General features: G+C 38.1%; 12 protein-coding genes and 1 long non-coding RNA gene across 21 annotated transcripts in view; 9 read left to right on the forward strand and 4 right to left on the reverse strand.

Annotated features, from left to right (window-relative positions):
• LOC117291392 (lipase member I-like) overlaps positions 1-2,469 on the forward strand; it is a 3,719-nt gene extending 1,250 nt beyond the window's left edge. The window contains exons 3-5 of the mRNA XM_033773082.1: positions 455-582; positions 1,469-1,544; positions 2,225-2,469. Of these exons, the coding sequence (XP_033628973.1) occupies positions 455-582; positions 1,469-1,544; positions 2,225-2,469 (449 nt within the window). The remainder of the gene's footprint in view (positions 1-454; positions 583-1,468; positions 1,545-2,224) is intronic.
• Positions 2,470-9,582: 7,113 nt separating this feature from the next.
• On the forward strand, positions 9,583-10,957 carry LOC117291604 (dynein light chain 2, cytoplasmic-like). Its single transcript, XM_033773424.1, has 2 exons — positions 9,583-10,089; positions 10,185-10,957. Exon 2 carries the CDS (start codon positions 10,204-10,206, stop codon positions 10,480-10,482), a length of 279 nt encoding a protein of 92 aa, XP_033629315.1. The 5' UTR covers positions 9,583-10,089; positions 10,185-10,203; the 3' UTR covers positions 10,483-10,957.
• A 9,726-nt stretch (positions 10,958-20,683) lies between these two features.
• LOC117290335 (dynein light chain 2, cytoplasmic-like) lies at positions 20,684-22,135 on the forward strand. The gene has a single exon (XM_033771675.1). It carries the CDS (start codon positions 20,689-20,691, stop codon positions 20,956-20,958), a length of 270 nt encoding a protein of 89 aa, XP_033627566.1. The 5' UTR covers positions 20,684-20,688; the 3' UTR covers positions 20,959-22,135.
• A 6,073-nt stretch (positions 22,136-28,208) lies between these two features.
• LOC117291985 (N-alpha-acetyltransferase 40-like) lies at positions 28,209-41,925 on the forward strand. The gene is made up of 8 exons (XM_033773991.1): positions 28,209-28,326; positions 29,687-29,731; positions 30,410-30,513; positions 34,971-35,066; positions 35,622-35,780; positions 36,493-36,576; positions 37,985-38,062; positions 39,012-41,925. The coding sequence occupies exons 1-8, from the start codon at positions 28,321-28,323 to the stop codon at positions 39,169-39,171; spliced, it is 732 nt and encodes a 243-aa protein (XP_033629882.1). The 5' UTR covers positions 28,209-28,320; the 3' UTR covers positions 39,172-41,925.
• A 2,390-nt stretch (positions 41,926-44,315) lies between these two features.
• On the reverse strand, positions 44,316-72,931 carry LOC117293512 (adenylosuccinate synthetase isozyme 1-like). The gene is made up of 12 exons (XM_033775864.1): positions 72,730-72,931; positions 65,407-65,509; positions 60,393-60,506; positions 59,292-59,349; positions 57,621-57,728; positions 57,115-57,196; positions 56,048-56,174; positions 55,218-55,372; positions 54,307-54,431; positions 53,185-53,282; positions 46,854-47,003; positions 44,316-45,385 (listed from the first exon to the last, which is right to left on the reverse strand). Exons 1-12 carry the CDS (start codon positions 72,847-72,849, stop codon positions 45,333-45,335), a joined length of 1,293 nt encoding a protein of 430 aa, XP_033631755.1. The 5' UTR covers positions 72,850-72,931; the 3' UTR covers positions 44,316-45,332.
• Positions 72,932-78,506: 5,575 nt separating this feature from the next.
• LOC117290318 (EF-hand calcium-binding domain-containing protein 11-like) lies at positions 78,507-119,828 on the reverse strand. 3 transcript variants are annotated; one of them, XR_004519038.1, is made up of 8 exons: positions 119,644-119,828; positions 112,103-112,198; positions 110,387-110,429; positions 108,838-108,939; positions 107,436-107,526; positions 102,169-102,277; positions 98,499-98,623; positions 78,507-78,729 (listed from the first exon to the last, which is right to left on the reverse strand). XR_004519038.1 is itself a non-coding variant. In XM_033771643.1 (7 exons), the coding sequence occupies exons 1-6, from the start codon at positions 119,728-119,730 to the stop codon at positions 102,193-102,195; spliced, it is 504 nt and encodes a 167-aa protein (XP_033627534.1). In that variant the 5' UTR covers positions 119,731-119,828; the 3' UTR covers positions 97,842-98,623; positions 102,169-102,192. The 3 variants fall into 3 exon arrangements, 1 of the variants encoding a protein (XP_033627534.1); XR_004519039.1 differs by lacking the exon at positions 78,507-78,729 and adding an exon at positions 97,842-98,404; XM_033771643.1 differs by lacking the exon at positions 78,507-78,729 and having other exon boundaries at positions 97,842-98,623.
• LOC117290329 lies at positions 80,937-96,548 on the forward strand. 2 transcript variants are annotated; one of them, XR_004519041.1, is made up of 3 exons: positions 80,937-81,021; positions 94,001-94,146; positions 95,581-96,548. It is a non-coding gene; the product is annotated as an uncharacterized LOC117290329 (long non-coding RNA). The 2 variants fall into 2 exon arrangements; XR_004519040.1 differs by lacking the exon at positions 80,937-81,021 and adding an exon at positions 86,017-86,363.
• Positions 119,829-119,979: 151 nt separating the features above from the next.
• LOC117290298 (F-box only protein 11-like) lies at positions 119,980-162,286 on the forward strand. 3 transcript variants are annotated; one of them, XM_033771615.1, is made up of 19 exons: positions 119,980-120,174; positions 127,757-127,875; positions 140,239-140,380; positions 141,154-141,301; positions 143,012-143,141; positions 143,630-143,840; positions 144,974-145,080; positions 147,096-147,219; positions 148,447-148,553; positions 148,994-149,131; positions 150,158-150,375; positions 151,700-151,880; positions 152,279-152,401; positions 152,912-153,074; positions 154,408-154,551; positions 156,109-156,327; positions 156,524-156,632; positions 157,545-157,643; positions 158,791-162,286. In XM_033771615.1, the coding sequence occupies exons 1-19, from the start codon at positions 120,075-120,077 to the stop codon at positions 158,918-158,920; spliced, it is 2,712 nt and encodes a 903-aa protein (XP_033627506.1). In that variant the 5' UTR covers positions 119,980-120,074; the 3' UTR covers positions 158,921-162,286. The 3 variants fall into 3 exon arrangements, with proteins under 3 accessions (XP_033627506.1, XP_033627514.1, XP_033627522.1); XM_033771623.1 differs by having other exon boundaries at positions 147,096-147,207; XM_033771631.1 differs by having other exon boundaries at positions 119,980-120,132.
• A 4,334-nt stretch (positions 162,287-166,620) lies between these two features.
• LOC117296072 (secreted protein CSS1-like) lies at positions 166,621-168,545 on the forward strand. The gene is made up of 2 exons (XM_033779284.1): positions 166,621-167,781; positions 167,816-168,545. The coding sequence occupies exons 1-2, from the start codon at positions 166,916-166,918 to the stop codon at positions 167,835-167,837; spliced, it is 888 nt and encodes a 295-aa protein (XP_033635175.1). The 5' UTR covers positions 166,621-166,915; the 3' UTR covers positions 167,838-168,545.
• A 1,423-nt stretch (positions 168,546-169,968) lies between these two features.
• LOC117300800 (intraflagellar transport protein 43 homolog) lies at positions 169,969-182,676 on the reverse strand. Of its 4 annotated transcripts, XM_033784624.1 has the most exons (9): positions 182,530-182,676; positions 178,817-178,991; positions 177,742-177,846; positions 176,605-176,733; positions 176,122-176,198; positions 175,276-175,311; positions 173,096-173,145; positions 172,115-172,263; positions 169,969-170,589 (listed from the first exon to the last, which is right to left on the reverse strand). In XM_033784624.1, exons 3-9 carry the CDS (start codon positions 177,778-177,780, stop codon positions 170,419-170,421), a joined length of 651 nt encoding a protein of 216 aa, XP_033640515.1. In that variant the 5' UTR covers positions 177,781-177,846; positions 178,817-178,991; positions 182,530-182,676; the 3' UTR covers positions 169,969-170,418. The 4 variants fall into 4 exon arrangements, with proteins under 4 accessions (XP_033640515.1, XP_033640506.1, XP_033640525.1 ...); XM_033784615.1 differs by lacking the exon at positions 178,817-178,991; XM_033784634.1 differs by lacking the exon at positions 178,817-178,991 and having other exon boundaries at positions 182,526-182,676.
• A 152-nt stretch (positions 182,677-182,828) lies between these two features.
• LOC117287540 (arylsulfatase A-like) lies at positions 182,829-187,550 on the forward strand. Its single transcript, XM_033768475.1, has 4 exons — positions 182,829-183,072; positions 184,198-184,821; positions 185,340-185,595; positions 186,459-187,550. Exons 1-4 carry the CDS (start codon positions 182,852-182,854, stop codon positions 186,876-186,878), a joined length of 1,521 nt encoding a protein of 506 aa, XP_033624366.1. The 5' UTR covers positions 182,829-182,851; the 3' UTR covers positions 186,879-187,550.
• Positions 187,551-189,542: 1,992 nt separating this feature from the next.
• Positions 189,543-197,512, reverse strand: LOC117301397 (spermatogenesis-associated protein 17-like). The gene is made up of 8 exons (XM_033785360.1): positions 197,434-197,512; positions 195,932-196,154; positions 195,356-195,459; positions 194,783-194,906; positions 193,838-194,023; positions 193,092-193,246; positions 191,621-191,750; positions 189,543-191,161 (listed from the first exon to the last, which is right to left on the reverse strand). Exons 1-8 carry the CDS (start codon positions 197,499-197,501, stop codon positions 191,078-191,080), a joined length of 1,074 nt encoding a protein of 357 aa, XP_033641251.1. The 5' UTR covers positions 197,502-197,512; the 3' UTR covers positions 189,543-191,077.
• Positions 197,513-203,205: 5,693 nt separating this feature from the next.
• Positions 203,206-204,713, forward strand: LOC117291461. The gene is made up of 3 exons (XM_033773215.1): positions 203,206-203,527; positions 203,646-204,025; positions 204,579-204,713. Exons 1-3 carry the CDS (start codon positions 203,206-203,208, stop codon positions 204,711-204,713), a joined length of 837 nt encoding a protein of 278 aa, XP_033629106.1.
• Positions 204,714-209,380: the final 4,667 nt, after the last annotated feature.

Here is a 209,380-nt window from a genome sequence, read left to right on the forward strand (position 1 = left end):
GGGTTTTATAATCACTGCTCACAACAAATTGTTGTAGTGCACGAACGGCTCTTTAAAGAGTAAGGATAATTTGAAACGGCAAAATGCTGAGAGATTTGAAGGCATTGGGCCCTAAGAACTTTCACATGACACATTGAGAATACTTCTCGGATGTCTTACAAGTCAGCGCGTGTTTCCGTGTTGTTGCTAAATTTAAAACAATGATAGCAAACCAAATAACATTTTCACAGAAATGTCCTCTTGACTATCACAATGTACGCTTACCTTATATCCCCCCCCCACACACACACACAACCTTACCCCTTTCCATCACATCATCTCATGTCAACCGAAGTTAATAATTACACAAATAATCTGTCGCCATAAAATATCTTCTTAAATTCTAGATAATTATATCAGTGATTACAGTTATCCTGCCGAGTATGCTTATATAATATTACTTTGTTGACCTCAGGACTTGACCCGGCTGGACCCAACTTTAATCTGAATGATCCTGCCTGCCGTCTCGATCCAACAGACGCCCTCTTTGTTGACGTCATCCACTCTGATGCAGAACTTCTTGGTCTCGGTATTGAAGAAGCAGTAAGTTCCCACTTATGTTTCCTAAAGTCTGGGCAAACTCACACATTTCGAGAATACACAATTTCAACCTGGCAAGTTTGCTGCCACCTAGTGTTTGATAATCTCCATTGTTTGGCTTTGTGGTTCTTGTGTGACGTCTGGGGTGAGTTTTGACGGTCGTAAACCATATACTGTCTCGGTCACTAGCCAGTGGTTAACTGATGGCAAATTCAATCGAAACAGGAATTGGGTTTTGACGGTCGTAAACCATAAACTGTCTCGGTCACTGGCCAGTGGTTAACCAATGGCAAGTTCAACCGAAACAGGAATTGGTTACAACCAAACGCACCCCAGGTCTTCTTCTTTCGGTTTAACGTTATTTCATAGAAGAGTCGAAAAGATCATAGTCACTCACATCCTGGGTAAAGAACAACCTTTCAAGTAAACTATTTCCAAACAGTAAATGGTCCATTAACCCCAGCTCGGTCTCTTTGGCAACGCACCGTATCTATCCTCCCTAATACATATCCAGGAGAAAAGCCGCACTGAGAACGTTTACTCATGGGCATGAGGTTGTTGCTGTAACCCCTATTGTGAAAAAGAGGACCACTTTCTTGCACAGAAAGATTCAATTATCGAAGCATTAAAACAAAAACTGGTCGTTTGAAAATACTTTAAGAAGCCGTAAACAAATGGTTAAAATATGAATACTGTAAACAACCAGGGCGCCACCAACGATCTGAATAACTTTTAAAATGTACTGTTGATATTTTTTACAAGACTTCCAAAGGGAAAGACAAATTTGTTAAATTTAAATGAAATAATTTGCCAGACCACGACATTGAAGACCTCCTTGAAACTTCTAGGGTATTAATATTTGGATCTTGATCACGTGGTTTATTTTTAGGTTGGTGATGTAGACTTCTATGTAAATGGCGGGAAGGAGCAGCCAGGTTGTCCCGTTACAATTCGTGACATATTTGGTACGTACACAACTATAGTTATACATTTAGGACAAAGATATTTCACCATTCCAATCCACGTCCACGTGAAACAGCTGGCTATTGTCTTATTGTCAAAATTGGGAAAACACAAAGAAGTTCCTTACTTGGGTTCACGTTTCGTTTAAACTAAGATAAAAGATCGTGTCATGAGTCCACAAACTGCTCTGCTGAAAATTGTGACTGTGTAGTACCGGGTGGCGTAGTGCATTAAGCACTTGCCTCTCACCAGTGTGTCCCTTGGTTCGATACATGGCTACGGTCATTTGAGTACAGAGAGGTGTATGCCACGAGGGTTGTTAATACTATTATTCTAATCGACTGCTTTGAATTACTATCTTTTGTGCTGTTTTCGGTTGCCGCCGTGTGGCAGGAGATTCTGTCAACATGTTGTGATAGCGCCCTCTTTTGAATACCAACCTCCTTCGTCCCACGTTTATTATTTCCGATTATTATTTGAACAATATCTGAGTGACATTTGTTCCATGACACCGCAATCAAAACAAAGCAAAGTTTGACGAGCACAAAACCCTCCCTAACAAAACATAACGCCGTTTTTCTTTATATCACTCAGACACTTTTAATAAATATTTTAATTTGTGAAAAACAAAACGGCGATTGTCATAAAAAATTCCCATACATCTTTATAATATTGGTTTCAGATGACATATCCGAGTTGAGCTGTAATCATTCCAGGGCATGTGAACTCTACATCGACAGTGTTGATGAAACGCAGTGCGCCATCACCGGGTTCCCTTGTAACAGTTGGGAAGATTTCCTAGCCGGGAAATGTAACGATTGTGGTGCTCAAGATTGCCCCAAATTGGGTTACTCGGCCAATTCGTCATCACTAAAGGGCAATATCTACCTACAAACTGGATCGCGGTCGCCTTTTTGTAAATTCTAATATTTTTGTATACGATTAATTAGTTAATTCCTCAGAGGTTTCTAAGCTGCTGATAAAAATAGGCTAATTCATACAACATAATAGTCAATTTGGCGATTCGTTAAGCTCTATACCCACTACAGCAATTGTATTTCACGTTGAGATCCACCTTCTGCTATGGAGTTCTAACATTGACTGCAACATTCCAGAAACTTGGTGTAATTCAGAAACTCTGCTGATCAGAAACATCAGGGTTTGAATTCGGTGCTCTGCCACTTAAATAGAGTAATAGGGATTTTGGTAGTTGCAGCTTTGTCAAATGATGCTACACTTATTATTATCTTCTTTCAACATTAATAGAGACTTTAATATTTGGGAGAAAACATAGAAATGATGCATGATCATAAACATTCAGTTGCTCAGCATGGTCTCACGTCATGAAACCATTATTTATTTTCACCTGTTGTTATTATGCATGTTCATTCTAAGCAATCATAATCAATAGGAATCCAATTAATCTTTGAAGACTTGTTTCCTCAACCTTTTCGGACCCTCTGCCTTCCCTTTAGTCATATTTCCAGGAACAAATTAGAAAAAAACATCTGCGAACACCAACAAGCAATCACGCAATATTATTTCATTTCAGTTTGCTGATTTTTTTTTCCCCCACCCTTGCTCTGTGTTTTCTCCATCCTGAAATGAGAGTCGATATTTCCAGGGTCAGCAGGCTGCCGTAAATGCTTCTCGGCAGATCTGTGACTGTTTCTCACCACAGTGTACACGGCCATGAAAAGGTCAAGCTCATTTGAATATTCATCGTTTGACTTGCATAATCATAGCATGACAATATCGGATCACAATATTTTATGACGCACAATTGACAGCAGGCGTTCTTTTGTTAGAATTGCCTATTTTATTAATGTATACATTAATAGCTCATCAATCAACCAATCTGCAAAATTTGACATTACCCAAAATAAATTTCAACATTTTGAATCGTCATTCATCAATGTTTTGGTATAGAACTATTGCAAAGTTATAATGCCTTTTGCTTCTTCTGGTTACCTGTTAAAATAAAATATATTTATACACATTTAAAGTATTTGATTTAAAATAATACAGAAGGAAGATTTGAGTTCATCCATGTCTTCGTTTGAGTTCTCATTTACGATACTGGCAAGACTTGCCCAGTCCATATTGCCAAGCAATGTATAGTTTGTTTTTTTGTACACTCAAAACGTATTGTAATCGGAATTGTTGAATAGAAGCAAGCTACCGGGAACAAGCTGCCAATCAGGTTGCACCGCGACAGCTGAACCAGCCAATGGGTGCATAATCAAATTATTAATCGTGAGTGATTTTTAATGAACTATATTTATATATACTCCCACGTATAAAATGCATTGTTTGAATGTACACAAAGTGCCACCATTCGCACATGTTGTTGAACACCGTGCTGAAACGACAGATATAGACTGCCATTTGAAAAGTAAGTGCTTCTTTTATATATACTTTGAGCTGAGGAATATTAAATTTGTTACTTATTTAGTTTTGAGGTAAAAAGCATTAATTAACCTATATAGGTTCATCGGTTGGTTTTGTTGCACATTTAATTGTCATAACAAGTTCAGGATATTTGCATAGTGGCTTATTAGGGGTTTCTTCTATAACTTTCACCTATTATTATGTGGACCTTGGTTCAAATCCTCCATGAGCCTAAATAAGGATTGGGGTCACAAAAACCGAGCTTTATACAACATTTCCTCTTTGCTTATCCTCAGGCCCACAGGTTACAATGCAATGCACCTTGGGTTAAATGTTTTCATTAATTTATACCATAAGTATACCAGCACATTATGTGGTTGTCACTTTACAACATATAGACGGGAATGAATGGGTTTAAAAGGCGGCTTCTTTGTAGCCGAAAGCTTAAAGGCACTGGACACTATTGGTAATTACTCAAAATAGCTGTTGACAGCTGTTGACAGTAATAACATAATGAGAAACGGCTCCCTCTGAAGTAAAGTCGAGAAAGAAGTAATTTTCCATTCAAATATTTGAATTTGACTTCGATACCTCAGAATTAGATTTCGAGGTTCCAAAATTTAGCATCTGAAAGCACACAACTTCGTGTGACCAGGGTGTTTTTTCTTTCATTATTATCTCGTAATTGAGCTCAAATTTTCACAGGTTTGTTATTTTATGCATATGTTGAGATTCCCCCATGTGAGAAGACTGAGGTGTAGTAATGTCCATTGTCTAAAAGGAAACTAGAAAACGTGATCTTCAAATTAATGGCAATCAAAACTTACTTTGTCAGAAGTACAACACCTCTCCATACTGTAAAGCATTTCAAGTGTCTTTTCACTTTGAAGGTGTGGATGTGGAATTTATTTATGTTTCAATCCCCCCCCCCCACCAATCTGAATCTAAGAAGCGGTCGGCCATTATGGAGTCAAAATTTGGACTCCACAAAATGGCCGACGGTGTTTCTTCGCAACGTAAAATGAAAACCGTAAAATTTCGAGGCATGTTTGTGTGGATCATTAAATTCTACTTTTAAAATAAAATTATTTATCAAACCATATGCATTTCATAACAAATGGTTTAAAACGCTTTTCAAAGACTTGACCGATCCAAGGCACAGTGTTCCTTTAATAAGCACACAATGTCATGTCTATATACAGACTGCATGTTTAAGCGCTGACGTGGATACCATTGTGAAGTGACTCGATCCGTTGGCATTAGATGGCATTAGCTCTCATAACATTTTTATTCAGTGGGTCATTATATAAGCCTATTGGATAGTGAAACCGATCTTTAGTTTCCGAAGATAATTCATGGCGACATTGAAGGGCAGAACGCTTGGTGTAGCCTCTGCAGGCCAACGTTCTTCAAATTTCAAGTATATTAATAAATCTGTCGTACACTTTGCTGCTGTTTCCATCATTTCCAAAGTGAATGAAAACATCGAGAGACGATGAGAGCGCCAATTGTTTAAATGTAGAACGTTTTCTAAAACATTTAAGTTTGTTGTACCACGGAATTTGAGTTTTGTTTGATGTGGGCCCACTGTGAACAAAAAGCTTTAATCTCGTTAAAAAACAAGGGTACACGAGTTTACAATATTTTATGACGCTTGGTTACTTTAAATGAAAAAAGCAGTTTTACATTTGAAAAATCACTTGTAAAATTAATACGAATATAAAATTCTCCAGATAAATAATTTGTTTTAATGTTCATCTGACAGACGGGAAATATTCCTTTAAGGACCCCACAAATCACCGTTACTTATTACTTACAGCCGCGTTTGAAATGAGTGCGAACAGGAACGTGCGATAAAATACATGCCATGCGTACAACATTTCTATAGTTGTTTTAAACTAGACAATGGGAATGAATTCATTCTTCGTAAAAACCAATGATGTGTTATTCTCATAGGTGATTGTTTTCTTTGTTTTCAATCAAACTACAGGCGCTCATTTGTACCGACAAGATGGCACAGGATTCCCGGCTAAAGGCTGTAATCAAGAACGCAGACATGGTGGAAGACGAGCAACAAGACGCGATTGAATGCGCACAAAAGGCCATGGAGAAATTCAATATCGAGAAAGACATTGCTGCACACATCAAGAAGGAATTCGACAGCAAGTACAACCCAACATGGCACTGCATTGTGGGTAGAAACTTTGGCAGCTACGTCACGCACGAGACTAAACATTTCATCTATTTCTATTTGGGTCAGGTCGCCATCTTGCTTTTCAAATCTGGTTAAAGCATCAACAATGCTGGCTTATTTTGAAAATATCATCGAGAACAAAGGACACTTATGGACCGCTTTGGTTAGGCTAATATTTCAGTATGAATGTCATTGATATTTCTAAGGGTCTTTGTAGATTTTCTTTGCTAGTGATGGTCATTTGGTTATATACAGCAAGTGCAGACACCTCAGTGAATATTGAATGTTACCCACTATGGAGACACTATGCCTTACCCCATGGATCATCGAATGTTGTCCCACAATGTATCTTCTCCGATTGGGCCTTCACAATGGGTGCGGAGGCCTACTATGCATGGAGGTGTCACTTATTCAATCTGCTTCTTGTCCTATCTTTTCAACAACATTAAGGGGTAGGTGTTTTAATAACGAAGATTAAAGGCAAAGTTTATCAGACTTTGGTTTTTGGAACCGTTCCATTGTTGTAATCCGTAGATGTATAGAATCAAATAAACCTTTGAATTGTTAGCGTTTTTAGTTATTTCATCGAAAATCTGGAGCGAATAAATGTCAACGCAGGAAGAATAATCCCTAATTTAAAGGAATACATAATCTGGGAAGCTTTACCGCGGTAACACTTTTTACATTCAATTTTGCGTGATAAAAAGTGTCAATTTTTGTTCCTTAACCGCAGTACTTAAAAGTGATTGTTCTGAGGGGCATTATCAAAGCTGTTTTACATACCACGTAAGTTTTTATTATACATTGATGTCACAGTGGGGCTTAGTGGGTGTTGGACTGATGTTTTCCCAATTTTTATATTTCGTAAAGCTTTTTAAAATTGTGTCACAAGGGGTTCCTCGGGGAGTGGGGATGTAGTCTTTCAACCGATTAAGTTTGTTTAAAATGCGATTAGCTCAATGTATACCAAACCAAAAACATATATGTTGTTTACAAGTTGTGTTCGAATGAATCATCTCGTTTGAATAAAATAATATCTTCATCGAAATGAGAGAATGTTCTTCGTGTTTGAAGTCTAACTTGATACCTATTATATAATATATATAAGGAACATCATTTTTGGGATGTGATGATATCAAAAGTACCCTCTAAAACTCCCAGTCAGGATTGACTCTGATTCCGAGTCCCGTTGGGCCTGACCCGAAAGTGGTTACTTCACAGTCGATGTAACCAATTTGAGGGTATATTTTAGACATATTCTTTGTCATTGTTTTCCGGAAATGTGTCATGCCCAATGGGACCCAAATTGGGGTTTTAAATCAGGGGTTCCTATCACATAAACTTTGTCATACATTAAATGGACACGTTGCTTTGGGTCGGTCGGTCGTTTGTTATGAAACATAGTTGTTTTGAAAGTACATGTAGAATGTAATGATCCACACAAATATTCCTCAAAATTTCACAGTTTGGCCATTTTGTGGAGTCAAGTTTATAACTCTTTAAAATGGCCAACCTTGTTAGTTTGCAAAGTAAAAGGAAAACCAAGCAATTTCGAGGCATTTTTTTGTGTGGACTATTACATTTTACTTTTAAAACATATTTCTAACAATAATTATGCAGCTCATAACAAACAGTTTCGAACGCTTTTCCTAGACCAACACGCCCGATCCAAGGCAACGTGTCCCGTTCATCTTCCGACTGGTCGGTATTAGTGCTTGCTATGTGAGCCATCAGAAACGCCATTATTAATAACCCCCTGTCTCTTCCATAATTAGTGTTTAGAGTTCTTTTACGTGCACTACCAATCCTATAGACCTTTATCACGGTCTGGCCATCTTTATCTCACTCCATTCCAACTCATTGTAAACCAAACTGAGGCTGGACGAAATAATTGTCTGGTGCCATGTTTGCGCAATGAATGTTAGCATCCATTACTGTTATGGAAACGGGGAACATGACCAATTATAACAGCGTGAAAAAGGTCTACATAGTAAGGTCTATAGGTCTATATTTTTTCCCGGTTGAATTCGAACCCACATTCTCACTGATCAGAAACATCAGACGGTGTTCATTTTAACCGCTCGTTCACGACACTCCACGAATAGTTATTTGGTGCACAGCCACAAACCAAAACTGCTTACACCCCATTCTTGTGAACCTCAGCTGGTACAAAGTAGGCCTATACGTGGATTGGTAACTAAATAAACGAATGTTGATCATTTTCAAACTGAAAACTCACTGCTTATAAAGTTAATACCAATATCAGTTGGCTTTGTCTAAATCATTTTCGACGGCTTCAGCTCCTCTAATTTTGTTGGTGCTTGGCCGAGTTTTATGACAATAGTCTGGTCAATCTAAGCAAAACAAAATGTTTGACATCTCCTGACGATGACTAGAGCTAGACAAAATTGCAACAGAAACGAAGTATAGAAAAAGTAGAACAAAGGAAGCACGATAAATGCATAATTTGCATACATGAAAAAATTACTTTATATGGGCGTATGCATACGAACATTGGAAATCGAGGCGAAAGTGGCAATTTTTAATTTATGAAAATCATGAATATTTCCCCTGTTTACTTTTTTCCAACTTTTTTTGATACGTTGTCTTGGAGGATGTAAAAAGACTTTTGCAAAAAACCATAGATTGACAAGACTACAAAAAGTACAACTGAAGCCTGAATCTATGATTTCGAAAAGGCCTCCAGTAAAACGCACATCGGCTTTGTCGTCGTCATGCCAACAATAAAGTCAAAATAGGAAAGACGGTCTTGTTTCAATTCGCTACTGTTCACTGAACCGTTGCTTCAATTTGAATCCTTGGGTTCACCAAACAACGTACAAACAATCTCTGGACATAATCTTTCTCAAAGAGTGTAGAAATTATCTTTTTCCACACTGAGTTGGTCTATGAAGGGCGTTTGAATACCGTTTGGTATAAAATGCATGTTGGTAAGAAGATTTTTAAGTAGAATACATCCACAAAATGCTTCGAAATTACGTGGTTTTCCTTTTATTTTGAGAACCATGATGTTTGGCCTTTCTGTGGAGTCAACAAAACGGCGTGCCGTGTTAGTATAAGGAGAACTGTGCAATTTCGAGGTATAATTGTTGCGTGGATCATTATATTCTACTTTAAAACATCTTTCCAACCATAACCATGCATTTTATTACAAATGGTTTTCAAACGCCTTTCAAACACCAACTCTCCCGATCCAAGGCAATGTGTCCCTTTAATGCATGTATGTGTTGGTATGTAAGTTGGGTTCTTATTGTTATGGAAGCTTGGTATGAAATAAGTAAGTAAACTAGAGTACAAACAAAACTGTGTCTGCGTCGCCGAAAAAAGGGCTTAGTTTCGACATCGTCATTGATAGATTGTGCTTTCATTGGATTTAACATGATGGCTGCAACGTGACGATCTGCTGCGGCTGTTCAACCTTCGCTAATACTTCATTGAATTCAAGCTTTAACCTTGGCCATCACCAAGGCTGGTGCAAATAACACGTACGCTGGTAGTGGAACCTTCTTTCCAAAGCTGACCTTCAAAATATAACGGATGGACAATAATATTTTGTTGGTGTTTCCACCCAAACTGGGCTGAATGGTGTTATTTAACACATGACTCGGCCTTTATTGCCAGCCGTAAGAATAATGATTGAATGCTATTGTGCCACAGCATTCGACAAAAGATGAATAGATACAAGCTACCGTAGCTGGATGTTCCCATCTGCCCAATCAGGCTACAGGTTGATGATTCGGCAACCAATCAAACAGTTTTTTTGCTTGGTGTCTGTCATCCGTCTTTTCCAAGGCTAGTTTTACCCGTACGCAACATTAACGTGGAGTATCAAACGTTATATAAATAAACTTAAAGCCCAGATATGTTCTGATAAGCCGTTAAGTGGAATAGAAACCAATCCAGGAACAGAAGTCAGGCTGCATCGGTGATCTCTTCATCAGGTAAAAACAACCCTGTCCAAGCTTTTTCTCGCAATATTTGGATAACGATTAATTGGTACTTCTAAGCATTTGTTTGTTTGTCTTTATTTCTATAGCAACGGCATCTCCATAACCATGGCAACACAATCGGAAAAGAAAGCCGTCATCAAGAATGCGGATATGTCGGAGGATATGCAGGAAGACGTGGTGCAGTTCGCTGCTCAAGCCATGGAGAAGTACACCGTAGAGAAGGACATAGCAGCACTCATCAAGAAAGAGTTCGATCGGAAGTACAACCCTACGTGGCACTGTATTGTGGGTAGAAACTTTGGAAGTTACGTCACTCATGAAACTAAGCATTTTATCTACTTCTACTACGGCCAAGTCGCTGTATTGCTGTTCAAATCGGGATGACTGGTGAATATTTCTAGCGGCTTTTGTTTTCTCCTGTGTAGAAAATAGTGGATAATCCGCCATGTTATAATGTGGGACTTCGCTATGCATTTACAAGTGGAGCAACAATTACTGCCGCTTGGGCGAACCATAACATTGAAACTTGAAGTTGCAACTTGAACGTGAAGTTTGAGGCCATGCCACTAAACATAAGGGCAATGTTTTCAGACAACTTGGAGTCCCTTGCAATGCATATACTTCTGCAGGACAAAGCCTTAATCTTCTATGCTGTAAGATGTATACCATTCACAAGAAAATGATAAGAAAACTGATCTGTGATGGGTACTTCTTGTTGGAAATTGCCTGGAGCTGGTTGCCTCAATTGGCTTTTGTGACATGGCCTGACAGTCGATCAACACAGATCATTAAATAATGAGTATTTTTCTGTCTGATAGTAGTTATACCATACAAACATTATTTACGTATTATTAACGAATACGCTACCAGCAACCCCGTTGCCTCCCCCCCCCCCCCGCCTCCGGGCCCCATTCAATGTTGGCTTAATTGCGTGTTCCTATCATCACTGAGTGGGGAGCCGGGTAACGGGGCGGGATGTAAACGAGTGTCACATGACCCAAGCATTCTGGCTGAGATTTCTTAATGATAATTTAGTATCAAAGACAGCCTAAGATGAAAATTTGATGCTACAAAGCTTCTTGGGGTATGGTATGAAAATGTGCTTCTTTATCACAATAGTATTATTATAATATTATCTTTAATATTAGCTTATGTGTTGATGAAAACCGTTGCTGTAGACTCGGGGTTCTTGCCTCATGGCACTGCATGTGGCAACATTAGTAGAAGGATGCGTCTGATGGGGACACACAAAGGAAAACAATATTGGAAAACGGATTAAAATTTTGGGGACACACAAAGGAAAGGGATTAAAATTTTGGGGACACACAAAGGAAAGGGATTAAAATTTTGGGGACACACAAAGGAAGACGGAAGGAGAAGGGATTAACATTTTGAGGACACACAAAGGAAGACGGAAGGGATGACCTAAATATAAAAGGAGGACACACAATGGGAAGATGGAGTTTCATCATACCTAAATTAAACGTAAACAGAACTATAGTATACAGGATTAAAATGATCCCCCATCATAGGTAACTAACAGCTTAGTCAACTATAGTGACCTAATATTTTCTACCCTCACCTGAAAAGGGAATACTCCATCAGTTGTTAATGTTTTATTTATTTTTTCAGCAGGACTTCTATGTGTCTTAAAACATTAATGCAGTTAAAGTAATCTTAGTAAATTCACCAAGTTCAACTGAAGTTATAAAATATAATAATATTTGATTTTATGTTATGTTACTTACACTTTTAGTGTTTAAAACCATTATGCAATTACACGTCGAATATAAAGCGAGCTTATTTTTGTATTTAGTTTTTATAAAACAAATTATCATTGGAATAAAAAAACGAACCCCATAATTTGAGATTACCTATACATGTAACGCGTACAGTAAATTCGATTCTTTATAATCAAATATTCGGATGTTACTTGAAAAGATAAAAATATTCCATCAGTTATTAAGTATTTTTTTTTACTCAGTAGGACTCCTACGTGTCTTAAAACATTCATACAGTTATATAATATTGAGTGATATGGTAGACATCAAATAAGACAGTTTGGTTATTTCTCTTTTTGGAAGATGTTTGGGGGCTCTGAAAAGAACCGGTTGGTTTTGACGCGTACACATTCAACGTCTATTTGAAGGTGATGAACATTGTGATAGCCTTGATTCGTGATGCACTTGCTTTATCACTTTGTAGATGTAGGTCCTTTATATTTCTACGTCTTTCTTGTTGCCATCTGGTGGTGCTCCCTTAGCCTTACCGGCCTTCTTCCGTCCCTCTCCACTTGGCTTTTTGAATTTTCCGTGGGCGATATGATATTTAAACAGAGTATGAAAGATTAAATTAATCCCCGTTATAGTAAAAAGAATACATGTCATTTTTAGTATATGGAGAGACTATTGTAAACATTCATATACTCTTTTTTCTTTCCATTTTTAGTTAAAAGCGTTACGTTCAATATAGAATTGAATCTTAAGAGTGTCAAACGTCTTGAGCCATTTTACAAACAAACATATATTTTTGTAATACTACGAGAAAAATTGTGCGCTACCATGGCTAACGGAAGTTGTTATCGTTCAGTGTTACCTCCTATGACTAAATCAATACATGTGTTGCGTTGCATGAGTCAGCAAAACCAGGAAAGTTTACCTGCCGCGATTAATACATTTATCTTCCCCAGTAACGGATCATCAATTGAACAAAGAGTAACTTTTAGTGTTTAAAACCACCATGCAATTGCAAGTAGAATATTAAGTGAGCTTATAGTTTCGTATTATTTTAGTGTTGATAAAACAAGATTTGAGTTTAGTTTTCGTTTTCCCATTAGTTTTTATGTAGTTTGCAGTTTTTGGTAATATTTTGTTTTTCTGGAATAGTTTTTTTTTTTGGGGGGGGGGTTTATAGTTTGCAGCTTGTGGACTGCAGTTTCAAGTTTTTAGTTTTTTAAGATTTCAAGTGTTTAGGTTTTAAAATTTTGAATTTAGTTTTACTTCTTCTTTTAGTTTTTATTTATTAATCTTTGTAGTTTGCAGTTTTCAGTACGTAATTTTGTTGTTTGTAGTTTGTTTTTACAGCTTTAAGTGGTTTTATTAGTTTTTAAGATTTAAGTGTTTTTTCCCGTGTTTTTTCTTTAGTTTTTTTCCTCTGTAGTTTGCAGCTTTGCGGTTTTTTATGTTAGTTTATTGTGGATAGTGTACAGTTTGTAGTTTGTAGTTAGTTTTTAGTAGTTTAGTTTTATAGTTTTTAAGTTTTGAGTTCAGTTTTTTTCCAGGTTTGTTTGCATCAATTTGTATTTGTAGCTTCAATTTCTTTTTTAGTTTGATAGTTTTTAAGCTTTGAGTTCAGTATTTTTGCTTTAGCTTTTACTTTGAGGTTTACATTTTGATAGTCTTTTTCGTTTTCAGTTTTCGGCTTTTAGCTTTTAGTATTTAGTTGTGAGAGGTTTGCAAGTGTCTGCGCTTTGAACCAACTGTTTTTGGACTGCATCGATGTTTTTTATACTGAACCTACACGTTGTACCATAATAATGGGATGTTTAGTTGAATATTCCTCATCATGTCGTTGACTATAGTATAGTGTTTCGTTGTATTACTGATTTTGTTTCATTTTTCTTTTTTAGTTTCTCGATAGACCTATACTTTAATATTTTTGTCTGTAAAATTGTGTATATGCCTTTTGAAAATTCTTAATTTTAAATCACATTTTTGTTTATTGATTTGTTTTATGTTGCAGTCTTTGTACATGTTCGTTTTTGTTATACTTACGTTTCGTTTAATGTGTAGCGTTTGTTTATGTGTCCACATTGTTCCTTAAATGAATTCCTAAACGTCAGAAGCACGTCAAGCTAACTACTGATATAAATTTAAACAAAGTGATAAAACAATCACATACAAAAAACCGCTGAAACCAAACTTTTTTTTTTACAATAATTAATAACCATTCATGTGAATGATGATGATTAAGTTTCAACTGAGTTAAATCGGACACAAGTTAGTGATGTATCTGGTGTTAGCAAAAAACAACAAACAGTGTCTTTCATTCGTAATGAAGACGAAGTCATTAATTTTTTACCACAGAAAATAACTGTATGTAATAAAAAGGTTGTCTTCTTATAATATCGACAAGCATTCAACAGTCGGTTCCATTCAACATTGGAAGCTACGGTCTTGTTGTGCACAGCATAGACTCTTTTCGTTTAAGGGCCTGGACAAATTTAATCCTTTAGCAAATAGTGGGGGAACACTAATCGATTCGTCAACAATAGGGGTACATGACCCAGCGGGCAAAATTTGTTGTAGATCCAATGTTGCAGGTATAGACATGTGGCAACTCTACCGATTGTGTACGTGTATAAATCATGGAATAATGTCCGGATGCGGTTTTTCGGTCGAAAAGAAGCATACATTTTTCTTATATCAGTTTGTGTAAGAAGTATTGGGAGAAACAATGACATAATATTATTAGAGATCGAAGAACCTATTTCAATGCCGTCGTTATAAACATGGAGCTACGGTATCGTGTTGGTTTTTCATGCGCACCATCTGAATTTGTTGAGTTTATTTTATATGCTACTCGTAATGATGTGTAACTAAACAGTCTTGAGATGGACTGTGTAGACAGTTAAGCTCGTTTAATAACTTTAAAAGAAACGTTCGTGTTTAGTATCGTATACCGAATTTTTGTCTCAATAAGTTGAGAACTGAAATTTGTTTTCCTCACTTGCTAAAAGTAACATCCAAATATTTGACTGTACGCGTTACATGTAACCCCCAGTTATGAGGGTCGTTTTTATTCCAATGATAACTTGTTTTATAAACACTAAAATAATACGAAACTATAAGCTCACTTAATATTCGACTTGCAATTGCATGGTGGTTTTAAACACTAAAAGTTACTCTTTGTTCAATTGATGATCCGTTACTGGGGAAGATAAATGTATTAATCGCGGCAGGGTAAACTTTCCTAGTTTTGCTGACTCATGCAACGCAACACATGTATTGATTTAGTCATAGGAGGTAACACTGAACGATAACAACTTCCGTTAGCCATGGTAGCGCACAATTTTTCTCGTAGTATTACAAAAATATATGTTTGTTTGTAAAATGGCTCAAGACGTTTGACACTCTTAAGATTCAATTCTATATTGAACGTAACGCTTTTAACTAAAAATTTAAAGAAAAAAGAGTATAGGAATGTTTACAATAGTCTCTCCATATACTAAAAATGACATGTATTCTTTTTACTATAACGGGGATTAATTTAATCTTTCATACTCTGTTTAAATATCATATCGCCCACGGAAAATTCAAAAAGCCAAGTGGAGAGGGACGGAAGAAGGCCGGTAAGGCTAAGGGAGCACCACCAGATGGCAACAAGAAAAGACGTAGAAATATAAAGGACCTACATCTACAAAGTGATAAAGCAACTGCATCACGAATCAAGGCTATCACAATGTTCATCACCTTCAAATAGACGTTGAATGTGTACGCGTCAAAACCAACCGGTTCTTTTCAGAGCCCCCCAACATCTTCCAAAAAGAGAAATAACCAAACTGTCTTATTTGATGTCTACCTATCACTCAATAGTATATAACTGTATGAATGTTTTAAGACACGTAGGAGTCCTACTGAGTAAAAAAAAATACTTAATAACTGATGGAATATTTTTATCTTTTCAAGTAACATCCGAATATTTGATTATAAAGAATCGAATTTACTGTACGCGTTACATGTATAGGTAATCTCAAATTATGGGGTTCGTTTTTTTATTCCAATGATAATTTGTTTTATAAAAACTAAATACAAAAATAAGCTCGCTTTATATTCGACGTGTAATTGCATAATGGTTTTAAACACTAAAAGTGTAAGTAACATAACATAAAATCAAATATTATTATATTTTATAACTTCAGTTGAACTTGGTGAATTTACTAAGATTACTTTAACTGCATTAATGTTTTAAGACACATAGAAGTCCTGCTGAAAAAATAAATAAAACATTAACAACTGATGGAGTATTCCCTTTTCAGGTGAGGGTAGAAAATATTAGGTCACTATAGTTGACTAAGCTGTTAGTTACCTATGATGGGGGATCATTTTAATCCTGTATACTATAGTTCTGTTTACGTTTAATTTAGGTATGATGAAACTCCATCTTCCCATTGTGTGTCCTTCTTCTATATTTAGGTCATCCCTTCCGTCTTCCTTTGTGTGTCCTCAAAATGTTAATCCCTTCTCCTTCTGTCTTCCTTTGTGTGTCCCCAAAATTTTAATCCCTTCTCCTTCCGTCTTCCTTTGTGTGTCCCCAAAATTTTAATCCCTTTCCTTTGTGTGTCCCCAAAATTTTAATCCCTTTCCTTTGTGTGTCCCCATAATTTTAATCCGTTTTCCAATATTGTTTTCCTTTGTGTGTCCCCATCAGACGCATCCTTCTACTAACATTTCAGAACACGACCATTGTTGCATGCAATGTTGCTTTATGCCTTCATGCGTGCAATAATGGGCCTTTTCCAAGCTTAGGTTTGGGCTTCAGCACCGGCTTGGGCAAACTAAAGGACATCAAACGGAGCAAGAGCTTATAAACCGAGTTTTGGAAAATGCCCTCTTGGGCTAAGATCAGCTTTACAAATGCTTTTTTCCTCAATTACTCGTTGTCGTATTTCAGACGGGAAACAATTCTAGGGAGTTGGAACTGTTATGAAATGTATCAATCTCTGATGTTTGTTTGATCCCTCATGAGATGATGGTCTTAATAAGCCCCAAAATAATTTTCATATTACTAAACAAGATTATTAATACTCAAGTTTTACCAATAACACTTTCAAAATATTTTGTTGTCCACACAGATGGCGTTTCAAGTCATCTCAGGGCCCCATGAATTCGGTTTTCCTGATAGGCACAGCCGCAAGCTAAAAAGCATTTTAACTGCGCAATTAAGTGCCTGACCTGAATTAAAGTTACCTTAATTGCCGCACTGTAATGTTAAATGTTTCGGACAATCGGTTTTAATTGACTATAAATCAATACGTAACAGATGTTCTTTGTTAATAATAAATGCAACAAACAATACAATAACATTAATTTTTGCAATATTTCAGCCCTTGGTGTTAGCTGTCCTTTCGAAAAATAAAAACTGCGCAGAATAATGTTTGTATTTCTCCATTTTTATTTTTATAGACCGGTGGACTTCACTTTTGTGTGTTACATATAAATATTGGTTACTGCGTGTGGTATGGTCAAAACTATACAGCCTCCGAGGTGATCACCGGAGCTAGTGTTCCATTTCCCCGAGGGGGTATAGACCGTGCAAGTCTCGCGGCTGTTCGAACATTTTCCGCTGGTTCTTTTAACGCGTGAAGTGAACAAACTTGCACACTCATGTGCGAGACTTGCACTATGGTGCTTTGTTGTCTACAAGTATTTTCATTCAAAGTTGGTGGTCAACACTTCGTTACTGATTCATGCATGCATTTAAACATGTATCGTTAAAAAAATGTGGCAATTTGGGGGGGGGGTAAATCTTTTAAGGAACTTCCCCGTTTTCAAAAGAAACCAAATTGTTTGATCTGAGCGACCGTTTAAACATGACACATAAACCATGATTGTCAACCCCATATCTACCAACAAGGTACTCAAGTCGCTGAGATAATCAACTTTCAGAAATAAAAGATAGGTTTTATTAATTGTGAAATTCTGAGACCCAATTATGCATGTAGCAACTTATAAGGGTTGGGTGCTACGGCACATTCAGCAACCAAAGCCAGGAACACCGGGCCGAACCCCTTCTCTTTTCGATAAGTGCACTGGGTTCCTTTACATACGTTACACAACACATGGGACCAACGGCTTTACGTCCCATCCGAAGGATGTCTTATGAAGTGTGAGCATTGTAATGTGTACAAAGTTTGCATTTTGATGTTGTTTTATTATATTTGTAGAATTTGAATCGATTTACCACGTGAAATCAGAATGAGGGTGAAAGGTGATTAGGGACCGGACTGGACGTATCCTCGATCAATGGCACACGGGTGTAATTCATGAGCCTCAAAGTGTTACCGATGTTCATTCAGGCTAGTATCATTAAAGACAGTGGACGCTATTGGTAATTGTCGAAGACCAGTCTCCTCACTTGGTGTATCTCAACATATACATAAAATAAAAAACCTGTAGTAAAAATTTGAGCTCAATTGATCGGCGAAGTTGCGAGATATAAATAATGAAAGACAAAAACACCCTTGTCAAACGGAGTTGAGTGCTTTCAGGTGCTTGATTTCGAGACCTCAAGTTCTAAATCTGAGGTCTTGAAATCAAATTCGTGGAAAATCATTTCTTTCTCGAAAACTACTCCACTTCAGAGGGAGCCGTTTCTCACAATGTTTTATTCTATCAGCCTCTCCCCATTACTCATTACCAAGTAAGGTTTCGTGCTAATAATTATTTTGAGTAGTTACCAATAGTGTCCACTGCCTGTAACCTGAGATCGAGAATAAGAGCGAGTGATAGCCAATCTGCAGGGGAGTTTGGCGTGGCTGTACCGCGAACTCAGTATCAGGGACTCCGAACACCTCCTGATTTTGATTCAGCAACTAAATCTTTACTTTTGACAATTCTTTATGTATGATTATCGACAACACGCGCAAGTTACTTATTAAAGGCCAAACTCTGCTCAATTTGGTGTGATGCTCAACACTGTTATTGGTGGGGAAATCGCGACAAGACAACGCCAACACCAATGAAGTAACTTGACACATTAACACCGTCCATTCATCTCAATATTTCCTTCCTCCATGGTATCATAGCTATCTCCAAATCAGTGACACTGTTATAGGTGAGTTGCGTCGTCCGCTGCTCGAACATTATTTTTGCAGGTGTTATAGGCCAACAACCTGTACCCGGGATGAAATCAACCTCGCACCAAATATCAATCAACTTGTTGGTCACCTCTGATCTCATTGCCTAACATAATGCACATAAGTGTTGCGTTGGATGCGTTGGATCACGGATGAAACATTTTTTACAGGCGTAGGCCTACTTCCTAGTTCCAAGTTCCATGGGATGTTCGTGTACCCCCCCCCCCCCCTCCCCCCACGGGGATGGCAACCATCCAATCCTGCAGTTCATATCGGCCAGTAATGATGTGTGCATGCAAAGACACCACCAACATTATTGTCAACTTGTTTTTAAAACAATTTGTGTGGCGTGTCATGGCCGAACGGTACAGCGTTTCTGATCAGCAATGTGCCGCAGTTCAAGTCCAGGTTGGGGCAATTTGTCCTATGTTACTTTTTGCCTTGTTTTCAATTGGTCATGGGGGAGAAATGGCAAGCAGGCGTTTTGGATGGAAAGTCGTAACATTTTCCATATCTTGAAACGTCAATGTTTCAATATTTAGGTATTGTGTGTCCCTTCCGGGACATCATAGTTTTACAGCAGCCTGATGAAAATGAAACCTAGTGGTTTCGCCCAACACAACGAGGTTTTGACTAAATTTTATGTAGGTAAGTATCGGTGTCGTGTGAACACGAGAACGTTACTGTATAATTATTATTATCCCTCACAACCAATAATCCTTTGTGAAATTCATTTCAAAACCAACCTGGCTGAGTTGACACAAACGGCCCAGGGGTTCAGTACAGTTTTCCCAACCTATAGTGTATTTCCTTGTATCGAAATTCACGTAGGCCTAAAAGGCCCTACCTGTCTATAAAATCCATACTTTAGTAGAGAACGTGAGGTCACCATTCATGGACTTGCAGAACAAGTTACCGTAACTTGTTACTGCCTAAAAGCCATTGAAGCAGCCAATCAAATCCAATGCTACCATGACAGTCACCTGGTGCGCATGAGTGATTTTTACCCGGTAACACGAACTTGTTAGAAACTCCCGATTACTTAGCGTTAGTCGACGTTGTATGCAAGAGCCACGTACTCAACTTGCTTGAGCTAAAGTTTTGACACTATTTTCGAGGCAGAGTCCCGGTTGCAGATCAGTATTTACACCCGTGTAACTCAGTAAGTACTTCACAACAAGTCTTTAAAACTAGTTTATTGAATAAAGTAGCTCCTTATTTAATAGGGTCATCTATATTCTATAAGAGGACGATCAAATGTGAATTGAGGACCAGTCAAGTGTTTGACAAGTTGTAATATAAATGTCACGGCTCTTTGGCTAATTTGACTACTGTGTTACCACAATGACGTGCGTCTCGTACGTGCAGGGCTAATTTTATTTTTCTTCACACATTGGGAATTTAAGGTTTCCGAAATTGCAAGTTTCTGCTGCAAAGAAAACCCCTTTATATTAATACGAAGCTATCAAAACAATAATACCCTACGAGCTATATGTCATCCAATCCAGTCCCAACATCAGGGTATAAATTAAAAAATTAATAAAATGAATATGTCTGTACAATTAAATGAATAAACTATATAAATTGAAAGTAAACAAACAAAAACTCTATTTGAGCAACTGTGTTTTGATAAAACAAATCCCCTTATCACAGTTTTACGTTTATATTAATCATCATGATTTATTTATTAATTAACCGATGTATATACTATTGTTTTTACAGCAATCATCGCAATGTCTGACAGGAAGGCAGTGATTAAGAACGTGGATATGTCCGAGGATTTACAGCAAGATGTCATTGAGATCGCCACTAGTGCCATGGAGAAATTCAACGTCGAGAAAGACATCGCAGCAAACATCAAGAAGGAGTTTGACCGGAAGTATAACCCCACCTGGCACTGCATTGTGGGTAGGAACTTCGGAAGTTACGTCACACACGAGACAAAACATTTCATATATTTCTACATTGGTCAGATGGCCGTATTGCTCTTCAAATCAGGATAAAAGCTGACTTTATTGTAATCTACTGGTGTTTGGACTCCAACCCCTTCCTCAATGGAGATTGGACAGAACTGTAAATCTACTAAATCTTTAAGCGGGAAAATCTTGGACTTTTGCGTTTTAATCGTTTTTCGCTGTGATGTCGTGTGTTTTTTATTATAAGAGTTGTGCCTTTGGGCGAATTATGTTTGCCAAAATCTAAAATTCTTTTAAATCGATATTTTAGAATGATATACATTAAAAATAAAGGCCTTCTAAAAGAATATTTTTTACTAGGAGTATAATAAGAACGATTTTTTTTTAGCAAAATTACTAGATGACCTTAAACCGAGCACAAATATTTTTGTATCAGGTGAAAAGGTTTAATTCGCCTGTAACTTGATGAACCATCGCATACCTGTCTAGGATTTAAAACACGATTCAAGTAACATACATATAACTCGCATACATATAACTCATAGGTATTGAAAGCCAAAGCTTGTTCTCGACCTTGTAATGATATGACAAGAATGTATAAACCATTAATTGCAATGTTTTACTTTCTCAAGTTGATTTTACGAGAAAAAGATACTTGCCTTCTGAGTGTAACACATCGGATAACAAAATGGACAAAGCTAAGAGGAATAAAAGAATTGTTTGCGTACTTATTGATGCTTTCGACATAACCAAATCAATGATGAATACATTCTTATTCGTCAGGTTTAGCAATAGTCTGCCTTTCAATGAACTTCATAGTCAAAGAGATCCTGAGTAAACTGATGTTTCAAACATAAATACATAAATCATAAAAGTATGCAGTGCCTGCATTAGGGACTTTGGTCCATGTTTCGGAGTAAAAACCCTTATTTTGGGTCGAATGGCTTATCTTATAGGGGTTTTTCTTTAGACAAGGGTATTGTGGAAGACTTATCTTTCTTATGGCAGTTTTTAAACTTGTGTACTTCCCTAGACTACGGCTGATAAAGAGGGTTTTTATATTTGAAGTTTTAAAATAAATAGTGTGGGCAAAACGTTTAAAATATTGAATGATGTTGATTTTCACCAGGCATGTTTATACTTGGTATTGTATAGGCAAATGTTGTTGCTATACAGCTTAAGATATTTTTGATAAAGTAGATCTATGTTATTGCTGCAATAAACAGGACATATCCGTTCACAGGAACTTAACTATTAAACTACAGGTTTCTTGGTACTGTGTTGATTCATTATACGTCATCGGATATTTAAAGGCATTTTGCTAGGCTTGATTGTGTTGGGAGACATCAAGTAGAGATTCAACCAAAAAATATGATTTCCTTTTTAAAGAAAGACCTCGTAAGAGTCTCATTTGAACGGAGGAGATACCTTATCTGTAATCCCTATTGTCCTTTTTTTTTAGGCCGAGAGGGTGCACCTCACTTGAATACTGATAAAAGAGTCACCAAACCTCATAAATAAAATGTGTAAAACCAAAACCTTTGTCTGTAAGTCAATTTGAATTTCGCTGCTCTTTGGAGGATTGTTGAAAATGGTACTGTACCCCATGGGTTGTTGAATTTTAGCCTAGTTCAAAAAAATGTGTGTACACGAGCCCTCTGAAATATAGGGGCGCCATATTTTGCTGACAAATATTAAATAGGGGCCACAGAATTTGTTCATGGATGTTTCCATTTCCAACCATTTACGTACACAAAAGAGACAACATGAAAAGTTTAGTTGTAAGCAATATATTTGTGGTGCACCCTCAAACGAGCACTCCCACATAGAAGAAACCGGCAAAGGACGTTAATGGTATTGTCCCCTTGGAATACACAACGTCATTATAAATCTGTGCTACAAAAAGGGAACCAACACACTAAAGTTTCGCACATTGTTTCTGTCAACCAAACTTTGCTTTCAATCAGATCAAACCTTGATTTTGAAAATGCAAACAAAAAAATACGAAGAATTTTTCTATTTTCATGTTGGTCGGATGAAAGGATAACATAACAACTCTTGAATCGCTAATGAACTAATAAAGGTAAAACTGCTCTCTACACTTCAATTGAAAAGGCGGATTTTGTTCAATGGATGTTGAATAACTAATGGTTAATGATTAAAATGCCTTTACATAGGATGAGTTTAAAGAAAACCAATCAATGGAATGCGTTTATGTTTCATTTGAGCTTTTCTCAACGAAATTGCTAGTAGGCCTACAGATTAGGAATAAACAAGGTTAACAATTATAGATTAAACAGTTTTATGGCATTTGCCGTGAATGAATCCGTGACAGGTTACCGCAGAGAGTAACCAATGGTTGATCTAAAAATCTCTTCAACAGCCAATGACAACGTGTCATAGGTGTGAACCTCCCTTGACACCTCTTTCAGCATTTTTTATTGAAAGGAATATGGAATTCAAGTGAACGTGGGATAAGCTTTGTTGAAAGCATTCTATAGCCGGCACTCCTTCTAAACTTAAACAATGTAAAAAAGAAAAGAAAAAAAAAGAACGGGAACAGAGGATCAGCATCCAGGGTTCGGAAGAGGTTACCGCAATTCGGCTGCAACTATACCGTCCAATAATAAATGACCTTCACCTCACGCCCACCAATGGAATTAGACTTGAGTGATTGCCAGAATCGCAATACTGTAGCACTCCAGTTGCGAGTATAATCTGATTTCCTTTTGAAGCCATAGGGATAACGCACAAGACATCCTGCCGTGACACACTGTAGGCCAACTCTTCAAAGATATCGATTCAACAGGAGGTAAACAATATCAAAATATTTCTCCTTAAAAGTCGTATTTCTCGAGAGATTTCTGTGGAAAAAAACTTTGCCAATGTGAGGGTTGATATCGTTGCACCCTGAGCCCAAGCCCAGCTATGACATAGCATGCTATGTCATAGCATGCTATGACATAGCATGCTATGTCATATGAAGCTCAATTTTATAGAGCTGCTGAACTCATAGATTTGCTTAGCATGAAATTTAATTTAGGTATTTACCCATACACCAATGTGTGTTAGCACTGTATACTCAGTACTTTCCCGAGTCCTGTGAATTGCTCGGGTGGGATTCGACCCTTGCAATTCTAGAGCATGCAGTGTCTTACCAACTAGACTACCGAGATTGCCCGGTAGCTAGAGGCAGTTCGAATCCTATGTTTTGGCAGCGGGCACCGCAACAATAATAGATGTTAAATTTGCATCGGGGATAAAGAATTAATTTTGGTTTTTACCCATCTACTGAGTATACATGTCAGTGCTAACACACATCGGTGTATGGGTAAAACCCCGATGCAAAGTTATCATTTATTAGCATGAAATTGTTGCCTTGCTAAAAAAAAAAACAGGATTACCAACCAAATTTCCACGTGATTTTCAGGATAAGCAAACAACAACTAATACAGGTAACAAGCAAGATGCAACAAATGAAAATTTGGTTGGTAATCCTGTTTTTGGTTTTTTTTTTGTATCAAGGAAGAAAGTCTATAATAAGCAAATGTTTGTGCTTAGCAGCTCTTTAAAATTGGGCCCTGGTCCTAATGTTTTCCTCTTAGGATAATTGTTGTTGCTGAAGTTTATGTTCCAGGGGTTACACAGAAACCATTGCATAACACTTTACTATAACTTCTGAGAGAGTGGGTAGCTGTGATAGAAATCGGTGATGTAAATATAGTTGTCTGTCAAGTAATACACCGTAAGGGAAACTTGCTGGGTAATATTTTTTAGTAGTTTGGGCTTGAAACTAGAGCCAACCTGTTTGTTCATTTGTTGCCTGTTAATTAAGTCGTTTACTTGATTTAAATGGCGTATAATAAAGCATGTCTATTATTGTTATTTAGGGGCACTGAACAAAGTTCATTTGTTTTTGCACAATTAGACACTATGGATGACAAAAGGAAAGCAGTTGTAAAAAACGCTGACATGTCTGACGACATGCAGAAAGACGTCGTTGATTGCGCGACAATGGCCATGGAGAAATTCAACATCGAGAAGGACATTGCAGCTTACGTTAAGAAGGACATGGATAAGAAGTATAACCCCACATGGCACTGCATTGTGGGTAGGAACTTCGGAAGTTACGTCACACACGAGACGAAGCACTTCATTTATTTCTACCTGGGTCAGGTTGCTTTTCTTCTCTTCAAGTCGGGCTAGAGACACGTTGATTGGACATTGAACCTGTCATGCTGATTGGCTGATTGGACATTGAACCTGTCATGCTGATTGGCTGATTGGACATTGAACCTGCCATGCTGATTGGCTGATTGGACTTTGAACCTGTCAGGCTGATTGGCTGATTGGACATTGAACCAGTCATGCTGATTGGCTGATTGGACTTTGAACCTGCCATGCTGGTTGGCTGATTGGACATTCAACCTGTCATGCTGATTGGCTGATTGGACATTGAACCTGCCATGCTGATTGGCTGATTGGACGATTGGACATTGAACCAGTCATGCTGATTGGCTGATTGGACATTGAACCTGTCATGCTGATTGGCTAATTGGACTTTGAACCTGCCATGCTGATTGGCTGATTGGACATTGAAGAAATGTCCACATATTTACATTAAATGTACACAGTTTAAAGATACTGATAGTGGAAAGCTTCCCTTAAAATATTACTTTCTGAGGTGCTGAAGTTTTTGAAAAATGAGTAGAAACAATGTCATGAAAATACGTTTTTGATAAAATAATTTGTCTCACGTGAGACGAAAATTATTTTCGTGACTTGTTTTAATCATTATCTTCAAACTGTGCAAGTTTAATGTAAATATGTGGACATTTTGTTTTGTTACATAAAAACAGTTCCCATACACTGTAATGCATAAAGTGGTCTTGCAGTGCATGATTTTCAAGCCCCACTCCCTATTTTGATGCCCAGCTGGCCCCAAATAGTATAAAAACAACAACGAACAACAGTATTAAAATAGCAAGACTTTGAAGTCGGTGGTTTTCATTTGCCAAAGCCAACCCCCCCCCCCTAGTGCAATTTATAACCGGTAGGTTGTACACTCCACTGTATTTTTGCTCATGAATATGAGTTTTTGTTATACTGCGTAAATTTTAACGCTGTTTTATTTTTTAAGTAATGTCAAATATAGTTCGCATGAACGCAAATATGTAATTCACTCTTGTACTATTTTCATAAGTTTAATACTATAGGTACATTAATGTTGTATCAATCAAAACTGTGTTAATAATATACATATTGCTGTGTTTCTAACTTCCTTATACTCATTATAAAGCTACGTGTAAACAGAACTAACAATAAAGCAAAGTTCAGCAGATTGACAAAATGCAAATTTTGAACATTGGACGCATTAATAATACAAAACGCTAAGAAAGAAGCCCTATCGAGTGCCAAAACCATAATATGATTTTAACAACCTCGCAATGAAGTAAGTATGATTACAATACCTCTTATATTTACTTGAGTTGTCTTGGCTATTATCAGTAAAACTTGTCTTATTAGATTCAGCAAGATGGCAGCAGAGATGTTCAGTACGTGTTTGGCGATATCTCGTACTGACTCGTGGCACAAATTTAAGTCCATGTTACAAGAGGCAAATTCTGCCAACCAGTTACATGCAATCACTTCATCCACATTTTAGTTGTGCTACTGTTTTCATGGGAAATAGTTACAGAACTTGCCTCGAGTGACAAGGCCTTTATGATGCCGCGGCGACGTTGGTTAGGGTTCGCGGCATTGTACGTTGTACTGTAACAAGAATGCACGAACAAAAGGTCAACGAAATACCTTTCTTTGAAATTCAAACCAAAGGTATTTTTTCATGGATAGAGGTTCCCACAGTTCGGTCGGCGCCCCTCTGTGACAGGGGATAATACCATAGTTCAGAACCCATTTATAACCATTAACCATTATAGGCCTAGTAGTATAGTTACCGTTGCGTGTGACGATGTGACCTCTGACGTCACACGAAAACCATAACATGATTCGCGGCAGCCAACTAGAAAGAGTGTGCAATCTTACCATGACTATGCCCGGCGAAACATGACGTATACAGTGTTTTTTCAACAGAGGGCGGAAGTTGAATGTAAACATAGGTCACATCGTCTATACACACCCCTTCTCGTATAAAGCGGTTTGCTACTAGAACACTTTACGCCAAAGTCAAGGAGGAACACGTTGCCTTGGATCGGTCAAGTTGGTCTTTGAAAAGCGTTTGTAACCGTTTCTTATAAAATGGACCGGTTAGAAAGATGTTTTAAAAGTAGAATACAATGATTCACGCAAAGTTGCCTCGAAATTGCGTGGTTTTACTTCTAATTTGCGAACTAACACGGGTCGGCCATCATGGGAGTGACTCCCCACATAAAATTAATGACCGACGGTGTTAGTCGACGAATCATTATAATTCTACTTTTAAAATATCTGTCTTATCATATATATAACAAACGTTACAAACGCTTTTCAAAGCCCAACTCGACCGATCCAAGGCAGTGTTCCTACCTTACGATCACTCCCAGGAAAATCCCGTGAGTTTTTAACCCCACCGCCACTATCCCAATTTGGTAACTCCCGGGGGTACTACATGTATATCCAGATTTCACAGTCATTTCCCAGAAAACCTTCGGGACGGAACTTTTGGTCGACCTTTTCACGCTACATGAAACCTCCCGGGAAAGTTTCCCGGGAAATAACATAAAATATTCCAAGGAAATAATTCATGCTAATAATTATTTTGAGCAATAACCAATAGTGTCCATTGTTTTTAAGGGAGTATCTTGGGGTAAAACGTTTTTCCATGAGACGACCGTGCATTTATTGCTGGAAAATGGTGCTCACGGGAGTCACCAAATTGGGATGGTGAGCCGTGGCAATCCGCATTAGATTGCATTGATTGGTTTTGTTTATACCCGCTGACGCAATAGAGCTTCAATGTTCAATGCTGGCAGCGTTTCTTTAGTGATTTAAATTCGCCTTTCATTGAGTTATGCATAGCCATAGTAGGCCTAATAATGCTGCGAACATGCAACGGGTCACTTTGCTCCAGTGCAGGAGGGGAGAAATCATTCGGCCAAAAATGTCATCGATTTATGCAGAAATAGTGATGCAATGCTATTACGGTTTAATCCATTCCCATAAATCTTCCTGGAAATATTTTTTTTAATTATTCAGATAATTACAAAAACGTACTATTCATCTCCTTTTCAGAGCCTGCTGGGGACGAGACACGCCACGTCCAAAAAAATCATGTCAAAATCACACGAAAGAGGGCGCACTATAAAGCTATTGTTGAGAAGTGAAACCGCTAACAAACAAACGTTTTCGCGCGGTTTCTTGATTAGCTGAAAAGTGGTGTTCACTCGGGAACTCGACTGGTTGCTAAAACATAATTTCAAACACTTAAAGTAAAAAGCAAGCGAACACAAAATGGGAGTAAGTATGTCTATTTCTATATGCTTTTTGTAGCTAGTGTAGGTAGCTTGATAGGTCTAGATTGCGCCTAGTTTACCATGAATGATTTGGTTACCATCCATCATCCATACCAATTACCATACATGTTGATGTTTATGATGGTTTGGTTTGTGCACCACCGACGGCCAACCAGCAACCCTCAAACCAAAAGGCCAATCCACTTCGTATAATTGGCCCCGAGCTGCCCAGCGACAATGCAATCATATTTACATTATTGTTTTCATTCTCGGACATGTCGGAAGACTTCCGTATCCTGACACCACTTCTTTACATCATAAAAAAGGAATATCTTATTAATTTTAAGTGGTGGCAGGACGCAAATTGTTACACTTATTGCAAGTGTTTGGTGGGGTAGGCCTTATCAATCACATGTATGCTTAGCCCAGGTTGGACTCCAGTGGCACTGACCATGGAGGTTAATTCTACCTCCATGCACTGACTAACGTCCTACCACTGGCACATAATATAGACCTAGGGCTAGGGTAGGTCTATATTAATTATTATGTTCCGGCTAGTCACTAGTCAGCTAGTGTACATGGTGTAAAAGTTAGTAGTAGTAGGCCTAACCTAAAGTGTCCCCCCCCCCCCTCCCCCTCGCCCTTGGCCTAATTCAAATAAGTTTTTATTAGTGAGACTGAGAATGAGAGTGAAACTTTCAAATTGAAAAGATCTCTCTCAAGTTCTCAACAATCCTAGACAACTCGCTCATGATAAAGAAGTTGTGCACACGCTGTCATAAATATGTTAAAGAAATTAATGGACATCATTAATCATATTCATATAGCGAGAAACATGGACCGATCACAATGTTTGTTTTTTAAAAAAATACCAAGGTTTTATGGGGCTCCCTAAACAATTTCATAACAATGGTATGATAAATTGCTATAACCATGACAACTGGGTTGGTACCGATTTCACAGATCTTACCCGCAGCTAACACATGACATAGGATTTTGAACTGCCTCCAGCCACATGGCCGGCTCAGTGGTCTACTGTAATGGTAGGATAACTTTCCGTATGGCGCCACCACTTTTTCACTTATTTTTACAAAAGGGGATATCTCATTGAGGTAAACTAAATACTATATTATTTCATATAGAATGAAAAAGTGGTGGCGCCATACCATACGGAAACTTTTCTTAATGGTAAAACATCAGTCCACAAAGGCTTTGGGAATGAATGTGGGTTCAAATCCCACTCGAGTCATTTGCCTGTGGATTTTTTCTCACAACTCTTGAAAGTACTGATTATTCAGTGCTTTATAATATACACATCGATGCAAAACTCACATCTATTAATTTTTTTTTTTTTTTTATTGTAGAGAAAATCAGCCAAAGGAAAAGAGAAGAAAATGAGAAGGAAAGAGGTAAGAAAGACTAAGGAAATGTAGGAAATTTTTGAAAGGGTTTATAACAAATATTTATATTTCTTAAGCTAGGTAGAGTCAACAGAGAGAACACTTTCTATTGCAGAACAAAATCTGTAAAAAGAATTAGCAAATTTTCAGTTGACAATTGCACTGTTTGAGTGTTAGTTTTGTTTGTTTATTTGTCGGTTTTTTCTTTCTGGGGTTGGTTTGAACGTTCTGCATATTTTGAAAACTGGACATATCCTGACCTATATATATAACACTTTATAGGATGTCATGGCCAAGAGGTTTCGAGCATCAAATTCAAGATCTGGTGGTTAAGTCATCAGAGTGTGGATCCGATTCCTGGTCATGACACTTGTGTCCTTGAGCAAGATGCTTCTCTTCACCCATGGGGTATAAATGGGTACCTGCAAGGGTAGAGGTTGATATTGGGTTTGGAAAAGCCACTGGGGCGCCGCAGCAGCTCAGGACAGTGTACTCCCCAGGGAGCTGAGAAAGATTAAAGGGACGCTATTCGCCTTTATGACCAGGGCATTAATGTAAAGCGCATTGAGACGGTTGTTGTGAAATGCAATTTGTAATTATTAGTATTATTTTTATTATTGAGATGTGATTGTGATAGCGTTAATTATAAGTACTCATTATTATTATGTATATCTTGTTTGGTTGTAGGAGCAGGCCATTATTGCAGTATCTAAAGCTGCTGTAGATGAAGCTAATAAGCTGACTGACCCCATGGCTAATCTATTACCATTCAAGAAATACAACAGGAATGGGTGAGCTACATTGGTTTTATCTCATCATTAGCTTTTATTATACCATAACAAAATAGACAGATCCACCAACCATATTAGTCACAAATCCTCCAAAATTGGATTCAGGAAAATGACTGACTTTTTAGATTGTGGTTTGCAAACGACTTGTACCAAAATGCTCATAGCGACCAGACAGAGTTTGTATCAAAATGTCCAAAGCAGACGGAAATAGCTTGCACCGAAAAACCCATGGCGGCTGCAATAAATGGCTGCAAGATCTGACCAACCAATATTTCCAGAGATGCCAAGTAGTACGATTTTGTCGTATTTTGTACGATAAAAATAGTAAAATACGATAATACGATCACCCATGGTGAAATACGATATTTTGAAAATTAATACTAACGTTTTTTCCTCTTTTTTTGACAACCAAACTATCTGAATAAAACTTGCCTTTTCATCCACAAAATGTAAAATATTGTATTTACCGTTATTCAGGAAATAAAAACGAATTATTCAACCTTCAAATTTGAGTGCTTGTCGTTTATTTTGACTAACTGGAGGCGAAAGTCCAGCCGTGAAACTGAAACAACGAATAATACACATATGCGTCCGTGCTTCATGCTGTGTGCAGTATTTGCCAAGTAGACTTGATTCAAGTCCTGCGAGGTCACTGTCCAATGTTGGTTGGTGGATGCAGCGTTAGGCAATGGAAAAAGGGCTTTGCACAGGACTTGATTAGGACTTGAGTCAAGTCTACTTGCCAAGGGTGGTTTCCAGACACGCTGATTGCATCATTACGGTTGAGATAACATGATACCAGTTATACATTTGACTGTCGCGTACCCAGTCTTGTCACGGTTAAGTACAATGAAAAAGTGAATCGCCAGACAAAGACCATTCCCTGTGTAGTGTGTGTTTGTTACGGCGTGTCTAGCTCGATGTTTGCACGAGTGAGAGTTTAGCGTGGGCAGGATCTTAATGAGTTTTTTTTAAGAATAGGCCTATAGATTCGCAATGGCATCTTCCAAAATCAGGAAACAGTCTTTTAAGAAGGAATACTCTGTGAAGTGGCCATTTATTTTACCTTCAATTAAGGATACTTTTACGGCAAGATGCCAGATTTGCTCTTGTGACATATCCATAGCACATGGTGGAGCAACCGATATTGTCCTGCACATAAGCAGAAAGAAACACCGGGAAGCTGCCGAGGACGTCCGGTCCACCGCTAATATCACCTCAATGATGAGGCAGCGTACAGATTACTCTGTTACACGAGCAGAAACTTTGATGACCAACTTCTTCATCGAACATAACATCGCATTTGCAGCTGCGGATCATCTGACTGATCTGGTCAAAGTAATGTTTCCCGACAGTAACATTGCCTCAAAGTTTGCTTCTCGGCGCACCAAAACTTCTGCTATCGCCCGAACTCTTGGCCAAGAGGCGAAAGGTATGTTGTATTGTTTAAAAAGCTATTTAGATAACCTTAAGTTATATCTTATTTATTTATTTATTTTATTTAAATGACTGAATGTATTTAAGCTCTAAATCAAAGGAAAAAAACCTTAATGCTCAATAAATTGAGTAGGCACTTAAAACCAGTCATAAACATTTACTTAATAAAATTATTGCAGACTCATTTTTAGGAACAACTTGTTGATTTGCTGACTTATGAATTTCAGGTTTTTTGATGCTCGTTTTCTTTTTCAACAGCAAATATTGTCAAGAAGATCAGAGAAATTCCTTTCTCTATTTCTACTGATGGGAGCAGTGATAGGGGTGCCGATGAGCAGCTTTATCCAGTTATCGTTCGATATTTTGACAATGAAGTACAGCGTGTTGTTAGCGTTCTTCTAGAGATAGCAACATCTAAAGAAAGATCCACTGGCAAAAATATATTCCTCATGCTTGACAAAGTTCTCAAGGAAAATAACATCTCATGGAACAAGGTGTTGTGCTTCTCGGCAGACAACGCTGCTGTAATGACGGGTTCTATTAGTGGTACAGCTGCTTTCATCAGAAAAGCCATTCCAAATGCATACATCATGGGATGCCTCTGCCATCGGCTGCACCTAGCTGCTGAGAAAGGAGCAAAGCAGCTTACCTTTTCTCCTGAAGATCTGCTGATCCCAATATACTACTACCTTGAGAAATCGAGTAAGCGTCATAAGGAATTCAAACAGATTCAAATCATGTGCAGTGTAGAAACACACACCATTCTGAAACACATATGCACAAGGTGGTTATCAATGGAGAGGGCACTGGGCAGATTATTGGAGCAGTGGGTTCCATTGCAAGTGTACTTCAAGGGGGATGCAGAATTAGGAACAAAGAAAAGGAAAGGTAGTGAGTCATGTGGCCCTAGTCAGGCAAAGAGAGTGAAAGTGACCAAAAGCTCAGCCAAAAATCCTTCCAGAAGTCTGACCAGCAATACTACAAGCAGCTCAATTAAGAAATCCTCAACTTCAGTGACACATAGCTCAGCCAAAAATCCTTCCAGAAGTCTGACCAGCAATACTACAAGCAGCTCAATTAAGAAATCCTCAATTTCAGCGACACATAGCTCAGCCAAAACTACTTCCAGAAGTCTGACCAGCAATACTTCAAGCAGCTCAATGAAGAAATCCTCAACTTCAGTGACACATAGCTCAGCCAAAACTACTTCCAGAAGTCTGACCAGCAATACTGCAAGCAGCTCAATTAAGAAATCCTCAATTTCAGCGACACATAGCTCAGCCAAAACTACTTCCAGAAGTCTGACCAGCAATACTGCAAGCAGCTCAATTAAGAAATCCTCAATTTCAGCGACACATAGCTCAGCCAAAACTACTTCCAGAAGTCTGACCAGCAATACTTCAAGCAGCTCAATGAAGAAATCCTCAACTTCAGTGACACATAGCTCAGCCAAAACTACTTCCAGAAGTCTGACCAGCAATACTGCAAGCAGCTCAATGAAGAAATCCGCAACTTCAGCGACACATAGCTCAGCCAAAACTACTTCCAGAAGTCTGACCAGCAATACTGCAAGCAGCTCAATGAAGAAATCATCAACTTCAGCGACACATACATGTAGCTCAGCCAAAACTACTTGCAGTAATAAAAGTAATAAGGAAGCAGTGCAAACTATAAGCAAAGCTGGTGAGATATATGCCAAACTGAATAACAAGTACAAAATGTACTGCATCTTTCTCCTGAACACTATTCCGATGTTCAATAGACTTAATGTAGAATTGCAAGAGGAGGCCCCTAAAATACATCTTGTGCATGAGAAATTGCAAAACTTTCTACGAGATGTCATGGTTCGCTTTGTGAAGCCTTGTGTACTAGCAAGTGCCATTAGTCTTGAGCAATGTGAATACAAAGTTGTTGATAACCAGAAATTAGATGATGAACTAATTCTTGGACAGTCAGTGAGGGAGTTTCTGGCATCAGGACAACTTTCTTCAATAGAAGTGGCAGAATTCTTCACTTCCGTGAGAAATTATTATGTGACCGTCTGCAATTATGTGATTCAGACATTTCCCTTGAAGGATGAAGTCCTTCTTAATGCATGTGTGGCAGATCCAAGTAGGAGATTGTCCACGAAGTTTAGCTCAGTAGCCTACTTTGTGAAGAGGTTTCACTATATGGAAGACAAGATGGATGCACTGGAAGAAGAGTTTGGTCAGTTTCAGGTAGATCCACTTGAATCTCTAGTGCTAGACCAAAGAGTTGATACAGTGTGGATGGAGATATCTGGTATCAAAGACAAAACAACTGGCAAGGAGAAATACTTGTACCTCTCCAAGATCATGGTAATGATCCTGTCTCTTGCACACAGCAATGCCGAGGATGAACGTCTTTTCAGCCTTGTGAGAAAAAATGCAACAGACTTCAGACCCAACTTATCCACACAGACTCTCTCCGACTTTCTTACTCAAAAAATGTACAGCCAAGCAAAAAAAGTAGTTTGTCATAAAATGACCCTGGACGACCAACTTTTGGTAAAATGCAAGCAGGCAGCCAGAACCTACAATAGGCAATAGACAACAAACTTTTGTTGCACCAGATATGAACAATGTGATTAAAAGACTGTATAATGTAGGGCTTTTTTTTAACTTGAATGTGACCTCAATCAGATGAAAGTTTTGTGCGGGATGGATTTTTGGCGTTGATATTGGCGTAAGTCTTTTTCTTTTTTTTATGTAATTGCCGTTTTCAAAAAATACTATTTTTGTCTTGAAAATACTATTTTTTGTTCTTTGGAGTACTATTTTTTGGAGACAGAGGTTGGCATCTCTGTATTTCCCATGTTAACATGATATCTGTGTTTTCAAATAAAATTTTCGTTTTATGTTATTTTTTTTAAAAACTTATACAAGCAAAAATTGTTTTAAAAAAATCAACAATAAAATCATGTATGTTTCTGTCAAGGTTTGAAACCAATAGTTGTTGATGGTTTGATAACATTAGATCACATTTTATTCTTCCCACAGTTTGAATCTAACGATAGACTGTCGGAGAAGTACCAGTCTTACTGAAGAGTATTTGGACTGGGCCTTCAACCTCACCAAGAAAAACATGCAAACACTGTAAGTATAAAATTGACGCAGTCAAGGGCTCAATCCAGAATTTTAGTGAGTGAAGTCCCTAGAAGTCTCAAGTCAAGTCCTAGTCTCACCAAACATGGCATGTTGACAGACTACCACCAAACATGCACACAAACTCAAATGCCAGTGAAGAAGACTGCTACTGCATGTCGTGTAAGGAGCTTTGCACAATGTTTTGTCCTCCAAAGCGAACTGGTCAAGTCAAATCCAATTAGGTTATGTTTATCAAGACCCACACTTTTAAAACTAAAATCTGTTAACTGATGATGATGTCGTATGCTATTCTGATCTCATTCTGAACTCCATAAGCCAGTTTACAGCTGGGTACTTGGCCATTTGAAGGGCTTCGATGCCACCATCAAGGTGAGAGAGTGGGAAGTCAGCTATCACATGGCGCATCGTCTGGGTTTAGCCACTGTCACAAAGCAGAGATGCAAGGTAGCCCCATTTGTGTAGGCTGCTGTGGCATGGCCCTGCATCGGTACGAATTTAGTTCACCAAAAGGCTTTCTGTTAACTCAAGCCTCTTTTATTTCAGCTATGAGAATGGAAACAGTGGTTGGAAGTCATGGGAGAAGAAAGAAGAATTGACTGATGAGAGGGCATGGTACCTGATAGCTAAGGATGCTGAGGGTACATCTGTAGGCTTCGTACACTTCCGATTTGATTTGGATTTTGAAGAGGAGGTTGTTTATTGGTAAGAATATATTGTTGTTGTGAATCAATGAATCGTTGATATTATTAATACTGGTGCTAGTTGAACTAAGAACGATTTCTTGAAAAATTCCATATGAATCTTACCATTTCCTGGCAAAGCAGGAGAAGTAAATGTGTACAAAATATGAAGTTCTTATTTTTCATGAAGTTCTTGAACCCCAGAACTTCAACTGCACCTGTTTTTTTGTTTTACAAGAACCAAAATTTAATGAATAAAGGATAAAGAATTTATTTTATTTTTTTACACTTCAACTGATGTGTAGTAAGCACTGTATACTCGATACTTTTCCAAAATTCATGTGAACAAAATCCACAGGAAATTCACCCGATTGTGAGTTCAACCCACCATTGTGTTGCTAGCGGAAATGTGTACCACTAGCCCACCGAGCTAGCCTGGTGGTTAGAGGCAGTTTGAATCCTCAGTTTTAGCAGCATGTATCGGAACAATTTTATACATGTTAAAGGCACTTTGACACTTACCAAAGGTGTCCAGTGTCTTTAATGTTGCATTGCAAATAAAGATTATAATTTGTTTTTTACCATTACTCTTTACCGTTTTGAAGGGCCCAAGACCTCGGCCATGTTGGTTTGAGTCAAAACTGGACTACAATGTATCAACAAATAAATCTTTGTTTGTTATCAAAAGAGATTGTCAATGTAATCTGAGGAGGTTTGTTGTTGTTATTTTTCAGTTATGAGATTCAGCTGACTGAAGGCATAAGAAGGAAAGGTTTAGGCAAGTTCCTCATGCAGATACTCTCTCTGGTTGCTCACAAGTAAGTTCATTCTTCTTCAGTTGCATCATTGGTTTTCTATTGATAATCAGTAATAATAATAATAATCAATTTTTATACAGTACTTTTTCATAGCCTGAAGTGCGCCTCAAAGCACTTCCAACATTATTACCCCTGGTCACTGGGCCTTAAATCTTCCCTTGAACCATCTCAGCTCCCTGAGGAGTATACAGTAATCAAACTTTACAATTTATGTATAGTGAAGATATTACATTCCATATGATATCATGTTGATGATCGTATTGAAGGGTAAGACAGTAGGAGAGTTGACTGTGTCATTTAATGTCTACATGATAACATATTATTGCATGCTGGCAGAGTTTATCCATCATTCATAAATATCTCAGATAGTTTCGCTATTCCTATTGGTGGAAAGCGCGTCACGTGGGGGTGTTTAAACAAATGATAATGACCAGCTGGGGTTGTTTATAACCAGTTGTTTTCGGATACGTTTAGATGCATACTTCGCGCCAGTCTTGGTGCAAGTCGCTTCTTATTATGGGTGATGCAGGCACTTTTGGTGAGTTTGCCGTGCACGAATGCATATCCGAAAACTGTCTCAGTCATAAAAATGCAACACACGTACAGAGCTCCAGGACGTCGGAAATTTGATAAGTTTTACAGAGTTTCTTACTCTTTTACGCCTTTTAACCAAAAGGCATTAAGGAATGGGAATGAAAGAGTAGTGACTCGTTATTAAACTGCCGTTTAAAATCTTCCAGGGTCCTGGCCAGGTGAGGGCCAAGAGTCGGGCTTTTATCGCCAACCATGACCCTGCAAGGTTTTAAACGGCAGTTTAAGAACTCGTCGCTACCCTTTTATTCCCTTATTCAAAACCACAGTGTCTGATAAACAGTTTGCTGTATGTCTTTGTACTATGTAGATGCATACGTTAATTTAAAGGCCTGGACACGTTTGATAATTGTCAAAGACCAGTCTTCTCACTTGGTGTATCTCAACATATGCACAAAATAACAAGCCTGTGAAAATTTGGGCTCAATTGGTCATCGAAGTTGCGAGAAAATGATGAAAGAAAAAGTACCCTTGTTGGACGAACTTGTGTGCTTTCAGATAGGAATAAAAGACTTCTGGCTAGAAGTCTTTTAATATTTTAGTGAGAAATTACCTCTTTCTTAAAAAATACGTTACTTCAGAGAAATACGTTTCCTACAATGTTTTATACTATCAACAGCTCTCCAATGCTTGTTACCAAGTAAGTTTTTAAGTCAATATTGGTTTTCAGTAATTACCAAACGTGTACCTTCCCTTAAAGCGACAAATTTTATTTTAAGCGACTCGATCTATAAATCGACATTGCAAGCTATTATTTAAGAATAATATATGTAGTTTTGTGATTTTCAAGAATTATTTTTTATTTTCCCCCTTGCAGAACACAAATGAGGAAAGTTATGCTGACTGTATTTAAGGACAATACCTCTGCCTATGGATTCTTTAAGAATGTCCTCAAGTAAGTCTTTATTTTACATCCTCTGATATTGTTAGCTTCCAAAATTAAGATACAGAGACGCAAAAATGTAAACTCGTGTCTTCAAGTAGTGCCCCCTTCCCAGAAACCTTTATGACGGAGACAGATAATAAAAAATAGTTCTGTTTTCAAGAATGTACAAACTGCAGAGTAACAAAAGAAACCCTGACAATGCCCCTGTCTGACCAGTGGGATTAGATAGAGACCTCCTGCAGGACGGGACAGCCGAATAACGAGCGGGATTAGATCTCTTTGTACAGAACGTGCGATACCGCCACTCTGCATTGTTGCCTGCGTGCAAAGATGAATCATTGGAGACAAGAATTGCAAAAGTACACAGTTTTTGCATGCGCAGTGTGTTTCCTTTGTCTTTCATGGATGCGCACATGGTACAAACGAATGCGTTGTTTTTCCAGTTCTTTTTGGTTTTTTTACATGAAAATCGGGGTTGTAGAAGGTGAGTTGTGATCGACTTCTTCATCTTCATTTGTGGTGTTATCATGGAAATATCATACCATATTTTTACATTTTTTGCAATTTTCCGGCAGTTCAATAATTGGGTATTAGCACATGAGGGTGGATGTATTCAATTGTGTGCATCGTTTAGGTGTCCCAATGGCGTCCACAAATTTTATCGCTTCTCCAAAAAGTAGTTTTTCTTTATTATATCCATACAACATACGACGCCATAGTTGCATAAAGAACCAAGTGGGCACGCGCAAACTCACAGACGCCAGTTCGCCCATTGTTTGTATAAGGTATGTGGGTGATTACGAGGTGTTGTTAAACGACCGCTGTACCACGGGTTCGGCTTTTGAAGTCCCTTCGTGCGAGCTCCTTCTCTTCCTTCCTCCACGGTGGAACTGTGCCAGACAAATTGCAAACATTATTCACAGGATTTGCTTTATGATTTCTTGTTGATCCTTTGCAGTTTTGATGTTGACGAGACGTCACCAAGTTTATATGACCCCATGAATGAAGAGGATTACGACTATGAAATTATGAGCAAAGAAATACCACTGAAGAAGACCAACAACCCTGAGGGAGCTGTTTCAACGCAGTCAACACCCGTCGTACAAGCTACTGCATAGACCAAAACAATCTCGTACAAATCCTAGTATGAAAGACTTAGTGACAGACTTTGTAATTAAAGTGTTTCCTTCTGTCTCAACCACTAAGAGTGTTCTGATGGCAGAGTCATCAGAGTGTGGTTGACATTTGTGTCCCTTGGCAATTATTGCTTCTCATGACCATTGTGTAAATAAGTACAGAATATTGATGTAAGTGACTGGCACATCCTTTGCCATGTGGTTGTCGGTGCTGCATATTGCTGAGGAGTGGAGATAGTTTCAAGGATGATTAAGGTGTATGTTGCAGAGGGTTAGTAATAATTCGTATAATGAACATTGGTGTTGAATTGCTTAACCATTAGAAAGGCTTAATCAACAAGTTTTCCTACAGACGTTATTGTGAAACTAGACAGGAATATTCAGACCCCAGTCTGGAATGCAAGCATGTTGCCATCTTGATGTTAATAACGCACTCTATTAAGACGTTATTGTGAAACTAGACAGGAATATTCAGACCCCAGTCTGGAATGCAAGCATGTTGCCATCTTGGTGTTAGACCCCAGTCTGGAATGCAAGCATGTTGCCATCTTGGTGTTAGACCCCAGTCTGGAATGCAAGCATGTTGCCATCTTGGTGTTAATAACGCACTCTATTTACACCTTTACTTTCAGTGCATGACTAGGTATTCCAGTGCCTCTATAGACTCCAAAGATGTTAAAACACAAATATGAGTTTTGGTCCTTTGGGGTAAAAAGGAACATTTTCAAGGGCGAAGGTTCAAGGGCTACACCTACATGTATAGGCTTTACATTTTGCTGATTTTTCTAGAGGGCAAAACAAGCAGAATTCAGATTAAAGTAGGAAAAATATCATGCCTGTATATACCATAAGAGTTAAGTACGGAAACCCTTCATTTTGTCTTGGAACGTTGTTCGTGTTGGAGGAAACCCTGTCCAAATTCAACATTGACTAATATATTCAATAAAACACAAATAGTCAGGTTGCTCTAGTTTTTGTGCATTAATTTTTAGATTAAGATTATCTAAGTTCAAGTCTTATTACATTACTTGTGCTTACAGTAGACCTTATGCATCGACATTATCCAGCCACCATCTTGGAGGTTAAACGATGACATATCAATCAAAACGGAACAGGTTTGTACGCACTGCACACAGGTTTGGCCAATGAACTGCCGCTTCTTTACCTCTAAATGGAAGTGCCCTACTGAAATAACATGTGCATAAGGTCTAAACAAAAAACCTGTTGGATAGACTGCCATTGCTAAGATCATTAATGGAAACATGGCGTCAGATCACAGTGGCTAGCTGTCATGTAAGACTAATTTTGGAAACCAATTAACTTTTAGTATTAGATATATTTTATAATTACTGAATGAAATAAAGAAGTTTTTACTAAACCTTCTGTCTGTTTTTTTATTTTATTGGAAACCTTTCACATTTTTCAAATGAAAATCCACTCTGCACAGATATATATTTACTCCTCATATAATATGCTTGAATAAAAAAAAAACATGTTACACCACTACTACTAAACAAATATCCAACCTGGGCCAACAAAACGCACAAGACTGTCTTAAAAATATTCAAACATTAATGATCTCAGTACTCCCTTTCTCCCCAACTACTGACAAACATTTCATAAACAATTTTATTTGGGGTGCCATTCTCTGGTCCGAGTTAAGTACTGTATACTTGGTGCCCCCCCCCCCTCCCACATCCCACAAGTTCAGCAAAATTAACACAGAATGTGTGGGTCATGGGTTCGACTCCCACCAAGGTAGTATGCCTGTGGTGTTTGTTTTAATGCAAAACTTGGGAAAGCACAAAGTATCCAGAGCTTAACACTCGGTGGAGTATAGTACAACCCCAAAAATCTATATTCCCGATACACTTATTATGTCTATTAAAATCCCGGCATCTTTGGCACGCTAAATATTATGTGATGTTCCCCTGTAAAAGGCCAGCATATATACAGCAAGCTGTAATCCAATATAATGTATATGTCAACATGTTCAGAGCTACTGTGAACCATTTATCAGTGTGTTTGATGTCACCTAGCATGTACAATTTCCCGTTTAGAGACGCACCTTTGCCTTTTGTTGTCCTAGCTTCAACCGAGGAAAAATCCTGATACCTTAAAACCCTAACCATACTGACCAAACATACATCTTAAAATTCATAAAAATAAAACTTATGTTTTTTTTTCTTCTAAAATTCTTGTAAAGGCACTTCAGTAAATAAATTCTACTACATCTATAACACTTTAACCCATATATATGTATAACAGAAAAATCTATGAAGAATTTGGAGTTAATTTGGTGTGAAGTGTGGCTCCTTTTTCAAGCAAAGACGATAAGAATAGTTATATTCTTAACAAAGAACCATACTATTTTCATTCTACTTGTACTATTTGATTACATTTAATTGAATGGAAGAAAACCCAAAAGGCAGCATAAATATAAAGCATTGTAATTTTAATTGATCATTAGTCATTCTTGAAGAAAAACACCTACATTTTTAACACATACACATTGCCTCCTAATAAGGAGGCAATAACACTGAAAGAAGCAGCTTACCGTGGAATTATGCAGACCCATATATTAACATTGAGTAGTTTCAGTCTGAAATCTCATTGAGCAAACTAACACCACTAGGATGCGGGTAAGACAGAATCACCAATCATTCAGTGCCGCAAAAAAAGGACTGTTATGTCTGCTGCCGCCAGCATTATAAAAGTCTCCCATTGCTGTTGTTTATCATACTGCAGCATTAAAAAAACACAGTACCAGTACATGGGCTTTTTTAAGGCCCTAGAATTTTTTTTTTTCTGCCATGTATTTTATCAGTGATGAACCTTCAACTTATCACAATAAACCTTGCCATGTCTAAAAACATGACTTGTACATGTATTAATGCGATAGATTTGCATATATGGTATTTAAAACTATTGACTTCCTAGCTCTACATTGACCCCCCCCCCCCCCCATGAACATAACCGCACAGTGATTGTTCTGTTTTTCAGTCTGACATTAATTTTTATTAGGTGAATATAAGTAGCAATTTTTTTCTGATCATTAATTCACTAGAATTAAACGTGCAAGCTTTAGTTTTATTTACTTCTTAAATGTTCACTTCATTTAGTGTCCAGCACCTAGGAAAGTCATCTGTGCACTAAATCAAAACATCTTCATGATATCTTAATGGTGCATTTTGACTGCAGTAATACCAGATTGTTGAACAAGGAATCCCTTTGTGTGTACCCAGTTTAACAAATAACAACGTTGTGGGGACCTTCCATTGTGGAAAAGTCCACACAGCCTTGTGTTTGACAGTTTTGGGGTTTTTTATACACGAAGAAAACAATGATAAAGTGGTTTACATCTTTACACTTGGCCAATTCTAAATAAAGTAAAAAAAACCATGGATTTAATTAGGCAATAGTCAATTACAGTTGGGTTAGTTATTCTAACACATTTTCAGCCGATTTGGTGAAAATTGATGTAGCGTTTTAGCTGAACTGAATCTTAACAGTGAATTTCATTGAAAAGAAAATTCCAGAAAAAAAATGAAGACATTTCATCCTGTATGATTTGTTTTCATTTGTATGATATTATTATATTGAAGTATAACAAGTAAACAGAGCATTGCACACTGTGTTAATGTGGGCTATTGAATTCTTAACAGCAAATGGAACACACTCAAGATTCTAATCAATTTTACCACTCTACAAAATTCCCACACTGGAACATTCCATAAAATCTAATTAATAAAAAGTGTGTGAAACAGTTAAGGATTTGTTGTTTGTTAAACCTTTTAGAGACCGTGCTTTCTTGTTAATCACACAATATACCAAAATATTAAATTGATAAAAACATTTCTTTTTGAAATAACCATTTCAAACAGGTAAAACATGATTTGGAATAATAATATAGCGTAAAACTTGATCTCTAAAAGGTCAAACCCTAAAGAATAATGTAACTAAGGTCAAGAATAATGTTATTAGGGTGAATGTTTGTGTTAAAGACAGTGGATACTATTAGTAAATTGTCAAAGACCAGTCTTCTCACTAGGTGTATCTCAACATATGCATACAAAAACGGACCTGTGAAAATTTGAGCTTGATTGGTCGTTGGAGTTGCGAGATAACTATGAAAGAAAAAAACACCCTTGTCACACAAAGTTGTGTGCTTTCAGATGCTTGATTTCGAGACCTCAAATTCTAAACTTTGGAGGTCTCGAAATCAAATTCGTGAAAAATTACTTCTTTCTTGTAAACTACGTCACTCACTTAAGAGGGAGCCGTTTCTCAAAATGTTTTAAACTATCAACCTCTCCCCACTACTCGTTACCAAGTAAGGTTTTATGCTAATAACTATTTTGAGTAATAACCAATAGTGTCCACTGCCTTTAATGGTTGAATTTAATAACTGTTTCAAGAGGTTTTATAAACAAAAGCAAAAGGGTACATGAGGAAATGCTACCATTTCAGAGTATGTATACAAACACTATAACAGTGTTGGGTGTTAAAGCCATTGGACACTTTCGGTAAACAGTAATGTCCAAGGCCCACACTTCGTGTGTCACAACTTTTATATAAAATAAAAACCTGTGAAAATTTAGGCTCAATCGGTCAACGGAGTCGGGAGAAAATAACGGGAAAACCTACCCTTGTTTCCGCACGTTTCGCGGTGTCATGATATGTGTTTAAAATAAATCCGTGATTCTCGATATCGAGAATTGATATTGTTTAAATGTTTTCTCAAAAGTAAAGCCTTTCAAGAGAAGTCTTTCACCATTACCTTCTGTAAACTCTGTAAGTTATTTGTAAATCTGTGAACTTGTTTTCTTTTTTCTGTACCGAAAGTGTCCAATGGCTTTAATTGGAATAATTCAACATATTCGAATGGTGGCGACTTTGTTTCCATCGCATACTAAAGCAATGTACATGGGAGCCTAAGGTTTGACAAAATGTTCAAATGATGAAACTTGCACAGTTCTAGACCACATGGTTTTGGGGTCCATTTGAAAACCTCACCATTTTAAACTCAATTGGATTGCTATAATCTTAGTAAACTGATGTTGAATGATTACAATATCATTCAAATATATGACCATAAAAGTGATTAATAAATTGTTGCATTTTTGGGGGGAAAATACAGACATGTTACTCATGTCACTATCAAAAATAAAGACATAAATGCTTATAAAGAATGGATTTAGTTCCATTATGTTTAACATAATATTTTAAAGGAACAAAACAGTTTAACTTGATAAAACTACAAAAGCCTAAACAAATGGTTTCTCATGTTTGTGGAGTTTTCTTAAAGTAAGCAACACAACTGACACTGCAAACGTTGCCTGGTTTTGATATAAAGTTTCTTATCTGTATATCACAGATGTATTGGATATTCCAGTTCAGGTTTCTTTTCATTTCAAACTTCATTTTTTCTTTAAAGTGTGTTCCTCTGTCTCCACTGTACTATTTTCTTTTCAAGAATATTTGCGTTTATTTATAGCATTGTATTTTCATCCTATTTCAACAGTTGTGTTTGTCCACTAAAATGGACCATTGTCCTAAACTATCCAAGTTTATGTTGTTGAAAAGTTCAGTTAAGTGATTGTATAATGAACTTCCCGTTTCAGTTTAAACTGTCAATTTCATTGGAACTCAAAATATACTCAAAAGCATTTTAGAAGAAAAGTCCTACATGATTGTTTTCTCTTCCATTCAATTTGGATTTAAGAACCAGTTAAGTATGCATTTATGAAAATTCCCATTGAAAGTTGAAAGTTTGTCAATTTGGAAACAAAATTTGCATGTGATTCTCAGCAATTCCAATGGAAACACTAATACACATATTATTTCATGTCCGTATATAGGACAGGGGAGCTGTACAACCAGAAAATTATTGTATCTAACTATTTCAAATATTGGCCAATGCAGTCAAGTCCCAACCCCAATATCTGTATGCTAGTATATAAGTAACCAAAAACTCACCATTCAACCAAAACTACGAAAACCAGATTTGTAAACAACTTTCCCAGTAAACAGAATCATGAACACAAATATACGAGTGCCCACAAGTAGAAGTCCAGAAGGTTAAAAAGTCCCTGCAAATGCTGAGGTAAGAAAAGTCCATACAGGAAGGAAAAGGTTATCGCTCAAAACCGTTTGATGATGGATTCACGACTCTTTCCAATTCCAACCCATTTAACTGCAATCAAAAAAGATTTATGAAAAAAGTTTAGTATTCTTCTTTTTACCGGGCAAAAATTATTTTACTTTAAATTGTGTGTTTTTAAGTCGTAAGATTGGTTCACACTTTAATGCAATTTTTACGAATGAAAAAGCAATTATGTTTTCCCTGAAATACAAGGAAACCTGCTCTGCTTTTGTCTGCAGAATGAACTGAATTTAACAGTGGCTTAGAAAGAAATACAAAAAAAAAGAAAACTAGAAAGATTGGTTGCATGAATATTGCTAGAACAAAAAACAGTAAAAAGGATGGTAGAAATCTAGCAAATGAGTGGAAATTTTACAAGCAAATTTGAAAAATAAGTCAACCTTATGTCTTTATTATGGCTAACAGGGTCGGCGTAGCGGTCTATTTGGCAAGTGTTGCATAATTCAGCCTTAATCAACACTTTGACCAAAGCTCTCACAGTTGGATTTTCTTTTGAAGCCAAGAAAATATGATGCTTATTGGTTTGCTTTTAATATCAAATTTACAAAATTTTACGGCCTGCCATGATAAAAAGGTCAACTATAATCCCAAAACTGTGTTGAGGTGTGAAACAAAGGCATTATATGCTATCACACAAGCGCTAGTGGAATACGGAAATTTATATAGCGCTTCTGCGTCCCATATCGAACGAGGCCGAGCTGATTTTGGGACGCAGACGCACTATATTGTCCGTATTCAAAGAGGGCGTGTGTGATAACAAATTTGTCCGTATTCCACGAGAGCGCGAGTGATAACAAATTTTTCTTCAGCCTCATTTAAAGTCAACCTCAAAGTTCAAAATTTCAAAGTGTAATTTCGTGACGAACAGCATGCAGGCGCAAAGTTTAGAATGTAATTTTTTGCACTGGCCAAATGTGGAGCATGATACATTGACACTCACAATACCCCAAGTGCTATGTATTGACTTATCATTATTGTATATGACTTATTATCACACTCCGGTTCGAGAAACTGATTGGAGGATTAGCATGTACTGGAAGGTAATATTTTAAATAACACAAACATGTGTGCTAGCTTTCTAGCTAAACATACCAACTTCCAGAATGTGCTGACTCACCAACAGGATATTAACAAGTTACAACTCGTACTTATTTTCCTCCTGCAAAGTGTTGCTAAGATTCTCTATAATTATGTGATAACAAACATTATTTGGGCTGTGCGGCCATGAATTCTTCCAACACCACCTTTCCTTCTTTGTATTGTTAAGAATAGGGTATTGCGCGAGGTGTGCGTCATTCGCTCGTATTCTAGGAGTGCTACCTACACTGAGGGCATTAAAGCGTCATGAAGTTTCATCTGTGATGCCATGCTATTGTTATAGTGTTCCATTATATCTTGCTTGTTGTTAAAAACGTACTGCCATTTGTGGAAAATACTTGAGAGACGGAACAATAGCATGATGTCACAGGTGGAGGTTAACACTGCTGAATAAGCTTACCTGGAACACCAACTAATTCCTCCAGCTTGAGAACATATGCCTGGGCATTGGGTGGAAGATCTTCAAAGTTTCGAAGCTGTTCTGTGTTACTCTTCCAGCCTGGCATGGTGATGTATTCAACCTCTACTTCCTTCAATACATCTTGGTGAGCTACAGTCAGAGAGGTGAGTAAATGAATGGCATCAAGAATTAAGTACACAATTCAAACCATGGCACAGATGTATAAAATGTTTACCAGTCTGCAACTGTGGCCAAGACCACAATTTATTTACTGTTTCAAACAAACTACTATTGAAGGAAATGTACAGGGCAAAACTGCATTTCAAGAATTTATGACAGTTCATGTAATACAAATTTATGGGCATCAATTAAGGCACAGGTATAGTACAATATACAAAATGCTTATTTGGGTTGGTAAACAGTATTATATCAGTATGTTTCAGAACAATACTCCATTTATTTACCAACCAGTATTGGCTATTTGCAATAAAACAGGCTCCTTTACTTCTCCGAGGAGAGGTCAATTTCCCTAAAAGGGTTAACTAAAACAAAATACTAAAATCTAGGTGCATAGCCAGACGATACCTTTAAATGACTGACGTGAATGTAAAAAACATTCACCAGCTACACACAAAATACCTTCTTAAGCTGTAAACACAGGCAAATACAACGTTAACCGTGCTACTTTAGAAACCACACTGAAACATTTTAAGGGGTTGTGTGGCAGGCACTGCGGCAGGAGGACCAAACCTTGTCAAACTTTTGTTGGCCTCTAATTGGAAAACTGTAGAGAAACTCTGTTATGTAAATCACACTTTACAAAATGAGGATGGAAAAGTATGTACTCTTCCAAAACACAATCCCTTTGAAGGTAGCAAGAATGGAATGCTTGACTTCCACCAATGACGCCGTAAGAGAAGGACGCTCTCTCTCTGTGCTCCGGGCTTTTTAAAACCACCCAAGCAAGACGTGTACACCCACAAATACAAGGAAGCGATCATGCCACCCAAACAGCAGCCCAAACCGCGGGGGAGGAAAAGAACGGGACCCACGGCAGCCCATGTGAGCGTGAACCCTACCTCGTCCGGGGAAGAATCTCCCGAGCTGGATGGTCGGCACAACGGGGACGAAGACTTCGAGGCATTCGTGAGGTCTACCCTCTGTACAATCGTTGAAGGTCAGCGACAGCTCGAAGTCAAGCTAGCAGCCTCAATCCAATTCAACAGTGAAAAAATCACCGAGCTTGAGAACTCCAAAGATGCTCTACACAAATCCCTGAGCATCGTTAGTTCAGAGGTATCTTCCATGAAGAACGAACTGGCAAAGCTGCATAACGATATCAATAAGCAGGAGCGGTTCAGCCGCCGAAACAACTTCAGAGTCGTGGGGATACAGAGGTCTGCCAACGAGAACTGCGCTGCCAAAGTTGCCGATGTCCTACGTACACGTTTCGACTGGGAAACTCCGACCATCGAACGGGCTCACCGGGACGGTAAAGACTTTGATGGAAAACCGGCCCACATTCTAGTCAAACTTCTGTCATACCAAGACAAGGTCAGTGTTATGAAGAAATGCAGACAAGCTCTACAAGCTCAGTCCTACTTCATAATCGACAATCTAACTTTACAAGACTGGACAGAGAAGAAAAAATGGAAAGACCAAGTCAAGACCCTCTACCAAAATGGCACCAAGCTCCGTTTCTTCGCGGGCCGTTGGAGACACGGCAACGGTGAGGTCTTTCCCTTCAAAGACCGTTAAAGATCACTTCTGTAACAAACTTTATTTGCCTTGTTTCAGAACATTAGGGTGTGTGCATATTTTATACAATTGTTTTTGTAATGTTATTGTTGCCATTCCATTAAGACAATGGTTTGGCATGGGTGTAATCTTATAATATATCTGTTGTTTCTACCCGGGAGCATGCCGAGTGTCATTTTGCGCCTTTCTCTTATTCCACCTTTCAACTTCTAGGAGGCGTTTATTTGGTTGATTTATTGGTCTCCCCCCTCTTTTTTCCCCCCCTTTTTTTGTTTCTCAGTTGTTTGGGATTTTTCCTAGATGATGAGAGTGGGTTTCGTTTGGGGTGGGTTCTGGGCTTTTGGGTCGGGTTTGTTCACTGCAAAACCCCGGGGTAGCGTGTTTGTTTGCTCTATATTTACGGCGTTTCCTTTGCAATTACTTTGGTCTAAAAACAAAAAGTGTTTGGTTTGTACAGCGATGACATGTATCATTTTGAGTGAAATGTTACTCCCTTTTTCCCTCCATTGGTATGGTCGCGATGTCACCTAGCCATCTATCGATAGCCTCCATGAATTGCCGAGGTTTGGGCAACCAAGCAAAACGCAGAGATGTTTTTCATTTCCTTAAGTCTAAAAAATATTCTGTGTATTGTTTGCAAGATGTACATTTTGATAAGGAAATGGAAAACATTGTTAAGAATGAATGGGGTCTAGACTGTTACTTTAGTTCCTTTAAGAGTAATGCTCGAGGGGTGGCCATTTTGTTCAATAATAATTTTGAGTATAAAGTCAAGAATGTCAAGACTGATTGTAATGGTAACATGCTTGTTCTCGATTTGGAAATTGGCGAGTACAGCACGACTCTCATTAACTTGTATGGTCCCAATACAGACGACCCAAACTTCTATAGTGACATTGCAACAGTCCTGAGTGATATGGGCAATACTCATAATATTTTATGCGGTGACTGGAATTTAATTTTGAATAATTTATTGGATTGTGTCAATTACACTGGTATTAACAACCCCCTGGCAAGGAAAAGAGTTTTGGAAATGTGCAGCGATTTAGATTTGGTTGATGTGTGGCGTATCCACAACCCTCACACTCAGAGGTTTACCTGGAGGCAACATAAAACATTAAAGCAATCGAGATTAGATTTCTTTTTACTTTCCTCCGAGCTTCAATCCAAGCTGTTGAGTTGTGACATCAAACCAGGGTATAGAACTGATCACTCTATCATTGATATTACTCTCGACTTAACCAAAATAGAACGGGGTAGCGGTTATTGGAAATTTAACAACTCCCTGTTAATGGATAAAAACTACTCTGTTTTAGTGAGAAATGTTCTTTCTGATTTAGTAGACGAATATGCTGTTTCTCCCTATTTGCTCTCCAATGTTAAGAACATTCATTCTAAAGATATTCAGTTCACCATTAACGATCAGACTTTTTTTGAGATGCTCCTAATGAAAATAAGGTCTAAAACTATTTCTTACTCCACATGGAAAAAGAAAGAGTTCAACAAATTAGAGGGTTCTTTAGAAAGGGACATTGGTATTCTTTCCAATAAAGTGGCCGAAGGTGATAATGAGTCAATCGATCTCTTAAGTGCTAAACAAGCTGATCTGGTAGATGTTCGTAAAATCAAAATGGATGGTGTACTTATAAGATCTAGAACACGGTGGATGGAATGCGGAGAAAAACCATCCAAGTGTTTTCTGAATATGGAGAAACATAGTTACGTTAGTAAATCTATCAATTGTGTTGTTAATGATGCAGATTCCAGATTGACCAAATCTAAAGAAATTCTTTCAGAAGCCAGGAATTTCTACAAAAGTCTGTACTCTCATCGGAAGGTTAATAGCTTGGCTGATTTAAATTCTATTTTCGAGAAAGCCAATGCTCCCATTCTTACAGACACAATGCGGGATAATCTGGAAGGCCCTTTGTCGCATGTAGAACTTATGCAAGCTTTAAAGAATAGTAAGAATGCTAAATCCCCAGGTTCCGATGGGTTCAGTTTTGAATTTTACAAATTCTTTTCGCCTGATTTATCGTGGTTCCTCTTACGCTCACTCAACTTTGCTTATTTCTCGGGCAAGTTGTCAGTCACTCAGAAATACGGCATTATCACTTTGTTACCAAAAGGGGACAAACCCCGGCAGTTTTTAAAAAATTGGCGTACTATTTCTCTGCTAAACACATCATATAAAGTGGCGTCGGCGTGTATTGCTGAGAGACTGAAAACTTGTCTACCCATCATTATTAATGAACGTCAAAAAGGTTTTATGTCAGGTCGGTTCATTGGTGAAAATATTTGTTCGATGTATGACTTACTTGATGTCACCGATTCGAATAACATTCCTGGTCAATTAATTTCCATTGACTTTGAAAAAGCTTTCGATTCACTATCACATGAGTTTATCCTCAAAGTTCTTGATAAATTCAACTTTGGTGCATCAATAAAACAGTGGATCAACCTCTTCTATAACCAGGCCTCGTCTTCGATTCTGGTGAACGGTTTTCTTTCTGAATCATTTAATATAGAACGGGGCTGCAGGCAAGGTGACAGTCTAAGCCCCTATTTATTTATTATGTGTGTTGAAGTTCTTGCTATGATAGATAATGATGAAGATTTAAAAGGTATTCAGGTAGCCGGTAAAGAGTTTCGTTTATCCCAGTATGCCGATGACACTGTTTTATTTCTTGATGGTTCCGCTAAATCTACGCTTGCTGCATTTAATATCCTTGACGCATTTGCCAACATGTCCGGACTTAAAGTCAATGTAGACAAAACTAATGTGGTTTGGATAGGGTCAAAGAAAGGGCAAGATAGCAAGATATGCAAAGTGATCAATGCCCATTGGGTGGAACCTTTAGAAACCTTTAAAATACTTGGTATTCAGTTTTCCATAGATCTGCATTCTATGGTTCTACTCAACTACAACACGACTATTCTTTCTTTGCGTAACCTGATTTCGAGTTGGTCCAAAAGGAATCTCACGGTGCTTGGCCGAATCACTGTTGCCAAATCTTTGCTTTTGTCTAAGCTTACCTTTCTTATTTTAACCATCCCTAATCCACCTGTTAGTACTGTTAACGAACTGAACTCTATGTTATTAAAATTTATTTGGAGGGGACATGACCGGGTATGCAGAAATCAAATGGTTCAAGATTACAGCCAAGGTGGGCTCCGTATGATAGATGTTCGTGAATATATGAACGCCCTTTAAATAACTTGGCTCCGCAGACTCCTAATTTCTGACAATGGTTGTGGTTGGGTCCATTTATTCCAAAAGATTATGGGCATTTCTGGATTGTCCAGTTTTGAAGGTGGTTCCCTGAAATTACTTTATGCACATAAACAAACTTTGTACGGGAACCCTTTTTGGAGAAATGTCTTTTCATCCTGGTCAAAATTCACCATGGCACACAGCCCAGAGACCGCTGAAGAAATATTGACCAATTCTCTGTGGCACAATGACAAAATTAAGGTGGATAAAAAATGCATCTATTTCAACCATTGGTAGTCGTCAGGAGTCAATTATATTCATAACCTTGTTGATGATGCCGGGAATTTTTTGTCCTTCAATGACTTCAGAAATAAATTTCACATTAAAACTAATTTTCTGGAACATGGGGGTGTGGTCAGGGCCATTAAGTCTGCTTTTCGAAACATTCTGTCTTTTACGGAAGGTACTGTTCAACTTCCTTTTATTCCATTCAATTTCAAGACCCTTTTGAGGGACAAAAAAGGCTCCAGCAGAATCCTAAAGGTCTTGACCTCCTCCAGGAAAGTCACCTATACATTTATTTCTAAGTGGAACTTTATTTTGCAAATAGATAATAGTTTTTCTAAAATGGTCATTAATTTTCAATATTCCTTTCAACTACACAATAGACACTAGACTAAGATGGTTCCAGTATAGACTTATTCATAGAATTCTAGGTACAAACAGTTTTCTTTTCAAAATCAAAAAGCTGGACTCTAATTTATGTACTTTTTGTAATAGCCAGGAGGAGACTCTTATTCATTTGTTTTGCTCATGTGCTGCTACAATTTCTTTTTGGACAGCAGTTGCTTCATGGATTAATTACAAGACTAAGCGTAACATCATCCTTGACCATGAAACATTTTTATTTGGCAAAACAGACTTTAAGTGTAAAGCTGCTAACCTTATTTTATTAATTTGCCGTTTTCATATCTACAAAATGAAAATGTCCAAGAACAAACCATCCTTCTTAGTATTCAAAACAGAACTCAAAAATTATTACGCCATGGAAAAATTTATTTCCACCTGTAACAATAAGTTGGCCAGTTTCTATTATAAATGAGATCACTATTCTGTTCTTTTCCAAGATTAATGCTCTAAGGGTTATGTCTCTTTATATACGCTGTGTCTTGCTTTCACTAATAGTATACTGTATGTTTGTTTTGACGATCTGATGTACTTTTTGTGAAATGTTGTGAATAAACCATTATCCCCGGGATATATATATATAATAAAAAAAAAAAATAATAAAAAAAAAAAAAAAATGGAATGGAATGCTCATGTTTGAATGAGGGGGCAACACATTGTTAAAGTACTAACCTGGGAAGCACGGCAGTAATTTTCCCTGATATCGATAAGCCACTCCAATCTTAATTTCATCCAAAACATCCAAAATGTCAAGCTTCGTCATTGCAAACCTAGGTACAAGAACATCAACAAGGCATTCCTATTAATGTACATGTAACCAATAAAACAAACAATGTTTCTTAAACATAAACTTCATCTGAAATACAGTCCAAATTGAGGAAATAGAACTTGAGGACCCTGAAATCACTATTGGTTTAATATTCCGATTGCTGCTTTATCTGTAATTATTATGTGTAAGAACATGCACAACATTCCAGACAAACTACAAACAAATTTCCACAGGTTGGTTGTATGGTGTTGTTTTGAAAACTAAAATAACTCTTGAAAACAAACCAATGATGTACTAATTCCTGCCTGGGCAAATGGTACTAATTTTTGCTACAATTACTTGAATTGAATATTTTGTTTTATAACACCCCTTACAAATATTCTACCTTTTCATTGGTTTACAGCGCGTCACAAGTATGTCTTAGTTTTACTAGAAACAGCGGCCGTGTGATAGTGCATCGTTTGCCGTGTGATAGTCCCACTACTATCACTCGGCGTGCAGTAGTCTTTTTACCAACCTCGACCCCAATCAGTTGTGCACCTGTGTATCTGAAACGCGCGTACGAACGCTACGTGTACGAGGATGATAAATAGTCTGTTGGGGTGTTATAAAACAAATGTTGACTGCTTTTATTCATGCTATGGTTAAAACTCTAACTCCCTTTGTGATCCTCGGACCGTTCCATTTTCCCTCGGCGCCATTTTCCCTCGGCTGCGCCTCAGAAAATAGAACGCTCTGGGGATCACCTCGGGAGTAGTTTTAACAATAGCACTCGAAGCAGTCAATATTTTTATAAAAGTTTTTTCACAAAGCAGTTGGTGATAATTACTCTTCAAAATTTATACAAAGGAATGCCAAGTCAAATAGTACGGTCCTATAACAGCTCAATAACAGCTATAATATATTTCATACAACCAAGTGGAAAAATGAGTACAATATAAAAGTCCACTATCATTATGATTACAAATAGTGCCAATCCACTATTAGATTTCTATGATTTACAGTCACAGTAATTGTGTACTTACGCACTGAAGCCATTGATCATGTTGGTGTATCTTAGTAAGACAGCATCCAGCCAGCCACAACGCCGACGCCTCTTAGTGGTCACCCCAAACTCATGACCACGCTCTTGTAACAAATCACCAATATCCTAAAACAAAGGTTACAATTGTCGAATTAAGCATCAACAGCCTCACCAAGTCTAGTAAATGGCAACATCTACAAACAGGAGCAATTCTATCAAAGCTATTTAACAATATTTAACAGACAGTTGAAGTCAATGACTGCATGACACATACATTCACTATGAACTGCACACCTTTAGTACTTGACCACATTAAAATTCTATCGTGTAAAATTTGCGTAACATATTAGGCACAACAGCTAACAAATAACAATTCAACAGAATAGGATTTGCAGTGAAGAGATCGTATGTCATGACTGAAGTATTGCAAACATGTTAAATCTTGACTAGCTTGAAATCCGCCTTCTAGACTAGGGTTTGAACAAACAATCCATTGCATTCTAGAGCAGATATCTCAACCACTAACCAATAAGACTAGACTACTGACTAGTGAAGTGTTCTGCCTGAACCTGGGTTCAAGTACCAGACATGAGCAAGACACTTTAGCCATAAGACTTTTCTAAAAGTGCTTTGTCTTTTTTGACCTTAAGTCTGTGTCCGGTGCAATGTTTTATGATGCACATCATAGGGTTTTGTTTTTGTTTTGTAAATGGGTTCCATAATTAAACAATTTAGTAGAACTGTCATTCAATAAATACTGAGCGCTTTAAGACACCAACATGTGTAGATCAAGTGTCATTAAGAACTGTGTATTATTATTGTTACTGATATGAGATCAGACATCTGTATGTGCTTTTTTGTTTTTCTTTTTCTTAATCAGAATTAAACATATTAATGAAAAACCTTACTTACATTAGTGAGCTCCGTTGGGAATGCACCATCCCCTACTCGCGTTGTGTAAGCTTTCGTTACTCCGTAGACCTCACCTATATTTTTAGCTGGTATCCCGAGACCGGTACACACACCACCAATTGAGCAGTTGGATGACGTTACATAAGGATATGTGCCTGTGACAAAATGAATATGCATTAGATGATGTGGGCTTTACATGTATATTACAGAGCCTAGGATTTTACACTAAAGGCTTAGCTTGAATTAGGCATTTTCACAGCAATGTCTTGTGACCAGGAAATTACGTACACCTGACTCAAATACTCAGGGCTGAGTTAATGGAGTGTGCGTTAAAATTCCAGTCATGACATTAATGTCCTCGCTTAAAACGTGTTTCTACAATTACTTCCTATCACCACAAGTAAATGGGTGCCTGCAAGATAAAGATTAATGATTTGGATAATAAGTAACCTTTGAGAGTTGAGATAAACAGGGGTCTGATGAATAGGGATTACAATAGATACTTGTTAAAAACTTTTGAAAGCTATTATTATTGTAGACCTATGCATTGACGTCATCCAGGCGCCATCTTAGAGGTAAAACGATGACAAAACAATAAAAAAGCACAAATTTGTACGCGCGTGCACCAATCACCAGCCTCTGTGTGACCTCTAGTTGAGGGCGCCCCACTGATATTACATCATGTGCATGACGTCTATTATTAGCTATGTTAGCTAAATCATTTTGTAAAGCTTCCAAAAACCTGTTTAAAAAAAATAATAATAATGTCACAGGTTTATACAATAACATAAATGCAGATTTATTTCCAATTTAATTTAAAAGCAACAAACCAAAGTCAATGTCCAGCATAGTAGCATTGGCGCCTTCAACCACAATCTTTTTAGTTCTGTCTTGTAAGGCCTGGTACATGAAATAAACAGTGTCTCCAACCATCGGCCTCAACTTCTCAGCCAATCCCTGAAGGGGAGAGAGTCAACAAATACTACGTTAGATTAACCCTCATTGGATTCATCATCCTGTTCTACACAACAGTTACAGCAGGTTCATCAACCGTCATATTGAGTTGAAATGTCTCATTAGAGCGCCACCTATCGACAGGAGTAGGACAGGTATGTACAACTGTGTGGAAACAATCACACTGTCACAAGAAGAAGTGGTCTGCACAATTTTTACACTTAGTATATGATGATTATCTTTTCCGAAATTTGCGCAATTAGACGACAAATCCATACAGGTACTTATACCGGTAAAGTTCATGATCCACATTATTGGCGATCCTTACGCAATTTTAATCTGTTTGAGTGGCCAAATGATTGATTGTGGGCAACTTAAGGAATCACTTACATTCAAGTTCTTTAATCAATTCAATATTTATTAAAGTTTGCTTTTAGTACTTGTACCACTGAAGTTTGTTGTGAACTACCTTGGTCACACAGGAATCGCAGCGTGCAATCTCTATTGCGTTATTTATTGCACACGCAAATTTCTAAACGCTGGCATTATATCATTCAAAACCATATGGATGATATTATACAGTCAGACAGCAGCATGGTATTTGAATAATGAATGTTTATGAGTGCAATTTAGAATATATTCACGAGTTGAAAGATATAATGTTCCATTCAACGAGGCGAAAAGGTTAAATGGAACCTTCCATCTTTCAAAACAAAGTTGCCTCAAAACAACTTTTTTGATGGAGTACATAAACCAAGCGAGGGTAAAGATTGTTAATGTATGGTAAGCAACGTGTGCACCCATTTGGTGATGCTGCATACTTCCAAGGAGTTGGGGATGTTACAGACCCAGTCAATAGTGTTAGGTGCTTTGATACAACAGGTTTAAAAGCTGCTATTAAACACCTGTTTCATTGTAACTACTTAAAACAACTACGTTTTACCTCATATCTCTGTAATTCTTTTTCAACATCCACTTCTAGATCAGGAAACATCCGCTGGTATATACCCACAAGAGAACGGAATCTTTAGGGAGAAACGTAAAGATTGTAAAAACTCAGATATTAACTTGTAGTTTTGTTTACAGTGTGCATCAGGGCAATCTCTACGTTATGATGATTACGTCCTAATGTTTGATAACTAATGAAAAATAGTAAATGGCTGAAGCCCTAAAAATAAATGCGTTAGTCTCCACATATTAGAATACACAACCTTAAGGATCCAGGTTGTGTGGTCCTGCTAGTTGTTGTTCTGTTATTCCCTTCTTAAAAGAATTCTAAAAAGTACAAGAAATATAATTTTAAAATTAAATGCCAATGATGACAACTCTCCACACATAATATGTGTCAATTTTGTGGAAGCAAACTAATTTTTTAGAAGCAAACAAAGAAAATCTATACTTAATCGGTCAGTCTGAGAAATTGAATTTATTTTTAATGATTGAGCTTACTTTTCAGAGAAAGCACCATAATCAGCCATTAGATCACATATTCTAAGGCCAGAGCGACTTGCTTTGGAAGAGTATGTTGGACCAATACCCTTCTTTGTAGTTCCAATACTGTAGAGAGAAAAGAATGACAATAAAATCGACAATGTATGTCTAAAATACAGGTTTAGTATCTCCATAACAAGTTATGTATCCATATGTTGAATTTAATTAATGTAACTATAATACAAAACAATATTTTGTTTCAAACCTTACACCAAAAAGTGAAAAGCACTGTATATATACTCGGACCTTTCAGAGTGCTGCAGAATATTAAATCTACTTCAGTGGGCTTCAAACCCACACCCGCTGCATTCTACATTGTCTTCACCACTAGACCACTGAGCAAGCCCACAAGACAGTTTATTTATTAGAGGATCCAAACTGGCTCTCATTCGAGCGGTGATCAACGATCAATGAGTCAATGATCGATTGGTGGGGCAATGCAACAGCTGATGACCGGAAGCGTATCAGCCGAATCGTTCGCACCGCTAGTAAAATCATAGGTTGCCCACTCCCATCACTTGATGAACTGTATCTCTCTCAAGTTAAAAAAACAAGCCCTTTCTATAGAAGATGACATGTTTCACCTGGCACATGACCGTTTACAGCCCAATTCAATTAAATCTGGTTCTAATCGTACTTTACAGAGTTTTTATCCCACAGCTGTTTGTATTCTTTATGAAGGATTTTAATCAAATGTCTATTTCTGATTTAAATTCAATCATGCTGTTTTTATCTTTCCTATTCCACCTGTATATTGTAATACTCTTCATAATAGTTATATTCGATGTATTTTTGTACAACATATTTTTAGACCCGCAAAACCAAAATGCATTTCACTGTACAATTTTATTTACATGTGACAGTAAAACATTAATAATACTGATGACAACAATGACACAATTGTAGCAATATTTAGTGAGGTTCTAATAGTCTCTAACTGAATGCAACATTCAAAAAAATGCTTTCAGTTGTCATCAAATTTCTTTCAATTGGTGTCAAAAACTATCAGTTTCCATGAAATCAGACCAATAAGTGAATTAAATTAAGAACAAATTGGCCATTGTATGTTCAAATTGGCCATTGTATGTTATTTTTATTCAAATTTGGACTTGTGTTATTGAATTTAATTGAAATGGTTTATTGAAAAAAAAAATCCTCGCAGCCTAAGGCCAAATTAAGACAGTTATGAAGTGAGGATTTGAAGTAATAGGGGTACAATCCAGACAGTTTTGTGAGAATAATGCTTTGCAATTAGTGAAACTGCATTTCAATAGACCATGTTATTCATCAACAGATTACAAAAGAGCCACAGAGCCAAGACTTCTTCAAGGCACAATTTGTACACAGCTCAATGGAGGAAAACATCTGACATTTCAAGGAGATTGAGAGCAAAATCTAACCCAGCAGTGTTCAGCTGTTAATTTCTATATATTAATCAGCTGTTAATAATTGAATTTGTATTGCAAAAACGATACAAAATATATAACATCCTTCGTGTGTAGCAAATTTGCATTATCTTGCCTGCTAGGAAGGGCCCTGGAATGCACATGATCTGGTCTATACTGATTACAGAATTAAAGGATTGTCAATTTAATAAGACAAATTTGACCCGTACGTTGAGAAACAAACCTTTTTTTGCCCTTTTCTTTTTCTTGCAGACCATCTACTGACTGATGAAAATCAAAGACTGAAAGGGAAACAGAACACATCAGTTTAATATGTAGCGAGTCAATTACATATAGAGAGTGTGTTACCAATCACCATGGGGGTTTCCATTCTTGGAACTACCATCAGCAGCAGAAAATCCTCAAATCGTAATGCGTTATGCGAAGTGCACATCCCATAATAAATGTAATTGCATGCTTAAGCAATGCACATAAGTTTCACAGTGCAGTATGCAACCGATACATAAAATTGTGCGGATTAGCGTGTATTTTCAATTGCAAGCCTTGCGTACTATGCGTTACGCACACCGCATGACAAACACGTTGATTTCCAGCCTAAGGCAATGTAGGGTGAAACCCTATGTGTCTTAATGTCATCACTAGAGGGTTTTTAATTAAAGAAAACTGAAACCTTTGTGAAGAGGGAAGGTTTTCAATCAGTTATACAACTTTTTAATCTCTAATGGGTTACATATCTCTCTGAAAAATGTATCTTATCTTGGGGCTTTCCGATGTTTTATGTTTCTAGATGTTACCTTGGGGGGAGGGTTCCAAACGAGGTTACAGTATGCAAAAACTAGGACAGTTTGGATTATTAACAAGGAAATACTATTCCCTGATATGAATAGCTATTCCTATAAAGGTAGTATTATCCCCTGATTGGAATATCTTGATTCATATAAAGGTAAAATGATCCCCTGATTGGAATAGTTTTTGGTTCTTACTAGGGTAAAAATGTACCCTAATTGGGGTAGTTTGGTTCCTACATGTATCAGGTAAAGAATACCATGACTGAGATACATGTAGCGCAAATGACACACCACTGTGATTTCTACTTATATGTAACATTCATGTAACATTCATCAAAATATATCTCAATGGGAAATTGAAAAAGAAATTTGCAAAGCCACGTAAAGGTACCTTAGAGGTTTTAAATTTCTGTTCACTTTTTAGAAAGATGTTGAGCTTCTTTAAGCCCTTTAAGATGTGAAACGATTTGCAGTGTTATTTTTCATGAGGGTTGAATAACAACTCAGGGGCGTTATACACAGAGCTTTACACCAACCTAGATGGGCTCTATCGGATACAAGCAGACGACTCGTCCAATCCTTAAGGCCCTTATTGGATGCCTTTACTCCTTCCTCAAACAGCCCTGGTAAATGTACAACCAATCCATTACCTAGGAGAAGAAAAACAAACAGTTAGAAAACAAACATCCAATCTAGTCACTGTCTATAGAAATCTTCAACCCGCCTTAGCTACGTGTTCCGCAATCAAAATTGTACATATCTAAAATTATTTCAAGTGTGTGCACTCAGAAAATCAATAAACAAAATTAGGAGCAGGACGTGTTGACAAAGAAAGTAAAGGATTTTCAATAAGTTAATAATCTTGGATTATACTTCGCTACGGATTAAATCTATATCTAGACAAGACAGGATGTCAGCCAGTGTAAATGTGTGCATGCCTTTTGAAGGTTATATCATTCATTAATGTTTGCATAAGTTTACTAATTCCAGGAATTGTTGGCTTTCAGATTAAAACTAATCTTAATTATATGTTCCCTTGATAATTACAAATCTAATACATATGTACCATGGCAGAACAAAAACAATTCTTGGATCACCTTCAAAATATTTCCAATTCTCCATGGAGAAAAAAATGATATTAAATAATGCAGCCAAAAAATTGTTCATGGCTGAGATGCAAAGTTGAAACATTCTGTTTATTTTCAACTGTCTGTGTTTGCTCGTTTCATTTCTATTCATTCAAATGTTTGTGTTGCTGACGCCATTGAACATTTCCATGTGTACTTATTTGATGGTACATTTCACAATGTGAACATGGGGGTAGAAATTGCCTTCATATCTTAAAACTACATTACACACTTGTACACTTTAGCACTTTTTGTACATCTGCTGCAAGCACAACATTTTGGCTACTGCTGGCTCCAAAGCTGGTGACTTTTATGTGTAATTTTACCTCAATCCATTAATTTCAAAAGCATTTCTTTGTGACATCAACTGATCAAGACAAACTGTCGATTAATTCTATCCCAGTTGTGTTAAAATTGCTTTAAAGGGGCACTGTCCTCGTGATCATAGCACCCCTTGGCTGTACAGGGAAATATGAATTCTAAACCAGTTGCTTCAAAAGAGCGCACAATATGATAATAAAATCACAACATCCTCACAGATATACCCTTTACTAAGGAAAATCTCCTTTCCCTTAAACGAATAAAGGTTCAGGGGGCATGATCCTACATTACATGTACAGTACATTACATGTACAGTACATGTATGACCATAGCTACGTACACTTTGCCCTTCCATTCTTTAGTGACTAGCCAGTAGGGTCATTTTATTAGTAGGCCAGCTTTTTCACTTCTGTAATTCCATAGGTATAGTTTCCAACACTGAACTAGCCAACCTGACAACTTGGAGAGAATTTTGACTGGTTCCCAGACGCTGATTTCAAATCTCTTTGCAAAAACTAAATCAGATCTGGAAAACGCAACATAAATACTGTATACCCAGCTACATGTATGTTAAAAACAACTTGAACTAGACATTAGGTGTTTGTGAACAAACACAAAGCTGTTCCGTGTTCTTTTGCTTTGATTATGTGTTAACATTACCAAGGAGTCTATAACTGAAAAAAAGTTTGAAAAATACTGTACAGTGTCTTGAGTTACGGTGCCACTTCATGGGGTCACGGTAACCTAAGGCTAATCTCTAACACCCAAGGAGTCTGTAACTGAAAACAGTTAGAAAATCGGTTGTGTGTAGTTCTTGAGATATGGTGCCACTTCTGGTTGACCCGGAAGTAGAGGTCAACTTGGGGTCATGGATTTTCAAAGTTTATTTTTAATGCCTTAGGAGGATAAAACTGACCAAACAGGATTGAAAATCGGTTGTATAGTACTTGGCGTATGGTCCCACTTCCGGTTCACCCGGACGTAGAGGCCAACATGGGGTCACGAGTTTTCACAGTAAATATTAATGTCAAGGAGTCTGTAAGTGAAAACAAATTGAAAATCGGTTGAGTAGTTCTTGAGATATGGTCCCACTTCCGGTTGACCCGGAAGTAGAGGTCAAATTGAGGTCACGGTTTTTCCAAATTTTTCTCCTATCCCCTATCTTATAACTACAAACAGTCGACATTCTTAAAGAAGAATGTCGTCTTCCTGTGATAATTTATCTCGGTATGTCGACATCCTAAACGTCAGTTGTCATCTTCCTGTGATAATTTATCTCGGGAAGTCGACATGCTAAAAGAAGAATGTCGTCTTCCTGTGATAATTTATCTCGGAATGTCGATATCCCAAAAGTAAGATGTCGTCTTGCTGTGATAATTTATCTCGGGAAGTCGACATCCTAAAATTAGGATGTCGTCTTCCTGTGATAATTTATCTCGGGAAGTCGACATCCCGAAAGTAGGATTTCTTTTGTTGAAAGGATTTTACTTGTATACGTTTTGTTAACTAGTATTACATTTCTAACAATATTTCTAATATTCATGGTCATAAACTACGTTAAACTAAAATAATGGACGAAACAAAATGTCCCACGTAAAACTCCATAAGGTTTGGAACATAATGGTCCCGCAAGTTCAAATACGCGCGAGACTTGCTTAGTCTACACAGAAGGTAATAAATAATTTATTACAAGCAAATGCAATCGTACAATAATAGAAAACAAAAACTAAAAATCAATGCAAAACACATGTAGGGGATGGAGGGGCCCATAAAAAGCAAACCTTAACGAGTACGGACCCCCTCCGAAGAAAGCAATGTAAGCAATTCTATTTAGTGGGTGTTATCTTATGTAGCGGCAAAACAATTCAAAATTACAGGAAGAACAAACACAAAAACAGTTAGCGTAAAATCAAACTTAACCATATATTTAATACCCAAAATAAATACTAGAGAAATTGGGCCCCACTGGGAAAAAAACCATGTCGAAATATACCATTGTTATCCATTAGAGACGTTTTGTAGTCACCTTGGTTGGGGAGCGAGGGATCTAGCAAAAACACATGAAAATCCCATGGCTGGGACATCAGTTTATACACCAGACAAATATATTATATGGATATTCTTTTGAATATTTTATTTTGTGCATTTGGTCCGTGATTCATGGTCTGTTGAATATAGGCCTAAGTGGGCGGTTGTATCGACAACAGACTTTTATCCTTTTGATCACCATCAGCCCCATGTATAATAAACTTCAACGGCTGACGATTGCACTTTTGGTATTGTCATTGTTAAACTCCGGTTCCCTTGTGTGCTGTCTGTTACCCTCCACACATAGTTTTTCTTGTGAATAGTAGCTGTGTATGATTCATGGTTCGCTGAATAATGTGGCAATAACAAACTTTTATCATTTTGAACTGAATGCTTGATTTATTATCTAGAGGTAAATGCTTGAGGCCAGTAAGAGTATTGTGCACGTACACCATGTAGTTTTTGTTGGAAACTGTTTGCTAACAGCCATTTATGTTACCCTTTGAAATAAAATCAGAAAATTTCCAAGTTTGCTTGTTGCATAAAATTAAATTGAAGATGATGCCTGAATTGATTTTTACAATCAGAGTTGGACTCTAGACTGACGTGTTGGACTCCTTGAACACTCCAAGTGGTTCAATAGGTAGTACAATTCCAATACTTATGCTGATGTTCTCATGATGTCAGCATCAACAGGAAGTTCCAACAACTTTGTCCCCTTGTACAATTAAATATGCAAATATGGGTCACATGGTTAATTAATTACGATTTTTAATTTTTTTGGGGGTCGGTGGTTTGATGTTTGATCTAGTACAAGTTGATTTCACAGAACTCTTAACCACCAAACTCTGCGCTTATGATCACCATTTTTCGCTTACTGCGTTTTTAAACATCATCGTGTCATGCATGCACACAGGTTATGTTGGGCTAACATTTGAGAAAAAGAAAAGGCAACACTATCGATATAAAGATAAGAATCTAACTTAAATATTACAAAAAGAAATATTTTTTAGTTTTGGGGGCTAAAAAAAATATTTTTCCCGTGCGCAGATTCGAACTCGCATGTATCAGTGAAGTAAGCGCGACTGATGACCACTAGGCTATGAGGGCCAATAGAAAAATCGAGGGTTTACATGTATGTATTTCAACAGAGGGGATTATGATCCGGCGAAATAATTCTCGTGTCATGATTTTGCGAACATTGTCACTAAATATGAACTGCTAACGCCTTTAACTATTAAGTAGGGTTGAAATGTAGTATTTGATGCCTTTAGGGGTTTTTGACGATTAGGGGTTTTTGACGAGGACGTCGTCGTCGTCAAAAACCCCTATTCAACTACGCACGTTCGTCCACGAAGAAAACACCTCGGAGTCTAAATTTGACATTTTTTCACTCATTTCTCAAAAACTACAACACCACAGCAAGTAATATTTAATAACTATTAAGTAGGGTTGAAATGTAGTATTAGATTGCCTTAAGGGGGTTTTTGACGACGACGTCGATGTCGTCAAAAACCCCTATCTAATTACGCACGTTCGTTTTAACGAAAACCCATGCACAGAGTAATTGGTCCAGAACGCGGTTAGAAAAACAAGGACAAATTTAACGCACGTTCTAACGAAAATCCTAAACCTCCGTACTTTGTGCGTGTACAGAGTAATGTGTCCAGAACGCGGGTAGAAAACAAAATAGTATAGACTCCTCTCAAGAAGTCAACAACTAATTGAGGTACATACTGTGTTGTATTACCAAAGAGAATGTTTCACAATAACATGAAAGTGACTGCATCAAAATTACAAATTAAAAAATTCAAATGAAAACCACGTGGTTAATTAATGAAGAATTGTTACACTTTTTTGTTAGAGTAAAGCTTATGTTCTAAGCTTCAATTTGATATATGATTTAACTATTTTATCCTCATACTTTAGGAGTAGGGGCCTGAACAAAAACGCTGTACAAACGCTATGGGGTTTTAGGCGGAAACAAAGAATAATAATAATAAAAATAATAAAAATCTCGACGAAAACAACCCCTGTTCCGACGGTAGGTCGGAACAGCTAATAATACACTAACCTATAACTGATTTACAGTCGGGGTTGATGATGCCACTTGGCAGAAGATGGAAGTCATATTCTGTGCCGTCTACAACAACAGTATGCCCTGCATTGTTGCCTCCCTGAAAAAATATAAAAATATTGGTACGTAGGTCAACACAAAAATTGATCAGTTCCAGTCTGACATCTCACTCATTATGTAAACCTTTTTGGGGGAGAAACATATATAAACAAAATTCAACAAAATTTACATGAATATGCAGGTACACATCTGTACAATTATGTTTTACAAGTTTTATGAATTTTTCTAAACCATACGGATTAGACAGTAAATGTTTTCCGAGTCTGTATGGTTGTTTGAAACATCACCGATTATTTCATCCCTTTATGAATCCTCCAGGACGCAAAATTATAGCATTAAATGTAATTTTAAACCTGGATTATTGAGTTGTCTTGCTGTGCAAAATGTTCAGAGTTTCTCCTCCCTGTTTGAATACAGTTTTGTCCTCCAATCAATCAAACGCCTAAAGAATAACACCGAAGCATTGGGCCTGATTAAATTTCAATCTGTTGAATCAATAACTGTCTTGTTCATACAAACCCTTCTCTGCCATTATTAAGCTGTTTACTACATGTGTAAGAATTACATTTTTTTGTTTTTCCTACAGGGGAAAAGAAAAAGTCAGAATTAATTTTGCTTAGTTGGTTCTACAGTGTAAAATCAAAGGCGCGCTCCGCGAAACAGAAGATCTCGGGCATATCATTGGATAAAGTTGGTTTCTGCCTAGCAATATTTTCCATTTGGGGAATGAAAAATATTATTTAAAGCATTGAGAAATATTTCAGCCATTGTTCCTTTGAATTGCCCTTAATTCATGTCATTTGAGGAGCCACCTTATCTTCCCAAAGTTGTCTAACATAAGACCTGTACAATCAAAACACTTTCAGCAACTTGTAAATAATTCGGATGGCAAGAGACAGAACAAACATTATTTTTGTACAACACAAAACACAATGTCAACAGATTTACATTTACCTTACACAGTTTGAAGATAATGAGTAGAAAGCTTCCCTTAAAATATTACTTGCTGGGGTGCAATGAGTTTTTTAGAATTGAGTTAAAAACAATTTCACCAAGACACAAAAATTATTTTTACATTATTTTAGCATGTATAATGTATTTACGTGACTTTCCTGAGAACATTGTTTGTGATTTCCAGTGTTTTCTCGAAAACTTGACTGAAACTTAAACAAGTAGGCATAAGTTACATGAACTTATTCATCGTAAAACCTAAATAAATGAGTCAGTAAAATACTGATCATCAGCCAACCAAGGGTTTCAAATTTCTTACATCATGATGGACCCTGTGTTGTAAGTTTGTGTATACACATTTGCGCAAAGACGGGTATGTAGATGGTGCAATCGCAACAGGCGTCGTCTTCAACACCAAATTTCACTTACAAACCCTGATTTTTTGTTAACGCACTGATCCTGCCTAAAAGTATCATCTCTACCATTGCCGTCGAGCTCACTCAGTAGGAAACTTATTTGTGACTAGTCTGTTGAGAAACAAAGCACATACACAAAGGGCTGCCGGTTTAATAAGATACGCCTCCAGATAGATTGGGAACCGCTCATTAGAATTCCACTGACTCATCTCCGACTTGTCAAGTACCAGTTGCCATTATAAGGCCTTGATTATCTGTTAGTGAATTTCAAGTCAAATGGAGGCAAGCAAGGAAAGACTAAGTTGAGCGGCAGTGCTATTTAGCTTTGAAAGGCCATTTGCAAATCAATCCAATCACTAAAATGTCAAAATGTCGAGTTGTCAATTAGGGGGTAAAAACCTCAATGTAAATCTCATCTAGGAATTGCACCCTCACTACACTACTGTACACATAGGTACATATAATGACGAATTTTAAACACGAAACAAAACTGCAAGAACTCAAACTATATCGTTTAATCTTTGAGCTCGACGGGGAGAATTGTTTATATACTATATGAAACTTGCCTTAGAAATCTGATTTGAACAGATGGGTCAAACAATCATACAATAAAGTTGGTTCTTAGTAATAACTTGCATTTAAAAAATATATATATTAACCAGCACATATACAACGCTCTGATAAAGATGACCATTGCTATATTAAGTCAAGGTCAGCATTACCACCATGTCTTAAATTCCTGATCTGATCTGTTGATTACATTGGGTCTACATCTTGGTCTCTCTTTACAAGCAATCAAAGGATATCCCAACTACCATGAGTCAATTACCTCAATGCCCTTGATCTTTACTTGAATTCAACTCAGGAAAACTAAAAATGTCTTATGTATGTACCCTGGACAAATTCAACTCACATTTTGGTAAGAGGGGATGGACATGTTGTCCTAATAAAAGGAGAAGGACAAAGGCTATGGGTGTACATAACATGTATAAGACAGGCATTCCAAATCTCCACAATGCCAAGTTATGGATTCCTATTTCATCAAGGAAACACACTACACATGCACATCATGTTTAATGATAACTTTAGAAATTCTCTGCGTATGAGGTATATTTCATGCCAGTTACATGCAAGTATAAATTCTAGCTCAAATGTCTTTAAATTGTCAATTTGTAAAGGTTTGCTGTAATTTTTATCAGCGCACCATATGCTTTAATTTATACCATTATGACATTGCAAGGAGGGTCTGGTTTACTGGTTTAAAGCCCTAGCCAAAGGAGAATGGGTAGACATTGAAGACGGAGTAACAGTATACTTATAACAATACGGGGAAGAAAGAGAAGGAAATGGCCCATATCCACAAGGAGGGCTTCATCCAACACTGAAAAAACACATCCAGAGAAATACACAACGAACATCGATTTGCCAACACTTGGCATTATTGGTTTTACCCTTACACTAGTGTATGATTTAGCTCTGCATTCTCACAGCATTTAGAGCCCACACAACAAATCCACTATTCAGGAAGTTATTCCAACAACTGACATCATAAACGCTAAAATAAAGAATGCATGGGTTGTGGGTTCAAATCCGTTACCAATAAATTATACGGATTTAAATTTTTTAAAACTCTTTGAATTTGTTAATTTAGTTTTCACAGAAAATATTATTTTGGTAACAGAAAATATTAACTTGGTAACCTGCTCCATGATTTCAGTCTCAAGATCGTGCGATCCACCGCCATGTGTTGTATCTAACACACAATGTTGCGATAGAAAGATTTTTTCCAACGTCAAACGCCTCATTTCAATTCAATGCACAGCATACACTGCTGGTTGAGTGCTATCTTTGGGTTTGCACAATCTGCAGATTGCTCACAAATTTGCCCAATTGCCAGCTTGAGCTGCCATACATGTACGTTCTGTAAAGAGCACAAGCTCGAGAATGCTCACTATTTTGCCCAATCGGCAGAGATAGACCTGATAGGTTAGTACACTTCTTGATGCCTAGTTCGTTGTGCAAACGCATGAACACACAAGCATGGACACAAAGCGGAAGTCGTCTGACAACTATTTTGGTGACATTTTAGCCGCAAAGCAACACAATCAGACAATGTAACTCCATACTAGCTAGCAACATCTCATGCTAACTTTACAAGAGTTTAACATCGACATGTCTGAGGGTTGAATTGAATCACGCAAGTAGGGCATTTTACATACCTTGTCAACTTTAATAAAAAGAACAAATGTGCACCCACAAATTTCTGACAAATCAACCGGAGCACTATTAGTAAGCTTGTCTTCTTGCGAGTCTAAAAGCATTTGTCTAGTCCTCATCAAAACTTTGTCCCTCTATCATCGGCCAAATGATGAAGACAAGTTAGCACAATGGAATATTTATGAGGAACTATTGATAAAGAAACTTGGCGCCAAAGGGATTTGATGAATAAAAACAATCTTTGAAATCCTTGGTTTACAATCCTAGGATTTCAATTTGTACAGCGCTATGTCTTGTGCCTCTTTTGGAATAGTGGTACATTATAAAGCACTGTTTATTATTATTTTATTTTTGTTGTTGTCTATGGAGAACAGTTGCATTTAAAGGCAGTGGACACTATTGGTAATTACTCACAATAATTATTAGCATAAAACCTTTCTTGGTGACAAGTAATGGGGAGAGGTTGATGGTATAAAACATTGTGAGAAACAGCTCCCTCTGAAGTGCCATAGTTTTCGAGAAAGAAGTAATTTTCCAAGAATTTGATTTCGAGACCTCAGATTTAGAACTTGAGGTCTCAAAATCAACCATCTAAACGCACACAACTTAGTGTGACGAGGGTGTTTTTTTCTTTCATTGTTATCTTGCAACTTTGATGACCGATTGAGCTCAAATTTTCACATGTTTGTTATTTTATGCATTTTATACACCAACTGTGAAGGCTAGTCTTTGACAAATTACCAATAGTGTCCACTGCCTATAAAACATGTCGTGACAGAATGAGCATGCAGCAAAACAGTATTGGATCTACCGTTATTATGAAAGGAAACCTCTCACATTCACATTTCTGGGAACTGTTTTTGAAGAAGAAGTTACATGTACCACCTGTTGCAACTGTAACTGGTTGTGACTGAAGTTCTGTTATTACCGGCAATATTTCATTTTAGAGCAAAGGAAGTGTGAACACTGTCTTGTAATTCTATGTTTCAATAAAAATTAAAAAAACATGAGATCTTTCAATAAACTGCCAGTTTCAGAATCTTACTTCCTGATGCACTACAATGACTGTAAAATGGATGCATAGTGCATGCATGTAGGATCTGAAATCTCAAACACTTGGCATTTAATGACACTACTGTAATTGAATGGTGGCATTTCAATATGTCTTCTTGTCCCATTTGAAAGGAACGGAACCTTTGGAAAGCTTGTATGGATGGTGAACATGGACAAAACTATCTTAGACTTTGAGTTAAGTAAGTTGAACGCTATTGTAGTGTGAGATCTTTGTCAACTTACATGTCATGCATGTAGGTCATCTACATAATGTAGACTAAGTTGCTTATGGGGAGGCAAGGGTTTAACAGTTTAGGGTGGAGTATTGAGGTCCAAAGTGTGGATGGTGATGGTCAAATTGGACATTGCGCTAACAAAAAAATGAACGCTGGCTTTAATCAAAGACAAACATGAAGCACGTTACCGGGTCTAGCCCCCCGACTCATGTGTCAAAATCAAATCGCAATTAAAGTGCTTCCAAATGCCAGGTACTTCCATACAAGGCTGTTTGTTGATCGATACTGGACAAGAAAAAGGGTTAAGAATAGAATGCAGACCAGCCATTAACGGCAGAGATGAGCCCGCAATTTCATAATATTGTTGTGAATAGTCGTGTGTGACACAATTGGTCCTCCAATCAGGTAGTCGGATTATTTTAGTAGTCATGGCAACACGATAAACCGAGTAGCTGAAGTCACCCAGCACTAATGCACAAATAGATCAGTCACGCAGTATTTAGTTTGGACCTTTGAAAGTCATTATTACACCTACTGTCCATGATAGATTACCAAAGGATTGTCATGAATATTCATAGAAATATGAGGTTTGATCGCCATGGTCTCCACGAACAGAGCAGAGCGGACCTCATAGTTCTTGGAGTAGGTCATGAGTATCTTGGACCCTGACACAAGACCACCTCAAAAAGAGTCATTAGAGTCAGAGGTAACCACGAAGCTTGGACAGTTATTCAGAAAATGGTGGCAGGAAACGGAAATCTTTGCGTAAATGTTTAATCAGGACGTGAAAATCAAATTCTTTATGATATACTTTTTGCGGTCTTATTTTTATAGTTAAGCACCTGGGAGCATTAATTGTAAGGATGCAATGGATTTGGTCCTTTATTACTATACTATTAGTATTATTATTTAAGAGGGTGCTATACAATTTGCGGTCAAATATCCACCCGGACTACTACCTAGCCCTACTCCCTCCGCTTCTTGGCCCTATGCTCAAATCTCTTCAGGATGTGAAAACATTTTCGTATTGAAACACATACATTCATGTCAATTGTTTTTGCATTTGGTTTCAACATTGCTGCATTCTGATTTATTTGGCAGAGTTGATTAAATTTTATGAACTATTTTGCACAAAAACCACTATCGATGCCATGATGTTTGTTGATTTGCAAGCGAGTCGGGTAGTCTTTGGATCAATGCAGTATTCTTTGCTCACAGTGCCACCGCAGAGTGTAGCGATACATACAGACTAGCGAATTAAATCAGCACTAGTGATGCAAATGTCGGACACTTAGTACAGCGGACAACTCAACAGCTTCACAAGCCGTTACTGACGCGTCAGTGAGAGAACTCAACGGAGTTCCAAGAAAAGCCGACAGGTAAATGACTCTGTACGATATTGACGACACTCAGCATGCTCAGTCAGTCTGATCAAAAGTTTACTTGTCTTGCGATTGGAGACCATGCGTAGCACACAGCCATCGAGTTGTGATGACCAGTCAATTTGTCTGACCCGTTGAATTGTCAGACTGTCGAGTTGTCCGAAACTCGACAGACACCTTACTCTCATGCTCCCTCTTGATAATGCGCACCGATAAACATAATGGCACAGACGGTGTTCATCGAGCGATTGCCAGCAGAAATACACCAAAATAGGCACCCACTATGGACTATTTTAGTTAATGTGCCCAATGGGCAATGGTAAGTAACACAACTGTGGGAAAATATATCGGCATAAATAATAATTTCAACCTCCTGGAGAAGGCATCGGGCCAAGAAGCGGAGGAAGTCCAGCGTATAAGACACTATAATTGGGGCTATGGGTCTGCAGGTTGAGATAGTGGTACGGTATTGCTACAGCGTACACACAGGCTATGGCAATTGCTATAGATGCTTATGCACGCGAATTGCATGTTGGGGGCATAATTAAGATGGCTGAAGAGTGAAATTGTAAACAAAGTGTATATTCTAATTCTTGTGATATAACTCTCCAACAAATGATTGTTTGAATCAGTGAATTGCAATCAGGAAATCATATAAATCTGGCAGTATTTGTATCTAAATTTGTGTAGAGGAACTCTACAACAACTACAAATCATGTAGCCAGTTATATTTCCTGTTTTCCACAACACACACAGACTTGCAGCAGGCCCAACAAATTGTAAAGGGTTTATCCAAATCATCCACATACCATGGCCTAATGGTAGTTACAATTTTAATGACTAATGGATGATGAGTCAAAGCGAAATAGATGGAGATAGCATGAAATATTCAGAGGTCGTGACGGTCATTGGACGTATAATGGACTGGATACTCATACTGTAGTGTGTGTCGTGGAGGACCGTAATCACACGCACTAAACACATCTTCATTCAAAGTTAACTCACCCCACACCGGCAAACCACATCAGCATCTGTCGAAAGAAGATCCACCAATTTGCCCTTGCCTTCATCGCCCCATTGAGCCCCAAGAATAACAACAACTTTATTGACAGGTTCGGTACGCATTTTGTTGGATTTTGAGAAACTTTTTTCTAAGTAGTCGTAGCACCCAAAACCATTCCCAACTCAACTATCTCTCTATGTGATGATCAACAACACATTGTAATCTGGTACTATAGCGCGCGTAATACATGTGTGTAGCGCGGGGTTTCTACTCATCAAAAGCGCATGCGCAGTGTTTCATAATACTTCAAGATCCTTTTTGTTATTTTGATGATTTCATGACCTGTCATACTTATCGCCGAAAAAGGCATATTTTTAAATTATTTAATAGCTGCAGCAGCCGATGTCACATGATTCCGATACAGCCTTAAATATTGACATCAAAATAAACTTCCCTTGGACAACCGCTGTAAAATATTGACATCAATTATATTCAGTGCATGTTCAGTGCAAGTGCGAAACTGGTATTTGAGAGGCTAGGTAGAATTTATAAGGGACGCTATTAAATTTACGCCCCCCCCCCCCGGCCTGGACTTTTGCGACTTTTTTTTTGTCCAGGGTAACTGTACAAACTTTGATGTATGTTCATGTTCTTATGTATCTATGCATGGAGGTAGAAACATACACCTCCAATCCATGCTCCATCCAGTCAATTCCTTTTTAATACTGTTCTTTCTATTCTTCCTTCCGTCAAACAAAAACTGTATTGTTCGTACACTCGGGCAAGATTGCTATTTAAAAAAAATACACTGCAAAAGAGGCGTGGGAAACGGAAACTTGGCTAAGAAGGTAACCACCCCCTTCCTGGCCTTCCTGGCCATCCTGGCCACGCCCACTCATAAAAAGCGACCTCTTTTGGATGACCGATTATGTGGGCGCGACGAGTATGTTGTAGACTTGTTCCAAGTCTTCAGTCGTGGCTTTCTACATTATTCCCTGAAATAGCGCCCTCTTGAAGACTAACCTCCATAGTTGGGGCGCAAAATCGACAAGAGGGCGCCATTTCAAGCAATACAAAACCCACGACACCCGTGGAGCCGGAGCCACTCCCAATTCAAAATTCTAAAAAAAACATGGAAGTATCTCAATCAAATCTACCTCCATGATTTGATCGACAGTCTACAGATGGTAATCAGCCTTCATACCATGGACCATTAGAGGGCGGTCTTACTGCTGGTGCCAGAGCCGTCCTCTGTGGTTATAGTCCCCTTCTCCCCCAGCACCTTCTTTATATAATTAAATTTTAATTATTCAACCCAATAATTTATCATTATGAGAGAGATATAGATGTTGCCAGCTTGGCCTGGTTGGAGCTTTTGATGCCGAGTTCGGTCGGTGATGATGTGAACATCTATCTAAGAGTGCGTTTTGGCGACCCCTACCAGAAACATTGATCATCGGTTGAGCGTTTTCGCGTCTCCGGTCGGTTGAGCGCGGTGCATGTGACGATGCTGTTCAGACCAACCGGTAACAGACTTGTGCGGACTCGGTTGGGCTTTGGTTGGTTGGGGTCGCCAAAACGCACTCTCTACTTCCCCTCTGCCTAGCCTTATTACAAGGCTGTCTAGCTCAGTCCAAGCACGCGTGGTCCGCCCACAAAACGTTCACACCCACTTATGGACAAGACAGCATTGCGATCAATAATATGCTACATTTTGATGTGTGATTTATCTTGGATTCATGCTGCCCGCGTTGACGATAGCGAACAATTAAATGAGTTGGATATTCAGTTTGTTTCCTAAGAATAATGTTATCTTTGTTTGAGAAAAAAGAACTTTCTTGATGATTTAAATCTGATCTTCTGATTTTATGAGAAAATTAAATGGGGAAGGGAGGGGTGTAAGACCTCTATCATGGCGCAACCATCTTGAAGTTTGTCCATTGGTATCAATGTAACCAAACCGAGGGTGGAAGAACAAAGTAGTCTGGTTCCAATTTGCAAAATGATTGTTAGCGTTCATTATTGTTGTTTGATACCAGGAACGTGACCAAGATGGAAACAGCGTGAAAATGGTCTATTTATAGACAAGCATGCATTGTAGCCCAAGCTTGGTACATGTAAAGCGGACATCACTGAATATACAACAGTGCTTATAATATTATGCATCTTTGAAAGATTTAATTAAAATGGGTTTATACCCGCAATGGAGTAATATCATCAATCTATTGTTTGCAGTACTGGTTGCTTATTGTAGAATATTATACACATAATGAATGTTTATGAGTGCAATGGTGCGAATATGTTCATGAGTTGAAAGATGGAATGTTCTATTCAACGAGGCGGAGCCGAGTTGAATGGAACATTCCAGCTTTCAACGAATGAACATATTCGCACCATTGCACGAATGAAAAACATTCATTATTTGTTTTATATAACATCCAAGTAGAACTTTGTCATTTTGATTGAAAGAAACAACTTTCAAAACAAACAATTTCAACTGTAGAAGCCGAATGCTAGTAATTTTACTATGCCTTCTTGCAGTAACACCTGCTGCGTTACCAAAGACACGCGCACGCAGTGATGTTTTTACTCAGCTTTTTCGTTCCATCCGAAAAGTACCATTGCACGCTGGCAGCGTGCCAGCGTGCAATGGTACTTTTCGGATGGAACGAAAAAGCACGGCGAGTGACTCAGCGTGCAATGGTACTTTTATTTGCTATCACGTGACGGACAATCCTCCAATCAAATGGCAAGGATCTGCTTGGGTTTTATATAATGTGAGCTAAGAGCAGTGGCTAACAGTTTGCAGGGTAGTGGGTTTGAATGGTCCCAGTAGTATGCACCAAGTGTACAATACAACATTGTTCCTATGGGGTAATGGCTTCCAAAAGAAGCAAGGTGCACCATTTTATCCAAGAGGGAAACTTCTGGAAAGTTAAAACTGTAGTTCCTGTTACTATTGCTTAGGTTAAAATCATCGGATATCCAATCATTTTCACTCTTGGGAACATATATTTACGATACAATGTATCATCATCATAATGCCTCTCATGGGTGTAATATATCCCTAAATATTTGGTCTCGTTGTGAGAGCTAGTTGCATCAAATCGTCTACAACTAACAAGTGCAGCGCCATCTTTAAAAAACAAAACTAAGACCGATTATAGCCAGCTAATGGCAGACTTAAGATTTAAGACTGGCTATAATTATATACCGCACTATTGCAATCGGTCTATAATTAAAGACTGTCTGAGCGCGTCTCAAGTTAGCCGGCTATAGCGCATAGACCGGTTAAAGACCGCTTGGTGCAATCCGCCCCAGGAGCCGATTTTCACGAAATGCTAGGATTAATCCAAACTTAAGTTCAATTCGTCCTACGTATTTGGATACGCAACTGAACCCTTCCTAAGTCCTAAGATTAATCCTAAGTTAGGAAGAATTTGGTGAAATTGATGGCTGGAGAGATTTGCGGGTGGTAGCACCTTCTCACAGAAAATACGGAGACAAATCAAAATGAGGTCTGAACAAAGACTATTTAGGGGTGATTAGATTTGAATTTATTCGGATAAAAATATGTCAAAAATACATACACAACAACGGGAGAAAAGACAATAAAATATGATAAACCAAAATAGAACACTTATAAAATACAGCACAAAAATATCCAAGGATAACCCTAAAAGCCAAATTATCTAAGGCTTATTTCCATTGTGGTCCTTACAAAAAAAACCCAGACAAACCTAGACAAGTGCATCAGGAAAAGAAATGGAAAACAAGCAATAAAAATACAAACTAAATAAATAGTTAATTAAAGTATTAATTAAATAGTTAATGGATTAAATTCAATTAATAAAACACTATATAAAAGTGAAAACTAAAAATAATATCAACTGTTTTTCTCTAATGGTATACATCAATTAAAGAGCGATTAACACGATAGCTGTATTGCAACAAGAAGATAAGGTGTAGCATTTACCTATTTTATAACAACTCTAACAAAGTATACGCCCAATTCATTCTTGTTGAGTTAATTTTCTTATTATTGATTGAAAAGAAACAGGAGAAACATTGTTGAATTTTGTACATGGTTAGGTTTTAAGAATAAATAAACGCCATAAAAGAACAACTTCTTTATTTGGCAACTATTTTTCAATTGTTATTCCAGTAGGCTGAATTTGTTGTTTGCTGAACAAATCAAAGGGAACCTACATCAGTGTCATTGAAGAGTAAATAAACTACCATCCTTTAAGATTTCAAACATTTCACTGATGGTGTTCATTCATAAATTAGGCTTACTTTCAGAGTGGAAATTTATAAAAAGTATTTTTTTACTGTGACAGTCAAGCAAACATTGATTGGTCAAATGGCTCAAAGATTTAGTTGTGGCTGTGATTGGTCAAGAGTCCCAGGTGCATCACCAAACTTAGACTGTGATTGGTCAAATGGCTCCAAGATTTAGCTGTGGCTGTAATTGGTCAAGAGTCCCAGGTGCATCACCAAGCTTAGACTGTGATTCGTCAAATGGCTCCAAGATTTAGCTGTGGCTGTGATTGGTCAAGAGTCCCAGGTGCATCACCAAGCTTAGACTGTGATTGGTCAAATGGCTCCAAGATTTAGCTGTGGCTGTGATTGGTCAAGAATCCCAGGTGCATCACCAAGCTTAGACTGTGATTGGTCAAATGGCTCCAAGATTTAGCTGTGGCTGTGATTGGTCAAGAGTCCCAGGTGCATCACCAAGCTTAGACTGTAATTGGTCAAATGGCTCCAAGATTTAGCTGTGGCTGTGATTGGTCAAGAGTCCCAGGTGCATCACCAAGCTTAGACTGTGATTGGTCAAATGGCTCCAAGATTTAGTTGTGGCTGTGATTGGTCAAGAATCCCAGGTGCATCACCAAGCTTAGACTGTGATTGGTCAAATGGCTCCAAGATTTAGCTGTGGCTGTGATTGGTCAAGAATCCCAGGTGCATCACCAAGCTTAGACTGTGATTGGTCAAATGGCTCCAAGATTTAGCTGTGGCTGTGATTGGTCAAGAGTCCCAGGTGCATCACCAAGCTTAGACTGTGATTGGTCAAATGGCTCCAAGATTTAGCTGTGGCTGTGATTGGTCAAGAGTCCCAGGTGCATCACCAAGCTTAGACTGTGATTGGTCAAATGGCTCCAAGATTTAGCCGTGGCTGTGATTGGTCAAGAGTCCCAGGTGCATCACCAAGCTTAGACTGTGATTGGTCAAATGGCTCCAAGATTTAGCTGTGGCTGTGATTGGTCAAGAATCCCAGGTGCATCACCAAGCTTAGACAGTGATTGGCCAAATGGCTCCAAGATTTAGTTGTGGCTGTGATTGGTCAAGAGTCCCAGGTGCATCACCAAGCTTAGACTGTGATTGGTCAAATGGCTCCAAGATTTAGCTGTGGCTGTGATTGGTCAAGAGTCCCAGGTGCATCACCAAGGTTAGACTGTGATTGGTCAAATGGCTCCATTACTAAGTTGTGGCTGTGACTGCTCAAGGTGTGTAGTAGGGTTGGTCATCATGGCTTCTATTAAGAACCCACTCTCAGTATGATTGGTCAATGTGCTTGCAAATATTTCTTCAATATGCATTCATAAATACTTAAGACAGTTTATCCATTCTGATTGGTCAAAAGGGCATCGCGTGGGGGTGTTTGACGGATGTTTTAACACCAGTAAAAAGTGTTGAAACATGGGCGTGACACGCAAGCTTGAACCTGTGCTTATATGACAGTTTCTTCATTCCTATTGGTTGAGAGCAACGGCTGGAACAGTTGTGCCACATCACGCGAAACCACTAGTTGGAAACCTCGTCACCACACATTGATTCCCTTATCAAACTCCGCAGTGGATGTTGCATTAGTGTCTTTTTTACATGTGTTCCCCGCATGGTGGATAAGGATCATCAATCGTCATTCAACCTTCAATGGCAGACATAAATGTTTGGCTGAGATATTGTATTGCCTTCTCTCAACAGCTTCTCTTGGTGTTAATCTGTAGGTAACAGAGAACAAAAGTATAATATTTAACTACTACCAAATTACCATCAAATGCAACCACAACTTGATTTTTGTGAGGAGGAATATAACATTAACAGTTCACTGCTGGCAGAACCAGTGGCACAGTTATAGATTTAAGTTGATAAACAGAAAATATAATTTTAAAATTTGATTTAAACTTTATTTATTTAGAGTGAGTTTCATAGTCAAGTCTCATGTCCTTGAGGGCAAGTCTCTATGAACTCTCAAGATGGAACTTTAAGGTATCACTTTTGGTTAAGGTGAAGATCCCAATCCAATCCTTCAACCCTCCTACTGTCTGTCCTTTTAAAGGCACTTTACACGTTTGGTAATTGTCAAAGACCAGTCTTCTCACTTGGTGTATCCCATCATAAGCATAAAATAAAAAGCCTGTGAAAGTTTGGGCTCAACTGGTCATCGAAGTTGCGAGAAACTGATGAAACATTGTCACACGAAGGTGAAGTTTCAGATGCTTGATTTCGAGACTTCAAATTCTAAATAATAATAATAATAATTAAAATTTATATAGCGCCCCTTACATACAAAATGATCAGAGGCGCAGAACACTTGTTAAAAAGCACAGAGTGAAAGAAAAAGACAAAGAAAAAAGACTGAGGTCTCGAAATCAAATTCTTGAAAAATTACTTCTTTCTCGAAAAGTACTCCACTTCAGAGGGAGCCGTTTCTCATGTTTTATAAAACCAACCTCTCCCCATTACTCATTACCACGGTAAGGTTTCATGGATATAATTATATTTGAGTAATTATCAATAGTGTCCACTGCCTTTAATACCACAATACCACAAAAAAAATTACCAAGTGATAAATGCATAAATTCAATACCACTCACTGTGGTTTTCAACGATAATCGATGCGAGCCTATATTAATGTTATGTAATTGGACGGCAGTGGCTCCAAAATATATGCGCAAGACTTGCAAGGTTCCTATAATATCATGTGATGCATGCATATTACATAGTCAACCCTCCTACTGTCTGACCATTCAATATTATCCATGTGATTTTGAATGATATATAAACTATGCCATCTTGCAATATGACGTCATGTGGTGAATGCATTTATGCAATACAGTCAACCCTCCTACTGTCTGACTATTCAGTAACATCCATGGTTTTAATGATAGATACACTATGCCTGCCTGTACTTGCAGGTTTGTTAACAGCCGGTTTTCTCATTCACTGAAACACTTTGTTAAGTATTTGCTCAAATTTATTAGGCGGATGTTTTACTTTTTTAAGTGTGTATTTTTCTGCCCTTTTAATCTGTGTAATGTTGAAATAATTGTTTTCAACTGTTAATTGTTTTATTCCTATCTGCCAATGGAAGCTGAATTTCTGTATACTTATAATGTGGACAATAAAACATTCTAATTATAATTCTAATTATAATTCTGTAATAAATCGTGAACCATAGATCTACACAGGACACAGATAGTTCAGTGCACAGTTGAATGGTTTCAATTGCTCAATGGGCAACATGCCATGAAGAAATGAAGAGTTAGCTTTCAATTTAAATCAAATGTTTTTAATCAGGATGTGTTTGTTTGAGGTGTGCCTGTGTATTTATCCAAGTGACTGTCTAGAAGCCAGTGTTGCATTTCTACTAAGTTTAAAGGAACACGTTGCCTTGGATCTGACAAGTTGGTCTATAAAAAGCGTTTGAAAACGTTTGTTATGACTTTGGACTCCCATAAAAGGCCGACCGTGTTAGTTCGCAAAGTAAAACGAAAACCACGCAATTTCGAAGCAAATTTGTGTAGATCATGGTATTCTACTTTTCCAACATCTTTCTAACCATATGCATTTTATAAAAAAACAGTTACAAACGCTTTTCAAAGACCAACTCGACCGATCCAAGGCAACGTGTTCCTTTAACTAAATAATTTTTTTAAACCAAACAAACAGTGCTGGATATTCTGAATAGTCAACAATAAAATAAAAAAAACTCTTTTCAAAAGTCTTTCAAAAAGTAGTAACATTGCAGGCAATGTGTAAACATTCCCTGTAAGTGTAGGGTAAACAAACGCGAGCTGTGCGTAATTGAGATTCATGTGGACCTTTTTATTTATTTTCTCAGCAAGAGAAGTTCAGGAATAGGCCAGGCTAGCTTGGCATTTAGAAAACTTGGCAATAACCTTTGGAATCTAGAGAGAGAGAGAGAGACGAGTCCCAGGCAGTATTGATATCGTGCATTAATGCTGTGCACTAGGAGACCGAATTGAAGCTGACTGGCGCATGGGTACAAGGTGAGAAAAGTATTTGATTAATTATAGAAGGTAGACTTCCTGCTGTAGATTCCATTAGGAAATATTACTCTCATGCATTGCTAATTTGGTTGGGTTTTTTAAAACCTAAGAATCTTGATGATGAGTTGCTTTGTGTCTGAGGTGAAATAAAAATTGTCATATCAAGGGAAAGGGGTGGGGGAAGATGGAGCAACTTTTGTTTTTTATAAATTTGGAAGTAAGTTGGTTCATAATTGGTGTCGAGTAAAAGTAACAAGGGAAGTTTGATTGCATCTCCACCCATGCTGCATGACAATGATAACCCCAGTAGATGGGCCATTTACTTAATTATTAAACCATTATGCTTAAATCATCTCGCAGCTCTCTAGGTAGTGTGAAGCCACAAGAACTAGCTCTGTTTCCAGAGTTCATCTGTTAAGTCCTAAGCGAAGAGAATCAACTAAGTATCTTGCTCAAAACATTCAATCAACTTGTCATTCAATCAAACCGACATCTCCACCCTTTAATTCATCAAAATTAGTCCAATTGTAACTAGGAAATTATACTGAGAAAATAAAATTAGCTGTTGCAAACAACTTACCAACCAAAGGGACCGATGGTTTAAATGCAAAAAATAGTTAATGGCTTGAAGCTTCAACCCTAGCAGAGTCTTTCTCAAAATAATACTGACCCAACTTTGTGTCTACCTATTTTCCACATTAAAAAGTTTTGTTTGACAACAAAAAGTTGTGTTTAAAATACAATGTATGTATTTTTTTTTACCTCATTATTTTGTAATTGTCAAGATAAATTTTCATTACTTGTAGTTGTGGTTGGCTTTATTTGTAGAATGACTGTATATTTTGCTTTTGCTTCGTTCTTGGTCGAATGTTTTAGGCTGAAATGGAATTCACATTTTTAACAGAATATTGTTGTCTCAAAACAGAAACATTAAATAAAAAGCACATGAACAATAAAGCTCTTCTAATGTTCGTTTTAACATTGTTACAAGATACATGCCAGATAGTAATGAAGAAACCACACCATAAAAACAATAGAAAGGCCACCTAAAAATCAGAATCCAAATGAGTAATTAGTTATCTATAAGCAATCACTCAAGGAAAGTTGAACTGCAGAGTTGTAATATAATTAGTTGTTTTTATACATGTATATAATTATCAATAATAAATAAAGGTGTATTTTTTTTAAGAAAGTAATCACAAATTAGGAGCAAAGGTTGAAGAATTAAGTACCAATTTGAACTACAAAGATGTTCGGGAACAAATAAACTGTACACCTTGATCGCAGCCTGTAACACAATATTATAATGCAGCCGTCGATTTCACAAAACTCTTCCTAACTTAGGATTAATCTTAGGACTTCAGAACGAGTTCAGTTCCGTATCCGAAGACGTGGGACGCATTGAACCCATCCTAAAGTTAGGACGGGTTACTCGTCCTAACTCGAGATAAGACGAGTCCTAACTCTTTGTGAAATTGACGGCAGTTCTTATATAGCGCATAATACAATATATGAATCTCTTTGCACTTCTGTACTTAAAAATATGGGTTTTCAGTTTAGATTGAAATTGTTCAATATGTTGATTGTTTTTCTGAAGCAATATTCAGCTCTATAGTATAAGATTAGGTCCTGAACCTTGCAAGATGGCATTAAATGAATCCTGTCATTTGATGCACACAAGGGTCTATAGACTAATAATTTTTAGGTCAAAGATTAATAAATTTAACATTAAGTATAAATTTGAACAGGGTGAAATATAAGGAGTGTTTGTTTTCATTTTCAAACACTTTTTACAATTTATTTCCCTTGGGGTGTTACTTAGGCTGTTGCATGTGGAATGATGAGAAAAGCCCTTTTCACACGGCCAAAATGTAGCCAGGGTCCCTTGCTACAAAATTTACAAGCGTGGATTGTTTATTTGTTATCACCATGCGTGACTGATTTTGTGAGCTTTCCCACTGCAAAGTTATAAAACTAACAACCCTTGTGTGACATGAGAGTGATATGATGCATTGGTAATCCTGATCACCTTAGTTGGGCAAGATCACCCGCAATAGCATGCGCTGTATGGGCATTTTCACCTAGGACGTCGTCCATTAAACAAGGGTTCCTTTCACGTAGCAATGTTGGACAAGATTTGACAAGGGACCCTGGACACTCCAAAAATTGTTGTCCTTTCACACAAGGTGCATTTTGTAAAATCTTACAACCATGCTACAATTTAGCAAGAGACACTTGCTAAATTGCTCTTGTGTGAAAGGGGCTAAACTGTAGCGTAAACAAAGCTTGCTATCCCATAATTCCATGTTCAAAGTAAGCAAAGATTTGTTGGTTAGAAATGTTTTGGCTAATGAAACTACATGTACTTATTGAAAGAAACAGTTTCTTTGGATTCCACATTGAGGACATGTGTTGTCTCCAAATAATGTTATCTCATTTACCAGACCGTGAGCAAACAGCAATGAACTTGAAGTCAAAAAAGAACAATTATATCACAAAAACTTCAAAAGACCCATAGTAATACCTGATAACTTTACAAACTAAATATCCATTATATTGGTGCTATGTAAGGATTGGTACTATGTATTACATAGGGCCTACATGACATTTTGCTTGAAGGATATTTGAAAAATACATATAATTTTTGCCCATCGGAAAGGAATTTATCAATCCCACATATGTTATAATTTTAGGTCTAACATGCAAAAAACAAATGTCAGAATGAAGATACCAGCACATGTAACTTGCTAAGCAATATTCTGAAGTAATTAAATTTAGGTGAGAAATGTTGATGATAAACTTAAAAGGCTTCCAGCATTTCCATTCACTTTTATTATCATTTTTCTATTCATACAGCAGATTCCACTTCATAACTGAACTTGGGGATTAAATACAGATTTAGTATATATAAATTAAAATAAAAAATGATAAGTTTACCTGACTATAAAGTTCATACCAGTGAAATATTTTCAACTGAAGTAATGTCCGAGTTGAGATAATTTTCAGTTACCCCCCCCCCACCTCCATAATTACTAATTTTAATTGCTTCAATAATTTTGGTAAGATAAGATAAGATAAGATAAGAACTTTATTATCCCACACTGGGGAAATTAAAACTGGCCATGATTCATACAGTACAGACAAAAACCAACATGCGGCAAATAAATTTTCATTGGTTCTTATGATCACCAGATTTGATTGAAAAAAAAAAAAATCCCAGTTATTTACTCCTCCGTTTGAAATTAATGATTAGTAGTTTAAAATTTTACTTGCTGAGGTGCTGTAATTTTTAAGAAGTGAGTGAACAATGTCATATAAATTATGTTCCTCTCCTGTAAAATGTATTACCAGTGAGGCCTACGGTACAAATACTATCATAAGAAAACAATTAATTGTCTCACTAAGACGAAAACTATTTTTGTGACTTGTTTTATTCATTTCTCAAAAACTACAGCACCTCAGCAAGTAATATTTTCAGGGAAGCTTTCTACCATCATTATCTTCAACTCGTGTAAAGTTTATTGTAAATCTATGGACATTGTGGGTTTTTTTTTCCTACAAAGAGTACCCAAATCCTTTCAAACACGCAGACTTCACCTTTAACTAGGCATATGGCACAGAATCGTCACTGTTTTTCAATTGACTCACTATTGTGAAGTATATTTAGTTGTTATATCAATACTATTGACAGATGTCTAGACTTGAATCGACAACTGCAGTTGCCCGTTTAGCCCTTTCTCGAAATGTGTGGACATGTTCATTGTCAAGCCTGGATTTATCAATACATGGGAGGTAAGGATCAACACAATTTCCGCAAACTGCTCAGCAGCAAAAACTACCTGGGATAAGAATGAATGCCGCGGGGTATGGTATTTGGATGATAAGCTAAGCTGTAAAGCAATCAAGTTTGGCGAGAACCAGTCAGAACATCATAATATGTACATGTATATTAAATGAGACTGGTTAAATGCTTAGCTCTGAAACTTAGTGTTGCAAGCTAGTTTTATACCCAGCAGCGTATAGGCTATGTTTCTGTGGTTAGCAAATTTGTGTACTTACATATTAGCCTCATGAACTATATGGACTGTGCCTGGCTGATTTCATGAAATGGTAAGCAGACAAATAAACATTTAATAAAATTTCAGTTAGCAACATGGTTTATGATGAGCAACAGTTACCTTTCTTTTAAGATTTGGTGGCAAGATTTCAAATTGTGCATGTTATAGGAAGTAAAACTTGTTTATGACTAGACCCCTGAGTTCTCAGAACCAACAGTTCTTCCCAAAAGATTTTATTCAGTTGTTACATGCAAACCTTTCCGCAGCAAAAGAGAGTTGAATTATGAAATTGAGCTTGGATCATATACATCTTAACCTAGGAGTGTAAAACCTTAACAGACCACATCCTTTTGATTACACACAGCCCAAATACATCATCAAGGCTCAACGGGCCTAATAAGGCTCAACGGGCCTAATAAGGCTCAACGGGCCTAATAATCCTTGTATATCCTCACTGTGACAGGGCTTCACACATTTCAATGCCAACAATGAAAAACAGTTTATATTTTGTAAGGAATTTTGTGCATGTTTATAAATATGCTTATTTCAATTGTGGCAACTAAAATAATGTAGGCCTAAGCAGTGGTTATTTTAAGGGCATTCATATGCCCTTAAAACTTTTTTCTCAAATTTGATATTTTTCAAATGGAAATCTTTCGTAGAGTTTGGACTTAAGGGGGAAAACTTAAAATAATTTATACCAATCCCGTATTTTATAAGTATATTTTGCAGCAAATCTGTTTTTATGAGGTTTAGCTCCATACATTTATGATGTTTAGATTTATGGCTTGACTATCTCTACAGTCAGTTCATCAAAGTACCAGCTATTACCCTCAGAACAAGTTATGTATTCAAGGAATGTGGGTCAACTCATGTGCATCAATGCCTTAAGGGAAACCAATGAAAATAAGCCATCAGAAAACTGACACACGCCAGGCAGCACGTAACACCAACAATTTATACCTAGAATTCTCACCAACCAATCATATCTGGAAGTTTAAAAATAGATGTGAATTATTTGTTTGGGAGTGTATGTCTTGGTGGGAATGCAGAAAGATTTAGAGATTGCTTGGAGAGGAGTCATACATTGAAGACCCTTGGAAGTTATCGGATATCCTAGGAGATAGCACCAGATTTGATTGCACACTGTTCCATGAAAGAATCTGTTTGTTGATTACTATCTGTGGATTTATTGAGTGTCTGTATCGTAGCATCCATCAAAACAAGGCAGAAATCACAGTCCGATGGGATGGTAGAAGTTGAGGTTATGCCTTCTTGGAACTGGTAAGCAGAAACCTTGGTTTGAGGCATGATTGGATTGGACCAATTGTGTAACTTTAATTTCATGCTAATAGGCATCTGCAAAATGCAAAAATGTCTGAATCACATACATGTAAGGGTTTGAGAACTATCTTTTTAGACCTCAGGCCACACTGCATGGTTCTGCTTACAGGAGAACTCTACACCCAAAGTCACTGCTTACATGATCAGCTTCAAGTGTGAGCCGTGACAGCAAAGAACGCCTAACAACGTTAAAGTCCCCTGGAAGCGGTATTTTGTCAAAATAAAGCTTTTGTCACTAAAATATGTGTTTTGATGAGTGAAATATGAATAAACAATTAACTATAAGGTTTAAAAAAATTAGCTTCCATGTTATTTACAAATTTTAAAATAAGCCCGACCCGAGAGGGCGCTGCTCGTGACGTCAATCGAGGCGCGATTAATCGCATGCAGTGCCAACACAAGATAGTGACGCTTGGCGCAAGCTAAAAACATGCCCTCAAAGTTGAAACAATACCTGATTTTTTTCACGTTAGGCAAACGCTCCTTCAGGTTCATTACATCTTTCAGGTACCTTCTTCGACTACCCCACTAGCTGGAAAAATTGTTGGGATGGCGTCATGTTTTAGAAAAGAACTTTTCTCTTCATGTCAAAATGTGTAGTGTATTCCGGATTCTCAAAGCACGACGACTCGAAGTGTTTGCTGCACAGCGCTGGAAAAGACTTGCAAACTGACCCATCTTTAGTTGTTTTGCTGCATCCATGCAGCAGCAATACACCTGGTCGACATTGCAAGAAAAATGCAAGAAAAAACCTTTTTCGAAACGTACAAACTCACGAATAGGACTTGAATGTACTTGCACGTATGTGTGTTCGATGTTCGATCGAGGCAAAGTCTGCCTCGATTGACGTCACAAAAGGGGTAGGCGGAGTCGGCCCCAAACAACTTTATTTTGTTTTTTTAACATATAAATGTTAAAAACAATTACTCAAGAAATTATTTTATTGTTCAGAAACATATACTCTTATGTTTGAATTTTTTTATATATTTCTACATGTAGGTGACTTTAAACACACTCACACTCGCAAAGTTTCCTTGCTTATGCTTGAGTATGATGAATAAATTGTGTTCTTTAACATGACTATTATCTGAAGTCCACTAAACAAGGGTTTATTTGGTGGTAAATTTGTATTAGTGATTGAGGCATTGGCTGGAGTAGTGATGTAGTTTGAATGGTAACTAAAAGCATTACCAGTACAATCCCTGTCTTTACATTGAGATGGATTTTAAATTTTTTGATTTTGTATATAAACACAAATCCCAGTGTGGTGACATTAGAATAATGAGGATATTTATCAACTTCCTCACTGATAATAGTAAATTCTTTACTGCACCATATTTAATATGTACATGACGTATCTATGTTTGAATTGATATATTAAGAATAGTTTCATAGAGATTAAAGGTTGGTATGCAAAAGGTTGGTAAAAGTCTTGCAGGACAAAACTCAAAGAATGGAACTATGAGCTCAAGGCCAAATTTCACAGAGCTGCCTTAAAAAAAATATTGCTTTAACACATTTCTGCCGAGCAAAAATGAGCAGGATTCATTCACAAAAAGGTACTGCAACATTTTATTTTGGCTGGTAACCTAAATCTGGTATGCATGAATGTTTTTGTTCTCAGCTTAGGATACTTTTTGTGCTTTCGCAGCTCTATAAAATAGTGGCCCTGCCGTCGGTTTCACCAAACTCATCCTAACTTAGGATTAATCTTAGGACTTAAGACGAGTTAAGTTCCCTATCCAAAGACGTAGGACGCATTGAACCCATCCTAAGTTAGGACTGGTTACTCGTCCTAACTCGAGATAGAATTAATCCTAGCGATATGTGAAATCGGCCACTGGTCAATGGGTGAGGTCAGTGGCTGTAATTGCAGTAAGAGGTCATGGGTTTGAAATTGAGCAGATGTAAGGAATAAACCAAAACATGTATACAAACTGCAAGTTGCTGGACATTTTTGTCCAGCGGGGTGTTATTATAAGGCTGCAGGGAGCACTGGTCCAACAAATACTGTCTACATGGTCCATCAGACTCAACCTGTGAAGTCAATTAGGGCTACAAATGCCACCATATAGACCGAGAGCTTATACAACAGGATTGTGTGATGGGTTGGGGGACATAACCATAAAAGTTATTGGTGTTTGTCTGAATAAAGTACCAATTTGGAAAGGTCTTGCAGGCAGTTTTGGACTATGGGTTGGCTTACATGTTGTGTCCTGTATACCAACTCAGGTCCACTGTGAGCACTGAGTGTCAAGGCCACTGTGAGCATCACATACACAAATACAAACAAGAAGTGGGAAGCCACAAGGAGTTGACTGACTTGCAAAAAAACAAGAATTATTCAGTCAACTTATTAATAATGCAAGTATGCAGATTATCTGGACCAACCACTAGATGCAGTTAATTTGCTACTGGGTCAACTAACAAAGACTAGATGAAGTATGCTTTGTATTTGCATGTATTTGGTTGAAAAGGAGTTAAACACAAGGCTGTTTCCAAGAGTTAGTTAAGGCGCTCATTGCTTTGCCAACCCATATTTGTCTAGTGTTAGACACTGAACATTGTACATCTAAGGCGCCAGTATGCATGGACTATAAAGGCCAAGACTATCAGGCTGCTGTGTAATGTCGATTCACTTTGGTAACAGGAGATCCAGACTTGAGATATGTGCAAATATTCAATATTTAAAATGGGTAGCTGATCAAAATTTGCTTCATTCAAATATTTTTAACATTCAAGTCTTGAAAACAGACAATAATATTTTGTTCAGTGATTCACTAAATATGTAGTATTCGATTGTAGTCAATTACAATGTACCATGTGTCTTTATTGTTATTATAGCATGTCCAGCAGTCTAATGTTTTTCCAACCACATACTTTTGAAGGTTCACTACTGACACTTCAGCTTTTTTTCAATTTTCAACATCCTCCTACAAGTTTGGCAAATAAAGTTTTTAAAAACCCCAAATGAATTATTATTATTAATATTTATGGTTTATTAAAAACGTTCAATTTGGTTGCCATGGGCATATTTACATTGAATTTACAAAATTTACAGTTAAAGATGCTATGTATGTCAGATTTTTGGCTGATTTGACCCAAACGTTTTGATTTAAAATTCAATAGCTATTTTGATTGGGGTCGAGAAAGTTACAAGTTTTCATTTGAGCCATTGCTCGAAAAAAAGTCCGCCAATTGTTAGTAGCAGTGACATAAAGTGCTCAAAATTAGTTTTTGTTGGGATCCCGACAATATATCACATGACCAATTCTTTTGTGTACTATAAGAAACGTTTTAAATTTTTGTCATGGTTCCTGACCATTAAAAGTAAAAGTTAAACTTTTCTTTTCGTTAGAGTGGGTGATACTCTTTGAAATACCATTCACTCAAAAATCTATTTTTTAATGTTTGGGGCAAAAAATCTGACATAGCATCTTTAAAACATGAAAATTACAGACAGTAAACAAAAATGTGATTGACATTAAACAAAGGATTATAAAATGCACACAGGCAGTCAACTTAGTGGAGAATGAATAGAATAATATGATAATATTTTGTATAAAATATTGTTGGTTGAGTGACAGTTGACTGTGCACAAGAAATGTGGTTTAGTGTAGATTGACATTCAAGCCCTTCTGTCATTATTCGTATAATGTGCACACAGTATGTAATATCATTTATATCAGACTAGTCAATACTTTAATTGATGAATACGACCTTGGTTTTGCCTGAATAAACATTTAAATCAATGATGTCTGTAAATTCTGCTGGCACAGTATATTTGCCATGGATTCCCGCTATACGCTCATTGTCTTGAGCCCACATAGTATTGTACCCACGTCTGGAGCACAGAGCACATCCATATATGAGCTTGGATTCCATTTAGTTTATACATGGCATATCAGATTGCATTCATCTCCTAACAACTTCATGCTCTTAAAGGGTCTACTGCTGTTATAGTCAGTTTTAAAATATCATGTACAACTGTATGAGCAATCTTTGCAAATTAGACAACTAAGCGACATATGATTGACATTTTGTACAACATTTCTGAGATCTGTTCATAAAGACCGAAATAAAACCTGTAAAGAACAAGTTACATTAAGTTGGACAGTGAATTTTAAAGGATCTGCTGCGTTTTAAATTTCAGATGTTGACCTTCCAGTAATATTTTGTTGGGGATTTTTACGCATTACACGTATATTCTTGTTAAATACAATTGCAGCAACCCAAATAAACAGTGAGTTGTGGAGACTTCATTTTCTATATCTCAACCCTCACAATTATACACAAGACGCTCATCAGACACCTATTTTGCATATTGATCACATGCTTATAAAGAATCTCCATTGATTGTACACCCAGGCAGAAAAGTGTCACAAAAATTGGTTCAAGCAATATTTCTGAAATATTGGATTGATTTCAACCTGTATGAATGACTAAAATCATAAAGCATCAACTCCGCATTTGATAATCTGTGGACACAAAACTCATTTTACTAATTGGTAAATGACCAGTTTGTGATAAAGAGTCATTGACTTCAACTGTCTGTTTTAAATACATTAGACTCTGGATTGCAATACAGTTTTATGTTCATCGCCATTTTCTGTTTTTTTTTAAACAAAGCTCATTCTCATGCCTGATGCACTGATGTACTTGGACAAATGAGAAATTGCCATGGACAGCCGCACTTAAACTTTGTACATACAGTATTTTAAACATTTTAATGTTCTTTAAAAATGACATCAGCTAATCGGCTAAATAATTATTGCATGCCTGATTTGTATAGAATACAGAGGTTAATAGTGATTGCTCATTCATGGTCACCGATACTCGGCCACCTGGTCTATTTCACATGGAAATATTTCTATGGAGGATTGGTATGCAGACAAACTTAATCGTCAGATTGATCCCAGTCAATTTTGCTATATTTTATATGCAACTTAACCCCAAACAAAGCTTAAAGGCACTCTTGTTAAGGCACTACAAGAAAAGAAACAAATATTTAATATGAGCTGAAGGTAGGAATCACTTTTAAAACAGTATACAATTGTTGCACGCTGTGGTCGGGTCCGTGGTGTTTTGTCCCCTGAGGGGGAAAATGGCACCCAGGGCGAAGCCATTATTACTTCTCTTCTTGAAGTTATGTTGTCATCTTCAAACATTATTACCACAGAGTATGCATAGTTTAATAAGCAGACGAACAGTTGTTAAAATAATAAACAATTCTTCACTGTTCCCTCGAACCCACGGCTGTTTCAAACAAAGTGCTGGAAATCGACCAACACGGATCTTTGTATCACATCACATTGTTGGTTCTTGACCAATAAAACTCTACAATTTGTTACCGAGGTATAAGAATCTAGATTGTTTAATGGAGGGAACAATCCACCAGGCAAGAAAGTCCAGGCAAGGAGAGATTCAGTATGTGGATTAAAGCTGTTGGAATGACTCTTTGTTCTACATCTTAACAAAGCGAGAGTGTACGCTCAAATATCCTGACAGGAGACACCTGGGGTGCGTTCCACTCGCGCAAACGAATCGCAACTGTTCGCGCAAACGTTGTTTGTCTTTGGAATGATTGGTGCGTATTACGTGATGTCAATCTGGCAGCGCCCTGAAATGAAGATGGCGCCCACCATCATAGTTTTTTGTTTTACTTTGTTTTTGCTGTAATAGTCCTCTTTTTTACATCATTACATCAACTAAACTTTGTTATTTTAAATCTGCATTATCATCCACCGAAAATACAATATTATTATGATTATGACAAAGAAATAATACCGTATGCTTGTCCGCCATTTATAAAAACCCTTGCCAACACCTCAGAAGTATGTTCGCGTAAGATTGCAAACGTTCGCCAACGGTGGCGTGCACAACTCGTTCCACTTGAAATTTGTGGCAACTGTTGGCAATGTTTGCGCGAGTGTCACCCCAGGTCAGAGTGGCACAGTTTACATGAAAATATCTTAAGAAAAGAGAAGCTGGCTACAGACCCTCAATGGGAAAGAGGTTGTGTCGTTGATCCCAACACTTCACCAACAAGATTAACAATACGCTTCTGCACTCTATCTAATAAAGATAAGTGACAGCAGAAGCTCCCGCACAAATGTGACATTAATACTCCATTCATGCCATTAGGGGACGTATAGTTGTCTTATACAGGTGGAGAGTAGCATCAGGAGGTAAGAGCTTCTGAGCTCAATATAGACAACCAACTCGCATGGAAGCACACTTTGCAATGCCTAAGATATACATGTACCTCTCCCAACAGGCATTGGTGGAGATGTCAAGTCCAAGAAGGCAAACATTTGATATCAAAGGCAAAGTGGATGGAGCCTTGTGAATGGATGGATATGTACTACCCTCTTGATAATTACTAATCCTGTACTTTGAGTTTTAGAAACCATGTATACAAAATGTTGTTTTCTTGAGACATTGGCACCTATTAGAATAAATGAGAGTTTACCATTATAATACCCTATGAGAACTACCAGGTTGAAAAATACTTGTATGAATTATGTACCACCGATTGCAGGGTATGTAGTTTGCTTTCCATTACTTAGACTGACATTTAACGGTTTATAACAAGGAACATAAGGGAGCAATTTCATGGCTCTGCTTACTGTGGAAATCTGCGCTTACAGTCCAGTCAACGTTCTCTGCTAACCCGGTTAGCGCCGAGTTTTTAAGAATGCTTAACTTCCTAAATTCACCTAGATGTAGAGCATAGATTTATCTGCTACCATTGTCATTCCTTGGTGCCTCTGAAATATTCCAGTAGACATTAATAAATTGCCCTCACAGAGATGCCCTTTAATTAGGAACAATTAGTAATATCACATCACCAGCTGTTAACCTTTGAAAATGTAATTTGACTGTACTTTTAGTTAGTGCGGTTAATGGAAAATCACCTTGTGCCTAATATAAGGATGTTTTAATGGTTTGTAACAGGCCATTGATGCCTTGAGCATTCACAATAAGGCCAACTGCTACATGATATCTATTGTTACCATGGTTACCAATATACAAAGCCATCAGTGACCATCACATCTGTTCTTTATGATCAAATCAATTGATGTTTGCAAAGCTGCCTCGAAGATTACCTGCACCCACTCCCTTCCTTTTCAACTAGCCAGCGTGCTTAAGTGTGTTATGAAAATTAAAATGATTGAAATAACAGTTTTGTTTACACTCTTCCATAGATTTAAATTTAGTTATAAACTGACTGAGCAATCCAAACAACATAAATGGCAAGGTTGAGGTAATGTTTGTTCAGTTTTTGATAAAACATGTGAAAGCAACAATATACAACGTTGACACATAGATTTATGAAGAAAAATTGATATTGGGGCATCATCGATTTTGGTACTGGATCATAGACATATTTGGGGGTTATTCCCGTTACAATGTGCCCCAAAACAATAAAAGAATTCTAAGGGGAAAAAACAAATAAAATGTAACAATTTAAAACTAAACAAACAAATACTAATTGGTTGAAACAAAGTCAATCTCTTCCAGAAGGTATGAAGAGGTTGCTAAAAGATCATGGTCTGTTTGTTTTGTCCCCCCAGATTCTAAATGACTGAAGATTGGTAACATTATTGGATACTTTTGACTATCTAGAGCTGCATCCCCTTCATCAACCATGGCTGATTCCAGATTATCCACAAAGGTCCTGCTAGCAACTATTATTATCTTATTCACTGTAGCTGCAACGGTATGTATTGTAGTCATAAAATTCTGAAGGTTTGATTGAACCTAGGGTCAAGTACAAGTTTATTTCTCAAATCCTTGATTCTTGGATCTCCATTATCCCAGGCCTCAAAATAACCCTCAGCACCCACAGCATTAGACCAATCCATTAGGATCCGCTCACGGCGCACGTGTGAGCAAGAACACATGAGCCTCTCCAATGCCATTCTGAACAACTCTGCTTGCGCGCCAAGCATACGCGCATGCATGTCAGACCTTATTTTGTCAGACTTTTGGTTGCACAATGTGTTGTGATTAGTCAATATGCAATGGGGCTGAGCTTAATGGATCGATCTGTTGCCGTGGTGCCCTGTGCATCTACTGATGGTGCCCTTTGCAAACTGCAATACAATTTTCCAGTAACCCTTACCAGAGGGAGAAATTGTCTTGCCCCTTCAAGAGCCAAGTTCAAGGTCTGTTATCCCGATAAATCCTTTCTTACTCTAACCAAACCATAGAAATAGAACCCGGAGAACGCTGAGTGCGTCATTGTGCGTGAAATTTCGTTGTGAGATCATTTTTATGGATGCGCGTACGCCATTCTTTCTGTGTTTATGGCCCATAGAGCTACATTGACTAGAGCGCTAACACCCCGTTATACACGCACTAAAGTTTTGAAGCCGTGTGGACATAGACCAATGAAAACACGTAGAAACGGTCAATGTGCAATGCCATTTTGCCATACGTGCGTATCGCGTGGTATCAATACGCCGCGTCCACAGACGGCACAGAGAACGGCCGAGCTCAGCGTTGTTCGGGTTCTATTTCTATGAACCAAACCAACATCTATGTTAACTCAACACCCAGACTGTTGTCCTGACTCTGATTATGGTGATATGCCTAATGTCATGTAAAGCATAATCAGTTTAATAGTGCAGTCCTCAGAATCAATCCAAACATGAAGTTTGATTTTGAAGGGATTGGGACAGTAGTGTTACAAGTACTTTGCCTGGGCCCAATTTCCTAAAGCTGCCTAAGCACAAAAAGTAGCTATGTAAGCACAACAAACTTATGCTTAGCAGAATAAAGTTACCAGTCAAAATACCATTTCACATGCACCATTTGTCATGTGACTGTATCCTGCCCATTTCTGCTCAGCAGGAAAAAGTTAAGCACTATTCTCTTAAGCAGCTCTATAAAATTGGGCCCAGGTCCTTTGCTAAGCATGATAGGTGTGGCAGTGTACATGTAGTTCTCCTTCCAAAATAATTAAACAGAAAAAAGATGTTAGATTTTATTGGCTTTTGGTGACAAAGGAGTGGTAATTATCAATAAAAAAAATTGATTACTTTTTAAAATCTGAAAGTTTCCTCCAGAGAAATACTGTTTGGTGTGTACTTGTGACGTAATATTATTTCTGTTAGCCCAAAATAATGTTGACATTGAATTGACTTTTCAGGGAATGTCTAAGCTCTCAGCGATGACTATGATCATGATTGCCTCATTAGTCTTCACTACAACCATCATCGCTATGTGCTTTGATAAAGCCATCTTACACTTTGCTGAAAGGAAAGCTGCACAACAGGCTGCAAAAGAGACTAGCACATCCACTGCAACAAAGTCAGAATGAGAGGAAAATATACAAAACAATGTCATCGTCTCCACTCCTACCACTGATCTTCACTCGACCTATTCAGACTAGACTAACATGTCTGAAGATGGATACTTTTTGACTGTTTTACTGCCGGAATAAAATCCTGTAAGGACAAGGTGCAAATTGGGTTTGTAAATCACAACATAATCCTGTCATCAATGAGGTCCTATGTAAGGTCAGTAAGCAAACATTACCATTGACTGGTTCCCTGTGTGTGGGATACCCGTAAGTAGAATCACAGGCAGCAAACGTACAATAAGATACATTATCTTCCAGTACGCGCTAATCCTCCAATCAGATTCTCGAACCGGAGTGTGGTAATAAGCCATAACCTACTCCCAGTTTTTACATAGCACTCTGCGTATTGTGAGTGTCAATGTGTCCAATCCTATGTATATGGTCAGTGCATGCTGTTTGTCATGAAATAACGCTACCATCAAATCATCTATCTGGCAGCTGGGATATAAACTTTCAACTCATTTAATTCTGAAGAATGGACTTCCCTCAACAAAAATCATGAGCATTCAACACCCAGTGTTTTCTGGATAAGGGCAGTTCCATAGAAATGTAAACCTCAGTGCCAAAATTTCAAAATGGCACTAATGTGGCAAATGAGGCATCATTTTTGTAGCTAATTGTATGAATTTTATTAAAATATAATTTGTTACTGAAAATATTCAGCGGCTCAAGTTCTATTTTCGACTGAAAAAATACTTTAAAAATAGTGAAATTGGCTCAAAAATAATGTTTTGCCAAATTAATCAAATTTTTTACTGTGGTTAAATAGTGTTTGTTTTGGTTTTGCACCTGTTTGAAGTTTGCTATGGTAACAACACAATGATGGAAAAAAATTTAAAAATTTCTTTAACAATTTTATGATATTCAATATTTCAGGAAACTTACTTTTCCGATGTACGTCCGACACCAAAATAGTGAATATTTTAATCTCCCTATATCAACCGTGGGCAGAAAATTTTCAAATTTACACTACAAAGCACAATTGATGCCCTCTATCTAACCATGGAATTATTTCTTTAAAAAAATCTTCTTAATCGTACAAAATCCTGGTGTCGGACGTGCATTTTGTTCGTACGTCCGACACCTCCAAAATATTTATGTGAAAGCCTTTTTGAATGCCTTTAAAATATCATACAAAGCTATAAATTGGTACCTAGGGTAACTCTCACCCAAATCACTCAAATCTTGCCTCAAAACAAGTGTATTTCATTCCCCTTTTTTTTTACTGTCTGCTAAAAACACAATAATTTTAATCCGCAGAAAATTTTAATTTCCATTTCCAAAACCCACTGGTACTTATAATTAATATAAGAAAAGCTTGGTTTTTGCAGTATATTTGTTAAATTCAGGTACATGTGGTAACCCCCAAGCAAGGATAGAGCTCTCATTCATTTAGTAAACTGTTGACAATGCTCTAAAGTTGGTTGTTGAGAGAAAATATCAAAACATTTAACACCAAAATTCTTGGTGACCTCTGACCTTGGCAACAGTTACCCACCGAGAACTTTAAACTTTAATTTTATTTTGCCAAATGTTATTTTTGCAGACTCATATCTTTCATTGTTAGGCAACATTTTGAAACTTGGGTGTTTAGCCAGTTTTGGTATGCATAAGGATACGCATGTACATCATGTACAAGTTGCATTACACATGCACATTGTTTCTATTGATCTCAAAACGTGGTATAATTTGACAATTAAACAACTTTTTTCAACAAATAATGATTTAATCTGATATTACAACACCAAATTGGTAGATTAAATCATTATTTTATAACAAAAGTGAAAAGTTGAACTGATTGTTACCTATTTTTGAATGCAATTTCGGACAAGTACGTCCGACACTGTGAAATGTACGTTCGACACCAATATATTAAATGCCGTTCCTTAAAATTCAAATTTAAAAACCAAATGTCTTATGGTAAAGTGTAATGACAGAGGTCTGATGAATCCATAAATAAGAAAAAATTGCATTAAAGTTCAAACACATCACAGAGTTTGAACTACAAATATTGGTTTTCATAAAAAGGCGTTTCTCTGAGTACGTCCGATAAAATACATTTAGTGACTGCCTTATACCTCTATCCAGAATAAAAATTCCTTTTATTTATACCACTGTAATAATACACTCTGTTAAAGTGTCCGAAATGTACGTTCGACCCCGTGGAACTGTACATAAACCTAACTTTGGCCTCGTTTGATATGGCACGCAGAAACGCTATATTTTTCCGTTTTCCACTCGCGCTTGTGTGATTACTTATATATAGTTCTTCTCTTCTTCTTCTCATAGGCAAATGTAATTGCCCTTACAAAGAAGCGTTCAAGCCAGTCAATTTTGTTTTCATAGCTCTGTATCTTTGCTCACAAGCTCCACAGCCAAGCTTCCAGTGATTGCAAATAGTCAAATCTGATCTCTCCACTAGGTTGGTATAGAAAACACAGGTTGTTATTCTGCATTCCTTCTTGTTCCTAATGAAGTGGAATTATCCAAAATGTCATTTCTACATAAGTCCATGTGTCAGCCACAGATCTTCTTTGATCAAGACAGCACAGTCCCTTTTAAATTCATTGTGAAGACCTCCATTCACTGTAAATTGTCTTGATCATTTATTCTGCAAAAGTAAGCACAAAATGTACTTAGTAAACAGCTTTATGATAATGAAATTGACCCAGGAATTTACAGACACAAAACAAAGTTATAGTTACCTCAATACAGCGCATTTCTGCCCACGAGTCAACCGGTAGAGGTAAGCTAGTTATTGAGTGTTGCTGAAGCTACGGTCCCATTCACAGGAAGTGCTGTACCATCCCATAATCCAAGTGTATCACTACTAAATAGTGAGAAAACAAATGGGGATCAAATTTTACTTTGGGGTTACATTAAGTTCTTAATTTCTTTAGTAGACTAGTGAGAGTACACAGTACATCACTTACAGTCATAGAGTTATTTGTAAGAACTAGAGGGCACACTGGTGATGCTGCATGCACAAATGCGTCGGGACTGCAAGAAAACACGCATGCCATTTTGTAAGATGACATTGTATCGCTTTGAATATGAAGTACATATATGTTGATGCGTGTGTCTGATAAGGATACGCTATCCAATGTTTTTTTTTTTTCATTTTACAAAGATGGCCGCTTGCTGGGCTGCGTAAACTAGACCAGTAACAGTAACACCCTCTAGTTCTTAAAACTCTATGCTTACAGTATACTGAATGTCTTCCATCTTGTTACTTTAAAACCGAGTCCATCTGGGCCCAAGTTCATAGAGCTGCTAAGCACAAAAATTTGCTTAGCATGAAATGTCCACGTGATTTTCAGGATAAGCAAACAATAGCTTAATACCAGTAACCATAATCCTGTTTTTATCAAGGACGAAATTTCATGCTAAGTAAATGTTTGTGCTGAGCAGGCCCCGGTTGTGTATAGTGGAGCAACTGTGCACAAAACTATGTGTTTTATGCATTCACCACATGAAATCATGAAGCAGGCTGGAATATATGATTCCAAACCATTTGGATGATATTGAAATGGTCAGATGGTGGGAAGGTTAAGTATGTTGTACAGTGTATGCATTCAACACATGATATTAAACAGTCAATAAAGGATCATCTCAATATTTCAACTATTACCTTTTAATGGCCAAATAGACATTGTAGATACCGGTAAAAAAAAACATTTTACTCTCAAAATTTGCATTTAGTAGTAGATAACTCGAGTCAAAAATGCACCCGGCCGACCGGCTTTTTCAGCCGAGAGTCAAAGCTACTTATGAATGATAATGATTACGTAATACCCCTGTGACGTGAGCGGCGGCTAAAAATCACGACGGTCGACGGGTCAAAGACATGACAGAGGTAAACCCTAACACACACACACACACACACGTGTGCGACGATCGGGCGAGTCATCTGGAAGTGGATGATCTTGAGTCTTGGTCACATCAGCAAAAGCCAACAGGTGGTTTATTTTTGAACATTTGTTATACATGAAGAGAAATAACATCACAAAGTTGCAGTTGTTGGTTTTTCAGAATGAAAATTTAATTTCACCTTTTTCAAAAACCCCGCTGTTGAGTTTTTAGTGGGATATCATGGTGTAAAGCTGTAATATCTATATATTTGAGATCATCCTTTCTTGGCTGTTTAAGTTAACAGGCTAGCACTGGATCATATTGAATGGTCGGGCAGTAGGATAGTTAAGAGGGAAATGTTTCTTTTGTAAAGTGTACACATTTTTTTCCTCAAATGTAGATTGAAAAGAAAGGTATTTGATACCAGAAGCATCCTTGCAGATTGTCATACACGTAGCTAAATTCAAACAAGACTGCATAGTAAATAAGGCAAGCTCAACCAGCCTGTCCTTTGATCTCAGAGAGAGGGCGCTATTTGAGCTTGGAACCCAATAGGCAAAGAGTCCATAGGTGATGACTTTGAAAATCTTTCTTCTAAAGTGTTTTGTTTCAAATAAATCTTGTATGTCTGAGGATTGAGTTCTGTATCTCTGTGTGTTTGGTTGTAATCTATGTATGTATCAATAAGTAAGATTTTACAGACATTTATTTCATAAAATTCATGAGTTCAGGAAAGTATATATCTTAGCGACCTAAAACTTTGCCTTAAAGTGTTAGTAAATGCTGTTTTTTTGCTGTCTTACCTTAAAAGTTTACACAAAACCAATAGTGTGAAATATGATCTTTTACATAGTTCAACATGTCCAATCCAAATGTGTTTATCACACATTAAAGTATTAATAGTTGCAACCCATTGTCTTCATTAATGATCAAAATAAGCCACAGACCTGCCAGTGTAATTGCAAGACAACAAGAGTGAGAAATGAACACTATACCTGAGTTATATTTTATTTGGTCCATGGTTAATTTGGCTTCTTGGAGGTTGATTTGGTTTGTCGCTTTGTGAACTTTATTTAAATCTAGTTAAACAAAACAATATTGCACATTTCAAGTCTCGTTAACTGTGATATTCCAATTTGCATGTTGAAGCATCATGAACAAATTCAGTAAATTTATTTCCTTTGAACAAAATATTGCTTCGCTTAAAATTCCCAGCTGCGTAAACGGCATAAGTTACATTTAATATGGTTATAGATCAAAATGGTTAGTTCCTAATGGTATTTTATATGCCAGTGATCCTAGTGATTGTGCATATTTCTAATGAAAATTGTGTTTTTTTATAATATAAGCGTAACTATGTTTTGCACGAGAAAAGAACATATTCTAGTTTGAAAAACTGACAGTGTATTTTGTGCCACATTATAACTAACTGACTAGTCAAATTTGTACATATATAGATGTGTATTGAAAATTAAAGACCAGACCCTAGTCAAAATCGAAGTCTAAAGATGTTTGTTTATACAAGGAGAGTTGATAAATTTGGACAGACACTATTGGTAATTGTCAAAGACTAGCCTTCACTGTTGGTGTATCTCAACATATGCGTAAAATAACAAACCTGTGAAAATTTGAGCTTAATCGGTCATCGAAGTTGCGAGATAATATCGAAAGAAAAATAACCCTTGTCACACGAAGTTGTGTGCGTTTATGAAGATAGTTGACTTTGAGACCTCAAATTCTAAATCTGAGGTCTCGAAATCAAATTCGTGGATATTACTTCTTTCTCGAAAACTATGGCACTTCAGAGGGAGCTGTTTCTCACAGTGTTTTATACCATCAACAGCTCCCCGTTACTCGTCACCAAGAAAGATTTTATGCTAATAATTATTTTGAGTAATTACCAATCCACTGCCTTTAATTCAAAACTCTTGCGAAAGAATGAAAATGTATGTAATGATAACTGATTATATTTGGAACTGAGTACGCCAGCTTTTCATGTTTCTGTTTAGGACACTGAAGAAAAATGTTTTGTATGACATGTAAGAAGTGAAGTTGGAAAAAAGTTGCCTTTTTGTCGCAAACTTGGCTTTCTGGGCGATCTTAAAAAACGCTTTTTCAAAGAAAGAATTCCACCAAAAGGCCGAAGAATCTTATCCCTGGATACATGAAAGAGCTTCCTTGGGGAGAACTTTATACATGCAAGTCTTATGGTAGGTCTTCTAAGGTCTTCATCATTCATCCTTGATGAGATGCTCAGATGCCTTTCTCTTGCCTCATTTAAAATATTACAGTTAATGGCAGAATGGCTGACAAACTACCGACTAAAATAAACCCAGTAGTTTCCATCTACATCTGATTTTAAGGTTTCTACCAACACATAAAGCCTGACAAACTGTCTCTGTCAAGAAAATAGTGTTTGAAGAACTCCAAATCACCATTGCTTATTTTGATTGCCAAAACCTATCCGATTACAGCAATAAAAACGACAGCAGACATAATTTGAAGTCTCTGTATGTGACATACCTATCCCTGTCCTTGTTGAGCTGCTCAAAATCCATCTGCCAGCCTGAACTTCATCATGAATTCAAAATCTCTATAACTGACACGCCCATCTCCATCCCTATCTATCTCCCTGAAAACAAAACAAATTGACAAAATAAAACTAAAATTGTTTTTCTTTTCCAGTACAAAGAGAGAAAATAAAATGAAAAAAGAAAGGGTGGGAAGAGTGGGTGGTTTTAAAGTTAATATTAAAAGGCATGTTGTTGTTAACTTGTCAGATTCAAAAGTCTCCGCATTTCAATGCAGGTTTCCAGGGATTAAATTCATTAAAAAAAAACATTTTGATAATACAAAGCAAGCTTACTGTGTTGGAACATTTAATAGGGAAGGTAAAGAGTAGCCTGAACATCTGACGTCACACTTTGAGGCTCAAAAAATTGCAAAACCGGCGTGTAGTTTGACCTCTGACATCGGTCATTTCACATAGAGATACGCTGTCAACTTCTATTGCGGACGTGACAGCAGTGACTATTTGGGCATCTATGTCACTGCACGTTTATCAAACGATGATTGTATCCAATGGAATCACTGGATCTGACAGCGGGGACCTGTCTTTATCCTTGCGGATAAAGACAGGGACCCAGTCTAGGTGAATGGAGCCTTTATGACACTAGGTGGCAGCAGACACACAGAGTTAACTTCCTGTCTTTATGCTATCATTGGATTGAATCACTGATTTCTATCAGACTGACTGGATAGCGGTTTGCGTGTGGTTGTTGGATGCCATTTTTAAACTCGCACAATAGCACATTTTAGCATGTTTGGATGAAAATATTCAAAAGAAGTATTATGAAGTATATAATTCTGTGGACAAACAGGAAATAACATACATTGTGACTTTCAAAATGGCCACCACTTCTGTGTGACAACTTCACAGCCTTGAAAAGAGAACAAGCAAAGGCCCGTCCCATAACCTGCTACAGCCATGGTTGGCTTTGGCTGGATCACTGCATGATCATGCATACTCTCTTAATATTTATGCATGACGTCATAATTCTTACCCAAAATGAGGCCATAGGCGCACGTCCGCCACCACTTGCAGTGGCTGCGCCTATGGCCTCGTTTTAGGTTAGAATTGTGACATACATGTACTCATGCATAAATATTAAGTCTTGTTTTTATTTGACACTATGCTTTTATTGATAACAATACTTGCTTCTTATGATAGCGCACAAATCCGTCACTCAGTGAGGCTCATGGCACTCCAACAGTCAGTATTTTCCTGCTACGTGGAGCAATGTTTTTGAAGTATGAGACCTTTTTCTTTTAAAAAGCACCATGTAATGGTTTACAAGGTGCTGTGGCACAATATGCAGCCAACCAACCCAAGAACATCGTTCACATCTTCAGACCAATATTGGCAAACTATTAGATCAAGCCATGGGTACACACATGTGCATGACATCAAATCTGTGTCATAGGTTTTATTATCGAGTGTCCAATTGTTCATTATCAGCACAACAAAATATAATAACATATTAAGCATGCCATGTTGTCCAAAATCAATACTGGGTGTCCCGAAGACACCCAGACACCCAACTGGCTGAACAAACATTGCATTTCAATACCCTGGCATGCCTGGTGCAGCAGTGAATGATAAAATCATAGCCCTATATAGGTCTATAAGGAATCAAAATGACCTCTTGTATATTTAATGGACCCCCTTATTATCAAATATTCATAAATACCTCAGACAGTTTCGCTATTCCTATTGGTGGAGAGCGCGTCACGTGGGTGTGTATAAACCTTTGTTTATGACCAGTTTATGACACGCGAGTTTGCACCTGTGCTTATAAGAGAGTTTCTACATTCCTATTGGTCGAGAGCAACGGCTGAGACAGTTGTGCCACATCACGTGATATGCGCGACGCGCACAGCATTCCCTTTTAAGGAGTTGTTTACCCGAGGGCCTTGACCGGGCCTTACCATTTCATAGCTGGAGGGGTGTTGTGTTGAAAGAAATCATTGAACAATTATAATTTTTGCATTTATTTTACTTTTTGACCGTAAGTGTTGATGTTTTTTGACCGAAAAGGTATTTATGAATGGGAATCAAAGTGTGTTGAATCGGTTTTCAACTAGTGGTTTAAACCCTCCGAGGCCTGGTTCTTGATAATTTACCTTGACTTCGTCTCGGTAAAATTATCAAGAACCAGGCCTCGTTGGGATGAAACCACTAGTTGAAAACCTCTTCACCACACATTGAAGTTCCCTTAGTGACGCATGCTTAAAACCACAGTGATCCCAAATCCTCCAATATGCTATTCAGGAAGTTGCCTGAGACTTTGTAGGATATGGTACTATAGTGCCAAGCCAAACAGCAAATGTTTATATCATTAGGCCATATAGGTGTTGAGATGAGTTACCATACATTGCAGTATTTTGGAGGATGCATGAGGGTTTTTTAGCCAAAGACACAATGGGTTCAGCTTTTTAATCACCTAAAAGGTGTTCACATGAACCTGCATTTGAATCCAATGTCAATTACATTCATCAACTGCATTAAAGGCTCTCTGCAAAATGTCATTCAGTATTGTTATACCTCGGTAACAAGTTGTGAAGTTTGATTGGTCGAGAAACAACCACGTGACGTGCAACAAAAACGCATGAACCATGTCTGCACAGCGCGGCGGGTAACATGAGTTTTGTTAACCAGTGTACATTAGTTTGACCGTTTAGTAGGAAACGGCCTCGGGTTCGAGGGAACAGTGAAGAATTGTTTCTTACTTGAACAACTGTTCGTCTGCTTATTAAACTATGCATACTCGTCAGAAATTATGTTTGAAGATGACCGCAGAACTTTGAGAAGAGGAATAATAATGTGACCAAGGTATAAAAAAACAATTGTTGCACGCTGTGATTCAAGGTCCTTCGGTTTTGTACACCGGCACCCTCGGGTGAAATTGGCACCCGAGGTACAAAACGCCATGGACCCCGTCACAGTATGCAACAATTGTATAATGTTGAATATCGGTAGTTTCCTGGAGTTGCCATGGGTTTTGTACACCCTGAGTTGAGCAAGGTAACAGTTATTCATTTGGCCTTTCTGGCAGCCGGGGAACTACACTCAATACATGAGGATACAAACTGAAGTATATACTTTACTAGATTGTTCTTGTTCTATAATTTGTAACTCACTCTAGCTAAGAATGTTTGGAGACTGATGAGACTTGCATCACAAGATTCAAGACTTAGGCCGTGTCCAAAACAGCGACTTTGGATAGAGCTCTGGCTAGATCAGGGCGTCTACCAGTCTTGAAGAATAGGCAGACACGTGCGATCTAGCTGTAGCTTTAGCCGAAGCAAACTCGACCCACGTGATTTGAGACTCAGACTTGGGCTCAATCAAAGGGGATTGATTTACTCAACTACAACTGATATATTTATATAGGCCTATTTAATGTTTTTAAGAGCTTTATCCTTTACGTATACAATTTTTGTATTTTTTTATTTTTATGTGAATTGCCGAATAAATAATAATAATAATAATAATAACTCTGACTTAGCCCCACACAGTAAGAGGGAGTCCATCAGACTCAATCAAAATCAGGAACTGATTTGAGCTGATTAAGAGTTCGATCGATGACAGGGTTTGTGGGTTGTGCATCGTGCGTAAAAGAACCCAGTGCACTTATCTGAAAGAGAAGGGGTTCGCCCCGGTGTTCCTTGGTTTGATTGGCTGCATATTGCTCCACAGCATCTTGTAAACCAGTACATGGTGCTATGTAAAAGGAGTAAGTATCATAATTTAAACGTAGTACCACATACATTGCAGGAAAATACTGTATGTTGAATTGTGACCCGCTCTGTGGTAATGAGGAATATTGAGTAAAGTCATAACAGAAAATTATTGAAAATTATTGAATTGATTAAACTTGCTGTGGTCTTACCTTTTCGTCAAAAGATTAATAAAGATGCAAAAACAGACGATTTCTGAGCCATGTTTTTGTCTTAATTATAAAAAAATGTTTGGAAATAAACTCAAAAATCGCCCCTTTTCAATCCGCGATAGCACATCGCAAAAGAACACAACATCCACTCCTATGAGTCACAAAACCACAAAGACACCCATGCACTCGGCTTGCCTTTTGAGTGAAGCAAAAGTATAACAAACACGTAAGGCGACTGCATTGCTTGTTACAGGGGTTCAAGGAAACCCGTTTTCGTCACCTGACCTATTTCATTCATAAAAATTTGCGTCGCTAGATTAGTATGGCTTACCTACATACCGAGCGAGGCGTCTATTTATCTATGCAGCGAGGCCGTTATCCGACCCAGTGCTGTTGCTACGTGACGTCCAGCTAGCTTGGTTCCACTATGCGCGCACCACCGTACGGGAGCCCCAAGCATACACACATACAGGTTTTACACGGCACGCGTAGAGAGCCAAGCTACCACTCCGCCATGTTTTATCCAGTGGAATGTTTATCGAAGTTTAACAAAACAGTCTCTGATTTTCATCAATATTTCAGGTTTTTTCAAGGTTGAATTACTCCAAACCCAAATAATTCTGAATGCTAAAGGAATAATGTTTCAGTTAAACTTGGTGTTGGGTGAGAAGTATCACTAAAATCATGAGAAACATGCACAGAAAAATTGCGAATGAAATCTGTTCCCTGGTCTTGAAGCAGAGTCAATGTACGGCCGGACGCGACGAGGGTGATGTAACTGTATAGCCCCGGGGAATACGTGATGCGTTGCACCCTGCCATGACAGAACGAACTCCCATTTCAAGTTGGAAATAGCAACGCAAATCGCTCTAATATTTCAGATAAAAACTGTCAAATTCATTGTTGAAATTGTCTACACATTATAACTAAACTTATCATTGGGTTGTTTGTACATTTTTGTCCTACTGTTGGTCCAACTACGCCGGGTTTAAACATCAATTTTTTCATTTCGTAAACAAATATTATTTTAATGAGTGTGTGAGCTGTCTCGTTCTTTTACACTAATAATTCTGGCATTTATGTTTTCCAAAACGGGTCGTAAAATTAAGCGTCAAGGTCGTCGAAAATTCGACATTATTTCAGACAGGAAGGTCGTATGATCTTGATTTTTATTTCATTTAAAATGTTAAGATTTGCTTGTTTGGATTAGGATGATAAACACAAAAATAAAATTTACTCGATATTCCTCATTACGACAGAGCGGGTCACAAATGCCTTGAGCGTCACTGAGTGATGGATATGTGCTATATAAGAAGCCTGTATTACTGTTATTATTACCTGAACAGAGAATCAATCCGGTGTCTAGGGGTATGAGGGGCCACCTCATTGAATGCTTTGTATAGATCCTCTAGAGTGATGAAACCTCGACCTGTGTGAAAATGAATACAAATAAGATTAGCTGCAGGTGTGTCTGTTTCTGTCAAAAGTAAGTCTCAAATCAATTATCTCTCAGACCCATATAAGTAACACCCCCTGCATTGAGCCAGAGGCAAACTAAGGGTTTGGGTTAGTAGTGGTACAACAAATGTACCTCAACACTATCAACACAAACCCTTACTTAACCCTAAACCATGTTTTGGAGTTGGTAGTGGTAAATCTACAGAGTCAACCCTAACAACTTCATAACTGACATGTATATCTGCCAAATTATTTGTGAAGTATGCATAGGCAATAGGCGCTACACATAATACTGTCTACACTTCTACTCACCCATACAAAAAGGGAGAGAAGGTACTGGCAATAATGCCCGGTAGTATCCCTTTTCTGGTGGTTATTGTGTAATCCCAATTCCAGACCTTTGTCTTGTTGTACAAATGTGGCATTCAATAATGAACAGGCTGCCACCACTTGTTATCATTGTGTTTGGCTCAATGGTACATGTAAGTGGTCTCATCTGAGCATTCTGAGATTCCAACATACATGTACCAAGGCAGGTTATCGGCCAAGGCTTACGGCCGAGTTTCTGCAAATCACGGTGATTACCTAATATTTTCTAACAATACAACATCAAATCCAAAGTTGACTCCTTTTTAAAGTCAGGGTTCCATTGCCGCAACAGTATTACAAAAGAAAATTATTTCTCCAGGTTTAGTTACTCCAAATGTAACTAGCAAAATGGCTAATTTCAGAATGGACAGGCCATTAAGCAGAAAAATATTGCCTGAAGACACTGGACACTATTGGTAATTGTCAAAGACTAGCCTTCACAGTTCATGTATCTCAACATATGCATCAAATAACAAACCTGTGCAAATTTGAGCTCAATCGGTCGTTGAAGTTGCGAGATAATAATGAAAGAAAAAACACCCTTGGTTCACGAAGTTATGTGCTTTCAGATGCTTGATTTCAAGACCTCAAGTTCTAAATCTGAGGTCACGAAATCAAATTCGTGGAAAATTACTTCTTTCTCAACAACTACACTACTTCAGAGGGAGCTGTTTCTCACAATGTTTTTTTACTATTACTCATTACCAAGTAAGGTTTTATGCTAATAATTATATTGAGTAATTACCAATAGTGTAAGTGTCCACTGCCTTTAAAATAATTTGGTTGCTAGTAAGCATGCAGTAATTAACATGATACGAGTCATGAGCAATGTACATCATATTTTCTGATCATGTAAGCTGCTTCAATAGCCTTAGCTGAAAGCTACTTAATCCCCATAAGGCGTAAGACTTACAATGTGTGTCAAAGGTCATGAAGGTCTGCCTTATCTCCTCATCTAGGTCCTGAGCAGCCATCTTGGATTCCATTGCAGACATAAAATGATCTTGCATCACACCTGTTGAGTTTATAAAACATATCAACTTTAATCAAACAACTTCATTTCATCAGAGTTTTACTTTGTTCCACTGAGTTTGTTACTTGTCTGTGTATTATAGTATTATTATGTCTGTTTAAACCCATTCAAAGCACTCTATCCCTATTAATTTTGGGTGGCACGGTTGGCTTGTGCGTAAAGCGCTCGCCTCTCACCAAGGTGACCACGGTTCGATTCCCGGTCGGGGCCATATGTGAGTTGAGTTGTGCGTTGGTTCTCTGCTGTGCCACAAGGGTTTTCCAGACTATCCGGTTTTCCTCCCTCAGGAAAAAAATCAAACACTTTCGATCTTGGCTGTGCTCCGTGGTCATAATGGGTTGATGTGGCTGGCAGCTAAAGGCGCCCTTGCATGCCTGCTTCTCGAACACGTTGTAGCTGCGTCCTTCGCAATTCAGCTCTAGCTGCGAGTAAGGGCGATTAGCCCCCCAAATTATTTTGAATTAGTTGTCAAGCATTCCTGAAACCATCTAAACCCCTTGGGTACAGGTTCCTAATCATCCAAATCAACATTTCCATTACCCTAGTGGTTTCATGACCAGAATTAGAATCCACACTCTGACTCCACAATGGGAGACTTTCTGGGACGATAGAGGGCAGCAGACTTACCGGGTAAATCCATTGTTCTCAGAATTATGCGCATGTTCAGAACTACGTAAACAATGGAAATTTACCCGGTATGTCTGCTGCCACCTAGTGTTGGAAAGTCTCCTATTGGAACTCAAGTCTGATACTCAAGTTCAATTTGGCCGCTTTAACCACATAGTGATCATTCCTTTCTGTAAACTTATCACCATATGCCCAGAAATGGTCTCATTTTTAGCACCACCCCAACTCATTCAGAGAATATCATTACATGGTGTAACCGCAAACCTTTCTATTATGGTCTTATTGTTGTTGGGTTTTTTCCATATTTTTATTGTAAAATTTTCTGAAAAATACATTGGAGAGCGTCATTTCAGGTCATTACTTGGAGTAGGTCAGATCTTGCAGCCATTTTGGTACAAGCCGTATCCGGCCACTATGGTCTCTAATGGGTTAAAGAATCACACTTAGACTTAGACTTGTTGGTGCCTATTTCTGCCCAAGTACAATTTGTCAAAGCTTGGCATTGACTCACCATCTACAATGACTCAGATTGTACTGTGATACGCTTCAATCACTATACCTATGAAACGCATGTAAATTTTGACAGCTTTGGTTTGATTGCTATACGTATATGCCCACAGTTGAAAACATTTTGTTTTTAAATTTTAGGCTTTTTCATCTTGGTAAGTGCTGCAGGTTTTCTGAATAAAAGTCTAATGACTCAAATTCAAACGCTTTAATGGACAGCTTCAAACTAAAGAGGGCAGTGTAAAATGCTATTCTATCAATTTACATAATCCATTATTTTTAATTATCTATTTACCTTCACTGCTCGTAGAACCACTCATCATCTGGTCAACCTCATACTGAAAACAACAACATCACAAATCAAACATGATGACTGCTATTCATTGTAATGAGCTAACATAAAATCCCCCTCCACAAACAATAGTTCACATAAAAGTAGCACCTTCTAAGAGAAAAAGAGAACTAGTCCATTTTCCTGAACATTAGTCTCATTGTCTAAGGTCTTTGGCATGTGTTACACAAAACATCAGGGTTTAATGGCTACAAATCGGTTTAATGTATTGTTCTATTGGGGCTGATTTCACAACGAGCTAAGATTCAGTCTTAACCATAGAGCTACATGTATATATATTGACTAGAGCACTAACTACCCGTTAAACACGGACTAAGGTTTTGATGCCGTGTGGCCGGCGCATCCATGTTTATGTACAAACCAAAACAAAAGCTTGAAATTTTGTACGGCAAGTGCACTGCTATTTGCATGATAGTGCGTTTGTTCTTTTCTATGCGTCATCGAACCAAATTTACAGCAAATTTGAATGTACAATCTGATTTGCGTACAATCTATGAGTGTCATGTGCGTCATTGTTTCTTTAGTCAGGACGTCATTTCCTGGCATATTATGAAATGCTGGCACCTAAATTTCTTGCTGTAAAATTCGCACATGCTTACCTAAATTAATCTGGGCCCAATTTCATAAAGCTGTCTATCGACAGCCTCGCTACCATGGGCAGCGCGCCATATCGGTACCTCTCGTCACTAACCACTGGGAGGGATGTACTGGGAAACAACGCTGATTGGCTCAGAAAATTGGTTATGCATTAGATGTCACGTGCGTGCAAGATATTTGTATGTTAATGACACCCGCGTCTTTTTATGACAACCCGTTTTTTTAAAACAAAAACATTCTTCAAGACGAAAGACATGCGTGCGCGTAGAAAACATTCAATAATAAATATATGTATGCTCATTTATGGCTAATTTAATTGTGCTAGCCAAATTTAAATTGCCAATTCCAGGGTTATGATTGAGCAAGGCATGCTGGGAAAAAATAGCGCGGTGAGATCGATCACCCCTGGGAATGAGGTTGCTCTACTGGTAACCATACCAAGTTGTTGTAACACTTACTATTATACAACAGAATGTGCGTATATGCAAAAACGTATTTGATTTCTTATGGGAGGCCTTATTTTTTAGTAGCACTAACATTTTAGAAGCACTTTGAAGTTGGATAGCGTACTTAAGCTCACACGCCGAATGCAATTTGTTTCAGCCATGTGTGTTCTCCTAAAATTAAAATCATTCCGTAGTCAGGGATCACACCAAACATGCCTGCGCCCAGGGATGCTTCTAAACGCAGAGCAAGTTAGCGCTCTAGTCAATGTATACGCCTCTCTTAATATTTAAGCATGAGTTACGTCACAACGCTAACCCAAAACGAGGCTATAGGCGCAGCCACTGCAAGTGGTGGCGGACGTACGACCATAGCCTCATTTTGGGTATGAATTATGACGTCATGCATGAATATTAAGAGAGGCGTATAGCTCTGTGGTATTTACTGAGAATCAATCTTAATAGCAAAGCAAAGTGTGATGTCACAATACAACTCACTACATGACAATACTGACAACTCTGCAGTTGAATCTAAGTGCTCCCTGAATTTGGGACATTTGAAAGTATGAACATCACAAACAGCAATGTACCACCAGTGACTTTAAATACTCATATTTACCTTTGAGGGTTTGTACCCAAATAGTATTACCATGGCAACCTTGAGATCTTGTCTGCTCATATATCCTTTTTTGTCCTCATCACAATCATGAAATACCTTTTTGAAAAAAATAGACAGTCTGTTCAAAGTGTCATTTTGGTTGTAGTAATAGTAATAGAGGATACAAGAGTTCAATGATTACATAAAATGTTCTTATATTTGAAAAAAATGGAAAGATTATACAATATGGGTAATATTATCATAAAAACTGTAATTGAATAGTAACATATTTAACAAACAAAATACATCATTTTGAAGAAAATTTTCAATATGGGGTCAATCATGGCCTATGAAACAATTGAGTTTTATAGTGTTCACAAACCAAACTGAATTCATTGTTGCTCCATTCACACACACACACACACACATAGACCAAGATGAGGGCTAACCCCTTTGATTTGAGGCAGTGAGTTCACACATCAATTGTTCAATATAAGCAATTCAGTAAATCACAAACTTATATGTTGAAATCAAGGTTCAATCATATAATAGAAATTTTAGAAAGGGAGAATTATGCAACTCAACTTTTATGATTAGGGGCCTATTAATTTATTTTGTTTTTGTTTTTTTACCCATACACCGATGTGTGTTAGCACTGTATACTCAGTACTTTCCCGAGTCCTGTGAAAAAATATCACAGGCATGTTACTCGGGTGGGATTCAAACCCACGACCCTTGCAATTCTAGAGCAGTGTCTTACCAACTCGACTATTGAGATTGCCTGGTAGCTAGAGGCAGTTCAAATCCTAGTGGCAGCGGGTACTGCAATAACGATGTTAAACTTACATCGAGAATTTAAGAATAGGCCTATTAAAGCCATTGGACCCTTTCGGTAAACATTATTGTCCAAGGCCCACACTTCGTGTATCACAACTTCTATATCAAATAACAAACCTGTGAAAATTTAGGCTCAATCGGTCATCCGAGTCAGGAGAAAATAACGGGAAAACCCACCCCTGTATCCGCGCGTTTCGCCGTGTCATGACATGTGTTTAAAATAAATCTGTAATTCTCGCTAACGAGAATTGATATTGTTTTACTGTTTTCTCAAAAAGTAAAGCATTTCATGGAATAATATTTCAAGAGAAGTCTTTCACCATTACCTTCTGTAAACCCTGTAAGTTATTTGTAAATCTGTGAACTTTTTGGTTTTTTTCTGTACCGAAAGGGTCCAATGGCTTTAATTAAAGCCATTGGACCCTTTCGGTAAACAGTGTTGTCCAAGGCCCACACTTTGTGTACCACAACTTCTATATCAAATAACAAACCTGTGAAAATTTAGGCTCAATCAGTCATCGGAGTCGGGAGAAAACAAAGGAAAAACCCACCCTTGTTTCCGCGCGTGAATTTATATTGTTTTGCTGTTTTCTCAAAAAGTAAAGCATTTCATGGAATAATATTTCAAGAAAGTCTTTCACTATTGCCTTCTGTAAACCCTGTAAGTTATTTGTAAATCTGTGAATTTTTTTTTTAAGGTTTTTATTTTTTAACACAAAACAGTTTTTAAAATGGGTTTTTGAAGCTGGAATAAGTATAGTTGCGATGACATAACACTCCTCCCGTCAGCAGGAGGGTTACGTACATCACAACTAGAATAAGTAGTGTCAGAAAATTTGGGGGAGTTTGTTGCGTATTGATGGGCCAGAGTGTAAGAAGGATTGGGCTCCCCGATATACTATCATCATACAGCACTTTGTATTTATAATATTCATTTTGAATTACTGTTATTTTTGCAACATTGAATAAATGTATGACATTTCCAACGTTATCATTGAGCGTGCACAAAAATAAAATGTTTGTAAAATATTATATTTAGACTTAGAGGCCATCTGAAAGTAAATATAAATTAATACCAGGAATATATAATCATTTTTTAATCAGGTTTTAATTAAAATATAAATATTCAGTTATTACTACCCTTTTTACAACAATATATTATCAATGATTTATTAAGTGTCCATTATTATTATTATTATTATTAGCACACCTCTTGCCTGTTCTGTGTTCTGGTTGGCTGAAACACAGTCGCGTGGGATGAGCTAATATAGTCTAGTGATCGCGCGCATGTGTTTTGCAGGAACTAGTACCCGAGCGGGCACTAGTCTCTTTGAAAATAGTGCCCGGTTACAGCGCCCTCTCTTGACTTGAACCGTTAACTTTAACTACAAAACTTCCTCGGGGAAATAGTCCCTCGGGGAAATAGACGTACACTAGTTACCTCAATGCCAGTCAATATGTGTATAATATAACCATAAATATTAATATTATGGAAACACCTGACCCCCACCCCCCCCCCCCAAAAAAAACTTTTTAAAATTTTAATTACTTTTTTTAGGGGATCATTAGGGAAATTAGAGCTTTACCTTCTAATTAGGCCGATATATTATTAGTTTAATCCACGACCCTAGAGGGCGCTGTCCGTTTGTGTACCTTCTTTTGTGAATGAGATCTTGTGACCCATTGACCCGTGCGTAAACAGAACCGCGTGACGTATGCGCGGATTGATATTGGTTTTAGACAGTGTCACTCGGTTCATTCATAAAAATAACCGGGTCTAGTTTAAAGATGGCGATTGGCACTCTCGATTGATATCACGATTGACTCTACATTTCCAAGGAAAAATCTCGAAGTCTTCCATCAAAAAACCGTGAAAATTTCACAGTTTGAACATTTTACGGAGGTGAGCATAGCTACTTGCTTATTTTGTGCTGATTTATGCTGTCTTAATAGTAGTTTCATAAGGATTCAACCAATACTTCACTTTTTAAAATAAACTTTTAAGTTGTTGCGCATTCCTGCGCGAATTTGTTCAGTGTGGGCTACCCGGGGATCGGAGCGATCCGAAGGGTTGATTTTCCATGACGGGTAGGTGATTGTTAATTTAACGCACAACTCGTTGCGCTGGTTCCCGACAGCACTCACCAATGGCTTTACATACGGGGGGGGGGGGGGGGTGATGGTGGGTTACGGGTACGGCTTTGAGAATTGTGCTTAACTGGTAGCCGGTATTATTAAAAAGTAGGACTAGTTAATAGTTTTTAAAATAAAATAATAAAACAATAAAACATCGGGATGGCTTATGCTGTTTAACTAACTAATGTTTAGTTTTAAATATCGATAAATCACAACATGTACACTTAAAATGCAAGAAAATCCTCAATATAAGCGTCAAAAAGAAAAGACAACATGAGTCATGATTTAAAAAAAAAAAAAAAAAAAAAAAAAAAAAAAAAAAAATAGTTTCTGGATTAAATATTTTTACTTACAAAGTGAGACACATTGATTCAAATTTATTCAGTTTCATCTTGGTTTAACATGACCATCCTTCCTCTGTGGTTAAACTTGAAAAATGTTTGTGCGTAAAGAGCTATAAATTGTTGCAAGAATGAAGATAACAAAATTATTTAACCTGGCTTGACATCTTTTTGTAATTTTTTAAAGGCACACGTTAGTTCATAAATTTGAACACCAAAAAACTTATTTTTACAAAATAATCCTGAAATGAGAACATTTCATTTGGCCTCCTTTCTTTTTCAGACTAGTTTGGCTCCAATCTGTCTGTTTGCACCCTATATCACCCACCTCTCACACCACACCAATTGCTTTTTCTGCTTTTCTGCACAAACTACAACTGCTATTCCCCCCTCCCCCATCCTGATTCCTGACTCCTTGCTTTGCCTCAATTTTGCTAACAAATCATCTGTTACCTCATCATGTCATCTTTGGGCCCATACTCAGATTCACTGCACCTCAACTCTCAAAATTGGCTTATCACTTTCCCCACTATCAATCCGCAATCAGTCAACAACGGTTTAATTTTAGAGATCCATAGTCAACTTCAAGCTGAAGAAAACACGACCAACGCATTAAGTCAAGTAATCACATCAATGAAAGGTATCTACAACTTATCTTCATTGAATTGTAAAGACCTCAAGTGCTCATTCTCAACCTTGAAACTAAAACGGGTCAAGCTCGCAAAAAGTAAGTCCAGGCCAAGTGGGAAAATACGTCTGGAGTCATTCTTAAGAGAGGCCTACATTCCACCAGGTCTCCGTACTGAACAGGTCGAGAATGAAGAAGAAAACATCAATGTTCCACAGCTCACTGAAGAACTCGCCAGGGCAAAACAAATCATCGAGGACCAGAGCAGCATCATACGAGAAACGAAAAAGGAACTTGAAGAAAGCCGAAAACACCTGAACAGAATATATTCAATTGTTGGAAAAGTTGGAAAGGCAAAACATGTGCTACAAAAACTGAAGCGAAAGGACTATTCACTGAGATTGTGGAAAACAAAACACGCAAACTTGAAGAAATCTGTTCTGTCTGAGAAACTTCACCAAAAACTTCACCAACAGAATAAAAATGTCAAACGCCTCAAAGCTGAAAAAAGGGCCATACTCAGAAAAAAAAAAACCCACAAGAGGCAAAACAGTCATCCACAGGGGTGTGCATCGTGTCAACGTCACTTAATGGAGCTCAAAAAAGCCAATGCCGAGGTACTTTACCTTCAAAGCCAGCAGTTGGAGAGGCTTGATGATAATGATGACCTCATTCAAACAAAAGAGGGAAAGTCATATTCCACAAACATAAGGGAGGCTTCATACTACCTGCAAGATCTTGGAATGTCGGAAAGAAATACAAGCCATGCAATTAGAGCAATTGTCGGAGCAACAACCGGACGAAAGCTTGGGCCCCTCCCATCAGTCTCAACACAAAACAGATTTTCAAGTGAAATGAAAGCCCTGTCAGAGTCACAAATCAAAGAAAAATTAGCAGGACATTCCAACCTAACACTAAAGTACGATGGGACTACTAAATCGAAGGGCCACCTCACAGAGGTCGAAATCTCCTCCCCAGATGATACCTTCCTGTTGGGAGTAAGGGAGCAGATAGGTGGAAAAGCTGACGACTATGTTGAAACGATCCGTGAAGTCTGTGGGCAACAGCTCCTATCAAAAGTAAAAAACACAATGACGGACAGATGTGTCACAAATGACTCTGTAGACAGAAAACTTCAGGAGGCAATCGGGAGCCAACATTTGAATTCCTTCAGGTGCAGTATGCACCCATTGGATGCGTTTTATCATGCCTGTGAAAAAGCCATCCGCTCTGAAGAAAAAAACAAAGAAGAACAAAAAACAAATCAACAAATGCCATTCAAAAAGGGTTCAGAGAGCAACACACATGCCTTACTACGAGCAGTGGACAAACTGTTCCACGACCTGGGATGTGGATGTGGGAAGGACCTACGTGAGTTTCTTCGTTCAAAAGGCTTCAACAACACAGATGAGATTCACGATAAGACTGCAGCATACTTTCGCTTTGTTGGGAACAGATTTAACATTTATTTTATTGATGCAATGTTAGCATTCTCATATTCAAATGCAATACAGGAATTTTTTCTTAAAGTTCATCACCCTTCAAACTTCCTTCAAATTGCTGTTTCTAATGGATTCAAGGAAGGAAGCTGCAATACTCCAATGAGAGCACTTGGACTCATAGGGAAATTTGTAACTGGTCCATGGATGAGGCTGGTAGGTCAAGATTTGAACATCCTTGACATGAACAAATACTACAATGAGGCATTAACCAACATTACACGCTGGAAATGTCAGCCTAGTGAAATGATCTCCAGCAAATCTTCCATCTTTGAAGCGATCCCTCTGAAGGAAGATGAACATCTACATCAACTTCTCCAGTTCACCTCCAATGATGATGAGCGAGCTACCGAGTCTCTCCTTCAGAAACTGTTGGAGGCAATCGAGGAGGTAATCCTAAGACAACTTCATACTCAGCTACCAGGTGGTGTTTTCTGGGACCCCTCACCCCGTCTCCAAGAAGAGGCCAGGTCATCAACATCGCACAACATCTCTGGAGAACGGAAATTTGCCATGGTGGATGCACATATCCGACGAGCACCGAATGCAACCATGGGTAAAATAGAAGCCAAGACGATGTTCCGATGCAACAAAACCAGCACTTGGCTCAACACACAATCTAGAACAAAGAAGAAGAAAAACATCATTGAAGCCATTACACTTGGTAGAAAGGTTAGAGCCGCAAACCGTTCAAGAGAAATTACTAGAAGAAGACGGCTAAAAGAAAGATTGGAACTCATGCGCAAACAGCTCACAGAAAGGGAAGAGAGAATACGAGTTCGTCAAGAACACCTCATCGAAGATGTCTTAGAGTCTGGGGGTATTTGGATGACAGAGCAAGACATGGAGAATAACACTAAACATATGGGGAAGGTCAAACTTTTTGCTGCATTAAAAGCCCAAATCAATATTAGAATAAAAGTCCTCAAGTCCAAAAGCAAAAAAGTTATATTCACCAAGAGTTCAATAAATCAGCTTAAGGAATGTCTCCTTGAGGTAATCACTGACCCCATAGATGATGACAAGCAGGAGTTATACGCCATGTTGCAACGTCCTGATGACTTGGTCGGCCGAAGAGTCTCTCAGAAGTGGTCAGATGATAGTGGTGATGAAATGTGGTGGGCAGGTATTATTGTGGACAAAACAGAGGGTGAATTCCGGTTAGAGTATGAAGGTGACGACAAGCCGTACTTTATGACGCCAGAGGAGGTCTTGTCCGATATCGTGTCTGGAGAAATCAATCTTCTTTCATAACATACATGTAGTTAATGTTTACAGAACCATCAGGGAGCTTGGTAAGTATAACATGATCATGATAATGACAACACAGCCTTTTTAAACTATTCAAATAGAACTTCAGATTGTTAATATTTTGTATTGATAAATATAAATGCAAATTTTCGCGAATTTCTTTTTTTTGGGGGGGTAGCTGTCACGTTTGACCTTTGACCTTAGTTACGTGACCTTTGGACATCAAAAGGTCAAGTGTTTGAACTTATATCATTGACCTTGAGTCTGGGAAAGGTCAAGTGTTTGCTCTTATTCTTATCATGCTCATTAAAGGTTGAACTTTTCTCATTGGCTTTTAAGGTTCCAAGTTAGTGTCATTTTAACATACTCAAAATACACATGCACACATTATATAGGGAATTAATTAATACACACGGTCACACTTTTTGTCTATGGAAATATGGCACGAAAAGAGCGACCTTTGACCTGACGTAACTCGGCATCCCCTTGACCCATCCTCACAAACTTGGTGTCAAAATGAACGATTCAAAGAGACCTTTCCAACTAGACTGGTCACAGGTCAATCGCATGTAATCTAAAATTTTGTGATTTAACCTAATATTATTGGTTTTATACAAATCGCCCAGTTAGTTCACGTGTAATGGTTTGAATTAATAAAAAAAATATATAAAAAAATCCATTGTTTATCCCATGATCTTATTAAATATTATCGTAATGACTAATGACCGATTTTATTTGCAACCAATTTTGGGCGAGTTGACCTTGTCATGGTATTTTTACTGCGCAAACTGCATGTAACAATTGTTTACCACATATATTATAATATATAATATAAACAAGAAAGGTAACGTTAGTTAGGCACAAGATTACCGAAATGAATCTTCTTTTCTCCACTTCAGATGTTTCCCTAATTTTTCTTTTTGCAGATCCAGTAGAATGAGACAGTATCCAATTCATTTTACTCTCACTGCGGGTTCTACATAAATGTGTTGCTTGAATGATTACAAAATTGTGTCAGTAATCACGGAACTGAGAAATTCTGAATCTGGCGGCCATCTTAGGATGCCATTTGCGCGAGCGTACAAGTTAAATAGCGATTGGCGCACGAATCTCATTTGAAGTCCGCGTGATATTATTGCGTGGATTGATTGGTTGTTCGAAACTGGCTGCCATTTCCCCCCATCATCCCTTGCGGCTGAACTTACATCTCATCTACCGCATTGACGGAGTGCTTTTCCAATGTTTCGATAAAATTACACCGCAATTTTTCCTTGAAGGCACCCGAAATCGAAGTAAAAATCATGTCATCACCGAGCAGGAATTCCAGTGGACCTACTCTGCGAAGATCAAGACGATTGAGTAAGGGAAAAGCCAACAGTTCTTTGTCGGCGAGTGGCACAGGTCTTTGTCCTTTCTTTTCGTGTTTACACTTGATTGCATTGCGATTGCTGTATAGTGCATAGAACATGTACATGTACCGTGTTTGTCAGTACAGTAGACTAGGTCGGTAGAAGTAGAAATAGAACTGGCAAAAGGGAATTTAACATTTTGATGTGTGTGTTTAAGTTGTCTGTTAAGTAGCATACCAATACCATACAGTTGGGTAGAGGTTGGACCAAATGAACTGTGTTTGGATAAGTTAATGTGGGTCATTCAATGTCTCTGAGTCTGACTTGGTAATTTTTCTTTTTGGTATAGAAAAACACTGACTGATCACTGAGTGTTGTCCGGGTGGAATTGTGTGCAGTTACTGAGTCAGAACCCGAATTCACAATTATATTGTGAGGTCGTTTCCATTTACTAACTTTGGATGCAAAAACCATTGTTGTTGTCAACTTCATTTAGGGAAGTAAAAGTTTATAGTCTTTTTAAGACCCTTTTTTTTTTTAAATATCTGCCTGAAACCTTCTTAGTCACAGCATAGCAGTGACAGTGTATTGCTTGGTTGTATTTACTTTTATTGAGTGAGTACCGAGCAGAAAATTGCATTTTTTGATGATTTTTTTTTAAATTTCACTCAAGAAAAAGCAAATACAAGCATTATGAATTTATATTGAGTATGTGGGGAAAGGTTTGGTAGTGTAGTACAAAAGGAACTTCAGTTATTGCTGGCTAACGGGCGTAAAACTTTCACCTATCAACGCTGATTTGACAAAACGCATAGCGTTAAGGAGGCCCAAAATATTAGACCCCTGTAAGGCTCACAGCCGCAGGGGAGCCTTATAGTTTCTAGAAGTAAGTCAGGTGATTGTATTCGGGCGATCAATGCGGGTGCTGTGGGTAAGTTGGTAGTTGTGCTGTGCGTGTAACATCTTGCACCAAGACTACTGCGAGCCGAGCCCAGACAAAAACTCCACACCAGGGGACGCCAATGCGCCAAGAAGTCAGTAATAGTGCGGTTGCCACCCTGCCCCTGTGCTGAGCCTCCCGGTCGTCACGGTCATCTGTGGGCACAGTAGAATTCTTGTTCGCTAGCTGTTTAAAGTTTAATCTTAAAAGTGAAAATAAGGAAACTTGGCACTGATATTGCAATAGCCTCATCTGGACAAACTATATATTTAGTTCTGTCGATACTTGGCGGTTTTGCTCAGTGTGTCTTTACTGAGTACATAATAAGTTGCATCATCTCCAAGCCACACAAGTGGGATCCTTCTATTGGTTTTGTTTCTCTTCATAAATACCTGTACCCATTTCACAGTCTCACACAATAGTCGTTTATAACCGAGTATCAGTGGCAATATGTAATTTACATGATCATGCAATACAGTACACCATTGAGAAGAATACAAGCTTGAAATGATTTTGGATTCCACATTCATGGGTTGTGAGAAGACAGCTTTGTTGCAATATTTTTTGAAAATACAAGAATTGGCAAAAATATTTTACGCGGGTATTTATTAAATTCATGTTTAGGCTGATAGTCCAATAGAAAACGCTTGTACAAGTTTTCTTGAACTTAATGATATACCTTTCCTTTCAACTTGCTGACCCATAAGATGTACACTTTGGGTGTCCTGTCATTTCTTGGAGGGGGGGTGGGGGTGTTGGTGTGATGCATGTCAATTAATAATGGATCAGTGATCAATGTAAACAATTACAATAAACATCCACATCAAAAATATGTACAACAGTATTTTTATTTTGTATATAGTTTATAAAAAGTACTTGAGATGTTCAATTCGGTGTTTTAAAAAATTACACATTGAATTGAAGAAATGGTCACTGACAAACTTTGATAGAATTTCCCTTTGAGGAATGTTGTATTGTTTAAAGGGAAAGTACATCGTTGTACTTTGGAGAGGTTATTCATTCCATCCTCTACACAGTACATGTAGATTTTAAAGTCACACAATACAAACAACCTCTGTACATATTATGCAATTCGGCTCTCATTTTATAGCATTGAGAACAATTTTGAAACTGTTATTTTGTGCTCATCCATACCAGGCTTATTTTAATTCAGATTTGGACAGTCAAAATAAGCAAGATAATTTGTGGGCCCTTTAAATTATGTTGATATTTTTTTTGACAGTATTTCAATGTTTATATAATAACATAATATCCCCGATTGAAATTTGTAAATAACATTTTAACATATTTTTTTACTTGATGCTAGAGACAGTCCTTTTGAATTTTACCGGAGCTTTCTTTTTTTCAATTATGTTATTTATCATATGATAATCCATGTCATAAACAAAGAGTTTGTGCTGTTTGAACAAACAGTGTGCTGTTTGTTAATGAAAATAATTATACAGCCTTTGCCTAGTACAGTTGGGTAGTACTGTTGAGTACATTTCCACTAAACTTAAGCATTTAGCTCCAAGCAATGTAAATTTTCAGGTTCTACTGTCCAGTCCTTCAATCATGTATACTGCCACTGACTACTGTACATTTGATTTACATTGGTCTGAATGATACATTGGGTGGTGTCATGTACACCCACGTACGTATGTACATGCATGACATTAGTCCAATGGAGCTCTATGTACATTTTGACTTGAGCACCAACTTGCCCTGGGTTTTGAAGCCGTGTGGGCGCATGGTTGTGTACAAACTATAAAAGCTTGACATTTTTCTTTTATTGCTGTAGTACTTTTACAATGTATCTGCACATACGTAAGTGCTATCTGACACGATATCCTTTAGGTTCGTTACGTCTTTCAGGTATCTTCTTCAACTTCCCCACTAGCTGGACAAATTGTTGGGATGGCTTCATGTTTTAGAAAAGAACTTAGAAAATGTGTAGTGTATTCCGGATTCTCAAAGCACGACTGCTCGAAGTGTTTGCTGCACAGCGCTGGAAAAGACTTGCAAACTGACCCCATCTTTAGTTGTTCTGCTGCATCAAGCAGCAATACACCTGGTTGACATTGCCGGAAAAATGCAAAAAAAAAACCTTTTTCAAAACGTACAAACTCACGACTATAGGACTTGAATGTACTTGCACGTACGTGTGTTCGATCGAGGCAAAGTCTACCTCGATTAACGTCTCAAAAGGGGTTGGCGGAGTCACCTCCCACACAACTTTATTTATTTTTTTAAACATATAAATCGTTAAAAACAATTACTAACAAAAATATTTTATTGTTCAGAAACATACTCTAATGTTTGAAGAAAAAAAAATCTATTTCCAGGTGACTTAAACATGCATTGAGTTATATTGATAGGAACAATTAAGCAACCACATAAAGAAAAGATCTGTCATTTGGGGTACCTATTAAACTTCGTTGACACCACAGAATTGAAAGCTATTTTTCAGACACAAGGTCAACACGTGAATATAGTTGGTTTCTGTTCAAAATATTAGAGAGTGATTGATTTTCATGTTAAAAAACGTAAGACTGCTGGACTTTTCTAGGCATTGGTACCTCATTGATTTTTAGAGGAGTTCATAGATTTTCATCTTTTAGTTTTCAATCAACCGAACCCCCAATTGGACAGCCTTGTCATTAAGTTTTGCTGTGACGTGTGAGTGACACTAATAAAAATGTTGTTTACCCCATTTGCATACGCATCATGTTTTTATGATTGCGGAAACCAATATAGGCCATTTGTGTGGTTTCACATGCTGTTTTCTGATTGTAACAGCATTTCAGATGGGGCTATTTCCCTGAAGAATTAGTTCTATTAGTTTTATGAGATATCTGATTGCAAAAGATTTTTGGTTAGACAAAGTTTGTTTTAAAATATTTATTATCAATCCTGTATTTGAGTTTTTTGACAAACAGCTTTTCCATATATGCACTTTGTACGGGTAAAATAGGCCTAGCACTAATAACTTCACTTATGCAAAAAATACCCCTACCTTTCCCAAACCTCGGCTCAGGCCAGGCTTCGTGCACAGCATACGCAGCTCAGCCTTTATCCTGCATCAAGGAGCAGCACACAAAGCCTAAGCCGAAGTTTGAGAAAGGCCCCAGGATCTCATACAAACATTCTACCATTACCCGTCATGCAATCACCTGCAGTGGACATAACGCTCCCGTACATTAGTGAAATTTGAGACATCTGAGCTGTGCGTACTGAGCTTCTATTTTTGGCATTGGTGTCGAGTAGTACATGTATACAGAGGAACAAAACTCAACACAAAACAGTTATTGAAATACATTACGAAGACAGACTTTTAAACATGTCATAGGCGTACACTTTTTATCATAACACATCAAGGGGCCATTCAGAATAGGCGGTTTTAAAATAAAATTATGTTTGGAAAAAAAAAATACAAATCCCCCCCCCCCCCCTGAAATTATTGGTGGATGGGTCAAAATAAAAAAACTTTCAATTTCATCGGCGATATCATATAATGTCAAGTACATTTCTCAGACCCAAAGAACATTTCATGCAAGCGAGTGTTATGTGCACAGAAATCCCCTTGTTATTCTCACAGTGTCAGCATATCTGAACAATGTACGCTTTGCCTGCGTACTAAATCCCACTCAGGCACAGTAGTAGTTGCTGACCGTAACAGGGCCCCCTGGCCAAAGTAAATTGCTGGGCTTTGTTGGTGTTTACCACCCCATGTGACAGGAATGAGAAAATAACTTGGCCCCTGCCACAAAGTCAATATCTATATGGAAGATCTAAATGTACCAGCCACAGAAGACTATTGAAGAGGCATTGTGCTAGTTGGGTGTACACTGGTTCAAATTACACAAGCTGTCATGCTTTGGTATTCATTCTTGTTGAATCAAACATGTGAAATAAGTCTATGAGCAAAGACACTCCAACAAATCCTTGATCTTAGTCATTGTGAAGTGAACAAGATGTCAATGACAAGCATGTGTGCTAGTCATTCAATGGTCTGTGAAAATGTAACTGCACAGTGCTTATTTTCTACAAAGTTTAGAGTATCATTCTTTTTCCTTTTGAAAAAACATGTGTGGGCAACTTTATTACATTGTTATAATGATGAAGAAAGTAATAACATCCAGTGCATTATAAACTTTTCTTTTCTCTTGTTGAATAGCAGAGCAAAATGCTACACACTATGTTTCAATTGCTACTAAAAATATCACCATTTGCAGTGTTTACAAAATAAGTTCAGTCTAAAATTTTTGCTGCACAAAATGGTACATATGGATAAATGCAACATACAAAGCTACAGTGTACACGTATGTACCTTCGTAATACTGAGTGATGAAATCTTGAGGATCACATAAGGGTACACCACACTAAATAGGGACTGTATCATAAACCTAACCCTATCATAGTTTTAAAAACCCACAACAATGTCTTGTCAACTTGAGGTCATTGCTTTTTATGAGTTTAATTAAATGGGTCAACTATTGTGCCCTGGGGTTGATGACGTCAAACTTACACATTTGGGTATTGACCGCTTGCATGACGTTTCAAAAACGCACCTGTGCACAATGCGCATCTACCATTCAGCAGACGAGATAGGGGCATGTAAATGTGCTGCAGGCTGTGGAATGGGTCAGTACTATGTAGATTGTACGTATGTAGGCATAAAGTTGGCCTTTACAATGTAACACATGTAGTATGCAGTGGAGCTTTTCCAAAACCAAGGCTATCATAATTTAGTGCACTTATGCATTGATTCTATCTTCAAGTCCAAAATATTAAAAAAAAAAACGGGTGAAAACTTCCATTTGTTAACCAATGACATTGTTTCACTGTCAAATTGATTTTTATTTTAAATCTGTCCAAATTCTTGCATTGTACCAGATTGCACATTTCATCATAAAACCATTTAATATAAAATAGGAATGTTTTTCAACACTCCTGACTGACTAGCCAGCTGGACCACTTGCAGTCTATAATGTTGTTTCTTCCGGGGCTTTCCACTGGCATTTTGCCAGCAGACCTCTGTTATTATAAGGAAGGACCATGAAACAATCAACAAACCAACGATTTCAAAATTGGGTTAACTTTTAAACTCACCAAACATTAAGTTTGGCTGCAAGTGTCTTTTTGTAGGGTCTCGGTGAGACTTTGTGTTTTATTCCATATAAAGACAAATCTTCAAAGTTTTGCAGAGGAATCCTTGTTTGGTACAGTACATAATGTTATCAGAAATGAGTACACATTGAGAACATATTGTACAAAAAGCTGGGCCCAGTTTCATTTTGCCTACGATTAGATAGGATAAACAGTGTTAGCTGCGCTTAATGTTATCCTGTTTCATGGGTTAGCTGGGACTTTTTTCTTTACTAAGCTTTCTCAGCTGTCCTAGCTCTGTGTAGTGCAGCATTTGGGCACTAACCCTACTAATCTTATGTACATGTATGAGCAGAGAGTAGTGACAAACAAATTCTGCTGGAAGAAGAGCCCTTGATATTGAGTCCTGATTGTTCCATAGTATATTATGAAATGACAGCAATCAGCTCCTACCAGTATACCTGAAGCATAGTTTGGAGGTATTTCACATACCAAGAGAAAGTTTAAGGCCATCATGAATCCACAATATGACTGACCTCTTGATCCTAGCTTCACACCTTCTCTCCTCCCACTCCCTGTTGATAAACTACATAGCACCATGGTCTAATCAAAAAAATACTTTTAAATCTGGTAATATTTTCAGGAAACCTTGATTCAAATAAATACTTGCTACTTGTACACTTTATTGTAACTCAACTTGTTCCGATCATGCTGATTGTTGTGCATTCTTATACTTTGTATGCAATGTTATTCTGCCCTATTTTCACTGTTTGTTCAGTCAGTGTGGCCTTTGATATTTTGTTGGCAGCCTAGCACTTTTCAGTGTACATTTACCGCATGTTGATTTTTGTGTGCACCTATGCATAGTGTACACCTGGCATGATTTAGTTCTGGATGTACTGTAGATAATTGCATTAAATCCCTGTCTCTGTTTGTTGTATTTTAACTTCTTCATGCCTCTTTAAATGTGGACACAATTTGTTTATAAATAAAAAACCACCATTGAGTATTACAGTTGCCTCAAAGTCACTTCAATTTCAAGACTAAAATGATTTTACCATCCTGTGTGCAGTGTAATGAGAACTGGGAATGTTAAAAAGGTTAAATTGTCTTTTTGGCTAGTAAATAAACATCAAAAACAAACTTGAAACAAATATTTAATATCCGATTCTGTCTGTACTTGATTGTATACTCGTGCAAATAGAAACCTTTCTGGCACTTCAATGTCTATAGGAATTCCTAAGACTGTTTAACCCTTATTTACCAAAGAGTGACCTTAAACATTTTCCAGCAGTCAAAATACAGCACTTGTCTTACTGTATGAGAAATTTTTACATTTTTATTACACACGAAAAACACACAATTTTGATGACGTGTAATCTTTCTTCATGTCGAAAGTTAATCATTTTATCCTAAAATGAAGCCCACTGCCCAGGCTATGTGGCTTTGTTGTAAACATGTTGTGATATGACCTTTTGCATAGTCTATTTTTCAAGGGACACCAATAGCTCTATGTTATTCTATGTGTGTATGGTTTTAATATTTTCAAGTGATCAATATTGTACATTATTTGATGTATTTACAGCTCAACAACCAACAACATCAAGAACGAGAACGAGTGGAACACCACAGGACAGAAGTAGTCGTCCCTACAGCCTCCGCAAGAAAGCCTCTCCCATCTCCCCACCCACTGAAACTATTAGTGTAAGTGACTCTCATCCATTGCATGGACTCTAATTCATGTTGTAGCCATCTTGGTCTAGTTCCCTAGTTCGCATGTCATCATAAGGGATCAGACTTTTCTTTTTAAATAATAATGATAATAATAACCAATTCTTATGTAGGTCATTTTGCAATAACCAGCTCAATGCGCTTTACGTTAGTGCCCAAGAGTGGATTTCTCTCGAGTTAGGACGAGTTACTTGTCTTAACTTACATGTAGGACTAGCCGTATGTCTGTGTTATCTCCTAGGACAAGTGTTATCTCCCAAATTAGAACTAGTCCTTGTCCCAAGTTAGAACTAGTCCTAACTCTTTGTGCCTGGAGTCGATTTCACAAAGATTTAGGACTAGTCTTATCTTGGGTTAAGACGAGTTACTCTTCCTAACTTAGGACTAGCTATACGTTTTTGATATCTCCTAGGACTAGTCCTAAGTTAGAACTAGTCCTACTCTTTGTGAAATCGACCCCTGGAGTCGATTTCACAAAGAGTTAGGACTAGTCTTATCTTGGGTTAGGACGAGTTACTCTTCCTAACTTAGGACTAGCTATACGTTTTTGACATCTCCTAGGACTAATCCTAAGTTAGAACTAGTAGTCCTAAGTTAGGACTAGTCCTAACTCTTTGTGAAATCAACCCCAGGTCTTTTTCAGTTGTAATTGATACTTTAAGCTGAACTGACGATGCCTGATGATTGAGGTACATGATTCTTATACACATTTGCTGAGAATTACTAGCTAAAATGTCAATGATGTTTTCTGTTTATGCCAGGTTCCTTGGCCAAATAGACCTAAGTACTAAAGACGTCACAGTTTGTTTACCACTTTGCAGAAGAACGGGACACCAAATGCAGTAACCAGTGATAGCACTTCAGTAGTGCAGTAAACAAACCGTGACATCATCAGTACAGGGTCTATTGTGTTCAATGGTGAACAGAAATTGGTGTCCATATGGTTTTCCAAAGACGATATTTGATTTCCCAAGATGCAAGGCAGGCTGTCATGTGAAGCTTCTTGTAGTTTTTCTGGAAACGGGAAAAGCAAACTAACATAATCTCCTTTTGTAGGTTAGTTCCAGTGTACGTGAAAAGTGATATGAATGGGCACCATGTAATTCAATAGGTTCTATGGCAACATCAGACGACATAAACATTTCTCTCTCTCCTTCAGTGTAATACAGACCCTCAAAACATTTAGAAAATATACAAAACTGTGTAATAATATTAGTAGCTCCTGTACTCGCTCCTGACAAAGCCCCTATTTTTTCCAATAATGTCAAAAGATGTTGATTCTGGCCCAAGTCAGAGTCACTTACATCAGGCCTCGACCTCTGCAGCGGCCACCAGCGGCCATTGCCGTGATGCCCCAGCGAATTGCCGTGAAGCCCTTTTAAAAATCACGTACCTTACGGCCACTTGGCCGTCGTGCCCTTTTTCATTGATTCCATAACCTTATTTATTCGAAAATGTTATTTAATGTTAACATTGTGACCCATTTAATTTATATGGAGGTAAAATTCGGAACGTACGATCCCGCACACTAGTTTTCACAATGCTGATTCTGTGCACTAAAAAAAGTGTCGAGAACGTGGCATGGTAACCATATCAAACTTAGTTGAGCTGTTTACTACTAAAAACGAAGCACCAGACTACTCCAATGTATAAACTCGCCACAAGTCCCTACACTAAATTACGCATTTTCGCACTGATTTGTCTATCAAGATCTGTATTTGTAGAGGTGGAGGCGCGCGGCCGGGGACTGTATACAGTCTATGTTTTTCCCCTGGCTATTTCGCTGGTGTCCAAGGCTTGTACTGGATTAATGTTTGTGACCCACCACTACCTGTGATCTGCCTGCCTTGCGACTTTGTTTTTCATTGCCAAACACATGTTTGTGTACACACAACAAGCGTGGAGTTGTAAAACGTCAAAATCGGACTAAATGGAGGTAACAGCAGAGCCCTAATTTTGGAAATCATCATACTCCATCAAGTTCATTATTGATCAGCATGCCATCCCACAAAAGATGCAAAAATAAGCAGGAAGGCGAAAGGGTTGGAGTGGTGGCAGCAAAGTGCCAACTTGAGAAGCATTTTTTAATTAGGTGCGTTTGTTTACATTTTTATAGTATTTATTTAGCGCAGTCTAGCGTGGCAGGCAAAATACAACTTACAAGTTTAGCTAAATACTAGGCCAACTATTTTGTGCTAAGGGGTTCGTTTTTAGTTTTCATAATCATATTTATATAATAGAAAAAAAAGAAAAAAAAGTTCAAATCATCGGATTTAGCTGAGCCTCCGGGTTGTTGGTGGGTTTTTGGCGTGGGCTGGGTGGGGCTCGTTTGTCGCGCAGAGTTGGGGTAGTGGTGAGCCAGAGACTAATTGATCTTTTTTTCTTCAGATTGGCATGCAGGGAACTAATTTTCTTAATATTTTTTTCTGTATGATTTTTTCAACAATTCTTTGTTCTGGAGCAATGATTTGTTTTCAGATGAGCAGAAGGGAGTTTAATTAAGTCGATGAATAAGGGGAGGGGGTCAGGGGTAAAATGGGGCAAGTTAATTACTGGGGTAATCGTTTGCAATTCGAGTGCTGCAAAAAAACTGTAAATAATTCAGAAACAAATATTTTTTAACTTTTATTTAATTCCAGTTGCATAGCATGTAAACAGCGACAATGAAATAAATATGGGTTGGAAAGTTGACCACCATCTTGAAATCAGTGGAAAGTATATTAACATAATCATCAACAAATAAAGGTTTGAAAATGGCCTTGGTGCCCTTTCAGTTGGCCTTGGTGCCCCTTTCTTTTTTAGAGCTTTTGAGGCCAAGTGGCCTTGCCCCTCTGAAGCTAAAGGTTGAGGCCTGTTACATGTGACTCAAGTGACATTTGAGTCCAGCCACTTAAGTGAGTTGATTAAAGGGTAACTGATAAATCTTTGACCCATGATACAAAACTGCAGTCTGCAATGTAGTTCGAGTAGATGAGTTTCTCTCTCAATTTACCATCTGAACAGAGGCCAAAAAAGGGAGCTGATTTGTCATTTTGAAGTTTATTTTGAGATGTCCGATGCTACTGCTGCTCTTATACTGTGTAAACGCCCAGTCTTCTACCTCGATTGTTACATTTGCTGGGCTAGCTGGGGACTGCACTAGTAAACTAATTATTGTTTTACATTGGATCAGGTATATTTTACCACCATAAACTGTTTTTAAGAGTTAGGGTATTGATACAGCTGTTTTGTTGGGTTTTGTTAGAGTGAGGAAGGATCCGAGTAAATCACTCAAGAGAGATAGGGTAAATTGAGGATTAGAATCACACAGGTGTAGCACTAGCAACAGGATGAGGCTAGATGGCCGCTATATCCATAATATTTGTGTTTTTCAGTTCAGCTTTTAATTTTGTTTTACATTGGCAGCAAATTACTACTTTGGAATGCTTCCAATGTGTCTTTAGTAATAGCTACTTGTATGTTTTGTACCAATATGAAACGTGGGATCCCTCATACACAGGCAGCACTCTGGAATTAACAAAGACCATGGCCTCCATTGCCCTGGTGCCTTGGTGCCCATATACATGCTATGGAAGTTCCCTTTGCAAAATGAAAATGGCCTTGCCCTCTCAAAGATAAAATTACGGGTACCTGTACGTAACTGTTAATGTACATGTATGAGTACCATGTACAGTACTTGATTATGTACTAAGCAGATGGCAAGTGTTGAAAAGGTGCATCCTTTTTGACAGCTCTGTTAATGCTATGTCACAGTGGTTAACAGGTGACTCGGTACAGAAATGGCATCTCTTTACCTCCTCCTTCTGTGAAGTATCGTCAGACCTGTATCCTTTGGCGAGACCCATTCACATTGATTTATTATGACAGGTGAACAACGCTTTCCATAATCTCGTGTAGCGCCAAAGGAGGTTACTTATGAGTGGCATACCCATACTTTGTGTACAGACCCCAGCGCATGATGTCACAAGCTCAAACAGCGCCCTCACTGAGATCAAAGGAAGACCTCTCATTGGCTGAGAGTTGAACATGGGATGTACACACGTTTTGACCATGAAAAATCTCACGTACTACATGGTCTCTGAACTTGGCATCTCTGTGACAGGTGTCCAGTAACATGAACTATTTAATGTTATGTTGTGACGTCTGTTGATCTGGTTGTTGTAACAAGTCATCAACGAAATGAGTCCATTACCTGAGTTACCCTAATGTGGTTAAGTCTGGACAAATGGTTGCATTTTGGAGCATGTGCATGCAGGCCCTTATACCAATACTGGTAGATAACCAGCACAACCCCTGGAAGTAGAGAATGGTTGCAAGCACACAATAGTGTCTTGAAATTAGTCCCTGGTCTTTCTGCACCGATTCGGATGCATTCTAGTAAGTGATAAGTTAGTATACATTCGTATTGATGTCAAACTTTAAACCAGTGAGTTTTACTCAAACCCTTTTATACCCTAATGTACTGATGACCATTTAGTGACAGTTAGAAGTTTCCAGCTCCTCACATGTTTGAGTTACTGATCACCGTCATGGATAATGCCAACATCTCTTGGCAAGGAACCAACTTCAATGGAGCCAATGAAAGTTCAAATCAGTTCCTTCTTTAGATATTGTGAAGTGTTACAACAGAGGTTTAGAATGAGCAGATGTTGTACGCAACAAAACAATTTCCCTTTTGATCTGGGGCCAATTTCATAAAGTCTGTAAGCAGACGTTTCTGCTTATGGCATGGCTCTAGCAAAATTGTTGGTTCATAACCATTGCTCGCTGTCTGTAAGCAAAAAAAGGTATGCTAACTTGTCTGTGGTTCTTGTTGAGCAGATAAATGATACAAAAATGCAAATCCATTGCGAATACTCAAATGTGAAATTGGGCTTATGTTTTGGAGAACAAGTTTATGAAATGGTTTGACAAGTCTTGAAATTTGCTAGATTTAATGTTGGCTGGATCATTCACTGCATAACAAACGGTGACACGCATGCTCATATTACCACTTGGTGCACCATATAATGTCTGCACAGCGCTGGACACAACATAGCTTGTTTGCGTAGTACAATACAGCAGGCCCAAAGTTGAAGCAAACCAACAGTCCACACACTGTGATTGGATGTTGATAATTATCCGTATTCATAAGAAAGGCTTTGAAAATTGCGTCCATGCATTGTACACGTATGTCCAGTGCACTGGTCTCTATTAAGTAAAAGCATACAATAGCAGTTTTTATGACCTTTGAGAAGAATTGTAAATCAATGTAGAAATAAAGCTGTTAAAAAGTGTTTTGACCAAGCTACACCCAATTTTCCAAGATGTACATCCTCTAATTGCATAATTACCAGTATGACTTCTCATATACCTAGTGTTGAACAATGATTGATGATGTCTACTTATTAAAACTAAAAGCAGCACTTTTTATGACTGGCCTCCAGGGTGCTCTGTACGTGCAGTGTGTGGGTTTGCCTGATATGCATAGTCTGTGAGTTCACATCTCTAATTTCCGCTATCGTGATGTATGGCTCATAAGAAAGCACACAATGAATGCTATGGGAAGACCCTCAAGTGTCTCTGTTCTATAAGTTATTGCACATCAATTACTTGGAAAATTGTCCCTTCTTGACACGCCTTACATTATATATTTGTGAACAAATTTACCTGTGTTTGTATGCTACATGTAAGATTGGGCTGAAAATCTTACAGGTGTGAAGATACTGTATTTATTTTATGAAGTTACATGTACATGTAGAATGCTACCTATTGACCTGACTTGATCCCAACAGAGTAAGCCATAGTAATATGGTGCTAAAACTTGCTGTTGATTTTTCTACATTCCTCTTTTGTTATACTGTAAATGAACTTGATAAATAGTGTCTGTAAAATTTCAAAACAAGGCATTTCGAGTACACCAAAATACTCATGGGCTTACACTCTACCAACTTCAAAATAATACGCCTCTCTTAATATTTATGCATGAGGTACGTCACAATGCTAACTCAAAACGAGGCGATGGGCGCAGCCACTGCAAGTGATGGGGGAAGTGCGCCCATAGCCTCATTTTGGATAAGAATTATGATGTCATGCATAAATATTAAGAGAGGCGTATAGCAAGACGTTTGAATTCTTAGTCACATTTGCTGGAATGCAAAAAATTGTAAATTTATATGTACAATTTAAGAGAGTTTAAGATGGCTGGTCATAAAATTTTTTTTTTTTTTTCCTAAAACAGAATTGTCATTAAAACCATCAAATCAACAACTTAACAACAAAGTTTTAATAAAACTGATCTATGCCAGGCCTGGGATTACGCAGTGGAGACTGGCCTCTATTGCCCCTGATCTTGGCCTTGGTGCCCCTTCAAAAGTTTCCCATCCAATGGAAGAGCCCTTTGCAGAGTGAAAACGGCCATGCCCTCTCAATTTACATTGTTGTTGTTTACGGTTTCCTTGAAATCAGAGGTCAACACCTTTTATACTACATGTATAGACCTACTGTACATAAAAAGATAGCTTGCTGTGTTTGTTGACATGTACATTTCCACAATATCCTTAAGTCCTGGCATCAGCCCATTAAGGGCAAGCCACTTGGTATTCCTGTCCACATTTCAGCAAGCGTGCAATACTCTTAGCTTGAAAAGCTCATTGAGATATGATGCATTATTTATTGAGTGATGCAGTTTTGCCTGAACATGAGTGATTGGGTAGTGAGGTGTGAGCAATGAATTGCCAGCTGAGTTCAGTCATTCATTGGCTGAGAAAATCAACTGCAGGCATTTGAACTTGGCTAGGCTTTCCGTCACCAATCCCTAAAGCTCAAACGATATTGAAAAGTCCAGCTCATTACATGAATATATTTCTTCAAGCAAGTGATTGTTACCACATTGCTTGGCATCTAATGTACATGTTATGTTATGTACATGTACATCCTACATTGGCACAAGGCAAAATTTAGGGTCAATTTTTTCAACCAACACAATTTTTCAACCAACACATTTCCCGTCTCTATTTCCCGCCTTCATGCATCACCAAGCTAATCCGCATCCACAGACTTAAGCAGCATGCAGCATCAGTGTCCAGCTTTCGCCAGAAGACGATCAGAGCATACTGATCGAAACGTAGAGTTGAAACCAATGGTTCTTTTCAGAACCACCCCACCTCGTTTAGAGATTATCATTACATGGTGTTACCACAAATCTTTTCATATTCCATAACACAATTGCCATTTAGTAAACTTTTGTGCAAAACAATTGTTAAAGTAAAATTATTTTGTGTACAGTATGTTGACAATTTCAAACATCAGATTACTTGCATCTTGATTAGAAAATGAAGTCTTCTAGAGCATTGTTTGTAGACCATTGCAATCAGCCAATCCAAGCTGTTGTTAGTGTCATTTGCCATGCAGTCTCTTGCCTGACACTGTGACTAGTACACATAGTGAGTAGTGTGTGTGTCATGGCCTAAGGACTAGAGGGCTCAGTGATTCAGGCTTTACATGTAGTGCAAACCGTCCTGCCAGTTAGTCTTTCCTGTGTTGAAGCATATAGAATGTCTGGTCCCACAGCTAGGCAGGGTTCTGCTGGCCAGGCTGCATGGATTGTGATTAGGTATTCATATTGTACTTGGCATGCATACCAGATTATTGCTATTGTATTGTGTTGTATGGTGGTAGGGCCTACGCAGTTAGTGTGGTAATGGTGTCATTTACAAATTATTCCTAAACCATCTTAGACCAAAGAATATTTAATGGTCAGCAAGAACACAAGGGCCTATGTCATGTATGAAAACGTGCATTATATAACTTTGTTTTTGATTTTTAAAAACAAAACAATTTATGGTATTAATTTTAACCTATGTTTAAAATGATATCCATACATTATGGTCTTAATGTATTTTTATTGAATATACCAAGTGAATGATTTTCCTGTAGCATAGCAAAATACCAACAAAATGCATACTCTAAAGTCAATATTGTAAATGTAATTGTCAATAAAATTGTCCCTGATTTATATACAAATGTGATAGGCCTACGAGTAAGACACTGTGATAGAGGTAGAAACTCATTTGAATTTATATTTATTAAACGCATTGCAGAATTTGTATTTAAATTTGTCAAGTTGAAGATTAAGAATGTGTTAGTCTAATGTTGCCAAAGGGCTCTACGTACGTTCTCGTAAATCACCTGAATAATTTGCCACGCATTGTCTTTTGGAATAGAATTATTCATAATGGACAGCCAAAAGCAAGATACCCATGATTTTAACATTATAATTTTTTTTAATGTAATAGATGTAACAAAACTTACCTAGATTAGAAACTAAATATTTAGGTGTCACACAAGAAAATAGTGTATACATGTCCAGTTTATCTGCTCACTGATTTGTAGTGGAACCCCAAGCATTAAATATGTGTAATGCTGTATTTAATGATAAAATGTTGCTATTAGTTATTGGCAGTTGGTTATCAAGAAATACATAACATAAATTAAATATCAATTTAAGACTAGACACAGGATGGGTTGACAGAATTATATATTCCAATCTCTTTAAGACAGTGATTATAAAGTTGATAACCAACACAAATCATCCTGCGGAGTATTACCATCTGGAAAGATGTCAAAGTCAAGAAAATAGCATTGAAAACCCTCAAATCACTGCCCCTTTTTATTGAAGCAACTGAAACAAGCACAACATCCTTGACAAAACATGACCCAGTTATCATTGTTTCTTCTTTGAAAACACCCGTCAATGGGTTGGGTTTATAGTGATGTGTATTCAGTGTTCAATGGGTTGGGTTTTTAGTGATGTGTACTGTATAAGCTTCAGTGTATTATGTGGAAATGAATTCTTTCTTCCAATAAACAATGATAAATTTGTCTTAAAAGGTTCATCGTAGGAGAGAATTCTTTACAATGTCAGTTCCATGCAATTTAACTGTAAGGTCAGATTGCATCTAGAGTCAGTGTGTAATATGTAGAGTGACTCATATTATTGTCATACAGGTCAATTATCTACCAGCCTGCATGGTCATTGGGCTAGTAGTAGAACTGTTGTTTATTGAGTAGGTCTTCCACTGTAGTCTCAGTGGGTTCCTTACTGCCAAGACAAGGCATCAATCATTCTACAATTTAGTGGCATTTGTGTTGCTGTAGCATTCTCTGTATGTTTGACAATAGAACAGGGACAGTGTTATTAAGTGTGCATATTATGCCAGGGTTCGAAATTAGCGGTCGCCGACCCCCTAACCATGAAGTCATTTAAGTTGTTGTTGATGGAAAAGGGATAGTTTAAGGTAAAAATTCAGATTTAAAATCCTCATTTTCGTTTTTTTTTTTTTTTCGTTTTTTTTCTTTTCTTTTATATTTTGTGTATAAATACATGCGGGCTAGTAAAAAAAACTGCGGGCGATCGATAATTGTGGTTGACTCGCCCGGCGGGCGGTTGGAAAAAAAAGTTAAGGGAAACCCCTATATGCCCTACACAAACTCAAATTGTACACACATGATGCACTTGTACATTGTGTGGAGTCAGTTCCTTGCCATTTCCTGACTGAAGATTTTGTTTGGAACAGCTTTTTGTCGCATTCATGTTCAAATGGATTATGCATTGAACATTATAATGTGGTCTGTAGATTGTACTCTTCAAACATACATGCAATACTAATGATAATGGTCACATGTTCCATGTGCTATTAACCAACAGGAAGCAAACTTTTTTTCATTTTCAAAGGTTTTATAAAAAACAAGACGAAGACTTTTTTATTTCAACCTCAATCTGACCAGCTTAGTTTGAAATTGAATAGAACCAGAAATAAGGATTTGTCATTAAGTTTGATTGTTGCTCATAATGTCATATTTTGTTAGGGCCCAATTTCAGGGCTTTGGAAATCATGGGGCTCTGTCCTTATCATCATCATTTTTAATTTCAAGGGTGAGTACCCGTAGGTCACATAGTACACATTGCCAGTAAGCCTACATTTATTGAAACATACCTGTAACTTGTAACAGGGACTTTTCTGCTATCACAAGTGTTGTTTTTTGCTTATACCATCAACTTAATACAATATAATACAGTGATGTTATACGAATTTGCCATCCAGACAAACTTGACTGCAGCCTATACATGTAGCACCTGGGTAATTGATCGTTTGTCTGAGATCAGTGTTCAAATAACGGAGTCAGCCAAACAAGAAGAGGAAGTGAGCCCCTCCCTTGTTCGGCAGTAATCTCCATCTTTCAGGAGTTCACACTCGAATGGAATTTCAAGAAAATCTTTTCTAGACCATATGTTTTGTGGCCTAGAATTTTCGTTATACCAGAATTAACAAAACCCTAATTGTTTTCATTATTTTATTTTTTGTTACAATTAGTAAATCTTCAAGGTATTCTTTGGGTAAAGTACTATGAATTATTTGTTTGGGGATCACTTTCCAAGTGCTAAATCTAGTCCAGTAGGTTATTGCAATTGTGCTGAACCTGAGCATTTATGGATTGGCAAAAAGTTGCTTGAAACTTTTATACAGCAGAATCAAACAAATTACATGTTTGGTTCATCTTTAGGTTGTCCGGGGCACACATTTACTATATAATAGTTTAGTGCAGCCTGGTGTATTTGCACTAGTTACAAACATACTGACAGTGCAGTGTTTACAGTTGAAAATGTTCTGCAACAACACTACAACTCTGTAAATGGAGCCACTATCTACACTATTTGAGTGTCAAACTGTTAGATTGAACAGACGGCCTTTGCACTAATAAAACAAGTGTACACATCCCTGTAATAACATTATTGCATTGGGGATGCTCTATACGGACTTCCTTTTTCAAAATTGAATTCAATTTGTCAATCAAGTAGAAATGCACACACAAGATGACACATAAAAATACTGCCCAATTCGCATCCTTTGACTTTTTCTTAACAGTTAAAGGACACTCCTATTGATGGTTTAGCCCCCTCTACTCTTTCCCCTTTCCTGATGATGTCATTGCCCTGTCAGTACCATGACACCGCCTTAACATTCCACTCAATAGGTTTACCAATATAATGAGGGGGAGCACAAATTTTGCATCAATTCCCTGCAGGTATTTTGGCTATGAACCTTCCTGTACTCCTAAAGTGGAATTCCATAGAGTCAATGGCATCCGTTATCCTGGTTCTCGACACACCTACATGTGAACTGGTTCCCATCAAATTTACATTTCAGAAGGAAGCGCAACCTTTTTCTCATAAAGAAAATGGTAGATGTCAGCATGCAATATGATATGAATGCACAACAGTACATAGTCAACCCTCCTACAGTCCTACCATTCAATAGCATCAGAGCTGCCAACTCTTGCGGATTTTATGGCAATTTCCGACATCCCGCAAGCAGTCAAAATATCCCGGATCTCCAACCTGCTAACGAAAAATGTAATTTACAGTTGACAAATTGCCTAGTATAGGGAAAACCCTGGCCAATTTTTAAATTTTTAGTTGACTTGTTAGGCATGCAAGGCTAAAAATGGGCTAATGACCCGTTCAATAACTTATGGCCTCGCGCCAAAAGTTGTGCAAATAAAATGCAAAGCATTTAAAACATAAACAGCAATATTCTTTAGTAATATTTCATATATATGTCTGATGGATGTTGGTTTATATTTCAGCAAAAATCATTGAGTCTTTTCATTGGTTTAGAGGTCGTCACATTATGCATCTTAGTTTTAATACAAAACCCGATGGCCGTGTGATAGCTGTTTGCCATGTGATAGTCCAAAGACTAGTCCAAAGACTATCACATGGAATGTGATACTCCAAAGACTATCACATGGCATGTGATCGTCCGAAGACTATCACATGGCTTGTGATAGTACCTAAACGTCTTAATTACCCACCTCGAACCCAATCAGTTGTGCATCTGAGTATCTGAAATGCGCGTACGAACGTTACGTGTACGAGGAAAATAGAAAGCTCCGGGTATCACCTCGGGAGTCGTAGTTTTAACTATAGCACTCGATGCAGTCAATTTTATACTATTGTTTTGAATGATGGAGACACTATACCTGCCTGCAATATAATATAAAGTGGTGAATGAATCTAATTAAGAGAGTAAACCCTCCTACTGTCTGACCCTAAATATTATCCACGTGGTCATGAGTATGGAGATGCACCTGTGTCAGTCTGCAATATGATATTAGGTTATGAATACTGTACATGGGTGGTACACAATAAAGTTCTTATTACACCTCGGTGTAAAGTTAAAGCCAAAATAATGTTCTTTATTCCCACCCCAATTTCAAAAATATTAAAAATCCATAAACCCAGATTTATTGCCTTGAATCTAACCGTGTTAATTTTGTTGTATGTTCCAACAGGGTGTGCCAGCTGCTTCATCATCGAGCACCACCTCGTCCATTCATGTCACCTCCACCTCCTCAACCTCCTCCTCATCCTCCTCCTCCTCTAAGGTCAAGAGAGCACGTCTTACACATCATCAGACCACGCAAAGTGTCAATTGTGAGTATCAAAGCCACAGCAAGACAGTGTTTATTACCCGTATATCACTAATTACTTACTCCCACCTAAAAAGAAGAGTAGTTCACTTCAAGCTTGGGCGATATCACGATATTATTGAATATCGCGATACTAACTTCGAAACGATTTCGATATCGGATCGATTTGGTTTTTATCGATATATCGCGATATAATTTAAATAATCGCGATTATATCGAATATCGCAATATATTGTCGGCGATATATCGTGAATAAAATAAATCGATATCGCCCAAGCTTAGTTCACTTTGGGTTTAAGAAAATGTGTCTTCCTAAATCTGCTTTTGATAAGTTTGATTACACAACCATTTTGAAAAATTTAAAAACATAAAGCCAATAAACCTATCATTAGAAAGAGACTGTGTTTTACTCCATTGGTTGTGACCTGGGCTCAATTTCATAGAGCTGCTTAAGGACAAAAAGTGGCTAAACACAACAAAATTATGCTTACCAGAATAAGTTACCAGCCCCACTAACCTGTCACATGTACAATTTGTGACTGGTATACTCCTGCCCGTCTCTGCTAAGCAAAACAATAGTTGAGCAGTAGTTTCTGCTTAAGCAGCTCTATAAAATAGGGCACATGTTGGCTGCAGAATGCACTGCTGAACCTCTTATTGAATGCTATGAAACATCTAGATAAACAAAAACATAGTACATATTTCAAGGTTACTTCGTTATTTTATTAGATGAAAATTATATAATAATCTCATATTGTTTTTTACAAACTTCAACAGTATCGAATCCTGAAGATAATTTCCTCCAGTATCATGTCCCATCTGAAATCCTCCTTAAGATCTTCTCCTACTTACTGGAGAAAGATCTGTGCAACGCTGCATGTGTCTGTAAGCGTTTCAACTCATTAGCGGGTGACCCTACAGTATGGTGAGTCAAACTAATAACTAGTACTAACCCAAACCACACTCAACCATTCCAAATCCAACTGCATACTTTGTTCAATTCTGTTGGACTGAGTACTGCAATGGTAAACTGATTATGCTTTACATGGGATCAGCCGTCGATTTCACCAAACTCTTCCTGACTTGTGCAGCCGATTTCACGAAACTTAACGCAACTGCGTAAGTCCACTTGTGCAACGTTTTTGGTGCAACTTACGCCATAAACAGTGCGCAAGTGGACTTACGCAGTTGCGTATAATTTCGTGAAATCGGCCCCTGGTCCATACTTTTGAGGAAGTGGAAGATGGCACTTTTAAATAAGATTGTGAACATAGCATGGTACAATGTTGTACATGGTGTTTACATGGTACTTATTTTTTTGTGGCACCTGCGCAGTATACACTATAAAACTATTTTCATTAGGTGTGGTGTATTTATAAATTAATGCTTTCAAATTCTTATGTTTTGCTGTTTATTGAATTTGTTTACCATTCTACTGAGTTCCATCAGTTCTATTTTAGTTGTGACATTTTTTTATATTCCATGGTGATGAAGCCATAGTGTTCATTTTGTAGGCTTTGTTTTGTTCATCTGAGTCTGTGGTGAAGATAATCCCAACAGTCTTTTTCCAAGTTTGAATAGCAAAGCGCCGTTGGGGTTTGTCTTGGGAATCATATGAGCAGATTAAATGGTCTAGAGGATGAATTGCTAAAGAAAGAATGCATCCCAATTCTCTGACAGGAAGTCATTGATTGACTCAATTTAGACGGGAGCCGGTTTTGATTTCCTTCCATAATTTGCCTCATTGCTGTACTTTTCCTGGTTACTTACTAGAGGGAAGTCATTCTTGGGCACACAGTGCGATGCCCAATTCTGCGATTCCTTTTTTCATTATGTGATAATTGTCATTGACACTTGTTGCTGTTTATTTGGCAAATGTTGCACCAATATTAGGGAGTCTGTGTTTCCTCAAGCAGTTTGACTGCAATTTTACAATCCAGGAATACATGTGTTTGATTTGATTGTCAGAGTTATGAGTGCCAAGTTAGCGTGTCGCCATGTATTATTTGTCTGAGCCAGTCTTTATCTGTTGGTTATCAACTCACACCCTTTAGTCTGCCTGACATGTTTTCTGTTAGAATGGGAGGATTAAAAAAATGTGGTCAGACAAATGTTTTATATATTAATTGAAACATCCAGACAAAGTTAGATCATTTATCTTTGAAGACTATACACACTAGTATTTAAAACACATTTGAAAACCACAATCATTTTGTAATTTTTTTCTATTAAGAAGTTCCTTATACAGAATAAGGGAGAAAGTTACCAGTGTAATGTATTGAAACGATTTGAGTAAAGGAAGCTTCTAAAACAACAAAAACCTTTGAGGGCAATTTTAAGACCAGGACAATGGGCATTATTGTCTATTGTGGCGTTATACATGAAGCTTCAAGCTTGTGTACACATATTGATAGATGTTACAAATAGACCTTGCAAGCCCTGTGCTAGTGTGAGCAAAGTTGCTTTAATATTTCACAGAAATAACACCCACACCACAGACACCATTTAGCTTTTTTTTTTTTTACAATTCTGGTAACAACAGTTTTTAAAAACCACAATAATAAGTTTGTAATAAGCAGTACACTTTTAATAAACATTAACAAAACTGTTGTATTTCTTTTGCCTGACTCTTAAGGAAAAAGATGTACCAGTCAGTATATGAGATGTCATTGCCACTGTTACGACCATCACCAACAAGATTTAAATTTGTACAACCAGATAAAGTAGACTCACCCAACATCTGGAAGGATAGTTTTAAAACACTGGTAAGACCTGGTTTGCAAGTATTTGGTTAATTTTAAACAAGTTAATTTTCAATGTTGATAAAGCTGATGGGAAATAATGAAACAAACTGGAATTAAAGAGTTTGTGTACTCTTTGTAGGACACAAAACACAATGTCCATAGATTTACCTGAATAGCATATCTTGTACACAATTAAATGTCTGAGCATTTTCTCTTTAAAAAGCCCAACTTCATTGCACTGCATTGCACTGCGATTTCAGAATTTTCTTTAAAAAAAAAAAATTAAAAGCTCATTGAGCCTTAACATTTTCAGTACAGCCATCACTGAGGGTAGAAAGAAATAGTCCACATTTTGTCCAAACCTGTAGTTTTGTATTTCTGGTGATGCCTAGAGTCTAGAATTCTCCTGTAATTGTAACATCTGTTTTTGTAGTTTGAGCCCAAGTGTCCAATTCTGGTTGATAACCAATATAAACCAATAAAAAAACAAATCATTTGTTCATTTTCAGTATAATGCAGTCCATGTCAAACCAGGCTTTGCCCGGCGTGTTTATGACAATATGGACATGTACAAGGGTCGAGATATCCAGTATTATGATACGATAGAGGAAGCCCTGTCATCAGTAGAGGGGAACGACTACCCACTCATCTTATTACATGCTGGGGTATATAGTGGTGAATGGCTCTACATAGATACACCAGTCTGCATACTTGGTGCTGGTAAGTTACATGCACCATGAAGGAAGGAAGAGAAGGAGCCGAACGACCCACAAAACCGCAGAGTAACAAAAGAATACCCTGACAATGCCCCTGTCTGACCAGTGGAAAAAGATAGCAGACCTGCTGGACGGCCAATTAGTGAGCGCGATTAGATCTCTTTGAACTAAGGTGTGGTACCGCCACTCTGCATTGTTGCCTTCGTGTAAAGTTGAATCATTGGAGACAAGAATTGTGAATACACACGTTTTCATTTACCGTTTGTGGTGTTTACATGGAAATATCATAGCATATTTTTACATTTTTGCAACTTTCCGGTCACTAGCGGTGGTTCACAATTTGGGTATTAGCACACGAGGGTGGTTGGTATTCAATTGTGTTTTTCGATTTGGTGGGCGAAAGTGTCCACAAATTTTATCAGGTCTCAAAAAAGTTGTTTTTTCTGTATTATATCCATACGACATACAACACCATAGTTGAGTGAAGAACTAAGTGTGCACGCGCAAACTCACATACGTGAGGTCGCCCATTGTTTGTATAGGGTATGTGGGTGATTACGAGGTGTCGTTAAACGACCTCGGTACCACAGGCTCGGCTTTTGAAGTCCCTTCGTTCAAGCTCCTTCTCTTCCTTCCTCCACGCATGTACCCACTGTGTTTGTGCACACTCAACCTGTACACATCGTTTGCTTGTTTTTAGACCAGTTGCTTTTGCTAGTTTTAAAAGCAGTTTTAATATCACATTTTAATAACGTGTCATGGCCGAGAGGTCCAGCGCACCGAATTCAATTTGTGGTGGCTGAGTCATCACAATGTGGGTCCCGGCACTTACTATAACTGCTACTGCTCCTTCGATTATATCTTAAATTACAGACTATGCCGAGTAGTAAATCAGAACTACATGTTGGAGTAGTGTTGCTTCCCCACATGATAGTGTGGTGACTAAGTGTAAACTTTTCCTGGTAATATTGAAGTATTATATATATTGCGCACAGTCTACCAACAAGGTACTCGGGCGCTTAGTATACATTTATACAGAAAGAGAGGTTATTGAAAGTTATGAATTCTGAGACCCAATTATGTAGCACCTTATAAGGGTTTACATATTGATACTACATTTAATCTCTTCCTGAACAGCTCCTGGTCATATCCCAGACAGTGTCATCGTAGAAAATTTCAAGGAGTCCACGTTTGTTTTCTTCGAAGGATGTGAAGACGCATACTTAGGCCATATCAGCATTAGAGTAAGTTTTTTACACTTCATACAACTTATATAGACCTTATGCATTGATGTCATCCACCCGCCATCTTAGAGGTAAAACCGTGACGTAACAATCGAAAACGCACAGATTTGTACACGCGGTGCACAGGATTGGCCAATGCACAACTCCTTTTGACTCTGGGTGAGGGCGCCCTACTGAAATGACATCATGTGCATTAGGTCTATTGACAACAAAGAAACAACAAATATCCCGAGTTTATTGTGAGGGAAACTTTTCAGTTAACTTAATCATCAAGTTTTGCCTTTCAACAAACCCGGTAAAACTTTGGTATTTTCGTTTTGAAAAAATACAACTCTGTAAAATGTTGATATAGTTGTACTTTTTGTTAAAAGAAATGGCACACAAATGAACTTATTGTAGTGTTTTTGCAAAGATTCCAATTTCTGTTTCCAGAGTGCATTATGACATTGCATTTCAGTGTATGGTATGCTTAGTCGGGCAGGGCCCAAAGCCATTGATATTGAAGCATGGTGCAGTGGGCTTACTGTATACAGTCGACTCCCGTTAATACCAGGTCCGCCGGACTGGCCCGTTTTCCTCGTATTATCCAAACCTTGTTGTATCCGATCGCGGTATATGGGAGCTCGTAATAACGGGAGTCGACTGTAAATACACAACATGCATGATGCTTATGGTTTGAAGCTGTGTATATCACAAGCTATACATGTTTGTGATGCTTATGGTTTGAAGCTGTGTATATCACAAGCTATACATGTTTGTGATGCTTATGGTTTGAAGCTGTGTATATCACAAGCTATACATGTTTGTGATGCTTATGGTTTGAAGCTGTGTATATCACAAGCTATACATGTTTGTGATGCTTATGGTTTGAAGCTTTGTATATCACAAGCTATACATTGTTTGTGATGCTTATGGTTTGAAGCTGTGTATATCACAAGCTATACATGTTTGTGATGCTTATGGTTTGAAGCTGTGTATATCACAAGCTATACATGTTGGTGATGCTTATGGTTTGAAGCTGTGTATATCACAAGCTATACATGTTTGTGATGCTTATGGTTTGAAGCTGTGTATATCACAAGCTATACATGTTTGTGATGCTTATGGTTTGAAGCTTGGTATATCACAAGCTATACATGTTTGTGATGCTTATGGTTTGAAGCTGTGTATATCACATGCTATACATGTTTGTGATGCTTATGGTTTGAAGCTGTGTATATCACAAGCTATACATGTTTGTGATGCTTATGGTTTGAAGCTGTGTATATCACAAGCTATACATGTTTGTGATGCTTATGGTTTGAAGCTGTGTATATCACAAGCTATACATGTTTGTGATGCTTATGGTTTGAAGCTGTGTATATCACATGCTATACATGTTTGTGATGCTTATGGTTTGAAGCTGTGTATATCACAAGCTATACATGTTTGTGATGCTTATGGTTTGAAGCTGTGTATATCACAAGCTATACATGTTTGTGATGCTTATGGTTTGAAGCTGTGTATATCACAAGCTATACATGTTTGTGATGCTTATGGTTTGAAGATGTGTATATCACAAGCTATACATGTTTGTGATGCTTATGGTTTGAAGCTGTGTATATCACAAGCTATACATGTTTCTGATGCTTATGGTTTGAAGCTGTGTATATCACAAGCTATACATGTTTGTGCGAGCCATACACTTATGGCCTGGACCCAGTTTCTGCTTGCCAGTTATTTATGTGCTTACTGCACCCCGCAAAGTGCATCGTTCAAAGGGTCTCATGCACAGAATTCCACAGTAAACACTAACATAAAATGGGGCCCTAAGAAACAAAGTTTGAATATTCTGATCAAGAAATAGACTGTATAATTTCATATATATTTCAAAAGTTGGAACCTGTGAAAGTCATGTGTAGAATTCTTCAAATCTTCAAGCAATGTAAGTGGAAACTAAATGTTCTCATGCTCTATTAAGTCTGAAGGTTGACATGCTAAAACACTGTGATGGTATTTCTCTTTCTCTATTTCAGTTTAACCCTGACCATCAGTCCAACACCCCTCACCATAAGCATTCATGTGTGGAGGTCGGCTCTTGCTGCTCTCCCATCATCGACAGTTGCAACATCCGCAGTCGCTCACAAGGTAGAGCAAGGGGTACAAGCGTTTTTTTTTATGTTATCAGCTCCTCACGGCACAATTGTCATTCCACGTTGCACCCTTTATTTTTAAAGTGTACTATTTAAGCTTTCTTCCTGCACAATCTTGGAATATGATGCAATTCAAGATCAAGTCTAGCACCTAGACTGGTCACGGCTCAGTCTGCTTACTGTTCTCAGTCAGTAGAAATTGTTCAAAATCTGATCTTGTTAACATTTTCCAGTGATTTGACTACCCATTTGAATCCATTCAAATGTATATAATTGGGTATAGTGACACAACTATCATATGATATCATTGTGCAAGCTAGCACTGTTTATCTATCATTCAAAACCACAGTGGATGATATTGAATGGTTAGAATTGTAGAAGGAGGGAAAGTTAAAATTCTAATGCCCTATAAGATGTGCTACTTGTTTCACTTTTACCCATTGACTTTTAGAGAAAGCTGGCAAACATCAACCATTTGTCATTGTTTTCACTAAAATATCATCATCAAAATGTATGAATTTGAGACAGGTTAGATGTATGTTGTCCATGTATTGATTAAAAACTAGAGTTTGGAATTAGTTAACTTGACATAGTTTGCCTGTAATTGTTCTCCTGCCATGCACTCTATGTTTGCAGTTCAGCACACCAATACACCACTGCCCTTTACTTGAATACATTCTACAGTTTCCATACACATTGATCTGGATGTCCTTAATAATCCCAGAGAATGTATGTTTTTATTGACTTCATACATGTACATCTAAAAGCTGACTGAGAAGTGGCCACCCCAAAGAGACAGTATTTTCAAGTTGAATTACTTTGTGCAGAAAGTTTTGATTGACATAGAACAGGATTGGTAACAAATGTTTAGTTTTAATCTGCACGCTCCGCTCTCTGAATATGAAGTTCATACTGCAGGTAGTAGTACAAATCCTCAAGAAGGATATTTCCATCAGATGTATTGTCAAAAGTCAAGAATATCGATCACTATCGGTCATTTCTGATGGCACAAAATAATAGCTACAATGAACATGTGCAAAACCATAGACAAAACATTTACTTATGTCATTTCTTTTTTTACAAACAAAATTCTAAATCTTCACAAGTACAGTGTATGGTGTGTTTATTGAAGTTTTTGGAAGATTTATCAAAATCAACTTGTCATAAAATCAGGGATGCGCTGTCTGGTTTTTTTTACAAGTTTTTTTATAATTCCTTTCTGTTCTTTCCCCAGTGGGTGCAGCTGTGAGTGTCAGTGGCAAGAATGCAGCGCCCACAGTCAAGAACTGTGTAATTAGTGACTGTGAAAACGTAGGCTTGTTCATCAATGACCATGCACAGGTAACATTAAGCCTTTAAACTGTCTTCTTTTTCTTACTCTGCAGACAAAACATAGAAGAACTCTGGCTCTGTCCCATTTTATACATGAAAATATCAAACCATGTGTTTATTTGTTAGCACCACTTCATACTAGACAATTTACGGGCAACCAGTTCCTGGCAATCTGGAAGAAAAAAGCCGGTTAATATACAGGAATTATAAACTTTTGTTATAACTTTTTTTCTGAAGTCTGACTTTATATGGCTTCCTGATGAAGAATATCAGCTGTTTTCCTCTCCAGATATAAAGAAATTATTCTACTTCTCTGGTGCTGACGATGCTGTTCCCAGAAGCTCCTTGAAATCTATAACTCCAAAAGGCGGAAATACCTTAAATCACTGCTAATTAGAACATTGGGCAAATATTTATTATGATTTCTTGTTCCTTTGTGTGTTGTGTAGGGTCACTACATGGACTGTGAGATCAGTGGTAATGCCCTAGCAGGGATATGGGTTAAGAACCATGCCAACCCCCTGATCAGGCGGTGTCATATTCACCATGGTAGAGATGTTGGGGTCTTCACGTTCGACAATGGAATGGTAAGTCAAATCCCATAGGCATTTATAGTGGCACTCATTATAAGGAAAAAAGTGCTGGCAGATCAACTCCTAAAAAATATATTTCTAAAATGTCTTTTTTCATACAATAGACTGATCCAGTAGGCTCCGCCCATGACGCACGTGTGAGCAAGAACACGGTGGGTTCTCCAATGCCTTTCTGCACAACTCTGACGCGCGCGCCAAGCAGACGCGCACGCATGTCGGACCTTAGTGTCGGACCTTCGTTGCAGTGTGATTGGTCAATTTGCAATGGGGCGGGGCTTAATGGATTGGTCTATTCTTCCAGAGGGAACATGATTGGGATTATTTGAGTGTATTGTAGTTTCAGCGGCTGAATCATCAGGATGTCTTAGCTGCAGATTGCCCAGCCTTTCTTCCTGCATGAAAACAAGATGAGTGCAAAGTGGCCAAGCCATGACGCCCTTTGCCAACTCATGAATACCTATCTTATGTAAATTGTCTCTACAGTGTACCTATTTGGTAGGATATATTCTTGTGCGTAGTTCACTATCTGCGTAAAATTCACCAATAGGCATGCTCGTAGATAACGTCTTAAATTAGCAAAGCATGACGGCAACTTCCAATAATTCTGAACGTTTGGGAAAGACTGACATATTTTCTAAACCTCTAAGATGTTGCAGATCTTAACCTTAACACTTGAGGAGAATGTATTAGCTTGGCAATCTCATACAATAGGGTAGTAATGTAAAAAGAGCAACTTTTTTTCACGCTGCCATTCCATTTCTTTCTTTCATTCGGCCAGCAGCGTATAAGTGAATAATGAATAGCTTTGCCCAGTAGTTTTTAGTCTGCTGTATGCCTTTGGATCTGATAAGTCCACCTTGCCTGAGACATGTGAAGGATAATGGCTTTATGGTAGAGTACCCTCTTTCCAATCTGATTTTGTAATCAAACTAAGTGCAGCAAGCTGCATCTTATACATCTCAAGGGGTGTCCACACAACACTTACAAAATGTTATTAACTTTGGTTGTTTTCCTTTGCAGGGTCACTTTGATAGATGTGACATCCACCATAATAGGATAGCGGGGTTTGAAGTCAAAGCAGGGGCCAACCCTACAGTAGTCCACTGTGAAATTCATCATGGCCAGACAGGGGGTATCTATGTTCATGAGAATGGCAGGGGAGAATTCCTGGAGAATAAGATCCACTCTAATACCTTTGCTGGAGTGTGGGTTACATCAAATAGTGATCCAACAATCAGGTAAGTGTTGTCACAGGGCTGCAGGGCCTCAGGTTTGATCAAACATGGGGGTGTTTACGACCTCCTCACAATAATATTAACCGTTCTTCTCTCAGTAACAGTTGCTAGTGACCAACTGTTAGAACAGCTGCATAAACCATGTACTGTGTAGATTCATTCACCACATGACATCATATTGCAGACTGACATAGTTCAGACATGCGAACTAGTACGTTTTTCCCGTATTTTGTATAAAAAAAATACGTGTACGGGTTATGCAACAAAAAATACGGTTTTGAGCATTGCCACCGCAAAAATACAATTTTCTCCCGGTTGGCCGTTGTGCCCTTTTTGTTAACTCAAGTTCAATATTTTTTTATTGACACAAATAAGTTTTCGGCTGACTACTTACGGCCGCCAATGCTTATCCAGTGAACTCCATTCCTGTGGTATTCCTTCAACGTTCACCACACATCGAGCGCAACAGAGATTCCCTCGCATCCATAGTCATTGCATGCACGCTAGCGCAAACCTGCATTACATAATCTACACGCCAGTTTATCTGATGTCCCGGTTTCACAGGGAACCAGTCTAACACAATTCATTGAACAACAGATGGCGCTGTTGTCAGAAATGCCCTTATATGCCCTTATATGCATATCGGTCGCTTAGTGACCGGACGAAAAACATGGTGAATGAACCAAGTTTGCAAAAGAATTTGCCAAAATAAAGACGCAAAAGAGCGCCTGAAGCGAGATGTTTATAAGATGAACTTAAGAACTATGCCCCCAAATACGTTTTGGGATGATTTGTTGTCTTCTTTATTGAAATTAAATTAATTTTGTTTTTTACTTGTCTTCTAATACTATTGACAAAATGATATTTAACAAGGGTTTCTATATGAATAAGATATGATTAATCAATATCTTTAAGATATTTTTTTTTTTTTTTTTTTTTTTTCTTCAATTTTTTTTACTGGTTTAATTAGGCTGTTCGATAACTTAATGGCCTTCGCACCTTCTCTATTTCGCCTGTCTCGGGGCTTAAAACTACGTTTACGCATGTTTTAGCAAAAATATAGGTTTTTGATGCAAAATACAGGTTTTGGTGTTTCAGAATACAGTTTTGTGATCCCAGAGGTTGGCAAGTCTGAATAGTTTATCTATAATTTAAAAATTATGTGTGTGACATTATGGTCGGACAGTGGGAGAGCTCAAGTTTGGAATCCCCGCTTTCAATCCTTTGTTCCAGGTACTCTATTCTTGCATCCTTTATGTCATATTTGAATACTATATCCAATATACCAAGTCCAACCCTTAATGACTTCTGTGTGTTTCTTCCCCAGGGGTAATGAGATCTTCAATGGGCATCAGGGTGGTGTGTACATATTTGGGGAGGGGCGAGGCTTGATAGAGAACAACGATATCCACAGCAATGCTCTAGCTGGAATCCAAATCCGAACCAACAGTAACCCTATCATAAGAGGCAACCGAATCCATGATGGCCAACATGGTGGTATATATGTGGTAAGGAAACCCTCTTCAACTAGTGTGTGCCAAATAACCTTTGCATGAACATTGGTTCATTACGTATTGTAATAATAGGTATTTATAAAGAACTGTAGAATACTAAGAATATGAAGAAGGTTAAAAGACCTTTTATGAAAATGATGATGGGACTAGACCTACACTATAAAGGTAATAATAATAAAGACTTGTAATGCACACATATCCACCCTGCTGGGTGTTCAATCCGCAGAGAGGTACCCATTAATGAGATCTATCTTCAAGTGATTTTTAAATGTGTAGAAGAAATTTCCTGTTTTAAATCTTGGGCCCATCCTTCCTGCATTAACAGCGATACTGTTGGCCAGTGCAAAAACCTTGTTATCTCTCTTAATTGGATTGACTGTTTGTATCTACAGCATGAAAAGGGGAAAGGTTTGATCCTAGAGAATGAGGTGTACAGTAACACACTGGCTGGAGTTTGGGTGACAACGGGTAGCTGTCCTGAGCTTAGAAGGAATAGAATACACAGTGGTAAACAGGTAAGCATAACTCTTGTTGATCAGTGTGTAATACCCCATACATCAGTTGTGCCTAGTCGTCTAGTTACCACAGAGTGTGCCCTGAACTTTTTCAGTGACTATCCAGCAGAAACAATAAGCTTGCTCCTTCACTAGTTCATAGTTCATATTTAATGGGTATGCTTTCCAACATTGAACTAAACTGTAGCTATCAGGACCACTTGGAGAGAACTGTGACTGGTTCTCATGAGTTTGAACTGGCATTTGGCAAACTGCCACTGTTTAGGGGAACGCTGTACCAAGAAGCTGCAGTTAGTACAGTTTTAGTACATTGGTCGCTATTGAAATGGTACACTGGTTGCTATGGTATGGTATTTTGGTTCCTATGGATATGGTTCATGATTGATATTGGTATAGCTTGTCTTGTTTGTGCAGCTTTTTTGTAAAAATTAGTCATATCATGTGATGGACACTACTTTTGAAAGAATACGGATTGATACAGTGACCTACCTTGTCTTGTATTCCTTGCAGGTTGGAGTATATTTCTACGATAACGGCCATGGTACCCTAGAAGACAATGATATCTTTAATCATATGTACTCTGGGGTACAAATCCGGACAGGTAGTGATCCCATCATCAGACGCAACAAGATATGGGGTGGTCAGAATGGAGGTATCCTGGTCTATAATGGAGGTATGCCCAATCCAACATCTAGTTGGCTTTATTCACATTCTTATTTGGGATGGTTTTAATCTTCTTATTAAGGCACAGGACACCTTTGGTAATTGTCAAAGAGCAGGATTCACACTCAGTGTATCCCAACATATGCATAAAATAACAAACCTGTGAAAATTTGTACTCAATTGGTCGTCGAAGTTGCGAGAGATTAGTGAAACACCCTTGTTGCACAAATTTGTGTGCTTTCAGATATATAATAAAAGGCTTCAGGCATGAAGTCTTTTTTTATTTGAGTGAGAAATTCCCTCTTTCTCAAAAACTATGTTACTTTAGAGGGAACTGTTTCTCACAATATGTTCTGCTATCAACAGCTCTCCATTGGTTAATTCCAAGTAAGTATTTTGCACCAATAGTGCCCGGTGCCTTTAATGAAATCAACAAACCATCAAAAGAAACTTGCACTGTAACTTGTAGGCCTGAAAATACCTTTATAGATAAGTCAATGAAGAAATAATCAGTTTTAATGTGGGAAGAAACCCAAATTAGGGAAATTTTATGCAATCAGGTAAGGACTGAAAATCCAATCCACCTACAAGGCTCCAGTCTGAGGTTGAATTTGAACCAGGGTCCACAGAGGTGAAAGGCACTGCAACATAACACTGAGCAAATCTGAGTTGAACTCAATTTAATATGAGAGGTTCAAGCAACAAGGACCAAATATCTTGTTTTGAAGGAGCTATTGAGCTGAAACATTAGGCCTTACCCTAGACAACCAAGACAAAGTCAACATGGCAAACTTTCAATTAACTGCTACGGTATTTTTTAATTGCTGGGGGGAAAAAACTGTTTTATGAAGGGAAAACCAATAAAGCCTGGTTCATAATTGATGTGAAAGTAACTATGAAAAATTAGTGTTGTGTTGCAGTGAACTTCGCTTTGTGGTGAGGTATGTTCCGGGCTTAAATGGAACAACATTTGATAGCCTTAATAATATTAAAAACTCAAATTTTTTAATTTCATTTTAATCTGGGGTTTTTTATGTCTTAAGTATAATGAGCACAGAAATGACTTAGTGCAATCTATTTGCCATTTCTCTTGTTACTGTTTTTTTCTCCTTTTTTTTCCAACTTCATCACTACAGGCCTGTTGTTCGGTCCTTATTGCCAATTGAACAAATTGAGCATCCGAGTTGCTCACTTTCCTTCCAATTACATAATGTGATAAACTAGGTTGTGTTAATTTAATACAGGGAGTCCCCCCCCCCCAATTGGGAGTACAGCAGTAGGTCCTATTGCATTTTACCCATACATGTATATCTAATTACTCTTGTTTTGTTGTGAATGTTTAGGGCTTGGTGTGCTTGAGTACAATGAGATCTTTGATAACGCAATGGCCGGGGTCTGGATTAAGACTGATAGTAATCCACACCTACGCTATAATAAGATACATGATGGTAGAGATGGTGGAATCTGCATCTTCAATGGCGGTAGAGGTAGGTTCAACAGTCCCATATTGACTGCAGTGATAACTCTTGATTGTTGTTGATGTTACTGGGTACTGATATGGTTGTGGCAACACATATGACTCGGGTACATTTGCCATTGAGTTTTCTGAGTATCTTGCATGCGTCTTTAAACAAGGACACACCCATAAAAGGCTATTTTATGTTACATGCCTGCAGTCAAAGTGTGCACTCAAACTATTTCAAGTCTGTTGAGTTTCTCAGTATACAGATTCTAAAACGCATAGAAAAGAATAAAATCACTGGATGCAGTATTTAGTTTCGCACAAACATGGATGCGCCTTATTAAGAAGCTTCAACACACTAGGCAAGTTAGTGCTCTAGTCATTACATGGAGTTACATGTTATACTAAACAATATTGCCTCTTAACGATAGTCAAGTGGTTAAATGCTACAGGACTATTACAATGTCTCAAAATGGTTCCCATAGATGCATGTACACCACTGCCTGCACAGATTGTTCACATGGATTCAAGTCTCAAAAGGGCATCATTCAATATATATCGGTACAAGTTGTAGCACGCATGTAAAATGGCAAGCTTCAATATAAACATTGAAGGCAAACACTGCTTAGCCATACCTTTATGTAAGGTAGTCTCAAACTAGTTTGAGTAATTGAAAGCAAACACTGCTTAGCCATACCTTTATGTAAGGTAGTCTCAAACTAGTTTGAGTAATTGAAAGCAAACACTGCTTAGCCATACCTTTATGTAAGGTAGTCTCAAACTAGTTTGAGTAATTGAAAGCAAACACTGCTTAGCCATACCTTTATGTAAGGTAGTCTCAAACTAGTTTGAGTAATTGAAAGCAAACACTGCTTAGCCATACCTTTATGTAAGGTAGTCTCAAACTAGTTTGAGTAATTGGAATTTAAACATTGAAAGCAAACACTGCTTAGCCATACCTTTATGTAAGGTAGTCTCAAACTAGTTTGAGTAATTGGAATTTAAACATTGAAAGCAAACACTGCTTAGCCATACCTTTATGTAAGGTAGTCTCAAACTAGTTTGAGTAATTGGAATTTAAACATTGAAAGCAAACACTGCTTAGCCATACCTTTATGTAAGGTAGTCTCAAACTAGTTTGAGTAATTGGAATTTAAACATTGAAAGCAAACACTGCTTAGCCATACCTTTATGTAAGGTAGTCTCAAACTAGTTTGAGTAATTGGAATTTAAACATTGAAAGCAAACACTGCTTAGCCATACCTTTATGTAAGGTAGTCTCAAACTAGTTTGAGTAATTGGGATTTAAACATTGAAAGCAAACACTGCTTAGCCATACCTTTATGTAAGGTAGTCTCAAACTAGTTTGAGTAATTGGAATTTTCCATTACAACATTGCATTTGTTTGATTCATTAAACCCTTCATAATCACTGCATCTCATCAATGCATATCATTGTATTCCAACACCATATGTTTCATGTGTAAATATGAGATAGTTTTAATATAATATTTACCCACTAGCACCAGTTAGTTAATCAATAACAAGTGTTTATGTTTGTCACCCATTCTTGAACCAACCAGGACTGCTTGAAGAGAATGAGATCTTCCGCAATACTCAAGCTGGAGTTCTAATCAGTTCTCAGAGTCATCCTAAACTCAAGAGGAATAAGATCTATGATGGTTTAGCTGCAGGGATTGAGATCACTAACAATGCAACAGCTTACCTAGAGGGAAATCATGTCTTCAATAATAAGTTTGCTGGGATCTGCCTGGCTACAGGTGTCAACCCAGAAATGAAAGGTAAGAACCAATCCCTCTCAACCCTGCACTCAAGTCACCATGTGGTTAACTGTCTGCCTAACGTTTGCCTGTAATCTGGCTTTTCCATTTCATTCTTGTCAAAAGGAAAAGTGAAAATTTCATTTTGTTATTATAATATTCATAATTAATGACTGATATTGTTAATTAATGACTGATATTGTTATTTATTCTGCAGATAACAAAGTATACGGTAATAAGAATGCCATTGAGAAAGCAGTCAAGTCTGGCCGCTGCCTCTACAAGATTTCCAGTTATACAAGCTATCCTATGCATGACTTCTACAGGTTAGTCTGGTCCATATCATATTCAGATTTCATCTTGAAGCATGCGTAAATCCACCAGTTTTGATTGCTCATCAGTCATGAAATATTCAACCATATACCACGACTGCAAACCCATACATGTGTTGTACCTCACTATGGTTATTACTGAAAGATTAACTAGTTGTCACACTCTCACTTATGGAACACAGAAAAATATATAGCATCTGCATCCCATATCCCACAACGCTGAAGGCTTAAGGCTGAGTTGGATATGGCATGCAGAATCGCTTTATACTTCCGTATTCCGTGAGTTCCTGTGTGATAAACTTATAAAGACAGGGGATTTCTTTGTCTTTAAAAGAGTACATTCATTAAAGAGAATGGCTACATCCTTACGGACTGTAACTCCTTTTCAGTCCTAAGAGTAGTAGACAAAGTGCCCCTGGTGGAAGTCATGGGCTCAAATCAGTTAAAAGAGAAGCTCAAAAATAACTCCCCCCCCCCCCCCCCCCCAACCTCCACCCTAAGTTTGTCAGGATTTTGGTCAGAAATACAAAATGAGTTTCTAAAGGTGGCTCAAGAGCCAATTATCCTTTTAAAAAAATTAATATCATAAAACATAGCTTATTATTTCAACTGATTGCTGGGGGCAATGTTTTTGGAGCATTTGTGTGCTTTCAAAACAGTTTTAACTTGATAGTATAATAGGAGACTTTCTGGGACGATAGGTGGCAGCAGACTTACCGGGTAAAGCCATTGTTCTCATAATTATGCGCATGTTCAGAACTACGTAAACAATGGAAATTTACCCGGTATGTCTGCTGCCACCTAGCGTTGGAAAGTCTCCCATTGGTTATTTTTAATACCTTGGGGCACTTCATGGTAATAAAAAAAAAAAGTTTTCATAACTTGACTTCTTATTTTTGTATTTAGGTGCAAAACATGCAACACAACAGACCGTAATGCCATCTGTGTCAATTGCATCAAACGGTGTCATGCAGGACATGATTGGGAATTCGTCACACACGACAGGTAAGATTCACTACTGCATCAAAACTGCTTGGACAATATGTGTAGGCATGAACGTACTCAACCTCGTTCCCAGGGGTGATCGCTCTTGACGCGGTATTTGTTCCAAGCATGCCTTGCTCGATCATAACCCCTGGAATTTTTTCATTAGAATCTAGCACATTTTAATGAGCACCTGTAATCAATTCTTTCTTTGCGCACATGCATGTCTTTCGTCATAAACAATGTTTTTGTTTTTTTAAACGTGTTCGCGCCATAATAATGCGGGCGTGATCAACATGCAAATATCTTAAAACTACGCACACGCGCACTTTACATCTAATGCATAACCAGTTTCATGAGCCAATCAGCGTTGTTTCTCAGTACAACCCTCCCAGGGGTTAGTGACGAGGGGTATCGATACGGCGCGCTGCCCATGGTAGGGAGGCTGGAACTTACTGTTCTTTCATAGGCCAAGAGTCTGCTGCCCTCAAGTGTCCTTGCTGAAATGACTCCACTACAGCTGGTACTTATGAGTTGACCAACCACTTGAAACCAATCAACTGCATGAGTTGTGTTTAGTGGCATAACTGTGTGGCTGATGGTAACATAATGCAGGCTGATGTAGTGCATCTATCAGTCAAACCACAGAGGATGATATTAAATGTTCAGACAGTAGGAGGGTTAATCTAGTAAGTACCAGAAAGGATGTGACATGCAATGGAACCTGTTGAAGGCACTGGACACTATTGGGAATTATTCAAAATAATTTTTCACGTAAAAACTTACTTGTTAACAAGCAATGGAAAGCTGTTGATAGTATAAAAGATGAGAAATGGCTCCCTCTGAAGAAAGAAGTAATTTTCCACGAATTTGATTTCCAGACCTCGGAATCAAATTTTGAGGTCCCGAAATCAAGCATCTGAAAGCACACAACTTCATGTGACAAGGGTGTTTTTTCTTCCATTATTATCTTGCTACTTCGATGACCAATTGAGTTCAATTTTCACAGATTTTTGTGTGTAGGTTCCAAGTGAGAAGACTGGTCTTTGACAATTACCAAAGGTGTCCAGTGCCTTTAAACCTGTTTCAGGATTTACACTGTTTTGACTGGGCGAACAAACATGGAATTTAATTATTCTTATTAATTTGTTTTGTTTGCGTTCGGCAGGTTTTTCTGTGACTGTGGTGCTGGTACCCTGTCTCTCCAATGCCAACTCGCAGGCGAACCTACCAAGGACACTGACACATTGTATGATTCAGCAGCGCCCATCGAGTCACACACCCTCATGGTCAATTAGCGACAGACCAACCCCCTCCACCTTCTAAAAGAAATCCCCTCCTCCGAAATATCTTCCACCCTCTCCGCTTACTGACCTGAATGCATCTGGAATGCACATCTGCACGCATAAAGAGGAAATCTAACCACCTCCAAAGAAGCACCACAAACCCATACTGCCAACCACCCTCCATCGGACACAAGTCTTGCTGAGAAAGAGTCCACCTTTCCCCTTGTTTTACCTGCGTTAATCACCACCGTCCATGTTGACATGACAGTAAGGAGCGTGTAGTTGGATAAAAAGCTTGCATCTTGACCTTGATGGATGTATAATACTAGCAGACTTCTCATCACCAAGGGTTGCTTCTTCTTGAGCTTCTGTGGGCAGCACCAGTTAGCCATGGAGACTAGCATGCAGTAATTGCTTGCCTTATTGACTAAGCACATTGCTCACACCATGCATTACAAGAAAGTGCAGCACTACCCCAAGCTACATCACCAATGGCATATCACTCTTCCACGCTCTGCATTCAGAACAATGAAAACGCACTCATTTCTTTCACGTCTCCCCCTCCCCTCACAAATGGATGACTTTTTGCTGCCAGAAGCTTCATTAACAAGCTAACCTTTACATTGGTATGAGCTCCCATCTTGTTTACCATTAAGTTCACTGAACTATGCACAAAGCAATAATGAGGATAGGGTTTCCTGATAGAACACACAGGGGCTGATGCTTGGATCTGATTGGTTAGAAGCAGACCACTTGGATTGTCCAACCATCATCTCTTCTGCACTTCATAACACTGCACCAAGCTTTAAATAGCAAAGACGTTAACTAACCTCCTTATCCTTGGTTTGTCATGTCCAGAGTGGATATTTGAAGAGCTGAACTCAGTGTGGACTCGGTGGTTGCGTTGATGTGACACTAACAATATCATCTGATCACCTGAACCCACACATACATTCCTGGGACAAGCAAAACGTTAAATTACACACACACAGAAAGTTGTGGTGGCCATGAGTTTTGTATAAAAAATGCTGTGCAGAGTACAGAGTTATTGATTGTGGATTTTGATTGGCCAGTGAAAGGTTGAGAGTGGAGTGACATGAGAGATTTTGGAGTAATACCTTCAGAGTGTACTGATGTGATCTGGCTGTACAAGATTGCTTGTATTGGCCGGTTATTGGTAATAAGTGCAGACAGAAGCTACTATAAGGTCATGTGAGAATAGTTTGAGATGCACATTGGATTGCTTTGAGGAAGGAAAGGAAAGACTGACCACATACCATGCATAGAGGTCAAGCGTGGATAATGGGTTGTATAAAACAAAAGATCTAGTCAAAGAACATTTGTATTTATAAAACATTTCAGATGTAATTATTCAAATAAAATTTAAGGAAAGACATTTTGAAAAGTCACTACTATTCCTCTCTCGTCAACAGGAGACCTTTAAGAAGAAAAAAGAGTCCAAATAATTAAGATTTATTTGTATCTCTAATTTTCAAGATGCTGGATTGCTTTTTTTTGTCAAAAGGGCAACTTTTGAGAGACTTTTGGTTAACTGCATCGGGAAGATTTTTACTTTTTTGTTTTTGCAATTATTTATTGAACCTAATTTATCTGCAAAATAAAGTGAAAGGAAAACGGTACAGAGCAATCCTCTTATTTTTCTTCACATGAAATATATATTTAAAAAACAAACAACTATTTTCGATGAATTCCTGTAACTTATTGGCAACCAGCGTTTGTTTGAGTACTATAAAAGAGACCTCAAATTATGGACTGTTTGGTCAAACAAAATAGTGATTTCTTATCGGGAATAATAAGTAAAATTTAAAACTTATTTTAAGATTTTGTGGATAATTGGAGAATGTCTGAGCAAAGCATTACTTTTTCCTTCACCCAATGTGCTTCCCAAAGAGAGTTACAAATCAGTTTTTTTAAGTGAAGTTTTTATCGTGGTCTTATCAACTCATTTCACACACGTAGCTGCAAAGTGAATAGATTTAATAGGTTTGTTTTCTTATTGAAATTCTGCATTTCAATTGCCATACTTTTGCCTTCTGTTAGTTATTAATTCTCAACCCCACCAATGTTAAACTGTCTGCAGATTTGTGTGTACATGTTGAGCTCAATCATTCATCCTTATAGTTGAATTTGGCACAAGATAAAGTTTAATTGTTAAACTACACTGCGAAAGCCTCTTGACAGCCAAAATCATTTTTTTAATTCCATTGGTAATTTTTCAGTCTGTTGCTTTTTGTAGCTTGAACAGGGTAAAAATCCTTATCACCGCTTCTACACTATATAATAAGCCAGGACTAATGTGTAAACAAACAAAATGACCAATGAAAAGATTACAGCTATCTCTTGTCACATGTGTTAATTGAGTATCTATTGGCTATGTATGTGACTGAGATTTGAAACTATGCATGGTGGTGAGAGTACAACCAAGTGAGGTTTGCTTTGACAACATGCGTATAAATCTCTTATGATTTTAAGTAGTGTTTCTGAAAAGAACCGGTGGTCTTCTCCTGAAGAGGATCAGGGGATACTGATCGAAACATCTAGTTGTCAAAATACCCGTTCTTCTCAGAACCCATCTCTACTCAACAGCAACTTCCCAAATCAATGTGTGAAATGTGCTCTATTCTATTTGGCTGTTGAAGTTGCTGTGGTATAGCCATGTTTAGGAAGTTGTCTTCTCTTCCGTCTTGTTTTTATACACAAAAAAATAGTCATGGGGGAAGAACAGCGTCTATGAAGAAGCTGCAACTTTAAAAAGAGAAACATTAATAAAACAAGTTGTCCCAGCATTGGGTTTTGGTTTTGATACTGTAATGTATTCAAACCCCTGGCAATCTTCTTGATCCATTTAGAGACCCCATTTATCTGTAGAATGTCTGGGGAAAATAATAAGCAACATAACTTTTGCTTTGTTTCTGAGGTGCAGATACTGTGTTAACGTGTGAAACATAGAAAACAATCTCAATTCAGGACTTGTGTACTTGATGTACATGTAGGTGTGACTTACGCATTTGGTATAAGCCCCTTGCAGCCACTATGGTGTCTCTAAAGGGTTCAATTGAATTGTACAGGAAATGGCAGTCAAACCAGTGTTTGGTATGCCTGCAATACATTTGTAGGGTTGCCTAAAGATTGATTGATTTAACCCTCCTACTTACTTACTATTCAATATCACCCACTATGGTTTGGAATAATAGATGAACTATCTCAGCCTACAATGGTATCACGTGGTGAATGCATCGACACTGCACACAGTTGTGCCACTAAACACAACTCCTTTACATGTAGTTAAAGGAACACGTTGCCTTGGATCGGTCGAGTTGGTCTTTGAAAAACGTTTGTTATAAAATGCATATGGTTAGAAAGATGGGTTTAAAAGTAGAATACAATGATCCACAAAAAATTGCCTCGAAATTGCGTGGTTTTCCTTTTACTTTGCGAACTTACACGGTCGGCCATTTATTGGAGTCAAAAATTTGACTGCTATAAATGGCCGACCGTGTTTGTCGACGAGGTAAAAGGGAAACCACGCAATTTTGAGTGGTGGTTCTTGTGTGGATCGTTATATTTTACTTTTAAAATATCTTTCTAATCATATGCATTTTATAACAGTTACGAACGCTTTTCAAAGACCAACTTGACCGATCCAAGGCAATGTGTTCCTTTAAATGGTTTCAAGTGGTTTGTTAACTTGCTGGAAAATGTTACCAAAGTAGGAGGGTTAACATTTTGGATTTTCTACTGGAACAAATTAGAGCTCCTTTACACATGTATAACCACACAGCTCTTGAGATATACTATGTACATGTATGTTCTTTGGTGTCTTTTTGTTAAATATTTTCCAAATGAGTTTGTGACATTAGGAGAGGTATTGAGTTCAAATAATTTGCAGCCTTACCATTTCCTCTTAAACAATGATACAAGTTGCTAAACCTTCAAACTTTGTTTTTGTAAATATTCCTTGATACTTGGGCCATTTTTCCAACATTTTAGAACCCAAATCCATTCTTGTGAAACTAAGACTGGAAACAGCAGTCGGAAACTTTCAAAATGGACAACATTCAAACTTGTAGTCAATGAACAAATGTTGCCATAACTACATATGACTACAAACCTCAGTACCATAAGGTTACCAGCTTAAAAAGCTGTGTGGTATGTAATCAGTAACTGGTACATTTTTTATGTTTATTTTTTTAATGTTATTTACAAACAGAGAGAACATGTGATGAGGTACACCAAAGGGGTATTTTGTAAGTTAAGACAACCCAAGCAAAGCTTTATCCAGAAGACGATCAGAGCATACTGATTGAAGCGTTGAGTTGAAACCAACGGTTCTTTTCAGAACCACCCCAACTCATTAAGAGATAGTCAACACTTGGTGTTACCGCAAACCTTTCCATATCATATTTCCACCATGCAAAGTTTAAAATCCTACCAAACATTAAACTTGATATCAATGTGATGTAATGTCTTGAACATTGTATATGTTAAGCAATACTTCATTATTGGATCTTAATTTGGTGTTATTTGAAAGCTCTTATTCTCATCTAGTTGATTATGCATGGCAGACAGTTGCAATCATTATAACATCACATAGCTATTTAGCTGAATACCTTACATTACTAAGCCAAACAATTGTTGTGTCCAACAAATTTAAGTGTGTAGCATTTTACATAAATGTAACCACATTTTTATTAAGATTTCAATAATCACAAGGAGGGTACATTTTTTTCAAAAATGTGGATTTATTTAATACTTGTGTGCCAAACTTGAAATGTTCCCAATCTAGGCGAAGTTCTGTGTTTATGGTATGCAGAATTACACGCTTTACAAGTTCACAAGTCTGGTAAGCAGCACCAGGAAATTGGGTCATGGTTTTTGTTTTTCTTTCCCAACCCAAATCTTAGGCTTTTCACTTGGTCACCTTGGCTTGTACCAAAGCCGTGTAATAAAAACACTTGAGATTTGACAAAATGTAACACACTGGTGCTGTCGGATTACTAATATTTACTATTTGCCAATTTGTTTTAGTATTGATTTTATTTATTAGTACAGTCAATTTGAACATATAATGTACGTTTACTGTAGATTTATTCTGGAATTTTTGTACTTAATCTGTAAGTTTTTTGTTGGTTTTTTGATGATTTTATTTTAAGGAAGAATATTGATAGCTTTCTTATAACACTCAATTAAATGTATGCTTTGATATATTCGGCTGTTCATGTGCTTATCACAGACAAATTCTTTGCATTCAAGATTCCCAAATGAATTCTCTTGCACTTGTTTTCATAAATGTAACAAAAGAGGAAAGAGAGATGGTGAGAAATAAAATTGTACAAAAAAATTCCACGTACATTTATTTGCTGTGGCGTTTTATCTGTATATTGACTTTTCTTTAGTTGAAACTATAGAAATAGAACCCATAAACTGCTGAGTTGAACCACATACTGTTTCCTGCTATGAACACAATGTACAGTATCAATTCAATGAGACACAATGAGTGTGTTTGACAAAATGATATGAAATGATATGTTGTGTGATATTTGGCAACATACAGTGAGCTTTTTCTACAGTATCTTTTTTGGCTTGATCATATTTTTCCGTGTTATGAAAAAGTTTCTTACAACAGAGAACAGACCTACCAAGTCTCACACATTAGCGCTTGAGCTGAACAGTCATGGATTTGTCACCCTGCAAACATAGAGATCCAGACTAAAGCAAGGAGGAAGACCGTTGTCCTGCAACGCGAGGAGGAGGCAAAGGGGAATCATATTGGAAGGCGAAGTTTCTCGCCCACTGAGATAGTGAAGTTAGTTGACCTTGTAGCATTGAATTGGTAGGTGCTTAACAACAAATTTTCAGATGTTGTAACGCTGAAGAGAAAGGCCGACACCTGGGCAAAACATTTCGCGGAGAATCAACTGTGTTGGAAAAGTCCTCAGAACTACCAAAGTGGTTCATCACAAATGGGATGACATTCAGAGATTTCGCAAGCTTTCACACGACGCAAACACACAATGAGAGTTCAAAATGTAGTTGGTTACCCCTAAACTAAAAATAAAAAAATAAATAAATAAACAAAGTATTCAAATAAAGTAAACGAAGTAAATACTACAGAGCAACTCGTTTGCGCCTTTGTAACCTCCCGACTTGACATGGGAAACTCTCTCCTCTATGGACTGCATAATGATCAAATTTACCGCTTGTCTCGCCTTCAAAATATTGCCGCCAGAATTGTAACCCGGTCCAACACTAGAGTACACATCACACCTATCCTACAAGATCTACATTTGGCTACCTATTAAGGACAGAATCATCTTCAAGATCCTCGTGTATGTCTATCGCTCATCAAAAGGCACTTTACCACCATATCTCTCAGAAGGACTCCAACCCCATATTTCTAACCGCCACCAGTCTATGCGATCTAATATCAAACATCTTTCAAGGAAACCCCTGGCCAAAACATCATGAGGTGAAAGATCATTTACCTCGCTGCTCCTTCATTATGGAACGACTTGCTGAATCATGTTAAACTTTCTCCATCGATAGCTTTGTTCAAAACTTCCCTCAAGACTCATCTAATGATGACTTCATAACTTTTCCCCGTTTATTGTGTCACTGCGCCATGAGCATCTTTAGATGGATACCGGCGCATTATAAATGCCCATTATTATTATTACTATTAAATAAATAAATAAACAAATATACAATGATGAAATAAAATAACAAAATCAAGAAGAATTTATTAAATAGTGATAACAAATAGGTTGGTATAACTTCTCCAAAATTGTGCAATGTTTGAGACCATGCCGCAAGGATTGTAGAACATATTAAAAGTTGTTGTTATTGACATAAAGCTCAATTCGACTGAAAATGTTGGCCAGGAATGTTGAAAAGGGGCTTAAAAAAACGCTAAGAAGCCGAAACCACCCCACGTAGCACTAGTAAGGACTTCCGCACTCGATTGAAGTTACGAGTGCTTCGTGAATATGACGCAACTCGCTAAGAACGAACTAGTAACACGTAAATGCTTACTAAGGCCTAAGAAGGCTTCATGAATAAGGCCCCTGGTTTGGAGTTGATATACCAAGTCCTTCTTGAGTTATCACTCGGACAATGATTACACGTACGCACTGCACGCACACACCCAAGCTTGTACATGTACATGTATACAATGTATGCCTGCAACCATGGACCTTCTATTGTCCCTCATTTGGTTACAGACCCATTGCATATGACGTCACACTCTCAAAAAGGAGGCAGATCATTGGACAATAGCTGTTCTCTGTGCGTAAAAACGTGCGTGTGACCTTTAGGGTTTCACGTTATTCTTACACAAAACAGAACATGCCTCCGAACAAGTGCATGTTTGTATACGATTTTGACACCCAAAATGACACCAAGAATAGGCTCATGTGAGTACGCAGGGCATATTGCAAGGGGTCTTTAAACTTTTTTGCAACAGCTCCCATTGGTTTTGTATGCATTTTCCAACTGTGGACTCTTTTGTAATAGGTCCTCGGTTTGAATGTGTATACATGTACCTATTGACACTCACACACGGAAGGACACGGTAAACACTAAAATATGCTCCTTTGGCTTGTTTCGCTGGCGGGGCATAAACAAAGATGCTTCCAATTGAGGGCACATTAGCACTCTAGTACGAGGCACTGGACCTGCAGCAAGTATGAACCGGCCTTAACAAGGAAGGGCCCCTTTCTCCTTTGATTTCATTTTCAGAATAATAAAACAATGTTTTCATCCTACAAATAAACTAATGTAACCGCTGTTCAAAGAAAAATAAATCACTAGTTTATTTCTTTCAACAACAAAATCAGTGGTCACGTTTTATTGAAACTAAAACAAGTTTACTCATACATATTTAGACTGTTATTATAATATAAAGAAAAGGTGAATTTGTGGGACTTAAGCCTTTATACAGTTACTCAGTTGGAAAAAAATCCTTTTGTGCATTCCTGTACATTTTACATGATTTATTTTCAGCAAACCAGTTCCAGTGCACAGCAAACCAGTTCCAGTGCACAGCAAACCAGTTCCAGTGCACAGCAAACCAGTTCCAGTGCACAGCAAACCGGTTCCAGTGCACAGCAAACCAGATCCAGTGCACAGCAAACCGGTTCCAGTGCACAGCAAACCAGTTCCAGTGCACAGCAAACCGGTTCCAGTGCACAGCAAACCAGTTCCAGTGCACAGCAAACCGGTTCCAGTACACAGCAAACCGGTTCCAGTGCACAGCAAACCGGTTCCAGTGCACAGCAAACCGGTTCCAGTGCACAGCAAACCAGTTCCAGTGCACAGCAAACCAGTTCCAGTGCACAGCAAACCAGTTCCAGTGCACAGCAAACCAGTTCCAGTGCACAGCAAACCAGTTCCAGTGCACAGCAAACCAGTTCCAGTGCACAGCAAACCAGTTCCAGTGCACAGCAAACCAGTTCCAGTGCACAGCAAACCAGTACACTTGGGATGTCGGAGAGTACCCCCAATCCAGAGGATTTGCAGCACATGGTCAATAAGAGGTATGGTAACAGTGATGCCATCACACTGTTTATGCACTTGCCACTGCAAGGACTGCTGGATTGGATGTCATCAGAAATGAATTTGAGGATCAGGGCAACGGCCCCAGTACGATGTGTTACTCAAAATCCCAGATCAAGCATCAAACACATTCAGCAAAAAGAGCAGATTTCAATGACTCTCTGTGACAAATGCTGGATTTGTCACTCTTCACGCCACTGGACAGACCAGTGTGACAAGTTCAAAGCACTGAGTCGAGAGAGCCAATTTAAGATGGCTACTTTTGAGGCAGCTGAAGAAGGTAAAAAGGGCAAGAAAACATATAGGAAGGTGCACAATTATTTTGTTTCCAACTGACTTATTGTACAATAACTAGAAGGATTTAAATGACAACATCAATAATTCACCAAACCTTTTAAGTACCAAAACTGCAACAAGTAAATGTGTCTATTCTATAAAAGTGTTCCCTTAATATTTACATTGCATACAAAATGTACAATATATACCTTCATTAATAATAATAAAAGAGCTGAAGATCAAAAAGCATTCATTATAAACGTAGTGTTTCAAATAATAATGTTCATGTCTTAAATGAAACATTGAGTGCTTGAACTGGATCATGCTACATGATTCATGCACAGCAGAGACAGACACAGGACCCAGTTCAAAACCATCGCTAGGCCTTAGTCTCTAGCTTGGGCTCCGTCAGTCATTTTGAAAGTGTATACCTTTGAGATGGGACTTTGAACCGGTGGATGGTGCCTGCGTCTGAGTCAAGACTAAGTCATCGTTTAAAAAAGGGTCATAGCCTAGCAGAAAAAACTTGATTTATAACTTTCTGCTAATCATAAATGAGCAGGATACCAGTCACACATTGAACTTGTGACTGAAAGTTTGGCTGATAACCTTATTTTGGTGAGCGTAGTTTTGGTTGTGCTTAGCTGGTGTAGTGCTTAAAATTGAGCCAGCCCTGGGCCAGATTTCACAAATCAGTTAAGCTGAAAATGTTATTCAAGGATTTGGGTACTTTTTGTAACACAAAACACAATGTCCACAGATTTACATTAAACTTACACCGTTTGAAGATAATGATAGTAGAAAGCATACCTTACAATATTAGTTGCTGAGGTGCTGTAGTTTTTGAGAAATGAGTAAAACAATGTCATGAAAATACGTTTTTACATGCTAAAATAATTTTCGTCTCATGATCACCGAGATGAAAATTATTTTCATGACATTGTTTTACTCATTTCTCAAAAACTACAGCACCTCAGCACGTAATATTTTCAGGGAAGCTTTCAAACTATCAACCATGAGCATCTCATCCAACGTTTATCTTCACGCTATGGAATTACTGGAACTGCCCTTAACTAGTTCTCTTCTTATCTGAACAACAGAACCCAGCATGTTCTCATCAACAATGTTAAATCAGATCGCCATCATCTCTGGTGTGGTGTTCCACAAGGTTCTGTAGCTGGGCACTTGAATTTATATTGTTCAGTGCACCCTTGCAAGACCTCATTGCTGCCCATGGTATTTCTAGTGTTGCTTACGCTGACGACACCCAGCTTTACATTACTTTGATCCAGCTGATCGCGCTTCTGCCATTGCAAAAGTTGAAGTGTGCATTCAAGATGTCAAATCTTGGGCGTTGTCAAATAAACTTGTTTTGAATGACTCAAAAACTGAGATTTTATTTTTGAGATCTCGTTTCGCAAAAAAGATTTCGCCGCCATCAATACAAATTGCCCAGTCTGTCATTGAACCATCTGAATTTGCCCGTAACCTCGGTGTTATTATGGATTCATCATTGTGCATGAGTAGACATTGTGATAATGTTTGCAAAGGAGCTCTCATGGCTATTAGGAAAATATCACAAATTCGCCGCTACCTGGATGAAGCAACTACTCTTCGTCTTGTTCATGCCTTCGTCACTACTAGACTTGATTCCTGCAATTCACTTCTGTATGGACTCCCCGATAAAGATCTTGCTAAAATTCAACGTGTACATAACACTGCTGCTCGCCTCGTTTCTTGTCTGCCTCGTTCTCACCATATTACACCTATACTAATGCAATTGCATTGGCTCCCAGTTAAGTTTCGAACAGTTTACAAAATTCTTCTGTTAACTTTCAAGGCTCAAACAAGTCAATCTCCTGCTTATTTATCTGAACTTGTTCATCATTATTCCCCTACTCGGACTTTACGATCATCTCAACAGTCATTGCTTTCTGCTACTAGAGCTTCTTCCATTTTTTATGGCCACAGATCTTTTTCTTACGCCTCACCGTTTCTTTGGAATAGTCTTCCTATGCATATTCGCCAAGCTAATACTTTACAATGTTTTAAGTCCTTGTTGAAAACTCATTTGTTTAAAGCTTCTTTTTTGTAATTTGCCTATTTGTATCTTGTATCTTTCTCTAATTGTTTATTTTATTGTTTCTTTAATGCGCTTAGAGGCTTTTGCATTAGGCGCTTTACAAATGTCTTATTATTATTATCTTCAAACTGTGTAAGTTAAGTGTAATTCTGTGGACACTGTGTTTTTTGTCCTACAAAAAGTACATAGACCCTTTAAACGAAAACTTCTTAACGTTGGGATTTGTGAGAAATTAATGACGACCAAAACCAACAACAGAAAAATGTATGCTGCCATGAAATGTGAATCTCTTGAAATTAGTGGCTTCTTGCAGGTAAGATTTTAGTTATGAAGCTTTGAAAGTTTTCCGCCCTAGAAATGGACCCTGATATCCAGGACGTCACTGTAGTATAATTAATACGAAAATGTAAGGTCACCAGGGCTAGGTTAAGCTTTGCCTTTTTCCACACGTTGTTCAGCACTCTGTTTATCCAACTCAATCTGGAGTTCTACCTCAGTAATGAGAGGGTACTAGTCAGTTGTTGAGAGAGGGGGGCTGCCACGCCTTCTGTACCCCTACCATTAATGTGAGAGTTTATTAAGCTTTGCCTTTTTCCTCGTTGTCAGCACTCTGTTTATCCCACTCAGTCTGGAGTTCAGATGATACCTCAGTGAAGAGGAGGTCCCAGTCCCAGGGTATGTCTTCTTCAATCACTTCCTGCTCTGCTGATAAGACTTTGGTTAACAACTTCAGATCAATGTCATTATCCTAAGGAAAAAAGAGAGAATCAATTTGCAGAATATAACATATTTGATAAGATTATCCTTTAAGGCCCGGTCACACAGGCCTGGAAAACGCTAGGTTAAAGATTGGATGGGATGGACAATGCAGTAACTACCATGTTTACCTGTTTTAAGCAGTCAGGTTACTATTACCTTGTCAGAACCACATCAGCCTATTGGATGACCCCTTGCACAAAAGGGAGCCCGGGCCACTATACTCACACCAATGCTGTCTGCAGTTTGGGAGTCCAAATGTACACAAAGGAATTGATTCCCAAAAGGGTTCAAATGGTCAACTTGCCTTTTGTGGAAGTGTGGCGTTGTGCAGGGACTCAACATTTTAGAAAGTTTCTTACAAGTAGACAGACGATGACTACAGCAGGTTATACAATAATTAATATAGTATCCTCTAATCTGATTAATTAAAAATTGAGTCATTGAAATAGCTGGGCCCCCTTTTTTCTGCTGGGCATGCTTAGTCAATTCGACCGGCCCAATCTGAAAATAACGGTCGCAAATAGGTCGCTCGTGTAATGTATATACAACTAGCATTTCGTGTCACGGTAGTCAGGGTATGTTGATTAGAAGAATCTTTAACCGGTATATAATTATTGACTGCTTAATAATCTGGGCACAGTTAAAATTATAGACCCTTTGTGATGTCAAAACCATGACTATGCCCTCAGCTCCGCTTCGGACATAGTCATGGTTTTGACATCACCTTGGACCTATAATTTTAACTGTGCCCCTCCGAGCAGTCAATATTTCTTTATTATAACACACCTCTTGCTTGTTCTGTATTCTCGTTGGCTGAAACAGTCACGTGGGATGAACTAATAGTCTAGTGATTGCGCGCATGCGTTTTGCTGGAATAGTACCTGGGCGGGTACTAGTCTTTGAAAATAGTGCCTGGTTACAGAGCCCTCTCTTGACTTGAACCGGGAACAGCAACTACAAAACTTTCTTTCTTTTCCAGATTTCTGTCCTTATTTCACATTTAAGACCGAGGTGTGTTATAAAACACATACTGACTGGCATAATTCGGTTACTAGTGTACATCTATTCCCCCTCGGGCCTGTGAGTGACCAGAAAGGGACCTATTTCCCTCGGCCATTGGCCTCGGAAAATAGATCCCTCTTCTGGTCACTCAAACTCCCTGGGTAAATAGACGTACACTAGTTACCTCATTGCCAGTCAACATGTGTATACTAAGTTGTAATGTTGAGACTATTAATGAACTCACTTCGTAGAGACTATTTAGAACTCACTCTGTGGCAGTGAAGTTAATAACGAAAAGTCCCCTTGATCCACTAATCAGTAAAAGTAGTAGTACCATACTCTTTGGTGAAGCTTCAAAGCAAAGCACATCAATGTTCTTAGAGTCCACAAATTTGGCCCATAATTTACAATATAGTGTAGTATTCACTCTGATTCAGTAAGAGTTCTAAGGTTGATGTTTTCCCAAAGGTATTATTTGATGAGGCTCAGTGAAATTGATTGTGTTAATTTACCAGTGTAAGTAGCTGAGAGTGCTTCAGTAGGTCATTATCAAGCTCACGGTATGTCGCAACACGATTGACTTGAACACTAGGGGGCGCTGCAATTTGGGCTGCCATGTCTTCTTCTTGCACGTCATCCAAGTCTGGAATAACTGGAATATCTGATTCGCAAACAGGAAAAGAAAACACCAAATTTTTCATGTCTCCCATGTGCAATACTAAGCTGGATACTGACTATCTGCATAACCAAAACGGGCTTACGGACAAGAAGTAACTTAGAACAATAGAATAACACTTATCTGAATAAGGTTACCAGCCAAAATTGTACAATTTCTAGCAGAGACTTTTCTTAGGAGTATCTCGCCAGACCAGGGCTCGATTTCCCAAAGCAATACAATTTATCACAAGACAAATTGTCAGTATTACCGGAGTGATTTGTATTGTGACATCACACTTTACTTAGCAACTACAATCGATTTGCAGTTGCGATCAATCTTCCTGATCTTACCTCTTTGTGTAATCGGCCCCAGTGCCTTGCATGAAAACCCACATGGACATCGTAATCGGCCCCAGTGCCTTGCATGAAAACCCACATGGACATCTTACCTCTTTGTGTAATCGGCCCCAGTGCCTTGCATGAAAACCCACATGGACATCTTACCTCTTTGTGTAATCGGCCCCAGTGCCTTGCATGAAAACCCACATGGACATCTACATACACTTCAAAACTAGGCAGCTGCTAATGTGTCAGTCTATTCAACATAAGATCACAGCGTGTACATGTCATCTCTTGAGTCATTGCACAATGTGCTACTATAAAATGTACAAACACATAAATGTACAAACACATGTAATGTACTTGAAGCACATTTTGCTATCTCAAAGGATTACTTGATGAGACTAGATCAAGTGCAATCCTTCTAGAGGCTCAGCATTAATCCCATTTCCAATTACAAATTGACAAACTACAGATATGTTAATTGATGAACTTACCATCATCAGAGTCATCTCTCCTTTTGGGGCTTTCGGGTCGAGATCGCTCTCTGCAAAACATCATATAACAGTAATAGATTGATTATGTCAATATTCCACATAGATAGGACTTTGGGTACCCAGTGGTTTGCGGATTTGATTCCGTAAAAGTAAACACAGTTGAATTCCGTTGTCAGCAATTTGCTTTTTGTTTCTCAAACACCATGTAAAGGTAGAAACACCTTACCCCAAGACTTGGGAATAAGTTGAGATTTAACCAAACCTCAACCTCATTGTCAGACCTCTATGTTCACTCACGCAAAAGTGTAACTCCATCAGCACAAAAACACTCACTTAACTAAACTGTTTTTAATGCATGCTACAACACAGCAAACCTTCACATCAACCAACATGACCACTGCTAGCTAATTATTGTACATTGCAAACACACTGATACATACTGTACATTGAGTTTGTACAACCAGCAACCCTGGAACTGGATATGTCTTAGTTTTACTAGACGGCGGCCGTGTGATAGTGCATCGTTTGCCGTGTGATAGTCCGACTACTATCACACGCCGTGCAGTACCCAGACGTCTTTTTACCCACGTCGAACCCAATCAGTTGTGCATCTATGTATCTGAAACGCGCGGACGAACGTTACAACTGTGCAAAGATGATAAATAGTCTGTTGGGGTGTTATAAAACAAATATTGACTGCTTTAACTTGTGCTATGGTTAAAACTACGACTCCCTCGGCCCCATTCCATTATCCCTCAGCGCAACTGTGAGCATTGACCGCTCGTTTGTGTTGAGTGATGTGTGGTTTTGTTATTCCTGCATGCTTCCATGCATCTAACCATAGAGCAAGGAACAGAAGGAGATACAACTAGTCGTCTTCCAAGGTTCCATGTGTGTGTTACCACGGTCACAAACGACCAGCGCTAATCGGCAGAAACATCCGCGGGCGCAATTCCTGGCAAGCAAAGTATGAAAGAACCATGAAAGAACTAGGTATTATAATGTCTGTGGTTACGTCACAGAAAAACACACAGATTGCATTGCGTTCAAGCGTCCTTTTTCAGCCAACGGCAAATACGGCATAGATGACTTTAGCTAAGAAAAACGACATTTCAATTATTTTGGCAAACGAAAATGCAATAGGAATTACCTCTTCTTTGTAATATTCTTATGCAACAAACACAAAATCAGTTGAACAATTACAGCTCTCTCAGTTTTCATAACCAAAAATATCCCACCCAAAGTCTTTTTCTTCAGCCGCGCCACGCATCTGGAACTCTCTACCACTTAATCTTCGATCTTGTCTTTGTACTGCAAAATTCAAGTCTCTTCTCAAAACTTATCTTATGTCACAGGTTTTCAATGACTAATTTTGTTGTGTCTGTTTTTCTTTGTGTTGTGTTTTGTTTTTGTTTTGTTTTTGTTTTGTTTTTTTGTTTTACTGCGCCTTGAACACCCAGCTGGGTGGATATGTGCGCATTACAAGTCTTATTATTATTATTATTATTATTATTATTATTAAAGTTTTATATTCCCTTTTTTCAGTTTGTGTCTAATTGTCTACCGTTCAAATGCATATCACCCAATAGAAAAAACTTTGTAAACAATCTCAATTCGTTTTCAACGGCCGGAGACCACCGACATTCTTTTTATGATAAAACAATCAATATTACATATTTCATAATTTTCCCGATCAGCAAAACCAAACAAATGTCATAACTCATCACAGGAAAGGCCAATTTGTTTGCTTCAAAATTCAGTAGAAAGCTCAAAGTCAACAGTTTCTAATATAGCACTGTGGCTGACATCGGCTACTGCGCACGCGTTGAACTTGTTAGTTGCTACTTTAAGACTCCAATAATTATGAATGGAAAACAACGTAATACCAGCGACGGCAGCGAAAGGTGGTAACACACATGGGGTACAAAGAGCTCGCTGCGGTCGGAATGTGTACAGCCTTTTACAGGCGCTGCGGTTCACATCCATAGTGTTTCCACTGGAGGTTGATGCAGCACTAATCAGATTAATTTGAGCTTTGGAGTTGTAACTCCTTCTGTTCCTTGCTCTATGATCCAACTAACAACCATATAAAAAGCACTTTATGTATCTAACAAATGTATTGTTAGCACTGAAGATCAAATAAAGTGGTGCAGCAACACAATCTTAAGGCTAGAACTTACTCCGAGAATTTCTGCAGATCACTTACACTCTCCGACCTTCATTGCAGCCGTAGAGGATGAGAACAAATGAGCAACAAAATAACAAAACATGCAATGAAATAAAAACACAACGGCAAAACTAACCGGAAACCCATGGATTGGGAGATGGGAGTCAGGGCTGAAATGCAAATACTTGTAAAGGGATCTATGGGCTGGTCAAATTTAATTGCAAGGTAGCCCTACGTTATTCTAGGTTTATTTGAAATGAAAGTATTATTTATCAAACAAGGCAAACACTATGCCCCCTTCGGCTGGGCATAACAATCACACAAGTTAGTACAAATGTATGCAGGCTAGTCAAATGTACAGCCAATAAGGCAGGCATAGAGATAAGGTACAGTTAGAGGAATACAAACACCACAACATAGAGTCATTACTTGTTAGTTCAAGATTTCAGGCAGCCAGTCTTGCTTAGTGTTAAGTCCACTTTATTCATATATCTGGTATCATTGCAAAGCCTTGAAATCCAAGGAATAGACATACTTGAAACCCCATTATCAAATAAGCCATGCAGTCTAGATTGTATTCAAAGTCCAAGCAAATACCATTGTTGTGCTAAGTGGATGTGGTCAAGTGAGAATTTGCTGGCGGATTTCTCCTTGAACTCTCATTATCAAAGGCTCAACTGAAGAGACACATATATGTGTCTGTGTAATACCCAAATGTCTTAGCACTACATAGCCTCACATAGAACATTGTGCACTTTCTGATTTTTATTTTTACAAAATGGCTGATTTAATACGACAAGGTTGGTTCAGTATATCAGGCAAGCTTGGGAAACTCAATGTTATTTAATTTGCTACCTACACATTTTTATCCACTTTAGGTGCATCGTCAGCCCATCCTCCTTGTCTCCTTTTGGGTCTGTTTGGAGGACCTCGAGGCTACAACAAACAAACAATAATGCAATATTGTCATGAAAAATAAACACTTTAGGGTCCTTGCACTGCTGTAGAAAATATTTGAAATTAATAGTTTTAAAATAAACTTTGCTGCAAATATTTTGCAGTGACTTTTTCTGATCAGAAGTGGCATTATAAAGCATTAACCCATGGGAAAAAGCAACTTAAATATGAAAAGACAAAGTCATACTTTTATAACATTGCATCATAAACATAGATGAAGCAATTCAACTTAGAAGCAAAAACATAATATTTGCTAAGCATGGTTTTGACTGGTTATTTCTAACTTAGCTAGATTTTTGCTAAAAAGCTTGAGAATGTCAGTCTCTCATCTCAAGTTCCATTCTAATAGTTATAAATGTGGAGCCAAATCTGTTTAAGAACTTACACTGCCATTTCTCTCTGACATTGGAATAGCGCCCTCTGGTGTTTCATCTCCACCAATGTCTCCATTCGGCTGGTTGTTTGCGGATGATTCAAGTTTGTCTGCCCTTGCACGGCGCCCTTTTTTGGCGTCCTGTCAACTCAAATCATTCAAAGTTATGAAGACAGTTCTACACTTAGCATGATAAACAAAGGTCACTGATTCACAACATCTGCTAGTTTATAACAATTATTAAGCATCTACCTCCATGTTTAAAGCAACAATGCTAGCACACTCCCACAGAAGAAGATTATGCTACTTTCTTTTGTTTTGTTAGCCCCACTTGCCATCTGAGAAAGGATTGACATCCCTTATCGTAACACATACTTTGCTTGTACTTTGCTTGTACTTCGAAAACACTTAACACAATCTACCAACCTAGATTTAGGCAGTAGATGTTACTCTAATAGCCAGAGGAGTATCTGGCTGTCCTCCTGTATTATTTTGTCATTTCGGCATAAATGTAGTAAGTGACAATTTGGATACCCAGTTTTTAAGTTTCCAGCAAATTTGGACAAGCCTTTTACCAATTCCTGGCTAAAATCTTGGTTAAGTTACTCATACTTTGACTATGTGACTGTGACACAGTGTTACCTACTGACTGTGACAGGGGTTTGTGACTATTCAGACTGTGTATAGCTTCTATTTCTAATCCTGGAAAATGCTTGACATTTGCGTGTCTAAAGGTGCATGGAAGTTCGAGCATAGCCTTGCTCAAGGCAGTCGCATTATTCACTCCGAAAAGACGCGGACATTATGGTAGTGAGGTGACCATGGGAACTCTTCTTTTGTGCTTTTTATAGTAATGAGGTCAGTGGCTTCAACACAGACCCTACAAGGCTGTTGGCCTACGGCCTCAGTATGCTGCTAGTGTACTGGGGGCGTCGTGTCGTGCGATGTGGTTACAAACATTACGCACAGTGCAAATACGGGTGGGTTTTTACAGCAGCGGTCTTTTATCGGAGTAAACAATTCGACTGCCTTGAGCAAGGCTAAAGACATCAAAAAACAAGTGTCTGAAATAAACACATCCCGCCACTTCTCGAATTAGAACTTTGACAAAATTTATTATCATGAAAGTGATTATTAATTCAATCATACCCTCTTTTGTGTTGTAAATTCCAAGTCGTCACCTTCCATGATTTTTTTCTCTTCACCAGCAGCGTCAGTGTCTGTGTCGCACTTCTTTTACAGCATACGTTTTTGCTATAAAAGAATATAAATTTCAACATTACCAAACTAAACAACACACACTACTCTTTCGGTGTTGTCAGACAATGTTCAGCGATGTCCCCTCCAATTATTTAACAGACATGTCTGATGGGGTCAGTGATGTCTTTATAATCATGTTTATGACTGACCATGGGTCCGGGACTGACAGAGACGAGTTGGCCAACCTAGTACAAAAAGTGTTTTAAAAAAGTGCTGAAAGAAGATGGTACCTGGGTGAGGAATGATCAAGAGAAAGCAGATGCCCTTATAATTCCTTTTTTGGGAGTATTTTGACTGAGGATGACTTGGTGAATACTCCAGACATCGATCCTTACCATGTAGAATCATCCTTAAACAACGTCGAGTTTGAAGAGGAAGTAGCTGTGGTAATTTTATCTTAATTGGACAAAGACAAATCACCAGGCCCTGACGGTGTCACCAGATTGGAAGACCTCTTCAAATGATCTTTTCCTGGAAATAGGCTACTGTGGTCGCTATCTTTAAGAAGGGAAAAAAAGCGCCTACCAGGGAACTACCGGCCAGTGAGCCTAATATCAATAATCTGTAAAATAATGGAGAAGATTATTTGAAGCAAGATGATCCAACACCTAGAACTCAATCACCTATTCACTGATGACCGGTACGGCTTTCGCAGTGGCATATCTTGTTCAACCCAATTGACTGTTGTTCTCGAGCAGTGGACCAAAATTCTTGATGATGGCCATGGGATAGATTGCCTGTACTTGGATTTCTGTAAGGCATTTGACAGTGTGCCGCACTAGCATCTTCTTACTAAGATTAGAGCAAACAGCATCAAAGGATGTCTTATCAAGTGGATTGACATGCCGCAGTCAACGAGTGGTAGTAAACAGGAAGAATTCAGAAACCTGCGAAGTAACAAGTGGCATACCCCAAGGAAGTGTCCTAGGTCCAGTCTTGTTCAATATCTACATTAACGACTTACCATCTATTGCCCAGAATCCTACAGCGAAGCTATTTGCCGACGACACAAAATTGTACAGAGTAAGTTGTAGACAATGAAGAGGATGCTAAGCTACTCCAACATGACTTAAACGACATCATCCAATGGTCAAGTAAGTTGCAGCTACCATTCGACAAGGAAAGTGCAAAGTTATACACTATGGAAAGAGTAACAATGAAGGAATGGGAGAAAGGAATCTATGAGTATTATTTGACTCAGACCTGTCTTTTTGCACCCATGTACAGTTACCTGATGTCTCCAAAAGAGCCAATATCAATTTGGGAAACATCAAATGTTCTTTTTCATCCCTTGGGTCCAGTGGAATGCTACAACTATAATACCATAGTCACCCAACACTAGAATATTGCAAAACAGTCTGGAGACCAACGTATCAAAAGGGCGTACGGGTAGATTTACTGGAAAAGGTCCAGCAACGAGCTACATGACTCATCTCAGATGTGAAGCATCTAAACTACAAAGACAGACTTAAGACACTCACTACCATCACTAGAGTAACGCAGACAGAGGGCTGATCTTCTTCAAAATACAAAATCATGTATTAATTTGAGGCTATAGAAAAGAATGACATGTTTGAAATCATCGAAGAATCCAGAACAAGGGGACACAGGCTTAAAATAAGGAAGCCCCACTGCAAATCTAAGACGAGTAGATGTCTTTCTCACTCTCAGTGTGGAGCATTGAACAACCTTCCTGACATGCCTGAAATTGCCATTAATGCCTCATCAATCAACAAGTTCAAGTCAGCACTTGAAAATCATTGAAAGCACCACCTGCTGAAATACTGCCTATACCAATGCGAACCCAATGCAGTAACCTCCATGGATGGTTCAACTTTCAAGCATCAACACCAAAGAGTCAACCGTCCAAGGCCCAAGTTCAATTACTAAGACTTAGAGTCGACTAAGAGCTAGAAGATCATGCGAGACCCAACTACTTTCAACAGTCCACAAGATATGGAAAGCCAATGAGAATATTCATAAAGTGGACGCCATTGTACTTGATTTCGCTAAAGGCCTTCGACACTGTCCCACACTGTAGATTGCTACTGAATTTAGACTGCTTTGGCATCAGCAGACCTCTCCATCATTGGAATTCATCCTTTCTTCTTGGGAGGCAGCATGTGGTCATCCAGGGCGTCAAGGCCAGTACAAGTGACATGTCACTTCAGGGAATCCTCAAGGAAAGGTTCTTGGTCCTCTCCTATTACTCATGTATAATGTCAGCCTATTTGCAGATGACTGTATCATCTATAGGCCATTTGCTACATCATCTGACTTGCGACACCCTTTAGAGTGACCTTAAATAACTTGAGAGATGGGAAAGGAAATGGCTGATGTCCTTAGAACCCGAGAAATGTTTCACTCTTCATTTCACACGAAGAAAATAAGAATAAGATAGCCTACTCATACAAACTCTTCAATCATTAACTGCAAGATCAATTCATCATGCTAGACTAGGGGTCACACTTTCTACTGACATGTAATGGAATACACACATCGACAAAATCACATCCAAGGCAAGCTGCATGCTTGGATTTGCCCGTCGCAACCTTGGCAGTGCTCCCCGTAAAGGCTAAGATCCAAGCCTACAAGAGTCCTGTTCGCCCCACCGTTGAATACTGTTTGGGACCCTTGCACCAATAGGAATATTCAGAAGATTGAGGCCACTCGGAGACGAGCTGCATGTTTCATTACCAACAACTACACCAGGGATAGTTCTGTAACACTAACACTAACAGATATGTTTTAGTGGAAAACACTTAAAGGGGGAGTACCTCAAGGTACCCGGGTTTTTAGCACTCATCAATGATGCTGTAACTAACAGGACACTTAATACATTTAAGTATGTTGATGATCTCACTGTAGTGGAGACCAATAGCCGCAACTCACCCTGCAGCATGCAAACCCAGCTTGACCAATTCCAGGAGTGGGTTGAACTGAACCATATGAAATTAAACAATGACAAATGCTCAACAATGAAAGTGTCATTTCTGAGACGACCAATTCTTAGTCCACCTCTCACACTTTGTAATATACCATTAAACACTGTCAATGTAACCAAAATCTTAGGGCTCAATATCAATGCTGACCTTAAGTGGGGAACCCAAGTTGCAGAGATACGGAAGAAGGCTAATGGGAGACTCTTCATGCTCAAAACACTGAGACGTTTCAACTTACCACGTGCAGACCTAGTAACTATTTTTACTGGCTTTTTGAGACCTTTAGTTGAATTTGCTGCACCTGTTTGGCATTCAGGAATAACTGCAGCTCAAAATACAGCTGTAGAAAATATCCAAAAGAGAGCCTGTAAAATTATCATGGGCAAAGATTACACTCCATTTGAAGAGGTGCTTGCAATTCTCAACCTTGAAACCCTTGAGAAACGAAGGAAGCAGCTGTGCCTGAGCTTCTTCAAATCCTTGCTTTCTTCTGAGCAATTCTGCAACTGGGTCCCACCACTTAGGAAAAATATTCACCACAAGAACTTGAGAAACTCAGATGAAATCTCACTACCAGTTTGCAAAACTAAACGGTACAAAAATAGTCCGATTATTTTTTTTTTAATATGACCAGTTTATGGAACAAAACCCAATTTTAAAGCAATAATAATATATTTCTATATTTTTACCACATCTAGCCATTGTGATCACTTGTTAATGTTGTAAATACAACTACAATCAATGGCCTGCTTTTATCTAATTGATGTTCAGATTTTAATTGGTCTTTTGCTTGTTTTTTTTTATTATAACATTTTCAATTCCTGTCTGTTGTTTTATTATATTGTCACACCATTTTTGAGTAAAAGTAATTCAATTTCAATGTGCAATTTTTTTTAATTACATATTTGCCTTCTATTTAATTTAAAATTTTAAATTTATGTAAAATTGTTGTAATTCAGCCTTTGTGCTGCGAGGACAGTTCATCCATCTATCTATCTTGATGAAATTGAGCTGCCCTTACTTCAACACGCCTTAACCAGAGACTTTTCACAATGCACAAAATCATCCACAAACATGTTCAACTTGATCAGAAAAAACATCTGAACTTCAACCTACTAATAATTAAGAAGAGAGTACAGCTGGGGAACCAATGCCTTTCAATTCAAGTTTCATCATACCACAGAGGTTTTCCCAAATACAGCAAAAGTAAGACTGGAATTCACTCCCTTACTTTTTACTTAACAACCAGCATAACTAGCCCAACTTAATTTCGGCCTACACTTACTAAGGTACGCATAAAATGCGACTACGTAGGAGCATTAGGAGTTCTGTTACTCCCTACCTGACCTGACTTGACATCATTGACCATTGACTCATCATTGACATTGAGTGTTGTTCCAGCTGGCAGTTAGTATGTACATGGAGGTAGACTACCTCCATGGAGCTGATCAATAATTATATCATCAAGTCTTTAAGATCATCATCATGGTCTATTGATTTGAAAATTCAATTAGGTCAACAAATGCTGTCAATACTGTGTAATGATGACTGAGTATTTTATCATATTTCTGCATTCACAAAAACAATTTGTTTGATTGATGATGTGTGTAAAAAATAATTAACAATATTATTTATAGGCCTACTGTTATAAAAAATAAATTAAACTTAATAAATAAAACTTAAAATACAATTTTTGTTTAAATTGTGAACAAAAAACATACATCACCTTACCTACCTAATTCAATACGCTTGTTTCCTCACATATCGGGTATTCTAACTGTTAAAAGGTTCCAACTCACTGACCCGAGTTCGAAAAAGAACAATTTCATACGATTTAAAGGTACAACTGAAGACCAACAGCAGCAGAAGACAAAAATGTATCAGCGTTGCGAGGAAACTTATCAATTGATGAAAGACGTTTCTTGATTGGCTAGCTTCAGTCATATAGCCTGCTAATGACCAATAAAATCGTACGACAGTAAGGGGTTATTAAAGACATCCCAGACTGCTTTGCGTTAACAAACATGGCGGCGCCCCGAGGTTTGTTGTTGTTTTACATGTTCGCTTTGTCTTTTGTGTTCAGCAGTAATCATGTCTGCCTGTGTATTGAAATTTCTCGACCAAATGTTGTTATACTGTTTGCTGATGATCTTGGTTATGGGGATCTTGAATCTTACGGTCATCCAACGTCAGTAACACCCAATCTGAATAACTTATCCTCAAACGGATTGCAGTTTATGCAGTTTTATGTGACTTCTCCTGTGTGTAGTCCATCAAGGTATGTCACTGTGTCACTGCGTGTTGTTTGTGAACTTACCACCACCATGTATACCCATTCATACTTATTTACTTACTTACTTACTTAACACAGATACATGTTAAACCTGTTTTGTTGACGGGAATGTAAATGGAAGTTACATAGATAGTCATAACTCAAATCAAATGCAAGGGGTAGACTCAGTACTGGGGTGCTACCCCTGTACTCCTTTTTTTCGAAATGTTGACGTTTTTTCGAAAAAAGGAGTAGCGCCCCAGTTACTGGGTCTATATGCAAGGGGTATCTTTATCAATGACAATTGTCTGATCTGATATTTAAAATAATGCATACTGGTTCAGGTATTTATATTTCTTGTATTGTTATTCAGGTTACTAGTTTAATTACAATATTTTTTTTTAAATGTAGAATCCGACTGCAAATATTTGTTTCATTATGAGTTGGTTTATATTTAATGTTAAATATAATTGTGGGTTTCTTTTTCTTTTATTAATATTAGTTAATGGCTTAACCAAACTAGCACTATTTTTTAAGTTTATTGACTTGGTCTGAGTATACATTTCTTTTGTTGTATTGATTTGGAAACAAACTAACCAAAGTCAAAAACTGGCTTTTTAGATAATCTTAGTTGCGATAACATAACCCTCCTGCCGAGGATGAGTATGCCTTTGGCAGGAGGGTTATGTTATCGCAACTATGATAATCTCAGACATTTCTTTTCAACTTGTGTAATTTTACAGAGTTGTATTTGTTTAGTTTTGGGAGGTTTTGTTTTGTTTTTCCTTTTAATTAGATTTTCTTGTTTTAATTCCTATTCTTTTTAAAAGTTATAGTTGATCCTTCCACCGTTCCTGTGTAGCCAGTTGAAATGTTTAGAAAATTGCGATTTTTACAAGGTCATTGTAACTTGTAAAAAGTTGAGACATCTAGGACTACGGGTGTCTTCAACAGGATTATTGGCACACTGCTTGGCAAATGTCCTTTGCCAATTTATTTAAATTTATTTAATAAAACATTTTACAAGTGGCTAAAAAGTAACAGCAACTTTGACAAACCACTCCCAAATGATATTCAAATTTCACTTGTAGAGGTACTTAACTTCAGATCTTGTTTATCTTGTGTGTACAGGGCAGCACTTCTAACTGGTCGCTATCAGACACGCTCAGGAGTATGGCCAGGTGTCTTTATACCAAGCTCCACAGGGGGCCTTCCACACAATGAAGTCACTATAGCTGAGATCCTACAACCATTAAACTACTCCACTGCAATTGTTGGCAAATGGCACTTAGGAGCTGGCAAGGATGGCAACTTCCTACCCATCTACCAGGGTTTTGATGAGTATTATGGGATACCATATTCTCATGATATGTGCTTTTGCTCTAAGTGCTTCTACCCTAATGACAGATGTTTTGATAACTGTGACACCCAGTACTCAAGGTGTCCACTCTATCATGGTAAAACAATCATTGAACAACCAGTTGATCTTGTGACTTTGGAGAAACGCTACACCAGCTATGCCAAAGAGTATATATCCAGGAATGCACAAAATAAAACACCATTCTTCTTGTACTACGCCTACCAACACACCCACCACCCACAGTTTGCCAGTGAAGAGTTTAGAAACAGCACAATTAGAGGAACATTTGGTGATTCTTTGGCTGAGCTTGATTGGAGTGTTGGCCAGATCATTGACCAGCTTCATACCAGTGGAGTTGCACAGAACACCTTTGTGTTCTTCACCTCTGACAATGGGTGAGATTTAAAGGATATAATTTAGGTCTTCTAGCAAACATGTGAAAGGGTGATCATTCTATTCCTATCATCAGTCTCAAACCTTTCAAAATACTGTTCGGGGAGTTGTCCGACTTTGTGGGATTTGTGACTGCCTAGGCTTTAAATTGCTCCATTTTTTTTTCATTCTAGCTACAAGCTTATGAGATAGTTGGAGTCTGAGACAAATTTATTGTCAAAATACTTTCAGTTACTGGTTTGTTGTTGAAATCCAGACATACTCATACAAGCGATGTACATGTAGTAATTAATGTAACATACCAATTCTAAACATAACAAATAATAATAATAATAATAATAATAATAATAACCAGATTTGTATAGCGCCACTCCATCTAGATCATGGCGCTCAGCAACAACAGGCAATGAAAAACAAGTACAATTAAAGAGTAACTGGGAAAGGTGGGTTTTTAAGTGGTTTTTGAATGACGAAACAGTGTCCAGTGTTCTGATGCGAGATGCTTTTTTTTTTCACTCAGGCCAAGTATCTTCAGAGAGTACAGAGGTGGGTGTGCTGGGCTTCTCAAATGTGGAAAAGGTACAACCTACGAGGGTGGACAACGGGTACCAGCTATTGCCTACTGGCCTGGCAAAATTAAGCCAGGGCGTACCCAAGAGCTAGCCAGTACCCTTGACCTGTTGCCTACTGTAGCTAACATTACTGGTGCCTCTTTGCCTGCCAGCACAACCCTTGATGGTGTTGATATGTCACAGATTTTATTTGAGAGAATGAAGGTGAGGATAATTATCAAACTCGGATGCCATTGTTTTTACATTGCAATCAAATGCTGGGATGATGTTTTTGATTTTGTTATGAGAGGCTCAACCCCAAAACAATGAATCTCTGCATCATTGAGTTTGTTTGTAATAGTTACAGCGAGATGCAACATTTTGTGCAGTTTGATATACAGGTTTCCAGTATTAAGGCTATTGGCCAAGATACATTTGTGCACAGAACAATATCACAGCAGGTTCTCTGACTATAATAGTCTTTCAAGCTTTACTTTAAAGCCATTGGACCCTTTCGGTTCAGAAAAAAAAATAAAAGTTCACAGATTTACAAATAACTTACAGTGTTTACAGAAGGCAATGGTGAAAGACTTCTCTTGAAATATTATTCCATGAAATGCTTTACTTTTGGAGAAAACAGCAAAACAATACAAATTCTCGTTAACGAGAATTATGGATTTATTTTAAACACATGTCATGACATGGCGAAACGTGCGGAAACAAGGGCGGGTTTTCCCCGTTATTTTCTCCGATGACCGTTTGAGCCTTAATTTTCACAGGTTTGTTATTTTTTATATCAGTTGTGATACACGAAGTGTGGGCCTTTGGACAATACTGTTTACTGAAAGTGTCCAATGGCTTTATCTAAGATTAAGTGCGGAAATGGTTAGATTATATCTGATAGGTATGCTGTATGATGTATTTTTTGAACTAGAGGATTGGAATTAATTTATCAAGGGACAGATTTGTAACAGTCTTCTATTACTTTGTAAACTCAATAGGTGAATCAAGATTTCAAGAGCACGTCACATTTTGTTTTTAGATCTCTTCGTCATTAATCTTCCTTTGAAAATGTTATTTTGTTCCAGAGTCAAAGAGAATCCTTCCTGTACTACCCAGCAGAAGCAAACCCCAAGCAAGGCGTCTTTGCAGTTCGCTACAAGCAGTACAAGGCCCATTATATCACAAAAGGAAGTACTCTCTCGGGACCCACCAACGTTGATCATGACTGCAGTAATACTAGTCTTATTCATCATTCCCCTCCACTCCTGTTTGAGCTTAATCGTGACCCCGGTGAACGCTATGACCTCAGTACTGACAAACACTATCAGAGTGTACTTAAAGAGATAGGAAAAATAAGAGATAAATTGGTTTCTGGAATGACATGGGGGAAATCCCAGATTAATGGAACCGATCCAAATGTAGAGCCATGCTGCAACTCTGGCTGCAAACCCTTTCCTAAATGCTGTACATGCAAAGGGTCAGAGGTGAACTTTATCACAGTATAACCTCAATACAATAAGAATAGACTGTGCATATTGGAACATTGTTAGGAACCCTGGCTTCCCATGTAAACTGCTGTAAAGAACACAAAATCATGCAGTTTACATTCAAATAATGTGCAAGAATATGAGTTTGAACAATCAAGTACTGGTACCAACTCTACTAATGGTCTTGCCACTGTTTAAGAATAGATGGAATTATTTTTTAAAGGAAACAATAAAGTGCACAATCTGTAATGATTTCACTCTGAGAGCTCACATTGCATGGATCCTTTGGTGTAAAAGGTTAAAGGGAAATTTGATTTTCGGGACCACTTTTGAGGTTTCCAAAGGGATTAATAAATATGTGAAGGTTGTATAAAATGAAATATTTGCAAAACATGTTTTAAAATAGTAAATTTATATATTTTTTATGCTGGTTTATATTGAGGTTTTAACAATTTAAGGGTTGTGCATTAAAAACAGTTTATTTTTTCACGAATTCTGAATTTGAACAAGGTGCATTAAATTATGACAACTGTAAAATGTATAAATATGTTACTTAATGTAAAATTTTTACCTTTTTTGTGCTGTATGCATTGAGAATAATAGATGGGTTTTTGAAGGTAAGCTTAAAGGCAGTGGACACTATTGGAAATTACTCAAAATAGTTGTAGCATAACAACTTACTTGATAAAAAGCAGTTGAGAGCTGTGAGAAACGGCTCCCTCTGGCGTAACATAGTTTTCGAGAAGGAAATAATTTTTCACTTAAATATTTGAATTTGATGTGAATGACCTCGGGAAAAGATTTGGAGACCCCGAAATCAAGCATCTGAAAGCACACATCTTGGTGTGACAAGGGTGTTTTTTCTTTCATTATCTTGCAACTTCGACGACCAATTGAGTTCAAATTTTCACAGGTTTGTTATTTTGTGCATATGTTGAGATACACCAAGTGAGAAGACTGGTCTATTTGACAATTATCAAAGGGGTCCAGTGTCTTTAACTGTTTGTTTTCAAAGGATATACATGTAGCTGTTTGCTATTATTAAAATGTTGGCTGCCAATGACACTGATGGAAGTGTTTTTTGAAAATCCATATTTGTATCCAGTTTATTTTTATTTACCCAATTCACCAGGGCCCAATATCATAATAGCGCTGCTTAACGGTAAGCAACTTTTCATGCTTACTTTAGCAGACAAATTTGCTAAGCTGCAAATGTATTTCATATTGTGCATTCACCATGTATTTGTATTGTCACGTCATTCTTTTTCTTGCGGTAAGCACCGAAAGGTAAGCACGCCTTTTCGTGTGCTTACGGTTAGCAGCGCTATGAAATAAAAATCTCACAGTAACCACAAAATCAACCGCTAAGCAGTGCTATGAAATTGGGCCCGGATGTCATCTTTACAATATTTTTATCCAGGTTACTTTTTAGCAGCTTTTAAAACTACTTGTTTTATACATTGTAAATATTTGTCTCTTTAACCAATTATTTCTTAATATAGTGTGGTGGGTTTAAAAAAAAAAATGTCTCTGTATATTTTCCTGTAATTCGACCTCCGGTCGCCATGTGATATTTATTTTTAAAGAATAAACCAACAATGAATGAATGTAACAAACAAATCTTGTTTGGGCTGTTGTGTGGGAGTCCATTTCCCCATGGGTTACTGTGAAGCAAGCATTTTAGGCACCACGCTCTTTTCATGGTACTGGACAATGTTTTAGCCAGGAATGGTAAAAGGGTGTCCAAAATTGGCTGTAAATTTTCAAATTGGGTGTCCAAATTTTTCACTATGTACATTGTATGGTAGCAGATAAGACATGGTGTCCAAACTTAAATCAAGATGTCCAATAGACAAGACACTGGCTAACACTATGATTCTAGTGGCAGACTATTGGTACATGAAGATGGTAACCTAGGGATGTGTTTTGGCGACCCCAACCAGAAACATTGGCCATCGGTTGAGCGATTTCGCATGTTCGGTTGAGCGCGGTGACGATGCTGTTCAGACCAACCGGTTTCCGACTTGTGGACTCGGTTGGTATGGGCTTTGGTATGGGTCGCCCAAACGTACTCTAGTACAAGGGGGCCATTATAAGTTATCACACAAGAAGTGGAATACGGAAAAATAAAGCCCTTCTGCGTCCCATATCCAACAAGGCCGTGTTATAACGAATTTATCTTCCAGTCTCACGTGGAAGGCGCAAAGTTTAAAATTTCAGAACGTTTAGAATGTAATTTTTGCACTGTCCGTGTACGAAGCGTGACGCATTGACATTCACAATACGCACTGTGTAATAAAAACAGAGGAGGTCGTATATAAAACAGAGGAAGTAGTATTCATGTATGTTTTTATCCCCCTAGTAGTTCGAGCATCTGATTGGTGGATTAGCGCATACTGGAAGATAAAGGCCTTTATCACGCCGTCACACTCTTGTATGTTCCCCGTTTCCAATAACAGTAATGAATGCTTAGATTCATTGCACATGGCACCAGACTATTATTTTGTTCTGCCTATGTTTGGAATGAGTGGGAATGGAGTAAAATAAAGATGACCACACCGTGATAAAGGTATATATTATGTCATTTTGCCTACAGAGAGGTCATTGTGCATCATGGAGGTTGTCTTGGCAGGAAAACAAAAGAGTTACTAAACACAAGTCAAAGAAACTCAAAATATTTGGAAATAGATAATTAAAGCAACTCTGCCTTTATTAATATTTACAAAATGAACAAAGAACACACATATTGATCATGTGAGAAACTTGGATACAACTTGTGTGTTGACAAACTCACTAGGTAGATCATTATTTTTGAAAGAAATGAACATCTTCAGAAAAGTGATAACAAAAATTCTTTAGTGGATTTTCTTCTACAATGTAACCATTATTATTTCATGAAAATAAATATTTTAAATTACAAAAGTGACAGAAGTGATATCTATCAATATTGATCTGCTTTTGTAAAACCTATTTACATATTTACAGCATTCTTATAAAAAAAACTTGTTATACACATTCTCAATATGGGCACTTATGGAAACGGACGGTTTTAGTAAAAATTATTTATAATGGAAAAAACACTATTAATCATGAAGTTATTATACCAAAATAAATTGTGTTTATGTGGTATGTCAAGGAGTATCTTCACTTGGAATATCCAAACAGGGGGAAACAATTGCTTTCAACATCCCCACCAAAGATTTATATAACCCAACCACATCTCAAATTTAAAACAATGTGAGACTTTATGGAATGCTCAGGGACCACGGATACACAGTATTTCTTCCTCAAGACAAGGCGATTGCAGGAAAATGCATCACACTGGGTAGGTTTTCTTTTACTCGATTTGTCTTGAGTTGTGAAGGAACGCATAATTTATACTTGCTCCCTGTTTTTGTGGACAGAATCTGAGCATACGCACATTATCGAGAATAATAGATTGACCTGGTACGTCTGCTGCCACCTAGCGTCCAAAAATTCCCCCTTTATGAAACAATGTAAATGCCTGTATGTCGGGTGCATGGAATGAATGGGCCACTTACGCAACCTTCTATTGACCTCTAAGAGAGGGTGCCTCGATCTAGTGACATTGGAATGTTCCATTTGGAACCTAGGGGAATCCTATTGAGGTTGATTTTATGAAGCCAACACAAGATATAAATTAAATGCTAGATTGGTGTTTTTTTAAAGATATTTGGATATAATTATCAAGCTCTGTTCATTCCGATTCCGATAAATATTGATTTTGAATAGTCACATTTTAGGTAGACACATACAAATCCCTGCAAGCAAGTGTTGTAATAAGAGACCATGCATAAATACAGGGCTTGGATTACCCAGTATTTGTGGGCTCCAGCAAGTCAGACTGTCAATTTCTCAAAGACATTTGTTTTATAAAACATTTACTTGTACATGTAATTCACATTTTGTAACAAAGTTTGTCAATCCAGTAAAAGTGTAACAAGACATGTGGCGTTGGAGATCTTTACAAAAAAAAGCCTTAACATAATAATATGTTCAACACATTGACTAATAGCGACAGAATTGCTTATTAGGGCTGGTTTTCATGACAAAAGAGAACTTGATTCCAGTACCATTAGCATATGAATGAAACAGGTCATAATTGTGATATTTGTCCCGATAGGCTACACCACATGAAAGCCACAACTACATTGTATGAGGATCATATTATGAACAATACAAGATAACATCAATCCTTATGGTACAGTCTCTGTTCCCTTGGAGTAAGTGTCATTTAGCTTCTCAAAGACTGGGATAGGAGAAACAACAGGCTGGAATCTCTGAAAAAGGTCAAACATACAAATATTTATTCAATCTAGCAATTTAAATATAGTTCATCACTACAGCTTTTCCAGCAGTAATAGACTAATCCATACAATGCTTGAGAAATTTAAGGAAACCCATTATGAATATTGCCTGTTTTACAAAACTTTCTCACACTGGAAGAATTATCGTGTGCAAATCTTCAAACATTATTGAGAGAAATTAAGAGATAAAATAGTCCAAAACGTGAACTCCACTTGCCAGAATTTTTTTTTATACATTTTTTCAATTTTGTGTGTTGATACATACTGGCAAGTGAAAAAGCCTGCGGGCGATCAAACATTTTGGTGACTCGCCCGGTGGGCGAAGGGACACCCCTGTGAGTGTTATCAAGTGGTCCAGTGAGTATTTTACCCCCTATAAATACAGCTCTAATGCACCATCAAGACCAAACTGAGATGAATGTCTTTTCTTACCAGTGCTGTAATATTCTTGGTGTCATCTGTCTCTCTGTAGTACCTAGTTCCATATGGGAGATGACCATGCTTAGAGGTTGTATGTAGCAATGGTTCATACGCCCTATCCCTCTTAGAGAATGGCTCAAATCTGTCATCAACACAATTAAACAGTTATTATCATTTTATCAAATGATGGTTTCGATAAATCATTAAAACCCTTCAACCGCGTTCCCACTGGATCCACAATTGCGAGATCGGGATCCCGCAACAAGATTGGTTGCAGGCGTGAAATCGCGGTCGCGTTCCCACGGAAGTGGGTTTAAAAGAACACTGTTTTGCTAGCAAATTGCGGGATCTGTCGCCCTTTGTGTTCCTACTAGTTTTTTGATCGCCTATTAATCCACAAGGGCGATCAGATCCCGCTTTAATCCTACTCCTGTTTCTCGTTAATTGCCCTTTGATCACCCTTTCGGGGTCTTGATCGCCCTTTTCTCGAATTGGGAGATCAATGCGGGGTCCAGTGGGAACGGGGTCTTATACTCACAAATCCTCTGACATCATATTCAGGTACTGCAGGTCAAATAACACATGCTTATCATTGGGCCAGGCATACCAGTCCACCGACAAGTCCAAATATCTTGGTGTTGATGGGATGTTCTCTGATACTTAAAGGCAGTGGACACTATTGGTAATTACTCAAAATAATTATTAGCATAAAACCTTACTTGGTAAAGAGTAATGGGGAGAGGTTGATGGTATAAAACATTGTGAGAAACGGCTCCCTCTGAAGTGCCATAGTTTTCAAGAAAGAAGTAATTTTCCACGAATTTGATTTCGAGACCTCAAGTTTAGAACTTGAGGTGTCGAAATCAACCATCTAAACGCACAGAAGGGTGTTTTTTTCTTTTGTTATTATCTCACAAGTTTGATGACCGATTGAGCTCAAATTTTCACAGGTTTGTTATTTTATGCATATGTTGAGCTACACCAACTGTGAAGCCTAGTCTTTGACAATTACCAATAGTGTCCACTGGCTTTAACAGCAAAGTTTATTTTCACCTCTTTACTCATGTTACTAGCCATGGGAACTCTTAAACCCTTAAGACTGGGCCAAATTACATAAAGCCTGCAAGCACACAAACTTGAGAACACAGAAGTCCCTTGTTTAGCAAAAATAGCTTTTTAGCTAAAACACCATATACTTTCCATTGCTGCGACAGGGTACCCTACTCATTTCTTGCTTAGTCAGGAAATTTGCATTGCAGATTTTTCTGCTTACAGCTTTCATAGAGCTGCTTAAGCAAAAAATATTATTAAAAGATTTTCTACTCAGCAGAAATGACCAGCATACCAGTCCCAAATTGTGCCAAGGCATGGTGATTTGGCTGGTAACTATTCTTCAGGTAAGCATAGTTTTGTTTTTCTTAGCTACTATTTGTGCTTAAGTAGCTCCATGAAATGGGGCCCTCGTCTCAATTAAACAACTTACATGTTATCATTGACTCTCATGATCCACTCCTTAGATTTCATTGCTTCTCTAGCTTCCTCTACTGATGTATAAGAGGTAGCTACCCTCAATGTTGGTTGCAGTTGTTTGTAACGCTGCTTTATAACTTCATCAGGTGTACGGAATGGTCCCTGGAGCTGAAAGGTCAAAGTAGTATACAGGAATATCAAATCATCAACAATCCTACAGGTACATGTATAACCCCTGTATTGCTTATAGTTTCTTATTTTAGAGAGTTTACAGACTCTACATCACCAAAACAAAAAACTAGATGTTAGGACACAAGAGGACCCTTTGATGTAAATTCAAACCTCTCAATAAAGACAAAAAAAGATCTTTACAAATCCTGACATAGCATTTGCAGACTTCTGTCACTGCTATTGCTTATTTCAATTACATTTTAATTTTCAATAATAACCTTAGTTTTTTAATTAAAAGTGATATGAGCAATATGAACGTGGAAAGGATTTTGGTAAAAATTAGGAAATCCCTAAGTGGAAGAGTTCATCTGCTTTTTACCCTTAATATATGTTTTACACAAAAACGAACAGGTACCAGAAGCAAACAAAAATAACTTGGCAGTGTTCTTTTTTCTTACACTGTTTGAATCAGTACGTAGATAGGGTGGGTTTACAAGGATTGCTAACAATCACCCAATGTGTAACAGCTACCTTTCACTGAACATTACATCACTGACTTTAAGTGTAACCTGGAGTATTTGGCTTTACCTTTGTTTCCCCAATCGGTGGGAGGGGCTCTGTCATAGGCAGAGGCGGGCTCGGAGGAATGATGATCCCTGACCTATTGTCTCTCTTGGGTTTGGGCCCAGGGGGTGGGCGGGGCTTGACACTCCGTAGAATCATCTCCATCTCATCAGGGTAGGGTGTAAATGGCGAGTTGTAAATACCAGGGACCTATTCGCAGATAATCATAAAATACATGCTTAAATTATACTCATACACAAAGTTTGACTAAAAAGCCCATCATCCAGGCAGTTATCAGTGTGGTCATAATAAACTATATGCCCTTTATTTACATCTTAAATGGCCCTCTTTTGGAATTTTTCCTGATGATATGCAAACAGTTCTTATTTGGTTTAACTAAGGATGTCAAAGGTCACATAATTCAAAGGCAATCTACCCCGAAATGTAACTTATCATCAAACGGAATCGGAGGGCACCCCGTCTATACCTTTAAAAGCAACTATGATATTAAAAAAACATCCCATGGGTTTTGCTTGCCACTCTCAACAGTATTGGAAAATGCACATTGATTTGTGAGTTTTTAATACAGTGTTTAAGCCTGTTTCTGCTTCAGGAAAAAGACGACAAATCATCGATTGGGGGAGAGAAGTTTTCAGAGCAGCACCGAGGCTTTGGACCTCCCTACGTGAAACTGTGCAACTTTCAAACTCACTTGGCATTATCAAGAACAGTTTAAAAACTCATCTACATAAAGAAGCATTTTGTAAAGTGCATTTTCTATTAGAAATAGTTAAACTATGTGATGCTACCTTCATTTCTTGTTGTTTTTTGTTTTATGACGCAGCGCCATGAGCACCGCTTGCTGCGGATACCAACGCTTTTAAAGTTTCCATTAATATTATTATTCATACAGAATCAATAGTAACAATCAGATGAACTAAACCTATCCCATGAAGCATCATAACTCACCACATCAGTACTCAGAAGGTAATGATGTTTGCTGGCATCATCAATGATGGACTTTTGCATTTTGTGTTCCATTTCTATCGCCCTCTCACGCGACTTCTGTTCACTGTACTCCTCAAGCTCTTGCCTAAGAAAAAAGAAAAAAAGAAAAAAACTCAAATTTAACTACATTGTAAAATAAAGGTTTTTGGTAACACCATAAATAAAATCTCTTTTGAGGGTAGGCCCTGTTCTTGGAAGAAATCTCCTCATAATGAACAGAACAAACCTCCCAGTACAAACCTTGTTGTACGTAGCCTTCATAGACTATAGAATGACTTCAGAAGCTGTACAACAGGTACACAACTTTACTTAAATACATAAGGGGCTCACAGCTCACACATTTTTATGGTTTTTACCATCCAAGTTAATTCATATGAAATGTTGTGTTTATGTGTACGGGTGTGAAAATAAATTTTCTACACCGTTTCAGCAGCATTCTGAAATTATGGGTAGCACCTTGTTTATCCAATAAATATTGCATATATTCTTATTCTATCATGATACTTTGGTCTTTGGTCTTTCAATCTTTCTTACCTCACAATCTGGTTCTTCACAAGCAGTCCCTCAAGATATCTCTTCCTACTGTAGTAATTGAAAATGTATTTCCTTGTGTAGAAACCTCGCCATATTTTTTGAATCTAGGAAAAATACATGGGTAGCGAAAATTATATTCGGTACACCACGCTACCTTTTTCAGCATTCAATTTCTAGCGGATGCCGCCAAAAGCATGGTATCCCGCTTGTTTGTATAATATTGTCTCCCGTCTCTGGTATTGAAAAATGAACAATCCGGAGCAAGCCAAAATACAGGGCTGACTGGCTACCCAACAAGAATTCTTAGTGCTAATCTACCAAGAGATCTTAAAATCTTAAAATCATGACCTGCATGTTTCCATAATTAAGAAAGCAGGTGTGAAGCATTAATTTCCTTAAAAGTTATGATTGAAAATACAAGATTACAGGACTTGTTTTGCTTTTGGATAACTGAATACAAAAAGTGAATTTACAGGATTTTGAAATTGTGGGGGAGGGGGGAGGGCCTGGGCACACACATGTCACACCTCCTAACACCCCCTGGTCACTTGAATTCAATAATGACCGGATACTCACAACAGTTGCCATGGCATTGTAGAAGTTCCTTCTCATAATCAGCACCTGGTTTTCAATAAGAATCCTAACAAACGCCCTTCCTAAGAATCCCCGCCAAGTTTTCTGCAGTGTGGTGGCACATCTATGTAGATGCTTTAGGTATGACCGTACTCTCACTGCCCTGAACCATGCTTGAATGTGGACGGAAGCTTCCCACTCTGACCAGCGTTGCTCCTCAGAAATTCTTGGAAAGGAACAATAAAGAAAGTAAATGTTGAGCACAATCTTATTGGTGCAAACTGAGTTTGCTAAAAATTTATGCAACAGAGCTGGAGCGCAATCTTGAAAAGCGTGCAATTTTTAGGCAACGTACCTTGACAAAGCTCCGAGGGTGGTTTCCCAAACAGTTTTTCGCAGGGTTGATTTTCATCCAATTACATTGATTTCCTTATTACATTAAACAAAATGAAACCCCAGCACTTTGACCGGTATATGTACAATAAGCCCCACTTGTGGTCGCCTGTTCGGGTTTTTTCTGAACAGAATACTCAATGTCGTACTAGCACCACATGCAAAATAGCACCACTAGCACGGTAACACCAAAATACCCCCCAAAACACAACAAAATGGTGTGTGAGACAAGTCAACCTTTGCCTCTCTTATTATTTTTGCATGACGTCATAATTCTTACCCAAAATGAGGCTATGGGCGCACGTCCCCCATCACTTGCAGTGGCTGCGCCCACCGCCTTGTTTTGAGTAAGCAATGTGACGTACCTCATGCATAAATATTAAGAGAGACTATGAGGGGAGATTCGTATGAGGTTCGTGGAGACGATAGCCGAACAAACTCCTAGAACTATTTCATCGTCTCCCGTAACCTCATAGATGTACACCTCTCTACCACGACAATAACGATACTGGTTCAATGAATTTTGGAATCACAAATCTCTTTTTCTGCTTTTTTTTATCTCGTCAAAATTAGGCTCAATGTGTCCTTTGAACTCTCATTGTCCTGGGGAGACAGAAAATCCACTGCGCAATCTCAAAAAAAAATTAAATGGTAAATTCTTGCCGTAATTCGGTCCCCAACTACTCTGTTTTACCACTACACTACAAATGCTGATTGTCCCCGACCGTGCGCATATTTTTTTTCCCAGGATAAATGTGGAGTAACTAAAAACCTGGTAAAAAGATAGATCTATTGCCATTCCTTATAACAGTTATATTTAATAATGAGAAAATTCTACAATCGTATTCCTCCACCCCCCCACCCCCCGACGGTTTACGATTATCGCACTATTCGCTCTTGCATGTCTTGTCTTTCGTGACTTTGTTCCTTCCTTGTGCAGTTGTGATTATTGTGTGGAAATCGACCCCTGCCAGCCCTCTGGTCAGTTTTCCCTTTTTTTAAATCATTACAATAGTCGATCGCTTACCATAAACCTACCTAAACTGTTTAATAAACAGCTTCTGAAAATAAATACCATCATATGGGGAGAGAATGTTGTTTAAAATTATTACCTATTTCTTTCAAAAACTTGTTCCATCACATTCGGAGTTCGCCGTACCAACCTCACAACGGTAGCCATTTTCTCCAGTCTGCCTGCTGCTGCTATTTATTTTGTGCAACAAACAAAACACACAGCACATCATCGTAGCGCAGCAAGCATCGTATAAATAGCGCCACCGCCGGCCGACCTACAGCAGTCGGTGTGTAGTGTACGGTTTGGTTGCTAGGCACCATGCATTGGTGGTGCGCGGCGCGCTGTCATCACCCTCGATTGATTAGACTTGATTCAAGTCCCTATCGCTCAAGCTTGGCAGTCGAATTATTCACTACGGGAAAAAAAGTGCGGTGTACTTACTTGAACTTACTTGAATCCACCGACGCCATCACACAACTGGGGAGGAGACGGTGGTTCTGGTTACTGGGGCAGACAGCTTAGATAAGCTTATGTAGAGCCCCCCGACGTTCTTTAGGAATTTATCCACATGTCCCTTGAAAATGTTCACACTTGAAGCTTCAATTGCCTTTCGAGGGAGAATGTTCCAGTAGTTGACCACTCTCTGGCGCTCTGGCTAAACCAGAACTTCCTGAGGTTAAGGTTGTAACAGCTTATACGGGTGGGTTTGCAGCGGCGTCTTTTCGGAGTGAATGATGCGACTGCCTTGAGCAAGGCTATTGCTAAGCAGAAACAAGCCGGTGCACTCACCGTCAAAATGTGTACCGTGTGGAACATCTGGGCCCAATTTCATAGAGCTGCTAAGCACAAAAATTTGCTTAGCATGAAACTTCTTCCTTAACCGGACTACCAACCAAATATCAATTTCGTTGCACTTCAATTACCAAGTGGCAGCAGTGTTATGCTGAAAATCACGTGCAAATTTGGTTGGCAAACCTGTTCTTATCAAGGCAAAAATTTCATGCTAAGCAAATCCTATTAGCAACTCTATGAAATTGGGCCCAGGTTGGGGAATCATGGAGGTAGTAATAAGAGCTTTCACAAAACAATAATTTTCAGGCGATGGCACGGGATTTGGACTTGAGTCAAGTACGCTGGGATGGGGAGTCAATCAGCTTGGCGGCCGACGTGTTTTATAGTTCGCGACGACGGAACCGTGCAATTTCGAGTGATACAGTGTTGTGTTGATCCTTATATTCTACTTGTAAAATATCTTTCTAACAATGTATTTCAAACAAACGGTTTCAAACACCAACTCGTCCATATGAGATGCTGGGGACGAGCGAAACTCTTCAATGAGTTGCGGCGGATACGAGTTGAACAATCAGTTTTAGATTCGTTGTGTAAGCAATATTCAGCACCTTCTTTCATCTGTCAACTTCTACACCGTGTAATCATGCAGCCTCGTGCTGCTGCGTCTTGTGACGGTAGTCAGATCATGGTCAGAGCGATTGTCCGATCGTTCCTTGATCCGTTATTCGAGTCCTTTGGGCTCATGTTATTTCTCGGATTATGTGAAGTTTGTGATCGCTCACAGCCTCTTACCTATTTAAACATGGGGTAACTCGATGTAACTCATACCAGAATTTCTTGTGTAGGCCTACATGCCATTATATTATTCATTCGCTTGTCAATTAGTTACAGTTACTTTTAGCGTTTTTTCGTCATCTGTTCTTTAGCTTCTTTTATGGAGCCACTTTGTGCTTCAGCCCTCGGGAGTAAATGTTTCTTACTTTTCTTGTAAACTATTTGATCTCTGTCTTGAAATTTGGAAACGAGGTAATTTGGGGACGTACTTGAAGTCATGGTGTGGAAGTAGTTTGCCGAAATCGAACGTGAAGTTAACGTTTTAGGCTTATTGTTCGCATTATGCAAATAATTAGCAAAGTCACATTACGCTCTGAGAACTATTTTAACACGTTTGTGGTACGTTGTAATACGCCCGATGTCCTTCTGGAAACTATGACACCACTACTACGTACACCAATATAGAAACTAAAGGATATTTCAAGATACCTAGTTCTGAATTTTTTAACAATAAAACCGCAGCGTCTAAAAATATTATTGAAACTCTTAGATTTTTTGAGATTAGTGAAGTAAACACTAATTATATATTTTTTTTTCACGTGAAATTTTTATTTTATACACTACAAGGCACACGTTGCCTAAGATCGGACGAGTTGGCAGTATAAAAAGCATTTTGTAAGTCTTTTTATGAAATGCTTTATGGTTGGAAACAATGCATACAATGATCCGCACAAACTGCCTCGAAATTGCGTGGTTTTTCTTTTACTTTGCGAACTTACACAGTCGGCCACTTATGGGAGTCAAAAATTTGACTTCCATAAATGGCCGACCGTGTTAGTCGACGAGGTAAGGAGGAAAACCACGCATTTTCGAGGTATACTTGTGTGGATCAGTGTATTCTACTTTCAAAAAAATATTTCCAACCATATGCATTTTATAGCAAACGGTTACAAACGCTTTTCAAAGACCAACTCGACCGATCCAAGGCAACGTGGTCCTATAATAAAAGTAAACAAGACACAATTTTTAATTACTGCCAGAGTCTGAAGGCTTCCCTGACTTTAATAAGGGGATGGTTTAATCCCAACGAGGCCTGCTTGATAATTTTACCGAGACGAAGTCGAGGTAAATTATCAAAAACAGACCTCGGCAGTGGACACTATTGGTAATTACTCAAAAATAACTATTAGCATAAAACCTTTATTGGTGACGAGTAATGGGGAGAGGTTGATGGTATAAAACATTGTGAGAACCGGCACTCTCTGAAGTGCCATAGTTTATGAGAAAGAATTAATTTTCCACCAATTTGATTTCGAGACCTCAGATTTATAGAACTTGAGGTCTCGAAATCAACCAATAAACACACAACTTCGTGTGACAAGGGTGTGTTTTTTTCTTTCACTGTTATCTCGCAAGTTCGATGACCGATTGAGCTCAAATTTTTACAGGTTTGTTATTTTATGCATATGTTGAGATACATACAGACTGAAGGCTAGTCTTTGACAACTACCAATAGTGTCCACTGTCTACTATAGTTGAATATAGCTCTATGGATTCAACACACTTTTAGCACATTTATAAATACCTCTTCGGTCAAAAAACATCAACATTTTTTGGTCAAAAAGTAAAATAAATGCAAAAATTAAAATATTGTTCAACGATTTATTTCAACACAACACTGGTAAGGCCCTCCTCCGCCGCCCTCGGGTAACAACTCCATATAAGGGAATGCTGTGCGCGTCGCGCGTATCGCGTGATGTGGCACAACTGTCCCGGCGTTGCTCTCGACCAATAGCAATGAAGAAACTGCCTTATAAGAACAGGTGCAATCTCGCGTGTCATGCCCATGTTTCACCACTTTTTACCGGTGATAAACAAAAGTTTATACACACCAACGTGACGCGCTCTCCACTAGGAATAGCGAAACTGTCCAAGGTATTTATGAATATCATGCGCACTTCTCCCAAAACTGATCAAGGCACCACAAAAAAAGAAAACATACAATTGAAAACGACGAATAAACATAGTGCCGGATACCGAATTGGACAAATCGGGCAGAACACAAGCGGGTCCCTATAACCTTACGCGGCGGTTCGCGGATCAGCCGCTTGCGTTGAGTTTTTTCGTGCTTGATATCTGGGGTCGTGCTTGACATCTGGGAGTGCCGCGTGCGCCTTGACTTTGAAGTCATGGTGGGCAAAGAAGTCTGCAGAAATCGGTTCCCAGACCCAAAAATCTCCGACTAGGCTCTGTCGAATTTAGGGTCCGGTATCACCCAAAATCACGTGACCAAAAAGGAGGAATTCCTCCTTTTTCGAAGTTATCAGAAATGTTCCGAACGTGTTGTCGTCAACATTCGGACAGTATCGTTGATGTTCGGTATGGAATCGTAATGTCAGTCCTGTCGGCCGTAGATCCAGGAGTTTTTATGCCAGCTATTGTCAAGGCGTTGTGCCTAATAAAGCGTTTGCAAAGCGATGCGACAAGTTCAAAATATATAAACCTGGGAAATCGCTCCGGGATCTGGTAAGTTTTTGTTCATTTGTTTTCAATTGACGATCAAAATAATGTCTGTGGTGATACCTGACCTAAGATTTTTAACAAGAGACGTCAAGGAATCGTTGGTAATGGGACCAGACTAGAGCGGCCCCGGACCCATGCCGTAAAGGTTTTACACTCACGTGCTCACTCTTTGACAGTATTTCCCCCTAAAACTTGGTACATAGATCCGCACTTGAAGATGCTGGCAACCCAAAAGGTTCTACTGCTGCTCACATTTTACAGATGTTCTGTTCCATTCTGTATGCTTCTTATTGGCCTAAGATTGCACTACAGAGCATCTAGAATAAGAATGCAAAATTTTCCTGATCCTTAAGCGGGTCCGGACCCATGCCATGCCGTAAAGGTTTCGCACTCGTGAGCTCACTCTGCGACAGATTTCCCCCCTGAAACTTGGTTCATAGATTCGCACTTAAAGATGCTGTCAACCCAAGGTTCAACTGACTGCTGTCAACCCAAAAGGTTCTACTGCTGCTCACATTTTACAGATGTTCTGTTCCGTTTTGTATGCCTCTTCTTATTGGCCTAAGATTGCACCACAGAGCATCTAGAATGCAAAATTTTCCCGGGTCCTTGAGCGGGCCCGGACCCATGCCGTAAAGGTTTCGCACTCGTGGGCACACTCTTCGACAGATTTCCCCCCTAAAACTTGGTTCATAGCTCCGCATTTGAAGTTGCTGTCAACCCAAAAGGTTCAACTGCTGCTCACATTTTACAGATGTTATGTTCCATTCTGACAGATTTGCCCCATTAAACCTGTGTCTTAGGTCTGGGCCCAATTTCATAGAGCTGCTTAAGCACAACATTTTGCTTAAGCAACAAATTAATTGCTTAGTAAAATCAGATTACCGGTCAAGACTCCACTCAATTGTTATGCTAAGTATAAACAACAGCTAAATACTAGTCATAAGCAATGTATATGGCAGGAAATTTTGGCCAGTAACATGTGTAAAATAAGCGAGCTATTTTCGTGCTTAAGCAATTTTTTTGCTTAAGCAGCTCTATGAAATTGGCCCCTGGTGATGATAGGGATGAAGCGCCGTCTGAGCATTAGATTGCAGAAACAATATGGATATAACGAAGCAATAATTGAGTTGCTTTTTGGGTACAATAACCATGATAGCAAGAATAGGTGCACCATAGCTTAAAATAGGCATAACATTCCAACACCTGAGAGTGGGGAACATCACCTCTCATCAGATGGTTGCACCAGAGAGCATCTACGGGCTAACGAAATTCCCGGGGCCCTAAAGCGGGCCCCGGACCCCACGCCGTAAATGTTATGTGTCCCCCCCCCCCCCCTTTCAAGACGGATTGACGCCCCTGCCGGATACCGAATTGGGCAAACCGGACGGCCACTTGTATAGCTATAAATGGGTACCTTTGTTATGTAATTAAATAACAATTTAACTCTTCAAGAAACTTTTGAGATCACTCAATTTGTTACATTTATTGTGTCTCCGTGGTCTTTGAAAGTAGTCTACCACTGCGGTTTTAATGAGCCGCCGCGCCACCTCTGTGTTTGATCAAAGCTAATCCTATGGGATTATCTTTATTACCCAATGCAATACATGATCGGTCTCCTTCGTTGTAGCCAACAATAACGTTCACGGTTGATAACACTTGGACAGCTTTGTAATTTCGTCAGTCGACTCCAGAATTACATCAGAGAGAACAAGTTGTATCATTTTTCATCAACATCTTCACTTTGAACGTGTTTCCCCCTATTTTCTTGTGATCAATCATGGATTTCAAGATTGCCAAAGAATACAATCTTTCCTCCGAGTTAGTTATGTTTAACCGCAAAGCTTACGAAGAGGACGTATCATCCCTGTCATCTGATGAACTATTGGGTCAAGGAGGGAAACCCCATGGAGGATTGCCTGGTTGTTACGGTGGCTACTTCCCCGAGATGCCGCATGACGATCTCGGAAGTGATGGGAACCATTCGCCTAGCCCTAGCTGCCGTCACGAGTCTGAGGACGAAGCGGTCTGTGCCAGCAACGATGACTTTTCACACGCTCTCTTTGCACAGGAGCAGATGTTGATGAACTGTTTTGGAAATGGTAAGAACTTCATTCATTTGAAACTTGTTACTGAAATTGAAGGTCGACCCCAAAAAGCGTCTTTATAAAGTGCGTGTGTATGCCAATTTTCATTTGGTTCTAATTTTCTCCTTTTCAGCTGAACCCACGCAACAGGACCGACCTTCCTCCTGCTATTCCTGCTCATCCGAATCAGAAGCACTTACCAACCCTCGGCCAGTTGATACAGCTGTAAAGTGCCCACCATTGGTTGAATTACAGATCAACTCGCCATCTCCTTCTGAAACTTCCCCGTCTGATGCACCGACTCACAGGCTGGTACCTTCAGAGCCAGAGAGTGCTTCCATCATCACATCATCACCATTGTATGACACTGCATTGCGACGTCGCCGGGTTGACATTGCAGCATGGCAAAGGGTGCTACTCATGACTTCATTTCAAGCAGATTCCAATCAACCTAGACGTCAGAGACTCCGGGAGTTGTCAGAAAGGACAAACCTCCCAATTTCAATAATATCGGTGAGTTCACACTAAAGCTCATATAGAGTCATTCTCATTCCTTCATATTTTTGTTGTTGAAAATACACCATTAATGTCCTTTTGGTTTAAAACAGGATTAAATAACAAGTCATATACATGTACCAGTCATGACATCTGCTGCCACTTCCCATACCTGAACCGTGATCCCTGGGTTAAACGACTTGATAGCTTTTGATTTCCTTTTGGCTGGCACCCCGAATGAATTGACAAAAACATAGGCCAGGGAGAGGAGACCGCCAAGATGGGGGCTGGTTACTCAAAGACTATGAAGTTTGTTTCGCCATCGTCATACAGGAGACGATAGTGGAACGAACCTCATATAGTTCTAGGAGTAGGGGCTGTTTTGCTTATTTGCGGTAGCACGGCAAGTTTTTTTAACAGTGTTAGTTCCGCTCCAAACATTTGTCCTGGCTTGAACCTAAACTGCTCAGTCTAGTAGTAAACAATGGCAACATCGTCTATTGGTTCAGTATATTCCCCACATAGCTTCCAAAATGTATGATTTGTTATTGATGTATTCTTTTTATTTTAGATGTGGTTTGCAGAGAAGCGGCGTTCCCTGAGACTGCGACTCAAGTTCGGTTTCTGCTATCGTGGTTCATTGCCCCGTAGCGCACAGCCAAGGACTCCATGTATCGCCACCATCGGTCACGCTCGTTGTAACTAGTCTCATTGCCCTTTCTTGTCTTAGCTGACTTTAAAGACTTAGGACACACTTTTGGAAATTTTCAACGACCCGTCTTCTTAATTGGTGTATCACAACATTTTAATAAAATAACATACCTGTGAAAATTTGAGCTCAATTGGTCGTCAATGTTGCGAGATAATATTGAAAGAAAAAACACCTTTGTCACACGAAGTTTATGTGCTCAAATCAAATTCGCGGAAAATTACTTGGTTCTTCAAAACTACGTTACTCTAGAGGGAGCCGTTTCTCACAATTTGTTACACTAACCTCTCCCCATTACTCTTTATCAAGCAAGGTTTTATGATAATAATTATTATGAGTAATAACCAACAGTGTCCACTGCCTTAAAAATTCTCAATGTTTTATACTATCAGCTCTCCATTGCTTGTTGTACCAAGTAAGGTTTTATGCGAAAACTTATTTTAAGTAGTTACCAATTATTGTCCAGTGCCATTATTATACAGTCCTGCATATGATATTGTAGATAAAAACATTAAAACTTGAAAATTCATTTTTGAGATATCTAGAGAAAATCTAGAGGAATACACAGTCTGGGAAGCGTCATTGTGGTAACAGCCTTAAACTTAAATAAAACTGCAGCAGTTTTATTGCTGTACTTCTCACCACGTAGCTCCCTAATTTGTTATTGCCATTAATATTAATACATATCAAACGTAAACAGCCTTTAATAAGCCTCTGGCATAGTTTGGCAAATGTCGCAGAGTTTTCTAGTTGGGGTGTCATTTCCCAAAACGCAAGTGTATTTTCGAAAAGGATGCAGTATATTTTGTGTGGACTGTTATATTTGAATAGAATAATTCGATCATTTTGTAGATACATGTACGTGAAGGCCTATACAGTATTACAGTTTATTATCTATCAGAGTCAAATTATGTAAACCTGATAAAGACATCAGAAAAATTATTGAATTTATTTATTGTTATTTCTTTGAAAGTTTTAGGGGCTCTTTCAATAGGATGAGGATTAATAGGGTCATATGAAAAAATAAAAACTGACTATAGCAGAATAAACAAAAAGTAAAAGCACCATCTTCCTTCAACTGCTTCGGGCTGGATCCCCCCCCCCTTCAAAATTATGAATATTTTTGCAATGTCCATTGAAAGATATGGTGTTGTGTAATAAGTCACCACAAGTTATTAAGTTTTTAAAGCTAAACAAAGCTAAAAGCCCGGGAAAATGTTGCATTTTAGATGCTCTGTGGTGCAGTCTTTATAGGCCATGTAAGGGGCCCAGTGGCAAACAAAACAGAACAATAAGCCGTCAAAATTTGAGCAGTAGAATTTGGGCCTACCTATGCGTTGAGCCTTCAAAATTTGAGCAGTAGAATTTGGGCCTTTTGGGATTTTGGAAATACTTGAACTTTCATTAAAACAAAATGAAAAAGATGGGTATGTGTAGTTGATATAGTTGCGTGGTTTTTCCTTTTACCTCGTCGACTACCTCGGTCGGCAATTTATGGGTGTCAAATTTTTGACTCCCATAAATGGCCGACCGTGTTGGTTATTAAAGTAAAAGTAAAACCACGCATTTTCGAGGCAAATTTGTGTGGATCATTGTATTCTACTTTTAAAACATCTTTCTAATCGTATACAAACGGTTACAGACGCTTTTCAAAGACCAAGCGCTTAATGGCTTTTTGCATTAGGCGTTTTTACAAATGTCTTATTATTATTAGTCTAATATCGCCTTCATTGCCGCGACAGACATTTAACGACTTGTCCACAAGTCTACTACCATTCATGAACTGTCTCCAACAGCAACTGATGATCTTGCAATCATGATAGGCGACCCGGCACGCGTGTCGGTTATCCCTTGAGGTTATGTGTGTAAGCGGTCCCCTCTAAGGTTCTGCGGTCAGTCGGCGGCAGTCTGTGTAGCCATGAGCGGCACATTCTAAGCATTGTTGGTCCAAATATAAAAGCCCGTTTTCGCAGCAGCTAAACAAAGACGAAGAAGTTCCCCTCTGCATGCCAGAGCCCACATGTTTGATAAGAGGAGTAAAAGACGCTTGAATATCGATTAAATAATGTTCACTAATTTACCAGTTTCAGAATGCACCCGCTTTGAAGATTATTTTCACATTACTTTTTATGCAGAACGACAATAATATCTGCCGTTTTTAAGAGTCAAATGGTTTCAGAAGCATGTAAATGTGAGTGCAAAAATGCCACTCTCCAGTGATGACATGATCAGACTGTGCAAGTTTCGTAATCGGAAGGTATGGGCACAATTAATTCTTTATTTTTTGCAAGGTTTGTATATCCGGAAGCACAGTTTAAAGGCAGTGGACAATATTGGTAATTACTCAAAATAATTATCATCATAAAACCTTTATTGATTACAAGTAGTGGGGAGAGGTTGATAATAAAGAACATTGTGAGAAACGGCTCCCTCTGAAGTGACGTAGTTTTCGAGAAAGCAGTAATTTTCCACGAATTTGATTTTGAGACCTCAGATTTAGAATTTGAGGTCTCGAAATCAAGCATCTGAAAGCACACAACTTCGTGTGACAAGAGTGTTTTTTCTGTCATTATTATCTCGCAACTTCGACGATTGAGCTCAAATTTTCACAGGTTTGTTATTTTATGCATATGTTGAGATACACCAAGTGTGAAGAATAGTCTCTGACAATTACCAATAGTGTCCACTGTCTTTAATTCTCGATTTTTCTTCGTTAAAGCCATTATACACTTTCGGTACAGAAAGAAAAAAAAAGTTCACAGATTTACAAATAATTTACAGGGTTTACAGAAGGTAACTCCATAAAGGTTGGGACCATAATGAATACCCGCGGGACGGGCCACAAACTATTGCCCAACCATTCAAGTTGGAGTTTTCCCAGGTAGGCCCGAACTAAACGTCAGGCTATTACAAAATTAATTTTGTTTTTATAAGTCCATTTTTATTAGTCTGGTAAAAATTGCGTTTTCGTTCCCTCGAACCATGGCCAGGATTCGTCATTCGAATACATGTACATGTAGTTTTACTGTCATCTATAAACTGATTCAACCTTATTGGGGTTTCCCTATTGGCGTTACAACAATAATACTTGTACACAGTTAACGAGTTTAATGAGGTGCGACTCTGCAGTGAAGGTTTGTCTCGATTTTGAGGACGGCTATTATGGGCATGTGCGTCAATCGGGGGGGGGGAGGGGGCAGGGGACATGTCCCCCATCTTTTGGAGGATGGGGACACAATATCAAATGCCCCCACCCCACTTGTTGACCACCTTTATGAAGTCCACCCTGTGTCCCGCCGAATGTCGGTCACTTCGTATTCGTACCCAAGTCACTTCGTACCCAAGCCCTGGGGGAAGAGGATGAAGGGTTGGAGATATTATATGAACAATGTCCCCCCTCAAAATTGGCCCAATATTGCCCCACAGAGCATCGGAAATTATAAGGACATGTACGATTGACAGATGCCCCACCTACTAAACCCCTCCCTATTTTTTTAAACGTGTTGATTTAATATCTTTTTTTCAAAGCAGGTACGGGTAAACAGAATACTGTGTCGTGGTTCGATAGTCATAGCATTTTAAAGGAAAACGTTTCCTTGGATCGGGCGAGTTGGTCTTTGAAAAGTGCTTGAAACCGTTTTTTTTTAAATAAAATGTATATGGTTGAAAAGATATTTTAAAAGTAGAATACAATGATCCACACAAATTTGCCTCGAAATTGCGTGGTTTTCCTCTCACTTTGCGAACTAACACGGTCGGCCATTTATGGGAGTCAAAAATTTGACTGCCATAAATGGCCGAGCGTGTTATTCGACGAATAAGAGGAAAACCGTGCACTTTTGAGGTATGTTTGTGTGGATCATTGTAGGCCCCTATTCTACTTTTACAACATCTTTCTACCCATGTGCATTTTATAAAAAACGGTTAACGCTTTGCAAATACCAACTCGACCGATCCAAGCCAACGTGTTCCTTTAACGGCGGATGTGGGGTCCGGCCCCGGGAAATGTTTAAGTCGTAGATGCTCGGTGGTAAAATCTCGACCGTTTGACCCTTTCAATTCATCTAAAATTATTTTAAAGTAGTACAAATAATGCAGTTCAAATTGGTCCACAAAATATTGTTGGACATTTTTTGTGTTGCTCAGGAGTTGGAATTTGTGGGATTAAAAACCACTTTCTCAAGTTTAGTGCATTTTTGTTGTTGCCATGACCATGACTCATCGTCGTATCCACAGAATATTTCTGCATATTTTAATGACAAATACGCAAAATTGTTTGGTTTTTGTTTGTTTGGTGAGGGGATTTAATGAAGATGGAACATGAGTTCGGAACGCGATGCCTTTTACTGTGTGGATCCGTGGCCCACTAAGGGCTCGGGAAAAAGGTTTCTTTTCTAGATGCTCTGTGGTGCAATCTTATAGATGCCCAGTTGATGAACGAAACAGAACAATAAGACTTCAAAATTTGAGCAGTAAAATATGGGCCTTTTGGATTTATAATAGAGGGGAACTCTATGGTATGGACACCCGGACCCTCCTTAAGCAAAGTGGGAGGGGTGGAGGGGGCGGGGCACTCCAACACAGCTGTCTTCTATGTCTGTAATACATTGTCTGCGAGCATAGAGCAAAGTTTGCATGTCCAGCAGTCTTTGGTCAATGTTTAT

The sequence above is a fragment of the Asterias rubens genome, chromosome 1, assembly GCF_902459465.1.
Source record: "Asterias rubens chromosome 1, eAstRub1.3, whole genome shotgun sequence".
NCBI lineage: Eukaryota > Metazoa > Echinodermata > Asteroidea > Forcipulatida > Asteriidae > Asterias > Asterias rubens.

Bases quoted from the DNA above. Each gene is read 5' to 3' on its own strand.
- LOC117291604 (XM_033773424.1), top strand. From the start codon at position 10,204: ATGGCAACACAATCGGAAAAGAAAGCCGTCATCAAGAATGCGGATATG.
- LOC117290335 (XM_033771675.1), top strand. From the start codon at position 20,689: ATGTCTGACAGGAAGGCAGTGATTAAGAACGTGGATATGTCCGAGGAT.
- LOC117291985 (XM_033773991.1), top strand. The intron at 36,577-37,984 runs GTAAGTTCATTC...TCCCCCTTGCAG, and splicing joins CTCTCTCTGGTTGCTCACAA to AACACAAATGAGGAAAGTTA. The intron at 38,063-39,011 runs GTAAGTCTTTAT...GATCCTTTGCAG, and splicing joins TTCTTTAAGAATGTCCTCAA to TTTTGATGTTGACGAGACGT.
- LOC117293512 (XM_033775864.1), bottom strand. From the start codon at position 72,849: ATGCGTACCGAACCTGTCAATAAAGTTGTTGTTATTCTTGGGGCTCAA. The intron at 60,507-65,406 runs GTTAGTGTATTA...TTCTTCTCCTAG, and splicing joins CGACTGTAAATCAGTTATAG to GTAATGGATTGGTTGTACAT. The intron at 45,386-46,853 runs GTAAGCTTATTC...TTTTGATTGCAG, and splicing joins GGAATTAGTTGGTGTTCCAG to TTAAATGGGTTGGAATTGGA.
- LOC117290318 (XM_033771643.1), bottom strand. From the start codon at position 119,730: ATGAATTGGATACTGTCTCATTCTACTGGATCTGCAAAAAGAAAAATT. The intron at 110,430-112,102 runs GTAAATATGAGT...TGTTGTTTTCAG, and splicing joins TTGGGTACAAACCCTCAAAG to TATGAGGTTGACCAGATGAT. The intron at 102,278-107,435 runs GTAATAATAACA...TTTTGTTTTCAG, and splicing joins CGGATTGATTCTCTGTTCAG to GGAGATAGATAGGGATGGAG.
- LOC117290298 (XM_033771615.1), top strand. From the start codon at position 120,075: ATGTCATCACCGAGCAGGAATTCCAGTGGACCTACTCTGCGAAGATCA. The intron at 147,220-148,446 runs GTACAAGCGTTT...TTCTTTCCCCAG, and splicing joins CTCACAAGGTAGAGCAAGGG to TGGGTGCAGCTGTGAGTGTC. The intron at 154,552-156,108 runs GTAGGTTCAACA...TGAACCAACCAG, and splicing joins CATCTTCAATGGCGGTAGAG to GACTGCTTGAAGAGAATGAG.
- LOC117296072 (XM_033779284.1), top strand. From the start codon at position 166,916: ATGATTTATTTTCAGCAAACCAGTTCCAGTGCACAGCAAACCAGTTCC. The intron at 167,782-167,815 runs ATATAGGAAGGT...TTTGTTTCCAAC, and splicing joins GGTAAAAAGGGCAAGAAAAC to TGACTTATTGTACAATAACT.
- LOC117300800 (XM_033784615.1), bottom strand. From the start codon at position 177,780: ATGGAAGGTGACGACTTGGAATTTACAACACAAAAGAGG. The intron at 176,199-176,604 runs GTAAGTTCTTAA...TGTTTGTTGTAG, and splicing joins TGTCAGAGAGAAATGGCAGT to CCTCGAGGTCCTCCAAACAG. The intron at 172,264-173,095 runs GTAAGTTCATCA...TTTGCGAATCAG, and splicing joins GAGAGATGACTCTGATGATG to ATATTCCAGTTATTCCAGAC.
- LOC117287540 (XM_033768475.1), top strand. From the start codon at position 182,852: ATGTTCGCTTTGTCTTTTGTGTTCAGCAGTAATCATGTCTGCCTGTGT. The intron at 183,073-184,197 runs GTATGTCACTGT...TTGTGTGTACAG, and splicing joins CCTGTGTGTAGTCCATCAAG to GGCAGCACTTCTAACTGGTC. The intron at 184,822-185,339 runs GTGAGATTTAAA...TTTTTCACTCAG, and splicing joins TTCTTCACCTCTGACAATGG to GCCAAGTATCTTCAGAGAGT.
- LOC117301397 (XM_033785360.1), bottom strand. From the start codon at position 197,501: ATGGCTACCGTTGTGAGGTTGGTACGGCGAACTCCGAATGTGATGGAA. The intron at 196,155-197,433 runs GTAATAATTTTA...TTCCTTTCCAAG, and splicing joins CAAGTTTTTGAAAGAAATAG to AATTTCTGAGGAGCAACGCT. The intron at 191,751-193,091 runs GTAAGTTGTTTA...TGTTGATGACAG, and splicing joins ATGAGAGTCAATGATAACAT to ATTTGAGCCATTCTCTAAGA.
- LOC117291461 (XM_033773215.1), top strand. From the start codon at position 203,206: ATGGATTTCAAGATTGCCAAAGAATACAATCTTTCCTCCGAGTTAGTT. The intron at 203,528-203,645 runs GTAAGAACTTCA...TCTCCTTTTCAG, and splicing joins GATGAACTGTTTTGGAAATG to CTGAACCCACGCAACAGGAC. The intron at 204,026-204,578 runs GTGAGTTCACAC...TTTTTATTTTAG, and splicing joins TCCCAATTTCAATAATATCG to ATGTGGTTTGCAGAGAAGCG.